This window comes from Tinamus guttatus, unplaced genomic scaffold (assembly GCF_059628265.1).
Source record: "Tinamus guttatus ecotype Peru unplaced genomic scaffold, ASM5962826v1 Tinamus_guttatus_pri_ptg000048l, whole genome shotgun sequence".
Taxonomy (NCBI): domain Eukaryota; kingdom Metazoa; phylum Chordata; class Aves; order Tinamiformes; family Tinamidae; genus Tinamus; species Tinamus guttatus.
The window spans coordinates 9,146,727-9,427,202 of NW_028288582.1; the positions used below are offsets into that span (position 1 = coordinate 9,146,727).

General features: G+C 43.2%; 3 protein-coding genes across 6 annotated transcripts; 2 read left to right on the plus strand and 1 right to left on the minus strand.

Annotated features, from left to right (window-relative positions):
* Positions 1-20,370: 20,370 nt before the first annotated feature.
* CCDC85C (coiled-coil domain containing 85C) lies at positions 20,371-124,407 on the plus strand. The gene is made up of 6 exons (XM_088539684.1): positions 20,371-21,293; positions 85,497-85,573; positions 101,093-101,197; positions 116,392-116,487; positions 122,324-122,422; positions 124,021-124,407. The coding sequence occupies exons 1-6, from the start codon at positions 20,582-20,584 to the stop codon at positions 124,108-124,110; spliced, it is 1,179 nt and encodes a 392-aa protein (XP_088395810.1). The 5' UTR covers positions 20,371-20,581; the 3' UTR covers positions 124,111-124,407.
* Positions 124,408-128,521: 4,114 nt separating this feature from the next.
* On the minus strand, positions 128,522-143,806 carry CCNK (cyclin K). Of its 3 annotated transcripts, XM_088539681.1 has the most exons (11): positions 143,537-143,806; positions 142,431-142,512; positions 141,517-141,648; positions 140,786-140,906; positions 140,604-140,661; positions 138,349-138,518; positions 135,867-135,895; positions 134,954-135,231; positions 131,985-132,018; positions 130,931-131,005; positions 128,761-129,147 (listed from the first exon to the last, which is right to left on the minus strand). In XM_088539681.1, the coding sequence occupies exons 1-11, from the start codon at positions 143,731-143,733 to the stop codon at positions 128,905-128,907; spliced, it is 1,419 nt and encodes a 472-aa protein (XP_088395807.1). In that variant the 5' UTR covers positions 143,734-143,806; the 3' UTR covers positions 128,761-128,904. The 3 variants fall into 3 exon arrangements, with proteins under 3 accessions (XP_010219702.2, XP_088395806.1, XP_088395807.1); XM_010221400.2 differs by lacking the exon at positions 135,867-135,895 and having other exon boundaries at positions 128,522-129,147; positions 140,801-140,906; XM_088539680.1 differs by lacking the exon at positions 135,867-135,895 and having other exon boundaries at positions 128,522-129,147.
* Positions 143,807-145,734: 1,928 nt separating this feature from the next.
* Positions 145,735-201,376, plus strand: SETD3 (SET domain containing 3, actin N3(tau)-histidine methyltransferase). 2 transcript variants are annotated; one of them, XM_088539679.1, is made up of 13 exons: positions 145,735-145,750; positions 166,449-166,558; positions 168,135-168,227; positions 170,980-171,128; positions 172,154-172,226; positions 172,725-172,981; positions 188,462-188,520; positions 190,213-190,327; positions 193,964-194,038; positions 197,191-197,357; positions 198,011-198,096; positions 199,763-199,923; positions 200,509-201,376. In XM_088539679.1, the coding sequence occupies exons 2-13, from the start codon at positions 166,456-166,458 to the stop codon at positions 200,950-200,952; spliced, it is 1,782 nt and encodes a 593-aa protein (XP_088395805.1). In that variant the 5' UTR covers positions 145,735-145,750; positions 166,449-166,455; the 3' UTR covers positions 200,953-201,376. The 2 variants fall into 2 exon arrangements, with proteins under 2 accessions (XP_088395805.1, XP_088395804.1); XM_088539678.1 differs by lacking the exon at positions 145,735-145,750 and adding an exon at positions 146,143-146,223.
* The last annotated feature ends 79,100 nt before the right edge of the window (positions 201,377-280,476 follow it).

The following is a 280,476-nucleotide window of genomic DNA, read 5'->3' on the forward strand; positions in this document are numbered from 1 at the left end:
GTCCCAGTACTAGCAACCCCCTGTCACTGGTTTCCAGTCATGTAAAAGCCTTCATGAAATATTCAAAGAACAACATTTTCTGCTAAGGGAATATGCAGATTTTCAGTTTATTTAGAGAAATATGGCATTTCAAGAAGGCCAAAGGTATCACAATCCACTAATTTTTGCCTTTTCTTTCAGCTCCTCTGGGCTAAGTCAGGATGAAGTGTGGGTGTTTATTTCTTTTCACCACACTGAGGAGGACGTTGTCCCAAGAGCGCGATCTGCCATGGTGGAACATCACAGAGCATCTTCCGTAGAGGCAGCTGGGGCAGCAAGGCTGGTTTGGAGGTACTCCAAAGCATGCAACTGCACTGCAGAACTTGTCACAGTCTCCTGCGAAACCTGATCTACTTGCAATAATGCAGAATTGAATGAAGTTCTGCATAGACAAGAAAGGAATTGCTTCCTTTGCTGTCAGCTGTTCTACACACCAGAAAAAAAATCTATGATGAAGCAACATTATTGCAGACTGTTAAATTCTCTAATAGCTTAACTCTGGCTGAAGTCCAGGGTGAAAAGCCTTTTACAAAAACTGCCAAGTGAGGTAGGTGCCCACCTTTCATTGATCTCAGCACAGGCTGAGCGTCTAACTTCCTTCAGCATCCTTGAAATTTCTCCTTTCTCTACATGCTGCTAGACCTTTGCAAAACCATTTCTAAACTCTTATTGACTTAAATCCTATGATCTTTCAAATAAAGGATTAGCTCCTTTTCAGTTATCTACAGTTATTTTGACCAAATAAAAAGTCATGTTCTCTCTCTATCAGCTATGATTTATGAGTCAGTCTGACACCGCACAGAATGGTAGACCAGACATGGCATTTACTGAGCAGTAAGTGCAGGGCAGAACACAGCAGGGGAGGCAGAGGAGGCCCAGCTGCAAGCACAGCCCAGGGTGCAAGCACTACAGGTGCTGCAGAGAATGTTTATGTTTGCAGAGATTTCTAAGATCTGTCCGTGCAGGTCATGGCCAGGCAGGGACAGACAAGTCTCCTGCACAGTCCTGTCTGCTGAGCCACTGTGGCAAGGGAGAGTTAAGGACATCCCAGGTGAGGACATGTTGAGCTGGGCTGGTTAACATGTGCCAAAATGAACAGCCTGAAGCACGTGGAGACTTGCCCTGGGGTCAGTGGAGGCCTCTGGACACAGCCATCTAAGCAGCTTCAGTGTGGCAGTAACCCAGGCTAGAGGTGAGCAGGGACTGGATCAGAGAGAGAGGCCACTTCCAAACTAGCAGCAGCAGTGGAAAAAGCATCACCGCTGCTGCTGAGCATCGCCTGCTGCTGAGCATCCCACCTTGCTTAATGCAAACCAGACTCCATGAAATAGCCACCATGTGCTCCCTGAGTGAGAACAGCTCCAGCCGGTTTGCTCTCCTCGCGCTCTTAGATCGGGAAGGTGAAGGTGACTTTGAAAGTCACTCCAAGCTGAATGTGGCCCTGGAGGAGCTCCAGGATGGGCAGTCTCTGAGAGGTGCCTGTGGGAGACGGTTGGCCTGTCAGGCTGTTGTAGCCCCACTAAATACCCAGACATGAGGTTTGCCGAGAGCACAAGCAATTGAAGCAAACACAGAGCTGCCCAGCAAAGAGTAGGCCGCTGATTTTCCATATCCAGTGTGGCAGAGCAAAGGGGCTGGATCTGGGTGACGACTGAGTGCTTTTATGCTGTTACACAACAAGTCTCCCTATGCAACGTGTGGGTAGTGCTCTGGACTCCCTTGGATCTAAATCGAAATTTCACCTCGCAGTCCTTGCCTCAAATCGGATCAGGTATCTAGTTCAGCAGTAACTGTGTGATGTAGATGTTATCATTAAAAAAAAAAGGGGGGGGGGGAGAATGATTTCTCTATAGCCTCTTTTCTAGCTCACCGTGGGCACATCTCCTTTGTCCCAAGGCAGCCCTCATATTTACCCTTCCAGCACTGCATAGCTCTTCACAGCAAATTAACAGCTTTGCTCACTGGAAGCTCAAGGAATGCAGTTCCTGGATATCTCAACTAAAGATCCTGTCTACAAGCAAAACTTTGTCCTTATGCTTTGTGTTGAATGACTCCATCTCCTGGCAACTGGGGGTAAATAAATCTAGCTGTTATTTGGAAGCCTCAAGATCAGATTTAAGTTTTTCCTCTTACTTATTGCCTGCGCATCTCCTGTCCACACTGGGGACATCCTGACGACGCAAAGGGGAGCCCCCCACAGGGCTTGGCTGAAACGTGGCTCTGGTCTCATCGCCATGAGGTCCTCCCAGCACAAGGGCAGCCCCACGCCAGCAAACCTCTCTCCACCGCAAGTGTGGCAGCCAAGTTAGGGGTATTTAACATAAACCCCCCTGGATTTCACCTTGGATGCTTTAATGAAACCAGTCAGTGGTTGAGTGAGAGACTGCAACTGGAGGATTTGGGTTCAATTCCCCTGTAATAGGACAACTGCACGCTAAGGTGCCTGTGACAGGTAGGGCAAGAGCTTGGAGTCCATAGTCTCATTTCGGCATTTAATCCCTGCCTGCCTCGGTTTCCTTCAGGAAAATGGAGGGATGGTCCTATCTTACCTACTTCATAGCACTCGAAACTCACACCAGTGCGAGCTGTAAAAACACACACAATTTCACCTTTTATCTTATCAAGCCAAAATTTTATTCACTCTGGACAAGCAACGTTTATAAAACTTTAAAATATAGGTAATGGAAACAAATACAAAAAAGCAGAAGCTACAATGAGCAGTGGTGACTTAACACTGCAATTCACTAAAACGCTGCAAAAGGCTTCTAGAAATGGAAAAATCCCTCCTTTACAGCAATGACTCTTGCCCTTTAAAAAAACACCAGATGAGTCTCTTTCTACCCACAGGGCTCTCCTGCAGTGACAGCTACATTAACCTTTGCTGACAAGCACTTCTCTTTGCTTGTAAAATCAGCTTAGCGAGTGCAAAATTTCTCCGGACTTTAAAATAGTTACTATCAAACCGAGGTACGCTCCATGCAAAACAAACCACCCTCATGCCTCACAATTACTGTGGTGTTGTGAGCGCTGCTCGGAGCTCACTGGGCGCGCTAATGTGTGCTGATGGCCGGGCATCTGTCTGCTCTGCCTAATACTGCACAGCACAGCTCAGCGCACGAGGGGACACGCGGGTGGGTTTTTTTGCTGCATTTCTCTCCCTCGGCATTTTTACTGCTTCTCACCGTGTTGTCTGCTCAGGGAAGCTGCCCAGCAGAGGAGCAGTAATAGATGCTTGGGTTATTTGTCTGCTGCTTTTGGAACGATGCCCCAAAATTGCATGTAAAACCAGCATGAGCTCCTCATGCTGCTCACGCTCCCTTCCTGCTGTCCCGTTTCCCCATATTAATCCCATGTCCTGCTCGCTAATAAGCTGCCCTTTATTAGAGAGAAATTCCTCCCATACAAGTGGAATTCTGGGTTTTCATAGAAAAGAGAGGCTCCCGGGAAGCTCCTCCTGCCATGCCGCAGCACCGAGCCTTTGAAACTGGGTCACGGGAGCTTTTCCACCTTGTCAGAGTCAAGCTTTTTACATAACCGAGGGCGATTTAAAGGACTTTGCGGCCCCATAAGTTGAATTTAAACCGTGCTGCAGATACCGTTTTGATGCAGTTAGTAATTTTCAATTCCATAATATTTCTGAAGCATTTATAATTGCTGACCAGAAATCTCCAGGACTAGGACCCCGTCAAACAATATAAGTCAAGGTACCGCTCGGTTTCATCTGTGTCAAAAATCCGTCATTGTCTCAGAGATTAAATGTGACCAAGATACAATAATATATTACCTTACTGAAAATATTAAATGCTTAAAATTATATTTCAGGTAATAATATATTTTTTGCAGTATGAATACGATACATTTTTACTGTGTCTTTTTTTTAAGGCTCCACTCCTAAATCATGGTGTTCACTGGAAAGATGCAAGCCTAGTTTTAAATTTGTGTTTTCACCACGTTTGGTAGGATTGAAATTGCCCAGATCAGATAAATGACTGTTAAAATATTAAAGTGAAATATTAAATTGAGTGTGAGACAGAAGGAATTTATGCTACAGTAGCAATAGGAAATGACTTAGCTGCAAGCATATATGCAAATAAACTGAAGTTACATTTCTAATAGCTTCCAAATTAAACTCTTCTTCTTATTTACATTACTTTAGGATGTTGGGTCCCTCATCTTCTTTGAAGAGATGCAAAGTTAACTGCAAATTTGATAAAGAATGATGAATTTCTAACAGATTTGTTGTTTCATGCTTAGTATTAATGGGAGGAAATTTTGGAGATGACCTGATTATCTTCCACATAATAAAAATTAGTTGCACAGTAAAGTTCATTAGGAAAGAGGTCCATGGATTCCTGATGAAACTAAATCAAGTGCCTTATATAGTATATACATATGAGAATTTGTTTCATATATGCTTGAAGAGAAGTTGGTGTTCTGTCTTTACTATACCCACATCAAAGACTGCCAACATCTTGTTTAACGCATGTATAAATCACTTATTTTGACAGTGAACAAGAAAAGGAATCCAAAACAAATATTTCTGATTGCTGACCATATAGGCACAATCTTCACCTACCTAAGTCTGTGTCAGAGCAAGCCCCTGCCATCATTGCAGCCAGGATTTTTTGTCCTCTGGGCTTGAAGTGAAGTTGAAAATACTGTAAGTTTAAAATAACCCACTAACAAAAGACAAAAATGATGGACAACACACCAAGCCCATCATTAAAAGGGGATTCACAGCTTGACCTGTGCACCAATGACAATTCATGAGCTGAAGCTCCCGTCTCCAAAACGCAGCCTTCAGGACTCCAATCTCCTCGGAAGCGCAACCATTTTTTCCATGCTTGCTCAGCACCTACCACAGCTGCCGCTAACTCCCCCAAATTGATCCCAGGTGCTGCTGCAATACCTCCAAATATTAAACCAAGCTATGGTGTAAGGGAAAGAAATCACGAAAGAGTGAAGTATAAAACAGGGTTTGCAAAGAGCCTTGCTTATTTCAAGGTATGTGCAGGGGCAAGCAGCACTTAAATGAAATGTTTGATAGGAATGACATAGCCCTAAAAAGAGAGGAGGGTGTAGGCTCAGCAGAAAATGCTCTATGTGCTGTTGACTCACAGTGCGAGCAAGCCCCGTGCTGTTGCTCTGGTCTGAGCAGCCACTCCACTGATTTAACTGTCAGAGACAGGATTCAGAAACAGTCTTTCCTGTCCCTGGGTCAGGAGATACTAGGAAAAAAACAGAAAATAATCCTTACCAATGTTTAAGGCTGGAGTTCTGCTGCTGCTTCGCATAGGGGAATACTGGGAAAGATAATGGTTGTCTTAAAGCAATTAGAAGCAAAAGAGAGAGGAGAAAAAGCATTAATTAAACAAACGAGATCAAGACTTGTGTGACTGCGAGATGTGCATGTTCTTCTTCCAGCCTTTCTTTGAGAGGCAGCGTGAGGCTGCTGATTTCCCAGGGAGGGAAAAGAGGTTGTTTAAAGGAATATACCATTCACCTCCCTCCTGGCTACCCATCCAATCTTCTCGACCTTAAAATAAGTATTAGCCATTCTGCTGCCAGTGATTCCCAGGCCTCCTGTCTACCTGAAACTGTCATTTTGGGGATGGCTTTCATTTGAGTTTGCTTGCTTTGCACCCAAATTGCAATCAAGAATAAAACACCATTTCATTTCCTCAGCTTTAACAGACACGTACGGCTAATGTGTTTACTTCACAGTTTCAGATACAAATGAGACTAAGCAAAACATGCAAAGATGGTGCTGTCAGAGCAATTCGCATAGGGTCACTTGTAGCTTTAGCTGGGGTCAGAGTGTTTGGATTTGGATTTTAAAGTCTGAAAGAGTCATGTGGAGGTAGCTATTTCTTCCTACACCTAACCAGTTACACCCACATGTAGAAATTTCACCGGTTTAATATCTGCAATTCTTATAGCTTAGATTATATGCATTTTCTGGAAACAAACTGACAAAGCCTCAGATGGATGTTTGGAAGTAGGGTGATTATTATTCCAATCTGATCTAGGATCTAAAAGAATTTCTAATTTATCACATCTAGGTTTTCCGATGAGTAGTCACATGGGAGATTTCAAAGGTCAAGAGAAATGGAAAGCAGAATTGCACTCAGATTAATCAGAGGAAGACTCCAGAACAACTTACCCTTATTTCAGTAAGCATTCATCACGGGCTATGTGTCACTCCAAAACACATACATGTAATAAAGGACTGCATTTCAGAATGCAGAACATATTAAAAAAAAGGTTCAGATTTTCAGCTGTTGGAGAAAAACAAACAGCAGCTCTTGCGGAGAGATGGGCCAGCAAAAACAGATTAAGTTGAAATTTACTGATTATGAGAAACCAGTATACGTGGCCCATGCAGTTTGAGAGTTGCTGTAATTTTTTCTCTCAGTAGCATCAAGAGAGTTGCCCTTGGTCTGACCCTGATTTGCTTTGTGTGGGGTTTGCCCCTCTTGCAGGGTGGGAAGGGTCTTCAAGAACCTGTTACTACAGCTTTAGGGCCAAGTGTGCAGTAACACCATGACCATAACACTGCCAGGGATTTAGTAACCTAGGGATGGCTTTAAACACTTAGGCATTTTAAACTAAAACTGTGGAAGGTTTGCAAAGTTTGGGTCAAAAGTTTGTCCAGCATGTGTAAGCTCTGCAGGATATGTTTGCTTTACTTAATCCATATGTTTGTCCATTAAATAATTCAGAAGATGTTGTGCTAAACAGATATTAGAGGGAACTGATGGGAGTGCATTTGCTGAAGCAAGATCATGTATAATGAGACACTCCATAAAGGAAGCTGAACTTTTAAAGTCGGAATGGATTAAGGGCCTGAATTCTTGCATCCCAGGAGAACATATTACTTGCAAACTCAAAGGACATTATGAGACCTTCAGAAAAGCAGGTCTCACACTTGAGCTGAATTTTCATATCATTGTAGATATAAATAAGCTGCTTTTATAGTTGTTTTCAGTATAACTGAGTGAGGATTTTATCTGATCACCCAATTAGCAGTATCATTTTTTGTAAGGAATGGAGAGTTTATTAGGGATTACTTTTATGTGCTATTGGAGACAAAAAAAAGCATATAGATATAGAACTGTATCTATTTCTTTTCTTTTTTTTTTTGGATTGCAAAGAAAAAACCATTTAAATTGTAAAATAAGTCTCTTTTAGAAAGCCAGATATATTTTTTTTCCTGTCTGTGCAGTTTTTGTAATATAATCAGCTTGGACACCGATAACAGACTTATCAGATTCATGGTTGATTTAGTTTTTCTCTACAGAAACACTTGCATTATGATCACTCTAACTACCGTGCTGCCAATGCTGCAGGCACATGGTAGTTTGCCCTGAACCATAGTTTCTGCAGGGTGCAAAGCAAAGACCCACACAAGGAGGTTCCCCTGGCACTAAGATCTCTCTCTTCATTTTCCCCAACAAGGTAATTTTAAAAATGCCAGCATTATCCTCACATTGGGCAGGAGATATCCCCATTACAGATATGTAAGACTTGATGTCAGTCCCTATATTATGAACCGCTTTGGCCCAGCTTGGTCAGAAGGCTTTTAAATATCATCCATCAACCATATGTCCTGCCCGTGGGACAATTTTCTGCAATCGCTTGGCAAGGCATGACCACTCTCAGATGGCAGGTGGAAGAAGAAGACTGATTTGAGCATGGGCTCTCACTTGGTGAATTATGCTAATAAAGTAGCATGTAGACAGGCAGCTGCTAATGAAAACTAACATTTTCATTAGTTGTCCATTTTTTTTTCCTGCAGTAACTCTGTTACAAGTTAGGTTCATAGCCAGATGAAGGGTGGCAAGGCAGGGTTTGAGAAGGGAAAATATTAAGTTCGCTAAGGCGTTAGGTTGCCCTCTCATTATAATTTTAAATTTAAATAATGATGCAATTAACTGACATAGTGTTTTTTATTCAAAAGATTTGATCTGATTTACCAGCTACGAGCGACCTTCACTTTTTCTCACCAAAGGATGGGAACCCCAAGATTCATTGGGATTAAACGGATAATGCTGCAATTGAAAGCAAGTCCTTCTCAGAAATTTGTAAAGTAAGGAGGATTTGCCATGTGCTTAGGCCTAGGCTTCCTTTGCTGTTGGTTCAGTTTTTCTGTGCTTCTGTTGGGACTAGATGATCTCTAAGAGGTCCCTTCCAACCTCAAACATTCTGTGAAATATGTGAAAGCTGCAGTTTGGAGAGTTTTAATGTTTTGAGGTTTTGGAGTAAAAGTAATGGCTTAATTTTAAAAAACTTTAACGATGTTCTGGTTAACTAGATTATGATTGAAAGGGTCTCCTTAGTTTTTTGTCTCCTTGTCTTTTTCTGGCTGTTATAGATCCAGATCTACCATCTCTTGCCATAACTTCTGGTGGGTCTCACCAAGATTAAAGACAGATATCTGGAGTCTTTTAGCATGATCATAGTCAGAGCAGTAGTGAGTGTGTGAAATTGCAGGAAAGAGCCCTGACTCTTCCCGTTTTCCCAGGGACAGCAGAGGGAAGGGGGAGGTTCACGTAAACAGTGCCAATGAGTATTTCTCCATCAATGCACCCTTCTCCTGGCCTGGGCTATACCTGCAAGTCATTTGCTGGAGTAAGCAGCTCATCTGTCCCCGTTTCTTCTGAATCCTGGTCCTGACTAAGGCTGATAATTAGCTTCTCTTTGTGGTGACAAGATATGGGCACTTGTTAATGAGGATGGACACCAAGGGCACCCACGTGTTTTATGCTGGCTATTTAACAGCTGTCAAGCAGTAATGACTTCCAGACACTGCCTATCACGCCTGGGTTTCAAGCATCAACCCAGGGACAAAGGCTGTGTGTCTCCTTGCTGGTCCTCTGAGCCACCCGCTTCCCTTGCAGCAGGTGCCTGGCACATTCATGTCAAGAAGACGTAACCACGGGTCTACAAATCTGCACTGGAACAAGCTTGCAAAGACCCAACCCCACAGCATTAAAAGCACCATCCTGCCACCGCTGAGGTGCAAGGGTGGAGTGATGAGCTGGAGGTAAGTATGGCAAATTTATGGACACAGACGTCTGTACTCCCTGTACAGTGTATTTCCAAATGGAAAAGGGGCTTCAAGTGTTTCTTCCTTCTTATAAAGACCACTAAGTGTGGCCATGCAAAATGACTGGAGGAGAGACACGTTGGTACCAAATTATACATAAACCCATTATAAAATCCTTTGAAGTCAGCAGAGCTTGTCCTGCTTATCTCGGGATATTTGGCTCGCCCAGCAAAACTGAAATGGCCAAGCCCACCTGTCTGACGTGTCTGACACGGATGGGGACTGCAGAATAGCCTGCCTCCCAGGCAGACACATGGAAGGACCGAAACACCAGCAAGCAAGCAAAACTAGTGTTTGAACCACACTCAGCAGCAAGCCCTAGGCCACGCTGTATTGATGAGAGCAAGCCCTGGAGCGGGCCAGGCCCACTGCACTTAAATAACAGCCTCAGCCTTCGGGTCAGGGCAGCTCCCGGTCCTAGTTACACCTCGTGGCTGGCGCTGGTGGTGTTTCCTCCGAGGAGACTGGGATGAGGTGCTAACCCCAGGAGAAGGCCTCGCCATGCGCCGGGCTGGGGCAGAGGCAGGGCCGCCGCTCCCTCCCCTTTCCCACACATAGACCCGCGGGTCAGTCCCATTGCAGTGCGGGTCAGCCCCACTGCAACGCAGAGGTGTGGGACAAGCCCTCCGTCCCTGTGCTTGCGGCAGCGCTGGGGCACGAAACCCTTTCCAGAGCCGCGGCCCGGCTGGGCCGCCCCGAGGCGGCATCTCCTCCCAGGGCCGGGCGGCTTTTCCGGTCCGTCAGGTCAGGTAAGCAGGAGGAAGAACAAAAGCGGGTCTGTGTGCGGGAAAGGGGAGGGAGCGGCGGCCCTGCCTCTGCCCCAGCCCGGCGCATGGCGAGGCCTTCTCCCGGGGTTAGCACCTCATCCCAGTCTCCTCAGAGGAAACACCACCAGCGCCAGCCGTGAGGTGTAACCAGGACCGGGAGCTGCCCCCGAAGGCTGAGGTGGTTATTTAGGTGCAGTGGGAGCTGTTGCGGGCCTTGCATTTAGGCACTATCAGCCCTTCACTACCTGTACGCAAAAACTGCAACAGCCCAAGGATCTCCTGGGTGCTGGGCTGTCTGCTGGGGACGTTCCCCCATTGCCCTGTTTCCAGAACCTTCCCTGGAGCTGCCTGCTTCTCCTTGTCTCCCCTCATTCTAACATAGAGATTGCTGGAAGATACGCCTCCCCCTTCAGGTCTCACAAAAACTCTCTTTCCTTCCCAAAACAAAACGGAAAAGTCCCTTTCCTCGTAATCTGGCTGGCGCAGAGCTGAGTCCCAGGGGCAACACTGCCCATGGCTCCAGGCCTGAAGGCTACGGGGCCAAGAAGGGAGTGCACAGGCACAGTAAATGTGCTTTGATGTTCGCTTTGCTGGAACTTGAGCTTCCAGAGTTGTCAATTCTGGAGACCTTCCTGAGTGTTATGTTCACTTCTAATTAAGGGAAAGAGGGGAATGAAGCAAATAAGCTCAAATTCACATGCATGACTGAGCACTTAAGCCTGGTACATTCTGTGCTATCCAAATAAACCTACGGCATGGTTTCAAGTAATATCTGCAGCATGATACATAGTTTGTATCCAAAATATGAATTCTATCCAGTTTCCTCTCTGGAAACGAAGGGAAGCAACTAAAAATAAGATGATAAACCTGGAGATCTTTGCTGCTCGGTGCTAGAACAGTTCTGATCAGAGCCCTAAGGCGACTAAGTCCTCAGGTATGAAGTTTTACTTCTGCAGCAACAATGTGCGGGTGAGGCTGAGGCTCCGCTCTGAGCAGGGTGCTCTGGTCTTTCCTAGTAAACAGCTGATAGAAAATTAGGTGGATACAGCGTGCTTGGAGCAAGCTGCTAGCTCAAGGCAAAACGCAAGCCAGCCTGGCATGGCTTGGACGCACAGAGCAAGCTCAAACCTCTTCCAAAGGGCATCACACCGATGGCAATTGCCCAGGAAGCTCCATAACAGGCACTGCTGAGCCGGGGGCAGGAGCCTCGGCCACAGCTAGCCTGGTGCAAGGGCAATCCTATTACCCCGATGCCTCTCGGGGCTTCCCACAGTGCAAGCACGACGCTCCTTTTCCATTTGTATTCCGGGGACATTGCCATTTGTCACTGTATCCCTGCCTAGCACGGGCTGGGACGTGGGCAGACTGCAGAAAATCCCACCAAAACACCTGCCTGCCGAAGCCCTGCTGTGGCCGCGATCCGTAGAGCAGGCTCAGGAGATTGATTGGGTTAAGTAATTTACTATCGACTGCAGGGAGCACTGGTGAGGAGCCCTGGAATGAGACCCCCGGCGCGCGCTCCCCCGGCGCCGCGCTCCCCTCGGCAGCCGGCGGCGTTTCCATTCCCCCGACACCTGCCAGTCTGCCGAGGCCCCAGTGCCAGACACAACGAGGGTCACGGGCCGAAAGAGGGGAGGGGAAATGTAGAGCCAGAAAAAGAGCAAATCCTCTGGGATTTCTTGTTTTCACACGCAAAAGAAGAGATGAGCTGGAATTGCAGCACTGTTATCTGAATTTCAAGCACAATTTCATAGAGCTTTGTATCCCAGAGCCCTCATTCTGTTCATGGTAAAAACAAGGACCCTTTGGAGAAGAAAATGGATCTGGTTTAGGATTCAAAACAAGCTCCTAAGTCAAGGGTCTTTAATTTAGCAGCAACACCATAAACAACTTGGTGTCTGATCTTTGCTCCAGGAATCAGCACTCCCAAAGTCAATAGTTTTCAGGAATAGAAAGTGAGACAAGCCTGAAGGCCAGCGTGACAGCAAATTGGGGTCTTTGGGGCAAGTTTTCTGTGTTAGAGTGAGCACTGGGGAAGAAAATGTTGCAACTCTCTTCAATTCAGAGTCCAATGTCATTTCTTTTCAACATCACACAAGGCAAAGGTAATGGGTAAGATATTTGATCAAAATAAGATCCCAGCACCTGCCATATCACCCCACATTGGTAACACTATTGTAGCTCTTGTTTGGAAAGACTGACTATGCTTTTTCACAAGAAGGAAGTAAAGGAGTTTTTATTTTTGTGTAGAATGTATTAAAATTGGATGTTGTCAGTTTGACACTGTTCCTTTAACTCGCTCTGCTTGACACTATGAATTATTCAGAAATCCCTATGATATATAGAAGTGGTGTCAGCATTTTAGGGCATGACTCTCCTTTCTTATCTACTATAAAATCCCAGTGGCTTCAATGAGCTATAAAAGAAGGCAAAATTAGGTCCTCAGCAAAGATGTGTATTACAAGTAGAAAATACATTTTGTTGCTGAGTGAAGGGTACGGTACCCACAGGCCAAGCTTAGAGTGCAAATCTGGGTGTTTGTACTTCCATAGTCCATTGACACGGCTAGGAGGTCATTTGTTCATTCCAGGAACAGCGAAAATGCTAAATAACAATGAAAGTGAGGAGTGGGTGGCGTGAAATAGTCTGTTTTTTTGTATGGCAGAACAGCATGAGCTTCATAGACCTCATGCTGCAATGCCAATGGCCTCAACGTCTGTAAGTTACAAGCTGCCCGTTTTGTGTCTACCAGTGCCCAGCTTGTGGGTCCCCACGCTCAGAGCTGTGTATGGAGAGCGGGATGATGTCCGGGGAGCTTGGCGAGATGGGGGAGCCCAGGAGTGCACAGAGATTTGTCACCTACCCCGGCCATGGGCTGCTCAGGGAGAACCTGCCAATGTACATGAAAGCCAAAGTCAGAGTGAAGAAAAACTCTCTAGGAATGGTGTTGGCATTTTTCTGCCTTCGTATTAAATTTTATCCTCATTTTAGACTAATGATGACAACGATAACTCAGTTGAAATTTGGCTAAACTCATCACATGTGGAACAACACTCATGTCTTGCCCAAAACTCCTGTCTTGCAAAGTTGCATCCTGCAAGTAGGTCCTAGCGTGGGGACCAGATGCTACCCCCAGGCACACACAGCCCACTTTTGGGAGCTTTGCATATAACCTGGGCAGAATTTGGCCTGCAGGATGTACCTGGATGTCATGGGAATGGAGGAGTGTCAGTTATAGACACTGAGGTGGATGTAAAACCTTAACTTCCATTTCTTGCACAAATCTATTGGATCACCTATGTTTTCAAAGGAATGCTTACAAAAGGAAAATATGTATCAAGGTATTCTGGCCTTCTTCCCATGTTAGATAGGACTATAAATATTTTTGGAAGGGATGTAAATCTTAATGTTTCTGGGAAGGAGCCAAGTAGTGCCAGATGGCAGAGGGCAGGAAACTCACCCTATGGGCAGGTTTTTCACAGTATTCTCATAAGCATCTGGTATTGGCCACTGGCTGGCAGAGACGATACAGGGGCCAGTGCTCCGAACCTGTCTGGCTGTTTCCATATTCCTGCTTTTTGATGGTTTCTTACATATTTGGGAAGAGATGGCAAGTTTTGCCAGTTTCATTCCTTGTTACACATCGGATTTTAAGCTTTTTTGCAGCACTCCTCATTGCCTGGGTAGACAATGTCAGAGGAGGTGACTCAGCTCATCAGCACGTTGCCTGCGCACGTGGCAATCCCGGTGATTAAAATGTTGTAAGAGTAGTTTAGGGATTTTTCTTACCACTTGGAAAAATAGCTTTGATATCGTATGCAGCCTTCTGACTGCACCATGAAATTGGATTTTTCCCCCCACTTAACTGGCAGTGAAATTTTGCTATAGCGATTATGTATGAACCTGGGAAGTGTCAATCACCTGTAACTCCCAATTAGGAGTGGCTTATGCCTATTGCTTCCTAGGATTTAGATTCCACTCCTCTATCAACAGGAACGTTATGGATGGGGAAAAAAAGGCAATTGCATTGCAAGAAATGGTTCAAAAACTTTAGTGAAAATAAAGTTTAGATGAACACTGAGGATCTAGGTATTTTATGGGCTTTCCTGCCTGTCTCAAACATGCTGTGCGTGTGTGTACACTGCAGCTGCTGACAGAACAAGAGATCTGATGTGCCACTGCTCCAGCTGCCCCATCAAGGTGCCTGTGTGCTACAGATCTAGACCCAATAATACCTCCAGGTGAACGCAGGGCACTTTGAAGTGGGGCTGTCAGATAGTCCCAGTTCAGAGCACCCCTTGAGCACTCCCTTCCCTTGCCCTGATTCAGGGAGCAGCTCTCTACCTCCCCTGGTCTCGAATTTGGATGCTACTCCTTCCACTAGCAAATAGAGGTTTACACCACTTGGAGGACCAGTTTTTCTGGCAGGGCAAAGGGTTTGCTGGGCACAACCATAGTTCTTCTCTGAATATCCTGAAGGCTTTGAAACAAGTTGGTGCATTTTATAATTTTACTAGCAGTTTGAGGGCACAAAATAAAAAAGGTTTTGCGGACACATGGCGAAAGAAACTCTCCACTAATACATACTACTTTCACAAGCAGAGTGAATGAACTGGGTGGCCCAGTTACATTGCCAGAACGCAGCATTAAGGAGCGCTGCATAATCCGCTAAGAGGCTGCTCTTTCCTCATAGCTCAGCCAGATGGACAAGCAGAGGGACAGAAACCTTCAGCTGACCTGCCTGAGTTATGCAGCAAATAATGGAGAAGAAGGAAGAATGAAACATGACCGTTCTTCAGGTAGCTGCTACTTGTAAAAATGTTCTGACTTAAAACACTGTTAATCAGACTAGAAGCAAGGCACCTGCCTTGCTAGCAGAGACTAGGAGTGTCGCACAGAGCAGCTTTGTTGCACAAAACTGAACATCCACTGATGCAATCTGGATGGTATATTCCAAAATTTTAATTGAGGATCAGCCCTTGGCATGGACTTATGAAAAAATATTAATGCAACTGAGGATTTATAACCCATGTAAATGATTCATGGAGCTTTATGAGACAGGTCTTCAGCTCGTGTAAACGGGAGCATGGCCTTGCACGAAGCACATGCAGCTGCGCAGTGCCGAGCGAACCACGCAGCAGGGCTGGGGGCAGAGCTGCCATCCCTTCTACCTGCCCTTACAGCCCTGGGCCCGCTGGCTGAATCCATAGCAGGCCACCAAAAGCAGAACACACCTCTGTGATTGCAGAAATACAGAGCTAGCTCCTTCAGCTTTGTGCAATTTTTTCTAGACCAGCCATTTTCAGTCTGGACAAACAGGAAAGGTAACTTGTTTGCAAGTGTGCTGGTGGAGGAGCACACATCAGTGGCTGGAAGGAGCAACAAGTCACAGGACTGTGTCCTGCTACCGAGCCAACGCAGCATGGCCAGCACATTGCATCAGCGGCCAGGAGTCATCATCTGAGCAGGGATATGGACTAAATGGTGGGGAATGGGACGGAAGGTCCTCTCAGGCTCCGGGATGTGCACAGCGACACAGGGTTATCTGGTAACTCCAGCACTTGGGCTCATTCCTTCCTACAGCGCCTTGGTGGAGCAAAGTCATGTGAGAATGTGCTGAGGTTTCTCCTTCCCCTCAAGGATAGTGGCTTTTGCAAGAGCCACCCACTCCAGGTGGCCAAGGAGCAGCAGGGTGTGAGCTGTGGAAGTGCTTTCTGTAGTACTAACGCAGTCCTGTAGAGGGAATGCTTTGGTAAGACTTAAATGATGTTATATATCACTATACAATATCAAGGATCAAATTCATCCTTGGTATCACCTGCTGGGCTCAGGCGTTATCATCAAGTGGAATTTTGTCCAGTATATTAGAAAAAAAAAATCTTAGCATGCTTTAAAATTTCACTCCTGACTGAAGAGGGTGGAAATGTCCTTTTGGTTCACTGCAAGGGACAGGCTTTGATGCTGCATTACATGGGAATGGAAAGATTAAGATAACATGCATATTAAAAGTGCTTTTCACTCAGTGCCTGCAGAAGGCCCTGTGGCCACGCAGCAGAGCGAGTCTGTAGCATGTTATGAACTTCTGTTACTGTTCATCTTAAACTGACACAGGAGAATCTGAATTTCTTCCAAATAACACTGGGAAACAGTGTTTGCTAGCTGTATATAAAAAGCAGAAGCCCATCAAAAACACTCCGATATTGTGTATTATAGTATTGATTAAAAATCTGCTTGAAACACAGGATTTGCTTTTGATCATAAAATTTTGCACTGACTTACTCTTTTCCATCCAAGGATGTCAAAACTCTCTCACAGTCCACCTCAACTCTCAGTTGCATTATGCACGTACATAATCCGAGCCATAAACACTTTCTGCTCCTACCAAGTTTTACACATCTCTGCTAACCTTGCCAAGCTGAAGAGGCTTCCCTCTAATGTAATGCAATAGCCACCTTGAAGGGAAGGTTGCAGAGTGAAGACGTGAGGCACGGTGGCCATCAATTGGTGTCACACTCCCTCAGACTCGCTCCTCCTGGCCCTCTCTGCTCTTTCACCACGTATTTGTCAGGAGCAGGGGCAGACAGCAGATCTTTACGTGCAGTTTCAGTGCTACCTCCAGAGCAGTGAATGCCCAAACACAGCAGGTCACCGTGCTTCAAAGCTCCCGGGGACACCACAGTGACAGCAAATCCCCTGTGGATAGTGGCAGGCTGGATCTGCGCCCTTTAGCTTTAAAGCATAGCCGTAGCCGTGCGGTACTGAGAGCAGGTCTTCGTCACCACAGGGACTTCCTCTGTGGATATTAATAATCTCATCACTTCCTTCCCAGAGCCCCGCTGTCTGCCGGGTTCCTTCCTTGCAGAGGTGCCAATGGAGCTCAAACTTCATAAGATTTCAGCTAGGGAAAATAAATAAATAAATAGATAAAAATAGAATAGCTTCTCTTGGGAAAAGAAAGATCAAGCAAACACGAGGCAGCCAGTGCCTGGGCTCGGCACCTCCGAGGAGCAGATGCACCTGAGCTGATGGTGCAGCGGCTGGAAGCTTCTCCTCCCCTGCTGCCTTCTGTCCCGGAGGAAGGATTTGTCTGAAGGATCCCCCAACCCCGATTCTGCTCCTCCTTTCCCCCCAGGCACCAGCTGGGAATCTGTTAGTCAAATCACTGCAAGGGAGGGTCTGGGAGAAGCACTTTCTGCTTCCTGTAGGGAAGGATGTGATTAAAGCCCTGTAAATAAAATACTTGGCTTGGAAAAGGCTTGATTGCCTTGTAGATCTGACGCAGCCCCGGGTGTCCCACTGCAAAGGGTGCTATCTCCCACCAGCCCAGCTCAGCAGTGTGAGGAGCAGGAGACCTGGCACAGTCTAATTTTGTGCCAAGTTGGTTGTGGCCACTTGGTGACCACCAACTTGGTGGTCACTTTGTGCAAAAATCATGTATATTCATGCCTGAAACCTGCCAGAGGGAAGTAGAAGCAGACTTCAGGAATACTTACCTCTGGAAGGCACAAGAACGATGCAAAGTTCCCTGCTGTTTTCCGTGCCTTCAGGGGTGACTTTGCTGGTACATGGAAGGCGGCAGCCCCAGTGCTGCAGCAAGCAAGGAGGGGGACGCACTGGGATGGGACATGCCCTCCGCAGGGCCACTGGGCACGTGGGTGCCCTGCAACTGCTCCCCATGCTGGGGACCCAGACCAGGCCATGAATTCCACTCACATGGACAGGTCTGACTTGAGAGGACCTGGAGCAGATACTATCTGCAGGGGAGAACATGCACGACTGGCTGCATGGCTGGGAGGAAAGGCAACTCATAGCCAAGCTGCTCCAGGAGCAACCTCCCTCCAGGGCGTTTGGAGATCCCCTGATGTACACGGCTTCTCTGGAGATCCTCGGTCAAAGGAAGGAGGAGAAGGCCCTGGCACTTTGCTCTCTTGACACATGTGAGCAACATATGTGCCACAGTAGGGGGCATGTGTCGGACCCCACCTCTCTTCCAGGCCCATGGTGGTCGTACTGTCTTGTCACAGAGCCGGGAACTGGCTGATGCTCAAGCTCCTGACATGGCTTATGGTGCCTCTCATTCTACAAACTGTCCCTCCTGCTCTTTGATCACTGCTGCGTTGACAGCACACTTGTCCACTTGGGAATGGGAAAAAGAAAGCCAGGGCCTGGACATTTTTTTTTTTTTTGCTAAGATAGAACCAAAGCCTTGGGATTCCAACCAAGCATTGGTGCAATACCTGCTTTCTGGTGAAGTCTGGGCCATTTTGGAAGGAAGACAATGCTGAACTGCAAATTGTGTAGTGAGTGGGGACTCGCATCAGAAGAGACTTTCTAAATCCATTTTAGTCCTGGATTTAAAACCACCTGGAATTCTTGTCTTCCAACCCATGCTAAAGATGCTCATGCTCCTAAATATATTTGACCAACTCTGTTCTTCAAACAAGGAGCTCTTTTCTGTCCCTGGTGCTTCCTGATGGTGAATTCGCCACGTGCAGCCATACATTTCTCCATCTTCACCAAGGCACGAGGCCCAGCTCTGCATTCCTCTTGCCTGACCCCAGTCTCCTGATCCCGAGTAGCCCTTTCTGTATCTCTTCCAGAGGAAACCTCCCTGAAGGGAGCGGCGGCCATGTCAGGCAAGGCCGCGCCGCCCTTTTGTACAATGGCATGACTATCTCCCCCTTCTAGGAAACCACCTTGACTTGTGGATGTGCTACAGACAATATTCATCCTCGCACTGGAATGAATGTTAGCCAAGATCACCTGCATATTCCACATCACATGAACCAGTGACCGCTGTCTATCCCAAGCTCTTGTTGCCCTCACGATCTGGAATAAAAGCCACTTTGGGAGAGTAGGAGAGCCAACAATGTTCACAGAGGGGTTAAAGTCCACCAGAAATGAAAAACTCCTGCTGTTCTTTTTCAGGGGGGAACAGGCAACTCTCTTAGGCTGCCAAGGATACTTCTGGGCTCAGGAACCAATGGCCACAAACTCACACAAAAAAGCATCCAGGAAATGGCAGCTTTACTCACTTAGGGTTAGGAAGATAAGTCCAAGAGGAAAAAGCTGCACCTTTCTCGGCACTGTTGTCCTTTCTGTGCACAGGCCATGTGCTCTGCATCCCATGCTCTGGCATCAGATGTGACATTATTTTTTTTGCTGGCGGGTATATTGACCAGCTCTGCAGTGTGGTCAGAAATCTGCGATTGCACTGAGATAACCCTAGAGACAAATCATTTACTGAAGTTCCTTGGGAATGTAAATATGGGGATTCCCTAAGCTTTTTAAGGATCCTCATGCACGAAATAGCTGGCAGCACTGCTCTGTCCTGGCACATCTTTCATTTTTAGAATGTGATATTGGTCAAAAGCAGCCAGGAGACTGCACAATCCAGGAAAAAGAGCATTAGAACAAAAGTCAGGGGATGCGATACCAGGGTAAGGGAGGCTGCCCTACATATTCCCTGGGGAATCCACGTGAACCCTGTGAGCTTTCCGTGCCCTTCTCTGGTCTGTGTGCGCAGCAGTGACCCTGGCACCCCTCTCCCCCTGGGCAGCCCCCTCGGGTGAAGAACTGGGGCGCATTTGGGGGAGGGATACGCGGCCCGGTGCCTCGGCCGCGGCTGGGGACAGGACGGGCCGCGGAGAGCAGGGCGGCTCCGGGAACAAAGACGCTGGCGGCTCCGCGGCGCTGCCGCCGCTCCAGGGCCCTGCAGCTCGCCCGGTGGAGGCGGATAAAAAGGTGGATTAAAAGGGAAATCGGTGCGGAGGGCGGGGGCCGCGGCCCTTCCCGTTGTACCTGCCCTGCGGAGGCGCCAGGCGGCCCCGGGAACCCGAGCGGGCGGCGGGCCCGGCCCGGCAGCCAATGGGGCGGCGGGGGAGGGCCGGGGCCGGGGCCGGGGCCGGGGCCGCGCTCGGCCGGCAGCAGCGCCCATCGCCGCCGCGCCGCGCCGCGCCTGCCGGCCCGCCAGGAGGTGGGACCAGCCCCGCCGCCCGCGCCCTCCCCTCCTTCCCGAGGGCTGAGCCGTTCCGGGAAGCGCTCCGGCTCCTCGCAGCGCCGCACGCCGCGGACAGCCCGCTCCGCCGCCGCCGGGCTCGGCCGCGCTTCGCTCCGCGGCCGCGCAGCGCTCCGGGGCCGCGCATCGCTCCGGGGCCGCGCATCGCTCCGGGTCCGCGCATCGCTCCGGGGCCGCGCATCGCTCCGGGGCCGGGCTGCGCGGCGGCGGCTCCGCGGCGGCGGGGGTTCATGGTGCCGCTCTCCTGCGCGCACCTCGCGGGCGGCACGAGCGGCCCCGAGCAGGAGCGGGGCGGGCGCGCGGCGGCTGCGCCCGGGGTAAGTTGGACGATCCCCTTCATTGCCGGGGCTGCCGCGCTCTGCTCCTGAGCCGCTGCCGCCCCTGGGGGGAGGTGTCTCGTTTTATTGTATTTTTATTTTTTTCTGGGTCGCTTTTTTTATTATGGGGCCTGGAGGGCAGCAGATCTTGCAGGCTGGTTTTGCTCTTCTGCCTTGTCCAGCGTTCTGCCGAGAACTGTAATTTTATTTTTATTTTTTTTTCCCCAAGATGCTGCAATAAATTTTAATCGCAGGAAATCAGGTGGAGAAAATAGCCCGAATAATCTGAGACATTTGTTAGTGTTTAAGAACGTACACTCTCTAGGCACAGATGATGGCAAAAAATTCCCTGGAAGGGTCTAAGGAAGACCTGAGCAAAATTTCAGAAGAGGAGATGCTGAGGTGGAGCAAGGAAGAGCTGGTGAAAAGACTGAGGAAAGTGGAGAATGAAAAGATGAACTTAATGGTGGAACATGGCAACTTAATGAAAGATGTGAACCGGCGGCTGCAGCTCCACCTGCACGAGATCCGTGGGCTGAAGGAGGTGAACCAGAAGTTGCAGGACGATAACCAGGAGCTGCGGGAGCTCTGCTGCTTCCTGGATGATGACAGGCAGAAAGGCAAGAAGCTGTCGAGGGAATGGCAGCGGTTCGGGAGGCACACGGCCAGCGTGATGTGGAAGGAGGTGGGCATGTACCAGCAGAAGCTGAAGGACCTGGAGGCGAGGCAGGAGACCCTGCTGAGGGAGAACGTGGAGCTGAAGGAGATGGTGCTCATGCTGGATGAGGAGCGGAGCGGGGCCGGCTCTCGGAGCTCCATCGACAGCCAGGCCAGCCTCACCAACCTCAACGGTGGGTCGGGCACCAGGGACGTGGGGGACGGCAGCAGCACCTCCAGCACGGGCAGTGCGGGAAGCCCTGACCACCATCACCACCACCTCCACCACCACAAGCCTGGAGACAGCAAGGCTGGGGCCATGCGGAGGTCTATGGATGACCTGTCTGCACCTCTTCATCACCGGAGCATCCCTAATGGTCTCAATGGTGAGTCTTGCCCCAACAACCCCTCTCACTCCGCCTGCAGCAGGTGCTGCCACCGGCTTTGCACTGCACCCCCTTTGCCAGTGGGTTGAGGATGCCTGGGGGGTTGCGGCCAGGCCTTTCCCACCCTTGCAGCTCCTTGGTTGCTCTAAAGAGGAGCAGGCAAGGTGGTCTGGGGGGCAGGTGCACCCATGGCATGGTGCTCAGCTGGCGCAGGGGCAAGTGGCCCTGCAGTGCTTGCACTGAGTGTGGTGCTCCTGGACTGCAGTACTGAAACCTAGCCTCGAGGGAATGAGGGAAGGGGGCTTCTTTATCTGGAAGGTTTCTGCTTTGTTTCGTCTTTTTTTTTTTTTTTGGCAGAAACACTGAGCCTCTATTTTCAGAGTTAAATAGACATTTATTTCTTCCTTCCTTTCTCCTCTCCCCTTTAATAAATGCTTTATCTTTGGCTTGTTTTCCTGCTGGTTTGATGAGATTGATGGAAGCTGGGTAAGATGTTTGGAAACAGTTGATTAAGTCCGGGTCGGCCACCTGAAGCATCACCCGTTAGCTGCCCAGGCGTCCGGACAGGCTGGCTGTTGCACACTGAGCAGTTGTGGCTAGGTGAAACTTGGCTTCTCTGCACTCCCTATCAGAAAGAGGAACTTTGTTCTTTGCAAAAAAAAGTTACTCTTGAAGGGACACTGTATTCATAATTTTGTCCAGCAGAGTCATTGAAGTTAGAAGCAGGCTCCACCAGGAGATCATGCCAAGCCATCTCTGGCAGCCTGCAGTCCAGCAGAGTTTCTCCTGTTGTCTAATGGGGATCAGGCATTAAATAATAATATTGGATTATCCTGGGATGTCTTTAAAATGGAGAGTTTTTCTTTTTTCTTAAAGGGTGAGGAGGGGAATCCTGGAAACCAACAAGATTTCCAATTTGACATCTAAAAGGAGCAGTTTGGCTGAGGGGGCTAGTAGGACTCCAGCCAGGTGCCAGTCTAAATGCTTAGATATGACTTGTGGTGTTTTAGCCTCTTAAGCCATTTTTGCAGGTGTAGTCTTTAGTTTGGGGTGCACATTCCCCTCTCCAAGCACAGAAACTGCCCCCTCAGCCCTGTCAGCAAGAATGGAGGGCCTGGGAGATTGACCCCTGATTCTTGGCTGTGGCTTGTGCTGCAGGAGAGACCATGAACATCCAAAGGGAGGGAAGAGGAGAGGGCAGGCAAGGTGCTAGGGAGGAGGGCAGCTCAACGGATCTGGTTTCTCCTGTTCCCAGAGCTTTAGGCTGTCCTGGCGGGAGCAGGGAGTGCTGGTCCTTGGTGATTTATGGCAACCCTCAGTGGCCCGGGAGACCCGAGGCTCCGCAGCACTGCTCAGCCCAGCGGTGTGTTCATGGATGGGTTTGCCATGCTGGGTTCAGTTGTGCTGCTGTGTTCCCTGCCCGTGGACGGAGACCTAACCCCACAGACAGGCAGTGATGGTTTAAACAGCAGGTCGTCTGGTCATCAGAGGTTGCAGGGTGCAGCGGGCATTGAAAAAAAATGTATTCATCCTCTCCATCCTTATGTTGATTAGAAATATCTTGCTTGCTAATTTGTAAATAGCTTCTGTTCCTGATGTGACTTTATTTTTGTAAAGCTTTGCTGTTCGAAGAGGCCTCCGATGCACATGGTTGATACTGAAAATGCCGTTACTGTTTCGGGACAGAAGGGCCTTGAGAGTCTCTTTCCTATGAACTCAGATGCTGTGTGTGGGACCTTGTGCAGTCACATCATCTGGAGATGACAGGGAGCCGAGTCTAGTGTCCTACCACCCTGTGGAGGGAAACTGCAGGGAACTACGGTAACGCACACATATATGTTTCTATGCATGTTTCTGCAAACTTTCTTATGCTTCTGCCTATGTAGGAGCAGTATAGACTTAAACAAACATTTCAGAAATGACCATAGGCTTTAGTGACTCCTCTTTAAGAGGTACCTGACCTGAATTATGGAAGATGGTCTCTATAGATCTATAGGTTTCTATACTACTGAAGTGAACTCTACAACCAACGTACATGGCCTCCTTTCTGAGGCCTGAGAACGGGGCAGAAGTGATCAACACTCTTTAATAATAGCTGTAAAGCTGCAAACAAACCTGATCTCTCCACTTAGGTAGTGAAGCTGTAAAATGATTTAAATAGTTGTCATTCTCAGATAGCATCAGTATTCAGCGAGGCCATTTCCCTGAATGTGCCTTTGGAAAAGCCTGTGCATACGTATGCAAATGCAAAGCTTATCTTGCCACTTTTTGACTGACAGCAAGAAGTCTGGTGGGGAAGCTTGCTCGGGACCACACCGCTGCCATTCAGCTGGGGACACAATGTGGAAGAGCAGGGCAGGTGAACACAAAGAATCCTGAAAGTCAGGTCGGTGGAGGAGTTGCCCCTGAGGAGCCTCTGCCGCGTGTGATTCTCTCCATTTCTCCTAGCACCTTCTCTTCTTTCAGGGCATGAAAGTGTGGGTTAGATTTTAGCGTTTTATACTCTTTGGATGATGATTCTTTTTTCCCTAGGAGTAAGAATGGAGGAGAGGAGGGAGCAAAGAGTGACATTGCAGTAGTAGGTTGCAATATTCTGTCTGCCTTGCTCCAGTCTCATTTCTGTAAAACACTGTCTGTGAATACAGCAGAAACTGCCTGGCCAGCACAGTGCATGCAGCAATGGAGCAGCCTTCCCATGCTTTCCTTTGGAGGGTGAAGGCAGATCCAGGGCAGAATTTAACATCTGTACTGAAAGTTCACAGAAGCCTTGGACAACTGATAAGTGCAAGATATGGTGAGCTGTTTGCTGGATGACTTTATGTACTATAAAGAACTAGAAAAGCACAAAATGTGCTTCTGCTGTTTGTGGTATCCTTCTACGCAAGCTTCATGCTGTGCTCTGCTTTTCTAGGTATTAAGCAGGATGGTTTCACTTGATTAATGCTTTTCTGAAGGAGTCAAGAGCATGGCAGCTGTTAAATGCTCCTAGGAAGGTAGCTTTTTAATGAAATCTTGGCCAGCAAAGGTGGATTAAATACTCCTTCCTTTCTCTTGAACAATCCTTTTGAAGTGAGTTGGTAAACCAGGGCCTGATTTATTGGCCTCAGTGACCCGGCCCAAGGAGAGGATATGGACTTGAAACTGTAGATTTTTAAGGTGCATTCAGCATAAATGGTACCAGTCATTTTGTTTTTTTAAGAACTGTGATCCATCTTCCTTTCAGTTTTTCAAAGTCTATTTATTCTTATAACTGGCTTTTTGGAAGCCAGTGCCTGGAACCTGATGATCACGTGGTCATCAGGTTCCATGCTCACGGGAGATAAGGAAACTGATACTGTGAAATCAGCTAATCTTGGATGACCCATAATTCTACGCAGCTCTGGATGTTCTGTTGTGATCAAAGGAGAAGTCTGTTAGGCTTGAAAGTAAATGGTATTTCCATTTTCTGCCTACTCCATATATGCAGGGAACTTACACTGCAGGGACAGAGATACCTCTAAGCTACGTGACAGGAGCTGGGCTCTACCCACAGATCCAGGGCAGAAATCCAGGCACAGCTGTTGTGCTCCGCTTCTCCGAGTACTTTGGGCTTTCTTTGCATGCATAGCAGGAGTGTATGTGTATGGGCATAGTCTTTCCCAACTTGTGTATTTAGGCAGTCCGGTTGGAGCTGTTGCCTTTGCTGCGGCTTGTTTTCTGCCAGAATAAAGTTTTTTTTAAAAAAAAATAGAGCTGCACTGGGTCACATTAACATGACCTGAGGGAAGTAAAAAGCCTTTGTGTACCTTAATATGTGTTCCTGGACTGTAAGGTATGTGGGACAACTGGGAGGAGTGATTCAAAGGATCCCTGAAGCCAGAGAAAAAGCTTCCACTAATTTTAGGTGTCTCTAGATCTGACTGAAATGCCTGTTTATCCAATAACAGTCTAAAGGAGGACAATTGGCTTCAGTAGGATTTGTGTGCGCATCTGGGACAGCAGAGAGCTGATAATAAGGAGCAAATGTGCCCTTGGTGCCAGTGCCGAACAAACGGGCCTTGTGAGCAGGGCTGGTGCCCGTGGCAGTGGCGGTGAGCTGCCCCCCAGCCCTGCAGCGCTGACGGAAAGGGGTGAGTCCTGCCAGCGTGGCCTCTGCGCGGGGCACGCGCTGCGCCCTTCCTCGCCTGCGCTGGGAGCCCGCAGAGGGGCCACACGCCGGCTGCTCGTGTGCAAGTGGGACAAAATCCAGTGCACGCAAGGCTTGCAGGCTATGGCTTTCCCCCATCAGCTCAGTTTTGTCTTCAGAACTTTTCATTCACCTTCCACTAACGCTGTTTGTTCTGGATTCCCTAAATTAGTGCTGCTGTTTCCAGTGTGTCCTGGACTTTATTCAAGCTGGGTAAAATATTAATGTATTTCTTTGTCAACATGAATACGTTTCTAAAAAACATTCTTCCAAACGTCATGGGTTGAGTCTAGGAGTGGTCAGAAAGGTCTGCGGGAAAGCCATGGCCACGGCAGATAGCAGCTGTGGCCGAGGCATTAATCAATAGCCTATCACTGCTATCTGTTCCAGTGGAAGAAGAATGGTCTCTCTGGGTCAGGCGGTGGGAAGATCTCTAGTTCTATTGATTCCCACTTGTAAATGTCCACATATTTACCCAGCGGGTACAATATATTACATTTAAAATGGTGGAAAAGAGAAACATCTATTCCCTATGGGCTGATATTGATCTAATGCAGCCACTTTGTACTTATTTCTCCTCTTCTCACACCCTTTAGGCCCAAGCCCCGCTTATTCTTTTATTAGAGTATTTATAGTCAATATACATAATATTTACTAGGCCACATTAGTGAGACCTCTGAAGAGAGAAGATGCAGGGATAGAAGTAAAGGCTGAAGTCCGACTCATATGACTTGAGGTATTTATATATTTACAATGCAGACTTCAACACTTGGGTTCCCTGCGCTCCCTTTAGAGGCAGTGTGGAGAAATGGACTCTTCCATGTCACAATTCATACAACCTTTGTCTGCTTTAGGAGGTGAGGAGTTGCACTCTGAGCGTGCCCTTCCTCTCCACTGATGGGAAGGCAGCGTAGATGACTGGTTCATAAGCAACCACCCAAAGTCAGGTGAGACCGTTGTTCACTCCACAGTGCGGATGTGCTAGCCCTGGTGAAAGGCAGGAATTCAGTATTCTCCCTCAAGGCAGGTGTCAACCCTTGCAGTCCCCATGCCGTGCTGGCACAACAGCCTGTTTCTGGGGTCAGAGAAAGCCCTCTTCCCTGTAAGGGGGATTTCCCAAAGCTAAATGGCCTTGTGAACGCTAAGGTGTGGAGAAGGGGTTGGCTGCTTGACAAATTACTATCTTATATCAGTAGCACTTTTCATCTTCTGCATATTGCATTAACTTTTTTTTTCCCCGCATACTACTATATTTAACATGACAGTATTTCTGGTATTGTAGGCAGCTACATTGCAAGTTATGTGTAATTAAACAAGAAAACTTGCCCTGTGTTGATATACTAAATGTAAGACCTCTGTAGAAATACCTGTCTCTGTCTCTTCTGGAAGTTTATTGAGCTCTGCTAATAGGTTTGCAAATGCTGAGATTTCAGTCACTAAGACGGCAGCTTGAGTTTCTTGCAGCCAGCTGTTGTTGTCCTCTCATCTAAGCGGCTGCAGTGTTGGAGTGCTCAGCTTGAGGGATCTTTTTCATTGTCATTTCTCAATCTCCCTCCCTGCTGGGGTGTTGAATGTGTGTCAGCCCTTTAGGCTCTGAAACCTGAGGGTAGCTGATGTCTCTGAAAAGAAGGCTTGCGACATTTAAACTGGGTTCTAAAATTGGACCTTATCTGGATATATATGCTCTATAGAAGTGCATTCTTCTTTTGTTTTACTCTTTCAGTTTTCTAAAGAGACCTTTTGTTCTTAGCTGTCCTGGTGAGGGGAAAGACTTGTATTGATTAAAAGGCAATTTTCTATGGGCCTTTGATGGAATTATCCACTTACATTTGTCAAACGCAATCAAAATAAGAGGAATAAGCTGCGTTGGTTAAATGTAAATGATTTGGTCCTCTGGAGGCATTTCATCAAATAAAGCTGAGGATTGAATTAAATGGCGATCTAATTAAGTGGCAGGCATGGGAACCCAAAATGCAGCCCTGGCATGTGTTGTGTGTGGTGTGTGTGAGAAGGCACCAACGTGAATGCTGAGCAGCGGTTAGGAGGTGTTGCCTCTGACAGCTTGAGCATTAAGGCTTTGGTGAAGCCGTGGGCCATGGAGGAGGAGGGCCCGGGAGTGTTGGTGCCGGGGTCCCTTTCTCCTGGGGATGGGGCAGGGCAGTGGCTTCTCATGTCTCGCACAAACACGGCCACATCAGCACCTGCGATGTCCCCCGGGCTGTTCCTGCAGCATCCTTCTGCATGCGGGCTGCCCGGGGGAGATGCTCTGGAAGCAGAAGGAAGATAGAAAATGGCCGATAAATCAAAAGTGCTTGACCACAGGAAGGCTGGTTAGCACTGAAGCTCTTCCCATGCTTGTAATGTAGCCATAACGCATCCCACTGCAAAGCAGGGGCGGCTTGGGTCCATGTGTCCGGCTTTCCCGAGGATTTGCAACCATTGCCTAGGCCTGCATCTGCATTCTGTATTTTTAACGTGACTTTATTTTTTTTTTTGTCTGCGAGCCAGAATTTATCCTGCCCTGTCTCCAAATGTCATCATCCCCTTGTGGTTAACTTGCTGCAATTCATGAAACACTTGGCTGCCAGAAATAGTTATGTGCAGAGGTTCCCCGCGCGCGGGGCGGGCAGAGTCGCAGGCAGCGCTCCTAGGCGCTCGCACACGAACATGTCCACCAAGAGGAAGCTGACCCACTTCTGCAAATAGATAACTCCTGGCAGAAAAAGTAACACTGTCTCAGAGAATCTGTCTTTCTGTTGTCTACTGAATTGTGAAGCAAAAAGCAGGCTAGCTCCATCTTCTGAATTAACGTTCGTGCGAGCACAGTGCTCCCAACTGAAAGGAGAGTGTGTAGAGCAGCCCTTGAGCTGAGGAAGGCTTAAAATGGCCACAGTTCATTTGTGTTTTTTTTTTCTGTTTGATAATGAACGCTTTTGTTAGTGAATGAGGTGTGTGGAGTTCAGGACTCGGCTCTTCTTAGATATTAGGCAACATTTATCACCATGGCAATTGAAGGCTGCTGACAGGTTGTTCTGAATACTTTTATAGTTGCTCGTGTCTGGGCTCAGGTCCTTTATGCCAGGTTACCTCTGTCCCCATGCATAGACACATGTGTGCAGCCTTGCCTGCCTTAAATCGCTTCCTGCCTTGGCGTTTGCCATTCTCAGACATCTCATTGCTTGTGTGACATCTCCTTATGTCCTCAATGACCAGCTGTGTGCAAAATGGGGCCGAAGGAAGGGTGTTAACATCCACACAGTCTGACCCACCTTAAACGCTCCTTGGGCACCTCACGCTGCAGATGATCGAGGTCTGCACTTGATAGGGCAGATCCGTATAGATGAGCGGTTCTCCCCTGCGGCACCGTGGGCAAGGGCAGGTTGCTGTGAGCGGAAGCAGCGCGTCCTTCCCCATCTGCCCTTCTGCAGGTTTTCTGTGGCACAGAGGCAGCCCAGCACCTGAAGGAGGCTGCGCCTGGTTGTGCCTCCCTCAGCTTCACAGAGTCACACAATGGTTGAGGTTGGAAGGGATCCCTAGGGATCATCTAGTCCAACCCCCCTTCCTTTTCGTGCTGGCCAGCGAGGCCATGTGGTCAGCTTCCATGTCCTGCAGATGGGCTTTTTAAAAGGTTGTCTGTGATCTACTAGATATTAATTTATGGAGAGGTCAATTTAGTCAATTCTTCAGTTAGACTTGACACTGGGGCAACCTATTGCCCTGAGTGCTGGTGATGTTGAAAGGGTGACGCTTGACTTAGCTGGTGACTACAGACCCTCCAATTCAAGGATCTTACAATAGGGTTGTGGCAGCACCAGATTCTGTGGGAATTAGGCCACTGAGTTCAGTGAGGTTCTCCTATAGGTGTGTAGGACTAGATGCTTCAGTTCTGGAGCTGTTTGTGTCATCTCCATGTGGTAGGATATCTGTCCATTGTTTCTATTAGAGGGAGCAACAGGGAGGAATGAAGGGTTTATGGTCAGAGGGCAGCTGGCCAGGGCATGGACAAACTGTAAGCTGCAAAGGAGACAGTAACACATTAACTGCCTAAGTGGTTGTATCAACCCAGGCTTGCAGGCAGAATTAGTACAATCAAATCTGGAATGCTCTGAATTCATCTGTTGCTCTGTCCACCAACTCAACTTGAATGAAAATCAAGACTGCATGTTGCCTCCTTTCCCCCACTGTTCATCCCCAAACTTCCCTGTCTACTGGGGATTCATTCTTGTGCAGAAAAGTCACTGGCATTTGACTGTTTGCAGGAGAAAGTGGAAGGAGTTTGTGAACAAGTGGAGCAGGGCTGAGGAAGGGACAGGATAGTAGATACTTGTTAACTGCTTCAAGCTGTCTCTGGAGGAACAAGATGCTCCAGGCCTACATATGCCTGTGGACTGGGCAGCGTTGTGTGACCTCCCTGGAATAACGTGATGGAGCTGCGTAGTGTTGAGAGCCCCCGTTCTGTGCTATGGGGAGGGCTGTGGAAGGGATTGTGCTCTGGGCTGTCTGGACAGAGGGTGCCGCAGAAAGGAAGGGAGCAGCTAAAAGAACTGCTCTAAGCTGATCAATAATAACAAACCACTATTCAAAAAAAAAAAAAAAAAAAGAAAAAAGGAAAAAAGTAAGCCTTACTTCATTTCCAGTCCCCAAAGCTTAATATTTCTATGGAAACCATTACAACCAAGAGTCTTGCTGTCAATATCCTTGTCTGATCTATTGGGGCTGACTAGATTTAAAAAACTACCCTCACCTATATCTTTTACCCTGGACCATCTACAGACAGGTTGCTGTGTATCACAAATACAAGGTTAAATCCTGCATGCCTAGTGTCTGACTCGCCATTAAGTGCTAAGCATTCTCCGGAGGGCTTGCATCCATCTTTCATGTGCAGTTTTTTGCTTGCTAAGGTACATTTCATTCACTCTGTGACACTTATTGATCATGTCTTGTCCTATAAATGCCACTTCTGTCACTCTGTGTTTCTTGAAGGATGACTGTGACTTTGTATCTGGCTGTAGACCATTTAGTAATACGGTATCTCTTCATGCCCAGTGGAGTAACTGCAGGGACACTATATGACTTGAATAGAGTTCAGATCCAGGTTCTTCACACTTGTTTTAGTCTTTTATACAAAAGAGGTTCATAATATTTGCACATAGTCTGTCCTACTAAGGTAACAGTCTATCTGATTTTTGTGCAACCAAAGGACTACTCTTTGTCATATATATGCAGCTACTCACCATTGTCATGTTGATGTTTTCACTGGTTTCCTCCCATTTTTCTTTTTAGCATAAGGTACTAGAAATGCCTTTAGGAAAACCTACATACCAGTCCACCATTTTATACTGAAATAGTATCATCAGAGGCTGCCAGAGTACTGGTAGTAAGAATTACTTATTTTCGTTGATGCTGAATCTTTTTCAGTTCCTAGCAGAGGTATTAAGAAAAAAAATATTTTTATGTACAATTTTACAGCACTTTTCTGATGCACAGTATTCTTTTGTCTTCCTGATTTTTCTTTCTTATCTCCCTTACTGGGCCTTGCCATCTCATATTTGTGTGTTTCCCAGCAGCTGAATATAACTTTGATCTATGCTTTGGATCTATGAAGCTTTTAATCCCTTTCCACTGAGTTAAAAGCTTGTTTGCTGTTGAATGTGATATGTAGTTATAGGTTATATGATCTTCACCAGTGGCCCATGCATCACACAAAGGTGGCACATCGTGAAGAACTCTGACAGGGTCCCCTTGTTCCTTATCCTGATTGCAACTCGAACCCGGCACTAGGGTGAGGCACTTGTCTGCTGCTGATGCCTCTGTCCTTTGTTGTTACATACTCGTTATACACTCGCCTTCTTTATTGCAGTTGTTCAGTCTTTTAGTTGTGATGTTTATTTTTAAGGCTACAAACCAGCTGGGTATTTCAGCCAGGATGGCAGGCTTGCTATCTTCCAATTCCGATGATGTTTGCAGTGTAATTTCCTCCTGGAGTTTTCCCTTTTCATCCTCTTAAATGCTTGTTACACCTCTTAAAACATGGGGATCAGTTTTAAAGCCTGCACGTTTATTTCTCTTTGATGTCCTGAAACCCGATAATGTACGCCTTGTTTGTGGAGATGGCTCTTCTGGAGTGGCTGAAGGTTCCAGTTTTGCAATATAATTATTTCTGCAGTTTTCAGCCCTCCAGGCCATGTTGATGTAGCTGCATGTGAGTGATACCCAGCTCAATGTATTTAACCATCCTCTGAAAATTGTTCTATTTTAGTATAGCTATTTGCTTTCTGGATGCTGAGCATTTAATTTGGAAGTGATCTCTCCCGTGCTTGCCTCCTGGCCTCTTGTAACAAAATACAGTCCTGTGTTTGTATGAGGTCAGTTAAGACTGTATCACTTTGGATTTGAGCTTCAAGATAAAAGAGGAAGGATAGATGATTTTGCAGCTACAGTACTGGATTGGGATTGGGACATTTGGCATGCTTCTTGTTCTGCCTTGACTTTCTGGTGCAGTGTTAGGCAAATTATGCTACCTATGGCTCTCCTTTAATAGAACCAGGATAATACTTCCTTTGTTATTTGTAGTTCCTTGGTTGTTTGGAATATATTTGTACAGTGCTCAGCAGGACCTTTACCTCAAGTGGGGCCTTTAACCATTGCTATGTTAGCAGTGATAACAAACAACACAGATTTTTAATTATATGGAGCCATCAAGCAAGGAGCAGCCCTAGCCTTTACAGTAACTAAAGCTCCAGACACTTCCAATTTCTCTTTGGCGTTGCTCAAAATCCTGTTTAACTTTACTGGGGTTAAAGGGTGTTAAATGTTGGGATATTTCTTTCTGTATTGTATTTATCTCTTGGGACGGCAGGGTATTGATCTATGAACAGACGTCTATCACAGATAGAAATAGTCAAACAATAGAATAGTCTCCCAGATGTGAACAGAAAAGAGAAAGCGCTTTGTTTGCCTCTGCTCAGCTAGGCCTAGGCAAGACAAGGGCAGAAAGATGATACTGCTCTCTTGGCATCAGCACAGCAGGTTACCATCATATCTTCCAGAGAGTGGGAATAGAATTTGTTGTCTTTCAACTCATCCCATCTGCGTTACCTACTTGAGTATCATACTGTATGTATTTATATATGTTAAATGCATATAATGTTTATCTAAGGGCCCAGTGCAGTTTAGGCTAAGGTATGGATCTGCAGACAGGTCCCTGTTGTCACTCTGTTACTCTCAGTTTCCGTGCAGAGCAGCAATGCCGTTGCTGTAATTGCAAAACAACCTTTCCTCTTTCCAATTAAATTCTTACCTGAGGATTCTATGATCCCTTTGTTGCTCTTTTTCTGACTCCCGTAATTTGGTAACTCCTAATAAAGCCTGACTGAAAAGTCATCAAAGTCGTTCTTGTGTGTGAAACCAATGTTTCTTGGCCACCTTTGGCTTTTATTCTCATTTACATAGTTGAATTCATAGGGAGGGTCTATTTGTCAGTGTATCAGCAAATCATTAGAAGGGTGACAAGACCGCAGTAACTCTTCCTAGGCAATTATGTATGAAAGGTTGTCAGTATGAGTAGTATGGGAAGTTAAAAGCCTTAATTTTCATTTGGAATTGAAACCCTAATGACTTTTTACTCCCTAAGATCATAAAGACTTTGTTTCAGCTTCAAGTTGACCAAAAAAAGGAGGGAGCTCTTTTATTACAGGCTGTTTTGTAGAGGATTTTTATGAAAAAGCAGATTTATGAGTCACCATTCTATGGATAAAAGATAATTACTGGAATACGAACTTCAGAAAAGTGACATTTTATGACTTAGCCGCTAGCCATGCAATGCAAGCTTTTGCTTTCTCTCTTTGCAATTAGTTAAGTTAAACAACATCTTGGTTCAAAAGGACTAATTATATTCCTGTTTGTTGTTTGTCTTGTACACTAAATGTTTTCTATATGTAAAGCTAAGCAGCAGGGGGAAAGAAAGGATCACCACAAGTGAATGCAACTTAATTATTTAAAATCATAGCTGTAGATCCTGTGGGTTTAAGTAAGTGCACTGTTGTGCTCAGTCACATCTGTCGCTTGTATGGTAGTAAGGAACAGAAACTGGATCATGCAAATCCTTTCATTAACCCTAGGACACATAATTAAGTTCCTCTGGAAGTTCATTCCTTAAGAGAACATTCTTCTAAACGGCCATATTGTTTAATATGTGCTTAATGTTAAAGCTAGGTGTTTATCCACTTCTGTGTTTTCAATTTTTTTCTAAATGCAAGTGGAACACTTTGTAACAGAATGGCATGCATTGCCTGATGCAAGGAAGGATGAAGGGAGGGTGTATGTGTACACACGGAGTGTACACGAGTCATATTCCTGGCTCTACAACAGTAGGCCAAGGGTTTGCACAATGGCAAGTTATCCTGAGCAGCTCAGCCTTTGGGGATGCACCTGAAATACTGAAGGATGTCTCTGATTCAAAGGGCAGATGTTCTGCATTTTTAGTGCAAGCAATTGTGCAAGCAATTCAGACTTAGCAGATCTAAGGTGACTGGCTATTTTTCCAAACGCTTGGACAGGTAGCTTTGTGTCTGAGAAAGTGTTGCTACAAGCTGTAAATGCCTCCCATCAGGGATGGCCTGGGCCTTACGAGCTTTCTGATCCCATAGCCATGGAGACAAGTCTGCTCCGAGTCCTGCAAAATGAGGAACAGATCACATAAAGAGCAGCTGATTCAGTTGTTCCCTGCATGGAAAGGCTTCTGTTTTTCCTTTCAGTTCCTGAGCTCTGGTCCACTATAGCATCTTGGCCAGGTTGGATAAGGAAGGTTTCAGATGGAAAATCTGCTGTTGTGTCCTTTCATTTAGCCTTATTTGGAGAAAATTAGAGGGCTGTTCATTTTTTCTTTTCTTTTTTCTTTTTTTCTTTTGGCAGGCCACAGTAGTGAGGAAAGAGCAATAGTTTTGGGAAAGGCTTGGAGCTGATCCTGTCAATGATCTATTCTCTAAAGGGCAAAACTCCCTGAACTCACTGCGCTGAAGGATGGCAATACTTGCATTTGACCTTTTCTTTTTCAACCAGAGATTTTCAGATTTGGATTTAAACCAAAACCATATCAAAGGCAAGGGACAAGGTTGTTCTGTCAAAAACACCACCTGAAGAGCTCGAGGGTAGGGCTGGGCAGCGCAGAGCATGCAGTTTGCCGTGGAGGGCTGCGGGGATGACAAGCTCTGGGACCTGCTGCCAGAGGGTAGAGAGCAAGGAGGCAGTTGAGGGGAGAGCATCAGTGGAGCTCGAGGGCTGCTCTTCCCTCCATTGCCTTGCTGCCCCCGTGCTGAGCTGGGTGTGAGGAACTGGGGCGAAGGAATTGCTTGCCCAGCTCAAGATGAGGCTGGAGGCCAAAGGGAAGGGATGCGGCGGCAGCCTGAAGGAGGAGATGATAGAGCAAAGGAGTCCAAAGATGCGGTTTGGGAATGAGTGGTTATTTTTAACAGCCGATTTCATTGAACTGGATTGAACTCCCTCCAGCACAGCATTGATGGCAGTGCCTTGAGATATAAAGATTGTATTTTGATCAGCAAGTCAAAAGCAAGTCTACCACTAGTTATGAATACATTTTCAGAATTGCAAGCAAAGGAGATCTCATAAAAATAAGGGGCAAAAAAGACGCCTGAAGGAACCATTTTCCTGTGTAATGGTCAGAGAGAACCTTGTTCTTCCAATCTCTGCTTTTCAGACCTGTGCAAAGACATTTAGCACCTTTGAACCTGTTGAAGTCCTGAGTGGACATAATGCAAGGTGACAGGAAAACCAATAATGATGGAGTTTTGAAAATAGAAATGGTTCAGTTGAAGATGTGTGATATAAATGAGAAAAAATGTGCACGAGTATCCTGTGCTGTATACAGTTGACCCAGTTGGTTATTCAGTGATGAAGTCTGATCTGTATGTTTCGAATGACAGATCTGGGTTCTGAAGTGCTTATGATTAGATTAAGGCTGTGTAGTAAACCTTAATGGTGCATGAAGAGCTACTGCTAGATTTGCAGTAATACGTACTTTTCTGCCTTAGAAAAGCATGAATAATACTTTGTGGTTGTATAACTCCTTCCAGACAAGGAGTCTAGAAGTGCTTTGTAAATGTTAATGAGTTTGGCCTCATCACATGTATATAGGCTTGGGAAACAGTATGGTTCCCCGTTTGTACGGTTTGGATGTTGGCTGGTCTAAGTATGCCAAGAGCAGGCAACAGAGATTTCATCTTTGACCCTCAGTCCTGCGCCTTATCTGCAGGACTTTGTAGGCTTCCTAAGTAGATCTGGAGGTATGCACTGTAATTTACTGCAGATTCAATCTAGCAAAAAGGTTGTTTATGCAAACCTCTGGGTATCCACTGTAAAGCAAAAAGCATTATAATTATTTGACGGTAATTTCTTACTCGCCTCCTAGTTCCACAGCAACAGAGATTGCAGCTAATCCTCTACTGAAATGAAATCAGTTGGGGCATTATGAATATCATTTCCTTGTCCAGAACAAAGAGGCTAAGCTAATGTGAGAGAAAATTCCTGTAATCTTTACGTGGGAGTTTCAGGTGGGTAAGGAATGTGAGGTCAGCCTGGACTGGGAGCAGATAATTACCTGTGTCAAAGGGCAGTGAGAGTGATGCCTGTGAAAAATGCCCTGCAGAGGAGGTGGGATCAAACCTTGTGACATACACAGCTTTTTCTCTAACAGCTTCTTCAGATGTTTATGTGCAAATGTCTGTGATTTGTGCAGATCTGTGTAGCAGAACTTTCTGCAACGTGAGCTCCGAGCTGGGTGGGTTGCTGACTAGTAGTGGAAGTTCTGAGATGAGGATCCTGGAAACAAGAACACATCTCTATTTTCCTCAGCATTTTTATCTGTAAAGAATTGGGGAGTTTCCTAGGAAGATTTACATGTGGTTGAATATTTTCTTGATGGTATGATGGAAATTGCAATAATAAGAGAGTTGGCACTTGAAAAAAGGTACGGATTTTCATTCTTTTCAGAGGCAACTGCTTTGTTTACTGTCTGTCTCTGCACATGTAGATCAGGCTCATCTCAGGTTTTGCAATCTTACTGTACCGAGGAAGGCCATTTTATGAGACTTTTCTGCATCCATTCTGCATTCTGCAGTTAGTTGCGTTACAACGAGGAGGAATTTGGCTCATGGCCTTGTACTGTTCAGGTTGCTTTGACCATGTGGGCATGCAGAGGGTAATTTGATTTCTATAGAATTGCTACTAAGCATCTGAATGGCCCCTGAAGTCAAGTGAAAGAAAGGAAAGATTTGAATTGTATGGTAATGTATAATACCCAAGTCATTTTTGAAAGATATTGCCTGGGATATCAGTATTCCTTTGTGAGAAGACATACATAGAGCCAGAGACAGGAGAACATTTTATATTCTGGAGCTGAAATTGCGTTCCTTTTATTGCTACCCTTAAAAAGTCTCTCTGCCTGAATTAAATGCCATTACAGCAGTTGGCTTGTTCCATATGAATGGCTTGTTCCATATGAATGGCCCATGTTTTTGGTTTGATTCTGGATGTGTTGACATGGGATTGTTCCTTATCCAGCTACTGTTTGAACACAACCTGATCTTCACTCATCTACCCAGAACAAAAACTTTTCTGAAACATTGTTTGGTGAGGGTTACAAAAAGCCAGCTTTAGGTGATGAGCGGGAGGTCTTGGCAAGGCAAAGCACAGTGATGCAGATGCACAGGGCGTTCCAGTGTGTGACGTGGCTTCCTTGCAGAGCTAGGAGCTGGAGCGCCCTACAGAAAGGCTCTTAGTTGAACTGTGCAGTGCTTAATCTTTCTAATACAGCCCATAATGTGTAATGAAAGATCTAGATAATGCAAGAAAACAGTTATTTATCCAGGATTAGCCTACATAAAACATTTGCATTGAGCAGAAACTAGGCCAGAATAACATCCTTTTGTAAATGGTGGTGATGAATTACAACCTGATCGAAAGTCTGCTGAAGTCAAAAGAACCTTTGTGGTTCTTTCACTGAACTTTGGACCCTGGTTATTGGTGTAATACTAAAGCCTATGTCTGTCAACAATTTTGTGGCAAAGAGGGAAATCTTATTAAAAAAAAGAAGCAAAACCAACCACCCCTAAAACCTAAGCAAGCAATTATGCAGGGGGACATTAATATCATCTTTGTAACAAGCTCTCAGGTTGGCTAGTTAGCAGTAAGTCCCTATGAAGAACAGCCTGTCGCCTGTTAGAATCTCTCCTCCGATAGCAGTGACATTTTCCTGGTGATTTATTATGGTAGGAGCTGGAGAGTAATCCTTGGTAAATAGATTTATACATGTGACGCTAGTGAATAGGAGATTTATACATGGCTATTCCATTGCTGCTTATTACCATACGATGTTTCATTGAATGCAATTATATGTCTGCCTCTACTCTTTAAAGGCTAGAAGGGACTCGCAATATTACTGTCTTCTCAGCAGAGTCTCACGAAGAGGGCGCTTTGCAGTGAGACAGATGGGGTCTGCAGTTGACTTTAACCCTAGAAAGCCTGGTGGGGCTAAGAAAAGCTGAGACTTTGGCCACTGCTTGCTTGACTATTAAAAAGACTCTGAGTGCTGTTCTGATGAAGGTGTTTTAGAAGTTGACCTTAACTGCATCATCTTCCAGAGTGCTGATGGATTTTTTCACTGCTGAACTGATCTCGCTCTAATAGGTTCTTAGAAATGGAAACAAAACCTCTAACTCCCAATATAGGTTTTTCCTGCTTATGAACATAGCTTGAAGTTTTTGTTACACCAGTTGAAGACCAGACTTTCAGTGTAGTATTTTCTGTGACATTAGGGCAATTAATTTAATTTTTATTAGCTTGTATTTTTCCTCTAGCTTGTTTGGCTGAGATCCTACTATTTACTGTGACTGTCTACTACATTTCTAATCAGGAAACATTCCCATTATGTTAAAATGATTTCTTTTCCTCTTTGGAAATCAATATGATGCCAGATCTTTTCAGAAGAGTGGTGTAAAGCCCCAGGATCTCTAGGTATTTTGCCATGTTTTGGGAAGCATTCTGGCTCCAGTGAGCCTTGCCAAAACTTTCCCTGCCTTTGAGAGGGCTAGGAGTTCACCTTTTATTCTCAGTTGGCCTTAACTTTTCATTCCTGACTGGTGCATCTCTAACGCTTTAATCTCGCTGTGGTGTTTAGAAGCCGTAACCCTTTTTGTGCACGGTGGAGCCCCGGGCTCCTGCCCTGTGTGCTCAGAGGCCTCATTCATAAACGTCCCTCCAAACGTCCTCGCCCTTTATCCTGTGTCCGGGGATGCGAGAGAATCGCAAACAATAGCAGCGCTGAAACAAAAGGAACCGCTGTCAGGGGCGCTGGGGCGGGAGGGGACAGGCCCGGCAGCCTGGGCCGCTGGCACCTTTTGTCCCCGTAATTGGATTTGTGCTGACGGTGGCCAGCGCGGGGTGGCCGGCTGGTGCGGCGGGAGCTGGCGGGGGAAGGCCCGGCTGCCGCCGTGGCCTGGCGCTGATTGGAGCCAGCAAATGACCTTAAAGCCCATGTTGTTGAGCGAGCCCTAATACGGTCCGAATGCACCAGGTTGCAACTTTATTAGTGATTAGACACAGAGATAAGCCTCAGCACACTGCCTAATCTGCGGACCCTAATTCCCGGCGCTGAAGCCGGGGTTGCTGATACAAACCAAGTGGCCATTCTGTCTCTTAACTGAGCGAGCTGGAGTGACTGTGGACACAACGTGTGCAGTGTTTCAGGATAACCTGGGTTTAGGGCAGATTCTGCCTTGCCTTTACCCTGGACAGCTGTCCTCTTCAAACCCTGCCTATGGCTGATCAGAGGAGTATTTGGAGTGAGAAAAGCCTGGTGCTTCCTGACAAAAATAAGGTTGTGGTGCAGCCCCAACCAGTTTGCCAAGTGGAGCGCTGGGGAGAAGGCAAACTCTCCCCTATCTGAGACTGTTCCTAGGTGTTCTGGAGCTATTCTGAGGTCTTCTCAACTTCTTTGAGTGGGATTCCTGTTCCTGCAAGACAGAATATAGGCTTGGAAGGGCTTTGGGCCATGCTGGCTCTTCCACCCTGGGTGTTTTACACAGTGAATGAGTTCTGCTAATGTGTCTTCAGAGTTGTAAGTGGAAAATGTTAGAGGTTGCAAACAGAAATGAATCATCACAAGCCAAGAGTTAAGACTCTACCTGACAGCACAGCAAGTCTGATGCAGTGGTACACTCTGTAACTGGGTTTCCTCCAAGTTTTCTCATGCTGCAAAGACCTGCTGCTTGATGTCATCCTCCCAACACGGTATGGGAGCCTCCTGTTGGATCACACACAGATCTTGGTTTGTGCTACAAGTACATGCAGCAAAGTGTTTGGCAGGTTCACTCTGCAAATCCAGACAAGCCAAGGCAAACCTACCTTTTAAATCCATGGCTTGGAAATTTGCCTCCAAGAGCCACTGCTGACTTCCTTATCCTAGACTCTCCTGAGTGGCATCTGCCTCAGCTCCAGACCCACCTAGACAACCACACAAATATTGTCCAAGAGAACAGCTCGCTAATGGCCATACAATCCTTCTTAAATTTGTAGATCAGAGGAGTTTTCTCTGACCTTGGACACACTGGTATTAAACTAATCCCACTCAATCTCTCTGGTGACAGGTTGACCTATTTTTTGAATCTTGTGAAATAATGTTGATAAAGTTGTCCCATAGCACTGCCTTTTCCCCTTGCCTCTAGGCAAAACTCATTTGGGATTCCTGCTTCTCTAGCTTTTTCTTCTTAGCTCTTCTTAACTGTGTTGTGACTTGTATTTTGGAACACCTGGCTCTGCATTTGGGGGGTGAAAAGTGGTGAGAAGCCTTAGTTGCTGTAAGAGAAGAAATAACGCAGGGATAACATTTTTCTCCATGAGGTGGCAAACACCAGAATTTTCCTAAACAACCCAGGTTCTTGCCCTTGTGATGGTCTCTCAGATGTTAAATTCTCCAGTGGTCCACTCAAACTTGGGGAATAATAACCTGTCCGAGGCAGTGCTGTTGGCAGGCGAGGCCTCGGTAGGACCCGGAGCAGGGCCCTGGTCCCTGGCAGAACAACTTCCTGGGCTGTGCCGCTGCGTTAATCTTCCTACAGCTTCACATCGTCTTCCCTTTGATCACCCAGACAGGGTTTCTTGTCTGTCTTTTGCCTCTAGAGTTCTGGAGAGAAGCCACTAGCTTTTCTTTCTGCTCAAGAAGGCTTCACAATTGCTAATCCCCTCCTCTGGCTATAAAGATACAAATCTGAGGAATAAATGTCTTTTGATATGTGCAAATCTAGGACTGGACCTGGCTTTTGAGGTCCAAATCTGTGGATAGCAAAGTCATGCAAAGTGTATGTGATACAAGTGGTAAAGGGGCCTGTCCAGTGCTATCTGGACATGTTCCCTGCAGATATAATGTAATACTCCAGCAACTTTGTGCTTCGTGCATTGCCTGCCCTCAGGGTTGGATTGAACTTGGTGCTGCGAGTTCTTGGGGGAGCTGAAGCATGGGCTGGAGCTGGGAGAGGTCCCTTTGCCCAGATCTCTGCTGTTTGTCAGCGATGGACAGTATATGTGAGAGGGATACCTGAACTGATGCAAACTTGGGCCTGGTATAACTCCTTTCCCCAGTCCTCAAGTCTCTAGTCCCCTCTGCTTGGAGTGAGGAGCTGCACAGCCCTCTTACAGACATGCGAGGGAGGAACAAATCTTTGGATCTGGGGAATACTTTGTTCCCAATTCTCTAGATAGTGTGGCCTTAGTTTAAATAAATCCATGCCTGTAGGCAGCTTTCCTTGTGCTCATTATAATACTAATACAGTTGAATTCCTAATTAGAGACCAGTGGTTTCGTGTAGGTATTGGAAGTCAATGTAACTTTATTAGGGCGGAGAAATCAATCCACAGAAACCGCTTTGGGGACAGAGGCTGAAATGAGATGAGAATCTAAAAACTATGTCTGTAAAATAAAAAATCTAGTTTAAATGTGCTTGTAAAACTGATGTGTTACTTCCAGTCACCCAGGAAATGGAATGATTCTGGGTTTTTTTTTGGTTGATGTTTTTGTGCAACATCAGCAAGAGAACTGTGAAATCAGCTTAGTAGACACTACCATAGCTGACAAGATGTCTGTACCCTGTAACACTGAAGGAGGCAATTTTTAAAACCAGGTCCAATATTACTTCTTTGGCTTAGATGAGCGGGCTGCTTCAGATAATCTGAATTAAGATTAAATAAAGACAGCTTTCAAAGAAACCCTGCACCGGAGGGAGAGGGAGAGAAGCTAAAGCAAGCTGGGCCTTGATAACTGTAATCCCAGCAATACCCCCCTTTGCCCACTCAGGGTAAATGTGTTAGGAATAAGTAGAACCACGTTTGCAGTCTACGGAGCATTTTAATTTTGTGAAGTAAAAGACGTAGCCTGTTCACCCACTGCACTGTGTCCTTTCCGGCCGAGGCTGATGGTCCCTCTGCCCTCGGAATGGGTTACACGGCAAGGCTTTGGCACAGCCAGTGCTGGGACGTGTTTTTGTGTTTCTGTTGCACTCTATCGCTGCTCTAATGTACCTATGGAGCAATGTGATACAGTAGTTAATGCCAGCTATGCTGTTAAATAATAGCTCCTTCAGGAAGGAAGTGAAGAATAATTTATGTATTGGAAAATAGAGCAGGTACACAGAGAACAGTAGAAATAGATAAGCTGTGATTTCATTAAAACAGCTGAGCCAACTCCTAAGCAAAAAAAGTTGCTTGGGATGTGAAATGCCTGCATGTGTCCTACCACGTGCTGCAGGAACTCATCGCCTGCTGATGAAAAGACAGGGGTTGGAGCAGATCAGGATCTGGGTGTTGCACTGACCACGGCCAAGTCCACCTTCTTCTAACTCCTGCAGTCCCAAGGCTTGTCTGGGTCCCCAGTGAAATGGCCTTTCAGATCCATTGCAAAAATCATGTGCTTGAGAGGATTTCAGGAGCGGGAGGATGTTAGCAATTAAATACAATATTGGCATGAGGGGGGAAGTTCTGGAGTTTGTTTATGTTGGGAATGGACCATAAACGGTGACCTGTCTTCTGATTCCACTGATGTACTAATTGCTGTCTAAATATATTTGCGCATTAGTATACTTAAATATCAGCTAGACACTCTCCACTTTTCTGGATAGCCTTCCTTTTTTTTATTTAAATCTAAATAAATACTAATTGAATAGATCTGGCTCCATCTGGGCTATGGAATTTAACAGGAGCCTGTGTCATGATGGTGCCCCTGTGAGCTCCTCAAATAAACAGAGACCTTCTGAAGGGCTACTGTGAGAACTCCACCATCACTAATTTTAAAAGTAACCTATAAATCAAAGTGTATCTGTCGCTTTCCTCCCTTTAGCATTCCACTTCTGACTGAGGTTTAGTTTTGCAGAGCACAGGTGAAATGTCAGCTTTTGATTACTTCTTGCCTTTAGTTGTAGATGTATTATTGAAGTATAAATACCTTCAGAGGAAAAGTGGCGTCCTGTGCGTAAGCTGTTAGGAAGCGATCACTGCTCATCTCATCCAAGAAACTTGTTCTCCTTTGGTGGGCTTTCCTGAGAACCTTTGGAGCCCCCCACAGCAGCCCCTCTCTTTGCCTTGCAGAGGTAGGTGTAAACCTGCCCCCTCAGCAACGAGCCTCGTGGAGATGCTCCCAAGCAGGGAAAACATAAAAGCAAAGAAATGCCAGCCACGTCCTTGTAAAAAAGCAGACCACCTGCACGAGGGGGCAGCTGAGCCCCGGGGTCAGCAGTATATTCTGAGCAAGTGGCTTGCGTGTGACAGGGCTGCGCGGTGCGTTCCCATGCTGGGGACCTGCCCTGCTGTCCGCCGCGCCGGAGCGCCGCGTAACGTTATCTGGTGCCTGCCACCGAGGCACCCACTATCACTTTTCTACTAAAATTTAGATTGTAACTTTAGACCATGGGAAAACATTATTTTTTTCCCTCTGAAGAGCGTTGTTATTCATCTGGATTTTTTTCTTCCCCGTTGCACCTTTGCTGACTGCATAAAGCCTTGATCAAATTGCAGGGAGCCCAGGGTTCCCCAGGTAATGTGGGAAGGTCGGTGGGAAGGGGCTGGGCACTGTGCTGAGGAATGCACTGGGCAGAGCAGGGTGGGATCATTCCCTTCCTCGCTCGATTCACTGTGTTCAGTGCCTGGGGGTGTGCTGAGACGTGTCCGTGGGTGCCTGAGATGCCAGGAACACTTGGGTTATTCTTGACTCAAATTAACCACAATTTTCAGATGACGATTTTTGCAAATTCACAGATTACACTTATGTCAAGAAAATACTAATTGGCTGCAATTTTGCCTTTACCCTCCTCACCTCTGAGCACATCTAGGTTCCCTCGCTGGATAATATTCCACCTCTCTGGAAACGTAGTCAAATGCCTACGTGTTTTTTTCAGTGGAAATGTCATTACAATAAATAAGTCTTAAGTATCTTATGTACTGCCAGGTGTTATTGGCACAGAGGGGAAATCTACACTTTAACAGATCTTTGGCTTAATAAAGAAGTGAAAATGATGCCTAATATCTTAGGGTTGTATTTTTTTCTCCATCTCTTTTCCTGCTCTCCTAGGAACAATGCAAATTCACTTTAAAGCACTTGCATTTGAATAGCACTATCTTCTTCGAAATGCTGGGATGAGGGAGATCTGATAATGCAGACCAAGGTGGGAAACGTTGATAACTTGAGCTGTTAATATAAACCGGAGAACAACACATACTGTGTTGCATTAAAAGATAAGGCTACAAAGGTGTAGTGCATGTTTTGTGTGTGTTGAGTGGGGTTTTTTGTTCTTTTCTTTTTCCTCAAGGCAAGAGCTGTGTTTGGTCATGACAAAGTCAGGGGGGCCTAATTCATTGCTGGTGGAAATACACCCTTGATGAATGCATGCCACCTTGCCACAAATCCTTTTATAGATGTTGTAAATATGAGTTCCTGGCTAGAAGATAGCTGTAGTGATTGATGGTAGGAAGCAACTGTTGGGATTAGTGGAATATCCATTTGATGCCTTCTGCCTTTTTTATGAGGCCATGGAAAGTGTTTACCAAACACCCCTCCAGTCCCAGTCAGGCTAAGGAAATCCCCGCTCGCAGCCTGGTGTGAGGCACGTTTGCTGCCTGCAGCCATGTTAAAAACAGCAAACCAACAAAGCTAGAGTTTGGGCCACTTAAAACAAAAGCGGCGACTGCAGGGAAGGGCCTGGCGGGAACCTGACCCTTGGAGTCAAAAGCCAAAAGGGCATCAGTGGTCCGGGGCTTCACGGTCCCAAGCTGTGTGGGGTTATGGCTGGCCTGTTGCAACAACTTCCGAGTTGTTTATTCAGTTGCTGTTTAATTAAAAACTATAGTCGTTGTAGACATGTTTTTTTTTTGTTTGTTTATTTATGCTAGTAGAAGCTCTTTTCTTTAGCAAACTTCATGTTTCTGAAAGGGATGTGGCCTGGGTATTGGAGAAATGTGGTTGCATTTCTGACTAATAACTCAGGCATTACTGGCTCTCTGGGCCTCATTCCCATCTCCTTTCTCAGGCTTGCTCCAGTAATAACCTCACAGCTACAAAAACAAGAATAATGTTGTTAAGCGAGACTTAATTACGAGCATATCCTTCTAATGCAAAATAGATACAAAAAAACCCAGTCTTGCTTCATGAGGGAGTATTAGTTCATTTAGTGTGCTTTACTGTATTATGGACTTCAGATTCAAGTGTGAAGGTATGCCGTTTGTGTGCCTGATGTATCGCAGTGCCTAACACAGGGAGTTCAAAGGGTCAGTCAAGATAATCTGCGTGATGCCGTTAGGTGTGCAGCTAAATGCATGTGCATTCCTGAAGATCTGACAGGCTGACATATTGCTTCAAAGGACCAGGGTATGGTAGGTCCCAGTGATATCAAAGGATTTGTAAAGATACTTCGGTTCCCGGCGCTGAGCCCTGGGATCTTGAGGATACATACAGGTCTTGATATTTATGTGAGCTATTCAGCAGGAATGTTGAATTTAAAAAGTATTAAATTAAAAAAGTATTGAAATAAAACTACTCCAAATGAGCTAGAAGGCATTCCGCTATCTGTAATGGTACACAGGTAGAAAGTACAGGCAGGCAATTAAGTGTAATTTTCTTTCTTTTTTTTTTTTTTTTTTTTTTTGAGACCGATAACAATTTTCATGGATAACTAGGAGGAAAAACACAGAAAAGCCTTGTGCTGAATGCATTGTAATTAATACAAATGTTAACTACTTTTGCACATAGGTTGTATTTAAATGTCAAACGCCTGTTAATGCGCTGCCTGCGAGTATTTTCTCTTGCTTGCATAAGACTGAATTGAGCATATGTTTTAAAGTAGTGTATTATTTGAGGTCATGCCTAAAAATAGTGAGTGTGCATTGTTTGCTTCCGATTAAGAATTAGAACAAATTCTAGACCTCTTGGCAAGTGGCAAGAGACGGCGAAAGAAGCGCTCCGCTGGTTCTGCGCCGCGTGGGGAGGAAGGGGACGTGGAATTTTCACCATTCATTCGGAACTCCCTGGTTTTATAGCCTGCTGTTGGGCTTTGCCTCTGAAAAGGCAGGATTCAAGATGGGCATACTGAAAAAGAGAGGACAACAAAGCAGGGTCATTCTGCTGCAAAGAAATGGTTACCAGCTTTTGCATTTAAATAGCTCTTATATGGAAATAAGTGGCAGCCGTTTGCACCCTGTAAAGGCTGTGTTGACTTGAACTTTTGTTTGCCTTTCGCGCTGCTCATTGCAGCCAGCGCAGGCGGGAGCGCGGGGCAGGCTGCCAGGGTCCAGCTGCCCCATGCAGGCCCGTCCTTGGTCCCCGCCGTCCCTCTCCACCGCCCGTGCCAGCCACGCTCCTCGTGGCCGAGCCTTGCAGGTGCTTCTGAGGAAAGCTCTTTGGAGCGGGTATTTTTTAAAGTCAGGAATACCTTGGTTTCTGCTTTTGCTTCCTATAGTGGTGAAGTGGGAGGTTTTCCCGTGGTGAAGGAGGTGGAAATGAGAGTTCTTCTGTGAAGGCACCAGGCGAGGGCCAGGGGTCCTCCTTCCATTTTTGCTGTCTGTTTCCCAGGGCCCTTCTTGGGGCTGTTGTCCCCTCCCAGGAGCCCCTGGCTCCTCAGAGCCCAGCACAGCTAGGGAAGCCATCTCGCCCCGCTGCAGATCGGGGATCAGCAGGAGAGCTGCTCTGCAGGGCAGCCGGGAAGCCTTCGCGCCAGGGCCACGGCTGGGGACAGTGGCCCCACTCAGTCCCCTTCCTGCCTTTAGGGAAGGCTGGGCAGGAGAGATTTCTGCTGCTTTTCCCCATTGCACGGAGATACCCACCACTCTTGTCCACTGAAACAGCCGGTTTGGGAAGAGTCTGCCCAGCGTCTTGCACAGTCCTCCTGCCCTGTGCGTCCCTCCCTCTCCTGTGATAATCTGTTAGGAGCCTTTGGATTATTTTATGGCCTGGTTTAGGGCTGCCTCTGGATCTGTGTGGATCTGGCATATGGCTGGTCTGCACTTTGATGAAACGCTCCCTGCTTTGAACAAGGAAAAGCCCCAATCCGATCGCCGAGGGACTGGCAAGATGGCTGGTAGAGCCCGACTAACAGACCTCCTGCCCGAGAACCCATCCCAGGCTGCCCAGGTTCCTCCTCGGCAGGCAGGAGAACCAGACTTTAGCTCGCTGCAGCTAATCCCTTCCCACAGCATGACCTTGTGTGGCAGCAGGTGAAAAAGTACTCAGGCTTCTTCCCCCGTGCCTGGAAAGCAAGCGGGTGACCCCGGCCCGCCATGGCTGCCCAGGCCGCGCTCCCGCTGGGAGACGCCTCCCTCCCGCTTGTGTCTCATCTCCGCCGCAGCCTCCTGAGGGCTGAGGTCTGTTCTCACCTTCCCCATGCCCCGGGGGTTTCCCAGAGGCTGGGGTCTGCCCGAAGTGTTTCGTAGAAGCCGCTGAGCAGCAATGTGGCTGCTGGCCCTGCCTTCCCCCAGGTTTCAGACGGCCGCTGACAGCACTCAATAAATAACAGCGGTTCCCTGCGGCGCACACGGAGGGGTTCAAACAGTGCCTGCTCGGAGGCAGTAAGTCAGCCTCGGCGTTAACCACACGGAGCTTTCCACTTGCCTCATCTAAATCTTCAGTGACGCGGTGCTGTTTGCACAGCGCGGGGGTCAGTGTATATCATGGGGCGCACTCGAAGCTCTAAATTCCCGGCTGACAGATGTGCTCGGAGCAGCTCTGCCGCGCGAGCCGGAGCTCCAGCAAGCTGCCCGCGAGCCCCGTGCGTGGGGCCGCGGGCCGGCCCGGCTGGCAGAGCTGCTGCGAAGCCGCCGCTGCCGCTAATCTGCTTAGTGTCCCAACGAGTTGTAATAGCACATGAGCCGCCGCCGCCGCCGGGAAGCGTCACCCTTATCTGCGCTGCTTTCAAGTGTCTGCTCACGGTGCTGGAGCTGATAAAATTTAAGTCAGGGGGGCTGACGCGATTCATTAGCAATTAGGCACGCTTGGGTTTTTGGTTTTCTTTTTCTTTCTTTTTTTTTGATTTTAAGAAGCCTGATTAATTTCTTCACTGGTTTGAACAGAAAAAAAAAAAGACCCCAAACCTCAGCCTTTACCACTTTCTCACTTTACGGCCTTAGGTTTCTTCTTGTCCTGTGCCCCTGTAGCTCACTGTAATGACTCATCTTTGAAACAGCCGTTGTAGGCCAAGAGAGAAGGCAGAACTGGGGAAGAGCGGAATATGGCTGGGCTAAATCTCATCATTTTTCACATGACTATAAGGTTAGGAGCTTCACAGGCAGGAACTTCCCAAGGCATGCTTAGGTTCGTTATCACAGCAGCATGTAACTAGCTGTTGAAGTTTGGTGCCTCTGCAGTATCTTTTTGTTTTGTTTAGTTTTCTTTTATTTATTTCTTTATTATTGTGTGCAATGCAGCTGCTCCTAGCTCAGGCATAGTTCTAACTGCAGGAACATGCCTTACATCATTGCGGCTTATTCTCAGATGGAAAGAGAGATAGCCACTCTGCACATTTACACGGGTATGATGGCATCTGTGCAAAGAGGGAAGGGGCCGTTTCTTCGTCGGCTGCGCCGGCGTTGTCACAGTGATGCAATGTGCGTGTTCAGACAAGGCTTTGGGCAGAAAGCTGGCATTTTCCTCCCTGGCTCTGGCTGCCCCGGTGGAAGAAGTTACTGTTCTCAGCAGCTTGTGACCAGCCCTTGCTGATTAGTGGCTCCACTGATCCGCTGATGGAGCAGATCCGTAATTAAGCAAAATCAGCCATGTTCCCAGAATGCCTATTTAAACTCTTCACCTAACTTGACCGGAGCAAATCAATCAAACTGCTGGGGCAAATGGTTCTCTGTTTTGGCCTAAAGGGAGGAACGGGTGTATTGTGCTTTCACTTGTTTAAATATGTGTGTTTGAAGGAAAAGCAAAGCATACAACAACAGCTGGGATACATTAGAAAGCAAATTGTGAGAAGCAGAAAGCAAAAGAGGTGTGGAGGAGGCGGGTCATCAGAAAATGAGCCCAAGAAATAGGAAAACTTAAAAAGGATGAGGGAAAATAAATGCAAGGCAAAGCAATGGTCAGAGAGTGAAGTCAGCAATGTTGCCCTGCAGCTGCCTCCCTTCCAGGATGTGACCGCACACGGCAAAGCAGTTTCCTTCTGGTGCTAAATGTGCGCTGTTGAGGGCTGGAAGGATGTGCAGGATGTGTGCGCTTCACGGGAGGATACATAACTTCCCCTGGGTGCGAGGCGCGTGCAGCCTCCGCTTCCCAGGCCGCAGGGCAACCCTGTGTGGGAATGTTCTGCAGGTCCCTGCGCCTGGTAGCCTGTGCAGGGTCTGCTGGGCAGGACCGACAGGGTCCGGCCTCCAAACTGCCCTTGTGTCAGCGAGGATTTTGCCTGAGAAGGGACTTCCTGAGAGTCCTGGGAAAGACAGCAGTAATACAATAATACAATAATACAGCAACTGTCTCTTCAGGAAAAGCTTCGCAGCTGATTTCTTTGCCTCTATTTAAAAAAAAAAAAAAAAAAGAAAAACCTTTTCTAAAGCTTCTTGGTCTTTTCAAAGCCTATGGAAGATTTATTTCTGCTTGTTCCACCTCTTTGAAAAGGTGCAGAGTAAGGAATGACCCGCAGCACTCACCGGTACCTGCATGAGCTGCTTATACCATAAGCTAATGAGATTGTTCTCAAAAATGAATTAGTGATTTATATAAGGATGGATGTTAGGATCACGCTTATGAATTGTGCTGGGATTTAAATAAAGTTTATATATCTTAGGAAGCGGCTCTCCAAGCCTTAACGAAGAAGATTTCATTGCCAGAACCTATGAGTGTCCAAGCACCTCTTCAGAGGGCGGCATTTCAGCATATTGCTTCCTTCTTGCCTGGGACGCTCCGCTTCGGTGCCCCTGCCTCACTGTGGGGCAAAAAGCTCCAGCATGAAAGCCCCAGGGCCTGAAAGAAGAAATCGCTTGCAATAAAACTATATAGCCTCCATGCAAGCGCGGAACCCACAGCAAACTCTCCCTTCTTAACAGCCATTTAGAATAGAGTTTAATTTGATGTGGGAATCACTTGTTGGTTGTTGTTCTGAGAAATTGTTTTTCTTGCGTATGCAGGGGGGGTTGGACTAGATGATCTCTAGAGGTCCCTTCCAACCCTAAGCATTCTATGATTCTATGATTCTATGATTCTTTTGGCGCCGGCCGAAGCGGCGCTCTCCTCCTGTGCAGATGGGTTGTTGCTGCTTGGCTCTGCCTGTGTTTGCTGGGGCCACCCGAGGCTGTGGGGAGCGCGGTGGTTAGTTTACGTAACCTCGCCTGTCCCCGTGTGTGGGAACCGACCTTGTGCGCCGCTTCTACGCTGCCTGAGGTAACGGGCCCTCAACCCTTCAGGGGTCCTCAGGCTCCTCCGCGGTGGAAATAGCGATCAGGTGTAGCGCACAAATGGAGGGGAGCGTGCGCGTGTCCCCGCTGCGTGTGCGAGGGAGGGGATGCTCAAGCACAGCCTGGGAGATGGGGACACCGGCGCGGCACCGGGGGGCTTGGTGCAGGGCTGGGGAAGCGGCCCTAGCGTGGCGCTCACAGCGCCTGCCTGCAGCCACCTGCGCATGACCAATTTATCTATATTTTTGTGTCTGAACAGCAGCTCAGACAACGCCTGTTGTCTGTGACTGGGTTTATAATGCAAATAACAAGTGCATAATAACATTATCTAAGCAAAAGGTAGGCATAAGGATTAGAGTTGCGGTCTGTTTATATATTTATTAAATATATAGATATTTATTTCCCGGGATTTTGTTGTTAAGTAAATGCTCATCGGCTCCACATGAGTGCCTGTCACAAAGTGTTTCTGGAGAGGGATTCTTGTGCATTAGTAGCATCTAGTAGAGGTTCCTGAGATGAAAATATCCGTGCAGCTGTTCCACCTCAGAAGTGCTCTGTTGAATATTTTGCTCAGTCCTTGCTTATGACCATCCATCCATGATGGATCCATATACTTAGGGGTAGAAAAGAGAGGGTTTGGACCTTTTAAATTCAAAAGAACTGTTTATTCATTTTGTTCAAATAGGACGTGCTGCCTCGCTCTGGAAGTCAATGTGTCAGATTTGGAAATGGATTTGGGGAGCTAGGTAGAAGGAAGCCTTACAATGAGGTGGCCTTCCTGACTCCTCCTAGCTCCTTGGGTTAGGAGGTGGGATGGGTCATTATCCCAACCATTGCCACTAGCGGCAGGCGGAACAAAACTCTGTTCTGTATCAGTTTTATGTGCCGAAAAGGCAAAAACCAACAGGGAGGTGGTGCTAATAATTTGATTATTCTATTTGATTATCTGGTGGCCCAGATCAGAAGCAGGTCCTGCTGAAGGGAGCTGTGACTGGGGAGGCTGATGGATGTCGTGGATGCAATTAGTCTGTTTGAGCAGAAGGGGAAAACCAGCACTTGCAGGACTGTGGGTATCATCTCCACTTGTGCCTCTGCTTTAGCTGCGATGCCTCTTTACCCTGCTGCCTTTTGCTGGTTGTATACGTCCTCTTGTACGAGTGAGAGTAACCCTGGTCTGGGAAACTAGACCAAGTTGATTTGTCCAAATTGATGGAGACAACTAAGTGTCTCATAACCACTGAAGGAAAATGATCTGGAAACCTGAACATGCTTGGGAATGAAGGTCTCTTCTTCATGTCTTTGGTGAATTATTTGTTATACCAGTAGGGCAATGTCCAGCGTCAGGAACAAAGCAGGGGCTGCCGGTTGTGTCGGGCGCTGCACGCACAGCATACAACATTCACACAAGACACTGTGCCTGCTCTACTGCTCTACAGCATTTACCTTTGGAGGCTAGAGGCAGCAGGAACATACAAGTACACCACCGGTCTCCTCATGTCAAATTGCCCGTGTTACCACTGTTTCTGTAATATCACTTTTGGGGGAGGGTGCAAGTAATTCTGAACTTGCGTTGTTGTTAGTGATCACTTCTTCCCCAGCAATTCTGTGAAGTAAGTGAATTCAATAAACCAGAGAACTAGCTATTGCAATCGTGGATCCTCTTGACCCATTCCAAATGGAGCAAACATTGTCTGACATTTTAAAACCTTCTTCCTGTAGGGCACTATGGAAAATGGAAGCTGAATGTATTTAGCTCTTGCAGAGCTCGCCTCTCAAATTGATAGTGCCTGTAGTTATATGTAGCTCTTGTGAAAGAAAATAAGAGAAACATCTTAAATCTCTAAACCTCTCAAGGCCATCCTTTCCCTGCCATGCTGTGAGGAGTATGTAACTCTACAATATCAGAAGAAATCCTGCATGAGTGTAGCCTTGGCAAAGATGTGCTTAGAGATATGAAGACATCTCACACAGGGCGTGAAGCAGTGCCTGCCAGAGCCGCTGGTGACAATCTTTCAAGGCTACTGTGAGGTTGTCCTAAGGCACCTGGCTTTGAAAGCATTGCCCGTGCTTCAGAGAACCACAGAGTGATGCTGTAGCCTATAGTGAGCACCCTATAGATCTCAAAGAGCACTAGCTTCCATGCTGATTTTTTATTTTTTTGTAGAATCACTGTGGACGGCACATATATGTGGCCAGATCTGCTTTGAGTTCTGCAATGAATGTGGGTTGTGCTTTGATTTTTTATTGAGGTTTGGTTGTACTAATAAGAAGCACAAGCAAATGTTGGTTGTTGCCTGGAGGGCAACAGTGATCTTAAATATGGATCATTAAGAAATGGATCAGATGAGGAAGGGAAAATACCACGGTCCCCAGATTTGAACTTGCAAACCCTTGTGCTACGCAGAGCCCAGTGGAGCCAGAAATCTTCTGTCAACAGTGTCTTGCAGTGGTCTGCAGTGCTGTCCACAGTGCCTGGCTCCGGGGTCTGTTCCAGCCCTACGTGTCACAACTGTCGAGCTTCGGCAGGCTGGTTCGCATCAACTCCTGCAGAGTTTGTCTGATTGCTCACAGCACATAATGGTTTGAAAACGACTTTGGTTTTAGTACCAAGCCTTTATACTTCTTGCAGGAAGGGGTCTCTACAGACAGATTAGGGCAGAGTAACAGCTCCAGGTGACCTCTGGTTTGGGAAAACAGCTAGACCAAAGGGAGGTAAGATATGGTTTTCAGGACAAGAGGAAATAGAAGATTTTTTCCCACTTATTCTGAAAACCCACAACTTGGCAAAATATGTGTTTTTCCAAAGTTCTGAAAAAATATTGAATTAATGTAGCTATAAGTTACACGGAACGGAATCCAAAGACATTAATTAGAATTCTGAACCATATGGCCACGCGAATCCACAGATCCACACAACTGCATTTTCATATTGGATGTTGACACATTAAAATTCATCAGTTTGCAGCCAGAGTTGTCTTAGTTAATTTAACTAATACCATAACATCCCTGAGATGCATCATTACACCTCATCATGTAAATATAAGCCATGATGATTAGGGGAGAACGACTCACTTCAAAGAATTAATATAGCTGAAAAACTGCCTACAATTTAGAAGAATTAAAGTAAGATGCCAAATATGTCTCCTTGTGCCCCCTTGCTAAAGCCAGGAAGACGTTTATTAATTTGCAGTGTAGCTAATTTCTGGATGTGTGTTTTAGCCAATGGCTTGTTTATGCTTGTCTCTGTAGTACGGTGGCAGTTGTGTGTTTGAGGCGCTGACACAGGTTCTGAATGGTGGCATCAAGGAGAAGGTCACTCAGCTTGGTGGATTGGCTTGGCACTGAAACGCTAGAAACGTGTTTTCTCCCATGCAAAATTGGGCATTGCCCTTCCTTGGCAGGAAGAAAGGAGCCTTTCTCGAAGGGAATCAGTTCTGAGGGCGAGGGGGCTGGAGGGGAAGCGAACGCAGCGCTGAGACGCTGACGGGGCCTTGCACACGCTGTGGGGGGCCAGCAAGGACTGACCCGCCGTCTTTGATGTCCCACCAGAAGCCTGGTTGTAGCCTCCGTGTTTGTGTCTGACCTTCGACACGAGGAGATGGAAGAGGTTTGAATCCTCCCTCGTGCAGCAGTTTTAACTGGAGACTGTTTGCTCTGAAGTGAATCTAAATGCAAATAGAAGGAGGCAGTGCAGGCGACAAGGGGATTGGGTTCAAAGAGTCAATACATTCCTGTCGCCTGCTTAGACACTTTTTCTCCCACCTTCTTTTCCCCTCGATGTTTGACTGTCCTGTTTTATGTCGTAGATATCTGTGCAATGTGTGCATGTGGAGGGAGAAAGAATACATGTTTTGTGATCATAGCAATCAGTTTGCAGGCTTCAGGGCAATATGGTGGCTGTAACAAAAATGTTCAGAAAGATCCCCCCCACACACACACACTTTGTCTGTGCAAGATCGGTGCTGTGCTAGTGACACAGCTGGTGACACAGCTGACCTAGGGCTAACACTTCGGGAGAGTGATGGTGTCTCTTCAGAGCTTTGCTTGACACTCTGCATGGTTTGGAAATCCTGTTCTTGTGATGCTGTCCTGGACCTGCTTCACCATGTGAAATGCAGTGCTCAAACCAAATATGCCCTTCCAGTCAACTTCTGCTGCCGATGGAAATTTTGGTCCTGCTTGCCACAGAACAGGGTGGACTGGGATTAGACTTCAGTTGCAGAAATGGGCCTCAGAGCAGTTGATTGATTTGAAAATAACAGTACTGACTTGTGAACACTATTGCTAATCAAGTAGGAGGCCAAAAGACAGAAAAAAGTCTTAGAGGTGTCATCTAGCCTGTCTCTTTGCCCTGAGGCAAGACTAGCTCATCTAAACAGATGTTTCTGTAGCCTCGTCTTGAAAACCTCTGCAGATGGTGAGTCCACAACCTCACCAGACAATGTCTTCCACTGAGGCACTATCATTCCCACTACAATACTTTTTCTAACCTCTAACCTAAATCTTCATTGCTGTAACTTAGGCCTGTTTTTCCCCTGTCCGTTCTGCCATGGGAAGGGAGAACAGGTTATTCACTTCTTTCCAGCTACTTATCATGTATTTTAAAGATAGTTATCACGTCTATCCTCAGTCTTCACTAGACTAAACAACCTAGTTCCTTCAGTCATTCTTTGTAGGTCATGTTTTCTAGGCTGCTGAAAAGCCGTGTTCCCCAGTGGACTGTCAAATCAATCTGCCTCCCTTTTTGAAGCATTATGCCCCAAACCAGCTGGCTGTGCTAAGTGGGAAGGGAGGGGTTGGTAGAGGCCGTCTGCTGGTCACCGGCAGCTCCGTGTGTGAGTCTCTGCAGCGAGGAACAAGCTCCTTGAGCAAGACATCATAGCAGACGCATCCGCTCCGTGCACTGACCTCGGAGAGGTATCTCCAAGATGCACTGACCTGTACACGCAGAAAATCTCATGTGTCTGCATGAATTTTCAGAGCTCTACCAGAGTGTGCAGGTTGGGTCGGGTTTTGCTGGCAGGGCTTTGGGGGAAGTCATCTCTGTCCTGTCTGAAGAATATCTGAGCAAGTCTTTGCATTTGTAGTCCTGACGTTCAATCCTATTATTACTATTTTCTATAAAGCACAGATACACCAGAAAGAAACAGAAGGCCAAAGGAAGACAACAGAGAAGTTTATTTGTCCTCCTGGCTCGTGCAAAAATTACCTGAGTTTCCAGAAAATGTCTCAAGTTCTGCTCCTTTAAAAACTTGGCTGGTCACCATTGCTTTAGGATTTTTCTTCTTTACTTGTGTTTCAGCTGATTTCATAAAAAAAAAATTGTTTCTGTTTGTATTGGGAGATCTTGTGCAGTGAAACCAAGGGACTGCCCTTGTTTTCGTCCAGCACAAGCCAAGGAAATTCCTCTGTCCTGGGCCCACAATTTATGCCTGAGCTCAGGATAGACCCTTCAAAGCTGCTGCATGGGAGGGAACAGTGACCTAGCATATTTGCTTCAGCAGCAAAGCTGGTTGCCCACCATTCTGCTGTAGTTCACCCTGTCACAGAATCTCAGAATCCCAGAATGGTTGAGGTTGGGAGGGACCTCTAGAGATCATCTAGTCCAACCCTCTGCTCCAGCAGGGACACCTAGAGCACGTAGTACAGGGTGGCATCCAGGCGAGTTTGGAAGATCTCCAGAGAAGGAGACTCCACAGCCTCTCTGGGCAGCCTGTTCCTGACTAAGATAGCCAGGTATTCCAGTGACAAAGTCCTACAACCTCCTGCAGTCACACAAATGGTAAAGGAGCAGAACTGCCTTCCCAAACGTGGCTGGCAAGCAAAGCACAGCTAAGCTGCTCGCCCAAAGATGAAGATCCAACTGGGAGTACCTGTGGCAAAGAAAAGACCAGAGGAGCCTGCCAGTCTTTTCCCAGACCTCAGGATTGCACCCCCGTATATTTTTCTGACTGCTGCTTGCTTGCTGCAGCTTCCATGCTCTCTCCTCCCTGAACATGTGGGCCCCGTGCCAGACGTGAGGATTGTGCAAGTGGTTAGTGCTGCGGCGGTGCCAGGTGCTGATGTTGCAAGAGAACCTCACTTTGTGATTGAAGCCTTTTGGAGGCGATAATCCTAATTTCCCACTTATTCTGTATTGGCGCCAGTTTTAAAGGATGAAATGTAATTACCTTGTGAAACAGATTTGATTTTCCTACCAGGTCTTATGTTTTGCCAGGTAGTCTCAAATTCAGTGTTTTGGAGGAACAATTTCGTAACATGTGACTGATTGTTCAGCGGTCCACGTGTGGATTAAATCCCAGAGTGTTTTTGCAGACTCAGTCTAGCTGTTGAATACTTTATATTTTTGTCTTTTCTTTTTCAATATTTGATAAACATTTGGATCTAAATCATCTGCTGACTTTCCATTCCTAGCTGCACATGCCGACAGGCAAACTCTGCTGTTTGGCCTGCTCGTTTCCCTCTGCTGTATTCATAGGTTAAACAGTAACGAATTTGGGGCATTCATTACTTGGATGAAGCATCTCTTGGAGCTTGAAATCAAGGCTCTGCTCCAATACAGGGCAAGATTTATGGCCTGGCAGATAAATTGGGTTTAGCAGAGCTGAAGCTGTAATAAAATGATCGTATCAGATTGCAGTGTGTGTGTCTATGTGGAGTAGGAGGTTAGGTAAGGTTGAGATACCTTCTGAAAATGTTGACTTTTCTTTTTCTTCCCTCTTCTTCTTTAAACCCTAGCTAGAGCAGTGAGGAAAAACAAAGCAGATAGGTTTGGAAAGGATCACTTCTGGCTGGCTGGCTTCAGAAGAATGGGCAATTTTAAAACAACAGCATTATTTCTTGGAGGATGAACTGATTCAGAATATTTCTTCTTCCCCTTTTTCCCCTCCTTTCTGATCCCCAGTAGAGATTTTATTTCATTGCAATTACATTTCTAGCATGAGAAGGGAATCTATGATTCTATTTGTATTTATTAATTCATTTTTGAAGGAGAATTTTGGAGAATACAGCCTAGATATTAAAATCTTTAAGAGTGGCAGTGTGTGTCTTTCTCTGCTGCCTGACGGTCCTGCCTTGAAAGTACTTAAGAGTGCAGAAAAAAAACCCAGTAAAATATAGAAAAAGCAGCAAGACAATGCTGGCAAGTAGGAGAAAAGGAGGATGGAAGATCAACTTGGTCTTCCTACTGTCTCCAGCACTCCACTAGGGTTAATTCTTTGTCCTGTGATACTTGTTTGCTGGTTTTGGATGAAAGATGTGGTGTTACTTAAGTAGTGCTGGAAGGAGGCTGGTCAATGCTGAGGAACAAACCAGACTGACATGGTAGATGCGACCACTGATGCACCTGGAAAGGGTAGGCATTAAAACTTGAACTCAGGTTATTCTGCCCCTTTCTGAGAAGGTCTGTGACTGGTATTTGATACAGGCTATCAGTGAACTCTCGCCAGCTGACAAGGACAGGCCAAAACTGTGTCAGTGTGATGTTGGCCATATCTGTTCCTGGGGATCTCCTCAACACAGGAGAATCCACTGGGAAGAGATGTAAAAGGCTGCATGGACAGGCTCATATGTTCCGAGAACATCCTTGGAGAGCACGAGAGCCAGCCAAGTGCTGTAACATCATTGAAATTAATTGATCTCTTCCTGGAAAGAAAGGAAGGAGAGAGAGAAAAGCATTAGGCATCACAGAGCAGAGAGGTGACTGTTCCCTGGAGAGATGCGCAGCTCTCCTTCGCTGCGCTTCGGAGCTCCGCAGTGCCTCTAGGAGTCTCCAGCCATGCAGACTAATGTGGATTATATTAATAACGTCACTCCAAAGGTTAAGTTTCTGAAGGCTGCAATGCACACTGGGTTGGGGAAGGGGGTCAACCTTCCCTTTGCGAGTAGTTTTAATTAAGATGATCCGGAGGGCGTGCCTGTACCTTGTCGTGGAGCATCACGTGGGCAGGGAGATACCTGTGGGAATGCCGGCTGTGGCGCAGAGCCAGGCGAGGTTGTGAGTCTGGACTTGTTCTCTTGGCCGCGGTGCCGTCCTGCTGCACTCGCGGATCTGGCTCGTGCCGCCGTGCGGGGCTCCGGCACAGGTCCCGGGTTCTCTGCCGTACCTGCTGCGCGCGGCAGAAAGGTGTTCGGGGAATTACGTCAGTTTGTTCCCATTCGGATGATATAACTGTCCCACAGGCTGACTTTGGGCTTGTGAGTGACCCGGAGTGAAATTACATCCTACCTACTAGCAAATGGTTCTGCTATGATAAATTCGACCATGTAGTTGCAGGTCTTGAATAATCTGGAGAAACAGTTAATGTTTGTGGAAACAGGAGATTCGGATGCAAATGCAGCAGTGAGTGCTGATTGCTGTCAATTAGGGTGCACCGGAGATTTTTTTTTTTACATCTGAATATGTTTACAGTGGTAATAATAATAGCAAATCTGCTTAGCTGTTGCAGTCTGTGGAAAGAGTTTGTGCTTCTCTCTGGACGTTTTGGGAATGCATACATTTCCTGGCATTCAGGACTACAATTCGTAGAAAACCCTGCTTATTCTATTAAAAAAAAGTCCATAATTGGTTGGTTCAAAATTTACCAGTGCAGATCATTGCTTTCCAGAAGCAGCATTTTATGCTTTTCATTGGACATTGCTTACAGCATCACTGGACAGTGCAAGTAGAAAATGTGCTCATTAGATATGAGCTTAATTGAGAGTGACATGGTTGGGTATTAATATTAGTCTTGCCGCAGGCTTTTCCTTCCCCTTTTGTTTTTATATTCATGCTAGTGGATACCGAGCATGTTATGCGTTTACTGAATTCCGTAAGAGCGCCGTCAATACAGGGAATAGATTTCCCAATTTCTTTCCGCATGTAAATGCATCATCAGAGGTGCCTCCTCTGTAGATGGCAGGGGACATGAGGAGCCAGGGGAGCGGAGCGGGACTCTCTGCCTCGCTCTGCGCACAAGGTCATCCTGGTGCCCGGCGTGACCTTTTTTCATGGCATTTCCCTTTGCCTTTAACATTCTATGAGGGGCTTATGGAATTCAACTCGGCATTTGTTTTTCCGGAGAACGTCTTGGTGACAGGAAGCTGATTCAGGTTTATTTGGCGTCTTTTCCTTGAGCGTTTCCACCTCTTTTCCTCTCCTCTCCCCCAAGAGGAAATGAGAATTCGAAGAATAAATAAATGAATTAGATCAAACGGAAAGGTCCCTTTCCAGGGGCACTGGCAACAAGTGGGTCACAGCAGGAAGGGCCGGCAGAGCGGGGTGCTGATTGGCGCGGCAGCGGCGGCGCCGCTCGTATAAAAAGCGGGATGTGGCTCTTTGTGCTCCCGAGGCTTCCCAGCAAGCTGAGGAATGGATCCATCCTTGCTGCTACCCGGCTGCTGCTGGCATCGGAGCGCTCTCCAGGGCGTCCTTCCCGGCTTTGCCTTTGCTCCCGCGGGCGCTGCCGAGGCCTGGGGCCGAGTGAAGGACCGTTTGTGGCTGCGGGGTCCGCGGGGCCCCGCGCTGTCCCGCGGTTCCTGCTGCTCGTGGCCGGGCTGGGCAAGGAGCGGGAGCGGTTCGTGTCGCAAATCGCTGCCATCTGCACAGGGCGCTTTGCTGGCGGAACAAAAGGATCTGGAGGGGATGCGGGAGCTCCGTCTCTAAAGGAAGCGACGGAATCGGAGAAAATATGCTGTCACCTGCCTCTGACTGAACGCTTTTCATTGCAAGCATTTGCATTGTTCCCTCCTGAAACATTTAGTGTCACTTTTATTACCTGTAACTATGCCAGCACTCAGTCGTGTGGCACTTGTTTGGGGACATGGTAATGGATTCAGTCATTCTGCCTAGGACTGATATGTTTTATTTTGTTTATATATATTTTACCGTGTTCAGGCTGACGGTATTATCTCTTGGGTAATTAAACTGAATTATTGAAGCCTCTGAAATTAACACTGTCATTTTTAATAATTAAAATAAAGTGTACCATCTCAGCCTGTTTCGCAGGTTAGGTTATTTCCTCTTCCTTATTTTGGAGGTGCGTGTGAACTTGTTGGAAAGAATGTGAGCGCTCTGATGGCTTGTTTCTAAGAGTTTGCTTAACAAAAATAGGTGGGGAAAACCCTAGGTTTCCTGTGAGGCCTTAAAAAGCACACAGATCTCCTGAGAAAACGAAGCGGTAGGTATGGGAAGTCAGTGTGTGTGTGGTAGGCACTGCGGTCAAGAGACTTTCCTGACCACAGCTCCAGACAGATACATGTGAGAGAGAGTAGGAGTGTATCAGATGGCATCTTGGAGCAGAGAAGCTTTACAGATAGGTTATTTTCTTTTTTTTTCTCTCCTTTTAAGTTGTAACACTGCCCTCTTTTAAACTGGCCCAATTATAACATGCATTTAAATATATATATATATTTTTATTCTTAAAACATTTGGATTTCACTTTTCAATTCAAAGTTGGAACTTCCCGCTTACTGGAATATTTCTAGACTGATGTTTGGAAGCTGCAGTTAAAGGAGTTAGAATAACTCGAGTATGAAGAATGAGGTTCTGGTCTTCACTGCCTAACACTGGGCTAATTCATGCAGCTCTAAGTCTTTGAACTATTTCTCTAGACTAGGCTTTACAAAACCAGGCTCTTACCTTTGGATACAGGGGGATTTATGTTTTTTAAGGAGTCGGGGCTATAAGTATGGGGTTTGCAGAGCCGTGGCAAGGGGCAAGGTTGCTTGGCTGTACCCGTTCTCTGCAGGGCTGACCAGATGGAGACCAGGACACTCTAATCCCACCTGTGCTGCAGCCTTTGTGGCAGAGGGGAGAGGCAGCAATGTCCAGGAAAGACAGGGGTACCCGGGCAGGACCAGAGGTCTCTAGTCCAACCTGCTCAGAGCAGGGTCACCATAGGATCAGAGAAGCTTGTGTGGGGCTCCCTCCATTCGGATCCCGGAAAGCTGGGCAGCCTGTTGCACTGAACATAGTGCAACCATAGCCCAAAAAGGTCCTTCTGTGTCTCTGCATGCGTCGCAACGTCTCAAGCTGCAGAGGAGAAGGTATTGGCACAGATTTGGGTTCAGAGAGCTGGAGAACAGGAGGAGCAACTCAGCCTGAATGAGTTAGTTGGTCTGTCCGGGTGCGCCGACGCTGCGTATTGATAAACACGTTGTATTTCCTGGGCAACGTGCAGTCTGTTTTGGCAACAGCTGCTTCTGAGTGCGCAGCCAGCAACTGACAGCAGGAGCACAGCGTGCCGGTCTGGCCCTGGTGTCAGCGTAGGGGCAAGAGGAAGGGCTCAGCGTGGTGGTTTCTAGGGGGTAAGACAACAGAGGCCGTGAACTCCTCTCTCCCAGTCCACTCTGCTACTGCCCGGGACTTTACGGCTGCTCTTGGAGTTGCCGAAGGCTGCAGGGCACTTGCTGTGGGAGCTGGTGCAGGAGTCATGGATGTGGCTTTGTGGTGCAAAGCTTCAGCAGCTCTTGAGCTTCAGAGCGGTCACCGCATTAAAGAGAAGGCAGAGTGTGTGGTTAAGGCACTAGGCGGGCACTCGTGGGCCTGGGATTGGCCACAAGAGTTCTTGTGTAACCTTAGGCAAGTCACTGCTCCATATCCACGTTCTCATCTGTGAAAGGAGGAGAGTGAGTTTGCGAGGGTTGTTCAGTTTGCTGCGTCTAACTGCACCGTGAGCTCTTCCGGCAGAGGCGGCCTCCTCCGTGCCGGCCCCGCGAGGCCCTGGGCGGCGCTGCGGCCTGGAGGGGCGAGTAGCGCTCCGGCCTCCACGGCGTGGCCGCGCACGCCTTCCCCTGCCTTGGCGCACGCCTTCCCCTGCCTTCGCGCACACCTTCCCCTCCGTTCGGGAGCTCGGCAGCCGGGGGGTTCTGCGGTGCCGCGCTGGCTCCCCGGGGAGGAGACCCTGTCTCTGCTGCTTTGCTCCTTGAGTGTGGGGTTTTTAGGGCCTCTTTTCTCCAGGTGGGCAGCCCTGGGATCCCCTTTGGGCATTTCTCTGAGGACATGTGCATGCCCTGGAGAATTCACCCGGGCGTCTCCCAGACCACTTGCAGAGAAGCAGTTCAGCACTCAGATGCTGCACGGGTGCTTCAGAGAGCTCCTTCAGATGAAACACTTGGCAAATCCATTTTCACATCTCCAGAACTGTGGGAATAATTTTTAATTGGAAAATCTGGTTCAGTCCCTTCCTAATTTCCAGGAAAGACTGAGGGAAGGATTACAACCAACCCTAATTTTGCAAATGAGACAAGGAAGCAAAGCCAGTATAATAAAACCACAGGGTAATGTGTCATCTCGTGCCCTTTCTTCACTCATGAGGCAGATATACAGTTTCGTTATAATGATGTGTGAACATTTCTCCAAGTAAATTTTCTGGAATATGTTTTGCCAAAGGAAAGAAATCTCAGTAATACCAGATCTCATGATATCTCTGCTGTTTGGGGCATGCAAATTATGGGCGAGTTTCTAATGCGTTAGGTTCCCACAAGACTAAACTGAATTCTTAAGGAGAAGAACATCTTTCCAGTGGGAAAGATGTTTCCCAGGACAGTGGTACTTTTTTTTTTTTTTTCCTTACGAAGAACAAAAACCATGGTGTTTCCCGTTGCCACAAGTACACAGGGCCCAGCTGAGGACTGGTGAATTCCTCCTGTAGGATATAGAGCTTTTTTCATATCTGCGTACTTGAACACGTGGCTGGGCTTCTTGGTCCCAAGCAGCTTGCCTGCGGGCACCAGCAGTGCTGCGGCTGGTTCCTTGCAGGAGTTTCAATGGCAAGAGAGAAATCTGTCCCTGGAATCGCACCTCCTGGAGGAGGAAAACCCCTCTGGCTCATCCTGCCCTCTTGTGTGTGGAGCGTTCCCAGCCCACTGCTTTCCAAACTGGTGTCCCCTGATCTGGCTGGTGTCTGTGATGCTCCTTCTCTCTCGGTTTCTACGTGCTGCCATCTCAGTGTAGTCCATGAACCAGACACGAGGCATTTGCTCAAGACGTTTTTTCAATGCAAATGTTGCTTTTGACACTGCCTCTCTATTAGGCATTTGCAGAGAGGTGGAAAGGGAAATTGGATTTTCCCCACGGCATGATGAGACATTCCTTTCCCAGTTACGTTATCTTTGGCAGCAGGGACAGCTAGAGCTCTTCTCTGGAGGGAAAAGGAAGTGGAGGAATGAGACAGGGTTTCTTTGGGGAGTGCATCATCTGGGACCAGGGGTTTGGGGTTGTCTTTTGTCCGTTTCTCCAAAGGGAAGGACATGGGGAGAGTCCCTCAGCTCTCCTGCGACCTGGCAGGAAGAGGCCCATGGGGAGAGCCTGGCCCCAGGCAGGAGCCCAGGCCCGCACTGCTCTGCTCTTCTCTTGCCCATGCACATTGCTGCGCCGTGAACTTGGGGCAGAAACACAGCTTTTTGCTGTGTCCTGGTGGGGCTGCCCTGTCTGAGCCTTAGTAGGGGTTTGCTCCTGATTATGTTCTTGCCCTGCCTCTGTGCCGGTGCAGCGGGCCCTTTGCGAGATGCCATCAAGGCGGTCAGTGTCCGATGGGATCAGCAGGCCACGGTGACGCCATACGGATGTGACCTGCTCCTCTGGCTCCTTCCCGCTGCCGGCCCTGCTCCATGCCAGCTGCCTCTGCCGTGTGCCCTTGGATTTTCTGTGTCAGGGCCATCCACCAGAACACCAGGAGCCTTAAGTGAAATAAAACAGTTTGTGCTCTTGTGGAACAGACTGACTGATGAGTACTGGAGCTGAGAGGGAAGAGAATGAACAGTTAAATTCTCTTTTGTATCTGTGCTTTCCTGTCCCTGCTGATATCCTTTACAGGCAAAAACACAGATAAGTGATAATGCGCGTGCATCATTTTAGTATCTTTAATTATAGTTCACAGAAGGTTTTTAGAAAGTCTGATGACTCAATAATGATGATAAACTCCCTAAACTTTCCAAGGGCTTCTCTGAGCAGTTCTAATGATCATGAATCCATTGGGTAAGCTTATGTTTTTGTTTAATGGCTGCTAGCTGGTTAAGGTATTATACAGCATTATTTGTAAAAGATTTTCTATGTTGTCTTTTTACGTTACTGTCACTGACCTGTGATTCCGGCCTCCAAATATTTGAGATTCTCTTTAAAACTGATGCCAATGGAAGTGAAATCAAAAGTGAAATGAATCTTTAACCACTGTCCACTATCTTAATTAAAATTATTTACCAGGAACAAAGACATCTGCACTTCATCAAATGAGAACGGACTTTTCTGATCAAAGGATTGTGAAGCAAATTGACAGAGCAATTCAAGGACATGCACAGTTTGGAGTCTCTTAAGTATTGTCTGTCATCTTTCCTTCTTCAGTCAAGCTGCATTAATCTGTCTGAAAGCTCCGATCCCCAAGTGGCCACCCAGCACTCAGAAAACTGTGGCAATGACCTGAAGGAGAGTGTGTTACTCTTGTTTTGTAGAAGAGCTGAATCTAAGGGATTTTTGTTGTTGTTGTTTTGCCTAACCAAGAACTTTTGTCAAACCAGCTAAAGAGTCAAGGGTCCTGCCTGTGACCTTCACCCTGGCCATGTCCCGCTCTGCTCAGGATTGCGTTTGTCCAGGAGACCCATCGCCCCCTTTGCAGGCACACAGCTCGTGGGACAGGGACGAGACGGGCACTCAATGTGGCCGTATGGATCCCTGAAGTAATTTCAGTGACTTCAGTAGGATTAGACCAAGGTTGAGTTTGGTCTTGAATCTTTATATTTGCAAATTAATTTGGGTGCAGTCTACTTTTAATTATGCCTAACCTAATTATACCAGATTTATTATCACAAGGGAGGAATGCTACAGTATCCAAAACAAGCACAGGGAGTGTGGCTCTCCTCTTAGATAAATGTTACATTAATGCTGTGTGGGAGGTGTGGTAGCAGTATATATTTAAAAAAACATCAATATTAAAAGACGTATTAGATTAGAAAAGTTGGTGAATGGAGTCTCTTGCTGCAGCAAGCAATTGCATCGGATGGTGTCTTCCATGAATGGCTCAGGAGCCATTTTGAAATCAGTTCAGCACTTTTGCCCCTTCTTTTTATATCAAAAGTCTGGGCCTGAATCTCATGCCTCCTTTTCCTATTTTTGAGCCTAAATTTTTTCAAAACCAATTTATGTTCATTTATTCATCTCTCTCAGCTGCTGAATATTTTGCTTTCCCTGCCATCTTGTTGCCCAGGGCAAATGCTGTGAAGTCCTGAAGGAACACAAATCCATGTGAATTCATAAGTTATGTTAAATGTTGTCCCTTTAATGCTAATAACAGTGTCTAAGCTCACAATGAACATTACAGATGTTGTGAGTAGCCCTCCAAAATGACCCTTGGCCCTACCAACACAGTGTTGTAGTGAGAAATGGAGCCTGGTCTCAAACGAGCTTCCTCCTGACAGTGTGGTAGTGAGAAACCTCCAAAGGAGATTTGGGAAGTCTCCGAACGATCTTCCTGCCTGTTAATGGAGGTAGGACAGACATGGCACAGCTCCTGACCTTACCACAGCCCTCCCTGCTCCCTGATTTATTTGCTCTCTCTGCCTGCCCCCGGCGCAGTCCACGCCGTCCGGCCGTCCCTTCTGTAGCCTTTCCAAGGTCAGCGGTACCAAACCTGCTCTGATATTTTCAGTGTCTGAGGGCAGTGTGTGTGTGCACTGAGTACATCAGGATTCAAAATACTTTTATTTTCTGTGGTACCTCTTAATGCATTTCGCTTGAGGAAGCATTTGTTAAAAGGGTGGAATAGGGTTTGAGGAGATAAATCCGGGCTTCTGGCATGCTGGAGCCTGATGGGCACAGGCTCTCTCTGCATTTTTGGGAGCCTGTGTCAGGGACTTGCAGTCCCATCATATCAGAGGCTGGCACTGGCTGCACAGCACCACCAGCGTTCGCTTTTCTCCTCCTCCTGGCAAGAAATTTTCTGGGAAACCATTTGTATTATTTAATGATGACTAATACTTGAGAGTCAATGTCTGTGCAGTGTGGGATTATGTCTGAGGTCTCAGCATTTACCCTCTCTTTTCTGAGCCTAAGAACATGCTTTTTATCTTCCCTAAAAAGATAAAAAGTAGAAGTATTTCACAGGAATCCTTTTCATCCCCCTTTTTGGGGAGTGACTCGTCCTGAAAATAAATTCTCTACCAATGCCTGTCTGCTGGTAGCCAAGGCAGAGCGGGTGCCTGGGGGTTAGACGGCGGGGAACAAGCGCAGAGCCCTGCACAGCGTCTGGCTCTTCTGCCGCTCGCAGTCCGTGCCCTTGTGGGGACCGTGTCCCAGCGAGGGCAGAGCACAAGGAGCGAGTGACACAGGGGCTGCCCGTGGTGGTGCTGGCCCCAAGCCATGTCACACATGTCATCTTCCAGGCCCCGTGTTATAACCTGCTTATTCCTCTGCTCTGGAAGGCCCAGGGCTGAGCATCCTACTAAATATTCACAAAACCTCCAGGTTTGTCAGGTCTCTGCTTAATTTTTTCTCTCTCTCTCTTTTTTTTTTTTTTTTCAAACTGATTTTACCCAGCTGGACTCTCACTCTTTTCTCCCCATCATGTTTCAGGACAGCGCCTGCTTCCTTCCTAAAGAAGCGATTAGCTCGCAGGCTCTGAACCAAAATGTTAGCTCAGCTTTAACAGATGGATGGATATGGGTATCATGTGGCAAGTTAATGAATAATATCTATCACCTAATTTCCCGAAAGTTGGCATGTAATGAGGCTGGTGCCATGATTATTACCTCTGTAAATCACGACTTTAAGATGATGACAATCCCTCCTGCCCCAAGGATACGGGACAGCCAGACAATGATGTACATTTAATTGCAGTGTGCGAGAGGCAATGTGTTAGGGAGCGTGCCATTGCCTCTGAATTATCTTCTGCAGCACAGACGTTGGAGGAGATTAGCACAGATCGGAGGGGAGGCAGGGCCCTGCCGTGCTGCTAGGTGTTTGTATGTGTATTTATTTATCTGTGCGAGCCAGCCTGTGGTAGCGGTGCAAGCTGGTGATGTATGGGAGGTTGGTTTGACTCCCCAACTTGCCTCCTTGCCCTTTCCTCAGGGCTGGAAGAGCAGAGAGTAGGCCTGGAAAGGGGATCATTCAGGATCGCTTAGAGATGTTTCCTTTGTTTCACTGGTGAGTGTTTTTGGTGGATTTTTCCTGGAACAGAAGACTTTCATCTACCAAATAGTGGCCTCAGCCTGGAGTGTTGGAGCTGTCGAATCTCTGCCAAAACCTCCTCTCCCTGCAGGAAATCTCTGTCCTCTTTTTGTTCCTCTCCCAAACCAAGGCTGGCCATGAGGCTGAGTCCTCTCCCGCGTTGCTGGCAGTCGGCTCGCTTACACTTCTGCTTCCTCGCAAAGGCTGGCATCTGTGTTTGCGAATGCCTCCAAGAATGTCTCATACTCAAGCAGTTAATTAATCAATTAATTTCATAACTACTCCTACTAAAATCTCTACTCTGCTGGGCTCTTAAGGTTTCTTTCATTAGATGCTATGCTACTTGACATGGATGTGACTAAATTGTGAACAAATCTCATGTTGCAGCTGACCCTTGGAAAGCAGCTACTGCCAATCTGCCTTTACTGTAATCCTGTTTTTTTTCCACTGTGGGCTCCTTTCTTGGGAACTTCAACATGTCTGTTGAATTTTTCTTCTCCTGTTTTATTCTTCAGGGGTCTCTCATGTATGCCGGCTGCAAAGCCATCCAGAAAACCTGGCTGGATCATGGACACTAAGAGTCATGCAGCGGCTCAAGCCCTCTCCCCCACGTGAGCACTGCCCAGCTCCTCGGAGCTCTGTGCTCCACAACGGCTAAACTAGCCCTAACGGTGGCCCTGGCAGCTTTGGATCAGGTTAAGGATCCACCTAGCCTGGTATCCAGCAGTGCCCAGTGGCCTGGGTTGCCTGTGGAATGAAACCTGAGGAAAACATACAATATATTGCAATATATTTGCATGGCCATGGCCTGTGCTGCTGGAAGAGGAGATCCGAGGAGCCCCTGCCTGGCATGTGCATGGCTAGGATGAGCTTTCCCAGCTGGGGAGCTGGAGACCCTGTGAGGGAGAGGTTAAACCACTGCACATTTCTGTCCACAGATAGTTTCTGCTTATTCCTGGTGTGTGTGAGGGCTCAGATGTTGCTTGTTCTCCTGGCCACGGTGTGGAAGGCCTGCAGGAGCGCAAGGCCAGGAGGACATAGTTGCAAATGCTTCCAGAAGACACTTTCCCAACTGTGTGCAGCAACTATCCAGAAGGAGAGTGTCTCTGGGTATTTCTCTGTTCCTGTGGGTTGTTTGCAAACTAAAGATAGCCTGTTGTTTTTCTTTGATTTCCTTTCCCAAAGTAAGTAAATACAAAGTAAGCCAGTAAAAGATCTGCAACCTCAGAAGATGTCCCCTAACCTGCTGAAAGATGCTATCTGCCAAGGCAGTGCTGGGGCTGCTAATTGATTTCACAAAGAAAGAACCTCAACTTCTGTGTAATTCTCTACAGTGAATTGGCTGTTGTTGGTCTGAGCCTGTGTTTAGCCTTTTTGTCACTAAAGACATTGTAATGCTTATGGAATTAGTGGTTACATAAGCTGGCTGTCTCTGAGTGGGCTTTGCTGTGGTGTAATGCTCATTTAGAGTAAGGTAAGAGCATGCAGCAAGGCACAGGACATAGAAAAAATACAGATTTGTAGTTGAGAGACTTATTAGAACTTAACACACTGTGCAGGAAAACCTGGATTTAGGCGTTTTCACGTATTCTCTATAGCTCTGTAGATTAGAATGGAACTGTGGGAAAGCTGCCAGGGCTTTAAGATAAATCCATGCTTTGTAAATCCTTTCATCTGACTGTCGGATTCATACAATTGAGTATTACCCGGTTTATTATTGTTGGTTGATTAAATTCCCGTTGGTCAACACAAATAGTACTGTTCAGGCTGTGCGTTCAAGTGATGGAAACTGGCACTGTGGAGCGATCCCTAGAGAAAGAGAGGGGCAACCTGTCACTTAAAACAGTGTCCAGAGCATGTTTGTGGAAGAAAGCTGGGAGGAGAACAAATCCCCCCGCACGGACAGCATCCCGGGCATCCCTCCTGTGTCCGTGGAGCCTGCGCCGCTGGGAGGGAGGTGTGGGGCACGCCAAGTGTGTGTAACCAGGATTAATGGGATGAAATTAGGCGAAGGAGAAAGTTGTTGGGAAGCGTCTCCTCAAAGTGAAAGCTGTTAGGCTGCCTCATAGTTTCTCAAGTAACAGGTGTTTACTCGGGTCATGTTAAAATGAGGACATGAGACAAATCCTTTTCTGGGGAGGAGATAGGCTGCATCACAGGTTTTAGGGAGTAAGAGAGTCTTCGTGTTTGTTTTCATGAACAACTTTACTGTGGGTGCAGTTTCCTTCCACATCCCTGTACTTGAACCAGAGTAACCTCCTTTTTCTTCATGTGTAATAACTTGTTTCCGAATGGGAAACTCAAAGAGGTGCAATATGCACCCTCCAGCAAATGAGCCCACAGAGTTATTGCAAAGGATTGCAGGGCTAACCAGTCCTTTTTCTTTTATGTAGCAAAGAGCTATTTTGTAGAAAAAAGAAGATTGTCTTCTGTCCCTCTGCCCCAGTCCCGAGATATGGACTGCAGAGGAGCTGCAGGTGACCTTCCATGGTGGGCAGCCCGGTGGGGCCGGGGACACCACGTTGGGAAGGAAGGTGTTTGAGTTTCGGTGCCTCCCCACACAGCCGTTCCCTTTACTCTGCTCTACCGTGGTTTGTGTGGCTAGAAACCCCGGCCCTTGTGCTCACTAATGGGCAGGAGGGCACAGGAGCAAAGCGGGTTGTCCGTGTTCACGTGTCCAACGGCTGCCGTTGAGGGCCCCTCTTCAAAGCCGTCCACATGCAGAAATGGAGCCAGCAGACTTTCTGTAACAAAAAGTGAGCTACTGAGGCAGAGAAGTGCGTGTTAACCTGTCGTTCAGGGAGTGGTCAGCCGCCAGTCCAAAGTGCTTAAGTAAGAGCTAATAAACCTGTTAATAAATAACAGGGAAATTGGCTGCATTGCATGTTTTTAGTGTCTGAGTGTATCCTTAGGGAAACCCGATAAAGGTTCGCACAGGCCTTTTACAAAGCCATATCAAGTATTTGCTTAGCTTACGGGATCAGAAAGTCTCTTCCGATCCCCTGGTCGCTGAATCCTTGTGGGACTGATTTTATTATCCCTGACAGATGAATGCCTGGGCTCTCCTTGAGTATCCCGGACAAGGTGACTACACATTTCTCTACAGGAACTTGCTTTCCGCTGATTGCGAGGGGACTTATCCTGTAAAATGCTCCTCACCCACATTTCCCTGTCGGGGGAGGTGGGAGGTATCAGGGAGCACCCCTGAGCAGATTAATTCATGGAAAGGACTAACTTTCTAGAGTCTTCCTGAAACTCCTGGATAAGAATAGCAGCCTAGGTGCTAGCAAGTCACAGAGATGGCAGGGAGATTTATCTTGTAAATGACTTGTCATTTCTAACTGATTTGCCCTATTTTTATTGCACTAGTGTTATATTATTAACCTATTTTTAATCATTTCTATTTGCTTTTTGTCTCACTGTATGAGTCCAGACCAGTATCACATTTTAAACTACTCCTCCATATTTTTTTTCTGCTCCTTTTCAGCATTATGCTATTAGGAAATGCTTAGGTGTTGTCCAGCCCTTCTTTGCAGGCATTAATAATATGTTTGCTTTTTTCAGATCCTTAATTTACACCAACAGTCATTCTACCCAAGTATCAGGAATCGCAGTTATGCTCCATTTTTGGTTAGAGCATGTTTTTGGCTGGCTTACCACCATCCCAGCTGGCCCTAACAAACTATCCAGCAGTTCAGCGTAGGCAAAACATTGCACCTGACAGCCCTTTTCCTGTTTAATTTCCTTTTGCAGACTCCTCCAGCAGGGCTGCAGGTGCAGGGGGGAGGAGAGGACTTCAGGTAGGAAGTGCTTTCCCAAAAGAGAATATCCCTCCACGCTCATGTAAGGAAGTAGCCAACAGCCTCTGCTCCATCTGTGTAATTTGATGGCGCAAAGGGGCTTCTCTGTGTCCTATTTACTGAGTTTTGTTGAATTTTCTTTACGTGAAAGCTGGCAGAAATAGGATTTATGCCTTCTTTCAGCGTGACACTGTAAGAATGTACAGTGAAGTAACTGTAGATACTTTGTAGTTTTTATGTCTGACAGTTTCTCCTGTCCGACTGAGTCCTCAGAGGTGTTTGGAGGAAACACACCTTCCTCCCACGGTCATGGAATGTGTTTATCAGGAGTGAGCTAAATTACTAGGCAATTGGAGCACATAATGTTTAACCACAGTTTGGAGTTGGACAGTGTGAGGCTGTGTGTTTTGCTGGCGCTACATGGTCAGGAAGACAAGAAGAGAATCATCTTACACAGAACCGCAGAAATCAGGACTTTCATTTTCCCGTGGTCTCTTCTCCTGCCCTTGTCCCTTCGTGCCTGGGCACTTCATGCTCTTGCACGGCACGCTCCCTTCTGTGTCCCACCTCCATGGTATGTTAGTGCGAGCGGCCAGGTGTCTTTCTGTTTGTTTTTGTCCTTGCTGACTTGCCAGCTTCATCGTGTGTTGTGAAATGCAGAACCACAACTCCAGGTGTCGGTGCTGTGAGAGCCCCTCCATGCCAGCCCGCAGCTGGGGGCGCAGCTCCACGCTGCAGCAGAGTCACTTCCCCACAGGGACCCACGAGAAGTACTGGGTCACGGAGAGAGACTGGCCCCAAAACAGCTCAATATGTGCCAGATCCGTAACTGGCATATGATGAAGGCTGTGTAGGTGCCATCCTAGATAATACAAGCTGCTGGCTCTACAGCAGCAGCAGTTCTTGATGAACAGGGCAGGGTACGAGGTTTCTTCCAGGAGTGTAGACAGGTTCTGAGTCCATAGCCATAGATATTTTTTTGTCTTCAACACAGACAGGCATGATCCTCCAGCTCCAGAAGAGGTTGGTACGCAGGGATTTCAGCATTCCCCAGAGACTGTCTTAAGCCTCAGGCTTGTGACTATTTTAGGCTTTCTCTCTGTCTCTTAGCTTTTCACCAGAAGTTTCATCCTGAGCTAAAAATTGCATGAAAATGGCTGTGTTTCCATTAAAAATGCTTTGTTGACACAGCAACATTTCCCTGTGAAAAAATGTTGTACCTAAAAAATTCACAGCGAGCTCCCAAGCAGCACGGCAGGAGCAGGCAGCACCATGAAATGAAGTGTCTTGCTGCTCCGTTTGGACAAGACTGACATGCTGCCAGTTCCAGGCATGACAGAAGGTTCATTCACGTACCACACAGCAAGGAAAAGCCCGGCCTAGCTAGATAAACGCTTTTTGATCGTCCCGTTGGGCCCATGTCTTTGCGGACGTTGGAGCACCTTGGCGCGGGTGCGTCTGAGGAATGTAGGAGAGCAGCCTGGGAGGAAGAGATGAAGAAATGGGGGAGAGCTGAGGGGAGCAAACAGGATGGCCGGGAGAGTGCGGGTGTGAAGGAGCCGCCAGAGGTGCCTGCCAGGCAGTGGCCGCCCGCATTTTGGTGTTTCTTAGGCTCTGCTAGCGCGAGGGAGAGGCAGGTGCTGGCGCTGAGGTGTTGGGGAGGCAGCGCAGGCCGCGCCGTGAGCGTGGCCAGGTCTCTCCCGTGCCCGGGCGCCGAGGCAACGAGACAAAGCGCGACCGGCCCCCGAGCGCGCGCCTGTGTCACAGCTCCCGTTTCGCCTCGCGCTTTAATTAGCCGCCCCGGCGGCTGGCAGCGTCGCCCCTTTCTTCGCTCCTCTCCCTCTGCCTCTCTCCTGTGCTCTCGCTGCCAGCTCCTGCGCGGGGATAAAAACATTCCTGCGCCCCCCGAGGCAGTGCAGCCCTTTCAAAGAGCAGGGGGCTCCCCCGGCCCCGGATAGACCGACTTTGATCTGGCTCCAGCCTTTTCCCAGCAAGGACCGGGGCTCCGCTTCCAGCGCCCCATGCCGCACACAAAGGAGGGGACAGGGGAGGAGGGAAGGGCTGTTTACCCTCATCAGGAATGGTCGAGTGGCCCGAGTCAATAGAGCCCATTTTTCATTAACCTAATCATTAGTTTTTCTCACTACCAATTAAATTTTCCCTCCCCGTACTGAGGAGGGCATCATTTGCATCTGTGAGATATATTTTTTTAATAGGGGGCTCCCTGCACATCACAGGGTTATTTAAGGAGGGGAAATTAAAGTTTAATTTCTCTCCCGACTTGGCGGAAGAGGATTTTTGAGCTTTAATTATCCCCGCAGCCTGGATTCCTGACCGTTGAAGGCCACGTTGCAAAGGCGGGTTTCTATTGTGCCGGGCGGGTAATTATGCAGCCCTCTCCTGGGCTCCCCGCCTTTATTGTCCAGAGGAATCTTCCCAAGCAAAGGCGGGAGCAGATTTACAATCAGAAATGCATTAGCTCTGGCCTGCATAAGTTGCAATGTGATGGTTAAAAAGAAAGACCCACATTCTTGCAAAAAGTTAAGATTCTCTGGTTTTACTCTCTTAACTAAAATTTATCACCTTATCTGATAATCTGCTCCCCACTCCTGCAGGTTGCTGAAGTAGTTTTCTAAACTCAAGAAAGCCGAGTTGTGGGCTGCTTTTGTGCTATCAGTTTTTCAGCTTGGTTCCTTTGAAGGCAGTGGAAATTTCTGCATGAAGCCTTCCAGACATTTGTATGTACAGTGTTGAACATAAGCATTCCAGCCATCTGAAAGTTGGCAGTGCTTCTTACCTAGAAGGTAATGTTAATCTATCACGGAGAAAATCTTTAAGGATTCAAGCAAAACTAAAATTTCAAAGAAAACTTAGTCGTAACTATTCTGTTTCACTGGACTTTTCATTAACCTGACATGTTTTGCCCAAACATTTGAACATTTACGCTTAGAGATTTGTTACAAAAAAGGAGGAACTTCAGTAAAACGCTTGCTAAACATGATCAAACTTTTCCAACTGTAGCTAGCCCCCCAGTTTTTCAAGTACAAGATCAAATCTCTGTGCATTTCCAATGCATTCAGTTTGGGGGCAAAGATTTTGCATGACTTACTTTGGTCAGTGTAATGTGTTCTAGGAGAAGGTATCAAATTGTAATTCCTTCCAGTTAAATACTCATTGCGGGGCCTCATTTTTGCTGCCGGATGTAATGGGAATAATGCAGACAGAAGGCCGGGGAGCAGGTTTGGTGGTCTGATTGCATTGATTTCTGTGGATTTGCAGGAGGTAGCTGACAGGGCAATTGGGCGTGCAAATGTTCAGAGCAACCTGCTCAGCGGAGCTTTCTGGCTGTAGCAGGGTGACAAAGGACTTTGAACTCTGCTCTCTTTTATTGCTGTTTTGGTTTCGGTGGTACAAACCCAAGAGTTTGGGGGCTTCTGGCTATTACTTTTTTATGTTATTTTGGGGAAGGGTAATAGCTTATTATGGGAGTTTCTGGACTACTGAAGTAGTTCCAAGTCATCATCCTGGACTTCATTCCCCACAGACTCAGTTTTCAGATTAGCACCTTTGTGCTTTCCTTAGACTTCTAGACATGGACAGGGTTGTCTCTTTGGCCCTCTCCAAAGCCCTCCCTTGTCACAGCGCGTATGAACCTTGACAGCAATTTGGCTCTTAGTGTTGCTGAGGCCTGTTTCCTAACCGAGACAGTTTCCTGGCTGTCCCTGACCTGTGTATATTCATCGCTCTTTTTTTAAGCTCTTTTGTCTAGAGTTTGTTGCTATGTTCATACTGAGCCTAATGCTGTGTTGGCTTTCTGTGATTTAAGACTACTAATTTCTGTGGAAAAGCTGACAACAATAACTCAAAGATGAGAACTCTCCCTTTTGGGGGGTGCTGATTCTGAAATCATTGACTATGTTTGAAACAGCCAACTCTTTCCAGCTCTCGTCTTCTCCGGTAAGGGCTTGCCAGCTCTCCTTGAATATTTTTTTTTGTCAGCCACCGTGCAGCTAGGTGAATATTTCAGCAGAAGAGAAACCAAATTGCATGGATGGTTTCAGATTACTGAATTTAACATGCCAGTCAAAGATTGTTTTGGCTTTAAATAATTGCAGTGCTTGCTTTCTAAATGTAAGTGAATTAGCAACAGATTTTATCATGTGTTGTATGTACCGGAATAGTCATGGAAAACAGAACTGAAGGGCTCTGGAGGTCACCTAGCTCATCCCTTTGCCCCAAGGCAGACTCAACTCTACTGAAGCTACTCCTGACAAATGTTTGTCTAACCTGCTCTTAAAAACCTTCATCAATGGCAATTCCCACAACCTTCCAAGGCAGTCTCTTCCAGAACTTCACTATCCTTGCTATATTAGCCTACTTTTCCCAAGTGGACATGGAGAACAATTAATGTGCTTCATCTTTTCAACAGTCATTTTCATTTACATATTTGCATCCGTTACTGTGTCTATCCTCAGTCTTTTTCTGCAGACTACACAATCTGGATCACTTCAAGCTCTCTTGATAGATTATGCTTTCCACACTCTGATCCTCCTTATTTCTCTCCTCTGAATTCTTTCCAACTAGTCCACGTGAGTCTTCAAGGACGATGCCTAAAACTGGACACAGATCCCTATACAAGATCTTTAATACCACTGGCGAAGGAGGATTTTTTTTTTGCCTATTTACATACAGAACTCTTGTTTCTGCATCACAGCTTGAATTCCACATTGCTTTTGCTGTAGCATGACATTGATTCACGACCAGTTTACAAGTTACAGTAGTGCTGAAGATCCTTTTCCACAGAACTACAGTGTGTGAGAATCCTGGGATGCTGCTGCAAAATGTTAGATCCATCTCCAGGGTGGCTTTGAGTGGAGCACATTGGTTGTGTGACTGGCTCTGCCTTTAGCTTTTGGCAGCAGTAGCCAGTCAGGTAAGAAGGGTTGGGATTTGGAGGTGGAAGGGAGGACTTAAGTAAGGGGATTGGTATAGGTGAAAATGAGTTTATAGTCATATAAATGAGTCTGCCGCCTGGTTTCAGGGATATTTCCCTTTGTGAGTATGCTCTTAGCAATTTCAAGAGGCTGTCCCCAAAAGGAGGGCGCAGAGCAAAGCAAGCCGCTCTTCCCAAAGCATTCACACCATCCCAAACGCCCTGAGATGTTTGCAGCCGGTAGGAAGCCCCTAATCGGCTTCGGGGCTTTTTTTAACTGGGTCATGTGACCATGTTACCAAGATTAAAGCAGCACGAGGAAGGAAAAGAGGCTTAAACAACCGAGGGTGCCTGGCAGGTCATTTTAACCTTTTCGTAATCATTAAAGCTGCAGAATCCCATTAGCTGTGAGGGACTTGCCATTCTGCTCCCCAACCGAGCACTGTTGACACAACTTTCCATCCACCTCTGTCTTCCCAGAGGAAGGATTGGCACAGCTGGCTCTCGGGTCCGACCCTCGAGGGAAGGATCCGGACAGTCCTTGCTGTGCAACAGCGACGTTCATCACACCAGTGAGGAGCAACACATGGGTCTATCAAAGGCAGGAGATTTAGCTCTCTGTGTCTAAAATTAGGCACTCATGGAAGGTTCTGCTTAGACTATCCAGTGGTAGCTCAGCGCTTGCCAATCTGTAGCAATAGCAGGGAGGTACAGGATAAGGAAGATTGTCATGGTCGCCTAATTCACTGCTTTGGCATCCCTCACTGGGCTTGGGCCCTTCTCTTGGGCCTGGAGGTGACAGGAGAGCCTGCACCGCTGCAGTGTCGCTCAGACACGGGCAGCAGAGCTTGCTTGGTGCAGCTGCGTCAGCTGAGGCGTGAGACAGGCAAAAAGCCTCTGTGTTTGCTGGTGTTGCTCATCTTTTCCTCACCTCAGGTTTCCACTTGCAGGATTTTGTTAGCACAGTGTCACATCCAGTAGTCAGTCTGATCTTTCCCTGCCTTTCCAGCCGCAGCATCTTTTGTAGTCTCTGTTCTTATTAACCAGTAAGCAACACCGAAGAAATGCTGGTCCCACACTGTGTCTCAAAGGGAGCATCACTCTGAGCTCTACCTGCAATTTGAACATTGTCCTACTTTCTCTATAATTGCCCTTTATTGTTTGGGTAGCCCTTTGTCAGGCAAATCCTTGTGGTTAGGCAGAAAATGGCTTCTTAGAGAGACAAAGCAAAACCTGAAACCTACCCAGTGTCACTACATCGTAATAGGTGCTGTGCATGCCAGAGTACCTGGAATTTGTCCAGTAAGCTGTCCCGCTCCTGAAAAGCACCAGGTTTTTGTATGAACTCTGGTGGAAGAACTCTGCATTTGATGTAATTCAGTTTTCCTCTCTCACAAGCACAGCAATCAAGGCTCCCTGGTTGTGCATATGTTGGACATTAATATTTCTATCACTGTGTTTGCTTATTAAGTTCTAATTGCATTCTATCCACTTGTGTTTGAAAGCTCAGTCTGAGAATAGAAGGAAAGATTTCCCCTGGAAACGTGGATAAACAGTGATGACTCTACTACTCAGCTACTCATGGTTGAGCTGGTTGGGCCTGTAGGCAGTAGGAATGGAAGTCACGTTACGATGGGTGCAGTGGGATCCTTCAGTGGAACTAAGTCCTGATGCTTTTCTCTGACTAACAGACACCGCAAGATTGAGCAGTGTTTTACCAATGTCTCTGCTCTTTTCCCCTGCTCTACATCACATTCCCTTGGGTGGTTGTGTTCCCTTTTTCCCGTTAAGCAGGACTTGGGAGTTAAGTGGGTGAGATGGCCTGGGACACAAGCAGTCTCGCGTGGTGTGTGCTTTGCTAGGCAGTGATAGAACCGTGGCCCTCATGAAGATTACGGCTGTGATGTAAAGGTCACCTAAGCCAAAAAGGAGACGTGGGCAGCGGCTTTTCAGATGAGATGGGATGTCTCATCTCTCTGCTGGCTGCACTGTAATACCCAGGCATGCACATGCACACACTCTTCCTTTCCTATCAGCTGCTTCCTAATGGGATCCTGATAAGATATCAGGAGCTCTTGAGCTTGTCTTGTTGACAGTCATAGTGGGCAGATGTTCTGCTGTGCTTGAAGATGATGTCATTGCTGGAAGCCACAGTGGTGAAGAGCAAAAGCCAAAGTCAGGAGAGGCCTTATCAAGAATTTACAGACTGACTTGAGGCCGCTAAGCCCTTGGACAGGTCTAATGAACTGGAACTGGGTTGGGAACGTGCAGCCTTGAAAAACTTCAGAGCTAGTAGTTATGAAACTCGCTTGGAAATGGTAATTAAATAGCTCCAGTGGCATACGTCCCATCCTGCTAGAGCAGTGTTTTACAGCAACACAGCTTTGTTGTCAGTACATAACCACTGGCTTGTGATATTTAAAATAATATTTGTTGGTTTGAGACTCAATTTTTGTGGTATTTGTGATTAGATTGTTCGTACAGATAAGTCACTTCTCAATTGCTTTAAACTGTGTTTTAATTTCTATATCTGATCCATCACCTCCACCTTAAAAATACCTGACTGGATCCTACAGGTCTTATTCAGACAAATACTTCATTATGGGTGGTTCTGGATGTTACCGGGGGTCTTTTGTTTATTTAATGTGGCCTTAGCAGTGTCCATTCAAGGAGAATCTACTGTAGCATCTCAAGTATGAAAATATTTATGAGTTGGACTGGCTTTTATTTCTGTAAGGGCAGCTCCACCACCTTTTAAGAGTGTCTGGCAGGCTGTGCGGGGCTGTAGTGCCCTGCTCATGGCTAATGTGGTGGTAGAGCAAATTGGTATAGTTTGCTTTCAGACTGTCTTTTAAAGCTGATGATAGAGGTGGAAGCCTCTTGCCTACCACGCACCTTGTCCCTGGGTATTCTTTTATCCATCAGCCTCACTCTCCCCAGTGAGGTTGCAAATTGCTGCCAAGCTGCTGCTGGAAAGGTGTGGGAGCTGGAGAGAGCAACACGTGGTAGTGCAGGTGTGAGAGAAGAGGGTTAAGGTCAGTGAGCTGTTTTACCCCACTGCCAGGATATGTCATTTGGCTGTAGCATGCATTTTGTCTGTAAACCTGCCCTCCCAGCCACTCACATGCTTTCTCAGCTGCATTTAGGGGAATTTTTTTGTAGGAACTAGCTCAGAGCAGCGTGGCTACCCGCTTTTGCTGAGGCTTGGAGGTAGCCCCTGTTCTGGGGGACACATGGGCTGAATCATTCAGACCTTGGAGCATCTTCAGGATGCCAGAAGGAGAGATCCTCCTGGAGTGAGTCATGGAGAAGCTCAGCACGCCGATGCAAGGAAGGAACTGCAGCGAGCCCCAAGAGCCCCGTCGTGGAGGGCAGCACCTGCCAAAGCGAGTAACTCGGCAGTGATTCTGCCGTGTGTCTGCCCACGTTTGAGCTAGGCCGGCCAGCGTGCCAGCCCTGAGCTAGCCCTGCTCTGGTGACTTGTCTGGCACACCAATGCCATACAGTGCAGCAGGAATGGAGTTGGCTGGAAAAAGCAGAAATAAAGGGGGTTGAGTAGGAAAAAGCAAGGGTTATGGGGTTGTCCAACTCTCTGAAAGTTTGCCTCTAATGAAAATATATATGAAAAGGTAAGAGTTTTGTCTGCTATGATGGAAGAATCACACCGCTTTAATAAATCAACTTCTTCACAAGACATAACTGCTGGCCCATTTTTCAGCCTGCTTGTGTGTGTCAAGAAGCAAAACCAGAAGAGCAATAAGAATCTGAAATATTGTGCTGAAGAGTAGAGGAGTGATAACAAAACTGCCAATAAAACATGAAATGTTTTATTGAGTGCAGGTGAAGGTCTTCTTATGAGACCATCATTGATGGAAAGGGAGGAAACAAAAATGTCAGCATCCCATCAAGTGAAGGAAGGTAAGGCAGGGCCGCAAGGTGTTAATTGTGGCAGGACGTAACTTCTTCCCGTGTCCTCACCTCTGCTTGCTCGTCTCTGTGCTCATGCCGAGTTGTTTCCCGTCATGAACTTCCGCACTAGGTTCAGGGGCTGTTTCCCCTTGACCAGATCGTTTGGGAGTGAGCTGGCACCTGAGGACTTTGTATGGGCAGCTGCATTAACCTTTTCTTGTGAATTCTTGTGAACCTTTCTTCTGTGAATTGCTCCTGCGTAAAGGGATCATGATTTTTCTTATAACTATTTAAGGGCTGAAGTAAGGAAGACCTCATTAGGAAAAGGTTATAAATGTTGCTTGATCTGGGCCATGTTGCAGCAATGCCTACTGCTGCTCTGCATGCTCCTGGTTTTGAGAAACTACACACAAGGACATACAGCCATTTCTTTTGTTACTGACAAAATAAATGTATAATTCATCTTATTTACCCATCAGACAGGTCCCTCTGAAGTCTCATGTGAGGATCAGAAAGGTTCCAGTATCTCCAAGTGTCTTTTAAAGTGACATTGTTCAATGTTCCGCAGGCTGGGAGATTGTTTAGATTGTTAAAGCAGTATCTAATTTATGTTTTTAAAAAGCACCAAGAGCCAGGCACTTCCCTGCTCCCTCAAAGGCCATTTAGCTAAAACAAGGTAGAGTGATTTGTCTTGCCTCAATTTAGCTGTAATGAGTATTAAGTGGTTTATCTATGTGGCGAAAAGTTACTCAGCTAGATTACATCACAGCTGAATTACACCCGATTCCAGATGGAGTATATTTTTTAAGACAGTAAATCTTCAGGAAGATGGGTAATAACAGTAATGCTCCTTCACGAGTTGGAATGCAGCTCTTTTACCTCTCACGGAGATAATGCTAGGAACTACATCCAATTAGTTTTTCAAAGGCTTTATAAAGAAACAAGGCTTCAGATTTTACAGCTCTGCAAACAATTTAGCTTGAAGCATTTAAATTGTACAAATGAGCGATGGCGATTGCAGTCACTGCTTCGGTTTTCGCTGGCCGCGCTGTTACCCTGGGCTTGTTACCGCTGCTTGCGTCGCCGTTGGGCACCTGTGCGGAGGCAGCGTGGGGGCTCCTGAGCCCCTGAGCACGTGCTTGCTGTGGGACAGGTGCTCAGGGCGTCCCTGCTTCGTCCCAGCCAAGCACAAGCATTTTCTTGCACTTTAACCACAAATGGAAGCAGCTCTGTGGATGGAGACTGCTGGGTTGTGGTAGCTGCTTGGAAAGAATTTTTGTTGCTGGAAGATGCTCCAAGTGTGATGACGGGCTAGCACCGAGTTAGATGTGTGTAACAGGAAGGGTGGGAGGTGCAACTTTTTGAGGGGAAATTCCTTCCATCTGGTGCCATCTGGCCCTCCAAGGCACTGCTCATGCAGTGGCTACCTGAGGCTCCTAGGAAGGCGAAGGAAGGTGAAGGTGAAGGAACAGCTCCAAGAGCATGTCTGCCTGAGGGTCATCCTGGCAGGGGCTGACTCCTGCCTGGCCAAATACCTGCTGAAAAGCTCATCCCTCTGTGTCCTTAGCCATTCTCCCTGTCTGCTTCTGTGGTAGTCCCCTTCTTCATCATGCTGCACTTCCACCGAGCCCACCAACTCAGGTGTCTGCCAGAGCAGAATGGGTTGAGAGCCCTGGCAATACCTACGTGCGGGCACGTGGGTTTGGAGTCCGGGCCACGTTGCTGTATTAGCCTAGGGCGTGCTGCTGCCGTGCCCTAATGCTCAGGGTCTGGAGAGGCTCTCACACCACAGAGGAGAATGTGGTTTTGGACTGAAGGTTAAGCATTCCTCATGACTGAAGGCAGACTCTGATAAGGTGATGGGAATCATTTGTTTAATTTCTAATGAATGCAATGAGGGGGTCTGAGCCATCCACATTCCTGCTCAGCACCGTCTCCTGGGTGGGTCACCCGGGCACTTCTGCCAGCCGTGGCTTTGGGGGAGGTAGGGGAGGAGGGAAATTCACTGATAAGAAGAAGGTCAGAGGCAGAAAAATGTTGGGAATGTGTTTCTTGATCTAATGTGGGGGAGCCAGAGCCCAGGGCTTTGCTGTTCAGTCCTGGAGTGTTACTGCCTGCTGTCAAGAGAGTTATGGGATCTTTTAAACCTGAGATCAAGATGCAAGCTGCTTCTCTGACACCTACCTCCACGCAGGCAGCTCCAGAAGATGGTGATGATTCTTCTCTGAGGGCGTAGTGAGGACGCTGACAGCTTTGAATGGTGTTTCTTAGGCTTTGCCTGAGATGGAGCACTTCCAGCTGACAAAAATTGCTTGCTTTCTTTTATATATTGCTAGGGGTGTTTTCTGTCTGAGGACAGATGTGGGGTGTGGTTTGGTCTTGAATGGTGGTATTTGTAGAACTCCATCAAATCTCCGAAAAGGCTTTGGGTCGGAGTAGTCCATGGTGGCCCTGGCTCCAGAGATTGCCCTCATACTCTTTCCCTTACACAGGGCATAAAAACAAAGTGAGGAAATAATTCTCTCCTTTCTTTCTTTCTTGGGGTGCCCAGGCTCTCTATTCTGGCCGTCAGCAAGTCATTCCTTTCAGCATCCAGGGCCTGGAGACAACTATGGTAGTTCCTAAACTGACGGAGGGCTCCTCATTCAGTTGAGAGCTTGGAGCTCTGTGTGGAGCAGAGGCCCTGCCACTGGGAAAAGAGGCAAAACGTCCATTAACACTGTGGTTGTCCTGGAGCCTATGAGTGACTTGGCAACACATGCAGACATTCTTTAGCTTTATCTCATGTTCCTTACGTTTGTTCTTGTGAGTGTGGCTGTCTGTGTAATTACTGCATGCACAGACTGTCTTCAATCCAGCTGCCCATCTCTGATTTCCAGGGAGGCGTGGATAAAACCTGCCCTTTGATGGCTATTTGAATACTTCATTGAAGCTGCTCTGAATGCCCTGAAACTTCTAGATAAAACCCAGGAACTGGTCTGGAATCAAGTCTGAATCACTTGATGTGTTGTTTAGAGGCTCTTCTCTCCATGCTGCCTTGGGAAGATGCAGTTTCCCTGGGCAGCTCCCAGGCACGTGAGGGACACCTTATGGAACCAGCTCTGCAGGTAGAGACACTTTCCATAGCAGGGCAGTGGAAAAGATGGAGTTGCTGGATGTCCTCAGACTGATCTGGAGACGCTTCCGGGAGCTATATTTAGCCAAATGGATATTGCTGAACTGAATTTAGGGGTAAGTCAATAAATGCAGTGGCCTGGGATGCAGAAGAAGTCAGACTAATGATCCATGGTCTTCTTGACTTTGCCTTTAAGACTCTCAAATTCCCTTATTACCATGATGGAGGAGAGATTCATTATTAATTCAGCAAGTTTTTTAAGCTGACGCTGAAATCTTGCTGACTTAAGCATAGATCTTGTGTAGCATTTTACTCTACACATTTTTATATGCACGACTAGATCCATGACGTTGTTGGTATGAGACGTTAGCCAGGAAGGTGCTATGGATTGACGATATTAACCTCCTCCTTTTGCCTTCTTTTCCTCTGATCTAGAGACTCCTCCCGTGTTTGAGTTGGACGGATAGAGTTTGTGATCTCTGCAGCTGGGGGTGATATTGTTGTGAACCGTATGACCACTTAAACTGTTCACTGAACTTACATAGTTTCCTACAGCGTCTTCTTATCCTTCCTTATGAGGATTTATTTGGATTTACTGGTTTTGCACAAAGCACAATCAAAACAAAAATAGTGAGCATGTTTTCCTTGAGAATGTTTGTCCTTTAGATGGGCACTTGACTCTAATCTGTCCTGCTGTTCCTTTATGTGCAGCTTGGCACTTGTCTGTGGTAACCCCTTTTTTCGGGCATATTCCAATTTTTCTCTTGAATGGTCAAAGCACTAAGTTGTTAGCTGTAGCGTGCATGGTAGCTCTTCTGCAAAACTGCCCAAAGAATCTCCAAGAAGCAGAATTCAGGTTGTGCTAAGGGTGTCTGGCAGGTGCTGGCAAAGGCAATGATAAGCTGTTTAGCACAGTGCCAGCCTAAACCTTCCAAGTAATGCATATATGCATATGTGCATGTGTTTGTGTGTGTGAAAATTTAGCTAATGTTGCCTGCTAACCATAAGGAGCTGATCCTGAATGGTGCTGGGTGTCAGCAATGCATACCAGCATGAACGCAGTTGCATAATTCTTGATTTCTTTCTGATTCATGCTCAGCATGAAGTTCTGTGGCTGAATAATGGCTTTGCAGCCACTCAATAATAAATAAAATGAAGTAAAATATAACTCCATTATACAGAGCACTTTTAGCAGTGCAGAAATTGCTCAGTTTTTCATGTGCTTAAACTGCAAAGCTTCCTCTTCTCCCCCTCCTGAAACAATTCACAGCGTCCACTACCAAAATTACAAGTGGAAAAGACATTTTACAAACATATTGATGGATGGATGGAGCTATTGCAAATTGTTAAACTATGATGAAGATGGTTAAAAGGTTTTCCTGGATTCCTTTAACTTCTTCCTTGTGAAATTTGCAAATGTGTTGCTTCAAAGCACATTTCAAAATGAAAACCAGATGTTTTGGACAGTGATGAGCCACCCACAGAGCTCTCTGGCAAGGTATCTTCTACACCATATCACCCTATCTGGTGCTGCTATCTTATTGTAACGGTAAACTGGCCATTAAATTTCTTCAAGTGGATATTACCATTTTATATGAGGTTAGACTGTACTTTATTTCCCCAGTATTTTGCTGTCTGGTGTCACATGCTTCCTTGAGGAGAAAAAAAAAAGCAGATCTCAGCGATGGGTCTCTCATGTGTATGCTTTACCTTTGTGGTCTGTCTGTGTATTTCATGTCCTTTTTTGTGGTGTTGGGAATTCTGACAGTGACCTATTTGTAGAACCACAGAAAAAATATTTGTCCAATATTTGTCAATTGGATTTAAAAGAAAGGGGGAGAAGGTAGTTTATTTGAACCTAAAATGAAACATCTTCTGTTGTTGAATATTTTGGGGGTATTTTAGATGAATATGAATGTCTTTTGAAACCCAGAAACTACTTACTTTTTTTTTTTTAAAGGAACAGAACATTTCAACTTCACTGCGTTTTCTCTTCCCCCCACACCTGACCAAGTAGGGCTGGTAGCTGCTGGTACTGCTGCTGCTGAATCTTAGCTCCTGAATGAAAAATCCCCTCCCCACCCTTTAAACTTGAATTTGTAGCTCTTTCCCAACCTCCCCTTCCAGAGTGGGAAAATGGATCACTGTCTGACAGTACTAATCTATAAAACATGATGCTTGAACTTTTTTTTTTCCTCTTTTCCTAAAGATTCATCTTCCAACTACATCAGGCAACTTGAAACAAAAGTGAAACTGCTGGAGGATGACAACAAGCTTCTCTCTCAGGTAGTTTTTTTTTTTTTTTTTTTTTTTTGCCTAACTGATATGAATGTGAGCTTAGGCTCTGTTCTCCTGTTTTCACATAGTTGTGTGCACCTTCCTCCTTGAATTCACTAGGGCTTTCAGTGGGTGAGAGCACAGTGGTCCCTCATGTCAAATGCCACTGATAGAATTAGGCTTTGCTTTCTTATACACCTCTTAGAGTAATGCTACCTCAAAATTGCATGTAGAGAAAAAATGGGTTATGGTTCATGTTCACATGTGTTTAGGAGCGAGGCAGTGATGGAAATGCACATGGATGTGCACAAAGGATGGGTGCTGCTCTTGCTGGAGGGATGAGCCAAAAAACGCCAGCTCCTGGGGACAGGAACTGGAGGGAGGAGGATGTGTGTCTGCAGAAGCAGATTTGTGGAGGAGAGCGAGCGCATGGGGTGTGTGGACCTGTGGGTCCATGCACAACTCCTTGGTGAGCAACTGCTCTTGCTCATGATGGTGGCACGGTCCGACGCTGCCTGTGTCCTTGCTCTAGGATTTTGTCTTCCTTGCCCATTTGCATTTTCTTTTATGTCATTGAATGACAGGTCTGTAGTGAAGGGACAGCCTTGGGAGTAGTTTTGTGCAGTGCTGGCTTCTAGATTTTATTTGTGATCTTGCTTAAAACAGAACAGACCTCTTTAAAACTGGCACTTTGTGCTTGCATCTGTCCTTCAAAGTCTACTCTATGTGCCACTGGGCTTTTGATCATTTGTTCTGCTTACCTATCTATATACAGGAATGTCAAGTGGTAGGGAGGAAAACAACCGTCCTGCCTAGTATGTCCCCAGGATCCTAAGTAAAACATAGCACTTGCTGTAAACAGGGGCAGCTTTGCAGAAATCAATGAAACTCTGTCCATTTAAACCATCAGAAGAGTTGTTCTCTGCATCCTTTCACTATTACACTGTTCTTCCTCCATGGCATTTTCAAGTTTTTCTGAACTTTCCTTCTTGCTTCAAGCACCAAGTTTCAGAATTACTTTATTGCAAGTTCTTTCCATTTATAAGGAATGAGAGTAAAACAATTCCTATTTTTTTAAATTATAATTTGCCAAAATTTAATCATTTGCTGTTCTTTTCATTTCACTGAGTCTGAAGCTAGAGTTGTCCAGTATCACTTCTTGTTTCTTCTATTTTATTTCTGAAACATTTCTTTTAAAAACAAAATTGAAGAAGGCAATATGTTTCCTGGACTTTCCACAAAATAACCTTATTTTTAGTGAGCTCCATGTTCTGACCGGACTGTGAGCTTCTTAAAAATTACCCCAAATTTTGAGCGTGCCATTGACCTTATTAGTCCTAAAAATGCACCTCATAGAAAACCAAGGAGTTAAACACCCCCCAAAAGGCGCTCAGCCCAGCAGCTACCAAGTGGCTTCAAGTATTAATCAATCCCTAATTTAATTTTAATCTCCCTCTTTTTCTCCCAGCCCATAAATTCGCTGGTGGCAGTTTAAACCTCGAGACGAATTCATTGGAAATATTGATAAACAGATGGGCTCTGCGGCGCAGGGCGGCTGGTTGCTAGGAGACACGCGGGGATTCGGGAGGCGCTCCCTGCTCCATATGCCCTTGGCCTCGCTTCGCCCTGCCGCTCGCGAGGCTGCGGAGCCCCGGGTGCTTTGCTCGCTTGGGCCTGCCCTAGTGAGCTCAAAGGACCCATCCGTGATCCGGAGGTGAGGGGTGGGCAGGCTAAGAGGAGGCCCAGGCACATCGCAGTCCCGTGCGTGAGGCCTTGGTGTGCGCAGGCCTCGTGCGGGGCTGCAGCCAGCTGCTCTGTCCTTCCTTCTCACGTGTCTGAGTTAGTGAAATACAAGGGAAAACCCCGGCCCCAGTCACTTGCTGGCTGGTGAAGGCTGGGAAGTGAAGCTCTTAGCTGGAGACTTTGCTGGCTGCGGGTGGAGGAAAGGGAGCTGTTCATGATGTAGTCACTCTGCCACCATGCAGAGGCTGCCCTACATCGCCGGCTCAGGGTTTGGGCTCCTCGGTGCTGAAGCAGCCCTGCCTGTCGGACCTTCTGCTGCTGGGGAGGAAGGCCATACATTTTCCTCACAGATTGTCTTCAGTTATCTCCAGCTTTTAGGCTGTGTTACTACAGAAGTTCACATGTAGGAAAGAGGGAAGCGATCCTAAAATCCTCTGTGCTCTGGAGGGGGTCAGCAACCTCCTTAGCAGCACGAGCCACTGACTCCAGGCAGACTCCAACATTCTGTGCACTGTCTCTATGTGATGTCTTAACAGCTCTCCAAAAATACTAGGATCCAACCTATTTTAGGCTGCACTCATGAAATCCTTCTTTCTTACCGGAGGCACTTACCTCTCCTTAGGGTACTACAAGAAAGGTTGAACCTCCTGCTCTCTGCGTGCTGGAAATGCCGACTTGCATCTTTTCCAGATCTCTAATCCCACAAACTTACTTTTTTTAATGTTTCTCTCTTAATGCTCAGTAAGAAACTCACAGCTTCTCACCCCATTTCCTACCAGCGTCTACAAATTATAGCAAAAGGAGAATGAAAGATGAAGAAAATCTTTATCTGAACAGACACCAATGCCTGTGTGCACATTTTTCCTAGTATTTTCCTGAAAAAGTATAATCTGCTTACTGGATTCTTTCTGGCTTCATTTGGTTGGAAAGCTCCTACCGTGTGTACGTCTGGATGAGATACTAGTCAAAAAGGATCCTGGCAAACTTTCTGTTGTTTTAAAGTTTGCAGGTAATCCTGGCAGTGCATGCTCCACAATGCCAAACTTGCTTGTCAACACCAAAGTCACATTTTAACTCAGCTTGGCTTTCTCCCTGGGAGTATTGACATTGCAATAATATTTGCAGCCTAGTGTCAAGAAGTTCTATCACCACTGTGCTGAGGAGTGATGAAACCTGACGTCCTAAGTAACAAACAGTGCCTGTGCATTAAGGGATTAACAAATCAGTAGTGGTTATGGAAGTCTTCCTGGCTGCTTTCCAAGCGTTAAACATAGAGCTGAAATAGCGCTTCATCCAGGGAAACCTGAGAAGGCTGGTGCTGCAAACGATATTGCAAGCTTTGTAGGAGGATTTATATTACAGTGGACAGGGACACAAAGCCTCCTTGCTGGCTGGTGCATCCTGAGCAAGATTTGTTCCTTTATCTTCATGTCTGGGATGTGAGGCTACGCTGAGGCATAATGAGTGCCCTTGTGTCACCTTCAGACACAAGTTAGTGCAAGGCTCTAAATGTGCCCCTCTAAATGTGCATCCTGACATCTCCTTTTCCCTCGAGCACGGGGAAACAAAGGCTCTCTGGGATAGGCAAGAGCGTGCCAGCCATGCTGGGGCTACCAGCAGGGCGAGTGTGCCGTGATTCACGCTCCTCTTTTCCTGGTGACTCATTTGAGCAGATTAATGGAGAGAGATTTTCCTTCTGGGATCAAGAGCTGCCATCCCATGAGCCACACTTTAGAGAGGGATGAAATCAAATGGAGAAATGGATGTTATTTGTGCTAGCCGCATATGGATTTTTTGGTTTTACTCTCTTTTCCTTTTTAGGGTCATTTCTTTCCTTCCATGCATCCACCCTGGCATAGTCTCCACTCACCGGAATTAGCATCTTTTTCTGCAACATTAGATTTGGAGATGTTGTAAGGCAAGCAATATATAAGAAAGTATGTATTTCCAGTTGGGAAGTGAGCTCCTTTGTTTTTTCCTAACCTGTCAATAATCCCTGCTGTTTGCATCCTCTCTTTGGAGGAGAAGCTACTCAATTTTATACCTTCCTTTGACTCAGGTTTGCACTCTGGTGTTTTGCTGGCATGGCAGTGTTGTCTAGAAAGTCATGCTCTTGGATGACATCGCTGTGCTGGCAAAATCCCTGGTAGCAATTCTGACAAAACACAGCTTTTGTTACCCTAGTTCATATTGTTTTAGAGCGATGCTGTAAGCAATTGCTGCTATCAGATAATGTCCTTCAGTGCATGCATATGTGTGCTAGTAGGCTGCTGTGGCGTAACCACATTGGGCAAAGACTACACAGTGCAGGGGGGGACTGCAGTGTCCTGGGGCTGACTGTGTCGGCCTCTCACATGTGTAATTGGCCTCAGTCCTCTTAAGAGCCCCCAAGCAAGTAAGCAGGAGGCATGTGCTGAGTTTCTGAGGGGTGTCAGTAACCTGAATTCTCGCCACCTCTCAATAGCTGGCTGATTTTTACATGGCAAGGTGGAAATCTTTTGTTTGCTTCCAAATTCCTGCTACAGGAGAGGTGAAATCCAAATATGTTCTGGTGTGTAGGCTTAGTTGACAACTTTATTTTCCAAATTTTAATTGAGGTGTAAAGAACCCTAACGTAACCTCTAAGGAATGCTGGGTGTTGGCTTTGGAGGGCTTTGCAGGCATCACTTATAGTCTTAAGTTCTCTGGGGAACAAGTACACTAAATTATACTGTGTGCATTGATTTAATCCACCCCACATCATGTGGAAGAGACGATCTTTTTTTTCTCTATACCATTGTGGGAAATGCACTGGGAACTTGGTTAACCTTTTCTTTTGCAATGAGATAACCAGACAGGGGGACTGTCTATATTATTGGGGTATAACACCTGAGATGAGAGACTGCATTTGCTTTCTCTTCCTCTGAGCTGAAAGTATCTAAATAAAAGGCAGACCCTTTAAGCCATCTCACGCTGCCTCTTTAACTATAAATGGACATGTAATAACATCTCTTTCTCTCAAGATTAGAGAAACCCTGAGTTTCAAAAGTCAATTCTGGTTAGTTTTATTACTAATGCATACATTTTAGACATTATCATAGTGACCAACTTTTGGTCATTGTTCACAGTATTTTACATTTTCCAATCTTTATGCCTAATGGCAATCAATAGACACGTTTTTAAAAAGCTGAGGTTTAGAGTTTTCATAGACTCATCACCTTGTTCTCACTTCTTCTGTTAAAGTGCTAGCTATCATAGACTGACTGTCAAGGCTTCTTTTGATTTGAAGTCTCTGCTAAGCCTAATCTATTTTTTCCCTTCAGAACAGATACACCAGAGGATTTCTGCTGCTTGGGGATGCTCAGAGCACGTAGCAAACCTGTGCCTCAAAAAGTGCAGATTTGAGCACGGCAGATGTGTCAAACAGGCAGCGAGACTCTGAGATAACAGGAAGTTTGACAATGAAATAGCGATGTATCTTTTAGGGAATTTTTCAGGGCCCCTTGTGGAGAGCTGAAGGATGTAGAATTCTTCTCTAGGGAAGGGACAGCCCTTGGGAGGTATCAGGAACATTTGAGTATTTAATTAAATCACCAAATATATTTCAGAGTTACTAGCACTTCACAGCACTTCAGCATCTGCCTGCTAGGCAATTGGGATTTTGAGTATCCCTGGAAGATCTTTTCCTTAAAAACCAAAAAAACAAGCAAAAAACTTGGAAACAGTGCTTCTTCTTATTGGCATGCAAAGTCAGAATTAAAAGCCCTTGCAGTAAAGCCAAAGCTGTACAAATATAAGAATGATAGGAAATAATACTTGTAAAAGCTGCTATTAGGACAGAGCTGAGGTTTTTTGGTGGGGAGCTTCCCCATGGTTTTCTGGTGAGGTGATCTACAGACCCATAAGTCTTCTTATTCTAACATATTTTTGGCAGGTACTCAGCAGGCATTTGGTAGCATATTGTTCTAAAAATGACAAAAAAAATGGACACCTGGATTTAAGAGTGCCTGCTAATCTTCAGTGCTGTGATAGACAAAGATGTAAATGCAATTTAGCAAGGAGTTTGATCTTTCCTGAAAAAAAAGGAGGCTGGGGGAGAAAAATAATTGCACACAACGGGCTGCCTGGCTGCAAGACAGTTGCAGGGCAATTTCTTCTATTATTTTAATAATAGTCACTTTTGTGCCAAGTCAGCCATTAGCAGTTCCTGCTTGGCATTTGCCTCTCGGCTCTCAGCGTTGATATCAGCTCTTAGCTTTGGGGCCTTTGAACTGCCGCTCGGTAGTTTTGTTGTGAGGCCATTACTGAGCCAAGAGTGTTGCACGTGTACACCACGAGTGGAACAAAATTACAAACCTGTCTTATTTCCCCAAAGTCTACCTATTGTTTGAGTGTGAGGAGAATAAATATAATTGCTTTAATTTAAGGTCTAGCGAGGGAAATACAGAGCTTTTTTGTAATAGAGAATGACTTGGGCAAGAAAGGTTTCCAGTGCATTGCATCTCCATTTAAATTCAAAATACCGAAGAGAACATGCCCTAAGCTGCTATATTGTTGTTATGCATCTTTTAAATATGGAGCTGCCCATCAACTTTAATTAAGCAAAAAGAAGACCCACATTTGAGGCCTCAGCAAAAGATTAATTTGAAGTCAGTGAGACTTTCTACAAAATTCTGTGACTTCTGGAGTATTAACTGGTCCTGAACCACATTTTCATGAGAACTCCTCTATTGCAGCCTCTAAAATTCATCTCAGGCTTCTAAGTGCATTGCATTACTTACCTGCATAAATGCAAGAAAATTTGTCAGGATCCCCTCAAATGCAGTTTTCTCAGCTGTTGTAGGGGAAACTTTGTGAAAAGGCAGCATAGAAGAGCAAGCTGCCTGTGGGTGTGTTTCATTTCATCTCCTTCTTTTATGAATTAGAATGACCAGACTGACTGATATGACCAATTAGTTGACTTGAGATGTAAATAAACAATGTGATTTTTAGAATATAATATTTTATTTTTTTCCTCCAAATCAGAGGTACAGTTTTATAAGAACAATTCAAAGATATTGCAGACTTTCATCCAAAATACTTTCAAATTATTTAAGACAGTAGAATTCATTCTGTTGAACTTGGATATCAGGATCTTGGACTGATACCTATGAAAATAAATATTCTGTACATGCTTGCCTTCCATTCATGGATGAGGGCACTTCTGAAAAGTGGAATCAATGACAGAAGTGAACTTTTGCAACTTTTAGTGAAAGCTTTATCATCTGTCTTCTGTGTTTCTATGATTGTAACTTACAACATTGAGTGATTTTATGAGATGTCACCGGATACACATAAATTTTGTTACTACAGAAACTTGGAATATGATTCAAGAAGGTTTGAATCTGTAAGGCAAATAAAAGCACTGTTTATTGAATCTTACATATTTGAAATAATTATGTGATCTCCTGCAGCTTAACTTTAGTCCTTCTAAAATTGCTGTGTGAAAGAGTGTGAGTACGAGACATGGATAAATACACACAAGCATGCACAAGATCTTCGTGCCCCATTTACTTCTGTTGTGGGAGAGCAGGAACATTGGGTTTAATGAGGCTCAGTTTAACCTCCGGCTGTGAAATGCAGGATTAGTCATATCCTGTGCTTAACCAGCTTTGTAGTAATTTCGATGGATGACCCTTTTTTCTGTTTATGAGGACAGGTTAAAAAAGCTGTTAATTACAGTTACATCAAGCTTTGAAGTGACAATATTTAATGTCTTTATAATATGTAGACAGGTTCAAAGTATGCAGATTCTCAGGGATCAATCTATCTAAGAAAGACTGAAAAATGTATTCATAAACAAACTAAGCAATAGCTAGAGAGGCTTAAGGATTGACTTTTGCAATAACTTCAAATCCAGGACTACCTCAAGAAAAAATCAGTGTCTGTTATCTGACAATTTTGGGAAGTGTGGAAAATTGCTGATCTTTCATGGCTTTTGGAAAACAGGCTTTAGGCAAGGCTACATTTACAACAAAATTTTCAGTTTTGTCTAGCTTATCATAAAGCCAAAATTGTCCATCTAAATTATGGAGGAAACTTTTAAAGAAGATTCAAAGCATTTCGTAAAAATCAGTCTGGCTCCAACTGATGCTGCCTTCCTATTCACGTCTCGATTCAGCAGCACGTTTAGAGTGGTCCTCTAGATCTCAGGGGTCTGAGTTTCCTGTCTGCAGTGCACATTGTTCAGAAGAAGAGTGAAAAGGCCATCAATGTCCTCTGACAGTTTGGTCCCAGTGTTGCTTAAAGCCCATGGGGACCTTCTCTGTTTTGTGACAAGGAGATTCAGGCTTTTGTCTTCCTTATTGCCAGCTCTGCTCCTCTGCAGGACATGGAGAGTGATCTGAGGAGAGCCCAGCTGTGTTGCCTTGGTTGAGTTCATGCCAGTGGGTGTGCGGGTCCCGTTTGGCCTCGTTATCTGGAGCACTGTTGAAAGATGAGAACAGGGCAAGGTGACTCCAGGGCATGGTCCAATAAGTTTATTCATGTGCTTAATGCCACGTCCACATCTACTTGTCTTGTGGAATTGGGGCAGCATTCCTTAGCATCTCTATTGGCATTGCTAATGAAGAGACTGATTTTGATGCTGATTAATGAGCCAGGGATGGGCTCCATCAGTCTGACACTCTCAAGCTCTTGGCACAGAAGCTACCAGATGCAGACTATACTGAACGTAAATGGTTACAGCTCTTTTTGGCTTTATTAACTGTTAAGTTTCATTTCTGCCTGGGTTATAGACTGTGATGTCTAGATCTCAGCAGCTCCTTCCCATATTATCTCCTGAGCAAAGACTGCCAATTGCATGATTTTAATTATACACCACATACAATTTGGTTTGAGCTGAGTATCTCAGTCTCCCATGAGTTATGGGGCTGATCCTTCTCTGCTGGTCTACAACACAAGGTAGAAAAACCATTCATTCTTGAATGTTAACAATGAATTGGAGCTCTCTATCTCTGTTGCTGCAGAGAATGGAGGAATTTGAAACTTGTGCTGCTTATATTGCCTATACCCCACTGAGCCACTCACAACGAAGAAAAAAGGTATCACTTAAGACGGGCTGGTTGAAGAGTGGAGAAGGAACGAGGAGATTAAGTACAGACCTTGGTCTGCTAAGGCTTTTGCCACAGCCTGGGGAGTGATCCCTGTCCAGCTGCACACCAACAGTTTCTCTGTGTGTACATCAGGGATAAGAACCTATGTAAAGCAATTTGATATCTCCCCTTACAGCATGTTAGTATTATTACATGGAGTGGAAGATGTTAAATAGTTTTAATACAGCCCTTAACTTTTTTGTCATTTGCAGGATTCCTTAAGAATCAAATACTTCTGATTTTTATTGCACTCTCATGTGTGTGATTTTCAGTATGGCTGATAAATCCTATTGAAGCTAATGGGACTCTCCACATATACTTAAAGTCAGATGTGTACTTAGCTGAGCTTATTTTTGCTTGAAAATGTCTTGTAGCGATAATGGCAATTACTGAACCTTAATTCAATTATGAGCTAGCTTCACACAGTGAAATTGCAGATCCTTCAACTTCCCAGTGCATGCGACCCTAAAGTACTGCTCAGGGAGATAGAGGTGGAATCTTTGCACCAGGTCCTGTGGTAGGGAATGTTCACCTGGATGTAAGGTCACCTAAAAGGGCCCTTAGTGTGAGGTGCAGGTTCTGTGGTAAGATGTAAAGAGAAACCTGGGTCTGTTGCAGTGGCGCCTGTGCTAGAGCTGTGGAAGGGAGACACGTTGTATTGTATTTGTGCAATGCATCCGTGAGAGTCCCGATTTTAGCACAGATACAATTACCTGTTAACGTTACAGGAGCAGCTGAGGCCACTCAATCCTTCGTTGGGGCTGTGTGTTCTGTGCTGAGTCTCTTGGAAGTGTAGCACAAAATACCATGCCCTATTCTATTCATAGCCATGGATGAGAAGCAGCAATTGTATGTTCAATTCCCAAGTCTTTTACTGGCACAACGAGCATCCCATTCATACCCTTTAAGATACGTTTCTGCTCTGATTTACCTCAGCAAATGAAGTTACTCTGCCAGCATTACCAGGACAATCTTGGGCTAAGTTACTCTTACAGGCTAGTATAGTCTGATAGTGCACCGACTTTGGAGGCTTTCCTAAAATATCTGTAGTTGTGAATAAGAGTAAGGTGATTCAGTTTAGCCAACTGTATCTTGGGTCATTATGCACAAAATTGGAGTAGTAAGGTATTAATGTTAGTGCAGATAGTAACAGGTTCTGCTTTCATTCATTAATATAGGAGAAAGAAGTTCAAATGTTAATATTAACGTTATCTTGTCAAATGCTGCATGCAAGACCTTCTTATTTTGATCATCTGTAGCAAAGATAAAATGTATCCAAGATGGTGAAATATCATTTATCTATTACATTTCCAATTGTATAATGTTCTTCTGTTCCCTTCTAGCCGACTGACTGCAACAGCTTGCCACGAAATTTCAGTAAGGTAGAGAGTGCTGATGCCTCCACAAACAGCTTTTGGATCTAGGGGCTGTGTTTTAATACTGGTGCGGGTTGTTCGGGGCTCTGATTGCTTGTTCTTTCACATGCTAATGATGGCTATTTACATTTTTTAATCATACAAATATATTAAATATGCCAGTAATTACATTTGATTTCCATTCTGTACTTGTGTAGAAGACATTTGTTAGTAAAATCTGAGTTTTCAAATCAAAACTAATTGCTTGCGAAAGAAGTTGATACTTTTAGCTAAATGGCTGCAGGACCAGCGTGTTCTTTGGGATAACAGCAAAAGTTTTCAGGTTAAACCATTTAATTACTCACTTGCAAACAATGGCTTGTCGAGTGTCAAAACTGAGGCAGTTTCAATTACTAGGACAATTATAGTGCAAAGAATTATTCTCAGTAGGTTTAAGTATTTGTACTGCAGTGACAGGGAAGTAATTCAAGTAAGGGACAGTACAGCAGTCCATAAAGATGAAGACAGCCTGATGTAGTGTACAAAAATCAAAACCTCTTCTTTGTTCTTCCCCACAAAAACATATAATCTAAAGCCCAGGTATCAACACTTTTTGATCTAATATCTGAGGTTTATGGGGTGAAACTAGAATATTCAATAAGAATGACTTTTTGACATACGGAGAGTTCCTCACATCATAAAGTTTCTTTTGGGCTTGTATTGTCAGGATGGGATGCTAATGCCCTATTGTTGGAGACCAGTATCTCTACTCTTAGTATTTAAATCACTGCTAAAGGAAATCCTGTGTTTTGTAGGCAAGAGAGTAGCCACTAAAAATGGTAACTGCTTGTTTCTCTAAGGGCTGAGGGTTGGTGGGGCTCATTTGTGCAAAGAGAATCTTTTCAATGGGTGTGAATAAAATCTCCAAAATGGAAATCTTCAGTCTGATCTCAGTGACTTATAGTTGAATAAGTGATTTATAGTTGATTCTCCTCTTAGTTCAGTATATATTTATATATTTATAAAGGGACTGTGGTTGCCATTGGAAAATACATTCTAGGAATCCAGACCTTCTTAAAATTGCTGCTGGATTTTGCTTCACATGGCATGTGGACCAGGAAGGGGATCTTTCACCATGCGGGAAGGTAAAAGTGCATTTTGGAAAGGTGGCAGCAGGAGAGCTCAGGTGCTCAGCATAGTCCTCTGGTGTCACCTAGGCTGTCCCACGGGGCCTTGGCGGGATGTGGCTCTGCAGGGATCCCGGATACTCCGGTGGCACCTGCAGTGGCCCTGGATACCTCTGAGGTGCTTAAACACCTCAGTTGCTGCAAGGGGACACTGCAATACAGGGGGAAAAGCAAAGCTGCTATTCTCAGCAAAGGCTCTAATATTTCCATAGGGCACAGAGTCAAACTGATCATTTGTAATTAATTTTTTTTACCTCTGTACAGAGTTTAGCCGTTGCAGCTTATGTCAGAGGAGAACATCGTGTTTTCAGTTAAAGGCTGCTTATATAACCCTGTTTTGAATGCTAATTCGTTAGTTTTGGGAAGCTGACAGTATTGCTTTGCAATTTTCCTCCATTACTTCAGAACTTAATGCTAATTGAAGTTGTTCTAGAGTTTTACTAATCTCTTTCATAAGTGTTGGCAAATATCTGTCAAGTAAATTTCTGTCTTTCTGTGTTTAGCTTCTGTTAAGAACGCTTCATTTTGTTTCATCAAAGTGTTTAAGAATTAAATCCTTGTCGTCTTTTTTCTTCGTTCCAGCAGAAGTAGCACCAAGCTGTAATAGAAAAGATAATTTATCTAAGTTGTCTATAAGTTTTCAACACTTTATCTTCACAGTTGTTTCGGTGTGGCCATAGTAGTGATTTGGCTTTACTGCACAGAAACAGAAAGGAAAATAAATGTTTCTTTGTAGTACCTTGACCTTAAAATACCATAAACACCATCCATCTTCCTGTGTTATTTGTGTTATTTCCAAATTGAATCACTCAGCACATCAGGTCAAAAAGTCAGAGGCCACCATTCCTTCTGCCTGCCAGCAGAATAGGAAGCTTTGATAGAAACAAGTGTCTGCTGTTTTATGTTTGTTTTTTTTGTTTGCTTTTGTCTTTATTTATTCAATTTGAGAACTTGTTAGGTACCAAAACCTTAATTTGTATTTAGAATATATAAAAAATATATATTTTTATGGAAAATATTTTTCAGTGTCCATCAGTGTCCACTCATGTTCATAGTTAAATTTCTATTTGCATAGTTAAATTCCATGTCTAGAAAACAGAAAATTGGGTTTACAGGCTGTTTTCCTTGACATCTGATTTGTTGGTTCCATTCTTTTTTTGCTGATACAAATAGGCACAACTGGCTTCCCTTAAAGGAGGGACATATTTAGATCCATTGGCTGCATAGCAGGACTGACAAAGATCTTGAGTTTTGGTCCAATCATGGTATCTTCTCAGGTCACTTCAAATTCTGCCTTGTTGAAAAAATTAGCAGTAAGTAAGGTCACGTAATTATTTCTAGATGATAAAGAGTTAGGGGGTGTGATGGACCACCGTTGTGCTGTGGCAACATGTAGCACAGCGTTGTATTTAAGGTGAAGGGACTGGATGTGCAGACTTTTTCTCCACTCTTGGATCTGTGAAGGGAGGTAATGCTGCATGTAAGGGAATTGAATCAGCCCTGGGTGAGATTTTCTACTTCTGTGAAGTAGAAAACTCCTTTCTACATGGTGAAAGTTTGGAGATGCTTACTTTTTGATTGTTTTCCTTCTCCTCTCCTCCTCTCCTCTCCTCTCCTCTCCTCTCCTCTCCTCTCCTCTCCTCTCCTCTCCTCTCCTCTCCTCTCCTCTCCTCTCCTCTCCTCTCCTCTTTCTTTTTTCTTCTATTTCTTCTGAAGCAAAGACTGAATATGAGTCTCCTCAGATCTCTCTCAGTCTCCATCTTGTTCTGTCTCTTTCCTTCTCGTCTCTGCACTTCACCTTAGAAACCATTCCCAATAAAAGTTCAGTTAAAGAGACTTTAGTTCAAGAGAAAATTATTTTGCTGATAAATTCCTGGTGACTCTAGAAATGTGAAGTGATTTTACCTGAAGGGTAATTTATTAAAGACATGTTGCCCATTAATTGAGATAATCTTCAACAATGATGATGAACAGAGATGATCAGTGATTGTACTTTTAAAGGCTGTTCAGACTAAAAAGCAATTTGAGATCCACTTACATCTCGGTAATGAAAACTGGGTAAGGTAATAAGAGATTTCATTTTGTGAGTTAACTGACAATGCAAATACCACGATTTTTAATTTAGATTTAAGTGGAGTAATGGCTACTCATTCTGATGCATCATTAGTCATACTGCTTTTTAATGAGGGAGTCACCTTCTTTTCCTGCTTAGCTCTAACACTGATATCAAATCCTGATGAATGTGTAAATATTTAGGGAGATCTGATGAATATTTGCCACTGTACCATTCCTTTTAAAAGCCAGTTATCCTGAACTAGCAAACGAATGGAGCAGGTAGTGTAGTGCTGGGACCTCTCCCAACGGTTCCTGTCTCCCAGTACACAGGCAGCAGGTGAAGAAGAGATTGCAGCTTGCATCAAGCAAGGCAGCCAGGGCAAAATTCTTTCCATGTAACCTCCAAAAAAGGCCTGTATCACGTCGGGGACTCAGTTTTGCTCCACACACTTTGTATCTACAGAGGGAGGTTGCTCTTGCTTCAGATCTTTTTGTCTCCGACTGTCCAGTGTGAAATGAAAAAGCAATGCAGGCCACAATCTTCTCCGATGCCACCTTGTAAATTCAAGGGGAACGTAGACATCCAATATGCTAAAATCATTCCGTGTCACTTGACTCTATGTGAAATCGAACAGTTCCCAGAAGATGAGGTGATACAAGACCAGCATTCATTTCTCATCATGACTTTCTTGAAAACTGGCCATATTTTTCACAGCTTGTAAAAGGAAAGTTGATAGGGTGAGTGTGCTCTGTTTGTGAAATCACTGGATCACACTAGATATTTTTTCCAAAGAATGCAACATTTTGGAATAAAACAAGAGCTGAAGATACTCTAAACAGACCACATAGCCGTAACAAAATGTTCTCAGTGCTGATAGAAAATGATTTATCTGTTCTGAGAGCACCAAGTTCTCTATAAAATGGAAGCAAGAGCTGGAAATGAAGTTCCAACACTTCCACAGATCTGCGCAACAGCCACAGTCTCTAAAGGTTTTGGTTTCGGTCCGGCCTTTGAGGTTGCTAAGAGTTTTTTACATACAGTTGAGCTGATTTATGAGACATTCTGTTAAATTTTATTGCACTAGTGGCTTTTCTTTGGTTCTTTAGAAGTGGAAAACATCATTTCTGCAGCAAATGCAAGTCAAAAGTCTTAATGGAGCATAAAAAATCAAAAAGGTCATGATTTTATAGTTTTAAATTAGAGTACAGAGCATTGCTTAAGACTCTTAAAATATGTAAAGTTAATGAGCATGTTTATTGGTAATAAAAAGATGTAATTCTTTCCCTAGATCCTTCATTTCAGATACTTATATATTGTCTTTTTTTATGGATGTACTATTATAAATGAAAATCTCTTCTGGACTATCTCAGAATCACAGAGTGAGAGAACTAATAATGCAGGGCAGAAACTTTATCCTGACAAGATTATTCAGGCCAAAGTGGTTGTGTTCCTTTGCATGCAGACAATTGATTACTTTTATCAGTGTGGTTTGTAGAGTTGTATAGATTACAGTTATCTATATGACTTTGTTTAGAACATATGAGTGGATGAAAATTTATAAGCCAATAAGAAACTGTTACTTTTACACACATTTTGCAAGCTTAAGTGAATGACAGAAGAAGTGCTTATAAATTCTTCCTTATTTCTGCATGCCTGTGATCAGAAAAGTCAATATTGATTTAGAAAGTGTCTCCTAGTCTCTTTTCCTGATTTTATTTTTACGTGGAGTCTTAAAAATAATGTTACCATTTGCATGTTAACAAATATTTTTAATTGACTTGTTGAACTTAAGTAAAACAAACATGTATTCTCACGGTATGATTTAATGGAGTATATCTTGACAATTACATCTCTTAACTGCTTGCAAGTGTTTTCTTTATAGGTATTAAGGAAGAGGAAAAGCATTTGAATGCTATGACCACTTTAGCTGCTGTTGTAGGATGAAGTTATTATGGGAAGGGATCATAGTACAGAGGTGGTCACGGGACAAGCTAATACAGTGTTTTAAGCAGAATGGGCATAACTTTCCTCCTTGTTAATATGGACTGTTCTGTTTTCTGTCTCTCTCTTTGCAGCAGTCCAGCACCGGGGAGCTGAGGACTCTCAGGAAGGGGTTATCCCCGTACCACTCTGAGTCACAGCTGTCATCACTGCCGCAGTATCAGGACGCCATGCAAAATGTAAGAACCGTTTCCGTACCCTGTGTGCGATACCGACAGGAGCCCTGGGCTCCCAGGCAGAGATGAAAAGGGCAGCTCTTTCTTTCCAGGTCAAGCCTGAAGATGAGAGCCTGCCTCTGCAACCAAAAATGTCTAACTGTTTAGAGAGTGGAGAAAAACACTGATCTTTACCCATTAAATCTTTTTAATGGGTAAAGGCTCATGCTCAGGTTTCTTAGACAACTGATGGTCCCTGTTTTGCACCTTTTAAAGCAAGATTGAGTACTTTTGAACCTGCTGCTCCTTCTTTATGAACGTCCTTCATGTCTGCTGTCAAAGAGCTAGCCATGGGTGAGGTGAAGGATGCTTTGTCTAACAGTGCATGGTCTGGATTTCTGCAGTGGTCAAGTTCTTAGGAGTTTTATTTCCTTTTTTTGTATATCAGAAAAGAGGCTGAGGTTTTGTTTCCTAAGATCTGCCTGCTTTGCTGCTTCTCAGTTGAGAAGAGGATTTTGGCTGAAATCAGTTAATCCTCTAGTGAACAGCAGACGTGGTGCTGCTGTCCGCGGGGCGCCTCCTCGCAGCCCGGCACTGCGCGGTCATACGCGGCGGAGGGGAATGAGCAATGCCAGATGTTCACCTAAGACAGGACATTTGCCTGGTGACATCATGTCCAGACTGCAGGAGGAGTGCATAGGCACTCAGCGGTGTCCTGCCCCGTGTGAATGTGGGCAAAGGGCTGATGGGGACACAGTTTGGGTGCTTGCTGCCTTTTGGGATCTTCTGCCCTCTGTGCAAAGCTCACAGTCTGCAGCTCTGCAAGTGCTCCAGGACCAAAACTGTGTTGGCTGACTACCTGGTAAAAGTTTTAGATCTGTATAAGAGGGGAGAAAAGTAATAATTTAAGAAATATGTGGTAAATAAAACTCCAGCCAATAGGAAAATACAGATCATTTCTATCCCTGGTAAGTAGCAGAATGAATGGAAAGCCTTTAGTCAAAAAAAAAAAAAAAAAAAAGGACAAAACCATGTGAATAAAACAGATGTCTTTGGCTGAATACCACCTTTTCTATTTTGGTTTCTCCTGTAGCAGTTAGGAGACTACAGATAAATATAAGAAGGACACAGGGGTATGAGCCTTGTCCTTGGCAAAGTATGTCTGACTCCACAGGTGACTTAAGATTTGAGGATTTTCCTTCCCTTCTTGTGCACTCAGACTTTTGATCCTTGGCCTGGTTTCAGGTGGGGAGATGCCTGTTACCCTGGTTGTATCCTGCCTTTTTGCGGGGAGATTGTTTGAGGTAGTACCAGCAATTCTGGATCCAATCCATGCTGACTGAACATCTCCTAGTGGACACTTCAGACATAACTGACTTTCTTTGCAGCCTTTTTTTGACAGCAAGGCATAAGTCTGTGAGAAATCATTCTTTGTGTGTGTACAGGCTTCATTCTCATGAGTAATGGCCCACAGTTGTAGTCTGCTCCAGACTGTCACATCTGCTCAAGGTTTCGTCATTGTCACTTTCTTCGCAACGATTTGGGAACAATTTGGGAGTTTGATTGCTCCAGTACATCCCTCACTGTCACCAAGTTTGTACATAAGCATCACTCCATGACCCTGACATACCTCAGTTAATTAAATAATTTTATGTTTCAAATAAATCCTGAACACCAGTATATTCCAGCGACAGAATCAGTGGTGCATCCTTCTGAAAGTGAGTTATAGATTTGCTCTGTGGTGTGTAGTAGTTGCCAAATATCCATGAAAAAAGTCCAAGGGGTTTAGTTCTGACCTATAAAACCCTGGCCGCTGTGAGTAAAGGTGTGACAGTGGGCAGGCACACTTAACAAGGCTGATCAACCTCCCTGACCCTGAACCACAGAGGAAAATCATTGTACCCAGAGGTTCACTCTGTCCTTCAGACAGGTGAGAGAAGGGTGGCTCTGCCAGCCTCAGTGTCTGGGGGAGGTGTGAGAGGGAGCTGGTCACACACAGCCCTGTGGCACTTGGTGCAGTGAGCAGAGTTGGGCCGCAGGGCAAGCAGGGTGAAACCTTCCTGGCTTCACCGTTCGCGTAGCCTCCAGACTGGCTCAGTCTTGCTGTGTGTCAGACAACACCTCAGGCGTTCTGCAGCGTGGGGTGCTGAACCTGAGCTGCCTGTACGCAGTGAGCAGTGCGCTTCTGATGGCCTCAGGCTGACCAGAATGGTATCTTCATCTGCACAGTGTGTGTGCCCTTCGTGGTTGCTTCATTTGGAGGCAGCATCACGTGGGAGTTGAGTTAATCATGACCTAATACATGCGAATTTGCAGCCTTCTGATTTACCACAGGAAAATCAGAAGAAACTGTTGGTGAGAAGGGAGGCTCAGGTTAAGTCACTGAAAGTTGAAACACTTTTTTGCCTGAAGAGCATTGAGAAGTGGTGCTTTGTCTACCCTGAAAACTCTTTCAGCTCCCCGAGCTTTCCTGAAGCTTAATAACACTGAGTGGAAGTTGCTGACCTTGAGTCTTGTCTTTTGATGTTAACCAGGGGGTCTAGATAGGCTGTTCAAATAGTCTCACCTCTGGATAGTGAGATGGGAATTGTATTTCAGTAATACCTAGAATTTTGGAATAATGACAGCTTCAGGTCATTGCCGTGTGCAGAGGGAAGAGGAGTCTTGCTGGCACAGCTCTGTGGATCAGGGCTGAAGTCTGTAGCTGTCACTGTGGAGCATCTTTCCTTCGGTGCGCATGTGCAGCTTCTTTCAGTGCACCATATCTCAGCTTTTCCCTCTGAGGAACTGGGTGGGAAATCGCCCTTTCTGTAGCATGTTTTTGAGGCAATTGTTTATCACTAAGCTAAAAAGCACCAAGTGCTCCAGAATTCTCCAGTGGTACATGCTAAAAGGCAGTATTTAATTTTTGGAACGCTATATAGCACTGCTGAAGAGTTCACTTGTTTCTCTCATGGGCTTTCTCTAGCATTAAGCTAAAGATGGGAGGTGGAATTGTCCATACTTGGTATCAGCTTTCAAGTCTCTGTCTTTCTCCTTAAAGCTAACATACACAGTGCTTAATCTTTTGTGCATATCTAATAATCTTTGTAATACTCTTTCTGACATGGGGAGAATGCCAGGAAGGAGAAGGAAGGAGGAAAGGAAGTTCTCCATCCACCGTGTAAGGCTGTGTTTTTGTTACTAATAATAAAGTTTCAGCAATTTCTTTTCTAAGGAGTAAAATCTCTCTTGCTGATTCCTTGGGCATTTCAGGTCTCTGTAGCAAAGCTGGGGAAAAATACTGCAGCTGGGGCACAGCCCAGAAACTTGCCTTTCTGTCTCTTCTCTTCTCTTCTCCTTTTGGTGTGTTCTTGCCCATTACTTTGATGCTCTGACGTGCACACACAATCCCTGCAGCCCTTCACGTTCCTGCCCACTGCCCTGCAGCTGAGCCTCAGGCGCGTCGTGAATGTCCAGAACTGGAAGGCAGCCTTCAGGTTGCTCACACTGCTAGAGCTGGAGCTAGCTCACCTTGACAAGTTCATAACCTGTATTTTTTTAGGGAGCCATTTATCTACACTGACGTAAAACATCCCTAATGGTGAACAAGCTTGTTTTTAGCAGTTGGAGCTAGCCTGGCTGATTTAGACTTAAAATAGTCAGGGAGTGTTCAAGTGATATTTAATAATAATTCTGCTTCTGCTAGAAGTAACTATAGAGATTTGCAATAGCAATATCATGATTAGTTGGATGGAAATGGATGAAAATGCCAGAAGGAACACTAGAGCAAGGAATGGCCTGCACTGATAACAAAAGATACAACTGACAGCAAAGAAATGGGTAAACACCAAGGGATGCACTGCTTGCATCGGGACCAGAAGGTCTGTGCTCTGATAAGCACATAGCACAGATGGCTTGTCACTAGAAGTCTCATTCCCCGATAACAGGATAACAACAGTAAGGTTATCCCGTGGATGTGCCATTATGCTTCCTGTTATTCCGTCAGGAAGACTTAGATAAGGTAGCCAAAACGGGGGAACAGAGACAACGGGCAGCAGCCTTCCTAGGACATATACAGGGTTAGTAAGCAAGATGCTGAGGTGAGAGCACCCATGCTAACTAACTGCTGGGCATAAAGGGTATAAAGAATCTGACCAAAAACAATTCACTGATGCTAAAGAAGCAGAAGACAAGAGATGATTTTAGGACTTACTAGCTGATGTCCCTTGCGCTCTGTGTTGCATACAGCAACTCTGGCCAGATCATGTGGACAAGCGCTTTTTGGTTGTAAGAATGGGTGATGTCTATCCAAGACTGAGTGAGAGTTACTGAAATCAGTTTTTCTTAAAAAAATCACCTGCCTCTTCTTTGTGTATTGAGTTTCATTATAGCAGCTTCCTGTGTTAGAACTTGCTGAGGAGTGGCCACTCCCTACAGCTCCCTATAAGGTACTATATGTTGTGCCTGGAGGAAGGTGGCCTGTCCGTCTGAGGTTTAGAGACTGCACTCCTCCCAGGGGAAACCTATGTAGATGTCTTCTGGAAGGACAGAGGGAAACTCCTTCCTTTAAGAAGACAGGGATGACAGTGCCATTGCCCACCCTTTATGCAAGTCCTAGAGACTAGGAATATTTTTTTCCTAAGAAAAGTGAGATATCCCTCTTGGAGTGTTCAGTCCTACAGCTCTCAGGAGTTTGTCTTAGGCTAGAGGGCAGGCTGGAAAGAGACAGGACCTTTTTTCCCACTAAATCTGCACCCCATAAAAAAAAAAGTGAAATCTGCAAGAAATGGCAAATCAACAGGAAAAGGGTGCTTATGTAGCTGAGGGGTTAGGGCACTCAGCTGAGGAGTGGTCAGTCCCTGCCTTCCCAGCGCTGCCTCTCATTGCATCTGCATGTTCATCCAGCAATGTGGCCTGCAAAATGCACAGCCTGTGCCTGGACCTCAGCTCCCCCCGGTCGCGGCGGCTGCGAGGCTGCAGCATCCCACCGCTGCCTGCCTGCTGCTCCTGTTGCTTGCTTGGCTCTTTCCCATGGTTTCACCAGGCTCTCATAACCAGCCACGTTTCGTAGTTCTGCCTCCTAAGGATACGTGTGAAAAGCGTGTTCATTTTGCCATATGGTACATTCACTGTTACAAAAACAAACCCAAATGTTTGTGGTTTGTAGGTGTAAAGAGAAGCCGTTAGAGAGGGTGGGAAGAGATCTAGGAGACTCCCTAGCTGACGCGCTGGCTGTGTCCTGAGCCTGCAGTGGCGGTGGTGAGAGTGATGCGGTGAAGGCACCTCATAGCCACAGCTCGAGCTCTGGTTGAGTCCCGTCTGCCCCTTGTAGCTGGAAAGGTGGTAGCCTCGAAACTCTTTGATGTGAGGGTTAAGGCAGAAGAAAAGTGAGGACTCAGTACCTTTTCCTCAGCTCCCTGTGGAAAACATCAAATTAAGACTCTACATTAGCCTGGCGTGAGTAGAGTTCAGAGTGAAAGGTGGCTGTGGCCTCGGTCTGTCCTCCGTGGGGGGGACCCAGGGCAACGTGGCTCCTAATCATGAGTGGAGGGTAAACCTGTCCCTCCCTGGACTTCTTACAGCCGTCCTGACTAGCCAGATCAGGTTTGGAAGAGGTGAGGATTCCTGTTCCGTGATAGCAGGGATCCAGAAGGTCCGTGCGGAAGAGCCAAAGGCAGCTGTGGGCCTCACTGCTCCCCAGCGCCGTCCTTGAGCACCAGGCAGCTCGTTGCGCCCTCAGGCCTGCTCTCCTGCCGCAGGGCCCGCTCAGGAGCTCCGTGAGCTGCAGGGCTCCCTGCATCCCACGAGGGCCGTCGAGCCCTCCTGGCAACGCAGGGCCTCTCCGGCATAGGGGGAGCGGCGGGCGAGGAGCGCGGCCGGCGGCAGCTCCTTCCCGATGCGGCGCCGGCAGCTCTGCGGTGTCGCTGGGCAGACAAAGGGGGAAGGACAAGGCAGCCGTTTTGCCGCTGCGGCAAGAGGGGCTGCAGAAGGGGAAAATAAAATGAAAGGTTGTCAGGAGGGCGGCAGGATTTGCGGCCTGGGGAACGCTATTGTAAAGCTTCGGAGAGGGCATGGCGAGCAGCTGAGTTAGCTAATGCCTTTTAAAAGGCAGCTGCCCTTCATCAGCGGTTGCTGTGGTGTCTCTGAGCAGCGGGTGGCTCTTTTCCCCCATGCCAGCGCAAAGTTAGGCATTGACAAAGTTTGGGGGATGTGACGAGCCAAAAGCAGCACTGGCAGCCTGCACGCTGAGCCCATCGCTACAGGTCCCCACAGGATGTGAAAGGAAGCATCACACGCAGGGACCTCCATCCACTGTAAACCCTTGTGTTCATTCGGTGCAGGGTTAGCATGGAGTCAGTATTTGTTTGGCCTGGTTCAGATGGTCTATTTTCCCTGCTTTGTGTCCGGCAAAGTGGCATCCGTGGCTGCTGTGCTGCCACAGTTGGAGCAGGGCAGCTGAAGTGAAATCCAGAGGGATGAGGTGGGTGTGCATGTGCTGGGGAGCACGACAGGCATCTATGTGCATGTATCTCCTCTGCCAGCTCCACTTTTTCCACCAGGCCAGCCCTGATCCAGGAGATATGCTTCAAATCAGGAACGTTTGAAAAATGCCCGCTATTTCCCTCTAATACCGAATGCGTTCGATGTTAATAAGAGAGCTAGCACTTTTCAAAATATTAGTGCTGATAGTGCCCCTGTGAGTCAGTCAGAGTTAATGCACTTTGTCCATGGGAAAACATGGGTTAGTTCTGTCAATAGCAGTCAGATTTCTTTTTGTTTATTTGTATCAGATAATTACAGGCTGCAGCTGCTCTGTAATATACCTTATTGGTAACGGGTTTATAATCCAGGGACTGCCGAAGCTCTCCACAGTGCTTTTCGACAGCACACACCAATTTCAGTGCCACAGCACTGCTGCGAGGCCTGACAACAGCTGCTGCTTCCCCTTCCATTTCCGCTGCCGCAGGAAGCCGGCTCACGGCTTGCAGGCGCTGAGCAGTTTCTCAGGACAGCGGCCGGGACCCACCATTAGCTCAGCACTCATAAGAGACACCCTTCCTGTTTGCAGATGCGATCCACTTGCAGACTATGTCCTGACTTTGTTTATTCTGTCCCCAAAGAGCTCCCTGCCCTTGGTGCGCTAGCGCAGCCCGTACAGCACGCGGTGCAGTGAGCCTGCCAGCGAGGGGAAGAGCTGCTCCTTGGTGGGTATCCTTGATGTTTATCCCCAGAAAGCAATGAAGCAGTTAAATTGTTTCTTTATTAATCAAAAGGGCCATGTAAGTCCTATTTTTTTGCTGCTTAAGTAGATTTTGCTTCACTCTGCCAAGGCCCTGAAGATGCATGTTCCCTGACTAGATGGTGTCCGAGCCTGCCTGGCTCCTGTGCAGCCCCGATGGTTAATTCATGGATTTGAACGTTTACATGACCAGCTGCGCAGTATGATTAAAGGGAGCAAATTAAGTAATGCTGAAGGAGATTAGCATCTGCGATAAAGTCCCTTGATGTGATAGAGAGGATGCTAATACCAAGCACTGATGGCTCCTTCCCTCGCTTCTGCCCATGGTGGAGGCCTGTGGTACAATGTTGTGCTGGGGACCCACTGTCCTTCTGCAGGGTCTCCCACAAGCGTCTTCCCGGGCGCCTGATGGCACGGTGTCAGGTGTTGGCAGCCATGGAGCCCTGCCAGGTCATCTCCAGGTGAAGTTGTCCCTTTCAGGCCAAGAGAGGAGCTCAGTCTCCTTTAAGAGCACCGTGTGCGGAGGCAGAAATGTGCTGCGGGCATGACAAGATGCAGGAGGGGAGGAAGGGACTTCGAAGGACGGCAGGGTGAAGCGTTGGTTGAGAATCATGTCACGCTTCAGAGCCGCTCGTCACCGGCTCTTTGTTTCAGCCATTAACCCCTCTGCCACCGCACAGCACGCGGCGACACGCAGCGAGGCCTGGGCTGGACCCTCTGGTTTGCCTTTCTAGGATACAGGACCTGGAGAATTTCTGAAACTGGCCATTTCCAGGAAGGTGAAGCCCAAATTCTGGGAGCGCCCTTTGCAGAAAGGCACAGCGGGCTCCTGCATCTCTGCTGCTCCAGTCCTGCCCCGGCACGGGGGCTTTCAGTGCAGCGCAGCAGTGTGAGCGCGGTGCGTTTGGGGATGTCTTTCCTAGTGCGAGAGAGCGAGGGGAGGTTTTTTGGTGCAATCTCCCAGGGCCGCCGCTTGGCTCGGTGTGCAAGAGGTGCCATGAGATTTCTCTTTCTGAATGAAACAGCTTTCTGTGTAAGCCAAGCATGAGCTGGGCTGTTTCCCCTGGGTGCTGCTCGCGCTGTGTTTGTGAAGAGGATTCTGAGCTTTGGGGTTTCGGTGGTTCCTCGCAAGGGTCAGTGCAATGTTCCTCCCATGCAAGACTGGCCCAGGGCATTTGGTGGTCAGTCTTGCTGCTGCTTTTCCCCATCTCCCTCACTAGCACTAGCTCCAGGGACGAAGCTATGTGAGATGTCGGTGCTAACATGGGGATTCTTCCCCATGGGTCCAGTCCGCAGGGGTGCGGCAGGATCTCCTGCTCAACAGCAGCTTGGTATTTGCTCTTACTTGTCTGTAGCACGAATCAAGAAAAGAGGCAAGTTCAAGGCACGTGGATTAGGATCCCTTTGTGCTTCAGCTGATGCTCCCATTTTTGGCACCAACAAATCCAAAGCATCCTATTCCCTTGTCTGAGAGAGGGATGAGCAGGGAGAAAGCAGCAGAGAAGCCTCAGTGCGAGCGAGGCTGTGACTGTCCTGAGGGGTTTGCGCAGGTGCTTTCTGAACCTCGTAACCACCATCCCAACGCACAGAAGCAGAATAGGATCAGCCCCTCCATCCTGCCCAGACCCCAGGAGCCTGGAGCGCCCAAGGCTGAGGTTTGCACTTAACTCAAAGCTTTTCCATGTTACTGTCTGGCTCCGCCACCGACTTTGCACATGGTTGCGGGCGTGTTGCTGCTTCTTGCTTGTCCCTCAACACCTCCTGATTTATGGAGCAGGATAGGCACCTATATTTATGTAAAACACCTGGATGGGGTATGATGAGTGCCAAGGAAAAGCCACAGTATAATTCAAACATGGATAGGCAGGCTACAAGCAAAACCGCTGTGAAATAAATATACGTGCCTGGGAATTTTATTGTGAGTTGTCTGGCAGTGCCTGCCTATAATGTAATTTTCCTTGCTCTGTCTCGACAATAAAAACTTCACAGTATCTCATATGATTCCATTTAGCTTTAATGTTGTCTGAGGTATGCTATTAGAACATTGTGGCTTATTTAATCGGATTTGAATCCTAAATGTCTGCTTGTTTTTTGAAATTGTAGACAAAAATTAATAGAAGGCAAGCAGAAGATGTGACGTGGAGAAATAATAACGCTTGCTCACAAGCTCCACTTTGTTCTGTAGCATTCTCAGTGCCTGGGCTATGGCTGTGTAATGAAGCAATCTCAGCATGGAAGTTTTCCCCTTGGTTTTGAAATGTAGCTGGTTCTTTTTTTTAGACTTTCTGCAGACAAGGAACAGCTGAGGTAGGAGAGGATGTCATTAAAACACAGAATATAATTGAGGAAAAAGAATTTTTTCGATCTCTTGACCAAGGTCTCACATGTTTCCAGCTCCCTAGTGGAATCAAGTAGATATTATCACAATTTCAATGTTCCTGCTTTTAGACTTCTAAATCAAAACCTATAACAACTTGCTGATGCCCATATAATTTATTTTCTTCTTGGAGGTGACACTACATTTAGATTCCAAAGTATTCCCACTATTGTTAAGAACTATTCATATTTTCAAGCCTCGTTTTGCCTGTATAGAGGTGTGTGGTTGCCAGGAGTTCCCAATGTGCATTATTCAGTGAGTCTTACTGGTTTTGTTCCTCTGATCATGTGGGAATGGAGCCTTGGGAACGGTGCCTTTCCGCATCTGTGTTGGACCCCGTCCCATGCAACCCAGCAGAGCCGGCAAGGGCTCCCTAGGCAGCTTAGTCTTACACACTTGCAGCACCATCCTACTTGGATATACAGCAGCAGGTGCTCTCAAGCCACAGCAGTTACGGGCTCTGCTTTTTGTTTTTTGGTGTCACTTTAGAAAGGATCATTGGCAGTACTGGTGAGGCTCAGATTTTCTTCTTTTGCACACAAGCACTGCTGCTTGACTGGTTATCTTTGGGCTCTGGGCACATGGAGTGCGTTGAGGCTGGTTTTATTCAGTTTGTTTTCTGTTTTTGATTTGATGCTGTCACCAGGTCAAGCATAATTCTTAGCAGATAGAGAAGTGGAGGATTTATCTCCTGTGCGTAGCACACTGCTCTTAAGGATGCTCTGCCACAAGAACCTGCAGAGTTCCTCTCACTTTCCTTGGTGTTTTAATGCTGCAGCTGTGAACCTCCTAACAGGCACTGGGCTTGTTTCTGCAGCCCTGCGAAAGGGGCTCCTGTGAGAGGATTCTGAGGGGGTCTGTGTTTTGAGTGGCAATAGAGGAACATCCTGCGGAGCTCCTCGGGAAACTGCTGCGAGTGTTTGAGGCTCAAACAGAATTGGGGAAGCGGGTTCAATAGGTGATTCAGTGCTGCTGTGTGCGGAGAAAAGCCAGGAGAGGAAGAGAAATAGCTCTCTCCTTGGTTTTCTTGCTAGAACAGGCATTGAGTACTTAGGATTTGCCACCAATGAAGCACCTGAATGAGCTTCATGAGGAGCCTCTCTAGGCTTTGCAGTGGCCTGGAAGCAGAAATGGGATTGTTCTCTCCAGGGATGATCTCAAAGAGATCCAGGCTACGACAGTCTCTAACGCTTTGAACCACCATAGCTGTTGGCAGAGCAGCAAAGCACCCACTTAGGAAATGCCAGATAGGTCACACGCAACGGAACACCTGGACAGCCTTTGGTTCCAGAGCCTGGCAGTGGGGCCGTTCTCCTCCTGAAGATGTATCTCAGGAGAAGGCCCTCTTGCTCCTCCTGGCCGCAGGGACGGGGTTCCCAGCAAGCACCGTGCACAGTGACGATAAGGCACGTCCTGCAAGACCTCCAGAACTCTGTGATACATCAGATATGTAACCTAGAGCCATCTGGGCTTGTGCTAGTGCTCTCACTGAGAGAGATATGCTATAGAGGGACAGAAATGCTATAGATAACATAACTGGCTGTGGATGAAACAGAAAGAGGTTTTCCACGTAATTCTACCCAAGTGATTGCTTGATGCCATGTCATACATAAATGTATACTTATTTTCTTCCTAAACTACAAGTTCCTTGTATAACTATTGAATTAAATGTGCTAACTTCTAGTTTCAGCTCTGTCTCTGTAAATTCGGAACAACTCCAAAGCAGGTTAGGGCCAAAGAGAGTAAGAAACTTTGCATTTAAAATGACTTGGCTTCTGATTAGTTGCCTTAGCCTCAGCAGAAATAAACTAGAAAGCAATCAAGATTGTATTTTTCAACAGCTTTATTATAAATATGTCATCCTTTTTTATGACTTCTGAACTGACTTTTATCACCATTCATTTATATAATTACGTGGCACCTCAGCCAGGTGTCTGTGCATGGGAAATCTCTTAGCTACTGAGGGCTATGAAAACCTCACAAGTGGGAAAGTCAGATGTCTGTCTAATGTAGAGTGCGTGTTTGACCAAACCAGACAAGGAGAAGCAGTTCAGTGACACATGCGCTGCAACACACACTGCATCACTTTTGTCTGTTGCACAATTTCTGCTTCTTAGGATGCAAGTAGATTAACATCTTTATTCGTGTCTGTCAGGGCGCTGAGTCAGTCATGGCTATGAAGATGGCAGCTAGCTGGGGCAGGAAGGCCATGGATTTCTGAAGTCTTCAGGATAGATGAGATCCAGTGCTGGGGTGCAACCATGGTAGTTTTTACCAGCATTTCCCAAGTATGTCTATTTTAGGCATAAGGAACCTCCTCCTTTTATGTGAATTTATCTACTACCTAAATGCCGACCTCCAGAGATTTCCTTCTCTCTCCTGTCCTTCTCCAATGTCCTATCTCTGGTTTCTGTCCCCTGTGTTTCATCTCAGCGATTTTGCTGCTGGGTAATGTGCACATCCTCCTTTTTCTTCTCATTCCCTCCCTCTTTCAGTTCTGGCAGTTTTCCAGTGGAGAAATCTTGACCTTATCTCCAATTCCTTGCATTTCCTCCCCTTCAGCTAATTGTATCGATGAACTCTGCCCATTTTCCTCTACCTCATCCTCCAAAGCTGGCCGTGCATCCTGCTGACTACATTGTCTTTGGTTTTTCCCCTTGATTACTACAGATTCCTTATTTTTCTGGTCTCCTTCATGTTTGCCTAAGCCCAAGAAGCAGATATAAGGCTGTCTAAAACATTTTTGGGAACTGTGCCAAAATCGGGGAATTGAGCATCTAAACCTTTTCAAAACTCTGTCCTTTTGTCTTTTTTATGTCTGGAAAGAGAATTCTCTAAGCGGGCATCTATACAATAAAACTGCAAGTGTGATTATAACTGTTAAGGCAGCCTTAGCTGTGAGGAGTCCTGCCTTTTCCCTAGCAGCATGTGAGATACTGGATGTATCTCACGATGGCAGGAGAACGCCTGGTTTGTTCCCCCGCTTTCTTTATGCGTTTGGTCTCCTGTCCAGGAGATGTGGGGCTGACATCCCTCGCACTGCTCAGGGTGTTGGGGGTCTCCGCGGCTGGCACTTTCGTCGGAGAATCTATTACATGATTAGCTGCCATGGGGGAGGATTAATCTCACCAGCTTGGACATCCACTGCAGTTTGCTGGGATTTTTTTGGCTTCCAGCCTAAGAATCAAGGACTGTGTGTGCTTCAGAAAAGAGTCATCTGGTTTTGAGGTTCTGACATCTTTGATAGTTGAGACCTACTCCCTCTTTGTGGCATTCCCATTTTTAACATCATGTTTATCTTCTTGAGACAAAGTCTCCACCTGTGTTGGAGCAGAGCTCATCCTTTGCCACATTTCAGCCTCTCCTTCAAGCAGGACACTGCCGCTTTGAGCATTTTTTGTGTGGCACAATATCCACAGTGTCTTATGCTTGTACAATGACGAATTTTTTATCATGCCAATCATCCATTAAGCATGATCAAATTCCTTGAAAAGAATTTCTCTGTAATCTTTGTGGTTTCATATGTATTCTGCAATAACTTTTAGAGTGGCTATCATCATGAAAATGTTTAGTAGCTCATTAGTGACTTCAGTTTTATGAGGAGAAGCTATTGCTGCCTGTCATTCTGAAAATTATGATCTACCCAAGGCTGGTCAGAAAAATATATTTAAAATGTTGCCAGCTGCAGGATCCAGCAGGATTCCTACTATTTTGACAGTTTGCTGCCTACTCAGATGAAGTATTGGATGTTCAGCCTTTGCTTGATATTCTTGTATTCCTTCTAATGAGGCCTGTGGGGAGAACTATATCAAGTGTGGTTGGCGACCAGAAAATCCCGAATATTTGGCTTTCAGTTGCTATGATTGTGCTCAGTCATGGAGAGAAGACAGCTCTCACGCTGAAGCCGGAGGAGCTGTGTGTGATTCTGCAGGGACTCTGTCGCATTTACCGGCTCCAGGAGGAATCTGCAACCAGTCGTGCAGTCCTGGTCGTAGCTCTAGACCAGGTGCATCCTCTCTGCCTGTCCTACGGAACATTAAAGGCGTCGATAACTGAAGAAGTGTCCTCCAGCCAAACAGCTTTCACAGCCTGGGCAGGAACGTGCAGTTTTTACTCCATTGATGGAATAAATACAGTAAACAGACTGCCAACGCTGAGAGACCCAGGGTCCCAGGGACACTCGCATCTGGCAGGCCCAGGCCCACGTGCGGCCTGCAAGTGCCCCTGGGTCTCTCAGCGCTGGCAGTCTGTTAAACCTCTTTGTAGATTTATTGAGGAGTTACTAATTCTGTTTTTTTTTTCCTGGCATGCCTAGCCCTCAAAAGGAAATTACTTTGTCACCAGCAACTCAGTTCATAAAGGTTGATGGGAAGCTGTTAGGGGTAAATAGCTGTTGGTCATTACATGGGTTAAGTACGGACCAATGGCTTAGAGATGAAAGACTCCTCGTCTTTCATACTATTTTTATTCTTGGCCTAATGGATTAGCCCATCTTTTTCTTTATTATTCACACACGAACACTTTCTTTTCGCTAATAAAAAAAGCCCCCCAAACCTAAAGCATTTGGAAAGCTAGGAAATGGCGAAGTGCTTCTCCGTTGGTCCTGCTTTCTCACATGACTAATTTACCGACCTTGGCTTAGAAGGCAAAGTGAGGGGATGAGACTTGAAACACTGTGTTTTTAGACATGGAAAAGATGGTAATGGAGTGCCCCATGCGCTGCGTGTGAAAGCATTCCTGTAATGGTGCCACATACCACTCTGCCTTCCTAATTTGCCTTCACAGGCCCCCAGTATAATCATTCTTTGTGTTTCCTAAAGGACTTGAAGACTAGATATGAGTTTGATCAATGGATTCATTGTTGATTTCTTCCACTGCTGCAGTGCAAATGCACAAATATTAGGAACAGGCAGGGCCCATCTCTCTGAGTGAAGACACTGTGTCTCACCTAATGAGAGGCCTTTAAAAACAGGAAAGTCGTATTAAAAATGCTTACAAGTCTGCTTCGAAGGCAGGAATCTTTTGTAAAATTTAACTTCTGTATCTTTCCTGATGGGATCCTCCTTGCAGGAGAACTGGCCAGCATTTTGCAAACAACCCCAGCCAGTACTAGGTTTGGACATATGTTTGTTTTAAGGTTGCCTTCACAATTTTCTCTGTAGCTGAAGATTAGTACTTGACCGCCATGCGAAAGCATTGCCAAAAAAGCAGTAATGTTACACTAACTGTTTTTTTCCTGTTGAAACTTCTTAGAAATGACCAGCTCATGCTGGAAAATCATCTTGTTTGCAGTGTGTTCTTGGCTAGAAGGATGAGAACTGTTTGATCTTCTCTTTATAGAAAGTTATCCTAAGTGACCAAAAAGATGTCTTGAACATATTTAGCCTTAAACCAGGTTGGTCTTTTGCCTCTGTGTACCTCAACCGCTAGGCTTAAATGGAGTTAAAATCAAGGAGAAAGGGGTCATCTGAGGCAGGGGTCTTGTCTTTTGTCTCTGCAAGTGGCTGAAGGATATGGAATTAGCGAGCAGGTAGTGCTCCTATTTTCTGGATATTTTCTTCTTCTTGCTTAAATCCCTCAAAGGGAATTAAATCACATGTACTTTCCTTATTTCAACAGGGACCAGCCCGCATGACATCTGACCTGGGGTCTTCTCCTGCAGCAGGGTATGTTCCTGTTGGTCAGAAACCAGAGGCTGTCGTGCATGCTATGAAGGTAAGGGTATCTCAAACGACCATGTTGCTTTCCAGCAAGCACAGAAATGTCATAACTGGATATTTTCTCTTCTCATGGAATCATGATGATAAGAAATAGAAACTTAGAACTCGGGCAGGTTACTGGTTACCAGGATTTATATAATGATGAATAATCATTGCCTCAAATGGCTGGAGTTAAGAAAACTTGCACATGACTAATTTTGGAGTGAGATACCTTCAGCAAAACCTTTGACGCTAAAGGTGTTGGAAACCCTTTCTATTTAGCATTCCCTGCTTGCTGGGGTAGAGGAGAGAGTTGTGCTGAAGAAACAGAAAAATGTAATAGCTTGGTGTTACATATTTTAACAGTTAAGCAAGTTATTTTTGAGTATCTGAAAGACACAGAAATGCAAATGCTTCCCAAGGCGTCTTAGATATGGCTGAAAAATCTCTAAATAAATTAGATTTTTGTTTCCATTGATTTGTTGAACCTGAAAAGTTCTGAACGAGTTTAAAAAGCTTTCACAAAATCAAAGTGAGATTCCCAGGGGCCCAAAAAGCTGAAGAAAAGTTTCAGCCACGGGATTGCTTCAATAGCACTGGCTGAGACTGTCCTACAAGAAACTAGTGCTAACTTTGCTTTGCATGTTTTCACATCTGACATCTAAATGGCACAAAGTTACCTCTAGGACAGACCTGTGAGGTGGCAGTAGTAAAGTCAGCACTTGACAAGTAGCCAGGAGAAGAGGAGCACAGCTGGCAGGAATATCAGTGCCACTGAGCTGTGGAAGATCCTTGGAGGAATTTAAGTTTCAGAAACACCATGTGTTGGTATTTCTGAAGTAGTTCATCTTCTATGTATTTATGGTGTGTGAGGAATTATGAAAAGAAGGAAAGTTGGATTTGATTTGGCTCAAACCTGAATTCAAATTTATAGACGTTCCCTCAAACCAGAAATTTTGATTTTTTTCAGATTGTTTGAGACCTTATTTACCCAGATCATATAACTCTGTGCATCTTAAGAGATGCATTGGCACCATCCACATCTCACTTTAATAGAATTTTTATTACATCCCTAAGGAACCTTGACTGAACAGGCAGCAGTTCAGTTGCCTACATTTTTTCCCAGTATTTTCTGGATAAATTTCTTCTTTGCTTGCCCTGAATGGTTCTGTGTGATCAGAATGTTGTTGTTCCCCATCCTGCACTGTGCTGCAGTTCAACTGTGGGTGAAATTACTCCTGTACATGTATGTATCTTTTAAGCTGTGATGCCATCCAGAATGTAGCAGAACTGTGTGATGCTTTTGGTTTTCCTGCATTTTGTACCATGTTTCCTCTCACTACCATTTTTTTGATATTTATATGGCCTTTTCTGCCATAACTGTGGCATTTGGTTCTTTCTGCTTCCCTCTTCTTGTGGCCCATCAAAATTGTAGGTTTTGGTCTCAAGCAACAAATCTTAAACTGGATAGAAGATAGTTTAGGTAATTTTTGGTTCTGTTTTTTTAATTTTTTGGGCCTTGGTGTGCTGTAGCTGTGGAATAGGCCTTATCTGCACTTTGAGGATCTGGACATCATTTTCAGTGCCAGCCCCCATGAGGAGAACTAGAAGCAGCTACCAGGTTAGACTGTGCACAGCCTGTGAACCAGCACCTGGCCTTCCCTTGGCAAGGAAAGAGTGGCCTGCAAATGAGACTCTGCTTTGGATATGTGACATGTAATATTAGAAAAAAAGCTTATCTTGGTCACGTGAAGATGTTTTGTGACTGTAGCAGGCTAGCCCCTTGCTGAGAGGAGAAGCAGGGGCAGACACAAGTTTGCAACGTGGGAGCAGCTGGTGCTGCTCAGCTGCAAGTCCAGAAGCTGCATGGGCATCGCAGCTCGGTGCCCAAGCAAAGGCACTGGGCTCTGTGCTTACTTGGGCTTGCAGTCAGGATCTGGAGGGTTTTCAGGACAGATCTGGCGTGTGTCTGCCCAGCTAGGAGAAGCAACAGGGCTGGATCACTGACTTCTATGGCCATCTGGGTAGACGTCCCCCAGGTTTTTTGCTTGACTTTTTTCCTGCAGCTGAATGTCTCGTGGCTGAAAGGCTGCTTTTCATTTAGCCCAAGCTCATTCTTGAGAATGTTGAAGTGTTTTCTTTATTTTTTTCTTCCCAAATCGTTTTTGTTTATTTGCACCTAATAAATAAGGAGCAAGATGACAGGTTGGTGTGCCTAACAACTGTTCCCGCTAACGAGAATAAAAGGTACATATGCTACATCTCAGTATCTCACTGAACATCAAAGCACTTTTCTTAGGAGCTGAACAAACCTGCTAAAGATAGGGGTAGATGATAAGGAGGCAAATGTAAGAAAACAACTTTTAGAGCACAATCCAATTCCCCAGCAGTCTGTTGGGTGTTCTTCTGAGGGTGTCAGCGGCCAGAAAGGGGGTGGATGCCGCGGCTCGGGTGGCCGAGGCGGAGCGGTCTCGGTGGCAGCGGACAGCTAAGGACAGCTGGGGTGTCCCCACAGCTTGCAGCCCAACATGGAGCGGGCCAGGGGAGCCGGTGCGCGCCGCTGAGCTGCCCTCCACCTGCTTAACACAGGAGATGGCTGGAAAAGACAATCACAGCAGGAACAGGACCTCCCCTTCAGGAGGTGCTTTTGCTCTTCAGGGCGCGTTTCCTTCCAGTGCACCTTGCTGGCATCAGCTCTTGAATTTTACCCTCCCAATCCCTTTTTTTTCTGAGCCCAAGATGCTAACACATCTTCACAAAGATGTCTACTCAGAAATGGGCTTTGCCCTGGGCAGAGGGAAGGTTTCCAGGGTTAGCAAGTCCCTCATCCTTCAGAAGTGATATACAACCCTAATGTCTGACTCAACAGCCTTCAGCTCTTCCTGTGCTCTGTTTATGCTATTAAAATACATTTCCACTGGAAGAAATGGGCTGCACCACCCTTTCACACCTCATGGAATGAGAATGCAGTTTTATTTGAAGTGGAAGCTATAGAAAAGCAGTTTATTTTTCTCCTCTGAGACTCCTGTGCCAGCAAGATTGATGGCCAGGGGAGGCAGACGCTGGAGTTGATGTGATCTTTAACTAATCCAAAGCACCGTTGTCCTTGACACTTGCCCTGTAGACACAGCCAGTTCTAGCTGCTCCGCAGCCGTCCTGGCGCGCGGTGCCGAGGTCTGGTGGTGCAGGCGGTGGCTCATCAGAAACACCCTCACTCCAGACAGGCAAACGCGACGTGCGAGTCCAGCTGGATCAATAATTAATTCCCTTCTCTTTAGCAAAAAATAGATGTTCTCTCTGTCAGCTCCTACATGGGTTTTGCATGTCTCTTGCCCTTCCTGCTCGCGTAGAAAGGATGTGGATATTCGTATTTGTATAAAGATTGAGCACAGATATGTTGGTTAAACTAGCCAGGGCATTTTAGAAGTAGGTTAAGAGCCCTAGGAGAATGACCTATTTTTGTAAGTTAAGCAGTCAGAATACAGCAAGGCTGCTGTGCTGAAGCCGCCCAGCAGATAATCCAGTCTGGTCTCCCGTTTCTTGGAGCAGTCAGTGCTGTTTGCCTCAGCAAAGGGTGAAGCCCTTCCCTGCTTCCAGCTCTGTAGCTCCTTAGCAGATAGACAAATATTTATGCGTGCAAATACACCTGCTGTAGAGATTTGTGTGTGTGCAGATATATCTGACACATGCTGAGTAAGAAACGATGCACTCATGGCACTGGATGGTTTCAGGGTCTCTCAGCCTGTACGCTGAGATGGCCACATTCTTCACGAGTGCCAAAGCCCTGGGTGAGTTATGTAGGTCAGGGCAGATGTACCCGTGCACCGTGCTGTGCCTGCCTCGTGCAACACACTCCTCTGGAGAAGATAGTTTTGGGTGCACGGGAAGACTTTTGGAATGCAGATGCCAGGATATTTCTGTGGATCCGCATGATTCCAACGGGAAGCGAAGGCTGCCTTTAATGCCATGCTGCTTCAAACCACCTCTCAGCCAGCCTCATGGCCTGGGGATCATAGCTTGGGGAATATAAGCCTAAGTGTTACCTAAAAAAAAGAGAAAAAAAAAAAAAGGCATTTTTTTCATTATAAGGAAAGCAACATAATTTCCAACCACTGTCAACTCAAAATCTAGTTTAAGGGAGTAAGTGACAGGCGGGACGTTTCTGTTATTTTTGCAGGGGGACCTGGGGTCCTTCCAGAGCAGATTTGCTCCTGTTCCTCAGGCCCCCCTGCCAGGGTGTCCCAGCCCCGACCGTGTGGAGCACGTGGGCTCGGGGAGCGCTGAGCCCGTGTCCCAGCACGGGAGCTCGGGGAGCGCTGAGCCCGTGTCCCAGCACGGGAGCTCGGGGAGCGCTGAGCCCGTGTCCCGGCACGGGAGCTCGGGGAGCGCTGAGCCCGTGTCCCAGCACGTGGGCTCGGGGAGCGCTGAGCCCGTGTCCCAGCACGGGAGCTCGGGGAGCGCTGAGCCCATGTCCCAGCACGGGAGCTCGGGGAGCGCTGAGCCCGTGTCCCGGCACGGGAGCTCGGGGAGCGCTGAGCCCGTGTCCCAGCACGTGGGCTCGGGGAGCGCTGGCCTCCTCAGGCTGCGGCCTCGGTGCTGGCCCGTGACCGCTGCTTGGGCAGGAGCCCATCGCGTAGCCCCCGTGCTGGGAACGCCGGGGAGCTGGGGCGACCTCCCGCGCCGAGGGCGGCCCTCAGCGTTCCTGAGTGCTGTGGCTGCTGTACACGGGGTGGGCTTAAATGCCTGGAGAGCCGGGAGCACAAGTTCCTGACAAATATCCTGAGTCTTGAACTGTTTGGGGGCCTGGCAGAGCCAACTGAGCATGTTTTTAGTGCTGGGTCCTGTGGGCTCCTGGTGAAGCAGCTAAGGCAGATGACCTGGTAGCTCCCTATCTAAAACCCTGTGGAGAGTCTCAAATCCTGCCCTTCCCCCTTGCCTGACTCCTGCAGTCCCATTTCTATGCTTTTCCAGCCACATTTCCTGTTTTTGCAGTGCTTTCCTCCCATTATTGTTGTGGAAAAGCTACATAGTCCCAAACAGGAGACACAGGAGAGCTAAGCCCTAACTCACCTTGAACGCGATGTGGGGAGGCTGCTGCAGGCACCTGTGTGGTCCCCTTGCGTGTCACAGCATGGCCAGTCCTGAGAGGAAAGAGAACACAACCAAGCTGCTTGTGTAGGAGCAGGCCCGCCCAAGTGGGTGTTTGTGGCATTCGGCCACATTTGTACCAGGTGATCTCATTAAACAGATGGTAGCTTTAGGGGTCTGTGTGCTCACACTTGCATATTGGTCCCTGGCCAAGTATCACATATTCCCTTATATTTACATCAGAGGGTCTTTGCAGGTCTTTGGAAAGGGCCTTCAGAGGCCGATAGTCAGTGCTCGAGGGCCTGGGGTGCAGCAAATGGTGTTCAGTGCCCTGCCGAGCCGGGCTGATGCAGCCTCAGGAGGGAGCGAGCTGGAGCGGGGAATCATTTGGGGCTGGCTGGGTGCTGCCTACGTGGTGGCCATCCCTCTCACTTGCTCACTGTCACGATGGGCCTGGGAAGGGTTCCTCTGAGAAAGTAAAGGGCCCGAGAGCAGTTTTGGGTCAAAGGTGAGTGAAATTGTCGCTTTAAGCTCTCAGAACTCATGGCTGATCGGGGCTGTGCGGACGGTGCCGTGGTGCCCCACTCCTCTGGCACTGTTCCCACCATGCAGGGGAAGGTGGGAGGATGATGAGACTCAGTTTCGTGCTTGTCCTTGAGATGCTCTGGATCTCAAGGCTTTATGAATCCTGCCAATTTAAATACTAGTTAATGACATTAACTGTTTGAGGAGCGTAATGCTTTTGTAATGTTGTTTCTCTGTAGGTCCTTGAGGTCCATGAAAATTTGGACAGGCAAATGCAAGATAACTATGAAGAAGACCTGAGTGAAAAGGAGAAGGCGATTGTTCGAGAGATGTGCAATGTAATCACTTCTTTCAGTAATTCCAGTAATTGTTGTGTTCGCTTGCTCCAAGTACCGAGCACTGTTCTGCATATGAATGTTTGCCCTGAAATCCTTGGGGAAATCCAGACGGGAGGGAAGAGTCAAGGCCCTGCTGACTGCTGCTCGGGGTATCAGCAGGTTGACAGGGCCCGGGGCTGCAGAACTCGCGGCAGAACCCGCCGCAGCAGAACTCGCCCGCGCTCCTGGGGCCGCAGCTAATGGCAGGGGGAGAAGCTCCTGGCTGAAGGCACCCAACAGGCCAGCGCGTGTGGTTTGTGGTGCCGAACACCACAAACGTGTTTGCCGGCCGCGCCGCAACCTGAGCTTGCCACGTACTGGGCGCTGAGCGTTCGGAGCAAAGCTCTGCTCCGCAGTGCTCGCCTGCTGTGCTGCCACCTCCCATTTCCAGCCCAGCCTACTAGTAAGAGAAATACACTGGCTGGGCATTGGCTTTGAGCAAAGAAATTTGGGCTTCGCAAGAACATTGCTCAGAGTGTGACGTGCAGTCGGGGATTTGCTGTTCGACAGGAGCAGCAGTTCCCCCAGCACAGAGGAGGAGCCTTACGGAGCTCTCCCTTTTAGAAGTCCAGACTGGGGGTGAGCACAAGTGGACCTTTCTGTGCATCACGGCAGCAGAGAGAAGCCTAATCCTCCGTTGAAGTTGTGAAATTGCTTGCAGTGAGGTCTTGCAGCAGTGCTGTAGCATTAAGCCACACTATGGAGGGCATCTTACTGTATTGTGACTGCATCTTTACAGATACAATGGCAGAAGGAACAAGATAGAGCTTTCCTTCATGCAAACAGCAGGAAAAAAATCTTAAAAGGCACAGGAAAAAATCACCTCAATTCTATAAAGAGGGTGCAAAAGATGTAAGTGTCTCACACAGCTAAACCACCAAAGCATTCTGGCAAGGGCTGAGGCAGTGGCTCTCGGTTGCTCCAACCTCTGTAAGTGACACCAAGAACAAAATAAATGAGGGCCTGTTTTTTAACTTATTTGGTCTGCTTAATGGCCCCATTCTCTTGCAGCCTTGCAGAGGGAAAGGGAAAACACTGTTATCTTCCCCCCCATTTATGTTTGTCTAACATAAGATATGGTTTTTTAAATATTCATTTTATGTAAGTGGCTACAAAGTGCTTTGCAGTTTCTTCTGATTTTAAGAGCCCTACTTTCCCCTATGGGCCTGGAGAGGCCATGATGTTTCTAGAAAGTTGTAGATACAATTTTAATTGCGATCTTTTTTATTATCTTTTTTGTTCATGGTAACATCATTTCAGTGAGTATGACAGGGCTGACCTACCATTGAACTTAACTTCCAAACGTTGTGTATTTGGTTTATATTATTACCCCAGGCAAAACCAGTTCTAATTTCAAGAGAAACTAATTAGAAAACACTTCAATGTTTTTTCCCTTGGAAAGTGGTGCATAAATGCCATCCAGTGGCTCTTCTAAGAATTACAGCACTACTCTGAGAAATCACTTGTTTTGGCTGTTCGACATAGAGTAGAAATCAGCAGTCTTTAATTTCTAGTTCCTGCCTTTTGCTTCCCCACCCTGTTGTATTTTTTTCTTACAGGTTGTCTGGCGAAAGCTGGGTGATGCTGCGAGCTCCAAACCCTCCATCAGGCAACATCTTTCAGGAAACCAGTTCAAGGGGCCGTTGTAGGAGCAGCGTCCTGTAGACTGGCAGTGACTCCATGAAGACTAAAAGAGAGAGAGTTACTGTTTCTGGCTGCCTGGTCTCTGGGAGTCGGGGTTGATATTTTCAAGCTTTTTTTTCCTATTTTTGCTTTTTTGTAACTGTCAATAGTGTAAATATGGCAGCTAAAAGCCTGATTTCAGGCAGTGGTGCTCTGGAACTGAGGTTCGATGGGTAACCATTCAGCAATGCCAGACTTGCATCATTTGTATTGTAGTCCAACCCTGCTTTGTTGTATGGTCTGTTTGTAGAATTAACTTGAGAGAATTTCTAAGAACAAGAAGAAACTTCAACGCGTGGAGACGTCACAGTTTGTCTTGCTTCTGTCCACCTGCTTGTTAACTGATTTGGGAATGGCTAGTGGCTGCAGGCAGCGCATTTTCAGAACCTTCCAAGGAAACAGCAATTTGAATTCACTGGTTTACAGGCTGCCAATTTCCTAAGCTGCTACTGTTTGTTTTGGAGGTCCTGACTTAGGGGAAGGACATATGACTGTTTCCCAAGGCGCTGTGCAGAGGGATTAAACACTTGTCCCGCTTCGTACACTCTGCTGTGGTGCCTGTCTCACAAGCATCCAGAAGAGCTCAAGACACTGGAGGGGCTGTTAATGACTGATTTTTCATGAACAAATGACACTCATGACTTCTGCAGTCATAATGTGAATGAACTGAAGACCCTCAGCCAGGCGCCAGTATTCCCTACAAATCTGGCAACACTGTTCCCGTAAAGCTTTTCTTATCACACAATTCAGCAGAAACAGCCGTCCTAGCAGCACTTATGGCTTTCACGGTATCTTCAAGAGCAGCTCATCTTTCACATCTGGAAGATTTGGGTTTTTTTTCTAACCTTCCTGCTGGAACCCTCACCTATATTGGCTACCGCATAAGGTAACCAACCAACAGCCTTGCAGAGCTCAAGTGTAACACTGGCTGTGGGGTGAGACTCCTTCCTGCCATTGAAGCTTTATTTTTGTTAATGAACCAAAACAAGTGGGTTTTTCCTCCTTCAAATGGTTGTACATAAAAACAATGGGACTTTTATTTTGTTAGTGTGGAGTAGCTGCTTGTATAGGTGTAGTAAGAATTTGCCCCCCTTTCTTTTCCAACTTGTCACAGCAACTGGCCCTGTATTTCAGTAGATGTTTCTCCCCATCTTTTCCTGATAGTCTAAGGAAGCTGGAGCTTGTTATTAAACCTATTGGTGTAAAATAATGTTAAAGCCTGGCGAGTGTAAAGATCAACACCTCCTCTTCAAAAGTTGCATTGTTTTGGTGATTAGCTTGAAGATTTAGTGGCTTCAAACCTCAATCCCTTTTATTCTCTGTAAGAATCATTTAACTGAGAGTTGAACTGGCTTGACAGGCTCTTGCTGCTAAGAGAATTTGTTCTACTAGTTCAATTCTTGACTCCTGTTGTTATATTGATATGGAGCACCAATAAAAAATCAAGGAGCTAGTGCTTGCAAGTTATAAAACAGGCAGTTGGTCCCATTGTATAGAGTATAACTAGCTGCCTGGAAAGACTTAATTTGCGGGGCAAAGCCTAGGTCTGTAACCCATAAAAAGCTAAAGAATACAACCAAGTATGTACTAACGCATAAAAATAAGAACTTCATTATAGGGTGTAGAAATAAAAACCTAACAGTCAAGATAAGCAGTTTATTTTAAAAAGGAGAGCTCAAGAACAAGATACCCTCCCCCCCAACCGAGCCCCTTGCCAGTAGCTCATTTCTCCAGTGAGCAGAGACCGGGCTGGTGACTGGAACCCTAGTAAGTCCCTGCATCCAGTGTGAGTCCAGAAAAACCTATTCTAGAGTATGACTGTCCTTCAAAATATGACACCTCTAGAGGATTCCTGATTTCCTCCTCATTTTTTGTTTTGCCTGTTTTCTCATTACCCTCCAGTCTCTATTAGCCTATGGCGACTTTTCTTCCTCCTGCATAATTTACATGCTGAGATTTTCCTACCAGAAACGGTGGTGTGTTTCTGCCCCTTCCAGAGAAGGGGAAATCAGACACATCGTTCTTTAACATCTAATATTTAACAGAGGGTTACTTTAATCTATCTGCTCACAAACCCATTTTAATTTTGGTGGAATCTAATCTCTGGATTAAGGCAGAGAATTTAACCACATTGGGAGCAGGGTTAATTGAAACCAGTGAGTTTTAACTACAGCAATGTAAGCGCTGCCAACACTTTTAGAAAATGTGTTGATGACGTGCTTGCTATTTTAGGAGTGTATTAGACTAGCAGGTCCTCTCAACAGGATGAGGGATGCTAATCTGACTACTGTTCTGAACAACCATGAAGCTCTCAAACAAATACTCCCCTTACCAAACTTCTCAACATCTATTTGGCGAGGTTAAGCCAAGTCTGTTTCATTCCACCTGCGGATCTCACCTACAAGGGATGCGGTGCTGTAATCACGGTCCAGCAGTGTTACAAATCCTAAAAAGCCAATTTACAGGGTAGCCAGTTACTTCAGTTGAATAATCTTCGTACTTGTAGGCTATCATTTGTACTTTAAATGATTTTATTTGGCAGCATAAGTCCTCAATGCAAGATGTGCATTTTTCATTTATAGAACAACATAACAGTGTCGTATGTGGAGCTTGTTTGTTTGGGCTTGCTACTCTTCGTACCTAGCTCCACTTGAGCTAAACAGTGTCTTCCTGGGGGAAAATGACACTCAATGACTTCACAGGATGATTTGGGTGCTACTTTCAACTGTCTAAAAAAGCAGCTTTATGTGAATATTGAAATCCATTTAACTATGCGCTAAGTCTTCAGTGAAAACTACGTGAGGAGGTTTGCACATTAGCTGGGGGGGAGCATCCCTTGAAATAGCAGCCAGGACATGGATACAGCGGGGGTGACAGCCTAAAGCTCCTTTCCTCAACACCCTGGGTCTGCCACCTCCGCGTTCCCACCAGGCTCCGCGTGCTTAGGGAGAGCGGAACCACATCCCGGCCCGTTTCCGGGGCAGGGAACGGCCTTCCCAGAGGAGGGTTTGGAACGCTGTGGGGGTAGCGCCAGCTCCCGTTGGCTCTTTGCACCTTGGTAAGACTGCTGAGCACAACCTTGTTTGAGAATGGCACATTTTTATCCAAATATAAAAATATAAAAGAAAAAAAAAAAAAAATCAGTGTTAAAGTGACCTTTTATCTTTTTAGAAACTGTGGGGGAAGAGTACTACTGATCTTTTTCAAAGTGCATGACTGTAAAGTGATCAAATTGTATATTTTTCATAATGTGGGGAAAGTCTATCTGTGCTGCTTTGGAAATCAGTCTGAAATTTGATTTCTGTTAAACCTGTGATATTACAGCCCTGCTATATTTTCTGTATATGATTTACAAAGAACTGGAAAAGTTAGCACCTGCTGTTGTGTATATAGCAAAATTCTTTAGATCTTAGCACACATTTTTACCTATTATTGAACCACTCTGTTTTTTGGGGGGAGGGAAAATAATAGTACAGATTTTTTTGATAATGTGTGTAAAACATTCATTTGAAATATTTTAGTAAAAATGAAGTAAGAGATTGATTGTGATAGTGTATACTTTTAGTTGAATAAAATAAAATTACATTCTTTCTAAATAAACTGATGAATAAGGTTTGGAAGACCACTGCTGAAATATCTTGCCATGTGCCACAGCTATGAATTCTGAACTGACGTGAAAAACTCGGAAATCCACTATATTCAGAATCAATTTTATTTGGGTAGGTGTGAATGAAGTAGTCCCATTTATAACCAGGATGCAAATCACAGTAGGTTGTTACATTCAGACTTTCACACTTAGAAAATATATATATTATGTACAGGAATCTGCAAATAGGTGTAAACATACAATACTTTTAAGATACCAGTACATTCCAAAACAAAAATACCAGCAAGGCAAACACCTCAAAATGATTTCAGTCATCTAGCATTCAGAATCTCTTTTAAATAAAGTAGCTTTAATGCTTGACATCAAGCCTTGTTTTAATTGTTAATGAAAATGAAGCTTCTTACCGTAGATGAGATTTCATGGTATCTGGCTATTTTGATACTCAAAAATAGGCACTGATTTCTAGAAGGAAATTTACTTCTTACTGATATAATTGAGCCAATATGGCTGGTTAACATTTCTGCTAGTACAAAGTAATCCAGTGCTGGAATAACTTGAGACAATTTAGACTTCAGTCAAACGTATAAAGTTAGAATAGATACTGCAAAGCTAATTAAAATCTAGAAGCCTATATAACTCACCATAAACAACGCAAACAGATCAGCTAGGTTCCCATTTCATGGCCTCATTTCTTCATCTAAACGGTACAAATTCTCCTCCTCGTGGTCTTTCCGAGATAGTTTGTGGCGGCGGCCCCTCCGTAGCTGCTGCTATCTCATCCAGGTGGCGCGGCCCAGCCCCGCCACGGGCGGCATGCCGGGCGGCGGGATGGGGGGCGGCACGGGGGGCTGCCCCCCCGGCGGCACCGTGGGCGGCGGGTAGCTGGCCGGCGGCATCCCCAGCCCGGGAGGGGGGTGAGGAGGCACCGCGTGCGCGGGGGGCAGCCGCGGCGGGGGGAAGTTGGGGTTGTAGGCGGGCGGAGGGGGGTATCCCGGGGTCGGCGGGGGGATGTTGGGCGGCGGGAAGGAAGCGGGCGGCGGAGGGGGCACGGGGGGCGGCGGGTTGGGGGGGTAGACGTGCGGGTGGTAGGGCAGGTGGGTCGGGGGTCCGTAGGCCGGTGGCAGAGCTCCGTACGTCGGTCCTTCCGTTTTCATCATGGACTGGAGGCTTTGGTAGCCCTCCCCGGACATGTAGGAGTTGGTCGTGGACATCCCGGTGATGTAGCTGGTGGGGGGCGGCGGCGGGGGCCGGTGCGGCAGCGGCGGAGGCTGGTGCACCGGGGCGGGATGCGCGGGAGGAGGGATCTGCACCTTGGGCATGTCCACCGAGTCCACCGCGGAGGGCTGCTCCGCTTCGCCCATGGGGACCGACGCGGCCAGCGGCGGCGGCTTGCGCTCTGCAACACAGAAGGATGTGCTTATTTTTGCGAAGGTTGGTGGCAGCAGTGACAGCCGCGTACTCTGCAGCGCTCCTCCAGCAAACACATCACAAGAGGACTCCAAAGGTCTCCGAGTCTCTATACATCATCCCGCATCCTACACATCTTATGTCCCTAGCAAATCACTAAGCCGCAAAGCAGAGCTCCAAGGTCGGCGTCTCCCAGTTTAGAAGTTAAATACACTTTTCCCCCAACTTATTATTGATTTTCTTACGACTGAAATACTACAAAATACTACAGCCAAAAGGAGCAGACTGCATGGACAGACTCACAACCAGCAGTTTTTAAAGAGTCATGGGACCCAAATCTTCCCATCAGCGTTTCCATCTCGTACAGCCCGTGCCCCCCTTTCATCTCCCTCGTACTCCAGAAGGCGGCCTGGGATTGATCACTGCGCTTCACTTGCCCCAAACATTTTGAGATACTATTTGAGAATATGGGCCAAAGTCTCAGGCCTTTAACATTTGGTTCTAAACCTGTTTATCAAGAGGGCAGAGAAAAGGGCAGGGGGGAACAACACACTGAGAATAAAGCAAAAAACTGGCCTTGATTAGCGGGGATGTGAAATCTGATCAACTCTGTTCCACCGCTTACTTTCAGGGAGCTCAGCATATGGCAGCCCAGGGGAGTTCACAACAAAGATCAGAAATTTACAGACCTGTTTATAGCCAGGTTCAAGAAGGACACGCATTAAGGTGTCCTCTGGAGATAATATGGGAAACTAGTTACCTACCCGCATGTTTAGGATTTATCCCATACAGACAGTCATGGTTTTAACAGCTAAACTGACCCCCAGAACAACTACATAATCTGAATACGCCATGGGCGTACACTAGCTGCAGTACTTACAATTTCAAGATTTTGTAGCTCCTAAATTGTAACCAAATCTTTCTGAACATCAGATACACTTATACAAGATTGATTAACTGAGGAAGGCTGATTACTATCTTAAAACAAACCCCAAAGCCCCCAAATCACATACCACTCATCTTAACTGGATTTTAACAAAAGAGAAAAAAAAAAAAAAAAAAACAGTAATAGTGTATTTCAAAGCACTGTTTCTGTCTCTTGATATTCCCTGTTAGAGGCTGTCATTTCGAAGTTGCATTATGGAGCACAAGCTATAAAATATTTATGTCATATCTCAGGGTCAGTGGCAGGACAGCTAATGTGTCAAAGCGCTGCGAGCACATTTTTCAAGAGTAAAATTTATTTTGCAAACATAAGGCATGCATGAAGTGTTAAAAGTTCTCCAGCAGATGAAAGCCTCCTTCCTTTTGGGGCATAGCCAAGATTATACATATCCCTTTTTTCTGCAGTTACACACCTGCAGGTTCTATAATACAGATGTAATATGCAGAACTTCAATAAGACATTTAGAAGCCAGTGCCCTAATACTAGGCAGCCTGATAAGGACACTAGTCCCTTTTTGCCTGCTCACCACAGGTAGTTTATTTTTCTAGGCTTTCACGGTCTGAGCTTTATCTTGCCTTTGTCCACATACTGTATATTCATTTCCACCCTAACTTTATGGTATGCATTAAAAAAAAAAGGAAAAAGTGTGTTCTACAAAGATGAATGTCCTCCAAAACTTATCTGTCTAGTAGTATTGCTGATTAATTACTCATTGCCAAACTTAGTAATCAAGGCAACAAACCCTCCTCTCACATTACTACCACCATTGCTGAAAAGTGGTGCAGTAAATTACAAGAGAAGCAGCATTTAAGAAATAAGAGTTTACCTGGAGGTGGATGCGCAGGAGGTATCGGTGGATGTGAAGTTTCAATTTTAGGGATTTTAGATGGTGGTGGTGGTTCTGAAAAACATGTGGAAGTTCCTAATTTGCTATGGCACGGTAATATGTTTGAAACCGGTATCATTTATCATGTTTATACAGAGTGCAGTGGACACCCTATATACTAGGCATGTTTAATAAATGTAACTAGAATCAAGACCTTTGTATAAAAAAAAAAAAAAAAAAAGGGCACCGAGTATCACACAAAAGCCTGCCAGAAGAACACAGCCCTACAAATTCAAGCTCTGTATTTTATAGCTAGAGATAAATTATCCCAGTAACAGTATGAATGTGAATATCAGCATATGCATTTTTTAGCAGAAACTGGAACTTGTAAATAGCTAAACTTTCAGGAGGAGCTGAACCCCTATGTCCTGCTAGGGGCTCATGTATCTTGATACCAAAATGAGAGGGGAAATTAAATGGGAGGAAGATGGGAGAAGGGACAGGCAGCTCTTTGGGATCTCCTTGTACAGCCACATAGAGGAGAGTGCTGAACTTATCAAGGAAACATTACAGAATCAAATCCAAGCTATCCTGAAACACGCTATTACAAAAACCCAAACCAAAAAAGCACACCAAAAGAACTAGCTCTGAGCACTCTGGTGAAGTATTTCTTAGGCTGGGTTGTACATCATACAAAATGGCCAGCAACTGATTACTGATGTCCCCAACAGCAAGAGCCTTGCTCCAACACTCAGCGAGAGGGCACCTGGGCAAGGCCAAGGCCTCCCGCCGGCTGCGGGGCCGCGAGCTGAGCGAGACGGCTACTGAACAGCCTCCAGCAAGGCTACACTACAACTCCAGCAGTGCTGCTGTCAGGAACATTCAATACAGCCACAGCACATGCTGAGGGATGCAGTATTGGTATCAAATAGTTTGCATGACCCAAGTCTGCAAGCTGACTAGCTAAATACGTATCAGCCAGTGACTCACTCTGGCTAAAAGAACAATTTTGCTTACGGAAAATAAAAATAATCATTAGGAAAAACTGACATACCTGTTGCCTTTGTTTCTTCTTTGGGAGATACAGTCTGTTTAAAGAGAAGGAAAAAAAAAAAAAAAAAAAAGAGAAAACATGACAACATGACAACCACTGCAAAATACAAAGCATTTCAAAACAGTAACAAGAAAAGCAAACAGGAAACAACTCCGGCCTGTTCAAGGCTTTTTGTACAGATCTGACTAAACCAGAACCTGTTTCGAACTCAATCCTCCTCCCTCTGAAAAGGAGGGGAGGGGCCCCCTTCATCTGCTCCTCTGTTTTTATGAGGAGGCTATTAATGCTCAACAGTACAATACTGAACAAGCCCAGCTGAAGAGGAAGAATGAAGAGACGGAGAAAAAGTACAGCCTTTCAAAATATGGTATTACATACAGTATTTTCTTGATGTTCTCTTTGCTGAGTTCTACCATCTCGTTTATTTTATAAATAAAATCTATGGCAGATACATCTTGGTCCAGTAAATTGCTCACTGGGCTGACAGCAAGTGCCTTGGCCTCTGTCCTAACCCTGCTACCGACCTGTGATTTGACCTTTGCCAAAGCACTTCAGGAATTTATGCTTTATTTAGCAGGCAAAAGAATAGATGAAGTTTTGCTCAGCATAAAACATTTCAGAAGCCTTCAAAATAGAAAGCATTGTACAAAAGCCAAATATTATGCAAAAGTGTATTACTGAACACTGAGCAAGACTCTCAGAACCTCACATCACCCTTCTGGCCACGCATTTTTTGGTTTTGTTTTGCTTTAAGAGTCACAGACAAGCGAGCCTGAGAAGTCTTTCCTAGCTTGTCCACTCCGAGTGAGTTGGCTAGTTCAGGAACTGACGGATATTTCACTTGAAGAGTGAATTTTCCTCTGTTCTATTGAGGATTCCCATGTTGGTTGTCCAGTGCCAAGCTCCTCAAGACCTGCTTTTTGTGTTCCTTACAGAGTCCTTCCAATTCATCTCCCATCACTTTTCCCTCCCCACTTACGGGCAGCCTTAATCTTTGCATCCCAACACACACGCACTTCCCGCTGACCATGCGGATTCAAACGCCACCCTCATTTTACTCAGGCTTTCTTGCCCTGACTTTCCAAAACTAAATTTCCCTGTTTGCAAGTCTAAGCAAATATTCAATTTCTCCTGCACTTTCAAAGATAAACAAGTCTCCACTATTAAGTTCCAGAACTTCCAAAAAAATATATAAATAAATAAAAATCACTTATTCTGTGCGGCCAAGCGTTTAGTTCAAGTTGCAAGCAACGCAGCTACAGTGTAGTTGTGTACAGGCAGCAGTGTTCAGAAAGCAAAATCAACAGGTATCTATTAGTACAGAACAAGCAGCTCGAGCCAAACATGAGACGGTTTATGTAACAGAAGAACAAAAATCAGATTATGCCATAGGCGTGTTTTTTTTGTTTGTTTGTCTTGGTTGTTTGTTTCAGTATAAACAAAGCTTATCAAAATATAAGATACTTTCCTAAAAATGGCACTAATTATGCATTTTTCCTCCAGTCAGTTTGACACAGCCATTTCAGCCAGGTCTTTGCTTTTTAGTGTGTATACATCTATATATTTTTATACTGAATGACATCTCAGTAATGATTTAATAGAATACTAGTTATTATTTGAGACTTTCATAAGGTCAATCCACACCCTAAAATAACTGTTCCCTTAGTGCTGTTTCTACAAGCCTTAAAAATTTCTCTCATTACAAACGGATGGACACAAACAAAAAGTCCTAATTATTTATAGTTTCTGATGTACCAAACTGCCCTAGGTATATTTGTTCCAGCCAAAAAGTTCCCTGATCCACAGATTAGATGGCCCAAACAGAATTTGTGCCAAACGGGAAGTTTAAAAAGAAAGACATACTACCTATAAAGAATTCTCTCAATTGCCAAGCTAGTTAATAAATTTTATCATCTCTCTATCCTGATCAACTCTAAAATTCTTCAGTGTAGGAATTGCACATTTGGTGCATTTTATTCTCTATTAGTAGGTTGTATCTTGTATTAAAAGACCAAAGTTTTAGAGATTTTAATTTTCCTCTTTTTTTGGGAGGCTGCTATAAGGAAGCAGATGGAGAAATGAACTCTTTCTTCTTTCATTTCATCATTTTTTACTTCTTCCTGTTTCTTGCCACCTGTTCTCCAGTTTGGGCTACAACAAGACAGAACATCAGTTGTACAAAATTTATTTCCGAAATGGGTGTATTTTGGAGACGTTACTTTTGAAAACATTCCTCCTCCTAAGTAGATATGTTACCCAAATCTTCACACTTTTACACTTTTTCTTTTTAGTAACTCAGATGTGAAACACAATACAGAGAAAAAGGTTCAAAAGCTTCATTTGGACTTGATGACTGCAGATAAGCACAGAGATACTATGCAACTGCCAACACACTTTCTTATTTTCAATGATTAGGTGATAATGCAGACCATAAAATGAGAGCTGAATGTATTTTGCATTTGTAAGCTTCTACTGTTATTAGATTATTTTGGAAGACACTTCCTAACCACCAGCACCGGAATTTTGATACACTTCTAAAAAGTCACCTTTCTCATATGTTGTTAAAGGCCAAAAAGAGAAACAGTGCTTGCATCAGCACAGTACACACATGGCAGTTAAAAGCAAATATCGTACAGAAATCTGACAAGGCACAAGAGTCATAGCCTAAATCAAGCATGCTGAAGAGTGAAAAAAGATCTGGTAGCACAGAACCACGAACAGAGGCTCAGGTTCACTAAGGGGTCTGCCCACGGGATGTGCCTTGAGTGCACTGAGTATGCAGGATGCCCAGACTTCAAAACGGTTCCACGCTTAAGTACTTGTCATACAACCAATAAAAGTCTGCCATAGAAAAATTATTTACTGCCCTCATTTTAAAAGCAAACCTCAAGTTTGCTGCACAGTGCAGTCTCTAAACTAGAGAGGCAACAGATGAGCATAAAAATAAAATGTAAGTTCACTAAACTTACTGCTGGTCTTTTGATCTGTCTGGGAGGGCTTGACTGGGGAGAAGGCTTTTTTGATTGCTGTGCTTGTGTTTGCTGCTGCTGCTGCTGCGCTGACTGCTGCGACTCCTTCTGCTGCTGAGCCTGGGACTGCTCCGAACCCTGGGGCTGCTGTGACTGCTGCACAGGAGGTGCCTGGGGTGCAGACTGGAGAGATGGCGGCTGCTGCAGCTGATGAGGAGTGTGATGAGGCATCTGCTGCTTCCCTTGTGAGTACAGATCCAGAATCTGGTGGCAGATATCTAAAACAGAAAGTGCCAAGATTAAGTATTTGCAACATACAAGGGCATATTCAACAAAACGGTCAAGCTTTTTTCTTAAAAAAGTAAGAATTTACTATACATTTTTTAAGAATAGTTTTCAATTTACTTCTGCATTTTTGAGTTCCTTCTGCCTATGGTGAATACAGAGGCACATATGCAACCCTCCAGAGGAATAAGAATAAAATGTCTTGGTATTAATATATTGCCTATCATTACAGTGTGCTTGGAGAGCAACACAGCAAGTAAACAAGATGGAGTAACTGTTGAAAATGTATGTCTAACTGGATTGGTCAATAAAGTGTAAGGAGCAAATCATCAGAACTAGTTCCAAAACCTTATTTCAGCACATAGGGAACAAGAATTCTGCCAGAGATCAAGCAAGACCAACTGATAAGGGGGTGCAGGAGCAGCACTCGAGGCCAACAAAGCTCTTACAGTACAGCTAAATGAGTCCTTTGCATCTGCATTCACTGAGGCAGCAGCAGGAAACGGGGACACTCATTCTACAACTTTCTCTGGCAGAGATTCAGCAGAAGATTTGTCTTAAATTTAAGAAACTCAGCTGCAATACAGATACAGCACATAACCATGTATTAAAAAAAAATTAAAATTACCAGAACTGGATGGTATTCATCTAAGAGTTCTAAAAGAAACCAAAGGATAAATTATCTGAATAATGAACATTAGCACATAACCTTTTCAGTTAAAACACCAAGACTAGATAAGTGACAAGCATGACACTGATTTTTAAATAGACTTACAAAGCAATTTACAGAATTATAGATGACATCTGTATCAGGTAATGAAAACAAATTAGTGGCTACCTAAGCATAGTTTACTTCATGAGAGTCAGGAGAGATCCTGCTTTATGAACTTCCTGGAGTTCTCTGGAAAGGACAACAAGCACTTCACAAATAAGTAATCCAGCTGCGAGAGTACTAGACTTTGAAAGCAACTGACAGAATTCTTCAAATACTTTCAAGGACCCTAAACAGCACCAGGATAGGAGTAAAGGGCTTAGTTAATAAACTTATTTAAAGAAAGGAATATGTTTTCAATAAGGGATCAAGTCTTGCAACAGAGAAGAACTCAAGCTCTGTAGCAGTCTGTGTTAGGATCTCTGTTGTCTATGGGTGACCAAGGAGGTGGTCAATTTGCCAGTGATGCAAGGTTATTTCAACGAGTAGGATGACAGCAGGCAGTGAAGACCTAGGTCCAAATTCTTCTGCTGTGATCAAGCAATATAGTTGAGGATGAAATTCAGTGCAGAAACATGTAAAGCAGGCACATGGGAAAAATGCTCCTACCTTTATATATAAAAATAACAGACTTTGAGCTAATCACTATGTTCAAAAGAGTTTATAGATAAAACAGACATCCGAGTGAAAACATTGGCTCAGAGACCCACAATGTCAAAAAAAAAAAAAATAGAACAAGTTGGAAATATTCTACCACTGTACTGTACTTGGTGACATGTACAAATCCACAGCTTATTTACATATTGGGACCAAAATCACATACATACGCTAGCCCTCATCTCAAAAGGAAGAGAAATAGGACTGGAAAACTTCACATGGACAACTCAAATATCCAAAGGTAAGGAAGGATTTCCATGCAAATAGCACTCGAAGAAGCTGGAGTTCTTCAGACTGGAAACTACTTGGAAGATATGATAGCTGCATGCAAAATCATGAACACCTAGGGAAGGCTGACAGGGAGAGAACACCTCAGGATAAGAAGGGCCATGAAACAAAGCTATGAAGAGTCAGGTTCCAAACAGAGAAGGTGATGATCCTCAAAGAAGTAGGTAACAGACTTGCAGAATTCCCTGACAAAGATGATGTTATGTGAGCAAACAGCTTACTGTTGTTCAAGAGGTTGCAGGAGAAGTACTTGGGAGAGAGATCTATTGCAGGTCATTAACTAGTTGATAGTTGCATCAGAACTAGGCTCACAAAACCATTCAGACCAGATATTGAAATTGCATCAGGGGAAATATCATAAATGCTCTTCGCCCAGCGGTGGCACCGACAGAGCGAGAGGAAACGGCCGCAAACTGAAACAGCGAAAGTTCCGCAGGAACTTAAGGAAAAACGTATTAGCAGTGAGGGTGACGGAGCACGGGAACAGGCTGCCCGGAGAGGCCGTGGAGTCTCCGTCTCTGGAGATCTCCAAGGGCCGCCTGGACGCAGCCCTGTGCCACGTGCTCTGGGTGACCCTGCGTGTGCAGAGGTTGGACTAGATGATCTCTGGAGGTCCCGTCCAGCCTTAAGGATTCTACTTTAGCCAGCACTGGAAGGGAACTGATCATAAGACTGTTCGTCTCAATCAATACAACCAATCCTATGACCGTGAGCAACTAGGGCTGCCAAAAGACAAAGACAAGGACAAGAGACCTTGAAGACATGGTACCAAAAAAAAAAAAAAAAAAAAAAAAGTGTTCCTATGTAGAATCTTACAGGGTATGAAATTCATAACAGTCATGTTAAAAAGATTATACTTTTGTTTTAGTTAATTCTGACAGAAGGATAAAGTCTAAAGCAACGTGCTCCTCCATTCAGAGAAGTAATAGTCTGTACCAAAAAGATCCCACTAACTACTCTAAAAGAAAATCTGATGGATGAATTTATGCTTTGAGAGAACACAAAGGAACACTATTAAGATTCTGTAAGGATAAAACAATCCAGAATAAGCAACTAGAAACTACAGAATCTAGTTCTCAGTCCTAGGACAGCATAAGACAAGAACTGCTACTTGTAGTTCTCGTATAACTGTTAAAGAGGTTGATCATCATGAGCAAACCACTGCAAACTTGTCTTCATTAGCACCAGTGCTTAACAGCTGGGCCATGAACTAAATTATCAGTAAAACAAATATTGACAAAAGACTAATTGTAACAATGAACATTCCACACTAAGCCAGTCTAAAAGTTTAATCATGAATCTGGATAGGGCATAGCATATATGTCCTAAGGTGCATACATTACACGGAATTATTTTTGAGTCAGATGCAGAAAAAGGCAGTTGGAATGTACATACTATCTGCATCACAGTCACAGGAAAAAAATGATTTGTCTGTAGCAAGTGTTCCCCATACCTTCCAGAACATCAACAGGAACATCTTGGACAAACTGTTCCCACCACCGTCTGTACATTGGTTTTGAGGTCCATTCTTGTATTTCAAACTTACACAAACGACCTGCTAAGTACATAACTGCAACAGCTATGATTTCTGGCTCCCACTGTAGTGACAGCGTAGTGCAGAGGCTACAAGACATTAAAAAATAAACAAAAATAAACCTAAGATAATTCTGATTGTCAAAGTAAAAAAAAAAAAAAAAAAAGTCTAATAGGTATAACTTAGTAAAAACTATGTGTAGAAGCCTTGTTAAATAAAACAGTTTACAAAACTAAATTGTTTTGAATTTCTGCTATTAAACAATATAATTTTAAATGCATGACACAGGGAGCACTTGCCTGCAGCAGAACTCACCGCATATTGGGAGCTTTAAAATATGAAACCTTAACACAAGTAGGGAACAAAGATAAGAAAGACAATACGAAATTCCAGGTATGGGTATCTACACTCCACTATGGTCTTCTCTGTGGCATTAAGTTTTGGATCAAGCTGTAAAGGTTCTCCTTCAGTAGCTTTTGGTAAAATTAATGTCACAAAGTAGCTGATGTTCTTGGTATTAAATATATTTATGTAATAATCTCATAATTTAAATTACAAAATTTTTTCTTTTTGTGGCAAGTTAGCTCTTCTGTAGCTTCTGTAACATGAGATCTGCTAAACTATCCTCCTATTGAAACAATTTCACACCCACCCAGCCAGTTCAGTTTGTGCCAATTCACTGATGATTTCATTGCTACCTCTTTAAATGCACCAAAATAGTAGCCTATGCAGTCATCTGGATTAGTTTCTCTTGGTGGACTACAGATGACTCAAAGCAAATGAGGTAGTTCAATATTGGAGCAATGAAGCCAGCGATCACCGGTTGCCACACAACAAATAGCTCTCAAAACACTGATTCACTATTATTATCTTTTGGATATTTACTCAGGTATGTACTGTAGTTGCAGGAGAAAAACAAACAAAAAACCTCACACAACAGCTGGTCTAAAGGCCCATAGTGCAAAGTATAGGATTATTATTCCAGGATCCTAGAAATCGAATATACTTCTAACATGGTGCCTATTAAGCAAGCACAAAACAGCCTCTTGAGGACAGAGAGAAATCTTATTTGAAACAATTACTCTAGCCTTACTTCAGCATTTTCCTGAAACGCATTTTCCTGGGTTAATTATTAAATCCCACATAATTCCAAGTAGAATAGTATCGAAGTATGAAGGATACAGAAAGATTTTTCCTAAGGCATTTTACAAGAGTCAATCCATACATTATTTCTCCTTAACATCATCAAGAGAGACAAAAGATGAAGTATACATCTAGTGTCATGCAAACATGTTAAATAGCCTTTTGCTCAAACTAATGAGGGTGGGTTACATGCTATCACCTATTATGCGATTCCATAACCTCTTTAGGTTACTTTTACAGACTGAGAACTTGGACCCATAATGGGATACTTAAAATTAGACATATGAGTAAGAATGCACCTCTTTTTTTAACGGTGGAAAGCTTTGCGTTTCTGAAGAGTCCAGACTTCAATAATGTCTTAAGAACTTGTTATTAAATATATCACAATTACACTTTTTTAACTGCCATTTGTAAATTAACTTCCCTAGCTCTGTGGAATTCAACTTAGCAGAACTAAAGTGTATAAAGTTCTGTTTTGAAATGCCACTACACATAAAAAAATGATTCAAGAAACTGTTAGTTACCTCTAAAACATTATTTGCACTAGATTTAATGGCTGGCTATTAAAATATATCTTTTTTTTTTTTCCATAGTTGACCAACATGACAGAATTTTGTCATGTTTAAATGTTTAAAACCTAGAATCTATAACAAACAACGAACTACAGAAATGGAATGGTATCTTGCAGTAATTGATTGGCTCAGAATGAGGAACATGCCCTGGACTGGGCAAGCAGCCAGCTTCTGTCCTGGAGATCTAACATAGTTTCGACTTTTCAAATAATTTTCAATTTTTTGAATGTAAGCATTAAACCCTTCCCACAAAATGTCATAGGTCTTAGAAGCCTAGTCCTTCTGTAGTCATCCTGCCCAACACCATGGTGAAAACTGGAAAACATCTGTATCAGAGAGGTGAGTTGCTTTCACTATTTGCAAAAAGATAACCAGCATTTCTCAAAGAAATACCTGAGTCCCAAATGAACTGAACAGTAACAATTTCACTGTCAGAGGCTGTTGCCATAAGTGCCTTACCTGTCATTCACAAACGTCCATGCCATTTGAACCAGTTTCTGAATTTTATTTTTGTCTCCTGAAAAATAATCAGTAAAGTTATGGTAAGTTATTAAAAAGGTGAAATAGTTTGAAAGATAATAGCTCCTCACTGTTAATGTTAACTAACTTTCCAAGATTAAGAACAGGCATCTCTTGCTCACCCTGTACTATTTTACCTTTGAGCTGTTTGGCATACTTGAGCAGGAACTGGTACGGATGTTCCACTTGCAAATCAAATTTTATTGTTTGTAGTAATATTCTTTCAAGGACCATCACTTCTTCCTAGAGAATGTAACAAGGTAACACAATATTACTCCTTCTTTTACTCATAAATATTTTATGTTGGTATAAGGTCTGACTATAGAGCATCTCCAGAGAAACATGTGCCTGCTTTCACTTCATTAAGGTATGTCTCCGAAGAGAAGATTGAAATATTCAATCTGGAAAAGTTTATTACAGGTATTATTTCTTTTTCTTTTTTTTTTGCCTCCCTTTTTTTCCTCTATTTGAGAGAAGCATAACTTTGTTAAGCCAAGTATTCTAAACAGGAAACCTCCTAACATTGAGATATAGTTCTGAAGATGATATGTAGTTCTCATACTTAATTTAAGATTTTCTACTAATTATTTCCCAATACCACATTATGCTCTGTTAAATACATTTTATATCTTGATGATGTTTGTACCCCCTGACTAAATGGACTGATTTACTGTCCTCCTGTGCCCCATCCCACCCTCATCAGAATTTGCATAATTAAATTAAAATTAAATGTAAACTTTGTATATTAGCATTTGTTACAGTAGGCTTCAAAAACCTTTTTGCTAATACAAGTAGTTTATCACAGTTACACGTTCAACATGTAATTGTAACAACTGAAATTTGGCATCTTTACCTTGGGATCATCTCCGAACTGTCCAAACTGTACATCATTTAATAAGCTACGGGCTGTTTTGATTATATCTTTACATTTTTTAGGTGTTTCTTCAACTTTTCCTGCCAGGAAAAGACAGCAGGCTCCTGTTACCTACAAAAGAAAGTGGTTTCAGGAAGTTGTCTGCATTGGCAACACTTTATTGCACATCTAAAAGCACTGTCAGCTTTCATTAACAGATCCTCAGCAGTTTCCCAAAGAAGACTTAATAAGCTTACTACTTCTACCTTAATTATAGTGATAATTGAAGCTTTTACTGCTTTAAAGTAAATACAGAACTTGGACAACAGTCAAGCATATACAGTTTTATTTCATGGTTAAACATCCAAACCAGAATTTGTCTTGATAGGATACTGCCTGTCAAGCAGTTTTAAGATAAAAAAAAAAAAAAAAAAAAAAAACCACACACCACCACACACAGCTATAGCCATTACCCTTTCTAAAGGATATCATCATCATGATAACTAAAATTTCCATACAAGTATGTTTCTAAGCACAAGTGAAAAGGGAAACAAACAGCACAGCATGTTTTAAGCAATGATTGTTTATATAAACATGTTTGGTTTTCATTTTATGGAAAATATTATACTTACTGGAATCGTATAATCCTGTATTTAAAGGATATTTATTTTTAAAACAATAACTCAAACACAAAAGTTAAATGTTCTCCAGGTCACAGTTCTTTTTATCATTGCTTTGTGACTCCTGATACTGTAATACTAAAAAAAGGAAAGTAGACATTGCTTGGTTTATATCAGTGATGCTATGAATAAGAGTTGTGCCTAGCTCCAGTGCCCAAATAATCTGTTACCAATTTAAACAGTCTGTGCTTAACACAACTGCATTATTAAGCAAACAATATTGTATATACTTACATATCTGGGGAACTGTTTGAAGGAATGAAACATATAAAATCGATGGAAATAAATTATTCCGGTTGCTAATGTATCATAGTGTCTGTGTCGCAGGTTAAGGATTTTTCAAACATATAAACAGCACAAAACAAATTCAAAACCAAACACACACAAGCAAAACGATGCATTCTGCTCTATCAATTAACTGTCTGTTCAGTGAACAGCCAAAAAGCAAGTTAACTAGAGGATTTAGAAGCGCTTTGGATATCAACTGCATCTGGGCTGAACCACAGTATTTATGTAGCCATATGTTTCAGAGCCTTTTATTTTCCTTCCTCTCTCTCTCTCTCTCCTTTTGGTGGCATGCTATGACCATGCATTTCTCATAGAGAGGTTCTACGTGTGGCCATCCACATAACAAATTCCAAAGCTGCCCCAGAAAAGGCCCCAAGTTGTGGAAGGTACCTGATGGAACAGAAGAATTATCACTTCACATCTAAGTCTGCATGGAGAGTCTATAAATGCAAATAAAAGCTAAATATGCTCCCTAGTCTTTCCTTCAAGGAAAAAAATGAAATTTAATTGTCGTCAGTTTCTATTAAACAAAGAAGTGGGAAAAAAAAAAGTATCACAAACGTAGGAACCAAGAAACTCTAGTGGCAATCTATAACACAGTTGAGAGAAATCACTAGCATATAGAAAAAAAATGCAACCAACCCCACCTTAAACAAAAACGGGTAGGGGGACAAAAGTTAGAAGCCTTGTAAGTAAAATACACAGAAAAAGTCCAAAATCCAAAATTTAAGGAATTTCTCATTGATCTCATTCTCTGTTCATGCAGTAAGAGACCAAGCCATGCACAAATGGTGAGTCTGTATCATATTCCCCTTCTGTTGCCACAGGAGTTATGCTCAAACCTTGCTTATTCAATAAATGGATAAAAATCACATTACTTGTTAAAATTACGTACTTGTTACATTATGAAACTTGTTACACCAAAAGGCAGCTAAATGGAGGGAATCTTTGATTCCTGACAAAGTAGCATCTGAACAACGAATCAGGCATTTCTAATATGCTTTACTTTCAAAACCCCAATTCACAGAAACATTTATGTAATTGAAGGATACAGGCCTAAACGTGTCCCTACATCAAATATGAATCTGGCCCCCTCTCTGCGGTATCTTGCCTCCGTAGCTGGATCAAGCCCTTCTAGCTGTGAAGGGGTATGTGCCAAATCCTTCTTATCCCAGTACCAGCATGGCTTTGTATGGTCCAGGTTTGCCAAGTTTACAGAAGGACTGGAATTTTCTTTGTTCTCCTTCATTTATTAAAATAGGACTGTTCTTGCCTGATACGTTTTCAAAAGGAAGTCTTCAGGTAGTAGTAACTTTAGAACCTTTAAAGATAAAAGGAAAACACACATATTTGAAAATATCAGGATAGGAACTTTTTTTTTAGTATAAAAAAAAAAAACAGCCACTAAGACTACAATATACTACGTGAGTCTGGAACCTACTGTGCCATCTAAAACCATTCCCAAAACAAGCCTGATTGCACTCTATTAATATGTATTTTCCTACGTTGCCTTATACTGCACAAATCTACACTGACAGTTAGCAGTTCCACAAATTTTTAGTGTTTGGGGGATAACTGATGCTCATCCCTGTCTCACTTTAAAGTGAAAATGAAGACTGGCTTAGCATCTTTACTCCTTTCAGGCTAAAAAATAGGGATAAGACTATTTTGCTGCAATTCAATAAACTACACACAGTGTGCACTGTTGTAGTCATCCGCGAAGGTTCCTGCAGTAAATGGTAATTAGTATATGATATAATTTATTGCTCCAAGCATAACAGCCAGAGAAACACCCACTTGTAAAGCTGCTAAAATTAGGCTAAGCTTAATTTTCCAGATGTTTTCTGCTTGAAAGCAAGAGAGAATCTACATAAACATCCAGAATACCTAATGCCTACAAGAAATCCCTGTTTCTAACTTCACAAAGTTTCTCTTTTTCACAACAAGGGAAATGGCCTCTGCTCCACATTCTTTAGCATAGGAGATTCCTCTAGTGAGACACTAGCAGCAGCCAGATGCAACCTCCGTCACAAATAAGTGAGCAGTTATTTGAAACCGTTTCCACGGCTAGCAAAACGGCTCAGTGGCACCACCACGAACTCCCAGCGTTATTACCGAGGAAGCACTATCTCCACCAGTCTTCGAGCACCAAATAAAGAACAAAAAAAATGGTCTTTACATTCACTATGCCTTTTAAAGCTGAACTAACATTAAAACTTCCTTCCTGAAAAGTAGGAAGAGCCACTTCTACGAGCTGCACAGCACTCTCCAATGCAAAACTGTAAAAATCAAACCAAAACAGCCCTGAAACGCCCTCGAAGCGATCACCTCCGGCTCTCCAATCAAGCCAACGAGAACCACAAGCAAAATAACTTTTTTTTTCATTTACGTCGCAAATAACAATAAGACGTTAAAAATAAAACCCTTATTTCCCCCCCCCCGCCTCTCCGCACAAAGGAGGTGACCGAGGCGGCATCTCGAGGCCGAGGGGGGCACAGCTCCTCCCCGCGCCTGCTGCGCCCCCTCCCGCCGCAGACGCGGCCTCCGGTGCCCGGGCGGGCGCCCCCGCCAGCCGCGCCAGCCCCGCAGATTCTCTGTCCCCGCTCGCTCCCCGAGGCGGGGCATGGTCCCGCCGGGGCGCCCGCTGCCCCGCGCCGTACTCACAGGCCCCGCTCGGCTGAGGAAGTTCCCGGGCAGCGCGGAGCCACTAGCGACAGCGCGGCCGCCGCTCCCTGCGCGCCGCCATCTTGGGAAGCAGGCCAAGCCGCGCTTGCGTCATCACGCCAGCGTTGCGCGGGTAGGGCGCACGAGCCTCAGCCGCCCCGCTGCCAATAGGAGCCCACGGCCGCCGCGGCTAATCCCGCCTCCTCCAGCACCTGCCAAGCGCTAAGAGCCGGCACGCGACGTTCCCCCGCGGCCTCGGAACCGACCAATCGGAAGCCAAGAAAGAGGTGATTGCTAGCCGCGAAAGCCAGTAGGAAGCCAGCGGGGCGGGTTAAACGGCAGCCAATGGGCGAACAGCCACGCCCTCTTCCCAACAGGTAGCGGAGGCGCAGGGGTGCTCGGCAGCGATTGGCCGCCACGGGCCTCGCAGGGGGCGTGGCCTTCCCCGTCGGCGCGACCGGGCCAATGGCGGCGGGGCGGAGGCGGGGCGCGTGGGGGCGAGGCGGGGCCAGCGGGTCTCGGGCTGCCTGGGCCGCCGCCGCCGCCACCTCCCCCGGCCACAGGAGCTCGGCCCGGGCGCCGCGCGCAGCCGCCTCGCGCAGGTAACGCGGCGTCGCCCGGCCCGGAGCCCCACGGGGCCTCGCCCCGCCGCGACCCGCGCCGCCGCCGCCTCCCCTTCCTGTGGGGCGCGCGGCTCCTTCCGGGCCTCGCCGCCCCCGCCCGCGCGGCCGTCACGGCGCTGCCCTCGGGTGTCCCCTCCCCCCACGGGCGGCCGTTACGGGGCCGTTACGCGCGCGACGCCGCCCCGCCTCGCGCTCGTCATCCCGCTGCCCTCGGCCGTGCGTGGGTTTCCTTCGCGCCCGCCCTGCGCGCTCCCCCGGGCGCCCCTAGGAAAGCGGAGTGAAACGAGTGGTTTAAAACTGCTTTCTCCGCGGTACAATTCCTTTTTTTTTTTCTCCCTTCTTCCATATATATTTGACACATTTTGAATACTCCCTACTCCTGTTCCTTCAGCTTTCCAAAGAGCCTCCCATACCTCCAGCCCTCAGGATTTGGCTCCATAGCGTTTCTGCTGGTATGTGATTCTCCGGGGCCCTTCTGTGGCAGTGAAAGCGCTCTGGCTCGTTCCTTCTTCTCACGCAGTCCATAACCTCATCTTAATATCGGGTTTAGCCTAACAAGGGGGAAGGTGGCTTTTAAAATTAGAATAAGTGCTTTGCATTTAAGTAAAGTGTAATTTAAACTGCTTATCTACAAGGAAATTACTCCTGCAAGAGCCTAGGTGTTGCAACTTCTCTGAATTGCTGCTTAAAGAAGCCTGTAGTGAAACTGCTCCTCAGCTCCCTTCGCTACTCAGAGCGGGATTGCGTAGAGCAGCTTCAGCTGGGCTTGTGCTTTGCGTGTGCCTCTAATTCTCAGCAACTTCCTAACTTCTACGTTAGAGCGGCAGTTCAAAATACAACATTTTGAAACTAGTGTAGGTGAGAAAACAACTGTAGCCTTCTACACGTCTGGTAAGGTATAAGATAAGGAGCAGGTGTAGCAATTGTTGGAGGGAATAGCAAAATCATGGTTGGAGGGTGGTAATTTTTGCCCAGTTAGGTGGTTTAGTATGGTAGGCACTCAAGCACGCTAGCTTTTCAGTTATGTTTAGCTGGCTGGGATTGAAGTATGTATTGAAATCAAATCTGAAAAAGGCATCCTTGTCATAGCATGCCTGGAAATAGACCTGGGGTCTTGGCAGGGGCAAGGAGGAGCCCAAGCCCTGAAATAATTGGTAATCTCTATGTTTCCAGTTAGTGGTGGTCTGAGCTGTATCTTGAAGTTCGATCAGAAGCTTTTTAATAGACTTGTGATATTGTACTTGACATACTGTGTTTTATTTTTAAGTTACTTTGCATTGAAAAGCAAACATCTTAATGATATTGTAATTAATAAAATGAATGTGGTTATAATACTTCACCATAATGATGGTGATTTATATAGTTTAAACTGGCATATTGGGTGTTTCTCAGAAAATGAGTGTTTAGAAATTGACAGTCTGAGGTTATTGGAGATATCAGGGGATCTGCATTTTTACTACCAGAAGATTATAGTGTTCAGCACTTGCTAGATAAAGTAAGACAGGACATGCCATGGTGCCAGTGTGTTAAGCAACAAGTATTTTCTATTGCTGGACTGTTTTGTTAGTTCTATTTGTGTTCCGATGCCTGACCCAGGGTGAACTGCTTGATCCTTAGTTAGGAGTTCTAGTTCTATAAAGTGATGTACTAATCTTCATCTTTTATTGTTGAAGGAAACCTTTGAGAGTCTTCAAGAAGAGGCAAATTCAAATAAGGAAATGATATGACAAGAATAGGATGGCAAAGTAGTGCAGTTTAGCCTGCCCACTTATTGTGAGTTTCTTGTTTTATTTTTCTCTGCAGAGTAAATATTTCTGCTCTTCTGGTTGAAGAGTTGTCTAAAGAACCAATTTGTAGGAGAGATGGAGAAGTTATTGATCATTGAGAGATGGCTGGAATTGTGATTTCTGTTTGTCTAGGAAGTTGTCTTGAGGATCATCAGGGTGTTTACAGCGAAAAGCATCCTCCTGCCTACATCAGTGAGCTTTAGTAAGAGCAGGGAAAAGAAAACAATGTTTTTAGGTATTAATCAGTTCAGGATTAGCAGGTTGATAAGTGATAGTAATTGTTGCTATTAATTGAAATACATAAGCTTATCTTTGGGATGTAGCCTTATATATTGCCACTCTTCTTTGCACTTTTTGGATTTTGAGTTGTTTTCAATTTAATAGTTTCTTACAAAAAGGTTTGTACTTCATATGAGGCAGTTGCACTTTTAGTATTTAGTCAAGTTCGGTTGAAGTTAAAGAAATAATGTCAAATGTTCTACTGACAGCACTTCCTACTTTTTAGTAGTTCTAAGAGTGTTTTGAGCACAGCAGGACAGAATATTGACAGGACAGTGTTGTTTGACTCTAAGAATCAATGTTTTTGCACGTTGCTTCCTGATAATTGGTTGAATTTGATAACATTGATAGAATTTTATAAATTGATCAAGTGAATTTTTTTATTTTAGTAACTAGTTTTGGCATTACTCTGCAACAAGACTGTCTCAGTATCTATTTATATTCCTTAAAGTGTTTTAATAAAGTTTTCTTTTTTTCAGAGTAATTGTGTACAGCAGTTATGTTAACTTATCATTTTTCAGGTGCTTTTATATTTTCAGTAATGTTGGTGAGTCTATGATGATACAGGTTTTCATAGCAAACAAGGGATTATGGATTTAATTCTGTCTGTCCTTTGCCAACTAACTTATTAGAAGCACTTTAGTTGCCTGGATCTAGTTTCAGAGGTTTAAAAATGTTTTGAGCAAAAATAAAGTGTAAATTATGTGAAAGGACCATTCAGATCTATAACTAAAGCACATTAGGAATTCTTGTTATTAAAGTGCCCTATTATAGTGTTGTCTGTGGATTTGCAGCTAGACTATGAAGACGTTTTTATTGCTGTAATTAAACCAGTTCAGTGTGCAGGTGCTTTAACATTGCTTTACATTCTTGCTCTTACCCTTCCTCTGTCATAACCTTCTTCGCTCCCTTTTTCTGTTTTTAGCTCCTCTGTCCTACATTGGCTCTTGCCTGCATCTCTCTACCAACTGACAACTTCAGTTGTTCTGTCCCTGTCTGTCCTTTACTCTTTTTCCCACACTGCTCAGCATTTCTGTTCATCTTTTCTGTACCTCGCTGCTTGGACTGCTGAAGAGGTGGCACTAAAACCTTCCTTTCAGTTCTGGGGTCTGCTGTGCTAGAGCAGAGTACCTGTCAGATGCAGGAAAAATTTCACATTGTCTTCCCTTGAAACATGCTGAGATGTGAGTGACTGTGAGCTTGATTTTTACCTCTTGTGAATATATGGGATGTGTTTAGATGTCTCAAGGCTGGCCAGGTTTAGGTGATAGATTTTGCCAGATATGGCAAAAGGTAAAGTTTCTGAGTCTAGAGCTACTGATATCCTAATAAGAACTAAAATAGAATATAATTTCTAATTTGATTCTTCTGCATTTCTATAAATGCTTCTGCATTTGTGCTGTTTCTACAAATTGTACAGATTTTTTTTTTTTTTTTTTGAGCCCTCAGTAAGGGCCATGAAATGCCCGGGCTGACAGATGAGAATGCACTTCCTGTTAGGTTTTACTCTCGGCTGCCTTCTCGGTATTTCTGCAGGACCTCTGCTGGGAGCGACTGAGCAACTGTGCTGAGCTGCCGTGGCTCTCAGCCAGCCCGCTAATGTAGGCCAAAACTGTCTGTGTAGCTGGAGATGGACTGTAAATGTACCCGTTATAATTAGCTGCTTTGCAGTTGTTTCTGTTAGCGTGCCAGCAACCTGCACCTGAGAGGAGGGCAGTGCCTCTCAGGAGAGGAGGGGCTCCAAGTGCTGCACTTGGACTCTTTTTGCTTTGTGTATTTTATATAAATGTTTTTAAAATTTTATATAATTATATATATGTAAATGTGTGTACATAATATAGAAGGGTAGAGAAAGTACATTTTAGGGTATGATAGTATTAGTGATAGTATTAGAATTATGCAACTCCTAACAAAATTAAATCAATACAAGCATTGCATGTATTTATTAAGCAGTTAATAGAAAGAGGGTTCTGGAAGATAGTTTTGCAAATTTCCCTGTAGCTAATAGGAGTCTTAAGTTTCCCGGTGTTTGTGGTTATGTTTGTGAATGTATGTGAGAACATATATTAATGTATAGAAATGTTAACTTGGAGAGATGTTTGTATTGCTCCCTTGATTTATTTTGTCTTTTCAAAGATTTTTTTTTTGCAAAATAGAAGTTTTATCAGAACTCTTTTTTTTTATACAGTCAGCAAATAAAGTTCCCAACCTGTGGGCCATAAAATGGCAGAAGCTGGTGAACAAATTGAAGAACAAAAAAAAACTATATGTGAAATCCTTTTTTAAGCACAGTAAAGACAGTACTGCTGAAAGTGGTCTCAGATTCTTCTTTTTTTATGATTATGATTTGTGATATTTGTTTAAAATATAACTGATAAATACAATATCTGCAGACTGGGCATTCCAAACACTCACAACAAGAATCACATGTCAGTAGTGGTATATAGTCTAGGAGATGGTAGATAAAATGCTGTCCCTTCATATAGGCAGAAGGATGGACTACTTAGTTGTCTGGAGGGTGTTCCTAAAGTTAAGAGGTCTTGCAAAATGGGTGGGTTTAGAGATTGCCTAGTCCAACCCCTCCTGGAAGGAGACTGCTCAGGACCTTGTCCAGTTGTGTTTCAGTATCTGCAAGGATGGAGACTCCACAGTTGTCTGGGTGACCTGTTTCAGTGGTCAATCATCTCTATAGTAAAAGGTTTTTTTTCATGGTTAGATAAAATTGTATGCATTACATTTATGCCCATTGCCTGTTCCTTCTCAGTAGGAACCACTAAGAAGTGTCTGTGTCTTTACTCTCCCTCATGCTGCTTTACTTACTACCTCCCTTCAGGTATTTAGGCATGTTGATAATATCCCCTTGAACCTTTTCTTCCGCAGGCTGTGCAATCCCAGTTCTCTCAGCCTCTCCATGTACAACAGACGCTCCAATCCCTTAATCATCTTTGTGGCTCTTCCTTGGACCTTGTCCAGCATGTCCATGCCGTTGTCGTGCTGGAGAGCTCGGAACTGGCCAGGGCTCTCCAGGTGTGGGCTCACCAGTGCTGAGTAGTCACGAATAATTCACTTCCTCAACCCACTGTCAACACGTTTACTGTTGCACCCAGAGGGGCTGTTAGCCTTTGCCACAAGGATGCTTTGGTGGTTCATGTTCAACTCTGTCCATTAGGACACCCACCATCTCCTACCTGCCATATCCTTCTCTGAAAAACTGCCTTTCAGCTCGCTGGCCCCTGCCATGTGCTGCTGTGTGAGGCTATTTCTCCCCTTGTGCAACTCCTTCCATTGCCTTCATGATGTTCCTGTCTGCCCATTCCCTTAGCCTCTCAGGGTCCCTCTAAGCACAGCCATCTGGTTTATGAGCCACCTCTCACAGTTTTGTATGCTCTGCAAATTTGCTGAGGGTTCACTCTGCCCTTTCGCCCAGGACATGACTGAGCTGCAGCAGTATCAGCCTCAGAATTTACCCCTGGGGTTACCTCGCCGATGACTGGCCTTCAGCTTCGTGCTGCTGCCTGCAATCTCTTAGGTCTGGTAGTTCAGCCAGTTAGTTGTCATTCTTGCACCAGTGTCTGTTTTTCTAATCTGTGTTTCATCAGTTGATCTGCAGATGCAATGGGAGATGGTGGCAAAAGCCTCGCTAAAGTCAGGATAAACAACATCTGCTGCTCTCCACCCATTCCTTGAGCCAGCCTCCTCATTTTACAAAGCTTTTGGGTTGCTCAGGTATGATTTCCACTTCTTAAATCCGTACTACTTCAGTCACCTTTTTGCCTTTTCTTTGGAAATGGTTTCCAGGATCATTTGCTCCAGCACCTTCCCACAGATTGAGGTGAGGCTCGCTGGTCTGTAGTTTTCCAGATGCTCCTTTTTGCCCTCCCTGAAGATAGGAGTGACACTCGCTTTCTTTCAGGCCTTGTGGACCTTGCCCAGCTGCTGCAGCCTTTCAACGGTAGAGACCTTGTAGTGACACTGAGCTCACTTGACATTCATGGATGCATCTGATCAGTCTTGTGGATTGTGTGTGTGCAATTTGTTTAGACAAATTCTTTTCCTTTAGGCATACGTCTTCCATGCTCTGAATGTTTTTTTCCCTGGTCTTTGACACCTGGGATTCCTGAGGGCAGGTCTTATGAATTAAGAGTTTATAATGTATTGAGAACCTCAGCCTTTAGTCCTTGGTCAGTGGCTCACCTTTCCTGTTCAGCAGAAGGCTTGTGCTTTCCCTAGTCTTCCTTCTGCTGCTGTTGCACCTGAAGGAGCCTGTCTTGTTGCCTTGTGCACTCCTTGCCAGGTTCAACTCTGGGTGGGCTTTGGGTCTCCTACCATCTCCTTTCCCCCTGTGCATACACAATGTTTCTAAATTCTTCCTTCTTCCAGATCTTCTGGGTGTGTTTTAATGTTTGAGTTTAGTCAGGAACTCCTTATTCATAAATTCAGGCCTTCTAAACAAAAAATAAAAAATGAAGCATCAAATGTTTAGACATGATTTATCATTCTGGATACTAAAGTCCACAGGTGAAAGCATTCTGTTTAGGTGTGTGGTTGGTTTGACATTACATTCTTCTACCTGCATACATAACAATATAGTCTTCCATTGACTATTGGCAGAATGAAATAGAGTTTGATATCAAAATGTTTACAAAATTATTCTTTAAAAACAGTAACCAAATGCTTTTATCTTAGTCTTGGTGGGCCCTTACACCTATATAAAAGTTAATCATTAAGTGCTGGCAGTTGAGTCCTTTATGTAAGTATTTTTGATATCTGCATTTTTTTCTTCCATTGAACATGCTAGTAGGAAGTATCTACAGTTATGTATTTAAAATGCTTTGACTGATTTATCCAGCTCAATTTGCATCCTTTTGTGTAAACAAAGCTGTCTTCTCCAAATAAGTTCGCCATGTTCTGGGTCAGTATTCCACTGCCCTGTGTGGGAGCTGTGGCTTCCCTGGGAGCTTCTGGAGGGCAGGGATGGAGCTGCTGGTGCTCAGGGGCTTGGTGAGATTGAGACACTTCAACAGGCCGTCCTTGGTGCTTGACACTAACTCTCTGAACCAGCACAGTTTTTCTCACTTCTGCTTCCCACTCTGGAGGAAACACTGGGTTTTGATATTAATGGTTGCAGACAGCAGGTATTTATTATCTTGCAGCTGGATGACCTTTACTTTGGGGAGCCGTAACTTCTCCAGAAAAAGTGGGTCTCTGCAGGAAGTTTAACAACTGCCACCCTCCCACTTCCACCCCTGCTTTCCCTGAGGAATTCTGCTTCTGGAATATTGCTTTTAGACTTGGAGGAAATAGCCCAGCTTGCTCCAAGTTGGTGGAGGGGGAGAAAGGCTGTCTACTTGGGATGGCGAGCAACAACATTTCGTCTTGCACTTTCCTGTCCAGAGCTGGCATGTTAATCCGCTCACTTGTCTTAAAATAGCGATGCATCCTTTCCCTCTGGAGCGTGCCTCCATGTGGTTCTGTCAGTCATGGGCAAACGAAACTGGTTCTCATTCCAACTGGAGAGCTTTTGTGTGGTAGTGCAGTGAAGAAGCTGATACAGACATTGTAAAGCTTGGAAAGTTGCAGAAAATGACTGCTGGAATTTCATGGACAGTCAGATTTGGTTTGGTGTCTGTTCTCTACTCCTTCTGAAAGTCAATATTTAACAATTATTTCTTAACTTGCTCCTCGTTCATTCTTGGGAACAATATGGTGAGATCTGTAAGGATTCGTAAAATTCCTTTTTTTTCCATTTTGCTACTCTAATAAAAAAAAAAAAAGAAAAAGTGACATTCCTGCTTTCAAGACAATGACAGACAGTGTCCTGACAGATTCTCTCTCATCACTGTGGGATGCTTGGTGTGTACAGCCTGTTCCTCTGGCTTATTAAATCTTTGAATGGGTGCCTGAATATGAGAAACTGTCTCATTGTACTTTGAGTATGGGCATTGGAAAGACTAAAATGAAACAGTAGCTTCCTAATGTGATAATGGCTTACTTTATTTTAGTGTCTCAGTCTTGTAATCTTGCTGAAGGTAGGAGTACAAAGTTTTTTGCCCTTTTTAATGATGATGCAAGCAGATGAACATTATTCTGTATACTCTAGCAAACTGAGTGCTTGAAGATTTCAGGTAGCAGTAAGGTAACTTTTTATCCCACCATCATTTCACTTTTTTATGTTTAACAAAGCAAAATTATTTGAAACTTAGAGGAACATTTTGCCTTTTGAGAAAACACAGCTTTTCTTTATTTTTCCTCCTCTCCGCTCTCCAGACAACTGTCAGGAATGTCAGATCAGGTTAGTAATAGGAACCTGCTTTGAGCAAACTTCTGCAGACTTTTACCCTGACAGTATATGACACGTTGTCCTAAGGCACAAGGCTTGAGCACTCTCGCTTTGGAAAGTGCTGCTACTTCCAGAATGCATCTTTTTTCTGATGGGTAGAAGTATTACCCCAATATCACACACAGCAGCACGTCAGGAGCTACTCCTGGATGATATAGTCATTATCTGGGTTTGTGTTCAATCCTGTCCTTTGTGTGCGCTTCAAGGGAGAATCCTTTGGTCTTTTTCATCGTTATCCTGACTGGGATATCTTCTTTCTTTTGATTTAGAAATTTCCTAGGTTAGTGGATGATACTTTTATTTCTGCGAGTCTCCTCAGGTATGGGAACCAGTAAGCAGAATATTGACACTAATGCTACTGCTTTCAGAAGTCACACGGCTTCGTTTTCCCTTTTCTTGAGATAACATCAGATAAGAAACAAATTCTTACTTTAGGCTAATGAAGATGAACTTCATCTTGCAAGTGCTCTGGATGTGGTTGGTTCTGTCCCTGGTTCACTGTCCTTTACTGGATAAGTTTGGAGAAAGAGAAGCGGTGGTGTCCTGATGAGCGAGTTAAGGCCCTCGCTATGGCTCTAAAGTCTCTCCTCTTGAGCTCTTGCACCTTGCAGTGGCACAGGAAGCCGTGCACATCTTGGAGACTGAAAGGTGCCGAATCTGCCAAGCCCTGGGATTCCTAAAGGTTCAAGACATTGAAATTGAGGTCATTGCGGTACAGGAATGAGGTAGCCTTTGGGAAATAAAAGTGCAGGGAGTTGTGGAAAAGGAGCATTGAAATCTCATTGTGGAGGAGCCTGAGATGCGAAACTCAGGCTTCAGTTTCTGGGATCCATATGGAAATGGATGCAGCTGCTTTCCATGTGCACGGTTTAGAGTGCTGCTTGTAGGGCCGGGTAGCCTGGTCAGTCTGATTGGTGCCTGTCAGGAGTTGGAAGGTTTAGGTTAGTGACCTGGCTGGGGATAGGCCAAGCGGGAAAAATGAGGGGTTTTCAAAGACATCCTATAGTGGTAAGTAATCTTGAGGCAGTCATTTTGTGCAGAAATGCTGTTCCATCTTTCTCCCTTCATGCAGTTAGAAGACTTTGTTCAGAAAGCAGCATGTAGGTGAGGGCGTCAGTGGTTTTTCTGAGCATGTTCTGTGGCTGGAAGGTGCAATGTATTTACCCTGCAATGTGTTTGCCAACATAAATGTTTGTGAAATACTCTTTGCTTTGTTCTGTTTTCTCGCCTGCAAGATACCAAAAGTATTCTAACATAGTTTTCCTGTAATTAATCACAAAATTAAAACTTTTGAGGAACTTTACTGCTGTTTGCAGTGACTTATAGTCTGTACACATTTCACTTGTTTAAACTTATCAGACTTCTGAAAGCTTCAGATGTGAAGAAAAGTTATAATTACTGTTGAAGTATCTTTCCTGCATCTGATATTTCAATAAATGCCTGTATCAAAAACTTTATTACTGAAAACCAATACAGTGTTGCTAGTTTGACTAGCCTGGAGGGAGGCCCTAGAGTTGACAACTATGAGTGCCAGAAAGAGAAAAGGGGCTTGGAGGAACCTGCTTCTGCACTTTCAAGGTCTGTGATAAAAAGATCAGAAAACTGTCAGAAATTTGGCTTAACTTCCCTGTCACTCCCTCTAGAAAAATAACTACTTCAACCACAAAATGAGGAGTGTGCTTAAGACAAGTAGATATGGAAAGCCTTCCAACTCTTAGCTGCCGTAAATTACATCATTTATCATGCAGTCTCAGCAGAAGCTTAAAAATATTGTGCTTAAATGTTGTGAAAAGTTCCTAACTGTCATAATAGCTTTCTGGACTTCAGAAGTGCCACCTTGGCTATGGCTCATATGCCATAATTATGGCATATTGAAGCGTAAATGTATCTGGGCTTCAGGACCTTGATCTGTCAGTGAGGGCCTGGGGGAGTGTTAGCTCTGCTGCAGGTGAGTCTGTAATAATCCTTTTAGGAAACTTTCTTTTTAGTTATTAAGAGGTGCTTTTTTTCTATTTACCTTGTAATTTTTGCACTACTGTGGTTTACTTCTACCTTGATAACTAATACAGTATCCTGTTACTTAACGCAGATACTCCTGTTTTGCCCATGCGTCACATGGATACCTGTGGAGTGGTGATGCTGGCTGGGGTGACCAGTGGTGTCGTGTGTGTTTCCACAACTAGCTAATGCAGTTCTCCATCCGCAGCAGGGGTGCAGATGGGTGCACTAGCAGTGTGTGAAGTGCAGCATGAGTTCAAGAAAGTAGAGGGCCATTCCAATTCTTTTCCCCTGCTACTCTGAACTCATTTCTTTTAAAATGCAGTGTTTTTCAGAATTGTCCAAGGCACAAGGATCACTTGATAGGTCTTCCTCAGACCACTCGGTTAATGGCAAACCTGATGCAGATATACCCGAGTGCCCTGGGACGGTCTGACCCCACACACCTATTGGAATTCTCGTATTTCATGCAAGCTTATACTGCAGTTCCTGGCCAAGGCCATAAACTCCTATGGATTAATTATATACATTTTTCTTTACAGTCTCTTGCATGTGTTTTGTTCTTCATGATCTGTTAGTAATACCAAGCACTACCAGTCAGGGTGAAGTGCCTGCACTGCCATTCTTTCACTGTACCTGGAGCGAGCTAATCTGCTATGGACAGGAGCCTGGTGAAAGAGGATATCAATAGCTTCAAGGAAAATTTAATTATATTCACTATGTAGTGTCAATATAGTTCCAAATACAGCTTCTTCAGCAGCTGGGGGGCTCTGCAGGGACACTGAAACATTCAACCAGTTTAAGTTGTTGTAAGTGTGCGCATATAATGAAAGTGCTTTTGACTGCAAGAATCACCTGTGCTGTCATATAGCAGAGCACCTAACTTAAAGGTTGTGGAATCTTTCTGTGGATTCCTTCTTTCCTTCCTGTGTCTCATTAAAAATATTTTTAAAACACTTTTTTCTTCATCTAAGTATAAAGAAAGATGCCTAAGATGCTTAAGAAGTTCACCTTGGCCCAGTTCCATCCCTGGGATGAAGAGAGGTCAAACAGGTTTCTAATTGTAAGTGTATTATATATGGCTGGTTCTACAGTGAATGGTCTGTTTTTGCAAGGGATATAGATAATATGAGCTCCTTATGAATGGAAGTGCCATAGCTACTTCTCTATATGGTTATATCATCTAGCTGCTTGGATGAGATACCTCAGAGTTTGGCTTGGTGGTTGCATTTCTGAAGCGGCCCAGAAAATGTGGGATCAGTAGTGCTGTTAGAAGTGCTGTCTGTGCAGTGCTAGCAGATGTAGTTTGTCCCTATGATGGGCCTTCAAGAATAGCTTTGCAGGCAGTAATGAATTATACAGATTTGCAGTATGTTTGGAAAGCAGGAAGTAAACAAAGGCATTAAGACCAAAAAAACAAACAACAACAACAACAAAAAAACAGAATTATTAAATTTTTTTCAGTGCATAAGTGCATAGGAATAATCATGGGCCCACTTGCTGTTAAGTTTCTTGAGGACATTCCACTTTAGGTGGAATTATTGTCACAATTAAATGGTAGTCTGTAGCATTAAGCATCTTTAGCTTTAAATCTCTTCCTTGGATATAGTCTAGCTAATTGGAATATATGTTATTGCCTAGTTTTGTATTATTTGTATGTCATTGACTAAATACAATTTTTAAAAGTCCTTTTTTAATTATAGGGAGCATTTGTTTTACTGTTCAGCCAGGCTCAACTTCTTATACTCTAGCTGTTATGTGTTGCCTCCAGCCATGCAGAGGGAAGGTGTTTGTTACATTCAGGGTCTAGGAAAGAGGAAGAAGCTTCAAAGGTGTCTTAATATACGAATATACAAACTCTATAGATGAACTTGTTCTGTTCTTCCTCCCTCCATAAGAAAGTAAAGCGTGGGGGAATGGTTGAAGTTCTTGCTAGTTTAAAGAGGTTCCACATCTTGTTTGGTTGTTAAAATAATTGTGACCGCTAGTGATTAGGTAGCGCTTATGCCAAGGGGCATGTTAAACAAAAGTTTCGGCTTCTAAAACCATTTCCCATTGGGAACAGCGTGTGCTTCGATACCACCACCCTGCAGCCTTCAGTTTACCCCAGGGTTAAAACTTCCAAGTGCATCAGTTGTTTTGAATGGAGACTGAACTTCTGCTCTTGGTCACTTTGCACCTCTGTTAAGAAAATACATAGCCTGTAACACAGTATTGCTGCATTTTAACTGTTGCTAGTGCGTTTATGGTGATTAGTAAGGGCTTGTGTTCTTACTATTGTCACTTAGTCTTGTTCTAAACAAAGTACAAGAAGTTCTGATAAAAAGATCCTGGTCTTTGCTCACTTAAGCCATCACTGATATTAAAGTTTCAGGAATGAGCCGGGAGGCGAAGCAGGAGAACTGTAGTTGTTGATGCACGGTTGTTGTAGTGTCTGTCCTGTATTTAACCCTATGGTGTAAGTGTGCTCTGGGCTGGCACTGTTGGAAAACCTGCTGTCTGAAATGCTGCCAATGGCAGATTTTCAGTGTTCTCGGCCCATTGCAATGGGAAGTAAAGCAGGTTCTGTAAAGCCATCACAGGAGCTCTTTTGGAAATTTATGAAACTCTTGGTTTTATGGGATTTTTGGAAAACAGCTTAAGTACATACAGGCAAAGCTAGCATGTATCTACTAGTTTATGAATTAGTGTATGAACACATGAAACTAAATATCGTGTAGTAGTTCATTTCCTGATGTATGTGGGGTGGCTGATACATAAAACCAAAATACCTTTATAGGTCTTGTTTTGAGTTGCCACATACTATTTGATAAAGATCTGGCAGACTATTGATGTTTCTGTATTTGCTTTTTGGAATTTATTTTGGGATGTTCTGAAGTGAGCCTTAAGAGTGTGCTTTTAACAGTAGCCTTTGGTGATGCAAGCCTTAAAAGGAAATATTTATTTGTATCTGCTAAAGGAGTTACTTTGGGGATTGCAGCAAAATGTTTGCTATCAAAGCAAACGGCTCTTCCAGCACAAAACAAATAAGCAGTGTTGTCAGGAACAAATGTACTCAGTCAAAATGTACTTTACATCCGAGTTTATTGAAATGCAAGTCATTCATGTGACTGTCTTATGCCTTAGTCAACCGCCCAGCTGTAAAACTGAGTAAAAGCTGCATCTTATTGAAAAACGGATGCTTTGCATGAAATGGGCTTTCTGAATAAGTGCCAAAACAAAAATGTTATCATGAGATATTTTTGATGTATTTAGTTGATGCTAACTGGTTTTGAAGTAGTGACAATTGAATATGCTGTAAATGTACTCAAAAATCCTTTCTGTAGAAAGAGAAATGAAGTATTAATTTGGAAATACTTGTGAATGTATGCACATATATATGTGTACGTATATATAAAGTTCTCATCAGTGAGAACTAGAGAGAATTTTTTTTTACAGTTGATTGTATTTTGGCTTGTGATGTTAAAGATTGCTTGTGCATTTGGGTAGCTTGTCATACAAATCCGTGAATTATCTTATGCATCATAATATTCATTATAGTAATCTTTTTTTTTTCTCCATTTAAACTTTATATTAAATAGGGGAACTGGAAGAAGCTTTCCCCCTCCCCCTCAATTTTGATACAGAGCAAATGAATTGTCTGTTTTCTGCCTTTCAAAGAAAGTGATCGCTCTATGTGGCATGGAGTAGGTTTGTCGGGTTTGGGGGCTTTACAGCTGTGGCAAATTTGTCTTTATCATAGTATCACAGAATTCCAGAATGGTTGAGGTTGGAAGGGACCTCTAAAGATCATCTAGTCCAATCCCCTGCTCCAGCAGGGACACCCAGAGCATGCGGCACAGGGTGGCATCCAGGTGGGTTTGGAAGATCTCCAGAGAAGGAGACTCCACAACCTCTCTGGGCAGCCTATTCCAGGGCTCTGTCACCCTCACTGTTAAAAAATTCTTCCTTAAAGAAGACATATTTTGTTGTTGTTCCGAGTTTAAATGCCACTTACCTTTTGAAGAGAACATGTATGTACATGTGTAGCTCAGACTTCCTATTTTTCTTTCATGTGGTTGGTTACCTCTTTTAGGAGTTAATGTTATGTGCTAGTGCTGTGTGAAGCTGTGATACTGCCATTAACACTGTATTACTGCACTCTGCAGCATCCATTTCTCCTCCCTTGTTCTAAGATGCTTAGAAAGATAGCTTTTTTATGCTGAAAATCAGGCAGCGTGTAAATCAAAGTGTGTTTTTTTTTTTTTTACAGTCATGTATTAAATGGAAATGATAACATAATTCCGAATGCTTAGTGAGAAGAAAAAAACCCATGGCAATGAAAGGCATTCTGTTTGCACCAGTAACTTCAGAAATGGCTGCAGGCACATACATCTCTATATTCCAGAGACAGCTGCACACACATATGTTTGTACTTTATCTTCTAATACAAATTTTACTTGTAGTCAGAATGCTAATATTAACGTTGATACAGAACTAATATGTGACTAGATGGCTGTTAATATATAATGCACTGTAATTGACATTTTTTTGATACTATGCTGAAAGTTTTATGTACAGATTTTTTTTTCTAGGGATATTAAGTATTAAGCCCTAACTATCGTTAGGAGAGAAGAGTAAAAAAGAAAAGAAAATAGAGTTGGGGTTGAAAATCACAGACTTAGGCAGAGCAACTTTACCTTCTCACTATTCCTCTGGGAGAGGTGGATGCAGCTCTGTGCTATTTTTGTAGGAGGATGTGAAGATACTAGGGACTTTTTTTTTTTTTTTTTTTTTTTAATCAAGCTATTACCTCTGAGTGGCAGATGGCTTGCTGGAAATGCCAAGGCTGAGGAAGAAGCCCTGTGACTTTACGGGGTTTTGGATGTGGGAAGCAGATATTAAAAGGGGAGGGAGGAATGTCAGGCAGCTTATTACAACGCAGTGTATATCTGTGCTAGTATCTCCCTCTTACTGCAGAACTTGGGTGTTTCAGAGCTATGAGCTGCTGTTGGAGACAGCCTAATGATGAGATGAAAACCCTAAGCATGGAAGTCCTTATACTTTATGTAGGAGAGTGTTTGTACCTTACGGGAAGGAGGTGACTTTGAGAGGTTGTGTGGCTGTAGCGTAGTTTTGACACAGCCCAAGAACCCGGGGCAGTATTTGCAGGGCTGTGCGTTGAGCTGATTTTAAGTACAGCATCTAACCAAAAGAAACAAGTGTGTCAAAGCTAGTTCTTAAAGAAGAAAATCATATAGGTTATGGCTAAGGGAACTCATAGGAAACATAAATTTACATTTTATTTTAAATGGAATGTGAACTTAAGTGGAAGCCAGATGGGTAATAGTTTCCTGTAAAAGGTGCTTTTCTGTCGTTTATCTTTTCAGGATTGTTGGTAGGTGATTTTTGTTAGCAACATCATTGCTGGTACATAGTACTTAACATCCTGTAAAAGAAGGGCTTTCTCATAAGCACTTCACATTGACAGGAGGTCTTTTTTCCCAAAGAGCTTACAGTTCAAATGGAGGGAGAGAAACAGGTTGGAGAGGGCAAGCGCATAAGCACAGGACTGGTGATGACAGGGAGTTTATAGGGCTTCTGGGGCAGGTTTGTAGAGGATGTGAAAGGAAATGAAAAAAGCAAGGCCAGTAGTGGGAGGGCAGAAGTGAAGACAGCAAGAGGAGCAGGAGTGGAGTTCAACAGAGGTGAGAGATTGAGCAGTGGGGGAAAGGGATTGGATCAGTCACCAATTAGTCATTTACGCAGTGGGAACATCTAGATAAATACCTTAGGAGTGATGAGTGTTAATGTGGTTTCTAAGTGACACAGTGTAGGTGGTTTTCACAAGCAAACAGTGTTCATTGTAAATGTATAAACTGATTTTTTTTTTTTTAAAGATCACAGATCTTTTCCTCTACCCACACTGTTCTGACACTCCTGGATTTCAGGCTTTCTATTGGTTGGAAGATGTATTTATTTTTTTACTTGCAGCCTTAAGATTGAAGTTTAGAAGAAAAAGCATGATCGGTGGAAGGAAAAGACTAAATTCCCACGAAACTTGGTTATATTGAATGTAAAATTGTGTTCTGCATATGGATTGAAGAACTTCTGTCAACTGCCTGCAGGCATTAAATGTGTCCTTTAAGCCCTTAGCTGCTCAGCGTATGTTAATAGAAGAAGGTGATACACTTCCTTGACTGAAGTAGAGGGAAAAATTACTTATTTTAGGCCACAAAATTAGAAAAAAATAATACAAGCCTGATTTGTCTACGTCCTACTCAATTGTCTGCCCTCTTGGTACAGCCAAGGAACATATCCTACAACCACCTACTCTACCCACCTTTGAGAATTTCCTTATCTTCTCCTTGTCTGCCCTTGTTGACCATTATCTGTCCTTCTAATACTAATTCTAGATTTAGTTCCTCACCTCCTGTGCTAGTTTGCTCCAAGATAATGCATGGGGTGGGAGCTGTTATGTAATGATAACATAACGTAATTAGCATCTACAAGGGGCTGAATTAAAGCATGAAAATACTGCATTGAAAATATGCAGCGGGTGCTTGAAGCAGAGTTTTACTTGAATGGATGTCTTAGCTGTTCAACAGTTTTTTGAAGAGCTGGGCCATGGTTTTGTGAAGTAGAAAGTATAGCTGAAGGAAGAAGGCTTGAGGGATCGTGTTAGTTCTGTCTGCTGGCTAGTTCTTTCACCTTCACCCACCAGCTTGTGGGGAATTTTCAATCAAATTGGACAGAGTTGGAAAACTCAAACATAAGTTGATCCATCTGCTAGGAGGAAAGCTGTATTGAGGGTGGTGATTGGATGGGTCCTGAAGAGATGAGACCGGTCACTGAAAACATGATAGGAATTCTGGGACCATTGGAAAAGATTCATATGAGGACAGAAGATACAAATCCAGGAGAAACCAAACTTCATATATCCTTATACAGGAAATAAAAAAGCTAAATATGAAAAATTATTACAGCAGCTACCCGTATGAGGATTATGTTGACAGTATTGTAACATGGGTTGCAGATGTGTGTTTTGACCTGACAGCTGAGTGACTGAGATGTAGGTACCTTTATAGCTCTTTCTGACCGATTAGTATTTTCTGTCAGATGTAACTACCATTTAACTATAGCTTTACTAATGTGATGCTGCAGTGAACTTCTTGCTGATGGAGTGTGCATGAACACATGAGATAGTTCTTTCTTATTATTGAATTCTTTTTTCTGAAGTTTTGTCTTGAAAGTTTTGTGTTTTTATCAGCCAAGCTTGGCATTGCTTCCCTATGGAAGTGGGGTACTGCAGTACAGTCAAGTTCACTATTGTGAGCATTAACTTTCCTAAATACAATGTTAAGCAGTCATATATTCAAAAAAGAAAAAGGATGGGAGGTAACTCTTTTGCATTTCTCTCAGAGTGTTTTGCGCTTCTCATGGTTACATTCCAAAGCTCTCAAGGGAACATACTCACTTGGTAGAGCTTGTAAGCCATGGGGAATGTTTTACAACTCCTGAGGAATATTACTGTGTGATGCTGAAAAAACTTCCAAGTCCGACATAACAGAACTTCTCTTGGACAACAGTAGTAAAGGGGGAAGACTGATCATTAAATCCTCTCACTGTCACTGTACTGTTTTTTTTTTTTAATTTTTGATTGGTTGGTTTTGGTTTTTTTCTGCCAGGATTCTTTTTTTGCCAAGCTAGCTGATATGCTATATTTGGAAGCATGGCTGTGTTGTGCATTGCCAAGCTTGTTCGTGTCAGTACTCTCTCTTTACAGAACACTTTCAGGAATTTTCAACAAAGTTCCTTTGAAAGGAAACATGGCCCAGTACTTAAAAATACGAGCTGGAAGATGACCAAGAAAGCAAATGTTTTTAATACAAACAAACAAAACCCTAAAACTTCCAAAACTTAAGCAAACAAACAAAAAACTTTATTTGCTGCACCATTGCTTCTTCAGATATTTGTGGAATGTGCAATTTCTCTCAATCCTGAAGGTTTTCTGTTTTTTTTTTTTTTTTTTTTTTCCCTCTCATCATGCCTATATTATATATTGTTTCTTCTGTTGTCTTGCGTGTACAGACAACAGTCTCTCTTTATTACTTTCAGATACACCCTTGTACTTTGTTTCTGAAACTTTTAGTCTTTTATAAAACACTAATGCTTCATGTCTAAAATTAATTTCAAATGTAAAAAAAAAATCAAAAATTACCAAATTCTAGGGATTTGAGGGATTTCTTTAGAATTGAAAACAAGCTGTAGGATCTGTTTCATAAGCTGTATGATACGAATGCAGTTTTACTTACAAAAATAGTTTCGCAAAGAAACCGCATTTACTTTCTTTGTTTTAATTAAGTAGCCGCATTGTGTCTCATGTCCCATCATCTTCTGTGTAAATATAGCAGGAAGCATTGCTTAACTAAGCTACTTTTCCCCAGGCATGAAGCTGGATTATATATTGTATGTTGGTTTTAAGAAATCCTGAAAATACTTTCATAGTATACTAATTTTTGAGAACTTTGACTTTTATACCAGATAGGGTATAAGGGGCAGAGGGGTGGTATTTGGAATTTTTTTCTGCACAGGTATGTATCATAGCAATTTCTTTCAAAGCATTTTTTTAATTAGAAAATATATAAATTTAGTGTTTATATATATATATTATACTATATACGTATTAGATGCATTGGGTTTTTGGTAGCTATAACTGTTTTATGTAACTGAGTCAATAATTCAGTTTTTGAACAGAAAAGTAATCTAGGAAGTAGAGACCTGTTTTTCTGATTGGTGAATTGAAAAAGAAAGTACATTTTAGATCTCAAGATAGGAAAGTGTTTCCTTTTAAAAAAACTAACAAGAGATCTCCAGACATGACTCTGCTAATTTTGCTTTTCTGTGCAAGACACTTGCTGATTTAATCGTGCCTATAGGATTTTTATTTCTCCATAGTTCTCATGACAAAAAAGCAGTAGTTTAGAGTAAAGATATTTATGTCATCAAAGGAGAGAGAAAAGATATTTTCAGGACTGACTTCATGCTCGTATATGGGTAGTGTGATATTGTGAAAACATGTTTGTGATTATGGTGCAGGTAGCTGCATGACTCTTATTCACAGGATTTATTAGTTCTTGTGGTATTTTGCTGTGTGATACCTAAAACAGTAGGATCTGAGACAGAGGTCTTGTAGCTGCTTTGAACTCCTAACTTGTAGAGACCAGATTTTCACTACATGTTATATATTTTTTGGTTTTAAACATCATAATCAACAAAAAAACTAGTAATACAAATTTTCTTTGTTCAAATTTTCTTTTATATTTTTATTACACTTTAAGTTCATATGTTTTGAAATTAGCTTCATCCTTAGATGTATCCTTTTCACTGCAAATAGGTAGTGCTTTCACTGCAAAAATAAGTTCTTACTTATTAAAATGTTTCTTACTATTCTTACTATTCTTACTATTCTTACTATTCTTACTATTCTTACTATTCTTACTATTCTTACTATTCTTACTATTCTTACTATTCTTACTATTCTTACTATTCTTACTATTCTTACTATTCTTACTATTCTTACTATTCTTACTATTCCAATGTTTCATATGGAGAAAATTTCAAAACACAGTGCTGACTATGCCCCATATAGCCTCATGTATTGGTGTATCCTAAAGTTGTAATTGCATAGTGGTGCTTTTCATGACTCCGTGTATAAAATGCAAATAGTATTCCTTGGGGGATTGTTTCTTCTGGTGATGAAATCTGCTTTGGATGTTGTATACCAAGCAGATCATTCTCTAGAAACAAGATCAGAAAATCCCAAAACAACAACAAAAAATGGAGTACCTTTTATTACTACTCATTCAGAATCAGTAGGTTAGTGCAAAGGCAGATCTTAATTCAGTTGGGGTCCAGAGTGCAGCTGATAGGATAAAATAACATCTGTTTTAATGTAGTTTGGATACTTGGATATCCATAATACTCATTCAGACTAGTGATTTCACAAGTGACATGACTGGTTTTTCTCTTCTCCAAGATTGCTAGTTCCTAATTCTCACAAAGTAATTAATTTGCAACTATGTAAAAAAAATGCATTATATTGCATTTAACTATTACCATGTGTTCAGACCATTCAAAGAAAAACACTCATTGCACATGTGCATACATGCCAGAAACAGTTCTTCAAGCTCCATTTTTATTAGTGACTAATACCAGGAGATCTCATCTCGTCATCGTTACTGTATTTAGTATCTTAGTAATTGGTGACAGTTTTCTCATTAATCTGTTTTAGTTGGAAGATGGGGAAGAAGAGCCGAGTGAAAACTCAGAAGTCAAGTACAGGAGCCACGACAACAGTATCTCCAAAGGAAATGTTGAATCTAATTAGTGAATTATTACAAAGTAAGCTTCCTTTTATAATTGTTTGGGAAAACGGATGGCGTGGAGAACAGTCAAAAACAAAAAAAGTTTGCCCTCTTATATAAGCCAATGAATTGCATTCGTTTCCTGTAAGCAGGGAAACTTCCTTGCTATTTCAGCCTGCCTAAGATTGTATCCAGTTCCTCAAAGAATGTACCCCTATCAGTATACGCTCTTGTAGGTGTACATTGGACATACCATGTTTTTGGCAGCTATTGGCTTTACTTTTCCACACATGCATTGATACTTGGCAGGGATTAGATAAAAAACTATTCTAGGTCTACACTGTCTATTCTTGTAAATCTCAAGAATTATGCTGTGTCTTTGTGACATTTAGACAGGACTCTGAACTGAAGTTTGGATATTGGAGCAGACTACCTGTGGAAAGTAACAATATGACTCCAATTCAACTTCAATGATATTTCTGTCTCTTAAAATTGTAGCTTTTCTTATTAGGAAACTTTAATTACTGCTCAATTCTGGTGTGTAAACCAAAGTCTTTTTCCTTCTTTTGAGGAGGTTGGAACTCATCTGTTATTTCTGCCAGTTCGTATGAATTGACTACTAATTGACTCCTACTAAGAAAAGCAGAGCATATTTCTATGTCAAGATGCTAAAATCCTGTTTCCTCCGACCGCTTTCACTGGTGACTGTGGTTAGCCACACTGTTGTTGAAACACACACAGATTTTCATATTGTAGAAACATCAGAAACTTATCTTAGAAAAATTAGGATATTTCTTTAACATTGTTCACAAAGAGCAGCGTGGAGTTGACATAGCAGTTTGATGCTTATCCTACAGCTGGCCTGTGCTTTCAGTGTTGTTACCAGAAATAAAATACAAATCTCCAAGCAAAGACAGGTTTCAGCTGGTCTTTTTGTCAAGCTTCTGTATTTTGTTCAGTGCAAAGGTTTCAGATCAGTCGAGTACAGCAGGTCAGATCAAGAAATTGAGAACACTGAGGACATTGAGACATTGTGGATATGATCCACAGCTAAAGCTTGGCTAAATATCTCTTTACATGTCCTTGCCATACACATGCATCTTGCAACAATGAATTGAAAGTAGGCAGGTCATATGCATATACTAGTAAATTTCTCAATTTCCCAACTTAAATATTGCTGCTATTGTCATTTGCATATGTAAAAAATAAGCGTGATGACAAGCAGGCCAATGTAAACAGTGTGTTTTGCTTGAGATTATTGGATTATTGCTTGGATTATTAAAAACACAGAAATTTTGTTTTTTCTTTGAGACTAGCTACTTTACTTTTTTGAACCTTTTTTTCACTTTTTGTTTTCTAAACATTTACTCTTACTTATGTTTGAAAGAACAAACAAAAATGGATGAGTAAAATAACTTGGGATAAGTTACATCATTAAATTTTGAAAAAGTCTCTGTTACTTGTCAAACAATGGGATGCTTGTAACAGAGATCATAGCATTCATTAGGTAAATGTTTGAAGGACCTATAAGGAAACCATGACCCTTTCTTTGGTGTTAAAAATATATACTGTATTAAAGTGAATACTTAATTTTGGCATCTTTTTTTCTCCAGAATGCAGCAGTCCTACCCCAGGCCCTGGTAAGGAGTGGGAAGAGTATGTGCAAATTCGTTCCTTAGTGGAGAAAATACGCAAGAAGCAGAAAGGTAAATGTGGAAAAAGTGATTTTAAGACAAAGATTGTAGCTCCAGTAGACTGTTAGTTTGCTTGGAAAGTTGTGACTGTTCATTGTTTAAAGAAAAATATTTTTCACTGTTATAATGTCAATATTGTGCAACCTTATTGTTCTGGGATAAAAATACCTCTTCTCTGACCAGTGCTTGCTTTTTACACTTGCAGGTCCTTCTTAAATCTTTTGATGGGTGTAACTGCTGATACTCACCATCTGAATACACATTATCATGGACAAGTGATCCTATGATAATTTTGTATGATAAAAGCTATATCTTAAGGTTTGGGTGAGGACTATATTTTGAGGACTAGAAATAAAAGTTCTTGGAAAGCAACAGACCTTTCTGATCACAATCTGACCCTCTGCCTCTATAAATCTGACATATTTTGAATTTTAATTTGAACGTTTAATTTTAACTAAAAATTTTACTGGACATAGAAATAGTTTCTGCATTCAACCTAATGAAAGTAAATTATGTCAAAATAAAAACATACACATATGCAAAATAGGCAAGCTAATAAATTTCTCTTATAAATCAAGCACGTAATTAAAAAAAGTGTATATCACAATTAATGTGGAGTTTTATCACTACTTTTCTAAGGTCTATGGTATGTTTATTTTTGAGTTAAGAACAATTTTCTTTCAGTATGTTCCAGTAAACTCGGTGACTTGTTGTTAGTACTTTATTTCCCTATCAGTTTTCTTTTTGGGGCATGTTCTTAAAAATGCCCTCCATGTAATCTTAATACAATTGATCTGTTATTTCAATTGTATTTTTTTATTGGCAAATGAATAAGTTTTTAACCAGTCTAACCAGGGAATAGATAGATTTCATCTCCAAATACCTGAAAAGTCTTGAGACTCCCCCCCCCCCAGGTACTTATATAGTGAAGGCAAAAAAGCCAGATTCCTTTTAAAATGGAACTTCAGTGCTTAGGTGGAACAAACTATAGGGTGTACTTACTGGAAGAAGCAGACTGGACTCAGACATTTGAAATGTCCTTTTTCGTATTTGTTTATATGTTAACTAAGTATATAATTAAGTATATGTTAGTATATGTTAACTAATATATAGTTAGTTATATGTTAACTAATATATAAAAACCTTCATGAAAGGTTGTTTTAAACCTCTGAGCATCAGTTATTAGCAGCGGACATATCAAAGAATGAATATTATTGTTTGAGTAACACAGCTGTGTAGGAGATAGATTCGTTGTTCTGCTCACTCATAAAAATGTTAAATTAAGTTACCTTTTAAATATAGCCATTTTCATGAAAATATTTTGTTCACCATAGATACAGTGCATGTAATCTAAAAGACCTTCTCTTTTTCATTTGGAAAATATATTTTAAAATATGAGAAGTATTGGCCTGCATCATATACGCAGAAATCATATAACAGAAATAGTATTTCAGAGATGCTTACAGAACAGTTCCAAATAGAGGCTGGATTTTAAAAGCTTCCAAGTAGCCTTATACAGTAGTAAAAGTTGGAAGTAAAAAGAGCAGCCCTGGACAGTATAAACACCTATCAAGTTCTGTAGAAGTTACGTAGCTAGTCTGACTGCATGTATGAGGACTTGCTCTAAATATATTCTACAGAAAATAACATACTAAAATTAATCTAAAATAAGAGAAATGCCTCCCTTTTTTTTTTTTTAAAAAAAAAAGGGGGGAGGGAGGGGGTCGCGCTAGATACGTGTGTTCAAAAAAACATTTTACATGTCTTGCCAATATACAAAGAATGTAGCTTAGGTGATATTTGGACTGTCATGTAAAATAGGGACTTCATTTGTTCTGGGTTTGGAAATACCCAATTTGAGGAGGGAAAAAGAAACACTGAAAATTGTTTAAAATATCCTAAATCTCATTTTGTAAAACCCTTTTAATCACTAGTGCATTCATCACCTGTACTTAGCTGGTATGTTTTTGGATGTAAACAACATGCTGATCACATAGGGCGGCTTATAAAATGGCCCAAGTTTTTCAGGGAATTTTGAAAACTTAACATGATCTGGCATTAGAGTTTGGACTGAGCAGAACATAGGCGAGAGGCACAGACATTGCTGGCTGAGGATAGCTGAACTAACTGCTCTACTAAATAAAAGCTGAGCAAATGAGTGGCACCTGAGATGTCACTCGTGCACTGCATTCGTTTTGGAGAAATAAATTTTAAACATTTTGGGAGAGCTCTGTGATGTTAAAAGGATGATCAGTCCTAATGATTGCTTAGATTTTAGTAGAACCATATGCTACTGGAAAGAACTGAATTCCTAAGGAGGAGGTTTGAAATCTGCTTATCATCAGTTCCAGCAGTGAATTAATGAAATTGTGAGCTGCTATCAAAGTTTGTTCCCATTGTCTATATTAGCATGTCGTGATTGCATTTATCAATAATGTTAAGCTGGTAAATATTTGCACTCGTGGCTTATTTAAAAGAGAAAGGGGGAGGAGGGCATCACATTTCTTCACAACCCGGTTTAGGTGGCTGTTTTTTTTAAGATGACTGGTAAGCCAATTTGGCAGAACGTTTGAGTTGATGAAAATGGGGTATGACAGTTATATGCTATTGAGTAACACTTAACAAAGACCATTTCTGACTCAGCTTCTTCAAAATAGAACTGCAGGGAGGTAGTTATGTTTTTCAGATTTTGGCTTTTTATTAAACGTCTTTATCTTTCTGAACCCTCTTATTTCTGAATTTGTCTTTTAAATTGCGTATATAGGTTTGTCCATTGTCTTTGATGGGAAGAGAGATGACTATTTCCCTGATTTGATAAAATGGGCTACTGAAAATGGAGCATCCACAGAGGGTTTTGAAATATCTAACTTTAAAGAAGAGGGTTTTGGTTTGAAGGCAACAAGAGAGATAAAGGTAAGCCTGTGAATGTTTGACTAGATTAGAAAATCGTGTTTAGAACATAGCTTCAAAGCTCTGAAAAACTCATCTTCTTGCTTTCCCACCATTTAAATGTTAATGAAACTATTATTATAAAACACCCTAAACTATATACTTGAGAAATAAAGTTATTCATTAAAATTAATATTATTTTGCTGAGAAGATATTTTTTAGTCACTTTTCTCTTTTTCCCAAAGAGTTAGCCTAATAACCAGCGTCTTCTGCCCCCATTGATACAGCCCTCTCTCTCATATTTTTGACTACTTAATCTCTTCTTTCATATCCCTTTTAAATCACTGTTCTTTTGGCCTTATGAAGGGGTATTCTGACATTTATTTTGCTGTGAATTGAAGAAACAAAAGAACCTGTTGTTGTTTAAAATGTCTGTGTGTGCGTGTGTAAGTATATGTACATACATATAAACCCTTAGACAGGAACAAACACAGGCACATGCGCAATTACCTAACAATTAAAGGGTAGCTTTTGAGTCATTAATGGGCAATTAGTTGTTGTAAAATGTAAGTGAGAATATGGTCATGCTATATTACATTTTAGGGGTTTGGTAGAAGAAAACTAGCATTATCAGTTGGTAAGGATAAAAATCCTGAATAGCTCTTCTAAATGATTAATAGAAAGATAAATGAAAAAGCTTTTACTGGAAGAAAATATTTGATCACATAACTAATGGCTATATAATGTACGTAGTGGGTTATATGATTTCAAGTTGTGTAGGCAACTTCCAGGTTGGCACTGCCAAACTGAAGCACTTCATTCTGCAGTTCAGCATCTTTGTTTCAAGCTTTGCGTAATGCAGGTTGTAGCATTTGGTACAGCAAAATACAAGCATTTTCATAGCATGTTTGTTAAATTTGTGATGGAAGAGGAGAAGGAGTTTTGATTAAAAAGGGAATGAAGAAAACTTTAAAGATGTTCATATATTTAGGATGCGTGGTATGTCTTATAAATGCTAAATGACCCTCCGTATTTTTTCCTTTCTGTAGGCTGAAGAGTTGTTTCTGTGGGTTCCAAGAAAGCTATTGATGACAGTTGAATCAGCTAAAAATTCAGTATTAGGTAAGAGGTTAAATAAATTCATAGCAAGAATGTGGTGTGTGTGGGATTGTTCAATAGGAGATTTTCTTTTTTTAGCTGATCTTTTTTACCACAGGACTTGCTTAGCATCCTGACCATTAGGTTTGGAATATTTAGAAGCCTGAAGTGCAAGTGGAAATAATTTAAATTTCCTTTTGGTTTCTGCCTGTGTATGCTCTTATCTTCCAGAAGTATGTGTCATTTTGAACACATTATGTAACTTGTTAAATACTTAGAGATAAGATACTCTCAGCATCTTTGTACAGAGTTATTGGTGGAAAAAACATGAAGAAAGTAAAACAAACGACTGTACAAGGCACTGACGTATCAAATAATTTGGAGCACAATATGATATGAGCAGCCAAATACCTTAGCAATATGAAAAGCTATTGTTATTTCTTCATATCTTTTAAAAATAAATCTAGGATGATATTTTATAGGGCAATTAATTTAATGCCTCATCTTCATGGGTTAATTCAGGGTCGCTGTACTCTCAAGATCGGATTCTTCAAGCCATGGGCAATATAACCTTGGCCTTCCATCTTCTTTGCGAGCGAGCCAACCCCAGCTCTTTCTGGCTGCCCTACATCCAGACTCTCCCCAACGAGTACGATACTCCACTCTATTTTGAAGAAGATGAGGTGCAGTATCTTCAGTCAGCTCAGGCCATACATGATGTTTTTAGCCAATACAAAAACACAGCTCGACAGTATGCCTATTTCTACAAAGTTATTCAGGTAAGTATCTTAAATGGAGTGCATAACATATGCTGTCCCCATTATGCTTCTTGAGAAGGGCATGAAAACAATGCTGCTAAGTAATAGAGGAAATGTTTTGGTGTTCAAAACACTGAGAAGGTTTAAATCATCAAGTTTATTTCCTGCTGTTCTTTTGACTGCTATTAAAGCTTCACAGGTTCATTTAAGAATGTATTTAGTATCTTAAGGAAAAATGTTTACTCCCCTCCAATTGCCACTGGACTTCTGGACTTCTGGAGAATTGCACGGTTTATGGTGCCCCCTCAGCACAAGATAGATGTTGACAAAGTGGAGTGAGTTCAGAGATGGGCTACTAAGATGTTGTGTGCTTCAGCCCTTTAGCCATACAGGGAGAGGCTCAGGGAACTGGATTTGGGCAGCCTGGAGGAAAGGAGGTAAGCAGTGATCCAATTAGTGTTTTCAGCTACCTAGTTTTGGCCAGACTCCAGAAGTTTGTCTGGAGGAAGTTGGGCTAGATGACCTCCAGAGATCTCCCAGAACTCACGTCTCTGACTCTATGAAAAAAATACAGTTTGCAATAAACAATAAAAATATATATGACTGTTGGTTACCACAGGATAAGTAATGTATTTTATTTTTAATGACTGGATTAACTGTTTCTTTCTGTTCTCTGTAACTTAGTAAGTATTTTGATTGCCCTAAAAAACATAGGTAAACCTGTCCGGTAGCTATTGGAGTATGTGGAGCCTTGAGACAGATTGTCTTCCCACTGTGCTTCTGAAATAACAATTTAAATTATATTTCTAAAGTAGAACTACTCTTTGACTGATATGTAGACGTAATTGGTGTTGCAGATAAGTGGTGATGGGCTGTTGTCTCTGCAGTGGCTGCTTGTGGCACAATCTATCTAAGAACATATGACTGTAGGTGTAGTGAACTTTCACCAGAAGTGTGTGGTTCTTTTTTGGCAGCAGGATGGGTCAGAATAAAACAGAATGATTCTATTCTCATTTAATTCTATCAGCCTTTCATATTAACTATTTTAAATTAGCAAAGTTTAAATTATTTTGCTCAACTGCTTACTGTTTAAAGAACTTTACACACATGTGTGTATGAGACAGTGCTCTTTTACCAAGTATTTTGAGCACTTTATGAATGCAGGAATACTTGAAAGCTCAAGTCATTGGAGATATTAGATATATATCAAGTAAGATGCCCTTCACTTTGAGGCAAGGGATATGACTAGTGGCTTTAATATCAGGAAAGAGCAATGTTCTCATTTCCAGGTGTCTCAATCCAGGGAAGGATAGTGTACCCAGCTCTCCTTTCAGGCCATGTGCTTATTCTAGGCTTGCAGTTCATACTTGGCATTCCAGCTTTTCACTTTTTCTAAAACAGTTCTGTCTGAGCAACAGAGCTACTGCATTTTATTCATTTAGAGCAGTGGTTTTTTTATCCCCAATTAGTTCTACTGTTTTTAAAGAATATTGTGTAACATGTTATGCAATTCTGCCACCTACTATTTATGTTCTTGCAACACATAATCAGATAGCTAAGCTATTACTATGACTAGCTCCATTCTTTCATTAACTAATCCTACAGTAGTAATGTTAAGTGTGAGAGCTTGCATGATCAGAACATTACTATTATTAGAAAATAATAGACATGAGGTGACTCTAGAGGCAAACTGTCTTCAGAACACTGTTGTGGCGATTTGCACTGTGCAACAAGCTTTTATGACTAGTATGTTCCATTGAATATTTGCATTTATGTAGAAACTGCTACAGTACCTGTTGGAGGAAGTATTCTCAGTCTGATGTTGTTTGGGCTGGGATCTAGTTGGTTTGATTCCTGGGGCTGGGAAACCTTTGTAGAAGTCATATTTCAACAGATGGAAGTCCAAGCTCTGCATTAGAGCCCCACAGGAGGGCCTTAGTACTATGCTGTTGCCTTTTGTGCGAGTTGTTAAAATGTAGCTTCTGGCCACTTGTGGTCAAAACTCTAGACTTTTTTTTTTTTTTAGATCTTCTGATGAGTGTTTTATTTGTCATTTTATTTTTGTGTACAATATAGCTGCTCTTTAACATAAAAGACAAACATGAGGGTACATTATACAGGAATCATTTGTATGAATATAATTTACATATCGCACTTGGGTTTTTTTTTGTTTCAGTTCATTGGTTTTTGTTTGCTGAAAGGCAATAGGGGAAATTGCCGATGTGCTCCAGCTTGGTCCCTGCCAGGGAACCTCAATTTCAGCTGAAGGTTTTTTCAGTAGTGATCAGTACATGTCACATTAGGAAACTCCGTAACACAGCTGGCTCCAGCAGTGCCAAAGGAATGGCTAGGTTGCTATTATTAATCTTTTTGAAACTCATTGAAAAGTTTCAAGAACTGAGAAGATTCATAAATATAGTCCAATCTTTGTACAGAACACCTCTCTGAAATATTCAGCGAAGCCTCCTTGCCTTGTTTCAAAATAAGCATGTGTGGTTGGGATCAAAGTCCTTGCTCTAAAAGGCTAAACAAGTCAGTATTTGGTAATCGTACTACTTTATGTGGTATTGAAAAATAGCTGCTGTTTGCTGGAAACATGATCAATACAGTACTGTTAAGAATAGAGGATTTTATGCAAAAGCTCTACAAGCAGAATCCTTATCATAATTAAGCTAGCAAAATAATGTGCTTTTTGCTGATGTGAGCTGCATTGACACTGGAAGGGTTACAGCTCTAACTGCCCAAGAAAAACCTTTACTTTTGTAGATGCAGCTTAAGTAACATCTCCAAAATTGTAGTGTAAATTATTTTAGGATTTGGACTGTTTCTCAGTTCTCCGTTTCTTGCTATTTCTGCTCTTGTGTGCTGCAGTGGCAACATAGATGGCTGCTTTGTGGGATTTATTCTTATTTATTTATTAAGGAAATTTCTATTTACCATGTGGAACAGTGATAAGCATTAACCTTAGCAGTGTCAACGTTAATACTAAAACACAAATAAAACAAGGTACATGTTAATCCAGGAGTTAATTATCTGATTAGAATTAGCCAGACAATGCAGGTGCTAAAGATCTGTGCTAACCGTACTACAGTATCTGTCTTCTGTTTGTAAAATGTCTTAATTCTTTTTTTATTATTCTTTTTTCAAAAGCAAGAGATTATAATTTGTGAAAGTGTGTGTGTGTAGGGGGAGAGTGCAGAGAAAAGTACAAATTAATCTTTCCTCCCCTAAAACAAAGTGCCAACTTTCATTGTTCAGAAAAGCTGAATTAATTTTGGTATCATTTTGCATGTGCTCAAATAACTCTGTGAGCAAAGTTGACCTAAAAAATACTAGCGATAATTTTTAAGATTCTTGAGCCTATCAAAAAGGGAATAAAAATTGAGAAACAACAGCATATAAATACAGGGAAAAAAAAAAAAAAAGGAGGATCTATGAAAGTGAAAATCAGCATCTTATATACCATCATTTCATTCAGTACTATTACTGCTTTAACATAATTATTTTTAAGGAAGCTGGACTGTGTGCTGGAATTTTAATACTGCTTCAGGCACACAGACTTTTTTTGTAATTTACATGTGTACTTTTTTAGTACAAAAAGCTGTCTTCTAACTATTTACTTTCTTTGTAGCTATTCAGTTGCAGAGAGTAGAACGTGCAGCATCTTGAAATAAAGAGTGTATGGATAATTTTCGAAAACACTAAAAGGAATATTTGTTCAATCAAAATACTCCTGCTGTGGCATTTTCAGTCTGTAGAACATGTCTTATGGCCAGAGGAGGCAATAAAGTGGTTAACAAATTATTAATTTGAATGCTTCGTTTTCTTTACAACACAGAATTGAACTGATATTAAAATATTTTTAATTCTGATAGCATATGTAGATTTGAACACTGCTTGCCTGATGCAGGTCTGTTTTATTTCTGTAGCTTCTCCGTAACGGTGCTTTTCTGAGAACACTGCAGCTCTTAACTCTTTGTTAAAGTGATTAGCCTGGATACACATGAGGAAGGGGCAGATTTATGCCCGTCACAGCTGTTGCAAGCCAGGCTGTAGTCTGGTTTGATAAGCAAAAGCAGGTGTGATATTGAGGAGACAAAAATAACCCCTTGGGCATGTTAGCCAGGCGCTGTAAACCACCCTGACACCTTTCTAAACGTATGTAATTTGATAACTCAAAAATAGTTAGGAGCTGAAAGCTCTTAGATATGTACTTTAAAAGGTGTATGTGGATTATGCATTGCTATCAAAATACAGTGAGTGATCAAAAGTGCTTTAATTGTGGTAATTTTTAATATTAAGATATTTTTTGTGGTTGGATCCAAAGAGAAGTTTTGTAAACTACAGGATTTCCTTTTCCCTGGAAGGTAGCATGTCACTTCCATTAACATTTATGGCCATTGCATGTGTCACGAAGGGTGAACAGAGTCTAAATGTTTATGGTTTAATGGTGATTTTTTTTTTCCTACCTTGAAATGTGGTATAATAAGCACAAGAGGGAGCCATACAGTTTGCAGACATTCACTGAGATTATATTCCTAAAGAAAACCCTTTGTAAAAAAGAATATGCAGTGGTTTCCTGCTCGACTCTTCCTCCCAGCCGCACCTGGGTGCTTGTTTATGGCTTCCTACAGAGAAGTTTTTGTAGATCAAAGCAGGGCACGGAGGCAAGGAGTGCTCTCGGAGCAGGTAGAAGTACCAGAATGCTACTTAATCATTTTGGGCACTAAGTGTGAAGCAGTGTCGTGACTTTTTCCCAAGTGTAGCAGACACTGTGGTAGAGGCTGAGAATCTGCTGTGCAAAACAGTCTGGGATGGCAGCTGCGCCCTGGCTTAGACACAGGTTTCTGCCCGTAGCTTCTGGCCTTTGGGGGATTAAGGGCTTTTCCGAAGGAGTCCCTGCAAGCGGAGGGAGTTAGCTCCCCTTGTGCTCACATTCGCTTATAAGGAAGATGTTGCTTGCCTGCTTGGTAGCATGCTAGGAAAAATGTTCAAATGTTTGAAATCCTTCAGACGTATTGCTCAGACGTACATCTCTGAAGCAGAAGCAGGATGCTCCAAGTAGCTTCTATTAATGTGTCTGTCAATCGTGTAATAAAATAAGGAAAATTAACATTTGTTTGTAAAGAACCTGCAGTGGTATAATATGCCTTTTAATACCTACATCTAAAATAAAAACTCCAGCTAAAATAAACTACAAACATTTTTTTCCAAATCCATTTGGAATTAATTAATACTTTTAAGTATTAATGCTTTTAAGTAGTATGTATAATCTGCAGAGTATACAGAGTTTTCCACGGGAACACTTTTGCCAACAAATTTGCTGACATAAAGAGTAAGCAAAAATTTTATTTTAAGCTTAGTAATTTCAGTCCTGTGGTGCCTTCCTAATTTTGAGCTTCATTCTGTTAGGTTTTGCAGAGTAGGATGACCTTTCTGATATTTTATAAAATCATTTACTAATGTAGGGTGTGGATGTAATTCTTAGCTTTAATGAATCAAACAGTTTTGCAATTCTACATTTCTTGCTAGTGCATACTGCTATCTCTATAGTGCTTCTGCAAGGGTGATTTTAGTCCCGTTGTGAACGCAGGCCTTGCAGTGAGTTAGCAGGGAAATTTCGATCAGTTTATTTGCACTATTGGAGAGGGAACTTAATCTCCTGGAGGCTGTATCCTTTTGATTGGAAACTAATTTTGATTTATTATTCATATCAAATTTGACTAATTGATTTAGTGGGAGTGAAATTATAAAATCCAGTTATTGGCTTTTGGGAACTGGTATATTTTTTTAGGAGAGAAGTTTTAAAGTGCCATTAAGTTTTAATTCTCAAAATAATGTTTTAGCATATTTAAAATCTAGCATTGCATTTCTTCTCTTCAGTAGCTGGGTATATGAGGTGAGATAGGACATCATCTCTAACTTAATTTTGACCCCAATGTTTGAAGCTGTGACATTTTAGGAATGGCTTATGCCACTCTAATGTTATTTCTTGCGCTGTTCCTAATCTTGTATAATCTTGTTTTCTGCTATTATAAGTGTGTGATTTTCCAGATCAGTGTGAAGTAGAATGTCTCATCTTTCTTGGCTTTAGATACCACCCCACTGTGACTTTTGAAATACTGTAAGTTATTCAACCTATTTGAAAGTTGTTTATTTTTTAAGCTAATATATACGGTCATGTTTCTGAAGAGTTCGGCTAATACGCAGTCAAGAGTAAACAGAGGCAGAATAGGTTTTTGATCATGTATAAAGTAAGTTCTCTTTTTTGTGTTTTTTTTTTTATTATTGTTTTTGTTTTTCTTAATAGGCATATCAATCAAAATAGCTTTTTTCAGAAGTAATGTCAATACTCCTCTAAAAAATGTCTGGAAAAAAGATGGCGCGGTTGTAAACTGTAACACTTCTTGCTTATGTTGTTTATCAGAAATTTCATCTTCAGAGATTAAAAATGTCATTAGGTGAGCACTTAAATATGTGTTGCTATTTAGGTTTCCTTTGTCTGAATTTCAGTGCTTGAAGTGCCCCCCTTCATCAACAGTTAATACTGGAATATATTTGACTTTCTGTGTGTGGTTTTTTTTGTTTGTTTGTTTGTTTTTGTTGTTTTTTTCCTTCCTCTTTGTGAGGGCCAAAATGATGCATCGGATGGTTTCGCTGTCAGCATACTGAATCCTGGCACTATTGACGCTTACAGGGTGACATTTACTGTATCTGCTGTAAGGTGGTTTAGGCTTTAGGCAGGAGCCCACTTCTCGCTCCTGTGCCGCTCCAGGATGTCCCGCGCTCGGCCGTAACGGCAGCCGCGGGTGCCAGGCCGCCGCGGGCCCTTCCCGCGCTCTCCCCTCTCCACCGCAGCAGCCACGGCCTTGGCTGGGTTTTCTGTCCTCTCGGGCAGACGGGCAGCTCGGGCCTTGCCTGCGCAGGGGATCCGCTGCCCTCTGCCCCCAGCCCGTGCTGGGCTGCCGGCAACACGAGAGCGGCCGCGGGCGCCGAGCCAGGCGCCGCGGGAGGAGCCGCCTGGGCGGCTGGGCAGCGTTTGCTCCTCCGCCAGCTGCTCCCTGTCTCCTCCAAGGAGAAGGTGGCGGGACATATGGAGACCTCCTGGGGGCTGGCGGCAGCTGTCGGGCACCCATTGGGCTCTGCTGGCCTGGAGCGGGACACGGGCACGTCCCACTGCAAGTGTCTGCTATGCCTTAAAATCGGAAGGTAGGGGTTAGCGTTTTGAGGGCTTTGCATACTTCTAATTGAATCTAAGCAGGATTTTAGAAGTGTAAATTTTGTTTTGTTGCAGCAATTGTTTTAATTTTTATTTTTTGGATGTGGATGTCATCTTTCTTTGGACATTCATTGTTAAGGCCTCCTAACCAGTAGGCTTTAATTTATTTTAGTTTCTGAATGGTTTGGATTTCTGTCATACTAGCTTAAATGCCCTCTTTCCTCTGGAGAAAGAGAGATATGCTTCAAAGCCTATATGCCAGCACTAAACAAAATTTGTTTCTGCAGAGTTTAAAACACGTTTGGGAGGAATAATATGTTCTCTTGTTAGCATTATCATCTTTCAAGACTTCTTTTTTTTGAAAGATAGGATTCTCAACCACTCTCGTGGTTGAGACTGCAGATAAGCATCCGCTTTTACAGCCAATAGTACAGAGGTTTTTGTTTGCTTTTCTGTGGGTTGCTTTTATTTTTGTTTTTAACTGAGTTGCGCTTTCTGGAGCATTTGAGTTTATCCCTAGGGATGTTGTCTCTGCCTTTTGTGGAAGTGCGTGCCTCAGTAGACATCAGGAGATCATCATGCGCTTACAAGTATACTTCCTCATTTAAAGTTTGTACTTATTGAGCAGATTTAATATTTTTCCTGATATAACAGCAGTTATAAATGTTCAATAAATTTAAAATATGATAGCAAGCTGATGTTTCTTAGAATAGAATACTCAAAGGATGTATTCTTTAAGCACTGCAAAATTATACAGGGGACTTATCTTTGTTAAAATTAGTAATTTAACTAAATTACAAAGTGGATTATCCTCTTCAGTCAGACCCAGTGCTAATACTTAGCACAGTAGGAGATGGGTATGATGCTAAGTAAACCAAAGTTTATTTTCTTGTACAATTACTTGAATGGAAGTTGAAGAGGAAGTGGTAAGTTTTTAGTTTGGGGTATGCATGTACTGTAGCCTCAGAATATCCAGATTTGGGATTTACTGTGCCCCAGATATACTGTGTCAGCTGTATAGTGCTATAATTTAGTTGCAGGATCATCATCATGATCCAAGATTTCAGCTTGGTGGTTGCTGAGTTTTATCTTTGCGTAGTCGGTTCACAGGTAACAGTTCTGGCCGTAATGCATAACACTAATGCTGGTTAAAAAACCAGATGTGTAGTGGTTATGAATAGGAAATACTGTCCCTGTCTTTTTAAAGCAGTTCACTTCATATTTTCAATTACAACATTTTATTTGTGGTTTGTGATTCACTGAATTAATTGTGGAGCTTTGTGATAAATTTGTGCACGAAGCATCATTGTGTTATACGCTGAAGAAAATGAGCAAGTTAAGCCTTGTTCCTCAGGAGGAACCTAAAGAATAAATTAAATGTCCGGATAGGCAGGCATAGACCTTTGTGAGAGAACTCTTTACTGGCATGTTGGCTTACTGCACCTGTGTGAGCTGAATCCGTCCATCTAAGGCTCAGCATGGGCGCTGGACATATATTTCCTGAGCACCTTTCCTGAAGGAGCTGTGGATCTGGTGTTTCTCTTTTGGGTGAAGAGGGAGAGGGGATGCACGAGGGGGGCTGTGGCACTGCAGAACGTGTCCAGTCGCCGCCGGAGCGCTCTCCCTCCCCATTCCTCCGCCCTACTCGGTGTGCATTCAGCTCTGAATTGTGTGAAGAGCCTAGAAAAGGTGTGGGAAACTTGGTTGTGAATATAAACGTTATATCTGAGTTGCTTCCTAACTGGGGAAGGCTAATTAGGCATTCTGAATTCTGTATAACAAAGAAATGTTCTGTAAATGCATTAATGAAAAAGAAATGTTAGTCAGACACTGTCTGCCTTCCATTTAATAAAAGAGATCTCGCATTTTGTAGCAGAATTGATTGAAAATAATTTCTGTGTGTTCAGCCACATGGTAAATTCCTCTTTGCAAACGGTTCTTAATCTTTCAGACCGTAGAGTTAGCAGCTGATGTGGTGATCTGGGTGGTCTGTGGTGCCACCTTGCTCGTTAAGTGCAGTTTCTGCACATGGAAGGCACAGGAAAAAATGACTGCGCAGATAGATTCCAGTGCACCATTCCACACAGCTTCCATTACATGAGTCCCATAGAAGTGTGCAGCAGTGTTTTCTGTGCGTACTGGTGGAAAACAAATAAATTTGCTGATGTAAATAACATTTTTGCTTATTCTTTAGTAATTTCAATCCTATATTACCTTTCTAATTTTGAGCCTCATTCTGTTAGGTTTTGCAAAATAGGCTGATCTTTCAGATCTTTTAGAAAATCATATACTAATATAAGGTTGTGGACATAATTACTAGCTTTAATGAATCAAAACGTTTTAAAATTCCAAAGCATGCCCCTGTAGTTATAAACTATATTACAAAGTAAAATAATCTTTAGCTTTTTCTCCTGTCCTGTACACTGTACTCGCTTTTCCTTAGGTTAGGCAGCATATGTCCAATAGAAGAAGGGAGTTCTTGTTTCCCTATAGATCACTAGGTTCCTCCATTCTGAATTCTTTATTTTACTTAGCTTTAGGGCAGTTACAGCCTCAGCAGCTCCACAGAGAGGAATTTCTCTTCAAGGCTGCTGCTTCAAAGGATTTCCAGCACTAGGAAAGGGACAGTAACCAGCAAAAGCTGACAGATCTTCCTGCTTCTGGCCCTGAATGTGAGTGTGTGGTGTATGTTTGTGTTTCATACACCTACACATTGGCCTGAAACCATCAGTAGCATCCAACTAGGCACATAACGAAATCTCCCATGTTAATGAGTACACTGGAAAGAGGGGAGAATCCGCAAAGAAGGCGAGGGAAAAATTGTTTGGTCAAAAGGAACGAACCCTTGGGCTTCATGTTCAAAGGAGTGCAAGTTAACAAGGTGGAAGCTAAAACTGGCTTGGGCTTTAACTGTTTCAAGTACCCTTAGTGTTTGGGGGCAGAGAGCGGGGGTGATGGCCTTGGTATAATCTCAGCACTTGGTATGATGATTTTCTGAGACAGAAATGAGGCTGTGTCTGCTTCAGTGTTACACAAGAGGTTTTTGAGCATATTGAAATCTGATTCAGTAATATTGATGCACATATTGCCCACTGCCTCTCCTTGGTTTGTGAGCACTTGAAATGTTTTTCATGGGACTCCAGCCATCTCGGTGTCTGCAAAGAAGGGAAACCAGCAGACAGGTGCCTGTCGTGCTCGGAAGTGTAAGTATGGTGCTGAGTTAGAATACACAAACGAGACACACAGGCTTAAGAAAGGTTGTTTTGTTGTTGTTGTTGTTTTTTTTGTTTGTTTCTCCAGTTAAGTACAGCAATGGAGTAGTAGCTGACTTGGTTTATTTCAGCATAAAGGTATTGCACTAAAAAAAGCAATTATTTGATCAAATTTAGTTATCCCTTTTTTTTTTTTTTTTTTTAAGAGTTCAGGGAGTACTTAGGGGATACAAGGACGAATGATACCAAGGAATAGACTGGCCAATATAACTTCACGGCAGAATGTATTTATGCTTTACAAGCATAGCAGCATCATAGATAGATAGGAACACAAATTTGATATTCAGTAAACTCTAACTCTTCACTCAAATTTTGTAGCATGTTACTGTAATCAGAATTCTCCTGTGCATCCCTTGGTAAACAAGTCAATTCCAAGCTCCTTTCGATGGAAATTCTTCTGTTGAGATGAGGAGCCCTGATAAAGGAGCCCTGGCAATTTGTGCTCAAACAGGGTAAGGGGTTGGTGCCTCCCTCGCAGGGGGCTGCTGCTGCCCTAGCGGGGGGACAGCAGAGTGAGGGCTGTGGCGGCTCCTCCGTGAAAAGGGCACCCCCCACCCTGTCTATAGTGGCACCTCATGCTGTCCAAATACTACAAGCGCCCTCGTATGTGGGCACATTTAGTTATAAGATTCGAGATTTGCAAATGAGATTAATCTTGTGACGTCCATCCCAAAATACGGTAAAGAAATAGAAAGTGCAAAGTCCCACTGGGGTCACTGGGAGTTGTTTCCCAGGAGAAATGAATCAGTGAATATTAGGACTTCCCAAAAGGAGAAAAGTGTATAAAAATCTTTTGTCTCCCTCCTCCCTTTCCCTCTTTCCCCCCCCACCCCAGTCATCTATGGCTGCCATACTGCATAACTGGCTTCTAGTATGAGAGTGTTTTAGGCGACTAGAATAACAGTCTGTCTCTTTCCACAGTGGCTGCAGACAATCTGGCAGCAATCACTGCTACTTTTTAATATTTCTAGTTATTTTGAGATATCCTCCAAATGTCTCAAGGCTTGGAACGCTAAAAGGGAAGAAACGTTTTGGGGATTTTTTTCTTCCTTTTTTGATGTTTTTATTTTTTGTTTTTGTTTTGTTTTGTTTTTTGTATGGCAGACGAAAATGCACTTCAGTACGCCACTATTTGTTTTTGCCGTGGTCATCACCCTGATTGCCAGCTCTGACAATATTTTCACAGAAAGGGTAACTAAATAGACGATATTTGTTCTTTATAATAACTCTTTCAGTAGGATGTCAGGACCTGCATCCAAATGAATATATTCGCATTTTCATGTTCCCATTTTTTATTTAAAGCTTCCCCTCCCAACTTTCTGAAACTGCTTCATACAGACATGGTAAGTTACAATTAGGGTTCCTGTATTGGATAATGTCACATTTCATAGCTGATCTGTAGAGACCTAGCTGTGTGAACCTATAAAAGCTAGATCCGATTTTTTTACATATTAAATGTTTGTTTAGTTTAAATACGTCTGTATCTTTTTTGATCAGCCTGAGCAATTTGCATGCCATGCTGCAGTCATCTTCTATACTTTATTAAATATCTGTCAATTATAAATATCAAGGTTTTACATTAATGTCAAGATAGTACATCAAAAATTCATGGAATATGTGACTTTTTTCAAGGGTATTTAATACTTAATGCATTTGTGTCATTTTTCTTTCTAGATATATTGACAGGTTTTATTAAGTGTTTGTTAGGGAGATTTCATTTTTACCAAGGGACTATAAAGAGAAGCTGCATCCTAAATCAATTTTTTAATCAGAATATTGTTCTTTTTTTGTGTGTCTTCAGATTCTTGTAATCTATAGGGTTTTTAAGTTACACACTTAAATATTTCAAGTCAAATCTAACCTGATCAAATATGCTGACGTTAGAGTATCTTAACTTTAAAATAGCTACTAGAATATTGTATCATGGAATGTTATAAATATGGTAATTTCATAGACTGCAGTTTTATTCTACCTTGTGTCATTTATTACAAGACCATAGATTTTGTCCTTTATTTTGATTTAGTAGTGTTTTTATATGTGTTTTTTTTCTGGACTCTGTCAATATATGATAAACCCTATATTTCACAGGTTTGCAAATGAGGAAGGGAGAACCAAGCACTTAGCAGAATGGAGAGTCTTTGCACATGGGTTGCACCTTCAAGTCAGGACTAATTAGAGGGACAGCTTATGTCACATGAACAATTAGTGTCGTTGCAGTCTGCAGGTGTGTGATGTCCTGAGCACAAACCCCATGCAGTTACGTTTAATGCCGATCTCCTCTCTGCGAGGATCATGGCAGCATGTGTGTAGTTTCTTCCTTTCTTTAGGTATTTGCTCCAAGGTAGGATTGAGCCTGTCGGCTGGTGCTGCATGTGTAGGCTGTGAGGGAGACTGTGCCCATGTAGTGTGTTGGGTCTAAGAGCTTTCAAAGTGACAGTCACTGTCTTTTGCATTTCTGAGCCCTTTGTGTTCTCTGTAATGCCTTTCAGTGCATTAGAACCATGGTAATTACTGCTCTTTGCAAAATAATTAGTTCTCTCAAAATCTCTTGTTTGGGAAGAGGAAGGAGAGAGGAAGGACAGAGAAGGACAGAGGTATCTATTTGTATACTTGAGGCCTTGGTCTTGTGATAAACTTGCTAGGACCCTCGGTTTAAACTACAGGACAATCCATCTACACTAAAGATAAAGTATCAAAAATTGGGATTTCAGAATGCTGGAATAACATCTGAAGGCTGCTTCATTTTCTTTATTTTGTGTTCCAAAACTTGCTTTTCTAAGCAGGGGGAGAAGGAAAAGACTTTTTGAAAGTGTCGGATTGTTTGGCTTTTCAGAGGTTTCTCCTGCATTTCCAAGTGGATATTTGGAAGTTGCGTGAGGGATTTCAGTGACTTTTCCGCATGAGGACCAGAAGGTGGCATTAGCGCCACACTGATGAGCAGTGAATCCCGGGAACGGGAAGCGAGGGAAGCCGAAACAGGCCTCAGCAGCAGAGTTGTGGAAAATATCTGTGCAGTTTTACTAAAACAATATCTTTAAATACAAACATGAAATGGGCTGGGAAATGCGGTTTTGTAAGCAGCAAAGCTAAGCGAGAGGCAAATTAAGTGTATGGGCTACCAGGAAATGGAAGGCACCTTGAAGGAACGCGTTTCTAACAGAATGTAGCTTCTCTGTTCATACTCTTTAAAAACTGCAGGTGCGGAACATGGTTCCCACTTTTCACAGTTAATGGAAATGCAACACACAAATTTTTAACATATTTAAAGCAAAACCAATTGGCTTGCATGTTTCACTACCCATGTGGACTTTCTTTAGTTTATTGCAGAAAGCTACTTCAGTAACTTCTATCAGATTAGTAATTTTGACAATAAAAAATGAGATTACATTCTCATAAAGGAATAATGGGAAGGGATCTGTTTCTTTTCTTTCTCTTTTTTTTTTTTAATCTTATTTCCAGTAGGAAGCCAAGATTTTATGCTCATTTCTGAACTCCGAATTGCTTTACTAAGTATTTTGCTATATATATACACATACATCTCTATATTTCAAGAGATGATGTCTCTAGAAATGAATTGTTTTGGCTTTCAGTTCTAGGTTTGTATTGAATGGTTTTACATGAAGAAAAAAATGTCAAATATGCTGTTAACATTAAACTCAAGGAAGTTTGTTATGCAGTGTCCAGATTATCCGTGCGAATGAAAACCACACAGAAAAATGTGAAGCCCTTCCTGAAGAAGGGAGGGAAGGGGCAGCAGTTGCTCAAATTGTTAACTTGGTACATGCTTCAGAAGTCCATGCAAAGGGTTAACTAGAGGGGTTGGAGGAGGGCAGACACCTGGGACCTAACACCCAATTGGCAGTCTTTTGTAATATATAATTTGCCTAAAATTGCTCACTGAGCACAAGCTTTTGTTTTCTAATTGATTTACGATTTGAGCCACTTTTACCCCATCCCCTACTGTCCTGCACACATTGCCAGCAAGTACATTACAGTGAGAAATGATAAATTACCATGCACTTGTGATGCTAATGCATCAAGAGTAAAAAACTGCACACTACATGTAGCTTCATGCATTAACAGTGTTGCAAAGATAAAGCTGTGCAAAAATTCATCTGTATTTTTAGGGGAAAAAAAAACCCACTATCACTTGGTCTATGAGACTTGACCGATGAGAAACTGAAGATTAAAAATTATGCTGTTATCTTTCCATTTGTGAAATGCTAAGTTCTGACCTTGAGAAATCGTGTTGGTTTGGGCTTAAAGCTACCTGTATTTCTTGTGACTTTTAACAAGTTAATTTATCAGAAAACCCATAGGTAGAATTGTTTCTTAAAAACTTTTGTAAAAACTAATATTTTGCTTGTTAAGGACATGTAGAATATCCTTATAAAATTGAGTTATTCACCTTTGTGATGTATGTTTAGTTGGGCTAATGCAGGTATTATCTAACCTATATTTGTCTCCAAATTATGTAAATATTTTAATCTGCTTTATTTCTGAAGTGTAGTGTAACTTCTTTGAATAAAACCTTCACAGGTATAGAGGAAGCAGTGACAATTTTGAATACTTTTTTTTTTTTTTTTTTTTGCATTTGTATCATGCTACTGATATTTCAGAGAAGAGAGAACTGTGAAAGTTGGTTAAGGCTAATGTGTGCTTTTTGTTTGGTTTCTTCCCCCACACAGCACCAAAGATTATGTTTTGTTTTACCTTCTTGTATTCAGTCCACCTTAAATTTTGTTATTTTTGTATGGTGTCTGTGGGTTCCAGTCTTGAAATATGAAGAAACAGATTTATGGCGGCTGCTGGGCACAACAAATTAAGTTGACAGTGATGTATGAGAGCATAATAGCACGATGATCCCTCTGTAGCGCGGCTGGACGCCTCCTGCTTCATTTGGCTCTTGTTAGGATCTGTTAGGCAGCTAAATAATGAAATTCTGCTGACTGATTTCTGATTTCTGTTTTCTTTCTCTTTTCACCTTTTTCTGAAACTTGCATTTCCCAGACCCATCCTAATGCCAGCAAACTGCCCTTAAAGGATTCTTTCACTTATGATGACTACAGGTTGGTCTGTCTGTGTATTAATACATATATATATATATATATATACACACATTTTTTTTTAAGTGAGCTGTGGGGCCTAGTAAATTCTTCACTGGTGGGAGAATCCTGTTGTCATTGAAAATTTAAATGTACAATTTGATACTGATATGCTTTCTTAATGAAAAATGATATAAAATAAATACGCAGATTTTAATAGTTGCAAAGCAGTAGTATTTATGACCAGTTAATTTAGTCAACTGGCACACAGTGTGAGATTAGTAAGGCAATTGGTTGTTCTCAAAGAGGATAATTCAGTAGACAATGCAGGAATGAGTTTGTTTTAATAAAAGGTTTTATTAGCACAAAATGTTGAAAAGTAACATTTACAGTGGCTGTTGGATGGGAGAGCTGAAGAACTTGATTTGTTCATGCGGAGCCTGAGTGTCACTTAAAGATGCTATAGGGGTTGGCATAATTAAGTTAAAAGCAATAATAATTAAGATAGCCTTAATTTTGTTAAGTGATTAAAATACATGAGTAAAAGGTGTTCATGAGTTCTTACAGGGATATTTTTGTCCAGTTTACTTTTGAGTCAGTCTAGCAAAGTGGGATTTCTAAAGCGTTGCCTTTTTCACCTGTAGTGTCACATCGGAATATACCAGCTTTCACTTTGTTGTTACACTTCAAATAGGGTTTATATATCAGAATGATCTGCGATTCTAACTTGACTAGATCTGAAGTTGATCAGCATTTTAAGCAATCTGGAATCCTTCTGAAAGTCTAATTTTGTATTTCAAACACTTATACCAGTGGATTCTGTGGGAGTTAAAGTTACTTTGGCCTTCTGCTGAGAGTGTCTTTTTACTTTCCATGTCCTGCTCTCTACCTGCCCCCGCCCCCATAGTTAATTGTTAAAGCAAAAATATAGTGAAATTTTAAGAATTTGTCTTCATGGCATCTTATATTCATTTTTGTCTGAAGTAGAACAAAGTTGAAATTTCAGGAATGTTTTGAAAATACTGAAACTTTGAGCTTTTCCAGCAGTGTTTGAATAGGTAGCTGCTATTTCATTTGCTTAACCTGACCTGGAAAGGTGTTGACAAATGCCTATCCTAAACTATCTTTTACTTGTTTCATATTTTTACCTGAATAGATGAATGGGGTATATTTTTTCCCTTATTCTGTTAAGTAGACAGTTTAGGCATGCTGATCAAAGCCCAAGGTCCACAGTTGAAGGGGAATGCTTACCAAGGTATCTTACCTGTGCCAAGCGATGACACTAGTTTCCAATCCGCTCAGTGTGTCAGCCCTTTAGGGAGCCGGGGGAAAACACCTCCCGGCTCATAGGAGAGTCTGCACGTAGCTGAGCTGCTGCTGCCAAGCAGGAGCTGTGAACCCCTTTGAAGCTCGCAGGATTAGCTGACCCCAGTTTGGGGATGCATGATGAGAGGTTTGTGTGTAGGAAATGATGGGGAGGCAAAAGACATGGGAGTGGGGCCCGGTTTGGTACTGCTGCCTGATTTGGGGATTCATGATGTTACGTGTGTGTCTTAAAGCCAGGACCTGCTGCTGCTTTTGCATGTGGTGTTACCTGCTAATGTTATTACTGTCATTAGCCTGTGATGTTTAAGAAAACTAAATATGAAAATTTCTAGCGTAAATGGTTGTACTGAGCCTTCGATATGCTTTTAATTTTTTAACTTTGTTTTGTAGATGGGCAGTTTCTTCTGTTATGACACGACAAAACCAAATTCCAACAGAAGATGGTTCCCGCGTTACCTTGGCTCTGATACCCTTATGGGACATGTGTAATCACACCAATGGATTGGTAAGGATTTTTTCCATGTTACTGAGAAACATTAGGACCTTAATATTAAACCTTTCAATGTTTCATTATGTTTCTTAAAACATTTTTTTTATCTTCCCAAATAAGCCTAAACTAAGCTAACATCTTAAAGTTATGTCAATTTAAAAATTTATATATCTTTTTTTGATTGAGACCTTTCTTCATCCATCAAAAACTTCTGGAATTGATTGCAAGCTTTGCATGTATCTGTATCTCATATACTCTTATCAGTATGTAACTTCAAAAATTTTTAATTACATGATACTTTTTTTCTCGGTTGAGTTTATGTCTGAAGATTAGAAATATTCAGAGTTTTGTTTCTGGTGGGGCTGACGAAAATTTCACGAGACTGGATAGATTTATACTGAGAATATGAAAGCAGACAGTGGTGGAGGTTGCCTCTTATACCTCCCACTAGGGAAATTGATTAGAAATTTGCAACTAAGAAATACTGCCTGTTCTCCTAACCATGCCCAAAGAGCCTTGTTATGGAGACAGCAACAGCGAGAACAAAGCCTAGTTCAACAAAAACAGTACATCTGTTACTACATCAAAGAAACACAATGCAAAAATACTACTTTAGGGCATATTAAACATTTAAAAGGTGACATATGTATATAGAAAGTCAGACCTGCTGACATTTTGGCTTACGTGAGCTAGTTCAGAGGATGAGGTCTTGATTTCATTAACAGGCTTAATGTTGAACTGAGGAAATGGAAAGCCTTAAGAGAATAGTTTGTCAATAGTGTGTGGCAGACCACCAGCTTCAGGATTCAGACCCTCAATTGTATTCCCAGTATAATTCAAATAATCTGGAGATCTGACCTGAGTGTTAGGACAGCACGATGTGCTGGTATTGTTGGTATAATATATGTATTCTGACTTATTGTTACCATATCTATACAAAGTACAGCATGGTAGGTTAGACTGATAAGTTTCATGTATTTTTGTTTGTTTTATTTTTCCCCTATTGAAAGGTGGTTATATGTTATTCTCTATTAGCGATACTTACCCTTCACTATTAACACGATCTGATAATTTTGATTTAGCCACAAAATTTATATTTGAGTCTCCAAACTAAATAAAATTGCTTAAACTTCAGAAATGTATATTTTTGTAGTATATGTCTTAGCTGCAAGCATCAATACTTCCTGTATCCTCTTCCTGTTGGGCATCTCTTTCAGATGCTTTTGCAGAGACTTGCCTGTATTCATTAGACAGCGCTTAATGAATGCTTTCAAAGTTGGGATTAAAGGGAAAGAGGAAGAAAATTAAAGTTCTGGGAGGGGAAAAAAATAAGTAACTCATATAAAAAGAAGAACTAGTTATTTTAATCATTCAAACTTGTATTTAAATTGATAAAGTAATTTTTTTTTTATTATGCTCCTTTAACAATGGGTTTGGTATGGAGCCAGCCTCTGGAGCCAAACCTGCTAGTGCAGTAGCATATCAAGGTTTGTAAGCATTTTTTTTCTTGCTTAAGTGTATCCTAAACAAAGAGGAGGAAAGGCCTCCTAAATAATTCGCATGTGTATATAGGCTTTATTCATTTGATTCATATTTCTACAGAAACTAGTTAAAAATTATAGATTCATGAGGAAAATAACATTGATAATGGACCAAGAAAAGCTATTAAATCATTTTTGTTCCTTGATAGTTTACTTGTATTGGTAGAAACAGGAAAAAGCTACTAAAGTAATTGTCTGTGTTGTAATCTGTATTATTGTGGAGTGGGTTCTGCCCTAATTATAGCATGTACCTTTAAAATGCAACAGCTAAGTAGTTCTTCATTGCATGAACGTAAGAACTGAAGGATGGTGTTGCCCACTGGCTAGACTGTTCCAGAGGTGGGATTGAAACGCTGCTTGGGTCAGTCAGCTGTTACATACCCCGGTTCCTGCCCTGTTCCACAGGGCCCTTTTCCACCAGCTAGATAATAAAATGCTCTTTGGGTTTTAACTGAAGCCAGGTCCATTCAGCTTTTTCTTGCTTCTGATGCTATTAATTAGATCAACCTGACTCTAAGAACTATATCAAAATGGTTGTCTTCATGCATTTCTCATTGTTACTCTTTAGTGGGATTGTATTTTGACAGTCAGAGGTTGATTACCAGTTCCACCAGAGCTTTGAATAAACTACATTCTACCTATTGGGCTGGATCTGTCCATAATCCCTGACCCAGTAGACTATCGCATGCTTTATACTCAACTTGGAAATCTTGACTCCTTCAGAAAGAAAACTGAAGGGTTGCAATTTGTCAAGCTATCACATGGGAAAAGAAGTAACTCCCTGTTAATTCTCTTACCTGGCTACTATTAAAAGAAACAGAAGGATAGCTCTCCATTATGCTTTATAGCCCATTAAAAGTGCTGCTTTTGTTTGTTTATTTTTAAAGCCCCACCTCACCCCCTCTAAGTCCTCCTGCTCCCCCCACCCCCCAAAAATAGTGGCCTAGTAAAGCATGCTTCAACCTAATCCTTAATACATACCAAGGTGTTACCAATATGCCTCCAACCTTTCAAATTCTTAGATAGCCTGCTACATGGTGAGTTTTAATTAAAGGTTATTCAGCCCAGGATAAGAGCTGTAGAGGGCTTTATGCGTTGACGAAACGCTACTGTCAGTGTTCTGCAGGCCACGCTACATGACTGTAATGTTCTCTCTTGATCTCAACACACCACAAATCCTTTTAAGAGATCTTAAGTGGCGACATCCACAGCAGTGCAGTTATGCAAGTGTCCCATGGGGCCCGGCTGTCCTGGCGCGTGGCTGCCATTTTGGGTCTGCCTTGTCTCAGGCAAGTTCCCTGTGGTCACTTTGAAAGCCCTATTTTGGCTTCCAGCTGCACATTTCATTATGCAAGCAGAGTAGAACTATTAATATGTAAACCATCAAGCAAGCTCTCAAAGTAACCTACGGAGTTCTCCCTTTGGATAACCGACAGCCAGGCAGAATGTCTACCCAAGTTCACGTGTGAATCGGCTCACGAACAAACACACTTTCATTTACCAGGGTTAAGAGATAATCTTTGGCTTTCCCTAGGGCCTTGTCTCATCTTGCAGCTGCATCTGTATCTATAAGTTTGATTAATACTGTCAAGGGCATGCTCTGTGTCACTTTTTAAAAGTATTACATTTTAGATTAGCTTTACTTGTTAATGTGAACTTAGAGATTTGTGTTTTGTTGTTTGGGTTTTTCTTTTTTTAAGAGAAGTATGTACAGACTTGTAAAGAAATCTTTGTCCTCTTCTATTGCCTATTCCAATTGGATAGAAAATTATTTTAGAAATTTAAGAGTATCACTTAATTTTAGATAAAGTTATTTTTTACAAGTGAATTATAATTCCCTGAAGATGGTATTCCCTGAAGATCCATAGTTTTCTAATCCTTTTTCATTGGGAGAGGTCAAAAATGGGCCAATAGTTCAAGAATGAAACAGAATATAGAACTCATGGTGCATTGCTCCCACCTAAAACTAAAGAATTTTTGTTTAAGAAGCTTCTGGGTTAAACATAGGACTGGCCATAGTCTTTGGAGGGTGCTTTCCTCAGAACCTTTCAGTTACCTCAGGTAAATATAAAATGCTGAATGTCCTTTTGTTGTTTTTTATTTTGGACAGATCACTACAGGCTACAACTTAGAAGATGACCGGTGTGAATGTGTAGCACTTCAAGACTTCAAGCCTGGAGAACAGGTATATCTACATAATTGTTCTTTAATGAGGTTTTATGCAGAGTATGTTAGCAAGTGATAGGCTACCTTGACAAAAAGATAGTGAGTATGCCTCAGTATGCCAGTCTTTGTCCACTAGATAGCTCATGTCAAACATTTTGATAGCTCTTAACATTTTTGCTAATCTGCAACTAAAATTTGTACAAAACGTGTAATAGCAGTAGAGGAATGGGTAAAGCCCTGTTGCAGTCAAAGTTTATTGTAGTTGTGTAATTCTTGACAAAAATGCTACCAAACTAAATAAATGCAGGATTTTTCAGAATAAAATATTTTTCATCACTTGCCAAATCTCAATATTAGGATAGTTTGATTCCATGTGTATTCCTTCTGTTCTAGACAACTAGATGAAATATTTAATCACTAATAAATGCACATGTGGCAGGAATTGAATTTGGTATTCTAGATAAGATTAATAAAAGTCCCATGTTCCAAGAAAAAAGATGAGTATATTTTAGATTTGAGACTGTAGTTGGTCTGCAAAGCAGGTTATAGAATCTTTCTTTTTACCTATGTTGCACTCTTGTGCATGTGAAAATGAGAAAGTGCCTAAGAACCCATTTCCTTTCTTTTTTCTGTGTACACACACATGCACACTCTCACACACAAACACACCCCTTCATACTCAAATAGGCAGTAGCAAAGGTAGGTATGTTGTGCAGTGTAAGGTCTTCAGATGCACGGAACAGTTCAGATTCTGGTGCTCGGTTTGCAATGGCTTAGAAGCTGTAATGAACGTCAGTCTGTCCAGTGTTGGACTGAAGAGACTCGTTCCCTGATAGGGGTGTTCCAGTGCTGTGTGTCACATCCAGCTTAGACCCTCATTGCAGTGGCACTTCATTTTTTGTATTGCTTTGTCGTGATAATAGTCAGCATGGCCAAAAAGAGATTCTGTTTATAAAACATCCTCAGGTGTTTTATCACTTAGTCTCTGACTTACTCCCTTTTATGTATTATTTTGCCAGAATCACATTTTATAATATTTTGATTTTTGTTTTATGTTTTGCTACCTTCTTTTTGAACAGAGAAGTGATTTTTTTCTGAAGCATAGCTTTCCAGAGGTATATTATCCTCATTGCCACGCTGTGGTTCATAGTGATAGTATTTTTTGTGTATTGTTCCTATAATTTGTTATGGTAGTCAAATATTTGCTGTTTTTCCAATGCCAGTGTGATGAGTTAAAAGGGGACCACAATTTTTCCACAAGTGATCTAATTTATAATTTTCCACAGCTAGCAGTAGATATATTGTGTAGCTTTTCTGGCTGCAGAAGCTTCCTGTATTTCATTTATTTTATTGGTTTGCTTCATCTGCTATGGATCAGATTTTTTTTGATCTCTTTACAAATTTGTAACTGAATTATTGACATCATTAAAACATTTTAATTGTAATGTGTCTTCATCTTTCACTATGCTATGACATGTTATTCCTTACAATTTCAGTAGAAAGCATATATGATCTTTTACTGCTAAGGAGTCTGAGGCTGCAGACATCCGCACAGTCTGTGAAACACCTTGCACTAAGCAACTTCTCTGTTTAACTTGCTTTTTTGTATACAGCCTCACAGTGTAAGGGATTTGTGGTACAATAACATTGTATAGTGAGATATATCACTGTAGCTTAAAACCTGCTTAGAAAAAGACTCCTGAATTAACTGAGCTGTGTGTTCTTCTGATTATGTAATATTTACTGTCATCAAATAGAGAACTGCATTGACATTTTATTTACTGTAGTTTTCCTAAGCATTCTGAAGGGCCTTTTCAGAGGAAGAGAAAGGCCACATATAGGCAGGTCACTCACTTGCCATGTTAGTGTGCTACAAGTTAACATTAACTAGATTTTAAGTTAACATTTAAGCATTTGCTACTTAGAGCATATATTTCTAATCTAAAATTTGGAAATTTTGGAAATTAAATGCATCATTAATGTTGTTTAGCTTTTAGGTAAATACTGTGCTGTCACTTAGACAAGAATGGGGAAATGTAGTCACTAAGAGCATCAGTGGGAGTTCTGTAGTTCTGTAAATGTTAAAACTTAGTTTTGTTTTGGGATGGATAATTCCATTATCAAACAAAAGAGAAAATATCCTCTTCATAGCAGACAAGACAGCTACCAATATGACCCGATATCCCATGTACTTCATGCAGCCTAACCGTGAGTGGAAAAACTGAGTGAGCACCCTAGCACTGCTGATGTGCGTTTTGTGTCTCCTAAATTATTTCTTCAACCAAACTTATAATTGGAGTAGCTATCAAAAAAAATTATCAACTACCTACAATTTTTTTAAATGAAAATTGGTGGCTGGGTATCCTCCTCATTGGGTGCTTTCCCACTACCACTTGTGAGAGGTAGCAATGGAAAAACCTCAATTAAAAATTGGGCTTTTTTGACATTAAAAGCAATGAGGTACAAAAGCACCTGACTGCTTGTTCTGCTGCTGCCTGCAGTATCTGCCTTTTATTCATGTTCACTTCAGCACTTGTTGCAGGTTAATTCATATTAAAATATAATACATTCCCAAATATAAAGTAATTCATTTGCCTTAGATAAACTATTCAAAAAATGCAATAAAAATCAATAATGGTTGAACACAGGTCAGATCTGTGTGATGTATTTTGTTATGTTCATGCCTATAGGTTACCTTTATATATAACCAAAACAAAGTGAATCCATTTATTCCTTTGAGTAGACCTCTGTGGAAAAAATTACCCCAGAAACATTAATAGCTGTTATGGGCCTTCCTTATCTCAGACTTTTTTGTTGATCTTTGAAGGCCCAGGATCTTCAAGAGCTTATTTTCAAGTACTGGTGTTTTATAAGAGTGTGAGAAAGGAAAGCATTTTTGTAAAGTGTAGAATAAGAACCATTTTTCTGCTTTCGAAGGCCATCTCAGTTATATGGGTGTATTTCCATACCCCTAAAGTTTATTGCCCTATTCTATAGCATTTGAATCAATATCAGAAAAGAATGTATGTTTCTTTATATGATCAAATATACCTTGTACTTTGCTGCAGAATAGTAACTCTTTGAGGAAATAACTTTCAAATTATGTCAGATTTATGAGTTGATCTTAAGCTTTTTTTTCCTGTCCCTTCACTTCTCTTTTCATCCTTCTAGATTTACATTTTTTATGGCACTCGGTCAAACGCTGAATTTGTGATCCACAGTGGTTTTTTCTTTGATAATAATTCACATGACAGAGTGAAAATAAAGCTTGGCGTGAGTAAAAGTGACAGGCTGTATGCTATGAAGGCAGAGGTCTTAGCTCGTGCTGGTATCCCAACGTAAGTAAAACACAATGAACTGGGCTTTTTTTAAACACTTCCAAGCATATAGTGTCCAGTAGTGTCCACATATTAAACCTGAGAAAACTATCATAGAACAGCTTTATATATCTCTCCTGTTTGCATAGCAAGTTGAAGTCCCTGTAACAATATTGACAAAAATTCTGGGAGCTATATTGTCATCTAATTTAGACCATATATGGGGGTGGGGGAATCTTTGCTTTAATAACCCTTGGAACAAAAACAGAGCAAGGATTAGTTTGAAGCCATCCATGGGTTTCCTTTCTTTTCTATCACTTGCAGATATACTACTATGCTCAGTATGTGAACCACAGCATTTTCCTTTAGTTTTTTCAGTCCAGAGGGTACAGTTAGGAGCAGCAAATGTGAAACATAGCATTTTCATGAATTTATTATGAAAGCCATATAAAAATCATTGTAAGTTTAATATTGGGGAGAAAAAAGTTCTTTTCTGAGGTAGAATTTTTCTTCAGTTAAAAATAGGTCACACAAATTTATTCTAAGAGTAACTTTTGTAACACTGCATTTTTGGTATGCTTCAGGGAGAGTTATATTAAAATGAATTCAGAACTACCACAGTAGAACTTGTATTTACTGTTGTTGTTTGATTGTTTTATTTATTTATTTATTAGTTCTAGTGTTTTTGCCTTGCATTCCACCGAGCCTCCAATTTCTGCTCAACTTCTGGCTTTCCTTAGAGTATTTTGTATGAGCGAAGGTAAGACATTTTATAAAAATAATTTATTTTATTTTTGGGGGTTTTATTTTTTTAAGCAGGAAAATGAGATGCATGAAATGTTCAAGTAGAGGATCAGAGAAGAAGTACTTTTGGGTGAGAGAGTTAAATGATATCTGTAAGGTACCTTGCTAGTGAGAACTAGCTGTGGCTATGTGGTTTGAGGGAATATTTCAGCAACGGAGCCTTTTTTGAACACTTTTTTTTTTTAAATCTCTCTGTTAGTTTTAAATGAATGAGCTCTAGAGGTTGATCTTTAGTTTCTTGGTTTAAAAATGGCTCACAAGTCAAGATCGTATGAGACCTAGGGGTTTATTACACACTTGAAATGACATATTAGCCGTTACCACTGGAATTATTTAGGTGTGGAATTGGAATATTCTATCTTGTAGTGGAAATATGAAAGAGACACTTCAAAGTTTGTCTTATTTTGGTAATTCATGATCGAAAGTCAATTTGTGTATTTACAAATGGTCCTTGTAGTGCTTTTTGTATGTTAGTGGTTGGACGAGGAAAAATGTAAAACTATTAAATATTCAGCTAATTTGTGCATATCAGAGTTTTGATTAAATGTTTATTATAACTGCTTGCTGATTAGGTTCTGCTTTGGAAGTTAGAGATAAAATAGATTTTTGTGACAAGAGAAATTCCTTTCAGCGAGGGATGCTGTGCAAATGATGTGTGTACCAGTAGGAAAATTATACTGGGTTGTCAAGTTTTTGCATGTGCTCCGTTTGTTTTATTTAATTAAAACAACCTACCTTATATGGTGTTAGGCTTTACTCTTGTCCATCTTTTTTTAGACTCTGTTAAGAATTCCAATAAAGAAATTTTTAGGATGCTTATGAAGGAGGTAATTTTGCCTTTGAGAAGAACATGTAGCTAGTGAAAATTTCCCTGAAATGTGTTTTGTTGTTGTTGATGATGATGTTTTAGGTTTTTGTTTTGTTCTGTAGATTCGTACGTCTTAAATGCACCCATAAGAAAACAATAAACAGTTTATTGAGAAACTCCAAGTATTTTGCCATTTCACTAATGGGAAGACTGTTGCCCCAGTAATCCTTCATGAACAAGTAAAATTTAAACACATAACGGTTTAAATTGTAGACTTCAGTCAGAATTCTGTTGTTTATAATATATTTTACTTTAAGTTTGTTATAGCTGCTTTGCAGGAGAGGAGTATGGTAATGAAAAGATTAATGAAATTTGTGTGGTGTCAAGGGGCCAATTAAAACATTTTCTGCTTTGTATGAGGCTTTCTTGGATGTCTTTTTTTGACCGACTTGGTAGTTTCTGCTAATGAGAAAATTTGCCAGAATAATAGGAAAATAACTCCATTAGTATTTGCACACTTTACCCTGTTTAATTTATTGAACTCTTTAAAGAAGTAGGAGAGGTGGAAATGTGTGGGACCTTGTGTTGGAATGGAGCTACAAGTCCACTTTCTGCCAACCTCACAACTTCCAGATACAGCTTTTGAGCAGAATGCCAGAAATAGCCAACTCCTTTGATTTTTATTTTTGAGGAGAGCTTTTTTTTCCTAAGCAATTTAAAACCATGTTATTGAAATAAAGCTGTCTTCAATGTGTCAACTGGCAGAGTGAGTGATGAGATTTTTTTTAACAGATCATTTTTATACCTCTTGCAGAAGAGCTGAAGGAACACTTGATAGGCGAGCATGCCATTGACAAAATCTTCACTTTGGGGAACTCCGAGTTTCCCATTAGCTGGGACAATGAAGTTAAACTTTGGACGTTCCTAGAAGCCAGGGCATCTCTTCTTTTGAAAACCTACAAAACAACTATAGAGGTAAATTTGTTGTTATATGAAATTTGAACTTCTAAAATGTGTTGCATTATGACTGTCGGAGAAGATACTTTGTCCCCCATCTTCTCTTTACAAGCTTTCATCTTAAAGATAGTACATAATTCATTTTGCACTTTCTAAAGTCTGGAAACCTATTTGCATTATCTAAGGACAATCAAATAAGATTGCAAAAAAAACAATTCTGCTAATGTAATTTTGTTAATGTATTTTTTCTTTGATTCTGCAAGCATAGGCTACTTGTTTCTTCTATGCAAGTAAAATGTGGCATCCGTTTCAACTTGTTTCCTGCTTAGTTGTACTTTCCAAATTGTGAGCATGTTGTAAGTCAACCTGTGAGTTTACTCTATTTGTTAAATCACCTGATTTGTCTGTAATGCAGAATGATACATACTGAGAAATTTTTGGCTTCTTTTGGATTAATTTTGGATAAATTTCACTGGGACTCCTCAAATACAGTCCCTTCAAATATGTCTGTCCGGGGGAAGTAGTGTCCCTTAGTGTTAAAGCAAAAAAAATCTCTATTCTGCTAGTTGTTTGTAATGAAACTTGCTCTTTGTTTCCTACCAGGATGATAAGTCCTTCTTGGAGACCCACGACCTTACTCCTCATGCAATAATGGCCATCAAGTTGCGCTTAGGTGAGAAGGAGATCTTGGAGAAAGCAGTGAAGAGTGCAGCTGCCAGCCGGGAATACTATGCCAAGCAGAGGGCAGATGGAGCTCCCATTCCTAAATATGAAGAGAGTAATATTGCCTTGTTGGAGAACACTGTGCCAGATTCTAGACTGCCTATTGTCTTGAGAAACCTAGAAGATGCGGAAGAGCAAGGGGACTTAAAGATTGATGAAGCTATGGATGCAGAAGTCACGGAGAATGGGTTTGTAAATGGTGAAAACTCTGTATTTAATGGGACCAAATCAGAAAGTGAAAATCTAAATCAAGAAGAAAACAGCAGAGAGACTGAAGATGCCAAAGAATCTTCCTCAGACAGTACTGATGAGGTTAAAGAATAGTCCTAAAGTTTTGACTTTCTCGTGAAATTAAAGTAGCTGAAGTTTATGAACAGTGCATTTACGTTGGTGTGTTTCTTTGTTAACATTTCTCTTTCTGCAGAGGAAAATGTTTTTGCTGCTTTATATAAAAATGAATTTTTAAGTTATTTAAAAGATTTAGCATCCCTTTTCAATTAAGATTGCCATCTTGCTTTCAGGCAAAAACTTGGGAAAGAGGTGCCTTTGGAAGATTTTGCAGCCCTTTGTTGAACCAAATGTATTTTCTTCCTGGGGAAGAATTAAGCTCTTCTATCTGCTGTCCTTTTGTTGTTCTGTTACTCTGACTACCGAAATTAAGAGCTTGCTCTGTCTCCTGCCAAGAAAAGCAGAAGGCAGGACTGACTCGGTATTAAGCATTAAGGTGGGAAAATAGTACAGCAGAAAACTGGATAAGAGGATCAGAAACTTGGGAGAGTGGAGGAAAACCTGTTTAAAATCAGGTATGCCAGTCCATAAAAGGTAAGGTGGCAACCTTATGTTCTATAGATTAAATGTTGATGAGAATCCAAATTATATACACACAAAGTAAATTCTGAGGGTTTCAATTTACTTTTTGTTTATTGTATGAAAATATCCCATCTTTCCTCTTCAGTCAGTTAGGCTGCTAAAATACACCATTCACCAACTTTTAAAGGCTGACTTTCTTATTTCCAGGCGGTACCTTTATTTTTCTACAAGGTTGGCAGTAAAGTTTGAAAGCAGATAGGCCAAGCCACAGCTTTAAAGTGTACTGTTCAAAGTGAGGTTGCTTCCCAGCTTCGTCCAGCTTTCACAATTAGCTAGGGTTTTTCAAAGCTATACTTTTCAACTAAACCATTATTAAAAGGAAAATGTGATTAATATTCCTGTCTGCTACTCCTTCATTTTTGTGTTGTTGGATGTAACATTGAATATGACAGCAGTTACCTAATCTTACTCGGCTTCATCTTTCAGTTTAGATACTGAATGGCACTGTTTTCTTGAAGGAAATGGCAGCTAGGCTAATGTATTTTTGGTCAAAGACTGAAGCCAAGTGTGCAGTGTGCTTTGCCCTTTAGATTGTGTCGCAGTCTGATGCATGTCTCTTTGGAGAGCTGCACAAGTTAAACAGGTCTACTCTTTCTGGTAGTTTTGATCACCCTCCTACTGTATGTTTTAACTTCTAAATGAAAACAGTACAATCCTAGAACAGTGCAATAACAGAACAAGCGTAATTCCAAAGCTTGACTTTGAAATTACCTTGGTATTGGGAGGAGAGTGGAATATCTTTATTTTGGGTGTGAATTGAGAGGGATATGAAGTGATTTAATTCTCTTCTAAAAATTGCATTCTCTGTCTTTTACCTTTCTATCCTAAAGTTTGAGATAATGGAGAGCTTGGACAAGCTTGGACAATTAGTTAAAGTTCAATAACTGTTGCAACCTGTTTATCCACGATCAGTTGCAGTAAAAGACCTTTTGGCATATTCAGTCTTATTGCTTCTTTAATGCTGCAACTTGGGAGATGTGTTCTTGCATAAATCTTTGGTGCAATACACATGACAAGTAGCGACTTTCAGATTGTCATAGAAGTTTTGGTGTACAGTTAGTATCAGTGTGGGGAAAATAGAAAAAAAAATAGTTTTTTAAAATATTTCACTGAGAATGGTGTGTTGCCATTGCACCTTGGATATTGCTTCACCACTTAACAAGATGCTGGACCAGTATTTTTGTAACTATATGCTGCCTTTGGTAGAATGTATGAATTATTGTCTTGACAGCTTAATTGTCATACAGAAGTCATTACTTTTCAGTTTTTATTAGGACCAATATTCTTCTGTTTCTGCACAACATTGTAGTATATACTATAATGAAGTTTTGAAACTAGCCTTCCCTGAAAATTTTAACTGTAAGCCAGAATTTAAATGCTTTGATTCAATCTGATTCACTGTATTCTGTTCCAGTATTTGCTGATATCTATGGCTTAGCAAAGCCTGTGGTCACCGCAGGACTGAATATGTGGGTTTTCTTGAATAAAATATAGTTCTACAATGTCTTCCCTAGTAAGTGTATTCTGCAAACAAAATCCCTACCTGCTAATGACTGTTGTATCTTTTCAGGTATGTGGGGAGATGAACTGTCCAGGTATACAGATAAAGATTAAAAGAAGTGTAGCTGGGAAGAGGGGAAAAATGTAGCATCCCAGTAAGCAGACAGGGAATGTGATCCATTAGGCACGGTCAGATTCTTAGTCTTCATATGTTAGTGTTGCTTAGAAAAATGTTGCACACAATAAAAATAGTGAGTAATCTAATTTTGTAATTTGCATTTTTCCTCTATGTAATGGTTTCTCAGAAACACTAACCTAAAATTTAAGCTTTTGAAAGCTGAGGTGGAAATGAAAAAAAAAAATTGGCACTGACGAGCCCTTATTACCATCTGTCATGAAAACAGACCTTTCAAAGCATTTTAAAGTTAACTTTCTTCCTAATGTTTGGTTAAGAGGCTGTTCACACTAATCCCAGGCTAAATGCCAAATCTTGCTTCTGTTTAGTGAGCTGTATGAAGTATTCATGTAAGAAAGACACCACTTGGATTTCTCGGACTGTTCTCCAAAAACAAAATGAAGAAAAACAAAAAACTTCTGATTTTTGCATGAAGCTAGGTACTGATGAATCATTTCCCTAACAACCTATAGCTTTTTTGGCTTTACACTGCAAACTGTGTCGTTATAACCCTTTTGATGAAGTTAAATATACTAACTTGGGCAACAGCCTCGGCGTCCTGCAAAAAATGGTTGTGAAGAACATAAATGCAACCCTTGGCTTGGGTGCTGTCATGAGTACGCACAGCAAGATGAGAACCTTTTGGCTGGAGGTAAGAGGATTTGAATTATGTTTTAGGATCTTTGCTAAAATAAGTATTCTTCCTTTGGACAGTGTTAAAAAGACCATATGTACAGAAAATCTACGCAGCTCAACAGTACATCCTTGTACTACATTCTTGGAGCTGACTTGCCTTTAGGGACGAATGACCACAGAGTGATAAATCTTGCACATTTCAATGGTACGCTGGGAGACCTGGGTTACACAAACTGTTCCTCTCCAGTTTATATGTTTAGATACCAGTATCTAGAACCAGTATTTTATATCTGCTGCTTCCAGTTCTATCACCCTGGTTTTACAGAAAGGGAAGTGAAAGAAATTATGAAACAGCTCTCATTCCCTAAGCACTGGAAAGCCAGTGATTGCCTGGCCCTCCAAGGATGCTCCCCTCATCCACTGCCCTTCCCTGCTTTTAGGAGCTCAAATTTGGTCCATGTGATTTCATGTGCTCTGTGCCAAATAGCAGCGTTTAGACAAAACATTGCTGTACCAAATATATTTGACATAGCAGCATCTGATCACATTATTTTTCTGGAAGATTTTTAACGGCTCCTTTCTGAATGTGTAAGTTGGGTATGATCGCATGACTTTCACGTAGCTATCGTCTATAATATGGAAATATAGAAACGGCATTTAATAGTTTCTCATGTGCTTTGTTCTTTGGGTACACTGCTTGCTGCACTAACTAAATTGGTGACTCACAGCTTCCTTAGTATTTCTCTGGTATGCACATATTTCTTAATAAAGATAGCATATTTGGGAACAATGTAGAAGATTTTATTGATTGATATATATACATATATATATATATAAATTAAGCTTAATGTAGAAAAAAGAAAAGCAAATAAAATTGTAAAAGCTCCTTTAATTTAGGGACATTTTTTCCTTTCCTTAAGCTTACTGAAATATTCAACGTATCTCAAAACTAACTGAATAACTGCTATAAAGTTAGTGTAAAAATATGAATTTGAACTCTATTAATATATGTAAAACATTTATATAGTTATTTTGGTTAGTGGAAGGAGGAAAATCTGAGATTTTTCTTCTTGCTGCCAAATTGTCCCTCCTGTGGTACTAGGCAGAAACCAAAGCACCTGTGTGTGTGCATTTTCAGTAACCTTTTGCTGAATATGAAACATTCCTGGGTTACTTATAACAGGTTTTGAGATGTGCTTAACTAAGCTATTTTATTTACTGGCATAGATGAGATTATATATGGTAATATGTATTTCTAACAAAATACAATGTTTACCTTATGTAGACTGTCTTTAGTCGTTAGCAATTTATTTTCAGCGTACATAAAGATCGAGCTTCACTTATAATCTACTTTTATTGAATTGGGCAGCAGCATGAACTGGACCTGACAGTTTACAAAAACCATCAACTTGGTGCTCAGTGTTTGTGTTGTCTGGAAAATATTGCACATCCAGTACTGGAACAGTTGGAAATCAGAAGGTATTTGAATGCCTTCTGCCTTGGTTGCTCATGCTAAAAGGCCTTAACGGTTGTTCTTGCTGCCGCTTTTCATCAGCAAAGATTAAGCAAGGTAGTAGAAGAAAGCAAGACATGACCATTTCTTAAAATGGCAAATGAAAGCTGGACAACTGGCCACTACCTACGGTAAGGGTTAGAGTCACGATTCCTTTCCTGCAGAACGAGAAGCTTTGAGATTCTTTTAGTTAGTGCTTGGAAAGAGTATCTCCAGTTCGTACTGAAGAAAATGTGGATTTACAAGCAAGCTGTACATCTCTCAACACACGAGGGCTTCACGTATCTTAGGAGAATGAAACAATGCACCTGGACTCACTCCGAAGTATATTTTTATATATGGACTGGGTCTACTTTGTTATACAAAGCTGATCAAACACAGCTCAAGCAGATAAGACTTTTGAAGCTGCCAGCTGCATTGCAGGTGAGCCTTCTAATCACTGTGCTGCAAACTCTACTTATGTCTTAGTTATTTCAATATCTTTAAGTTTGCCTCGCAGAATATAAATATTTTGAAGTTTGCCCATTTTGGAGGAACAAGACAATAATTTTCCAATTAACTCCTGTTCAAACATAAGAAAATTGGTAATGCTGACCACCACAGCATAGGCTTTTGAGCAGCTTAACTTGAATTTGAGTGAAAGAGTAGTCCTTTGAGATTCTTCTTTAGTTCTTCAGAAAGGTATTTAAAATCTGCATGAGGATAGGGAATAAAATCCTGCCTGTGTGAGGAGTGTTGATTTCCCAACTGAATCGCCATTACTTATGCACAGATTCAGACACCAGCAGAATTAGATAATTGAACTTAAACACTTAGCATTTGATTTAATATTAAGCATGTATTGTTCTTGAAAAGTGGGCCGGCTTGGCAGCCCCAAACACTTTTGTCCTCCAAAGAGAACCTGCAAGGACAAGGCAAGTTTCCCTGGAACATCCCGGTCCTGTTCTCCGTGTGACGAGCCGGGGAGCTGCTGGGTTCCGCTGGTGGCTCCTGCTTTCGTTTGCAGGGGTTACCAGCCCTCACCTCAGGGCTCAGAGTCAGGTGGGGACCACCAGTCTGTTCTGTCCTGGCTCTTCCCTCCAGCCAGTTCATCCACGTCTGACTTGGAGATATATATATATATATATATATATATATCACACATTCGGCCTGTGCTGGTTCTGTTTTCGTTGCTTCTGGTAACTGATCCAAAGCTCCTAATTCTAGTGTTAGTAAGTGTTGCTGTACACAGATATTTAGTCCAAATGTATGAATAATGTGCCTTAAACTTGTACCTGCCATACTGAAAGAAGTACACCCGTACATCCTCATCTGAGCTGCAAACGATTTTTTGGATTATTTATATGAAAGCCCCACTGCCTTACAGCAATTAATTCAAGTGATTGGATGCTAGGAATGGTTTATTATAATTGCACACAGGTAGTAATTTATTAGGGTGGCTGTTTCTTTTGGCATATGTCAAGAAGGTCAAAGTTTAGACTTTTTTGGACATTAACCTAGTCTTCTGAAACTCTAAAGTTCCACTTTTTGGTCATTAATTTCATACATGCTGAGATTGTGACAATTAACCCACTTAATAAAGGTCAAGTTTCAATTTTTTCCAATTTCTGGAACACTTAACTTTATTCCTTCTTGAAAATGGGCAGATACAGAATGATAAATAGTTCTTAAATGAGAAAGAAGATGTAGTTCTGCTGTCAAGATACTATTGAATGGTCTATAACAAAAGGACTAGAACTGCTGCGCATTTGAAGTAAAAAGGACAGCATAAAAAAGACTACTGGAAAGTGAAATAAAGAAGTATACATCATAATAAATTGTTAAAATGATTCCTTCTAACATCCCTGTTAACTTACAGGAATTAATTAATCTCCTAATTTCTAAATATGCAGATACACAATTTGTCGTCCCCCCTCCCCCCCTTTTTTTTTTTTTTTTTAAAGTATTGACTTTTTTTTTTTTTTTTTCTTACAGCTCTAAAACAGCATCTAAGCACTTTTTGGAAACCAGTGAAGTAAATGCATAAATGGTAGTACTCTCTTCAGGTGGCCAAAACCTATTTTTATTGAATTTTAATGTGGATTTCAAGGTGCCAAGAGATTAGGCAAAAATAACCATTTCTTTCTGTATAGTGGTATACGTTGATCCTCTGTTTCTCCTAGGCAAACTATGACTTACTAATTATTAACTTTAAATTACATCATCCATTGAAGAAGTATGGCAAATGAATCATATGTAGTAATTTTCTGTGGTTAAAAATAGTTCTTGTAACTTTAGTATGTAGTGTTATGTCAGTGGTGAGTGGGTTACCCCTTTCTTTTACATACCTAAGTGAATATGTGAAGCTGCATCAACCGAGATATGAATGCTTCTAGGGTACTACCACATAATTTTATAGATTGATGCTGAACTCTCTAAAACAGGCATGACGCATACATCTTTCAAAGATTAAGAAGCTACTTAATGAAAATAGTAGTCCGTTTCTGTTTTTTTTTTTTTTTTTTTTTTTTTTTTTTTTTTACAAGTAGTACAAACAGTGTTGCCCATACCTTGTAACAAATACCATTAGAACAAATGGACACTTATTCTTGCTTTGTGGTACTGCCTCTTGGAGCAGCGTACAAGCACGCTGCTGTGAGGTACCTAGCACTATTAACATGTGCACCAACGTTACTGCATAAGATTCACATTTAGATGAAATTTGTTTTCCCCCTGGAAAAAGATGAGACTTTTGAGTTTGGAATATTGTAATACAGCTTGACACTGATTTGGCTGATTTTTAGTGTTAGATGTTTAGCTGTTGCTTTGAAACCTCCTGCACTGTCCCCAGAGGTTTTTATTTGCGCTCGCACACGTGCAGACATGCAAAGGAAGGATGATGGAGGAAATGTCTGCCCCTTCCCCCGCTGAGAGGAGTTATTAGCCTGTGCTAATGCTGTCTCAATGCTCACTAGTTAGGAGCAATACTTATGGGAGTGATGACTTATAGCCACTGGAATGAAAAGATTTTTTTCAGCTAAAACCAAGTAATCATTTCAAATGATCAAATATGATCTGCCAGGAGAAGCAAATACACAGCACAAGGATAGTTATCAAGCTTATTCTCAGAAAAGTATATTCATCTTTTCTTCAGTTTTCACTTTTGGGAGTAGTAATATTCTCCTATAGGATATTTCAGTCATCTTAAGCTGAGTTTCAAGAAGCAGCAGTATTTTTCTCAACAAAATATGGTCCAACAAGTGAAACTGCAACCCAGAAATGATGGTTATGCCGTCTTGAGATGAACCTCGTGATTTAGCATCACAAGAAATTAGGTGCCCTTTTCCTATTCCTTCTGCTCATTAAGACAGCTATTTTTATTGTCCGCATTGGGCAACTATATAAAAATAGGCAGGATTTATACCGTGGAAGAATTAATTGAGAAGCATGTATGTCTTTATTTCCTTGAATATCAAAATAAGGCAATATTTAGGAGCCCAGAATTTAATTGTTTAACATATATTTGCATCACACAGTAAAGACATTCCCTTTCATTGCACGTTTTCTCCCAGTGGTTTCCAAATGGCTCTCGGCTCTTACAAAGCCGAGTCCTTGCAATACTTCCTTGAGATGAAGAAGCACTGTTATGTTTTCTGACATAAAGGGGCTACATTAGGGTGGCAGAGCCTGAATCTGTGGCTTCGATCACATGAGGTGTCTTTCTTTTAAATGATTTCAAGATCATGTGAAACAGCTTCATGAGCAAACTAGAAGATTGCTTCCAGAAAGGAAAAAAGATAACCTTGTTACTTGCCTAGAACAGATGTTTGCTATACTAAATAGTTCATCTTTAGGAACAGAAGATCATTAAGCATTGATTTCCCTAAAGAAAAACCTCTTGGGCGGTCATGGGGCTGGGGGGAGTGAGGAGCAATGGGTTGGGGGAAGAAAGTAACTATAACAGCAGGGTTTAGCTTAACCCCAGGACAGCTAAGCCCTCTTTGGTGTCATTGTGGCTGCTTTGATCAAGTTCTGTGGTGGCAAATGCAAATAAAGTGTTAGCATGGAAGACACTGCAAAAACATACAGTGATGTGGTCTGATCCAAGAAGATTAGATTCAAATATAAAGTCAAGGTGGAATTTTAATACTAGGAAGCCTCTATAGTATGAGGCTGTTTAAGCTAAGACCAGTTGTGAGGAAGATATGCAAAGTAATGAGGGATACTGTGGGGAAAGGCAAGGGTTGAGTGACAAAATGGTCCCTTAGGAAAGTATCACTCTTCCTTCTGTAATGGTTCCACGTGCTCTAGGTGTCCCTGCTTGAGCAGGGGGATTGCACTAGATGATCTCTAGGGGGCCCTTCCAACTTGAACCCTTCTGTGACTTCTGAAAGCATTGATTTTAAGTGTCTCTAAAGCTTTTACCCTGATTTCTTAAGGAAAAAAGGACTTGGATAATTACTCCACCTCTCCTGTTCAACTTATGAATTGCTTGATCAGCTTCAAGTCTGACTAAACCAACAATGCTGCACAGATTTCTTGAGTCCCATGATTTCATGAAAATAACCAGGCAAGTAAGCCCCCTGCCCTCGCAACAGACTGTCCTGCAAGTCCATGCCCTATTAGCCAAGAGAAAATCTACCCTCAACCACAGTTCACTGGCAGCCATGAGAGAACCAGAAGAAAACCACACTACAGCTCTCACAGAAGATACTTACTTTAGTTAAAAACCTTGGATGTGAGTTTGAAATGATATTTTATTTAGAACTGCAAGATAACAAGATTGGAATACTTTTTTTTTTATTTTTTGAATGTTGAAGAAGCAAAAAAACTCAAAGTGATGGGAATTGTTAATAGTTTTTTTTGTGTAAATTGTTAAAAATTAATTTTGCCTCAATGCAAAGAAAAATTTGAATCTGAATAGGAAAGTTGTTTTTCGATCCATTCTATTCCTAGCCCCATTCCCTTTTCTCTCACTGGATGGACAAGGGGCTCTGCAATATGACTTGAAAGGAAAGGAATCTTAAACTGACTTAAAATGCAATTGACCCTTGAAAATCCTCTACAGCGAACAAAATAAGAAACTAGCCTCTCTGTAGAAGCCTGAAAAAGCAAAACGAAAGGAAAACATTGATTGCAATGCTCCAGAGCTCTGTTAGAGGGAATGGACAAAGTCAAGAAGATAATTAGCCCTCAGCTCTAAGATTACAAACAGATTCAAATTGAGTAGAGAAGGTAGAAGCTTATCCCATGGGCAGGTAACTACACAGTTGTCTAAGAAGAAAAGGTTTTTTGCATTGCTTTTGATGCTTTTCCTATGCACGGCAGAATGGAAGTTCAGTGGTCTAAGCCGGATTTCCTACATTCCTCATGATACCAGTCAGACCAAGTCTTTGATAACAGACTCATCAGTTTGGCAATATGGAACTTGAGGAAGTGTGCATAAGTTTCCCTTTTATTTTATTTGGCAGCTTTTTTTTTTTTTTTTTTTTGAAGATCAGAGCACACTTTTTAATAGAACTCCTAGATCATGAAGCTTACCACATATGCTTATAAATGCCTTTCATAGTCTGCTTTGTTTTTTTCATATTAGGTTTATATCAGGTAAAGTGGAATACGTGCAGGCTCCTGACTACTATCTGACTTGATGTCCTCTAAGTGTAGTAAGCATCTATGAAAGATTATTGGCAAATTGAGTAATTATCTACCACTTTAAATAGCCATTAAATAAGGCCCACATGCTTTAAGCTTTATGACTTTTTTGATCTACTCACAAGTTAAAAAAGAGAAGTACTAAACCAACCCCACCAGATACCTTCTGCCATTGCAGACTCCTAGAGAGTGCAGCTGCTGGGGACTTAGCTACAGGACATGGCCCAATACTGAATAAAAGGAGGAGAACATGTTTAGAGCAAGTGGTCATATCTTGGAGCCACTAAGGTGGTGGTGAAGGCTGGGGGTGAAGTACTGCAGCTGGAGCAATAGCAGCGAATCAGCTGTAACTGTAACGTCAAACTCCCAGAAATGTTGTTTAGTAAGTCAAAGAATGTGAAGTGCATCAATTTTGCTGTTTATTTCTTTAGTTTATTTTTTTAAAAAACATCTTTCCTATTTGCAAGATCTCTGACGACACCCGTGCCCTTTCTGGTAAAGGGATAAACATGGTACTTACTGGAGTGAGATCTCATTTTGTTCCACTTCAAACTAAGTAAGTTTATTTTAGAGACCATGGGAAGTCTGTAAAGGGATTTAACACCCAACCCGTGGAACAAAGGGAGAAGAGCCATTGTGTGAAGTCCCTGGTTCCCAACATGCAATATGCTGGCACCCCTTGGTGGCAGCTTCTCTCTTGCAGAGCACGGTGCAGTATCCTGGAACGTTCCTCTGTAATGCAGAGACAACATCCAGAGTGGGCAGCAAAGGCAAGAGAATGGAAGGAGAGGAATATGTGGTGTTTGACACCAGTCAGAAATGAGAGAGATTTGAGAAATGGGGTCAGGTGTCTTTAGGAGCTTGGGTACGGCTGTACGATGTCCAGCTTTTACATGTGTTCAAAGAAAAGAAGATAGGCAAGTTTCTTTGGGCAAGGGGCAACTTTTGAAAAGGCTAGAAAACATCTGCTCCACTGTGAGCTATAGTAGCTGAAAAGGGAGATTGCTTATGAAGGCCAGTTAACATCTTACTACTGCTCATCACAGAATGAACAGTCTTGGGTACATCATTCTTGAGACCTACAAGCAGAGCTTCAGACACTGTGTCACTTCAACCCATGGTTTGGATGAGTCATAAGAGAAGAGCGTTTTATCATTAGTAAATCTAAGACTTATGAAAGGAAATTCCACCCAGAGAAAACTCAGTTTCAGGCCAGAATCTTAAACACAGGTTCCAGAATATCATTTCTGCCTACAGCAGAGAACTGACTCCGAATGTGCATCCAGAAGTTCCTAACTTTAGACATGACCACGCCAGGATTGTGGAGTAGCTGCCTCCCTGGTGCTACACAAGTAGCATCATACTTTCTTTTTTTTTTTTTAAAAAAAAAAAAAAAGACACCTTTCCTGTGCCCTTTAAGATGTCTGGAAAAAAACACTAACTCTCAAGCTGTTCTGTTGAGTTTCTGGCTGAATCTCAACAGCCAGTGGCTTGTACCATGTTCAGTGCACTTTTTCTTAATTCTCTCTCCTTCACTTCATGCTTATCTCACTTTAGAGAGTGTGAATTTTTTCAGTTCATTATGTTCTGAACTGTTATTTAATTGAAGCCATGTAATGTTCAGTCAGTACACATTGTGCACAGTCATTTAAAATATTCCAGCAGTGCACATTTTTTATAAGTGGTTCAATTGGAAGCGATCAAGGTTCGAGGCTTCCAGCCTATAAAGGCATCTGCTGTGGAAATGTGAAGTGCTCCTCTCAATAATTTCAAATTGCTTCCTAAGCAGGTCCTGTATTCCAACTGTCTTAAACTATGCTGCAGTTTATCAGTATGGTGTGTGCCCAGAACTATCATTTAATGTCTCGCACAGAAAGGAGCAAGTTGCAAAGTTTGACTGAATCCACTAGTTGTGGAGGGAGATGTGAAGCCCTTTACTCTGAACAAAGAGGTTGGGTTGGATATTTTTGTTACCCAACTGCATCTTGTCCAGAAGTGCTGGAATAGAGTGATTGCCCATGTGTCTGTACAGCCTGTGTCATGCTTGCAGCTGGTCTTTGTCCTCCGTTCCATGAGGTGGTCTGTGCAGCAGAGACGTACACAGAGCTCTCAGTGATTTTCCTCCAATAGAGCACTCTGAAACCCTAGTTGTTGTACGGCATGGAGTACCCTAAAAGGAACTAATACTAAGAATCAAAGCTTTGGGAGTTAGATCTCAGATTGCAACAAGCTGCAGTTTCACTATCCAGGACTAAAGCTATGATGAACAGCAAGCACTATCCAAGGGTTAGGTACAGCAGTGCAGCTGCTGCAGTTAAGTTTACTCTCCCTGTATGTTGGCCATGGCTGCAACCTGAGACAAAGAGGGGAAAACATGGATGGCAAACTTAGTTTTCTTCTATTATTTGTAATCTGTGTGTTGACAATAAGAGGAACTACATCAGGTGGTGATTTGCACACTGTCCAATGCTGATTCTGTAGAGCAAAGGAAAGGCTTTTCTTATGAGAAAGAAAATGAAGTTCACCTGAAGATTCTTCTCCTGCTGCTCCATGGAAAATGATCCTTACAGATTATTGGCTGTCTATTGTGGTGGGGCATGCTCCTGGTAGTGGGGTAGGCAACATTGTGTAGCACACAGAGAGGAGTCTCCTTCGCTTTCCAGCATTACAATTTAAAATTGGAGATGAGTCAGAGATTTCAGTTTTATTAAAAATGCCCAGTAATCTCTAGTAATGACCCCGGTTCACTAAAGAACAAGCACTCGTTAAAGGTCATTTATCTGAGCAAAGTGTTCATTTTCCAAGTGCTGTCACCTTCTGCTTTAATTAACATCAGCCTTGTATGCTGTTGGCAGTGGCTTCAGCTACTGTAGCAGGATAAAACTGGACTTCCAGCAACATATTTAATGAAAAAATGTAAATCCATCTCTCACAAATGTTGTAATCGGGGTGTTCATTTAGCTAATGCTAGACTGCAGAGCGACACTTACAGAAACATGTCAAACTCTGAATTCTGAATGCTGTAGGAATTGACAGTTTTATGGATACAACCCAGGGAGGAGCTAACAGCTAGGGACATCTCTGAAGGCCCTTGCGGCTCCTCACCATGGTCCATCTAGCCAAAAAGACCATGAAAAAACACAAAGCACAAAGAGGCAGGATCTACACAGCTGATGCTTGATGGAAACGTAGGACAAGTAGCTCAGGAACCTGTTTGGTTAGGAAACCATCTTCCATGAAGACCTTTTTTCTTCTCCTTAATAGAGGTTGATTAAAGCTCTGAAGCATAAGCAGAAACTATTATATCTTTTCTAGAATGTGTTAGGAGTAACCAATCCAACTATGGATTTATAACTTGAGGCTAGAAGGGACCTTTACATCACTTACCCTAACCTCTTCTGTACTACCTGATGCACATTTATAACATGTACATGACTAAAACAAAGACATCTAGTGTTGATATGAAGACAGCAAGAAATGGCAGTTCCTGTGCTATTCTCAGCAGATTTTCTTTTAATGTTTGAATGATCTCTTAAAAACATGTTCCCGTTGCTTCAGCTCCTAATGGCAGAATTTTTTTTTGTACTTCATATTTTTTTTTCCTGGATCCAAAAGCTCTCTAGTCCCTGGAAAATTCTCTTTGTGAAATAATTCACTTGTGTGGAATAATCAGGTTTACCTCCCAGGCTTCTTTTTTTGATGAGGTAGAAAGAGAAAGCCTCCCACTGTAAGCTGTTTCCTCCAGTCTGAGAGTGATACTGGGGCCTTTTTCCGTGCTCTTCTGCTTTTTCAATACTCTTCCAAGACAATTCCACTGGAATGCAGTCCAGTACTTGTGACAACAGCGATGTTTATAGTGGTATTTATATTTGTAAGTGCTATTTTGCCTGGTTAAATAACAAAGTGATTCATTAATCCTTTCTGGTTTAGAGCTGCACAGCAGCTCCCATTGAGTTGCTTGCTCACTGTGGCTCCTGAATATGTTCTAGTCATGGCTATCCATGATACAGTTTCCCTGTATCAGGGAAACAAAGGCAGAAGCTGTATTCTGATTTCTAAACATGGAGCTTTGAATTCAAGTGAGTTTAAACAAACTTGGGTTTCATGATCCTGTTTCAACAATTAGGGCAGAATGTGACCATTCCATGATTATGCTCGTTTACTGTGCCTGGAACAGTTGGGTGCTCTTCAGTTCTTGTCCAGATGGATTTTCTTATTTCCAAGAGTCCAGTGTTTCTTTTGAAACTCCAAAGTTCATGTGCTGCATGCCATATTCTGACAAGCAGTTCTATAGTCAAATTTTATGTCTTCCAGAATATTTTTACTTATGTAGATAAAAATAGGGACATTTTCTCCAGTACATTTTTTTTGGAACAGCAATTGCTAAACTCCACACTTTACACATTTAGTCATAATTTAAAAAAAAAAAAGAAGAAGAAGAAAAAGAAGAAGAAGAAGAAGAAGAAAAGAGAGCCAGCACAGAATTGCTAGACAAGTTTGTGAAATTGAGCTCCAAATTCTGTTTTCCCCCATACTGGTCAAACTACAGTTTGTCTCCCTAAGCACCTTTGCTTTTCCCTGGGAACAGGGACTGTGCAGCATCAGGATTTATGGTTCTATTATGGCTTAAATATATTCTAGTTCTGCATTTAGTTTGTACTGTTGTTCAATCAGGAAGATTATCATCGTTTGCACTAAGTGCTTGATGCAAACATTCCTCTAAAAGGTCTAAAAGACCACCTTTGCCCAGTTAAGCTGTGTTAGAGCAGAGAAACTAGCAAGATATGTGTCAGAGCCATGTAGTTTCTTACCAGAGACTCTGAGCCTTCAAAACAGAGGAGAGCAATTGGACTCTCAAAGAAAAATTGCACCTTCAATGTGACTTGCAAATATCAAGATGCGGGCAAGTTATATAAACCACAGAATCATAGAATGCTTAAGGTTCAAAGGGACCTCTAGAGATCATCTAGTTCAATGCCCCTGCACATGCAGGGTCACCTAGAGCACGTGGCACAGGACTGCGTCCAAACGGGTTTGGAAGATCTCCAGAGAAGGAGACTCCACAACCTCTCTGGGCAGCCTGTTCTAGTGCTCTGTCACCCTCACTGTTAAGAAATGCTCAGATGAAGGATTGGTGGGTGGCATACCTACCTTTGGTGATCACGGGAAACTGAGGCAGAACTTCTTTTAGCAACTGGAATGTTCTGAGAGGGCAGATGGAGCTGCTCATGTAAAATGGTTTCTGATATTAAGGGGTGAAGTTGTTCTACAGAAGCATGTCCTCTTATGGCTGAAGGCTGAGGACAGGAAGGGTGGGCTGCTAGCTCCTTGGAGCAGCAGGAAGTGGGAAGAGATCAGTCAAAAGAAAACATAAAAGCTCTGCTGAATGAGGAAAATCTTTACATTTTCCCTTATTTTTATAAATGCGATGGAATATTTAGACGAATTTTAAACAAATCTGTATGTGTATGTGTTTGCTGAAACTGCTTGGCCTGGATTCACCTTCTCCTGCCTATCCATTTCCAGTGCTTTCTAAGGTATTGTAAAGTGAAGGGCAAAGTGAGATTATGCCCTGTCCACCTCTTGCTGATGGTGCTGAGCTCTAAACTCAGCTCGTGCACATTTAGTACCTCATTAACTCCAGTGAACCACCCCTATGTATCTAATTGACTCCTAATACAACCTGTGTATCTAGTTGACCTGCTACTCATCTACAGATGCTCATCTACAGAAAAGGCTGTTCGGGCCCTGAGTGACCAGAAGTCGCGCAAGCAAGATGGGAATTTGAATCCCATGATGCTGTCATACCTTGCACAGAGCAGTAGTGGGACTCTGTGTCCCTCTCTATCTTGAGCCAAGCTCTCATGTCATGAGGCCTGTAGCTAGCGGTGTCCCCCAGGGGTCAGTCCTTGGTCCAGTCCTGTTCAATTTATTTATCAATGACCTGCATGAAGGCACAGAGTGCTCCCTCAGCAAGTTTGCTGATGATACCAGACTGGGAGGAATAGCCGATACCCCAGAGGGCTGCGCTGCCATCCAGAGGGACCTGGACAGACCGGACAACTGGGTGGTGAAAAATCTCATGAAATTCAGTAAGGCCAAGTACAAGGTTCTGCACCTGGGGAGGAATAACCCCAGACACCAGTACAGGCTGGGGACTGACCTTCTGGAGAGCAGCTCTGCAGAGAAAGACCTGGGTGTCATGGTGGATGATAAGTTGACCATGAGGCAGCAGTGTGCCCTCGTGGCCAAGAAGGCTAATGGAATCCTGGGCTGCATTAAGAAGAGCGTCTCCAGCAGGTCAAGGGAGGTGATCCTGCCCCTCTACTCAGCCCTGGTGAGGCCACATCTGGAGTATTGTGTCCAGTTCTGGGCCCCACAGTACAAGAGGGATGTGGAGCTGCTGGAGAGAGTCCAGTGCAGGGCTACAAGGATGATCAGGGGCCTGGAACATCTGCGCTGTGAGGAGAGGCTGAGGGAGCTGGGCCTGTTCAGCCTGGAGAAGAGAAGGCTGAGAGGGGACCTGATCAGTGTCTATAAGTACCTCAAGGGAGGCAGCAAGGAGGATGGTGCTGTCTCTTTTCAGTGGTGGCCACTGACAGAACTAGACAAAACGGCCAGAAACTGAAGCACCAAAAGTTCCACGGGAACTTAAGGAAAAATTTCTCAACAGTGAGAGTGACAGAGCACTGGAACAGGCTGCCCAGAGAGGTTGTGGAGTCTCCTTCTCTGGAGATCTTCCAAACCCGTTTGGACGCAGTCCTGTGCCACGTGCTCTAGGTGACCCTGCATGTGCAGGGGGGTTGGACTAGATGACTTCTAGAGGTCCCTTTGAACCTTAAGCATTCTATGATTCTATGATTCATGCCCTCTGCTTTTCAGACAATTTTTCTCTCAGCTCCTCTTGAATATTCTTCAAGCCACCCAATTATATCCTGCTATCACAGATGCTTAATCTTTGTCCTCCATACATACCCCACACAGAATCCAAACCCAACGCCAACAGCTTAGTCAATTTAACAGTCTAAAGTGTGTATTTCCTGTTTTTACAGCCACATGGCTCATATTTCAGTGTGCACCCGTAGATGCCAGGTTGTAACAGCTCCTTGTGCTATTGAGAATGTGTACTAGTTAGTTTTGCTAACATCCAGGAAATGTGATGTTAGTTGTTTGTACTGTAATGATTCTGGAGGTCACAGCAGGTTGGTGCCCCATCAGACAAGAAACAAATCTGAAGAGCTTATAGATGAATCATTATCTTTTGTGAATATTACATTTCACTGTGGCAAACTCTAATGACAAGTTAATGTAAAAATGCAGAAAAGAAGATTTCTAAACAAAAGATCACTAATCTTCTCATTGTATATTCCTCATGAATGAACAAAATGAATGAATAGTCCCTGGTTTAACGATGAGGCTCTGTCTGTGCTCAGAACATAACAAAAGAAAATCTCAGTAATAGTTTTGCACAATTTTTAACATATTTTGGGGAAAAAAAAAGAAAAGAAATGAACCTCCTTTGTTTAGAGTTAGGCCAATTATTCTCTTATAACTGATTCCAGTTATAAGGGAAGTTCAGTTCAACACTCCGACATGAAAATTACTCCCAAATTTTACCCATACTTAAGCCAAAAAAATTTAAGCTTAAAATAATTATTTTCCTCTTGATTTCTGTCTTTTATAGCTACTTTGTGTTTGAGACATAGAAGTCTCTGTATTTAATTATCTTAGAAAATCTACTCCCCTGCCAGGCAGGTGGAGTGCTCACTGTAGAGAAGACAGGCAGAAATTTTTTTACTAGAGGTCTGGTTCCCTGAAGGTAGTGATCATAACAGTTACTTATAATATCACACATAAAGTTACAGTTCAAGTTACAATTTAAAAGCAATCATGCTTCTTGTTCCTACTACCCATACTAGAACCTCTATTTTTATTTATTTTTCTGTTAAAATGGCTTCTTTTTCCAATCTTGAAGAATAATTCAAGAGATATTACTATCTTAGATACAGCCTTTTAAGGATTTAAAGATTAAGGAGGAGGCCATTTTTGTAGGAAACAGCAAAACAGTCAAAATACAATGAGCAAAAGCATGTATCAGCACATGGTAGTTACAATTAAAAAAGAAGTGCAATTAAAAAAGAAATATTAACAAGTTATTTGAACCATAATGTCCCTGCACTGCCTTCAATTAAAGCTACTATTATTTCTGCTTTCACACAACTTAAAACATCAGCATTTGAGCTGATTTTTGTGGGAAAAGTTGCTCTGAAATATGGATTCCTACGTGGAGTGGCAAGCTTGTGCAATCTTCCCTGATAGAATCCTGTAAAAGCCTTTTTGTTATGTAATGTGGATGTCCCTGTTTTCCTAAACATGTAGATTTCAGTAGACCCTTGTGATGCAGCTTTGGGAACTTTTAACATATGTAATGCTTGAGATGTCTAGGAAACAATTTACTCTGGGCTGTTCAGCAAAGTTCAAATGGCATCTTGCAGTGTCTCAGCTGAGGACATTAATGAAGTTTGTGGAGGTGCTGTGGTCAGGACTAGGATGTAGACCTGACAGTAGAGTGTCCAACAGTCTCTCTTGAGCTCTTCTCCTGCTCTATCCAGTGATGTTGAGAAAAGCCCTGAATTCTTCTGTGAGTCTCCATCTATAAAAAGACCAATATTTTAGCTAAGTGTTTTGAGATTGATAGATACTGTCCATGATAGATACTGTCTATGTAAGAACAGATCATGTTAGGTATCCAGGATGTAGCAGAATTGAGCTCTATTTAGTGGTATGCTTGTAGGACAGCACAGGTAACTGTTGCAAGGGAACACTTTCTGCAGTTTCTTCTTAAGACTGATAGACTTAGCCTTAAGGCTATCGTACCGTGGTGAAATGGCTAAGAAATTAGTCTGTTAAGCTGTGGTTTAAAAATCTTCCACATTAAAATGGGCAGCTGAGTTTGTTTGAAGCTGTGAATCATGGTGAAAGGTACTACCACAAATCTTGTCATCACTGGTGTCAATGTTGGTACTCTGCATAGAGAACACAGGGGCCTGCATTTCAGGAGTGTCATCCAATTACAACTCCATCCCAGCCCAAGACACTTACCCCTGTTTGACTCTTCTGCTTATTTGCATTTAAATTCAGAGGCAGAAATATTGGAAGCAATAGATGGCTGATGGTGAGAGTTACCTCTGAGGAGCCATGCGCTATTCTCCTGGCTCTACTGATGCCCCACACTGGATCGATGAACAAGATCAGTGCTGTTAGTCTTATCACTTGCAATAACTTGAAATTGTAAGTTAAAGGGAAAATAAAATGTCTTCTGTCCTTGCAGAGTTGTGAGGAAAGGGAAGAACATCTAAGATTGTTTCAAATGAAAAGAGCGAGGCTCAGAGGAACCAGGGGCCTCTGCTTAAATGCTGCATTCCTCACTCCTGAGACAAGTTTATGAAGGAATGGAGTGTCTTTAATCATTTAATTTGGTTAATTTAAAAGTGTATATGCATAATTTATTTAGAGAGAGGTAAAAACTTTTAATTCCTGCATTTATTATTGTAATGCACAGTATTAGAGCTTTTTTTTTTTTTACTATTGCAATCTGCATGCTGTCTAAGAATGTTAGTGTTCTACACATTGTGCTTGAGTGAGTTTGTTTGAGGGAGTTTGAGACTCCAGTTCACATATACCATCCTCCATAAATTATGTACATAGCTTCCATTTATATACAGAAGCATTGTAGAAATTGTAATACAAATTAATCCACAGCCCTTTCATTCCCATCTATTGTCTTATCTTTTTCTTATTTCTTACTCCACACTGTAAGGGGAATAGTTTGCTTTAGGTGACTCTGAAATAGTGTTTTATGTCAAAGGAACATTTACCTCATTCACAGCAAAAATAAGGCAACCTGTTGTGTTGAAAATATCTCAAATTACCATTTCTACAGTCTATTCAGGTAAGTGAGACACCTTTTCTAATTCCAGTTCATAGGAACTTAATTGCCAAATTTGAGTCTTTGCCAGGTTATCCATCACTTTTCAAGGGCTTTAAAATGGATGAAGAATTCAGTAAGGTCCAAATCTTTTATAAGGCTTATCAACTAGCTCTGACCTTCCTGATATATAAAATGTGAGCCCCTGGAAGACCTGACTGAGGTAAAAAGAAAATTGATTCCAGAGCTGCCTCATTCTTAGGTAACTTTAAATTATGTTCCAACGTGACCCAGAAGGTTTTTTTTTTTTTTTCCAGTATGAATTATCAGCCCACTCTCCTTTAGCTAGCTGAATTTTACTTCATTCCTTTTCTGATCTGGCCTCTGCTTTGAGCAGCCAGCTCCACTGATGGCGTTGTGTGTCCACCATCATGCCTCTCATCACTAATTCACAGTCCCTCTGTGTATGAAAGCTTAAATTATTTCCTGCGGTGTGCATTTGCTTGCACATGTCTGTGCTGAATTTCATCTTCCATCATGTTGTCTGGTCAAGTCTTTCTGGAACGCATCGTAGTTCCCCATAGTCTTGAGTCACCTAAAAAATTCTGTGTCATCCAGACATTTTGCTAATTTGCTATTTACATACCTAATCCCAGGTCACTTGGAAACTTCCCTTAATGCAAACTTTGGGCTGCAGGCATAAATTCTTTATATATATTGAAGCCGTGAGCCAAATCTAGGGCTATTTTTCTGTTTTACTTTTTGAAATACCATTTAATGGCTGTTGAATTCTGTGATAGCATTACCAGCCCCGTTTTCCTGAGTTGGCATGGCCATTGTACGCAGAGGGGTTCACATTTTCTCTGCTGGACTGGAAGATCCCTCTTTTCTAAGCCTGTGTGGGAGGTGAGCTACTTCCTTCCACTGTAATTTTCCTGTGCAGGGAAACTCCCAAAGGGAGCAGCAGCTAGTGCTAGTGCAGAAATAAAACGGTACAAGTATAAGCCTCTAGTCCAGGAAACCGGACTGACCTATTCTACTGCTTGCTTGGAGCACAAAAGAAGGAAATAGGAGCTAATGGATACAGCCAAGAGCATGGAGGGGACAGGGGTGCAGGTCAGACTAGGGTGTCTCCCCTCATCTCTGTTGCACCCTGTCAAAAGCAAATATGAGTTGAACCCTCATGTGGTGCATGTTCATCATTCACATCATTCATTGCTGTCAATAGCCATGAGCTTCATTGAAAGGATAGCTCAAGGAATTAGGATAGCATATACCTCAGAGAGGTGCTTAGTCCTTCAGGACATATGCACCTTCAGGTAGGTGAGACTGATTTGGATTTTGGTCAGTACACTTGGAAGGTTATCTTTGCAATCAGAGTAAAAGAAACTTTTAATTGCAGTCACAAAAAAAAATATATAATACCTACAGTAAGCTGGGGTAAATTCTGTGGTTAACTGTGTGCTATTGATGTGGGATTTTACCAGGTTCAGTTAAACGTCTTTGGTTGTTTCCTTATGAAATCACTTCCTAGGCCGCATGATTTTGGTAGGAACATTTTGCATAAAGATTATGGGGGCCAGAGAAATATTTGACTCCCAGCTTGTGCACGCTTGGTAAAACACTCTTGTGCCTGCTGCCCCTCCTGAGCATGGGAGTGAGGCCAGAGGTGCCTTTGCAACCTACAACGTGTTTACTCCATGGCAAGGGACCAGCATCTCCCCTGCTGCCTGCTAAGGCCAGGAACCCCCCTGGTGCTGTTGGGGAAACCAGCAGAACAAAAAAGTCATAGAATCATAGAATCATAGAATGCTTAAGGTTGGAAGGGACCTCTAGAGGTCGTCTAGTCCAACCCCCCTGCACAAGTCCCATGCCATTTTTTCATCAGACTGGATGAGGAAACAGAGAATGGCTCTGCTTCCAGCCAGCCAGGACTCCCTTATGGAGCAGCGCTTGTGTGGACGTTTTCCTTTGTGCTAAGTCTTCCACATGTGGTTTGCGTTGGTTCGGGACATTTCTGTAGCAAGCTAATGAGTCAGTTATCCCTGGGTGGGAAAGGTGCCGCAGGTGCTGCAAAGGCATCTGCTTCCCTCCAGATCACATTCAGTCACCTGGTTCTCTGCCTGGAGGCTCTGGGCAGCTCTGCCTGTGATCACATCTCCCACATCATCCCACTGCTCTCTCCACCCTCCGGCCTTGCTCCTCTCCTCCCTTCCTTGCTTCCCTGGCTGCATTCCTCTCCCCATCGCTGGAGGTGTCTAACCAACCACCGTGTCCTTGCCAGGACAGATGGAGGCCATAGAAGGAAAGGGAGAGGGGAGCAGACAGCAAGGCCTGTTTCCCATGCCCTGTTTTGAGGTGACTATGTAAGCTCTGGAGTGCTCCCAGGGAGCTGGACTTCAGTAGCATGTCCTTCCAGAGGGATTTTGTTTGGAGGCCCAAAGGGGAAGAGCTTCTGGGCCTGCGACGAGTGGATGGGGAAGAGGGAAGGGGAGCCCTAGGCATGGAGCAGGCTTCAGGCAGTGGGAACTGTGGTTTCAAGCAGTAGCTCCAGCAGCTCAAGAAAACTGCCTCCAGCAGGACCCTGCCGGGGCATGGAAATGCGGCCAGCCCTTGCTCAGGGGTAACAAGCCCAGAAAGTCCCTCATCTTCCCAGGGCGCCCTGTCCTGCCCTGCCCCTGCTTGCTTTGCACAGGGCTGCATGCCCTGCAGGGAGCGCGGCGGCGAACGGTGTTGTGGGTTCCCACCAGCCAACAACAACAGCGCTCTGCCCCAGCCCTCTGCCCCGCGGAGCCCACGGGCCGCGGGAGCTGCGCCGCGCGGTGGGTGTTTGCCTGGAGCTCGGGCTTTCATAGCGCTGTAGTTTTGAGGAGGGAGGAGGAGTTTTCTCCCTTGACATTTTCACAGCTCCGGAAGGAACAGGAGGGATTGATGACTCCAAGCGCCGCAAAGACAAAGAGGTGATCCTGCCCCACTGGGCTTTGATAAACCCAGGCAACCAGCCATCACTTGTTCTTACAATCCCTCACTCCCACATATGCACAAGAAACACTATTATGGGGCTTTTTCAACATTAATGCATGCTTATTAACTGAAGTGCCTTTGTTTTCTCTTAAAAATCTTGTTTCTAAACCTCTCCTTCAAACTCTGCATATAGACACACACACATATTATTTTTCTGTCAAAGAAATCAGATCTGTAACATTTGAAGGGGGAAGAAAAGTATCATTTTAAACTAAATTTATTTTTTCTTTTCACCATTTTTCTGTTACCAAATTACTCTTTAACCATTGCTTTCGCAGACATTGTGCTCAGTTTCAGCAGCCGGAGGTGGTCTGTTGAAAAGCAGGCGTACAGTGTGACTGGGCCAGCCTTTTCTTAGCAAGCCTGTATTCATTTATTTCAGAAGCACAGCATTTGCACCTTGCAAACTTGACACTGGTACTGAGGCACAGATTTGTAAAGGTATTTTGGCATCTCCCTCCCAGCAAGTCAGGCTCAGAGATTTGGCGTTTCCAGTACAATAGTTTGCTCTTTTTATTGGCTGAATTTTCCTCCTGTTGGAGAAATGGCAAATCTGAATTGACTTCTCTGGAAGGAAAATCACAAAAGCATAAGGCAAAAGCCTTTACAAATATCATCTGATTAACTCTCACAGAAGCCTGTCAGCAAAAGCAGGCACTTTATCCCATTTTTTTCCCCCAGAAGCTCAGAGGTAAAGAAGCAACTGGCTCAAAATATCAGAACCCACTTCTAATTCAAAGCTGTATCTACCTAGTAGGATGCAGTGACATGCAGATAGATTGAAGCAAATGTGGCACAGCAGTTTGCTAACAGGACTTTACAACTTCCACCACCTGAGTGCTCTTTCAGCACTAACTCAGTAATTATGCATCATGGCCAGGCCTACTTTCCCCCCATCACTTCTGCATTTCAGTGTGGCTTTGCAATATGATCAAATAACTGAGATCTAGTAAGTTCAGGCTCTCTGTGTCCTGTGTTCAGTCTTTTGCACTTGCTACTGCACAATTTAGACTCTTAGTAAAACTGTTTGCTACTGTCCTGTCTAGAGGCCAAGTGAGAACAGGACCCGGTTGTGCGAATTGCTGGATCAGCACATAATGAAAGTCCCTATACTGAAGAGTCCATTATATAAATAGAAGAGACCAGAGAGAGCTAGGATGCAAAGGAGAGTGAATGCTACAGGAACTGCAAATATCAGGTCCAGGTGGATCTCAGCCTCAGAGTGTCCGGCTCCCACTCAAAATCAATTCCTCTGAATAGGTTTCAGAATGGTATAGGCAGTATGGTATATATTCAGAATGAATAGGCAGAATGGTGTTGGGAACCAGCTGGGTGCCCATCTCACAGCTGGGAATACAGCTCAGCACCTACATGGAGTCAAAGGGAGCTTCAGAGCCAGGAGAAACTCTGTTCGCAGGGTCCCCTAGCAGGATCACTTGGCCAGGTACCTCTATAAGGGAACATGCAATGCTGTAATTCCCACTTTGTGCTCCTTCCCCTTTCTCCTGACCCAAAATACTCACCAAATCCCAGCAAACTTCTGAAATGCAATGGAAATGGCAGAATTCCAGTGCGGTCTATTAACCTCCCTTAGTTCAAACTCTGATATCTATGAAAGAAATAAAAGGTGATGGTGCTAGATTGTTCATAGAGCTGGGGAGGAAAGCAGTGATACCCTGCTATAGTTTCTTAGGGTTTATTTATTGGGCACTGTGATCAGAGCTTGGCTTGGCCTCTGTCCTGCTCCAGGTCATGGCAAGTATATACTGTATGCCCTCCCTCCAAAGCATTAAGCAACCATGCCAAAGACAGGATCTTTGCATGACTGCCTCCAGATCCCTGCACGTACCCATGTAGCCCCTATAATGGACAAGCACATATATTATTAAGCAGCAGAAAGCACTTGTACAAGGCTGACGGCACACATGACTTATTTACACTGACCTAAAATAGCAGCACTTTAAGTGATACAAACACAGAAGACTTTAAAGTGTTCCATGGAGAATTGTGAATACAGGCGAACCCTTTGGCTAATCCTGAGACACTGTTTTCTTAAAAAGCAGCTCATTCTATTCTCTTTTATGCACCTGCTGTCTCTTTCCCTCTTTAAAAGTGACTTCCTTCATTTTTCCCTATATATTAGATTATTAACAGCTTTGCTAATAACAATCCTCCCACTTTTTGTTGGCAGAAACAGCCTTTTGGAAACGGTGGTTCCTAAGGCCTTAGGAATACTCTCCCTGGGGCTGATAGGGTGGAGAATTTGTGGGGTTTTCCCCTCTTTTAGCAGAGTTTCCTGATGGAAAGTGGCTCTAAAAGTGCCAGGTCTGGCCGGTGGGAACAGGCGAAGCCGGGACAATCTGCTACCACTGCCGCTCAGGACCTGCCTGGTGACAGAGCTTGGGACACTGCTAGAACATGGGCTATCCCAGGCCCTCGGAGAGGCTCGTGCCTCCAGACTGGAGCGGGAGGGAGGTCAGTGCTGGGACACGCCAGGAAGGCTCCCGGCTTCACGGGGCTCTGCTCTGCGGCTATGCCAAGAGCGTGGGGTGAGAGGCAAGAACCAGCAAAGCATTAAAATGTATGTGTGTGCGGTGGGAGGGGGGGACCTTAAGGATTATTTAACCAGGAAAATATCTCAAAGTCTGACTTATATGAAATTTAATTTAATTTATTTTTACACCAGCAGCTGTCAGTTCAAAGAACAAAAACAAAGTAGCCATCTGTGCTTAATTTCATAAATCTACTGTAGATTGTCACATGATAGTGGAACTTGGACAAAAACGTGTCATGTGATTGGGTCCAGTCCCTTTAAAGTCACACTTTCATATATAGCCTGATTTAGCTGCAGCTATAGGCGCAAGGCCCAGCTAAGCAGGCAGCGACCAGCCATGAGCTGAGCAGGGGTCCGTGTGATGGAAATATGTATTTCTGCAACATGTAGCATCTTCCCTTTGTTTTGGGGAAAAGCAAAGGATTTAAATGGTTTTACCATATTTTTCAGCATTTAACCAAAACTGTGAGCCTGATAGTATCAATGCCTGCAACCTGAGATACAAATCGCCCTTTGCTGGAGCTGGTTCATGGGGAGAGCCGCGCTGCTGCCACCAGCCATGAGCTCGAGGTGGCTCAGGGAGCGGGTTCACCAGCAGCAAAACCCTTCCAGGAACCCCAAGGAGAGGAGCTCACCTGAAGCATCAGCAGCTCGCAGGTGAATCAGAGAAAAGCAGAGAAACTAAATTTCTGTAGCCATCAGAAAGGCAGGGAGAGTCAGAGTGCAGCCACTCTGCAAATTCGTATTACCAGGAGGGTGCAAGGGAGAGAGATCAGAGGGGGTGTAATTAAAATACAGATCAAAAGTCGCATTTTTCAATTTGCCATGTGAAAAAAAATAACAATCAGCTTGTCATATTCTCATTAAATACCAGATGGTTGAGCATGAGTAATAGATCCCCGGCTGACAGAAATCTGCAAACTCTTTTCTTTGGAGAGTTTTTAACTTAAGCAATGAGACCATATCGAATAGTCAACAGTGCTCTCAAGGTGCAGGTATTTGTTTAGCATTTGCTTGTATTTGTCTGTGCGTGCAGGAACGTGCATGCATGCAGGGTGGAAGAAACAGCAGAGCCTCAGAGAAAGTAAAATTAATTTCTTAACAGGTAAGTTTTATCTGCCTAACACTTGGGCTCTCTCACACTGCGTTTCCTGAGGTTTTTATGCCTTCCCCCTTCTCGGGGCTAATTAAGTGCTGCCCACACCTCTGCTGAAAGGAAAAGGCCGCAGTTCCTTTATGCAATAACCATAAATCAGCACGCGGCTCCTGCCGTCGAGCCTTGCAGATCAATAGTGCTCTGGCAGCCAGCACCATCCCCTGGGGCTTCTCCCCTTTCCCAAATCGCTGCTCCCTGGCTGAGACGTGAGGCAGCGCAGAGCTCCGGGGCCTGCAGGAAGGGCAGGCCCAGCAGTGCTGGGCAGTGCTCACCGGACACCCACGGCATCTGTACTGCTAATTTTTGAGAGCCAAACCTTTACATAGCTGGGTGCCCGTACAGTACAAAGAGGCATCCGATTGCAACTTTCCTGGGCTTCAGCCTTTCGCAAGGCTCGATACAGCCCCCTCCAAATGCCTGGGAGCCCTGAAGGGCTGTGTAATAAGGGAAACATTTATGCCTGGCAGCAACGCTTGGAATTTCAAAGGGATCGGGCCGGTGTGCAGAGGCAGCAGCCATTTCGGTCCTGCTTGCTCCAGCCTGTTCCGGAGGGGAACACACACCGTTCTCCCTCTTGGAGACCTCGCTTGTTTTTTTTTTTTATCTTTTTTTTTTTTCTTCTTCCCTTTCTTGTCTTGCTCATGTTTTCCCTTTACTAGAAGAAGTCATTTTGAATGAAAGTAGATGATCTGGTCCTTGTATATGGAAAAACAGCAATTACTGGCAAAGATCAACAGTCTTTGTGGTAGGAGTGTGGTAGCTTTATTCTCCTGCAAGTTTGGGCTGGACTGCTGCTTAGAGTAATAGACATTAATGCCAGAAAAGAGCCTGTGAGGTTTTTTTGGCCTACTCATTTTGCCAATGCGGGATTTTTCCCTACGGGATATTTTAACCAAGCTTTAATTAAAAAAATTAGAAGGCATTAAAGGCACAAAGTAATAGCCTCCTTCGGTGTACCTCACATTACCAACCAACCTGTTAGTCTCAGGCCTTTCTCATTCAAGCTGGTGATACATCTGTGTTCTTGGCAAATCCAAACCTCACAATACCGCCTTGTTCCGAGGTACCTAGAAGTGGTATGGCGGCATTAGCACGGCGAATTAGCCTGGGTAGAGCTAATAAGGCTGGATTGCTTCTCATCCCCAAGCTAGTTCTTTTAGAGCTAACTCAACATCATAATGTGCAGTGTAGAGATATCCACATGCAGTGCTATTCTTTGGGAATGGTTTTGTGGTGTTTTGGGCAGCTCAAAAACAACCCTCGACAGTGGGAACAGGAGAAGTGTGGGGCTTTTTCCCTCTCAAGACTTTAAATTGCTCAAAATAGTGGCAGTTTTTTGTCCTGTGGTGAGGCTCCTGATATGAAAACTTGGTGCCACTGTGATCAGTAGAAATTTTGCCATCAGCTGCAGCAACACTAAAACTTTATCTCCCATTTACTTTTCAAGACAAAGCATTTTCCCAGTGACAATAGACCATTCTCTCAAACCTGTTGATTTCTTCCAAAATTCCTTAAGTTATGCAGTCTCTCAACGTTTCCCTTATGCGTTTTTCATGTTTTGGGGTAATACCAACATATATTACTGCTTGAATCACTTCTTTTCAAGCATCGACTTCATATCACACCAGCCTCTCTTTTCAGCTGTTACTTTTTCAGGACCTCCTTTTCTCTTGACTTGACAAGACTGCAGAGGCACATGTAATCACTTGATTTCTTGATCCTAGGCTTTAATGATTAGCTTATGGAGTCTCATATGCTCCTGTCATGCCTATCACTACCTTTGTCATCTTTCTGTTCAACACAGCAGGCTTCTATCACGCCTAGAGACAAGGTTTGCAACACCTGTTCTTAAAGGAGATTGAAAGACAGATTTTCTGCTAATGTAGATAAACTAAGTAATGGAGCTACAACTAATTAATTAACCTAACTCTTTTTCCACACAGTCTTGTATATGAAACTTACTCTGTACCTCTCTAGTTTGGTAGGATTTGCTGAGGATAATGTCTGTGGGTCCTCAGTTGCAGAAATCACCTGTGATTTCTGCTGGCTTCCAGACTGTTTGGTCCCATTTTGGATCTTGTGTACTTTGTGTCTAGTGGACACTGCCATTGACAGGCAATATGGTTCTCGGAAAATGCTGGTGAGCCTCTTTCACCAGTTTGTCTTGACTGCTTTCATTAGCCCTATGTGTCCAGCCACTGATACTCACATAGCTAGTGTGGTACAAGCAGGAGGAAGTTTCCATAGAGATTTATCCCATCTGTCAGCTGTTTCGTATCTCAGGACCTTGTGACCAAGGTCAGACCACTTGGACAGAGTTGCTATATGGAATTTCTGTCCTTAGAACAAAGGAAGTCTTTAAGCTGGTTTTACCACCTTATCAAACCTCTGTGGGTGAGGCAGGAGAGAACAAACTAGTTTTCAGGACCACAGAGGTATACAAATCTGACGGTATGCAGATATGCACATAGGTGTCTGATGACTCCTCTGATATACCTGATTAATGAGAAAGGACGCTTTTGAGGTTAAGACACTGGATGGGATTCAGGAAACCTGGATTCAGTTCCCAGCCTCACCATACATTGCCTGTGGCATCCTGAGTACGTCTGTTCACTTGCTTGTACCTAAGTTCTCCATCTGTAGAAAAGGGACACAAAGTTTTCTCTCTCTCAACTATTCTTATCCTTTGGTCAGACAGAGCATATGCACAGTGTCTCCAAGCCCACAAGAGTCCTCATCTCACTGTGGATATCTTGATACCATACAAGTGTGAATCAAAATGCTCAAGAGAAGATAGATATACATATTTATATGCACAATATGTACATACATATATGTTGTGTGTTCTACATGTACAACATGTACAAACAATAAAAGGTTCCTGAAATATCAGTAAAGTATCAGGAGCTAGCCACTTTGGGAACAGTAATAAGCTACTGGCATCTCTCTCTGGCAATCTCAAACTATTAACCAAACTTTGAATCAAACCAGAACTGAGTATTTCATTTCATGGTTCACTAATGGCTAAACACCCCCATTTTCTTTCTTTTGTGCTGATACATTTCCAGATCCTTGCTGTGAGAATAACAGAGATGAAATAAAAACAGAGCTGGTGAAAAGTGCTTGAAGAAACCGGAGGTAGCGGGCAGAAACCCTATTTCTATTTGCTGATTGGTTATATCAATCATACCAATCATATATGTCATGGTTATATCAATCATACCGATCACATATGTCATGGTCGTATCAATCATATGAATCATATGACAGTCTTTATTCCTAGATGGACATGTAGAGGTGTCTCTGGACACTTGAGAAGTTTGGTGTGATAATTTGTTATCATAATCTTATTAAATTAAAATTCTGTTCTTGCTTGTTAAATTCTGAATACAGTCAGCCTCAGTTCTTTCACTATGATCTCTACACTCAGTAGAGCATAGAGTCTACAGTAACTGAAAATAAACAGTATTTTATTTGAAATAGCAGTAACAATAATGAATAAGACTCTCCAGAGATGGCCCATTATGTGCTTTTTCCGTTGATTCAGTGGTCTTTCTATCCTTTTAATCCCTTCCAGGTTATTAGTCAGAGCCCGTGCTTTGAGGTTCTACTTTGCTATGTCTAGCTTTAAGGCTGTTGTAAGGCACTCTCTTGAGAGTCTCTTTTCTTGGCAAATTCCTGTAGCAGCAGGCTTTGTAGGCAGACTTCTTTCATTACATAACCTTTTCCTCTCAATAGGGCATCTGTAGTACCAGAGGGAGGAGGATGCCTGATGTAGACAGGTTTCATCCTCCCACCCTATTTTCATGTCCATGCATTTTCTCCTCTTTAAGAGAACTCTAATACTTCCCCTTGCTGCTGAAAGTAGGTGGAGGAACAGCCAGTCTTTCCCATCCTTGGCAAAATGTTTCTCTGGTGCTGTTACTTGTTATGGTGCAATGAGTACTGTCCACAGGGAGCCAGGAGGAGGAGCAATGCTCCGGTTAGATTTTCTGGGCAGGTGAACCATCAGACTTTCAGTCAAAACATCAATAGGGAACTGCCATCAATGAAAATGGGGGGCATTGCCTTAAATAGAACCAAGAGTATTGAAATTTTGGTGTTAGTTGTATAATGGGACTTGGCCGTATTCCCAGCCTAGTCTTTTATATATTTATGCCCAATATTCAGGTGTCACTGAATTCAGGTGTCTCATCTCTCAAGCCTGTCCCGAGCGAAGTGTGGGAGTGCATTGCTTGAGGGTGGTCAAGGAGTCTGTGTCTGCGGAGATTTTAAGAATTAGATGCATAGCTAAGGAGCAGGAGTGCTCCAAGTACAGCTTTCCTATGGTGGCACAGGAAAGTGCACTAGATCACCTCCTGCCATGTGCCAGACAAGCTTAGTGGATTGGGCAAAGCCTACGTGTCTTTTGGGTATCAGCCTGTTCAAAAGTTCTCTTCATTTGTGCTCATATCAGCTGGAGGACATGTTTAAACCTGGGTCTCTTGCATCCTACAGGAATATCCTTATCCTTTGCCCTCACAAAAAGAAAATGGGCAGAGTCAAGATTAGTTTATGCAAGTCTTTAATTTGGCACAGCAAAGTAGATCAGATTCAGCAGTAGATATTGAGAAAGTCCTGCTCTGAAGTATCTAGCAGGGTAGGGGCTAGGATACTCTCTTCAGTGGTAGATCAAGGTTTAAATCTCTCCTTTCTAATCATCTGAGGAGAGAAGCAGAGAGAAGGAAGACTTGAAAGCAGGTTTTCTACCTCTCCCATGGCTAAGGGGAAATATATGGAAAAGGTAACTGTTAGTTGCCTTTTAGTGTTTTCATTAGTTCCAGGAGAGGATTTACAGCTGGGAATCCTAAGGGAGATAACTGCCTCTGCTTAATTTTCTCTGCTACTAAATACATCAGACCACAGCCTTCTCATTGATATTTCTTACCAGTAAGCTTGGTCAACTTCTTGTTTTGCTTTCTGGCTTCTCTAAATCCCATCCTTAGCAATTTATCCATCAAATTTATTATGTTCCCTACCCGACTCATGGCACAGTAGGATGTTTGTGTGTCTAACCCAAGGCTGGAGAGTCCAGTATGCATCAGGATGCATGAAACTGAGGTGTTGAATCACCACACTTTTCCTCTTTTGATGCAATATCTCCTTTTACCTCAACTAAGAGCATGTTGAGTATTGGGGAAATTGGTACTTTTGTCCTATGCATTCACCCAATTAATGAAAACCTTGTGGTCCATGGCACCGAGCTCTTTGTCTCAGACCTTCTGTAAAGGATTTCCTCTGACTAAACTTATGTGCTTAAGGTCTTTGTGCTGTTAGACTGAACCTACTTTATGCTTTCTGCATATGTGTATGAGACATGAAAGGAGCTGGTAAGATCTAATACTAATAATCCTAGTGGTACTTGACTGATTTTATAGCCCCAAAAGCTATTCACTTAGCTGTAATTATAGCTGACCAGTGTAAGATATATTTCTTGAAGGCTTTTTTTTTTTTAATCAGCAATTTAGTTTCATATGGTATGTTTCTGAATGGTTCTCCATACAAATATACATTCCCACCTCCTCACCTACCCTTATACTTAAATTATATTTTCTTCTGTGGAGAATATTCCAGTTCCACCCATATTAACTGACATTATCTTCATGGGAAAAAGTAGAAGTGAGGAGGTGTAAAACAGTGAAAAGGACTTCTAATGCCCAGAAATTATAAGAAAAAATACAGAAGGAGGAATGGAAATTTCACTACTGATGAGACACAGCTTCATGTCCAAGTTCCACAGTCACTTTCTCCAGGTCCTGACACAGCAGTTAGATGAGAAGCTGACTTACAAATGCCCTCATGTCTAGTATTGCATGTGTGTATTTTCCATGTGCTTGAATCACAGGATCAGGCTTTCCACCTCTTCCGCAGTTTTTGTCACTTTCCGATTGGTGTGACACCACTTTCAGTGGTGTGCAGCTGTGGCTGTATATTATAACCAATTAATCGTTTAAGTGGCATGTTTCTGCACTCTTTTCTGGATCCAGTAGCTGGTGTTAGGAAGCCTCAGGTTCCTGTCCTGAGGGTCTTTAGGTTAACTTTCTTAGCTTTAATCAAAAAAGATGATGTCAACAGGAATCATACCGTAGGCTTTCCTGGGGCCGATTGTAACCTTTATTGTTGGTTAATTGACAAAAGTGCTAAAAGTCTGTTTCAGAATTTCTGTTTCATAAAAATGTCTCCTTTGTTGAAGTATCAATTAGCAGTCTTGGTTCAAAGTTTATTTCTCTTGCATGCAGCCATTTATTCTGTAATAATTGTCTAGATTTCGACATTAAATACTGTAATTTCTCCTGCTATTTTTTTAACCACTTCCAAATGCTTCTAAGTTTTATTTCCTTCCCATTTTCTACAGAAATAGCCATAGTTTGTTCTTGCTTAGAAAGATTAATAAAACTATAGAGTAGATTGTGAAATTCACCCCAAACCAAAACACAATGAGTTCTATTCCAAGATCTCCTGCAGGCTCCATTTCTTTAATTAAATATATGCCAAGGTTCCTCTCCATGAAGTAAACATACAAAACTACATATTTGAGTGCAATTATAAGCCAGTGAATTTTGACATTTTTTTCACTGGAAATCTTTCAACCTTTATAAGGAATTCTGTTTGAATGGATTTATGCTTAAGATACGCTTTCTTTGCCCATTTTTGGATATGCTTTCTTAGCTTTCTTGCTAGCAAGAAAAAGTTCAAATTCCTGTGCGAAATTATGGGCAAGCTGCAGAGAAATTAAGGTAAGTATGAGTAAATGAAACCCTGATTCTGGTCCTACTGAAGGTTAAGGCCAACAAAGGCTCATCATCAGCCAGAGTTGCAACTCTGAGCTGAAGTGAAGTGAAAGTGTTTGTAATGGGAAACCTTTCTCATTTTGCACTCAGGCTTTGCTGATGTAAAGAATGATATAGGTGTCTCCAGCACTTGTTGCAGTGATGCCGTAAGAAACATGAGGAGATGTGACTGGTGGCAGGTGATGCAAATGCAGGTAAGCCCTCAGAATAATGTGAGGAAAAAGCCTTCTGCTCTGCTTTGGAGTGAGCCATTAGCTGACTTCTTCTTTAGTTAACTTAATGTCAGTATTTTTTTTCTGACAAGAAGTCATTGAGATGTGACTGTGAAGTGACCAAACAGAGGGGTAGTATGCGATGGAAGTGGGATCTCTGAGTTGAGAGACAGTGCCTGGAGGAACTGTCATTTGCACGTGCTTTTTGAAACTAAGGGAGAGGACACAAGGACTTAGAGGGTTGTATAGTCCTCTTTGCCTCCAGGAACTGTGGCAGATGTGTCACCAGTGGTTGTGTGGAGATCACTGCTAAGCAGGATGGTGGGGCAGCATTGCCCAGGGCAGCCTCGACACCTTTGTCTGCTGCAGGGCAGTGTGTGCTCCAGAGAAACAGCAAAGGTTTGCTTTGGTTTCTGGACACCGGGTCTGCTTTGCCTTTTCCCAAAGCAGGGAAGGGGAGAGAGGGCACTAGGAAATCTGGGGATGCCATAGTGGGGAAGGCACATGGGCCTCCGAGGAGAGGGCACAGAGCAGGTTCACTTTGGAGTCAGTGGCAGGAAGATGTGAACGTGTCCTGGGGCTGCAGGAGCCACCGCAGCCCTCGCTGCAGACGCTGACATGTAGACACACTAGCCCGGGAAACCCCTGCGATACGGGAAACAGCCTGGCAAAGGCACCACGGATCTGCTTGAGCCAGCAGACAGCAGCATGACCCTAATTTAGCTATCATTTTTGAGCAAACCCAGCAGTTTTTTTTGGGTGTTGCTGGAGGCTAGTGGTTCTTTGCAAGCCATCCACATGGTTCTGCCTTGGGTATAACCTTGAACTTTGCTTAAACTGGGGTTCTGTCCTAGAAACACAGACTGACACATGCTGCACTTCATGTGCTAATAAACCCAAGCCTGTCCAAACCCGCTTTCTTGACAGCAGGCTACTAGATGAAAGAAGGGTTGGTTCACTTATCAGCCAGAAAGAGAGAGCTCCAAAAGATTTTTCTTACACAGCATAGCAGTTTCCAACTATTTTTTTGATGGTAATCATCCTACCATGGGAATGAAAGACAGCAGGATAAAACTTGAACTTGCCATTCTTAGCTGGTCAAACAGACATTCTGTCTGCAAAACTCCAGCTTTACCTTCAAATACATGTGTTGAAACTTTGCCATGGATATTTTTCTACCTTAGATGGTCTGTATATAAGAGGATCTCTGACATCAATTGGTAATGGATACGGCACACTAAAAATACCCATTCTGAACAGCTCTTGCCTGCACAAACCCAAAGTCTCTTTGGCCTGACCTTCCGTGGTTTTTCATGCCTGCAGAATAAATTATTAAATTTTTAGCGTTCCTACAGTTGTAACATCTGGGCCTCATTGGTTTATATCTTGGAAAAGAAGGGCACCAATGACAAACACACTTTCCTTTCACATACTCTTTCACCTGGTTTTCTACATGTTTTGAATCAAGATGCTCAAGCGTAAACTTCAGCTTGGCATTTGTGGCTTCCCTCCCGACGGGCACCTCTCAAAGTGAAGGATGGAGGTAATACAGCACAGTGATTTTCTAAATAGCCATGCACTGAGGATGCGTTTTATCTTATGCAGGTAAACTTGAGAGTCACTCCTTCAAGATACACTGCATGATTTTTGGTGCTCTATTAAAAATACTAAATAAGTACTGATATAAGCGGTGTTTTCTCTAGTGCCTTTCACAGTAGAGTTATGAGAGCTTCCCCCTTACACATCACTAAACTATAAGTTAAGCTGTAAGAAATCCTGACTTATTTAAAGAAAATAATCTTCCTCTGCTTTTTACAAAATCGTGATCCATAGTTAAAAAATAATGTATATTATCCTTAGTGTCCTATTCCTTTTCAATCATTTGCTTTTGCATCAGCTGCTGAATCTCCTCTGTTCTATAGGAAATGCCATAAATAACTTGTAAAGTTTTGAAGGTCAGGGGTCGTGATATCAATTCTAGTGGACAAAAGCATTAGAGGGGCAATGTGGGTGTCTTGGGACTGGAAAGGCTGGTTGAAAGGTGCATTTGCAGACTCATTAGCTTAAGGAGTGCAGTGCTGCTTTGTTGTTATAATTTGATGGAGTGCTGGGAAACAAGAAAAATATCAGTTTGTGTTTGGGAAGGAATAATTCAGCCTCATGTGGATGCCTTTTATTTTTAGAGAAATGTGTCTCCCTTAGACCCTTGTGAAAATAAATCGTGTGGAGCAGAGGGACATTGCCTGCATGCAGAATCAACTATTTGCCAAATGTTTTCTTTGTTTAAAATATGCACTTGCTAGACTGAAGCCCAAACTGCAAAGTTCAAACCAACACTCAAATTCTAAACAGCGCAGACTTTAAAGTCAGTGAAGTCCAACTGGGAAATACGACACTACAAGCAGTCCTGCAGTTAAATTCTACACCATCCTTTGCTTACAAAATATCAGAAGAGGTGCAAGTGCTACCACCTGTTTCCTTCTTTGCTGCTCCCAGTTTTTCCAACAGCTCAGTGTCTAGTTCACTCCACTAGGATGTGGATGACCCAAGTTCAATTTCTTGATAGATGGCAAAGTGTCTGAATCCACAGATTCCCAGGATATTCTCAGGAGAGACTCTCAGTTGTTTTTTTGAAAGGTGTGCCACTTCTTTGTGGAATAAACATTAGACGCTAGATGCAAAAAGGGAATATGAGCATGACCCTTTACGCAAGGCAAGATTACCTGGAAAAAGTAAACTTGGGTTCCAAGCCCTGCTCCAGGAAAAAAATTCTCCATGCAAAATACTTAAGCAGGGATTGGAGCTCAGGACTGGAGCTGAGATTTCTTTTCCTAGGTGAGCACTCACTGCACTGACACACTGGAGTTAAGCACATGCCTTGCTTTCCTGCCTGTTAAGGTGTGTGATCGCTGCAAGGAAGGTAGGATGGTTCCATCAGGATGGACAGCAAACCTCCTGCCCTGGGTTTCTGATGGCCAGTGTCAGGATAGCATAAGGTGGGGAGCAGATAAGGGGCTTCTTTTTAAATGCATCAGGAGCTGTTGCTTCACATGCCTGGGGAGGCATTTGGAACTATTAAAGAGAAGAGAGGAGGAATGGATCTCCCCTTATATCTCCACTGCCCCAGTTCAGTAGGTGCATTTGAGGTCACTTGTTGATCTGGGGCCATAATCAATGACAGCCTTTGGGGTGAATTTTGGACTGAATTTTGGACGGATACGTACTTTTCTTTTTTTTTCTTTTTTTTTTTTTTTTTTTCCAATAACCTGTGAAGATCTTTGCAGACAAGGAGTTATCTGGTGAGGTGGAAGGCTTCTTCAGATCTAATCTTTACTGTGAATGAACCACAAGCCCGGACAATAGGTAGTGATAACAGAGCCATTGTATGAAAACAGGAGTATTACCTTTTAACTCCTCATAGCAGGGGACTGGAATCCCCCTGAGCAGCTCCAAGAGATATTTCTTAATGTTATTAAGGCTACATCAGTGGGAGCTGGCCCAAAGTGATTAGCCTATTGCAGGAACCCAGCTGAGAGCTTGCAACAGGCAAATGTCCCATGAAAGACTTCTTTTGCTTCCTGTGTCATCTCTGGTAATTTTTCCCTCAAAGAAAAAAATCTCCATCATGATGGCTTTATTTAAATATGTAAGCAGAGTCTGACTTCTTTCCTTATTTTGTAATTAAATACATAAAGTTCCCATCTCTTGGCAGTATGTGCAGCACAGCGTGCAACGCGCCAGCGCTCACCTGCCGGAGCAGCAGAGCAAGCTGACGATTCTTGCTGCTGCCACCAAGGTGGACAGTAACGAGGGAGAAAAGGGTGAACTGAAGGAAGAGCAGCATGATCAAAGATGAGGTGACCTCGAGAGAAAGGTGTGATATGCCCCGCTGTGATGACAGCCACAGAGAGACCTCATCCTTGGGGACATCCTCGGGGAAGAAGCTTCATCGATGGGATCCCCACCGAGAAGGTTCAAATAGCAAGCCCGAGTGGAGCAAAACTATGCAGCTTAAAAAAAAAAAAGAAAAAGAAAAGGAAAGAAAGTAAAAAAGGATAGTTTTAATGTTCCATAAGGCTATGATTATGTGATATACATATTTTTATTCAAGATCAAAGTGTTGTTTTTAATAGTTAAATATTCACAGATGCAAATTAGGTTTGATTTGCATAAAGTGATAATTATGTTATTCATTAGGACCTGGTAAATGTTGTGCTCAAATTCCACGATCATTTTGCTTTAGGGTTACTGAGAAACAAGTTTGTGAGTTTGAGGAGAAACCCATTGTGAAAGCGGACGGCGGAGTTTATTTTCCCTGGTCCCGGGTGATTTACCCGCCCCCTCCATCCTCTGTACAGCGTGTCCAGTCTCGCCCGTTGTATCAGGCACTGTCTGCAGGGCGGCCTGGGGCTGCTGTCCCTGCAAGGTCATTTGTCACTGCCAGGCGGGGAGGTAACTGCCTCCCCAGCTGCATTCCCAGGCCATCCTGCGCTCCTGCCTTCCCCTGGGTCAGAGCTGGCAGCAGGGATGGGAGAACAGGGCAAGCACTGCAGGCGCTTGATAAATGGGTGGGCAGGCGGCGGGTGACAATATGCAGACAAGTGATATCATTTGCAAATGGATCCAGCAAAGGAAGCAGGAGTATAGCATAGGGAGAGGGGGGGAGGCAAAGTCAGGGGCATGGAAAAGATTTCTTGTTAACCCTTTCAAGAGGGGGGAAATATGATAGCTCTGCTCTCTGGGAAAAAAATGCTGGGAACGCTGCACTCCTGCTCCTAACCTGCCATCTCTGGGAGAGTGGAGCACCCCACAAGGAAGTCACATGACACTAATTGTGTTTTTAAAAACCACATTTTTAATATCTGCACTGAGGGCCTCCTCTCCAGATGCATAGATATGGGCATTTTGGATTTACCTGAGATTAACCTTTCTTAACTGCTTGTTTGGGGAGATTCCCATCACTGTGTTCAGTAGCTGAGACCAGTTCCTCAGAGTGAGATCAGGTGCTTGAGCTGTGGTGACCTCCATTTCTGGACACCCTGGCTATGGCATCTCCCCCTGTGACCAGCCAGACCCATCACCCTGGTGAGCCAGTGCCCTGGGAAGAGATCCAGGCAGGGATGGAGAACAGATCCAAAATGGCTAGCAGGAGGGAGGAGGTCACAAGCCAGACAAACTGGCAAAAGGAAGACAGAGCTGCTCTGCATGTTTTAGGTATTTATGTATGAGAATAAATCATCTCCTCTCCCCATAACTTCCAAACTATGGGATGAGAAACACTGTGACCTGTGGTCATCCAGCAGGTTGGATCCACAAAGGAACTACACAGAGCTGTAGGATGTTTTTCCATTACAGAACTACTTTGTTCTACTCCTAGGAGTTGACAGTCTCCATCCTTCTTGCATGTGCACATTTTTTCTGGTCACTCGGTAGTATGTCTGTATTTCACAGTCTGTGGCTCTGTGTTGTTTGCTTCCAATGGACATGGTCTGTGTGCACATGCCTCAAGGATTTCTTTTCCTGCCTGCCTTGTGCTAGTGCAGCTGAGCCTGCCCTGCTGAGTTCAGGTTCTCTGATTGTAGACCAAGGAAATCAGGACATCTACTCCAGGGAACTGCCGTACATCAGGAATGTGGTGTGGGACTACTACTGGGACAGAGCACACAGAGCACCTAAAGGTGGGATTATTCACAGCTAGTGCGCTGAGCAATGACAGCACCATCTCTGCAAGCAAACGGCTTGCAGAATCATCAAACAGTCAAAGTGATGCCAGATGCTGTAAGAATGTCCCCGGGACATGCAGGATGTCCCATAACTATCATAAATAGTTCCCTCTTCACAACAGAACTGTGACGAGGCTTTGAGAGCGCTTCAGGCACGCAGGGCCAGATTCATCTAACCTAAAGCAATAGGCAACGTGGATCCATGACTGATTATCCATAATGACTGAATGGATCCATGACTGAATCCAAAATCCTATGGATTGCAGCAAACTCCTGGTGTGACATTGTAGATCAGAGTGTGACTCTTTGCTTGCAGTGTTTGTAGCCAGGGTCTGCACCTCTGCTGAGCTTGCCAGAGTGCAGTATTTTATGTGCTGCAGCATCCTCTCCATCTTTTCTGCTGTTCTTGAATATAGAGTGGACTTTGAAATAATGCTTCGAACATTTTTCACTGCAACAGAATGTCATCCTTCTCCTTCTCTCTCTCTTTGCTTGCTGGATATCAGCTGTAGTTACCATATTATAGTTATTCTACTTAAATGCACTAAAAATACAGATCAAATAGCTAGATCATCCATTAACTGCTTCATTATCCTATTGAATGAAGACTCTTTCTGACTTTTACTGTGGATATGGCCAGGAAATATTAGAACTCGTCTGTCATTAATAACTTCACACACATACACACACAAAAATCTAAATGGCCGATTAATGGCCACATCTGCCTTAATGTTACTTATTAATGTGTATTACCTATAACAGCCACTAATGCTTTTAGAACTTATTTCACTTAATTCCTGCCTTCTTCTCTGTTCTTTGGCCCCACATTAATACTATATTTCTTTCAGAGCCTCCGTTATTGAAGGGGGGATGGACAAGATGACCTGATGGCTCTTCCCTTCTCTAATTTCTATACGAACACTTCCCTCATTATGGCATTCCTGCACAATAAAAGACAGAGGATCAGACACAGCATCTGAAAAATGTTCTTTCCCTCACTGTCTTGCTGTGCTCTTGGCCCTGATTTAGCCTTACTAGCTGTGCATCTGTTGCTCTTCAGGGCACAGAGAGCCCATAGGTGGGAGAAGGTCATTAAGAATCAGATTCCCTCATTAGAAACAAAATCTCACATCTACTTTCTTATTTGTTAATGGTCTTTTTCTCTTAGGATACTTTAGTACTGGCCACAGAAACAAAAGCTATGGGTTTACTCTTATTAGATCAAGCTTTGACTTTCTAGAAATCAATTACAGGGTCTTTCATGTAGATATTTTTGTGCCAGATCACGCAATTGCTCATGGAAATCCTCACCTATTCACATTTCCTTGATACTAGAGACATGAATTTAGAGGTGCTTCTCCTAAATCTCAGAGGCTGACAATAACCAAAATTAAAAAGGAGGTTGGTCTCATGGTCAAGGTTTCAGACCTTTCAGACATTTATATTTCTTGTGTGGTCACTGTGTCTCAGTTTCTTCATCTAGGTTGCAAATTCTGTGGAATTAAATTGCTTATTCTTTGCAAGGTATGTGAAAATTACTCTTGATTGCTCCCCTTTTCACATTACCTACATTAGGGGAACTATCTTGAAAATGTTAAGTATGACAATTTTGCTTGATCTTGAATGTGACTGGCTTTTTATTTCACTTAAGGTGGTTGAAAAGGAGCAAAAGAGCAGCTGAGCAAACACAAAATATGTGGTAAGAAATCTGTAATCAAAGGGAAGTAAAACTAAAAATGTAATGTTTGGAGATATGACAAACACTAGTAAATTCTTATCATGGCTGTTGTTGTCTGCACTGGTCTTTTAGAGTAGCTCCTGGGCAAAAAGAAGCAAGGGACAACTTGTTTAGATGTTCCTGAAGGCCTGAACTTACTTGCTAACCAGGCCTGTGCGGCTCCAGCTATGAAAAACTTTTAGGTATTGGCCCAAGATTCTGATTTTCATCGGTGCCAAATCGTTACAAAGGGATGACTTCCAGTTACTCTGAAGTCACTCTTAACATAAGGCAAATGTTAAGGTAAATGCAGGAAAGAATGTTTTTAATGCAATCCAAATTTAACAGCATGGTTACTCAATTTCAAGACAGGTGGATAGAAATAGAAAAGCATAATTATAACTATCTATATGTTAGATCACCCAAGAGGTGTCTGTCTCCGTTTCATCCAGCTAGCAAGCTGTCAGATCCTTATGCAATCTCTTGGCGCAGCCCTTCCTTACATAGCAGCACAGTCCTGGGCTCAACTTGCAGATTTAGGAACAGGTTTATCTTTACAACTCCCAGCCTTCCCCAAGGATCCGCTCTGAATCTGATATCAGTGCAGGACAAATGTGCCCTTCTGCCTCACAGAGCAGGGGATCAGCCCTCAGCATATGACTTCTTTATGCACCAGGACCAACATTTCACGTAGCCATGAATACTTTATTCAGCCTTGCATCCTACAGAGAGAGGAATGAGAGTAGTATGCCTAGTGCTTCCCAATTCCTCATCAAGATTAGACAGGATGATAACTAACCACTGTGGAGTGATAGTAGGTGTTACTTGGGGTGACTGAACCTTAGGCTGTGCTCCGAGGCATTCTTGGGCAAGGAATTTCAGTTCACTGGTTATTACTGACTAATGATAAAGAGACGTGCATTCCTGAACTCATCCTTTTATTTTGTATCTATTTAATTTTAATCTTAATTTATTATAAACACAGAGAGGAAAAAAAAAGCATATTCAAACCTCAACAAAAGAAGAAGGTTCTGGTTTTAATATTGAAATATGTCATTTGCAATAACCTTTATGGCTTTGTCATATAGTCTCAATAAATGACTTCTAAGATTGATTAAAGACCTTAGCTTTGCTTCACATGTTAATCAATCTCACCAGCCAATTAGGGCTTTGGTGCTACAGAGCAACAGAGATCATCTTTTAGCTATATATGGCAGCATTTATTGTGCGAGCCAAACCTTTATGACCTAGTACTGGTAGAGGAACTCATGACAGTTTATGGGAAAAGAACATCAAAGAATTGCGAGATTATTCATGTTGATACTTAATGAATATATAGTTAGAAGTTGTATTTCAGAAGGGCGAAAGCTAAATGCAAGATTGGCTTTCCTATGCTGAAACCTACCTTTTCCTATGCTGAGAATCCTACCTCTAAGCCACTCCATGCTCTTCTTTCTTTTAATGACTTTTAAATATGTGAATTGTATTTGCTCTAGTTTCTCTACTTGTAAAATGGGAATAAAAACACCTGATTTTCCATTTGCATGAGTTGAGGATTCATTAGCTTTTGACAAAATTAAGTGAAAAGTAATATATCTATTCCAATGGTCCTATATTTTCCTGCTTAAACGGTACAACTGGAAATTAATTTGGAGCAACAAGAGCAGAAGTATTTCAAACTTGCAGATCACTGGTTCCCAGTCCTGACTGCAGTGAGCACGGTAGGCTGTGTGAGATGAGCAGAGGGGGCTACAGTCCATTTTCTGCATGTCTCCACAGCTGACCTGCTTAGTAGCTTTTAAAGCAGGGAGGCCACAAGCTAGACATGGAAAATCAACACTTGTTTTGTCAGTTCAGCTCAGTGCTGAGGCACACTGATGTGCCTGAGCTATACATGAATAAACAGATGACTTCAGCCACCAGGGCTACAAGCCCCTGCATTTTTCAGAAGATTTAAATTCACTCTAAGCAAAAAGAAAAACCCTGCACTATGCAGTCACTGAGCACCTTAGCAGGAGTTGCTTTTTCATTATGTTCCTGCGCTCTAGTCCTTTTCGCAATGGGTTGTCATGTCTTGATTGGAATCTCTGACTATTAATATAATTGTATAAATAGCAGTACTGGCAAATTAAGTGACATAACAATAATAATAATGTAAATATTTGTAAATGTCACAAAAGGTCTTTAGCATGTTCTATGGAGAACAATGCCTTCCAAAGCACTCCAGTATTGTGGAACAGTTTATTTCAAAGAACACACATTTGAAAGTGCTGAAAGATCAAATTCCTAGAATTCATCTATTCTTGAGCTGGATGCTAACAACATGTTAGTACTAGACTGAGGGCATTATCTGAGTTCCATGTATAGCCTGAATTCCAGACAAGACTGAAGCCAATTTTATTTATGTTTGGTTTTGGTATAATATCTTTCCATCATTCAATTGTCTAGGTCTAAACACTGCAGGAAAAGTTACTTTGAAATGAATGTTTGGGTGTCAGGGGCTAGCGAGCTAATGACATAATTACTTTTGTAGCCTTTATTAGTTGAAATGTTTATTAGAAAGGTTACTTTTTATCCAATGAAAGATGACAAGCTGGGTTTGATTGAGCACTGTTTGTTGTTTTAATATTGTTAGCTGTGTGAATGGGTTAACACACTTCTCATCTTCCAGAAGCTGAAGGCTATGAGAAATCCCAGGGGTAGCCACTCCTCAGCCCACACTTACTGCCTTTGCCAAGGAAAGATCCCTTAAGATTTCTCCCCCTTCGTCACTTAAGGGTTGTGATGATTTTTAATGTCACTGCATAGATGGCCTGGAGATTTTTATCTATTGCACTTACAGGTCACCTTAATATTATCTCACTCAGAGAGGGGAAAAAGTTTCTAGTGGGATAATATTAAGTTATACAGCATGACACAAGGTCAGACTGTGAGAGACAAGAATATATGAATAAAGCCAGTGGCCATGAGAGTCACCAGTGTGGAAAAAAAAAAAAGAAAAAGAAAAAGAAAAAAGAAAAGAAAGAGGAACAAAAAGGAAGAGAGAAAAAGTACTAGTGGAGGAGAAAAGAAGCAACAAAAGGGGGGAAAGAAAGAATAAAATGTAAAAAGAAAGAATCAGGATCAGAGTGGTTAGTGTAAACTCGTCCTTCTTATCCCAGTCAGCCACACAGCATATGCTCTTGGTGGCCATGTTCATCCTGAATTAGCTCCAGACTGTTTCTTTTCTCTAGGACTCCATCTTTCGGCAAATGCATCATCAGTACAACTCCATCCTGAAGGCATATTACGCTAATGCATCATTATTGCGATGGCTGACTGATGATGCGCTCGTGCCATACATCACCAGAGCTGCGTCTCGCTCTGATGAAATGTTGGTGTGATCCGTAATCAGGGAGAAGCACACAGATCCTATTTCTAATGACTCCAGAGATGTGAACTACTTCAAATTAACACTGAAGCTTTGGACAAGGGCAGGCAGAAAAGAGAACATCCCTAGGAGTCCAGCAGCATCCTAAGCCTCATGAGAAAAGCGACGGTAGCTTTGAGTTACATTAATGGAAGTGCCTGGAAGGCTGCCAAAATCCAGCTGCTAGTGTTGGACAAGAGTCACGAACGCCTTAGCAACGTGGTAGCAATGAGAGACAGCTACGATAAGATGAAGAGGACAGACAGCATTATACCTCTCCATCCCTCTCCATGGACACAAAATCACAGCTTCCTGAAATGCAGATCCACAGCAAAGGCAGGAAAGGAGAGGAGGAAGCGAAGTAGAGGGGACTGCTCCACTTCTGGAGCAGCTAGCAGTGGCCTCCCGTGTCACAGTTTGGCTAGTACGTTCCATTGAAAAAAAGATGAGAAAACACAGCACAGTGGGAATGCAGTGGACACAGGGTATTCCTCTAGAAAATAAAAGCAACACACAAACCGTTGCAGGTAAATATATGTTCTTCATATACTTGATATCCAGAAGGTGACTGTCTCTTATCATACTATCTGTTGCATTCCTCCCTTCCATGATGCAGACTTACACTCACTTCTATGCCCATATGGAAGATCATGGCTGCTTCTAAGGACAAACTTGCAAAATCAGGGTCTAGCAAGCAGGAAGCTGCATTTTTCTATCATTAACCTGACTTTGATTTGGGAGAGAGGTGGAAGAAGAATGGAAAGTTGACCAAATGGAAGCCTCAACCTTGGCATGAATTTAGAAAACACCTAAATTTAGGAAAACACCTAAAACAATCATTTATTGATCCCCACATTATTCCTGTCCTGCAAAGGATTTGTCCAAATGTATGTGAAAGCCCTCTAGCTGCTTTGTACATCTCTATCTTTATCTCAGTGCCGTGTCCTAGTATCTTCATGGCCAATGCACAGACCTCACCCTTCAAAGTCTAGTTCTCCCTCTGCTAGTGACTTTCCAGTGTCCTGGAGCAATTTATCTCCTTGTCCCTCCTTCAGTTCCCCAGGACCAGAAATAGGATCTCACTTTAGGTGCAAGGTTGTATGGCTCTGAAAAAAGTCCCTATTTCAGCTTGGTTCTTGCAAAGTGAGCTCACAAACCAGGTTCTTTCCTCTTGGGGACACGTCCCCCACTTCACTAGTAGTGATTTGTTTGGGGATGAATATGTTTGGGGATGAATATGGGGATGACTGCTCTGACCATGAGCAGTCGTAATTTCAGTAGATGGAGTCTTCTCTTATATTATTCTGTCATGTCACCTGAGTGACAGTAGGTCTAGAGTAAGTCTGAAGTAGCTCTGCTGTTCAAAATGGAATTACTCCAGATCTACACCCACATTGCTGAAAGTTGAATTTGCTCCAGTGGTGCTAACCAAAGATGATTTTTACCAAACAACAGCTCTGAAATGTAAACTGTCAAAAAATAGAAAAGGCCTCACCTCAGCATATCAAGGTATCATTTTTTTTCCCTCAGTCTTGCAAAACTGCTGTGCACCTGCCATACTTCACGTGCCTTTTAATGGACTTAATATCCTGCTTTTTCACAAAGGAAATAATCCCATCATAAGGCTGCAACTATATTAAGGAACATTGGTTTGCAATGTTCCTCATGTAAATACCAAATTGGGCTGTATGCATGGAGTCTGACATTTAAGAATGAATGTACTGCAGCAAGAAAATCTGAGACTTTGCAGGAATGAATGAATTTTGGCACCATTAAACAATAGTTCTGCTTTAAAAGCATGAGTCTTTGCAAGTCATTGCTGACTCTAAGATCTTCTAGTATATTCCTTTCTAAATTCCCGTCTAATTCAGAAATCCACAGACTAGGGCTCTGAAATATTACTCATTTCAGAACTCTGAAGCATTAGTTTCAGATCTCTGAGAGATGTTATCAACAGTCCTGTAGGACCAACGGGCAGAGGAAACTTCCACTGCACAGTCACAAGTGTGTGTGCAAACACTCTGCAAAACACGTTTGCAGAGCTGGCTCTTCACAAAATAGTCATTTGTCTCTGGGTTTCCAAAGACTAGTTTGTAATTCCTGCATGGCAATAACCAGGAGCTAGAGTCACTGTCAGCTGGTCGGTGGTAACTAGACTAACAAATAACTGCCATGGGACACCTTGAGGCAAACCAGCCCCTGACAGGTTCATCCCTTCGGTCAAAGGTGGCTGGAGACAGACTCAGAAAGCAGCTATGTTTTTGCCTACACTGCCTAAACCTGACAAATTTTGTACAAAGCTAATGATGAGCCTAAAATAAATAAAATTAAAAAGTGACAGTTCAGTTCAGGTAAGCACTCTCAGATACAGATGGCTATGTGGGCTGTCCAAGTAGCTTTGGCCTGCGACAAGGACTGTAAAATTAATCTGAAAATATCTACAGAATGCAGCTTTTCTGCTTTTTATACTGTCAGAAGCACTGTAAGAACAGTCATTCCTGGTGTGATTTTACAGCACTGCTAAGGGACTTGGTTTACAGCTCTGTCCTCTCTAGCACTGGTCAGCATCAGGAGAGACGCTCAGAGAAAAATAATTGAAAACAAAATCAATGAAACACAGCATGACTGGGAGACAAGACCAACAGAGTGGTCTAAGGAGGAGCTAATTTGGGGGCTGGGGCCGTGAACAGCAGGCGTGTGGCTGGGGAAGTAGTGACCCCAAGGACAGATAAGTGGGTTGTGAGGGCAGCTGGGCTGGATGAGGAGTGCTGCTACATTTGCTTGGGTTTATGGTTTGTTTTAACTAGAGATCCAGCTTGCTTTTTATACTAGGATGGAGATAAACGTTCAGGGCTCTAACTTGCTGGTATATACCTTATTGCTTGCTGCTGTACCCAGCACTGGTGGAAGAAGCCATCAGGATGGTGCCTGAAGTTAGCCTCCAGAAAGGTCAGAGAGTTTGCACTGCCTTTGTATCAACCAACAATTTCTTCAGGAAAATCAGTAATGCAACTTCTTTCCTTTGGATTTAATTAAGCAAACATTTTAGGCTGCAATTTGAAAGCAAACACGCACACAAAAAACATTGGCTTTTTCTTACAGCTACTATCTCCCCAGTGCACCAAAAAATGAGGGGGAGGAATCATTCTCACATAACATGTAGAGAGCAGCTTTTACTGTCTTAATTATTTCCCTCATGCATAAAGTGTTTTAGTCCTGTTGTTTCTTTTGGCAACCTGTTTGGAGTCATTGGTAGGCAGATCACTTTGCCCACCCAGTGGACTGAGAAACTTGAGGCAAAGGTAGCGAATTGTATTTAAGTTTTCTGGCCCAAGGTTACCACTCCTGTTGTTTACAGCCTCCCCCATATCCTTTGGGGAATTGATTTATAATGCAGCCTGCGTCTGATTAAAAGCCTAGTGAAGATAACACAGTTTGTATAAAACTCCACAGTAGAGCATAGACTGAAAGAGGACTGAGTTGGGCCTGAACAAGATCATGGACATTAGAGTTCATACCATCAGAAATCAGGTGGTCTTCTGCTCCAAGAACACCATGCATCTCTTCAGTATCCTCTTCCAGTATTATTTCTATAAAAAATGGCCTATAAGAAATGCTAGTTGCAACCATAACACTCTTCTATTTATTTCCATGGACAAAAAGATCTGGTAAAGCCTCATTTTTTTCTGCATTTCAAAGAGAAGAATTAGAGTGGTCTTAACACACCTCTGACGCCAATTTGCACCCTGTAGGTTCAAGCCTATTCTAATTAAGTACTTTGTGCACAGGAGAATGGACTTCCTTTCTCCTTTCAATTGCATTTAACATAAGAATTGACTTATAGTCGGAATCCAGTTTATCACAATTAAACTTCAATCTGTCTCTGCTGGACAGCCTTTTGTGTAAGTTCTGTTTGAAGATATTCCAAGGATACCTTTATTCCAAAGAGAGGTAAACGAGTGAGTGACACTATGGTGTAGGTGGAAGTTGTGAAAAGAGACATACACTGTGGAATATGTCCTAGAAGAAGAAGCATGTATTAATCTTTGAGGTGTATATTTATACTAGATACACACACAGACGCGTACATCACCCCAGAGTTATTCAGTTGCATGTATGTTATACCTCACCTTCAGTTACAAGCTTTCTCAAAGAACAGAGTAAGCAATCGAACCCTTAACAGCCTTCCTGTTATGCTGTACAATGTCTCCTCTCATTTCAGCTTTACTACCTTGGCAAATCGGAACTGGTATTTATTCATAGCAATCCCTGAAGTGTCGCCAAGTTAATTCTTTATTGAAAGTCTATGCAAATAAAACTCTGTCCTCTTTACTTCTCACCCTTATTCATGAACACATTGGAGCAGAGAGCTTTTTCCATCAGTCTGGATTTGGGCTAGTCAGTCTGTGCAAGCGAACAGCTTTGTCACAGTTCTCCTCCTGCTCCCCATGGCAGGGGAGCCAGGAATACCTGAAGCGCTGAAATTCGGGATGTTGGATTTATAGCTGGGTGTGGCAGTGTTTGGAAGTGCAGCTACCTCCCTTTGGGGTGGATGAAAGAGCAACCGTTTTCCATTCTTAGAGAAAATAGATTATTTTTTCTCCCCCAGGTGAACAGTAATAGGAGTTTGGTAGGAAGGCAAAGGCTGGCTGAAGCTGAGAGCTGTTTAAATTTTGTTGTCCCTGCTGGGAGAAAGGGTTTGTCTGAATATTAGAGTTACTCTGGGAGATCAGAAAAGAGAAAGCAAAGCTGGGACTTGCGTCCCCAAAGTGCCACTTCTCTCTCCTAGCCTGCATGTGACCGGTCCTCAGCAGAGACCATTGGCACTCCCAGCACTCCTGGGCTCAGTGCACTCAGGCGTTGTAGGATTAAGTTCATCAGATACTGCGCCAGGTTCGGCCACTGTAGGTACCCAGGCCGTAGGTAAGCAAGCTCTAAAACACACGGTGGTGCAGCCTTTTGTTGTACAGGCAAGTGTTTGCACACCTATAAACGAGGGCTGTAAATCACCAGGTCTTGCCAGATTTCTTGAGGAAATCTCAACACATTAGTGCACATGATTCTAAAGACTTCTGTCTTTATAGGCCAGCCTGGGACAGCAAAATATATATTTAATGAAAGACCTTTCATATTCTTTGCTTCTAAAATCCATTGGTTTCTTTTCTTTCACAGTGTTTGAATGCGCGAAACATCAAGAAGGGTAAATTTCTTTGGAGACCAAGTTTTAAAGGAGGTCCTGGGGAATTTAAACTTCCCACATCAAACAAGAAGGCACTTTCAGTGTTGATGACTGCAGCAGTGCGTGTTACTGGGGAGAATGACATAAAGTTGGATCTTCAGCTTAATAGCACAAGATAGGGAAAGAAAACAGAGCATATGGAAAAAATGTTGCTTTCATCTCTTAGCAGTGTAATCTAATAGTATAAAATTCTCCTACGGAATCTTGGGATTAGGATTTATAGCATGGCAGAAGTTCCCATCCTAACCAAAAATACTGTAAAAACCTGCTGAAGTAATTGGAAGGTCCTCCCAAAGAGATGAGCTGTACACAAAAGGCATCCCAGGCACCCCTGGGATGGAGGCAAATACAGGTGTTTCGAGCAGAATTGCCAGGAATTTAAGGCAGGAAAAAGAAAATGCTATGCTCTTTTGGAATGCATAGTAGGACTGAGAGATTGCAATTTATTTACCCGCACTGGCATCTCGCCAGGGCTGATGAGCGAGTGTTTCTGCTGGCCGCATGTGGTCAGCATTTCAGCCTTGTACCTCCTAACGCCCACGGCCTGCGGCCTCTGTGAACAGGCAGACAGATGCCAGTGTGAGCCCGCGGGTCTCTTCTTTCCCTTGCTGGGTGCTGCCGAGATGAAATGCCGCCACGTCGCCTTTAACCGCGTGCTGAGCACATCCAACATCCCCGCAACTCCTTGCACACCTGTGCCGCCCGAGGTGACTACATAAAAGCAGCTACTAAAGCAGCACTTACACCTCATTCACCTCATTCGCCGGCGAGAGGTTTCGGGGCTGGAGGAGCGCGCAGCTGGCCTCGCCTCTGGATGTTCAACGCCCCGTGCGAGGGGCTCATGCGGCGGCGGGAGGCCGGTGCCGCGGCCGTGCCGGGGAAGCTGGCGCGAGCGCGGGGAGCCCCGGGCACCGCGCGGGCAGGACGGGGCAGGCTGCGCCGTGAGCGCGGGTGGGCGCACGCCCCGGCTCCCCGCTGCCCGCCGGCGAGAGCGCTTCCCGTGCTCGTTATCAGGAGGGGAAGGCAAAGGGGAGCACAGGCAGCACCCTGCTAGTGGGGTCCGCATCGCTCAGGGGTGCAGCCACCCCCAGAGCTGCTCCTTGGTCCCTGGCCACCTCTGTCCTGCACCTGCTTTTGGTGTCCTGGCCTCCCTGCCATTGCCAAGGGAAATCTCCCTTTCCACCCTGCCACACTCAAGGATACGAATTTGGGGTGGGAATAAGAGACACACTGAAAACTACTCTTTCTCTTTGTGCAATCTGGGCAGTTGCAGCAGAGAAAAGGAGCATAAGGGAGAAGAGATTCATGTCCTTCAACACTTTTGGTATGGTTTGTAGCTCAGGCTGCTTGTTCTTCCTCAGCACCAAGGAAATTCAAGAAGGAAGCAATATGTCTGCTAAGGAGTACAGAAAGGCTTTCTGACTAAGAAATACATTTAATCTATGAATTTGGGGTCTAGTTTGCTCCCTGCAACTATGTAGACAGTCCCACTGACTTTCTGGAGTTACTAACTTTCTCAAAGCAGCTCCCTTTTAGAAGCATGCTGCAGAAGTTGCTCCAGATGCTTTGCTTTAAATTCCCTTTCCCAAGGCTCTGCCTGCCTCAGAGGAGCACCTCTTGGCCATGCTCACTGCAGGGCTGGGGGACTGTGCAAACCAGGTGCGCAAGTAGGGATCTCCATGCTGGGTCCACAGTCAGCATCTGCTGATGGGTTTTGCAGGGTCTACACAGGACGACAGAGAAACCCAGAAGCAAATAATGTGCATATAATTCATCTGGAGTAATCCATAATGTCTGTACTTCTAACCAATATTTATCAAACGTAGCAGAGCACTCATAAACTGTGCTGCTGGATGACAGCCTGATAGATAAATGAACAGGATGATGCATCCAGGCTCTGAGTGTAACCACTGCATCCCACAAAAGGCATGGATACTCCAAAGGGATCCAGCTGCAGACTTCAGCCCGATGCTTCATATGTCCCCAAGGCTGCAGGTGCTCAGAAATGGGGTTTCAGCCTGGACTGCTCTAAAGCTAAGAAGCCACATGAAAAATCTGAACCTGAATTGCTTAAATTTAACCCCCTTCTGAGCCAGGATTTTCATTCACTCCATAGTCCAATAGGGTAGAGTAGTCACTTTCCTTTTAGAGTTTGCACTGTCAAATGGCACCATAATTTTGATTTTCCTTTCAGATCTTTAAGCCATATTTTTATCCCCTTTTTAATGGAGCTGACTACATGGCAGTAGAAGATCAAAATAGGCCCCAACTTTATGTTTAGGAACATTTTTCATGCAACACCGTGTTCAGCTGCTTTGATGATATCTGTCCAATGCACCTTGCCATAATTTGAAGCTTATTTTTTTAATACATGTGTAAAAGACTGCAAAACAACTTTATTATCTTTAAAAATGTGATTTAAAAAAAAAAAGCCCATGGTGCCACCAAGATCTAACACTGCAAGTATTTTCCCCAGGGCACTTGACTACAGTAGGAAAATGTCTTTTTAATTTGCAGAACTCAGAAAAGTCAGAAGATGGCAGCAGTTCATTCATGCATTAAGCGATCCCTAAATTTCATGAACAGATCAGCTCTTGCTTAAAGTTATTTGTGTTATGCAACCACTAAAGAAAAAAAAAACCCTAGAATTTACTGAGCAGAGTCATTTTGCTTACCCAGGTTCTCCTCAAAGCTGTTATTTCTGATATTCTTTTGCTTTTTTCCTTTGTCATTGCTGCAGCAGAGAAACTGACAGGAGGTTGGGAAAGAACAAAACCACAGGAAGAGTTTTTGGATTAATACTTTTAAGCATAAATGTATGCCTTCAAGATTCCTCAACCTTCTCTGTTATTTTAAATCTATTTTACAAATATCACAAAAGGGAAAAACATGACAGCATGATTTTGATATTTGCAAATTCTGCCAGGCATTAAGAGGAATTGGCGTTTTTCCTCTGCTTTTAGAGTGGAACATTTTTTAATTCCACTTTGTGCTAATCACATACCTTATCAATTTAACACTATCAGCAGTGGGCTCCCTTCTCTCCAAAGATTTAGTAGTATTAATGTTTCAGTAATGACCTATATTACCAAATTTTCTTTGCCTTGAGAAAATATATCATAGTGCATTTAAAGTATGGCATAAAATTTTAGCATAAATGATTAAACTAAATTACAGCCATCAAAAAACAAAGCAGGCCAGATCCAAGCTGCCTCAGAAGAAATCTAGTGTATCTCCATCGCTGTCAGTGGTATTATTCCCAAATGACGTTGGCTTAACGGATGCAGAATCTGGCATCTTAGCTTTTGTAATACAACCTTCTTGTCATTGTGCGTTTGTTTATTCACTTAATTCATAAAATTCAATCAATCGCAATGGGCCACCCAGTCGCTAGAGTGGAGCAAAGAGAATCTAATGTATATGATATTTCTTTGATCAACTATAACTGAAAGTGCATCCCCCTGCCTTGCACCCCCCAGCAAAAGAATGCATCAGAGACCAGGGCTGACACCGTGGTTCTGGGATCTGATATTTCCCTCCAGCCTCATTTGTATTGCTTTATTGACATGTTAATGACAAAGCACCTCCCCAGGTCCTATGAAGTACAGAACAAGTCACAGAAATTAGAATAATACCTAGTCCTAATTAGAACCCAGGTATCTGCCTGACATACTCTCTTGTTGTATTTAGCAGCTTCAGATACTCGCACGTTGATTGATTGCCTGCTTGCTTGATTGATTGATAGAGCGGGTCCACTGAGCTCATAGACACACACACGAAGGAAAGCTTTTGATGTCAATATGAACAAAGATAATGATAGACTTACAAACAATGCCAAATGCTGAGTCCATGAATTAAGTATAATGCAAACAGAAAATGTGCCTGGCACTGTTCTAAGAGCAGCAAGACGAGAGGGAAGATGTGTTGTGTATTACTGAGCCCTATGGCTACAGGCAAAATTGTACTGTCAGGAAAATTTGCAGGTGATCTTGCTGATTACCTAAAGATCTCCGCACATAAGCAGGGCAATAGAAATTCATCCAGGTTCTTCTTTTCTAGCAGCACAAACACTGTTTTGGAAAGGGGACCATAGAGCTGGCCTGCTATGGAAGTCAGGGATGATCCAGAAAAGAGTAAGATTGATTTTCCATGTTCAAAGATCACATTTGTACTTCTGTATGGGCACCAGGGCATTAATTGATAAGAAGGCTGCATGAGCAAAGGACAGAAAAGAACAGTGCAAAACAGACCCAGGGGGCTGCAGAGTCTTCTTGCTGTCTTCTCCTGCTCTCTTCTTCCCAGACACCCCCAAATAAAAATATTTCACAACAAACAGCAAAACAGAAAAACTTTAAGGGGCACCTTAATCCTCGGCTGCCGCTGAGCCCATCTTTCTGGACTGCCTTTGATGTGTACTCCCCTCCTCTGTTCTGCACAGTGACAAATGCACGGCACACAGGGCACCAAGTGCAGCACAGCAGGACGGAGCCTTTCAGTGAGAGCTGTGCAAAATGTTCATAGCAGAGCCCCAAATCACAGGAAACTTGACTGGCTTCAGGTTTCTTCACCAGCTTGGAACTCAGACCACGTTTGTCAAAAGGTGCCTGATATTTGCTAGCCCCTTTGAGAAATGTCTCTCTTTCTTTCCTTTGCACTCTCCTTTTCTCTCTTTCTCTCTCCAGTCTACCTGAATTTCTAAAACTATTTCCACAGTATTTAGGAGCTAGGAGGACTCTCAGGTCTGGATTAAAATATCTGCCAAAAGTATTCTCTCACGATGTCAATTCAAAACCAGGTGAAAGTAGGTGATTCATTCCAGGGGAGGGGAAAGAGACAGCAACCTAACATTCTCTCAGTTCCTGCAAATTTATTATTCACGAACTCAGTTCTTGAAGGCTGTGACCGAGTTACCTGAAAGTATCTCTGTAACGCCACCGATTTTCATAGTGTTAGGGCCAAAGCTGAATTTTTTGAACTCTAAAAGTCAAAACAAAACCTGTGTGTGTAAAAGCTTTGCAGATCCAAATCAAACGAATCTCTGTGAAATGAAAGCACAGTGGTTCACGCTGCTCCTTTTTTCAATACTGTTCAACAGAAATTTATTTCACACTTTGCTCTTATACTTTTAGTCAAAGATCTCACATCACCTTGCAAAGATTAATCAAGTAATTAATTGGTCAAATGAAAAGTCATTGGTAAGGTTAGAGCTCAGGTCTCCTTAGTGTTTTAAACTCAAGCTCATCCACCTTGCAGTCTAGTTCTGTTTGTACCAGTGGCATTTCATGATTCAGTTTGCATATTTAAGGAATAGGTGAGTGATCTCTCTCTCTGGACATACCTAGTGTTCTCTGGTGCACATAATATCAAGTGGCATATGAATCCAGCATAGCGATATATACTTTTTGAGGGCTTTTTGTCAGGCATCTGAAGTATCTACCCTTTCAGTACCTAACAAACGGGTGGCAAATTATGCACAGGTTTAATGAACATCTTCAGTTCAAGCCAGACTTTTAAGCAGAACAATTGCACAGCAATAGGGGATGTTTTTGTTGTGGATGGATCAGACCCATGAGTTGCAGAGAACCTAATGCTTTCACAGATGCCCCTTGAACAACATCTCTATTAATCTAATATTTCTTGTGTCCAGATTCAGAAGATGCCAAGCTTGCTTTACAAGCTTGGGGGGACATTTAAAACAAAAGAAGAGAAAACAGTGCCCTAACTTACCCCAGGTTCAGTTGAGTCATTATGTTTTAATGCCCAACCCTTGTTTGTTTTCTATTTCTCTTTAGAGATCTTTTGCCATGGGAGGTTAAAGATTACTGAGATAACTAACAATAAATGTGTCTGGCATTGTGACTTTTGACCAATAATTATAACTTGGATTGGCTAGGAGGAATCCACATCCAATTTTATTTAACATCCTATAGCAGCAAAATTGACAAGGGTGTGAATTAAAACCTTAACCCTGTTGATTAATATCAAAGCAGGGACAGACATTTCTCTGGGCCTTGACAACAAGCCTGAGACTTTCTCTTTTATCAGCAGCATGGACTGCGGTGCTACAGTAATTGCTTAACTGCTCCTTTGCCCGTTAGGACTTAAATGACTTGGCTTTGGAGTGGACTCGAGAAATGACTCAGAGTTTCAACAGACACACCCAGTTACTGGCTTTGTAGTACACTAAATGCTTTCCAATATAATATATTTTTTAAGGAAAGGCTGCGTATGGCTCGCTGCAGACCCAAGGGCAAATATTCAGTCACGACATAGGTGCAGCTTGTAGGGTAGTTGTGCAAAGTGCTGTTGCATGCCCTGCCAGCTCCTAAAGTGGACACCAAGGGTAGATGAGATCTACACAGATGGTCAGTTATTAACACTACTCATGGTCTTGCTGTAGTACACTCAGAACAAGCACGTTGAAACCACACTGGTTAGTGAACCTTAACTCACCTAATACTGCTTGGTCATATTTTAAATATCAATCTGCTTATTGAGAGCAGACATGAGAGGGGACCAATTACAAACCAGGGTTGTGGCTGAACCAGTAACCAAAGCAAAAAAGCATCAGTGGTTCTCACTGCTGAGCTGCTGAAGCATCCTGATGTCCAAGCCACTATGTGGCCCAGAAGCCAACACTGGTCCAGAAGACATCAGGGGGTAGTCTGTAGGCATACTGCAAAAAAAATAAAGACAGATTCTTGAATATGCACTTTCTTCCATTCACAAACTAACAAACAGAACAATTTGACAAAAATAAATGAACTTGGTTCCCAATAGCATTCAGATTTCCCCTGGCTGTTCTTTTGTTTTTAATGCAGATTAGGTGATTCTTCAACAAGAAAAGCTGTCTTACACAATCAAACATGTTTATTAAACAGATTATTATCTTTCCTGCTTTAAGTAGTTTCTAGCATTTTGGTGCCACAGAGGAAGAACAGCAGCAGGTTTAGTTATTAATAATATGTTGTCATGACAATTTTTTTTGCAATGTTGGAAAAATGCTCTCAGTAGCATTCTTGGCACAGCCAACTTTCAAGGTAGTTACAGGGGAAGGTTCCTTTGGAGAGAGGTTATATCAGGAGCAGGACTTGCCCTGCCTTGAAGTTTGGAAGCTCTCTGAGGAAAAAATGTGATCTTCTTGCTTATGCACATAACTGTCCACTCTATAACTGGTCCCTTGTGAGCTGCTGGCACTGTTGGGTATCAAGGAGAACAAAGCATTCACAACATAGTCAAGATTTTTGATTATTTCCAAATCTAGGAAATATGGAGCAAGTTCAGAGAGGTCTTTGAAAACTACTTTTTGTCTCAGCCTTGGATTCAAGAATTTAGATGACAGAAATTCTCAGGCTAAAGACTGCAATTTCTCAGAAAGAGGTCCCCTTCAGGATGAGGAACATGCTTGAATTTCTCTCTCCTTTGAATGAAGGCATCATCTCAGGCAAGAGAGATAAGGAGGCGGATGTGGCTTTGAGTTTTCATAATCCTCAAACTCCTTGCCATTTTTAAGGAAAAAGATTGGATATTAACCAAATATAACTTCAGTCCCATTAAAGGAGTCAACTTTACATCAGAGGAAGTCCTATTAGAGGAGCAGAATTACACTGAAAACTATTTATGTGCCCAGTATATGTGGATCTGAGATAACTACCAAGACATACAGGCATCCTATTTGACCTAGTGGCATTTACAATATTTGTAAGGGGAAGTGGGAGACCAACTTTCAAACTCTTTCTCTGGTTGATGTGCATCACGTCAGCATCATGCTCTACCCTCGGGTAATCAGAGAGTCTGATCTTCCAGTTAGTCTACTTTGTATGAAAAATAAATATCCACTGAATCAAAGGAGGAGAGCGCTTCCACACATGTGAGTGTGAGAGAGACCTACTCTGCTGCCAAGGATTAGTGCACTAATGTGAAACAGGGAAGAGAGAGGCTCAAGTCTCTGGGCAAATAAATATTTTATTATCTACAACAAGTGAATAGGCTTCCACAGGAGACATGTCTTATTCACTGCTGTAAACAGTTCATGGTGGAATAGGCCTCTTCTTGGGGCAAGCCCGGCCTTCAGATGAGGCAGGATGGGAACAAGAAAGCAAACTCTCCTTTCTGTGTTGCATCTCTATCCAGGGGGTATAAGAGGAGATGTTCTTTCTCTGTATTTCCTTATGAGAAAAGACTGACCTCCTTTAGGCTTCTAAAACCTAAGAGGGCTCACAGTTTCAGAGTAGAATCCTTAACTACTTTAAGGGAGTAGGGTTTAAGCTCATTTTCTTTGTGGCAGAAATACTTCTGCTGTCAATGTGCTGGTTTCTGTGGTGTGACTGGTACTGTGCTGGATCTGGCTGGATCTCTGTTTCACTGCCAGGCTCCAATTCCTACAGTTATCCACTTCCCACACAGCTTGCACAGCTCCCAGGCTCCAGGTGGAAATGAAGCAACTTCTTTTGGGAAGAAAGATGAGGACGGAGGGTAATGATCCCATGGGAGTTACCAGGGCTTGATGGTGAGCTGATCTTCATGACGGACAGCAGAGTATTTGCAGTGCAGCCCTTTACTGAGCTAGCAGGGCCATCACAGCGTAGTTCTGCACAACCCTGTGAGCCAGGCACACAGGAGACACAGGGAGGCTGCAAGCCCAGGCTCTGCCTCATGGGCCATGACAGAGTTAAGACCTATTTTCCACTGCCATCCTCTGCTCACCTACAAATGCTGCTTTGTGCAGCCTACTCTGCTCCCGAACCACACATGGCTCCTGGGAACACTCCTGCAAGAATAAGCCACAGCATCAGAAATCACAGCCCAAGAGCTGGTCATGGCTGTGGCAATGCACAGTGAGTGAGCCCTCCCTAAGCAGAACTGACCCAACAGGCGTTATACGTCCTCACTCTGCCGAACAGATGAGGGAACAGGAAGAGGACCAAGAAGTGCTTATTACCTGTTCAGTCACACATAGCTAAGTCTCTGAGAAGCCTGCCTGTGCTAAACACCAGTCCGTCCAACCCTCTAATGATTTGGCCAATGGTGGTGTGCTATAGCAGGGCGCAGAGTTGTTTTTGTTGCTGTCTTGATTGCTATTGCCTTTATTTTTAAATGAGGTCAGCAGTTTTTGCTTGATTTGAGCGAGTAGTTGACTTTTAATTTATATTTTTGTACGGAGTGGTGTGCCACCTCCTTTCAAGGTCCTGGAGACATCCTTTTGATTTCTTTGCTTCCCTGTTCACATGAGTGAGTGCCCCTAGGAAGGACAGATCTAGGCTCTAGCATCACCTGAGTCTGGGAGAGACATATGTTTTCTGTACAGGGTAGGCAAACAACAGCAAAGTGCTACTGCTCACCTGCCCAGGGAAGTTTGATGCTAGTTCTAACACTGGCTTTACACTATATAGTACTTTGCCTTCATGAAGAATCACTCTTAGTGATTTGATAATCTCACAGATGAAGGCAAAGAACTTTTAGGGTGGGACTTGGGAAAAAATATTTGTTTGAAAGTGGGAAATATAGGAAACTGGTTTTCTATGCCTTCAGCATGTCTGTGGGGAAAATAAGGTAGGCACTTGTATTCATGTGTGTGAAGGATGGTTTTTATACTTTGCAGCAGGGCCAGGATGCTTGTGCTTTCTGGGTATGTGGGGTGGGAAAACAGAAATCTTGCTTCTACCCTGTTCTCTCTAAAGGAGAACAATACTGTACTGTGTTGGGTGAAGAGAGGATAGAAGTTAGATATGTGAGGGGTAGGGTTTGTGAGTACTGATAAGGCAGCTCAGTTTAAGCTGAGTAGACCATGGTGCTACGTGTTGACTATTTTGGTTTTTGCGCTGAGCTGTCTATGTGCAGGTGGCCTTGCACACTTTCTCCCGTCCCAGGAAACAGGGCTGCCTCGTGCACATAGGTGAATACAGACCAGCATACAGACTTCTGACTTCTCCTGAAACTTCTGCCTCATAGCAGTGCAGGGACCTCACTATCCAGGTGCAGTGACAAAACCCAAGGCAACAACAGTTTGTCAGTCTTAAATGTTATTCACGAATAAAATTAAAATATGTCATGGTCATTTCTCTACACCAGAGCCACAAGATGATATGCAGAATTTAGGTACCAAAGATACTTTAATCCCTAAAATACATATGGCACTAGCATGATTCGAGAAAATAATGAAAGCCCAAGGCAACCCTGACATTGTGAGAGCTAGTATCCCATGGGGAAGAGAGGAGAATGGCCTTTTCCCTTCAAACACATCCTAAGTTTTAAAAAACTTGCAAATCATAGCTGTGATCCAGATCACTGTCAGAGCGGAGAGAAGATAATGAAAAATATTTCTGATTATTGCCAAACATTGTCTGTAGAGGTGTGAAATGGCCCCATCCAGGAAGGACTTGACATTAGATTTGCATCCCATATCTTTGCTTCTCAAACCACAGGAAGAGGAGCAGTAGCAAGGAATAACTTTTTCCCAAGTGGGTGGTAGATGCCTGAGAAACGGATGGCTGAGAGCATGCATGGTGGATGGGCACTATATATATAATGAAATCAGGGGGTGTGCGTGAGATGGTGTGACCGACCAATAAGCCAGATGGGAGAGTAGGAAGCATGGATTATGAAGTGTGCTGAAGAGTCCTGATCTGTGTAGATGCCAAGAGTTGTGGGACAGCCATTACAACAAGGTATGCTCCAGCTGGGATCAGGTGCAGGCAGGGGCTGGAGCACGCTCCCTGGCCTGGGCACAGGGGCTCTCCTTAGGGTACACATTGCCTGCCTTAGTTTCTGAACCCCATTCTTGCACATGTAATTCCTCCTTCATAGGAGTTTAGGTTGCCTACACTGGGATTATATGTTCCTGCAGGCATCCGAGCGTCTGGATGCAGCATGGCAATGCTGAGTCTTCATCCCCTGATTGATCTAGTCCAGAGTGTCTCACATCTGATTTTCCTTCAGCAGTCATTTCAGGGTGCGTGAGGTCCTGGCCACAGTATCAAGAGGTGATTCTGTGGGGAGGATCAGGTTCTGCTGCTGTAGCAGCAGGCAATCGAAAAGGATAGCTGAGAAGGTCTGATGGGCTGAAAACACAGGTGATTCACTTTATTTTGCACAGAGCAACTGTAGACATTTAAATCACCCTTAATCTTATATTGAAAAGCTTGTTTTCATTATTTTCTCTAATCATGCTAGTACCATATGTATTTTAGGGATTAAAGAATCTTTGGTACCTAAATTCTGCATATCATCTTGTGGCTCTGATGTAGAGAAATGACCGTGACATATTTTAATTTTATTCGTGAATAACATTTAAGACTATAACATGTACTTATGGCTAAGCCATGCTGGTGACATGAGGTTTATAGGGATGAGTCATGTTTTATTAGCTAGATGACAGAGGTGAAAAGAAATGGACTACTTTTCAGGTACATAACTCCTTCCTCCAAGCCAAAGCAAAAGCAACAAACAATAAGCATATCCCTTAAATCACAGCATTTCACTTACTTAATGAAAGGTTTTACCTCTCCCTGCACACCTTTTTCTTTTATGTTTTTACTGGAGGCACATTACTGTGAAATCTAGCTTGGCACTGCTATGTTGGAACTGAATGGCCTTTACAAGCACAAAGACAATGCCAAAGCAGGAGGTGCGGGTATGTCTTTCTGTGCATGATTCCTGACCCTCTCACAAGCAGAACCATCTCAGAAAGCTTCCCCATCTCTGAAAGAGTTAAGAATATCTTGTCAAGGATATGCAGTTATCTGGAACTTTTGTTTATACAGAGAGGCAATAAAACATTCAGTGCCTCAGACCAGTGTAGGAAGGGTCAATACAAGCTCCAGCAGTTGTATATAAATTAACCTTTTAAGTATGGTCCAATCCATAATGATTCATTGACAGGAATTATTCCAGGAGGCTGAGCTGCACAAATTGAAGCATTTGTAGCTAACTGCTGCACCTCACAGCTGCCGAAAGCTGCGCTGCCTCTGAAGATGAGGTGTCTATGGGAACACTTTAAAAGGCGTTGACAATGTATTTCCACAATACTTGTTAGAACTAGGACGTCTCTAATGATCTTATGTTCCTCAAGTGAAACAAAAGTATGAAGAATCTGAATATATACATGAAGGATGTTTTGAAAGATTTTCACTGTTGCTGTAGCACTGACAGAGTATGAAAAGGATGCTTCACTCCCACACACCCGAGTGGTCACCCAAGAGAGCTCATATCTTCTCCGCAGTCGGATTTAGCCAGGATAGTGCAGTGAGCATTTCAGCAGAGAAGCCTGAAGCGTATTTGCAATTGTCAGAATTAAAAGTGAAGGGAGACTAAACAACCTCTCCACTCCCACCCTCTGTCAAACGTGCCTAATGAACAGCTCCACATGCACTGTATCAGAAACCCCAAACACTGACGGCAACGCGAGGCACTAATTTGTTAGTTATCATATCTGACAAATTGTCATCATGGTCCCACTCCTTTGGAGGGTGTTGTGCGGGTGACCTGGGGAAGGGCTCTCAGGCTTGAGCTATTGGATGTATGACTTGGAAGAGAAGATGATGTGCCAAGATGGGAACCATGGAGTGGGCTGCCAAAAGAGAACAGTATAATTATCTGTGCATAATTCACGGCCAGAGAATAAGCTTTCCTCAAAAGTTGTCTGCTGTTGAGCTGTACCAGATTCATGGCTTTTTCAGAGAGTATTCACAAAGTAGTGACAATCTGTGCAGAAATGTTCCCTTCTCCAAACTTTTTTTTCCCAGTCTTTCTTCTTTCTTTTCTTTTTTTTTTCTTTTTTTTTTTCCCCTCCTCTTTGGACTAAAATAGACATTCCTTTAGATCTCTGCTGTCAGGGCTGGTCTGTAAATGCTTGCTTCCTTTGGTAGTTACCTCTCCCTTTACACCACCTAATCCCTTCATTGACGGGATTTGGGAAAAAATAAGACAAAGCAAAACTCTGCAAAGAAAAGCATAAAATTACAAAATATTGCAAAAGTGTTGGTTCGCTGAATCTTTAGAGTGGCTGCTATGCTGTGACAATAGCGGTCTGAGTTCTCAGGTTGTCAGGACAAGCAGTCAGACAACATAAGCCAAAGGAAAATTCCTTTAATTCCTAGCGCTTTTTGAATTTATGCAACACAACTTAGCAGTTCAGAATCTGTTCAGCAGATGGCAAGGTATGAATGTACCTATGAGAGACGACTTATACAGCCCACTGCGCCTTTGGTCATTACTATATCGTATGAGTTATTCTCATCTTTTACCCACATCTGAGATACTCCCTTTTTATCACTGTATAGAAGGAAGATATTTTATGTCAATAATAAGTAAAAACTGTTTTTTAAAACTACATTCACTTTATTGAAGGAGATTCAGATAGTTGATCAGAAAACAGATAGTTGAATAAATTCCCTAGATAGCAGGTACTTTTAGAGGAGATCAGGCCGAAGGACTAAATACGCTGTTCCAAATATAAGGGATAAGATTCTTAGAGAAAGGCAAAGGAAATGGAAAATGTTCCCATAATTGCTGGCAGTGAAGATGCAGAATTTGCTTGGGCACATTTCTTCTTGAAAGCTGATCCTGTTTTGTAAGAGTAGACAGGAAAGAGTTGCCAAATTCAAAGGACAACGAAGTTTGGAAAGTGTTGGTAAAATATGTGGAATTGGATTAAATTTGACAAAATGTCATACTGCTTTTAAAGCAGTATTTTTCTGGGTGCATGGAACCACTTTTTCTCCATGTGGTGCAGATTTCCCAAAGCTTTGGCACTGCTGCCTCCATTCCGAGATGCTCTGAAATGGCGCTGCACTCACCCCAGAGTCTCTGCAGAGCTGGTCTCAAATATTTTCTTTTTTTCCGAAGAATCAGTATTGAACTCCATCTGACCTATATGGTGGAAAACCCCAAGGAAAGTACTTGTGTTGCATGGAGTTTATGGGCACACGCATGGGATCTGTGCCAGGCATTGGGCACTTGGGCAAAGATCATGGGCTCCAGACAGAGGGCCAGACTGTGCATAGCTAAGAGTGTATCCGTGAGCAACATCATGCATAAATGTGCTTCCAAGGCCCAACTCACCAATTCTGGGATTAGCTTTCTGGAATTAAATGTTTCTGTACTCATGATGTAAGTACGATGTAAACATGCTCTGTGTCCCTGCCTTGTGTTCCAGTGCTTTGATGACATGTAATGACAGAATGAAAAACCAGAACAGTAGAAAGCTATCTTGGTTATAAAGAGCATATCAGTCAGCAGGATAATTTACAATTTTAAGCATATGCTTAACTGCTTTGCTGGCTAAGGGTGCAACACTTGGTAGATACTGCAAGACTTTTGCTTTTTGGAAATGTTCTTGGGAGTAGGAAATAAACCTATTTCCTCTATGAATGTTTGTGGAAATGCATAAAAAAAAAAAAAGCATGAGTGTGCCATCAAAGTCCATTTCCACTTCTCTATTGTGTTCACCAGAAAAAGAATTGACATAGCAATAAAGACCTAAGTTGATAGGAACTGTGAAGAATTAACTTTTTGAGCTACCAGTCTATGAGAGGAAACCTTGGGGTATAGACAAGCCCCACTGTTTCCACCCATATGATTATCATTTTATCACACTGCCAATAGCTCAGGGGGCATCAAACTGGAGTTACCGAAGGGCTTGTCTCCTGGAAACATCCCAGGGACATATTCATGTCACACGTGAAGCTTCTCTGAGGGTACTCACATTCAGCATAAGAGTGTTCATCAGCATTAAATTCGCAGAGGGAAATCCATAAGAAAAAAAAAAGAGAAAAGTGAAGAAAAATCAGATGCATAAATGTAACAATTTCAATGAAAGAAAGACAACACCAATCTAACTTAAATAGTAGCACTTATGAGACAGATAATCCGGATAAACCAGCTTCTCATTGATCTTGACAGTACTAGTAAGCGGCAATATTTACATTTGGTTGAATTGCTCTTGGACAAATTTTGTCCACAGTATTAAATATAAATACACTTTCTATCAAAATCAGGGGACCAGATCTTTTTATTCATCTACTTTTCTTTTTTCTCCATCTTTTTATGGCCTGCTCCTTTGTTCTATTCCTGGTTTTACACTGGGGTAGCTGTACTGAGTCAGAGAAGTAGCAACTACACCAAAGATTGTAACACGCAGAAAAGTTGTCCCTTGAATGTTTGCAACAGACAACAGAAAGTAAATTTTGTATTTTTTTTAAGTACTAAAGAACTAAAGTACTTAAATACTTGATTAAAGTACAAAAGAAGGGATTATTATCTTTCTTTCATGCAGCAGAAGAGACCAAAATCAATCTTCTCTCCTAGATCATTCCTCCAAGGTCCTTTCTTTTCTAGACCTCTCGTATCTCATGCTCATCTCATACTTACACCAATATTTTCACCTGGGTGTGTGGATATGTCTACAGTCTCCTTCAACTCAAGCAAAATGTATTAACAGGGCATTCCTTGCAATTGGTTACTTGCAACCACCAAAAGTATGGAAGCCCAGGTGACAGTACTGAGGTCCCTGTAAGTGTCAGCACTAAGCAGCAAGTGCCAGACAAGCCTGTCATGGACATCTGACCACATGCAGGTAGCAAGTTACTCTTCCAAATGGATGATGGAGGGAAAAACATTTAGGGGAATAGTTCTTCAGATGCATTTTAGTTTGAAGTGAATTGGTCCCTTAAAGTGCCTATTTCTAAACAGAGATGGCAGACTTTATACTCTGTGGAGATGCTCGTATGATCAGACAGACCATATGTATCGTGTCTGGCCAGTCCCATTGTGTCTGGTCAGTCTTGTCATGCAGTCTGGTTAAAAAACGCAGGCTAGGATCCTCATTGTGCCCAAGTGGAGAATGAAAGAGCAGAGGAGCCCTCATGATTTCATGTCCCACACCCAACCTATCACTGTTGGGGGCAGATCCAGGCTTCTACCACTGACCATGCCTCTCTAGATGCTTTGAGCAGCCTTCTGGGAGCATGGAAAGGGGACACAGGCTGTATGACAGAAGACCTTAGTGGTACCAGGAAGTCATTGACTGCAGCATATCAGCATAAACATTGAAATTGTCTTAGCAGAGAACCACACCTAGAAGCACTACAGCCCTCTCACAGCATTACCCAGCATGTGGTACATGGACCCAAGTGGTGAGACCCACAGCAAGGAATGAAGAGCGAATTTGTACAGCAGCAGCTAGAAACAGAGCAAACAAGTAATATGAGGGGAGACAAAAAGCCTTGCAGGAGCATGAAAGCCAGAACCAACTCTGTATGCAAAGCTGACCATGGGAGATAAAGATGAGAAAATGAAGCTAAAGACTTTTATTGTCTCATTGGGAATTAAGGGACAAGAAGCAAGTGAGTTGCTGTTGCCAGGAGTAATGCCTGAGACACTGGAAGAGCTGATAAAGGTGTTTGATTAGAATCATGACCCCACAGACAGAATGAGTCTCTGGAGAAATAATGTATTTTTTCCTCTACCCCAAGAAAGAGGAGCTGAGATAGACATCCGCATAAAAGAGCTTCAAAATCTATAGCTTTGGACATGTTAAACATTCCCTAAATGGACACAAGATCATCTGTAGGACACATGATTCCATCTCACAAAAAATGAGCTCACAAAAAAAGCATAAAAAGAAGAGATCTAGCCCTAGAGAAACACCTCCAGATAACTAGGGAACGGCTATCCTAGGAAAAGGTCAAAACCATGCAGCAGAGGAACGCAGCAAGCAGCAGGCATCCGCCTACCAGCAATGCAGGCAGCAGAGCCTGGGTAGGTTCTCTGCACAAAGCAACAAGAAAGGCTGAAAGAAAAGTGCCTGGCAAGGGCAAAGATGCAGGAGAGGTGGGGAAGGAGATATTTGCTTGGTCCTGCAAATGCCTGGGCAATTAAAAAGCAGAATATCTCTGTTATCGGCAGGGTGACTTCAGCAGCGCGAGAGCCATCTGAGCACACGCCCAGCAGGACGTGGCTGCCAGCCTGCAGCACCATCCCTGCCCCTCCGCTGGTGGCCAGGTCACTTCCAGCTGGGTAACGGAGCCAGCTGCAATGTCATTTAAAGACCTGATAAGCAGCAATTCTAACCTGGAGAAATGTGACCACATTGTGGTGATGTACAATAAAACCATCCTGAGGCCAATGGGCAATGCTTCCAGTGATAATAAATCCATGAAACCAGAGATGTTATCGCTTTCAGTTTATAATAGTTGGCGTTCAAGATTACCACCCGGTGCAGAACACCAAGGCAGTGCATGGCCTTGCTCCGATCACAGTACTAACCCCGAGTCCCCTCCGTGTGTCACAGGAGACAAGCTGTCTCTGTGGGCCATGTCCAGGGCTCGAACAGGGTGAAAGGGCAGAGCTCCATTCCCTTTGCCCCGTCATGATGGCAAAAAGATACCATTGCCCAGAGCACCTGAGCCAGTCACTCTCAGCACTCTGCTCAGAGACCTCCTGATCGCCCCTTGCTGTTTATCTTGTATAGTGGGCAAAGCAGGGACGAAACACTCTATGCTGGCCCTGCACCTTTATACCCTTTTTTGGGACACATGTGCCTGTCCAAACAAGGTACAAGACAAAGATGAATCGGATCCAGAGCTCATACACATTGTGCATTGTGCACTTGACAATAGCTCTTATACTGTTAATTTATATAATCATCAAAAATTATTTCCTTAGCTTGTATTTTAAAATAGATAGCTAAATTTGTGGTTTGCCTACTGTGCCTGGCGTGTGGCCACATGTTTTCACATATCTCATTGCAGATTATGGGTTGAGTTCTGAAGCAGCTATGCCATCTTGTACCTGAAGCAATTTCATTTGAACCAATCCACGGGAAACCGGAGTGGGACTGACTGTCTCTTTGTTTAGCAGCAGCATATATAAACACCTTTAACTTCCTACACAGGTATGATTTATTTCAGTGTAACAAACATCCTAAAATTATCAATGAAAGAAAGACAGCACAGTAATGATCATTTTCTCACAGTTGTACTTTGAGAGGAATCAGCTATGCCTTTTTAATGAAATCTGATAAAAAAGTTTTGCCTAAGTCAAACTTGCCTCTCACGGCCAAAATAGCTCACCTGACCTGTGTTAAAGACTGTATAAAATAATTCCCTTGAGAAGTAACAGGAGGAGAATAGGCAGAAATTAAGACATGCAGTCTTTCAGATGAATATAAGGCAGCACAGATAACCCAACTGTAAAACATGGCCATGTTGAACATCCGTATTTTTATTCCAGTGAATACTTAAAATATATATTTAAATGTCTATTTTGTTTCAAATGCATTTTTGAAGCATAAACTGAGAAAAGGCATTTATGCAAAAGCAGCGGATAGAAAATACACTATTTAATTCTCTTTGAATAGTTCTGTTTCTCAGTATTCTTCAATGGAGATATTTTGTGCTGGCAAGAGACAAGCAAGATTCAAGAAGACGGTCCCTCCCACAAAATGCTTATACAGCATAAATCAGTTTCTTGCGTACTGAGGACAGTCCTCGCCTTCTATTCTAAGTAATATTTAACCTAGAATCTAAGAAAAAAAGAGTTTGTTAAGCTGGATGCTGATACCATTATTGGCTGTGGTTGTTAGGAAGGACACCTACTTCTCGTGTAACCCAGCCCCATGCTCTGGCCAGCAGGACTTTAGGGTCAGATTTGGAAAGGTATGTGTATCCCTAAAAAAATGTAATTTACTTGCCAGTGCTGTCTGCAAAGGGCAGAGATTGCTTGGAGATAAATCCCCCAGGCACCCTTTGGTTTGACACAACATGCAGGTAGCAACCAAAGGAGAGGGAGGACCAGGGAAATCCCCTGACTGCGCAGGAAGGAGGAGAGGCCAACGGTGATGATACGGACGTGGGTACGGGGGCTCTGCAGTGATGTGGCAACTCCCTCCACCTGTGATAGGAACGTCTCTCACTGATTAGAGCTAATTGGGGAGGAATCGGGTTGAGCCTTTTTAACCTCCCTAGTAAATCTACCTTTGATGCAGATGGGTTATAATGCAGATTGCTGGTCATTATATGGATTTTGGAAGTCCTTCCCTTACTGGTCCATATAAATAAAGAAGATCTTTAGGGCTGTTGTGTACAATAAATCTGCTTTCATTGATTAGGTTTGATGAATTTGATTGATAGAAAGGTTTCTTTGGCTCTGCTAACAAGCTGAGGAGAGCGGTTTTGCTTTTTTTTAGCAGTACCAAGGAAGTCTTGTGCAATTTGGTGAATGCTGGGGGAAAAAAAAAAAAAAAGGAAAGGGCAGTGTTTTGAATTCTGGATCCCACATCTTTTACTGAGTGGCCAAAGATGATTTATTGATGCAAAAGTTCTGAAATTTTCTGACTAGAAGTATCTGTATGAGGAAAATTATATGGTTCTTTAGCACAAACCACTTAGTGAGATCTCTACTGAGAACTAAACCTGGGAAAACCCAGGCTAGAAATAAGATGCATTTTTTTTAATAAGGGAGGTTATCAATTATTTAAAGAATTGACTTAAGGTTGGTGTGTTCTTGCTGTCCTTAAGTCAAGACTGAATGGCTTTCTGAGACTCAAATGAAAATGACTGGCTTGGTTGCATGAATGTCTGTGAGTTTCTGCTGCTTTTATTATGCAAGTGGCCTCTAGCCTTCCAATCTATTAATCCACAGTACTTGAGAGCAATGGGCAGATCTCAGAAAGTTGAAAGGTTTGAATTGCACATACCCCAGAGATATGTAATTTGAATACCAAATGGCCACAGAACTAACCTCTTTGGGGAATCCAAATGTTTCACAATATTCATCAGAAAAATTAAGATCTTAAGCATACGAGAGTATGCCTTTGGTGATGTAAGGTTAAATCTGAGCAGAATCCAGCAGCATACAAGTGCTCTGTCAGGGAGCAGCAGGTACTTTGCACAGCACTGTGCAATGCAAACGGTTTGAGAAGCCAAAGGCAGGGAGCGCCAGGTGGCTTCAGGCCAGCTTTGTACCTCCCAGGTACATTCGTGCTGTCGTGGCACTGAAGCTCATCCACCACCGAGCTCTATTGCATGACAGGAGAGAGCACCGCTCAAGCCTGGCCCATCATGTGATGGACAGGGAAAGGTCAACTTTGTTTTGCTGCTGTTATCTGACGCATCCTGGTGGGACGGAGATGGTTTCTGGCCATCCAAAGCCCCTCTGCTCTGCATGTTTCTTTCTTAGAGGCTGACGGTCAGTTGGAGAATGCTGGGGATGGTTTTCAGCGTGAATGTTCCCATAAGCATGTGAAGCCCCAGCTGAAAAAGAAGAACTAGTGGTAATCGCAGGCAACTCAGGATTCCTGAAGCCTGAAAGACTGACTGGAGAAGCATTTGCTGTTTTAGTTCCTTTTATTACTTTTAGTAAAGTGTCCCTTTTTGATCTGGAATGCTGAGCCTTTTGGTTGGCACAGTCTGGGCTTTTGGCACATTATAACTTTTTTTTTTTTTTTTTTTTTTTTTTTGCAGTTAGGAAAAGCTCTTTTAATTGAGAAGCTTTCATGAAAAAAATGCCCAAGTCTTAATAAAATCTGAAGGTGGCAGCAATGAAGCAGTGGCGAGGCTGAAGATATGGCTTTTAGGGTGGGTTTATATCACACAGTAGAGAGTGCTTACCGAGACTCTCAACCTGCTGCTAACCGGAGTTTGCAAGTTTTCGTGTCCTGGCACAGTGCCTGCAGCTTGGTCTGGTAGGAATCTATGGCTGAGCTAGGATGTCCTGTCTCTGTTTAGCCCTTTACTGGGAAGGGCTGTGCTAGCCCAAAGGTACAGCTTGCAAACACAAGGCATCTGCACAGAGCTAGATCATAGGTGTGCCCATACCTCATGTCTGTGCACAGCTCTGCAAGCAAGAGGTAGTCATACATGCAGGGGTGACAGCCCTTCTGCAAAAGCTGATGTGCTACAAAGTCATTTTTACATGATGCTACTGCAGGGTTCACATTTTACACCCTTTACAGCATCAGCAGTTTGTGTTAACATTGAAGCAATAAATTGATTGACTTGGGTTGGTCATCTCAGAACAACACCCAGCGCAGCAGGAAGCCGCAGGGATACTCCGTACTTGGGTCCAGAGATAAGAGGTCTCCTGGTTCATCAGAGCCATGAGGATTCTCATTGCTGTTGCTGGCCCTTATCTGAGGTCCAGAAAGCCTCACCTTTCACCACACTAGCCCTGCAGTTCCTCCTCTCGGACTTTCCCTGCAGGGTGAGGCCGAGCATAGGGAGGTTCAGCAGGTTAAGGTACCATCACGGGGAAGCAGCAGAGGCCCTGGCAGAAGCTGGTTATGCAGCAGCTTTCATTCCCATAGCGTGGAAGATGACCCACTGACAAAAGCCTACTGTGAAGAATGTGTCTCTGAGGCTTAATCTTGAAAAAAAAGGACACAGAACGGTTAAATATCCTAGCAAGTTGCAGCAGGGGATAGTACCTCCAGGTGCCTCCTGGAGGCTGTTTGAGTGTGTCCTTCTGCTCCACCCGATAAACCACAGGCTCTGTGGGCTCTTTGGGGCTGAGCAGGGTCAGGAACACACACACCCTCAAGCACAGCAGGCCCAGGGGGTGCCCGAGCAGCCCAGATTCCCCCAGTTAGCTGCACGTGGGTCAGCAGGACGGGAGCCACAGGGGAAGAGCGGGTCCCGGCGCGCGGCGCGGGGGCTGATGAGGCCGGGGCTGGCAGCGCTGCTGTCACCACCGCTGCTGTCCGCGCGGCGCTTCGCGGCGCGGGTGCAGAGGCGTAGCAGGCGAGCAGCAGGAGAGTAGGACGCCACATGGCGAGGAGGAGGAGAAGAAAGGTGGAGGAGGAGGCAGAAGGGAGATTCAGTTTAACACGGCATGCCAGGCCTCCGCGGCTGCTTCCCTCCCTCGGGCCTGCTCGTCATGGGTTTAATTTGCGCATGGGGTGAGGGGGATTTTGTTGGCGTTGTTTAACTCTTACTCTGTGCACTCTGGTGCATGGCAAGCGCTGCACATTTTGCAAACGGGGCCCTGGCTCTTGGTGCTTCAGTCTAAGGCCCTGGTGCTGCAAACAGGTGAATAATCTCACATGTCAGGGGACATGTAAAATGTCACCTGCTTTTGTCTTCATTTCTGCTTATCTCCCTCCTCCCACTATACTTTTGCTCCTGGATAGCTACATTTGAAATCAAAATGTCAATTAAAATTTGAATGCGGTAAAGATAGTGATTTTTATTTTAAACTTCTGTTTAGAGGTTGACCTCATCTATGCATATTCATTGTGCTTAGTTCCAACTAGGATTCCATGAAAAGCACCTTCTTCAGCAGCAAAGCCTAATTTTGGAAGGGTCAGGCTTCAAATGCTGGTTGATACTCAACGGTATTGCCATTGGAAAAGATAGTGTAACCTGACGCAGACGAAACAGAGCTTTGATTTTAGGTTTGTACTTTGGAAAATGTTTGCCTTATGTATGGCTATTAACTAACTCACTGAAAAGCTCTATTTGGGGAAAAGTGTTGGTGACGATGGAAGACAATGCATCCCTTCCTGTAATTTGAAAGCTGATTCAGAAGTTTCGGAAAAGTTAAATTAAAATATATATATATATTATGCATATTTATAAATATATATATTTAAGCTTAAAAATGGTTTTTAAGAAATGGTTTTGGTGTGGAGACTTGCACAGCTAGCAGATGTTTCCCTCTTCTCAGGAGATGCAACACCAGAGACAGATGCAAAACAGAGACCCAGGAGCCACTATTCAAATATAGCCCCCCAACTTAGTGACCACAAGCGGGTTTTATTTTAGCGCTTGCTTTTGAGGCTGCTTTTGATGGAAGGATCAGAGTTTTTCAGCTTCCTTCCATTTTATGTTGCTATTGACCTCTACTTGCTTCTAGCTTTTAGAAATTTGTTTCTATTTTTCTTTCTTTAGCGGGAAGGTTGGGGGGGGCATCTCTGTTTTTAAAATTCTAGAGCCAACTGCTGTGCATCATTGTTGCACTGGGGCTGACTTTTCCCTCCTTTGCATTTCCTGTTGTGCTTCTAGATCCAAGTTGTCCTATAAGCGTTTGCTGAAGTGTAAGGCTTCTGCACCCATGGAACTGGGAATCTGGCACACAAACTGTTGTAGGATAAACCTAGTGTCACCAGCCTGGTAAATCACCAACAGATCCTGAAAAATATTAAGGCACCTAAGGACTACTGATTTCAGTAAGAATTAAGACCCAAACTGATGCTCTGTGGACTATTTTATCTGTGCATTTTTGGGTTCTGGTCAAAACCAGCTTCTGAGTGTTTCTCTCCGTGAGAGAGATGTGTGATGCTGGAGGGCTGTGCAAAGATCTTAAACAGGTAGGATTGGATGTTTCAATTTGCTAGTAGCTCTGGCAAGCTACTGGCAATTCCCACCTTTGCTCAAACTCCTCACAATAATTTCCTTTCTTACCAGCCAGCTTCTTAATGTCATTATGTTAGCTGTTCCTCATGTCTTCTGGGCTTTCCTGGGCAGCCTCAAAACTCTCCTTTTCATTCACCAAAACCTTCAGTCTCACTTTTGTCTAAGCAGCCTCTTCCTCTCCCCCTCGCCCTCAGATTCTGGGCAGAGTTCAGCTTTCCGATAGCCCTTTGCTGCTGCGTGATCTTCAGTGGATTGCCAGAAGTCCTCAGCTCTGTTGTATTTCATGTTTTTCATCAGGTAAAAGGCAGCCTGGGCAGTCGGCATGTGCATGCAAGGGGTATCTGTAGCTTCAAGAGTGCGCGGGGGCACGAGGGAGCCCCTGGTATTATCCCCGTAGAGTGCTGGAGGAACCGGCTCTAATCCAACCCTCTTCTTGCACACTACTGAGTAGCAACATGGCCATACATATTTTAATATTGCTATTATTTATAAAAATGATGTTTAGATGTAATTGGCCTTGGTGTCATTTGGAGACGGATTTTCAACAGTTAAGGGAAATGGCTTTCAGCCTCTGTAATCTTGCATTCTCACATCTGTGCCCCAGCTTGGATGGGTAACCTTTCACGGTTATAGTAACGCCTTTCATGTCTGTTTTTGCTCATCATTGCAAGAAATGCCTCAAACCCTGCCCACCTTTATGAACTACCTGGAGAGGCAAGTGAGATGTAAATGTAAAAATAATACTATTCGTTTTGTATTACTATTTTTCTCAAGGAAATCACTGTTTTCCACAAAGCATAGCATGTGATTTCATGTTTATTGTGTAATAATAGCCCTGTGTTGTGATAGTAAGTAGGACACAGATACAGCTCTTCAGTGATGTACAGTACTCCTTCTTATCTTTAATTAAATGTTATTCCCTTGTATTGGAGTATATTCTGTGATTACACATATTTACAGTCTCTGAGTAACTTACCATCAAAAACACTAATGAAAATCAGTGCCCCAATGCGACTTATTCCTTTTGTCCTGTGCTTTCACACACCTCTCTCACGTTTTATTATTGTTTCTAGTTTCTGTTTTAAAAATTAAAGGATTGAATTAAACACTCTTGCATGAATTTGCTCCAATCACCTCTGCTTTTGATCTAGGGACATGTACCTATCTAGCGCTCTGCCCTTCCCCGAACTGTAACCCCCAGGGATACCATAGAGCATGAGATGATACAATTTAATAAAGTCACAATAAAACATCCAAGGCCTTTCATACTTTTTCACTTTCTTTAACTCAATTTATTTTTCATTTCATGGACAGAGATTTAGTCCGGGTATTAGTTTATGATTTTGCTGAAAGAATTACTGAACACATACAAAAAGGAAATATTATTTTTATTATTTATTTTGTGCCATGTATACCATAGGAAAAAAAAAAAGAGTTGAAATCACTTCGGTACCGCTGTGTTTTTCATTACAAAGTTATTACATATAGAAATTACTCCAAATTATCTGAAATGAATGGAAATTATGAGGTTTAAATTCCCCAGGTTACTGCAAGCACAGCACTGGAAATTTATTTTGTCATCTTGCTGAACATAATTGCTACAACAAAATTTCTTCCATTTTACAACCGCAGCATAACTTATTTATACCAGTGTTGTTGTAATTTTACATCAATAAGTTGCATGGGAAGGAGTACACAGGTGGTAATTGAAAACAATAATTTGTAGTGGGGTCCAGGTGGAACAGTTGGCTCAGAAAAGACTTCATTTGCTGCTCAGCAAAAGCGTCGCCTCTTGGTGGCCTGTGACGCTGGCGCTATCAAACCTGGGGTCCACCCACCGCTGGGGCAGCCTGAACCTCCTAACTTACCTTGCCAAGTGAGAGGAAAGAGCGACCTGTTGTTGCGGGGTTGACCTGTAGACCACCAGCCCAAGCGACAACACTGTGTCTGGGGACCACAGTGGGAACAGTGGTGAGCACTGCGGGGACACACGAGCACCGCGCCGCTGGAGCCACGGGGTCACCTTGCCGAGAGGCAAAGGACGATGCAAGTCCAACCGGGGCACGCGGCCGTGAGGCTCCCCTGGACCCTCTCGGCTGCCCCGGCCAGGCCTCTCCAACAGGCACAGCAGTGCGTGCGCCCGCTTCCTCGTCCAAGGGAGCGCTGTTATTTGATCGTTTTCAATTAAGATGTGAGTAGTTGCCTGAGACACTGGCGATGACGTTCGCCTTCATACTTTGTTCCACCCTTTATGAGCAGGAATGGGTAATCTGGGGGCAATACACGAGTGCTCCCAGGCCAGACATCCGCACCGCTCTGCTCCCTAATCGTCAGCAGGAATAATGAAACTGCTGAGGCTGCTGCCGAATTGAGGAACTGATGAATTCCCCTCTTTGAGTTCACTTGCCCAAGTTAAAAAAAAAAATACAGAAATAATAATGATGATGCATTACTATGGTTATGCCCTATTCAAATAAAATACAGGAGGAAGAATATAGAAGAGGAAGGATGAAAAGTGGAATAGATGAGGTGCCTTTCCTTGCAGATGCTCAGATTTCATGATTTACACGAGACAAGTGTTTCTGTCGTGAGTTCAAGCTGAAGATTTTGTTGCCACACTTGGAGGTCTAAACGATCCAAATATTTCAAAACCTCTTAAAATCATCTCAGGAGAGAAAGAGGTGGAAGCTTACACTTGAAAGCAGAGGAGAGCTCTGGGGCTCCCAAATTTCAGGATTTGTAACAACCCAGGAGTACTTTCGGAGGAGGATGGAGAAGGGATTTTTTTTTGTCCTCCTGTGCAAACTGTTGTCCTCTAGACACAGACAGCATCCAGTATTTATACAGTGGAACAAGTTTTAACACTACCTTCTTAAGAGTAAAATATCTCTGTATTTCCAGGAATGTTTCAGGATTTTTTCTTTTTTTTGGTTTCTTTTTTTTTTTTGTAGAGTGAAACTAGTGCTGGTTACAAAACGTGATTGGTTGCACCCAGCAGTGATGACACTTGTATTCCAAAGACCATCCTCAGAGCATCTCCCCTGACATGGCTCATAGCAAAGTGAGGCTGCGAGGGGGTGCTGCAGAGATCTGTCATTCAAGAGCCCCACAAACTGCAAATATGAGCACGGCTCTTACTTTCCATGCAGACCATGAGGGGCCAGTGACAGATTTTAGGAGGTCATAGCTGAGCCTCTACTGCCTGAAAGTCTGAAGGACAAAGAGACCAAAAGGTGGCTTTAGGAACTGAGGAGTATAGCCAAATAGGGCCTGATTTGGCTTTTTTTTTTCTCAGAAAAAAAAGAATAGATGTTTTTCTTCTCTTACTTGTTGGTTTGGTGATATTTGGTGTGGGGAGCAGGAAGCAATGGTTTGGGTTTGCTTGCTTAAATTGAAATGGTTCATTTGTTTAGTACATGAATAAGTAAAAATAAATAATAATAAAACAATGCAAAAAGCCAAAATAGGGCTCCACCATTTAGACTGTTACTATGTTCAGAACCTGCAAGGAGTTTGAAAAAGGAGGTTTCCTGCATCTGTGCAGCAAAAAAGAACCAACTAACCAAAAAGCCCAGCAGGGCACTGACTAAGCAGGAGATGCTGGGAAAGGTCTGCAACTGTGGAAGGAATCTTATTTTCTAAATTCAGGGCTGGAAACATCAGCGCATGACAGCCACCCAAAATGAGGGGATGCCAAATATCCTGAAAACCTGACACCTTCTGCTTTTCTCCCCAAAGTCCTGGGAAAGGGAAAGGGGAAAAGACATTACCCTCTTAAGCCTCCCCTTTGCGGCACCCTGAAATACAATGGTGTCATGGAAGAGAAAATCAAGTCAATAAATGTGGCAATTTATATATATTTGAATAGATAACAAGAACAATTTTACTGTTTGCCATAAATGAAAAAAAAAAAACTCACCAAATCATTCTTCTGATTGAGGTTCTGAAGCTCTGTTTATGGCTGCAAAGTGATTTGATACAAAAAAATTACACATTTTGAGTTATTATATCACCCAGAAATTTGATGCCACTTAACTATGTAATTTTCAGAAATGATATAAAACTGTTGCAGAAAAATATTCAGGGAAACCCAAAAGACCTCTTTTTATCTTTTTTTTATGGGTCTAAAATGAGAATTCGCAGAGATCCTTGCACTGTATGTGAAGGCTGAACTGCCACCTCGGGAGCTTTATTAATATGTATGTAAATATGATCTGGATAGATCCTGTGTTTCTGTATCTTTGCACAAGGTGGAGCGGCTAACTAAGCTGATCAGATCAATGCCTTGTGTTTAGCCTTATTTTTCTCCCCCCCAAAAAGCATTTAAAGATTCAAAGAGGCTGAATATAGCAGCCTCATTTTTATCAAAATTGTCACAAATCCTTCCTTCCTTCCTTCCTTCCTTCCTTCCTTCCTTCCTTCCTTCCTTCCTTCCTTCCTTCCTTCCTTCCTTCCTTCCTTCCTTCCTTCCTTCCTTCCTTCCTTCCTTCCTTCCTTCCTTCCTTCCTTCCTTCCTTCCTTCCTTCCTTCCTTCCTTCTCTCCCTCCTACTCCCCCCTCCCCACGCAAACTCCTAGATCTGTATCAAAACCAATTTACTTCTCACTTGGCATGAGCCTTCTCAGGTGAAGCCTGGGAAGAAGCTAAAATCACATCACACACAATCTGCAGCTCCATTTTTTCTTCCGCTGAAAAGTTATTTGAGTGAATGGGGAGGGAGTGGAAGTGCATCCTAAGCAAGCCCAAGCCACACACCAGGCTTATCCGCCGTGAGGATATTGGGAGTCCCTCTTTACACTGCAGCCACTGTTAGCTACCTATCTCTATCTGTGCCAAATTTCAGTGAAAGACCTCTCATGTCTTAAGAAAAGAGGAGGAGAAACGCAGATGCTCAGCACGGGCGTGCTGAGGGTTCTTGACTCAGCATGCCTTGTTGTACACAAGATAAAATGGAATATTTAACATCACATTAGCTTGTTTTCCCCTGTGATCAGAATGGTGGTTCTAGACGAGAACCCTTCAAATCTCAGGCGTTTCCTGTGGACGGGAAGGATGGTTCCCTTAGCACTGGGCATTTTGCGGGTGCAGAGGCGCTCGGACAGCTCCGTGGCGAGCGGGACACTGGCCCCCCGGCTGCGGGGAGGGCGCGAAGGGCCACGCGGGGGCAGGCGGGCGGCCCCACGAGGGACCAGGCCTGTCTGGCGCCGCGGGGTCCCCATAGGAAGCGAGGCGATGCCGAGGGGCAGCCCCGGCCGCTCTTGTGCGGCTGAGGCGGGGGGGATCGACGTCCAGGGGGGACACACGAAGCGGCAGGGCCAGCTGCAGATGGAGGCGGGTCGGGGGCCAGGTCAAGGTTGGCGAGAGGCTGCTATTGATCCGGCTTTGAACGCGAGACAGGGAGAGCAGAGAGACTAAAGGGGGAGCTGTGAGACAAGACATTAACAGCTTTCGGTGCTAATGATCGCAAGTGCCAGACAGGGGAGGAAAGAGGAGACTGAGAAATCACTTTGGAATTTTTTCCCCCTTCCCTATTGGGATGTGCTTTCGAAGGCGGGGGGTGGGCAGGGAACTTGCCCCCCGCAGCCCGGTCCACAGCCGCCGGGGGGAGGGGGTGGGCGGCCCGGGGAGCCTCCCCCCCGCCGCCGCCGGGTCAATCATTGATCGCCCTTATCTCGGGCTCCCAGTGCGCGCTGGAAGACACTGGTTAATCAGCAGATGATGCCCAGGACGAACCCGATAAGCCGCGCTCCGGAGGGGCGCAGCTTCCTGCAGCTCCCTGCGACAGGGCCCGGGGCCACTGGACTTTGTCCTCCCCGCCGAGGGCGCAGAGGGACCCCTGGGACCCCCATCCAGCGCAGCCCGGGGACAGCCCCGATCCCCCGCCCCGACACCCCCACGCTGCTGCTGGCCCCGCCGGGCCGGGCCGCCCGCCACGCTGTCCCCGCGCTGTCCCCGTGCCCGCGGCGCTGGCGCCCGGCCCGCTGCTGACACCGGCCTCGTTTCTCTCCGTAGGACCCGGTGCCACCACCCAAACAAACACGGCAAAGGATCTGAACAAGCTTAAGCGCCGCTAAACGCCTTTCCCGTGTTTGCTGCGCGCTCGTGCAGGCGTCGGGCCGGGGGAGCTCTGCCAGGCTGGCCCGGAGCCCCGCGGCAGCTCCAGGCCACGGTGATGGGCTCGGGGTGCGGGTCTGGGCCGGCTCCGGAGGTCCGGGGGCTGGCGGAGCCGAACCGCGAAGATTTGCTGGAGGTGGCGAGGGTGTTGTTGTTTAGCCCAATTCTACTCAAAGCTGATTAAGGGCATCGAGATGAATTCTGGTCCCCCAAGGCTCTCATGCGATTTAATAGAAATACATATATATATATTCGTTTAACGTAGAA

What these genes read in the sequence shown, in the direction of transcription:
- CCDC85C (XM_088539684.1), top strand. Translation starts at nt 20,582, where the DNA reads ATGATGGCAAAAAATTCCCTGGAAGGGTCTAAGGAAGACCTGAGCAAA. An exon ending in ATCAGGACGCCATGCAAAAT is followed by an intron (nt 101,198 to 116,391) that starts GTAAGAACCGTT and finishes TTATTTCAACAG; the next exon opens with GGACCAGCCCGCATGACATC. An exon ending in TTGTTCGAGAGATGTGCAAT is followed by an intron (nt 122,423 to 124,020) that starts GTAATCACTTCT and finishes TTTTTCTTACAG; the next exon opens with GTTGTCTGGCGAAAGCTGGG.
- SETD3 (XM_088539679.1), top strand. Translation starts at nt 166,456, where the DNA reads ATGGGGAAGAAGAGCCGAGTGAAAACTCAGAAGTCAAGTACAGGAGCC. An exon ending in AGGCAACAAGAGAGATAAAG is followed by an intron (nt 171,129 to 172,153) that starts GTAAGCCTGTGA and finishes TCCTTTCTGTAG; the next exon opens with GCTGAAGAGTTGTTTCTGTG. An exon ending in TTCACTTATGATGACTACAG is followed by an intron (nt 188,521 to 190,212) that starts GTTGGTCTGTCT and finishes TTTGTTTTGTAG; the next exon opens with ATGGGCAGTTTCTTCTGTTA.
- CCNK (XM_088539680.1), bottom strand. Translation starts at nt 143,733, where the DNA reads ATGAAGGAGAACAAAGAAAATTCCAGTCCTTCTGTAAACTTGGCAAAC. An exon ending in GACAGATCAAAAGACCAGCA is followed by an intron (nt 132,019 to 134,953) that starts GTAAGTTTAGTG and finishes CTCTTTAAACAG; the next exon opens with ACTGTATCTCCCAAAGAAGA. An exon ending in TCCTGCGCATCCACCTCCAG is followed by an intron (nt 129,148 to 130,930) that starts GTAAACTCTTAT and finishes TCTGTGTTGCAG; the next exon opens with AGCGCAAGCCGCCGCCGCTG.